The following is a 288,358-nucleotide window of genomic DNA, read 5'->3' as shown; positions in this document are numbered from 1 at the left end:
GTCACTTAGGGAAGTGTACTCAGGCAAAGTTGTACATCTTATGATCTTAATATCCTAATTATTCCTTCTTAGCCTCATTATCTCCAGGACTTTTCTAATATCCTAGAATAATGTAGTCTTAAATGGAGGGTGGATAGGGTTTTTTCAGTAGGACTTTTCTGCTGGGACCTTGGAGGAGATCAACAGCTGCTGAAAAAAGCCCAGTGGAATGTTGTCACCACATTCTAGGCAGCTATCTCCAGCTTGCCAAGCACAGCTTCCACCTTACAAAGGAGTCATCCACCTCAATGGAAGTACTGGTGTCAGCACCTTCTATGTTTTCAGGTATAAACTGAAGGACCTTGCTTTTCAAGATGCTCAGCCTTGAAAAAAATAGTTGTTCTTGTATCCTGAAGTCTTAATGAAGATAATGGGAGTTGACTGGCCAAAACTGTAGGTCCACCTCTGGAGGTGTCTGGTTTTGTTGGGTATTGTCCTTTGAGTCAGGTTTGGTTAATATCACTGTGATTGTTGGTTGCAGTTGACTTTGGGAAAGTTGTGAGCGAGTTAGAAATACAAGCTGTGGGGATAGGAGGGACATGAGAGAGGTGTCCTAAAGGCTGTTCCTGAAGAACATATCCAGATAGGTAGCAAGCTGGGCTGCAGTCCCTGGGTGCTTACAGCTGCTCAGATCCCATGCTGCCTTTCCAGCACTGATCTGTCTTAGGACACGTCCACATCACTAGATAATGAATTTGATGTTGCCCCTGCATTTTTAAAGGATACTTCACCAAAATCAAAGCCAGGCTTCCAAAAGCTCCAGATTTGAGTGTGCATGTTTTTCTAACCTAATTACATTTCAGAGAGGATTTCTTAAACCACCTGAGATGAGATCATATCCACAGCAAATGGACAGGGAGAACTTGCTTTTTATCACAGCAGCCAGATGCTTGAAAAGAGTTCTCGTTCAGTCATCCTTTCAAAAATCCTTCATGATCTCATACATTCGTGTCCCTTCAACTTAGCTGCATGCTATTTTAACATGTTTCATTCGTTTTAATCTTACAATGTGTGATTCAAAGGGAAAAGCAGCACAGAGGAGCTGCAGATAACCTAGTGAGGCCTGATGGTATGCACTGCAGTGTGCCTCAGAGGGTCACACTGAGTCTGAATTGAGATTTGTGCTCCTCACAGCAGAGATGAAATTCACTTACAGCAAAACCTCTTTGTTCTAATGGGCCTAAGATAAGGATGCCCAGAGTTAATCATGCAAATCAGCTTTATCTGAAGCTTGAACTTATGTGGAGATGACTCAGGGAGAAAGGAAGGAGAGCGCATACCAGCACGTATGAAAATTTTGATCCTATCAGTCTGGATTTTTGCTCTGTCTTTCTGTGTTTTTTCCTAGTTCTAAGGCAGCAAGCTGTGCTGCTTCTGTATGTGTATTTACTTTGCCCTACAGCACAGGAATGTGCTGGGCACTGTAGGTGAACACCCCCCAACACAGCAGTACATTCCCACATCACTGCTGAAAACCTGAAACTTAATGGTAAGACCAGTACCAATGACCTCTCTCCACCTGCTGTTTAGTGGGACAAATATTGGTGGTATTTTGTTCTTGGTAGTGATCAGCTGGCTTTTTTAAAAAAATCAGGAGGAGATGAGGCTATACAAATAGAATCATAGAATCATGGAATGCCAGCTTGGAAGGGACGTCAAGGATCACCTGGTACAACCTTAAGCAGAGCTTTTTTTCCTCTGTTTACTTATACACTGGTGTTCAGCCAAGGCCTGTCTTGAGTGTAGTTCCTCTCAAGCTCTTCCTACTTGGTCTGCATTCTAGAGGTCATGATACAGTGTAGAAGAACACAGAAAATGTGTGTTACACACACAGAAAATGTGGGTAACATCTGAATTACAATTCAGAGAAGCATCCATTATTTATTTGTATTCCCCCAGGTGACATGGGGCCCTGGGACTTATTTAATATGTCTCAGGCCCTGCAGGAGTACAAGATTGTTACTTTCATTGCAGGTTCACTTGTGAGCTGTTATGAGAGCAAGAGTTGGGTGAACATTTTAGAAATTTTGAGACTGATATTTGAAATATGAGATGCAGTGGTACTGTATATCCATTTTACAGATGAGGAAAAGAGGATTAAAAAAACCCCTATCAATCAAAGGCATTCACTAATTTGAGACAATGGGTACTTTAAGGGTACTTAGCAACTTTATACTGGTTTGAATATTTAATGCCTGGCTCTAGTTCGTGTTGTTTCTTCTGTGGAATGTCCACTTTTGTTAGTGCAGACTTCTTCGCATCCTGCTTAGGTTCTCACTATGACTACTTGAGCTGGTAGTACTTCTGGCAGCCTTGTTTGGACTCTCCAGATAACTTGAAGGTATGGTTTTCCAAGGAGGGATTCATCAGGTCTGTGTAAGGTGTCCACCTTAGGAAGAGATGAAGCAGGTCCTACAAGTACGTGTATCTCTCTGTGGATTATAAAGGGCGTAAGTGCCAGTGCTTCAAAAAAGCTCAGGCCCCAGGTCAACTGAGGTGAACTCCTCTCAGAAGTCTAATATTAGCAATGCCAAAATGAAGACTGCAGCTCTTTCTGGATAGTTTTTTTGATATCACATTAGATACAGGTAGCAGTGTTTTGTTATATACAATTTGTTATAATAAATATGTATCAGTTTATCAGATATTTATTAGATACATACACACAAGCACACACAGATTTTGAAGCCATCCACACATTTTTTATGTATGGACATTGAAACATAAAGGCTTTTCTGAGAAAATGAAGGGCAACTAATGCAGAGCAGAGCTATGCAGTTCTTCAATTGACCTTTAGATGTTCTTCAAAAGGATTTTATAAGGAGCAGGTTGAGTTTCATGTTATCCATTCGGGAAAACACTGCAAAAATCTTTATTGCTCGCTAGTTGCAGGAACTTACTGGATATAAACCTAGGAATGTCTGCACAGCAAGAGGATGGCTACATTTATGGATTGCTTTGTATAAATATTTTTAGTGCCTTTGCACTCATTACTAGTGGTGTTGCCTTTTATATGTCAGACATGGAATATATTTCTGCTCCTTTGTCCTTGATTTACTTTACAACTGTGGAAGTCTTACTCAAAATATTGCCTACATGTGTTTGTAGACAACTCGTTCAGCAAGTTACCAGAAGATTATCTGATTTCTTGATTGACACATACTGCTGGCAATTCCCTCCATGCTTAGAGGCCTAAGATGACGTTGTATCTTTTTTTTTTCCAGCAACACAAGCAGAGGAAGTGCCAGTTAGTTATGTTCTGTTACGTCGTTTACTTCCTGCAGTAGGTTAGATTGCATTCCTTGACAATGTGAAATTTAAATCTCAACTTCCAGGCAGTAGAATTGCAGCTATTGCTGCTTTACCCATGGCATTGCTGCTTGGTTTATTCTATTTTTTTCCTCCCCTTCTTTTTTTCTAACTTAACACATTGTCTTGCTGAGTGGTCTGTACATAGTTTGTCTTATACAACCTTCTGGTTGAGTGAATTCATTTAACTCATCAATAAATCTGTTGTTCTGGTTGCAATTTATATATTCATAAGGAAGAAGGGAACAAAGCACACAGTGGAGGGGTGATGCTTCCTGTTACACTGCAAATGAGCTGGTACATCTGAAGCGGAAAATCTTAATGAAGAACTTTGAGTGAGGAGGAGAGTATTTGCTTCTCTCTCCCGCTCCTTCCTGGTCTCGCAGTCAGTCTGTGAACTGGGTGTGGAAATGATAGTACCAGCATGCCTCAAGAACAATCTTGGTGTCTGTAACTTAACAGCAGATAGGTAAAATTGAAAGAGAAATAAACACGTAGCTGTATCCTCAGCAGTCACCTTCCACCGTGCCAATCCAAGTGTTATCTTTAAGTCAATTGTGCTTCAGTTTCTGACTCCTTTTCATTACCGAATTATCTCCTTCAAGTTTAGACATAAAATTTTTTTTCCAGTTCTGCCCCTTGTTAAGCCTTTTAAAGAAAATTAAGGATATTCCATATGACTTCCAGGGAGATAGTTCTTTCCATCTTTTCAGAGGGGTTACTAGTGTTGTGTTTACATTCTGCTTTGCTTGATTCAGAATACCACGAAGGAATACGGTGAAGCCTCTTCAGTAACTGTTGATCTGTCAAAATGTAAAACCACAATTTTTAAAATATTTTTTTTTTAGAGCTAGTATACTAGTAAGAGATTAACTTAGTGTTTTCTGGGACAGCTGAGAAGATGCGGACAATGTTTTTGAGGTTGCCTGCAGAATAATCTATGTATTGAGGGTGTTTGCTCAGATCTAAGAATCAGCTGATTATGACCAGATGAACTGTAGGTACATACTTCCCAAACTCTTGGTTTTACCTTAAATATCCAGAATCAAGAACCCAGAAACATTTGCCATTCATAGCAATGACCAATTTAATTTTCTTTCCGCAAAAAAATTGCTCGTTGCTTTGCTTTCTTACCATTCTGAGGTCAAAAGTTCCACGGTCAAATGAGCTTTCTACAGAAAAGGTGTTTCTATGTTGATTTTCCTTCTGACACTTTTGCAAATCATTGGTTGTTCCCCATTTCATTGAATCTTGTAAAAAGCTGAGTATAAATTCTCATACTACATACTCTCATGGTTTTTATTTAATCTATTTTTAAATCATAGCACCTCTTACTAATTTTATTGAGGTAAAGGAATGAGTTCTTAAAAATACCTATTTTAAGCATTTATCTGAAAGCATTATAGCACTTGGTAGGATTAAAACATGTCCAGGAAAACACTAAGTGCTTTGAACATCAAAATTAGTCTTTCTACCTGAAGTCTGTAACATCTCTAGTTCATTGTTATTTGTGGTAAAAAGAATTACCTCTAGCAAAGAGCTTTATTAATTTGCATTGTCCAAACAGAGAAGACAAAGCCCACGTTCTTAAATTATTTATTAATACGTGGGGCTTTTAAATTATTAATTAATTTACTAATAACTACCTGCTACATTGATTAAGCAAAGCAAAACCAAAGTGCTTCCCTTGGATCCAAACAGGAGCAACACTATTGAATGTGCTTAACGCTGCTCCCTCCCCTGATGCCTGCCCATTGCACATAGTAGGACAAACCATATGAGCAAAACCTGCTCATATAAAAAATTACTCGTGCAAGAGGAGAAGATGTCAGAACTAAGATCTCGGATAAGAAAATACAATTCTAGTCTCAGGTCTCCAAAACTTTATACAAAGTTTACATACACTGTATGTATGGCCAATGGATCCTTTTCAAAATCCATGGAATTAAAAAAAAAAGGAAAATAAAATGTTTTTCCAGTGATTTGTGGAGCCAGCTCTGTATTATTGTATTATTGGAACACTGCTAGTAGTTAAAACATTGTCCATAGGAAGCAGAAAGTGCTTATTTAGAAATAAATTTTCCTTTACAGAAGTCTCAGACTATAGCCTTAAATGCAAATTTCATTAACATAGATGATAAAATAATACAAAAAGATACCCTTTTATTTTTTTCCTCCAGAATTCTCAGAGTAATAAAAAGAACAGTGGGCAAAAGTGTTTTAAATATATTAACATTTTTTTCAACTCTGCAAGCCTTTGTTCTCAAGAAAGAAAACTGCTGTTTCACTTCCCTGAAGCCATTGGTAATATGATGCAAAAACATCAGAGAAAATCTAATCCAAGATAGGTGCAGTCCCCAAGGGAACATGCTCTTCTTTGTTTTATATTTCCCTTGGAAATCTGGGAGATTTTGCATGCAAACATCTTATTTCATGGGGCTGCTTCTCAAATTGAGAGATTAAATCTAGCACAGTATAAAGGGCTTTTCAATAAAGTGGGTTGCACAGTCTTCTGTTTACAGAAAATTGATGCATCATCTGATATGTCTGAAATTGCTAACTTCTGTTTCAGTAAAGCTGAAGGAATTTCAGCCAGCCTATTATCTAATCAAGAAAAATATTCCCTTAGCATCTTGTCTTAAGGTAGCTGGCTGGCAAGCAGTGTTTGGACTACTATATATCACGATTCATTACAGCTGCATAATGGACTGATGTTCTTGGGAAAGTCATATTTGCAGAACTATCCATCTTCCACAAAAGGTTCACAAATGCCTCAAAAGCTGCAAAACAGCTATTAAATCCTAACTTCCTTTTGGTTTTTCTCCCTCCTTCTTCATTTCATACACGATCAAATTTTAAATATTTCAAATAAGCCATCATTATTGTTGAGTGAATGCTGACCAAACTCACTGCAGGAGAGACACTCAGTATGAGCCACAGATGCCTTCTCAGTCCTCAGAGCTTTATGCTCCCCCTGTGCCCCAGCACTTCCCATTATTAACACACCTTCCCCAGAGGCAGGTGCCATCTGAGTTTGCTCAGTCCTCGGCACACCGATGTGACTGAATAAGTCACTTGCCTTCAAGCAGAATTCCAAGCCAGATTTTCCCTCAGCACCTTCAATTCTCTGTGTTGGCTCACATGGCAGCAAGTGTGTGCATCTACGGGGTCGGTGCCAGGGCCACTGGGGAGGGAGAAAAGGGAGGCAGGCGGGAAATCTGCCTGCTGGTGAGACCTGGAGAGTGTGGACCCAGCAGTACCAGGTCCAGCACTTCTCTCCTGCTCCTTGGTGCCCTGTTGGACATGCAGAGCTCAGGTCCTGCTGGCTGTTCCCAGCAGCTGGAGAAGGAAGCTACCAACAGCTTCGCTTGGCAACTGAGGCAGGATCCAAGCAACCAGAGAGACCTGTGCCGAGTAATGTGTGGATCTCCTTCACCAGGTCTGTGCACCTTGGGCATTCCTTTGTCATTCCCTGGCTGCTCTGAGACAAGCGATGCTTTTTAAAACAAGTACCACAGAAGCTTTTCAACCCAAAATAAGGAAATTAAAGCTGATGTGAGCATGGCTGAGAAACAGGGCAGGTAGCAAAGAGTACAGGACCAGGGTCGTGGCCCAGCATCTTTACAGCTATCAGGACAGCAAACACTAACAGCTGCATTTCATCTCCTACCAAGTAAGAGAGATACAAAAGCTTTACTTAACAATGCCAACCCCTTCTGCAGGACTTACATACATGAGTAGATCTTACAGGGCTTCACTAATGAGTTAAGAAAACACGTGCCCATCTCCCAGGTTCCCATTCACCCCTCCCAGCACTGATTCCTTCTTCCTCACCATTCTCCCTCTCTGTGGTTTTGTGGAGAAGATCAGGTCATGTATGCTTGCAGGGAGGGACTGTTGACACTCCCCCATGCCTGGAAGGGGCTCCAGCATCCATTAAGGCAAGGGGAACAGAGGCTATTTTTCTGGATTTAGCTTTAAGAAATGAAAAGCTGATCCCTGTTCCCAGGAGGTGCAGTGAGAAATTTATCTGATGCAGAATCTGCTTCCACATACCTTCTACTACCATTTTCATCTCAAGGTTATGTATATAAGAAAGAGTACATTCCCTGGTAGAGGAGCCAATTAATACATGGATTTTGAATTTAGATTTTAGATACTTGTTTTAATGAGCAAGCCAATCATAATCCCAAATTCCTGTGATTTTGAACAACTGTTATTTTGCATCTTACTGCAATACTTCCAGGTACCAAACTTGCACTCAGGCCTTAATGTACTATGTGCAGCCCAAATAAATAAAAGGAGATAAGCTCTTCCCTAGCTGAGTTTCTGAGCTAAATAAATATATCAAGGTAAAGGGAACATAAGATTATATACATCATGTGCAAGACAGGGCCAGGTCACCTACCTGACAGTCTGTGTGTCAACTCACAGTGCTTCATCTCTCAAGAGGACTTTTGCTTTCAGCTAGCAAGCTGTTACTTCTGCTAACTGTACCGTATAAAAACTGTTTAACACAAGAGAAATAAATTAGTCAAGTATCAATAATAAAAACAGAGCTAGCACCAGCAGTGAGAGCAGGCTGTCCTGGATGCAGTAGGGTCAGGGCAGGAGAGCCCTGTGTCCTGCCCTTTCTGCATGAGTCCCTTGGAGGACCAGACACATGAGTGGCAGCAAGATTCACCCTGCCCGAAACCCCCCAGTCCAGAACAAAGCTCTTCTGTCACCTTCACACCAACACACAGACAAACCGGCTGTACCAGCGGCATAGGGAAGCACTGAACTGCTGGAGGGATGGCAGGGCTATGGCATCCAGGCCGTCTGATCTCTGCTTTGTGATTCAGAGGCACTGGAAATACACTCCAGGCCCTTCCTAACCCTGCCTTTTCTCTCTGTCCCCTTTCCTTTCCCACCTAAAAAAAATTTGTTATGGCTGCTGCAGAGGGCAGGGAAAAATCTGAAGATGCAGGTAGCTTCAGGGGTTTCAGCTCTCAATTCAAACAAATGCCAAAACAACGGTGAAGCCATCTTCAAACCCTGATCCCAACTGAATAGGGAATGGAGAAAAACCTGCACTCTGGAAGTCATCCATGCCAACTACTCCTCTGGGGCTGTTGGTGATGAAGGAATTTCTCTTTTCAGGCATCATTAGCAGCCTCTTTCCCGTCCCACTGAAGGCTACTGATGGTTAATTCACTGTAGAAGGGCAAAACCAAAAAGTGTTGTTTTCAGTGCAACACCCCTGGTACAGTTTTGGAAAGTTTCACCAGTGAAAGGATTTTGAGGTAAGTAAATGGACACAGGAAGCATTTCAGTAGATTATCTATTTGGATTAAGTGGCAGGAGAAGGAGATGGGAACTGATTATTGCCCACGATCCGTGTCCCAGTCAATTTTACCGAGGCCATCATCCAGGCCCTGAAGCCAGTGCCATGGATGATGGCAAGGCCATCTCAGCAAGGCCAAACCTCAGACTGGGTTATGCAGTCACTTGGGCTCATTTTTATTCAACTGGAAATCTTTGCCGAGGAGAAGATAAAGCAGGGGCTTAACCCATTGTCACCAGGCAGCACAGCAAAACCCCATGGGCTGAGAAGAAAAAAACCCCAGATGTGTCCCTCACCAGCAGGCCCCTGCTTCAGTGACTTAACTTCCTGCATTTATTTATTTTTGCCTTTGTTGCTGAAGGTGTCAGTGAAGTAAGAAAGGGTTGTGGCCACCTCCATGGCACATGCTGTGGGGTTTGATCCTTGAAAGAGATGGAAGTGATCCATGAAGAGGTGCCTGAGAGGCCACTGCTGCTCTAAGGGGGGAAGCTCCCTTGTCGACTGGGAGGTAGCACTGGGAGAGCTTGCAGCCTGGAAATGGAGGATAAGATAGGAATGGGAGCCTGCAGCTGGAGAACAGAGGGTAGAGATTACTTTTTTATTATTTTATTTTAAACATATGTATTAATCATGGCTCAAAGCAGGGATGGCAATGGGAAACTGCAGCTGGAATGGGTAAGGCAGGAGGAGGAGATTATTTTTATTTCAGACATAAATTATGGATTAATTGTGTCTTGAAGGAGGGGTCAGTGTGGGAATGTATAGCATGGGGAGGACAAAAAGGAAAGATGATTTCAATTGCAAGTATATTTATTAAAGTGTAACTCAAAACAGGGACTGGGTGGGAATCTGCAGCTGGAAATGATAGGGCAAAGGGAAATATTGCTTTGGTGGGGGCGTATTATTTTAAACACATGAATAAGTCATTAGCTGAAAGCAGGCACGAGGGTGGGAATCTGCAGTTTGAGGATGTCAAGTAACACTTGTGGGAGAGAGGATCTGTATGCCTTTTCAGGTGCATTCAGAGCTGGTGAAGGCTGCTGATCTGACTTTCTTAGAACTGAAACCCCATCTGTTCCCGGAGCTGGGTAATTCAGGTTTCCCCAGCAGCCCTCTATGACCCTGCTGGCTCTTAACAGTTCTCTCTGCACGACAGACATGGATGTGCATACGTGAATGCCACGGCAGAGCTCATAACCTGTGAGGGAGACACCTGGCTCTAAATGCAGCTCCACTGTTTGCAGCATGGCAAGTTTTGCTCAGGAACGGTGGCATCCATCATAAAACCACAGTTCAGTGCAGTCTTCCTGTGGGGCAACAGCAGTGTGGGCAGTTATGGCCCTTCTGCCCTTCCCCTGTCCTGCAGGCAGTGTGTCACCCCTCACTGCCTTGGTAGGTCACCACCACTCATGCTGGTGATAGGTGATCTCCAGGCTGTGGACTTTCTCCGCAGGTGCTGCCGAGGCACACGCAGTCAGATGGGGCCGACTGGGAGCAGGGCTGTGTGCTGCTTGTGCCTGCTCTTGTCTGGGCAACAGGAACATTCATTCCCCAGGAATTAGCCTAAAGGAGCTGGCTGGCGTCTTCTGGAAAGCTGCGTTGGGTTGTTTTTTTTTTTTTTGGAGAAGGCAAATCTTTGTTTCATACGGTGCATGGCATGGTTAGAAAGAGAATGCAGATCCCACGGAAATGTCACCAAAGTGGTAGCGCCAATTCACGTTCACATACTGTACTGAGAACCAGGCCTTCCCTGAGCTCTGACCTGACGTCCTGCTTCTAGCCAGTGTGCTTTGTGTTAGTGCCCTGAGCAGGAACGTTGCAGCTTCCACAGGTTCATGTATACAGGAGCCACTGAACACCGTGGATTTCTTTCAGTGTGACATTGCAAAACCAGCTGTGCTGAGTAACATTTCACTAACAATCTGTGAAGGCTGTTAAAGTACTCAGTGAGCTTAATAACATAATTTTGGGGGTTTTTTTGATAGTTAGATTTAGTGATTGTTTCTTTCCTCAAAAGAGTAACAAAAAAAACCAAACCAGAAATACTTGATTCCAGCCTTTCCTTCGCATGCTTTTCATGAGGCAAATCAGTGTCAGTTTCTCTCCCAGCTCTACAAAACATATCACTGTAGCTGTGCTGCTGCTTCCTTTTAAAATTCCCACAAGTGGAAACCCTCTTTATACATCCTGTGTCAGTGTGTGCATATTTGTGTACATATGTATATTATTTTATTAAGCTTTTGATCCATAAAAGTGCATGGCTTCCCGGTGTCTAGTTTATTCTGTAAAGAGTGTTCCTGAAGGGGATTCAGAGTGCCTAAACCATGAAGACATAAAACTTCCTGGCAAGCTCCAGAGCTTTTTGGTTACCTTGTTTGGCTCGTGCATGGCACGATACTAAATGGCAAAGGAGAGAGGAGTCCTAGCAATTTTTAGGATGATCAGTGCTGTGCTCATCAGTTGTACCTAAGTTTACATTACACATAATGGATGAACACTGATGGATGATCTGCAAAGGAGAAATTGCTCAGGAAGTTTAGTATTATTAGCCTGGTTTTGCTGTTGACTAGTTGTTATGCTAGAGAGGAGCCCTGCAGAAAAATACCTGGGGGTACTGGTGGATGAAAAGCTGGACATGAGCCACCAATGTGCAATTGCAGCCCAGAAGGCCACTGCATCCTGGGCTGCATCAAGATAAGTGTGGCCAGCAGATGAAGAGAGGTGGTTCTGTCCTTGTACTCTACCCTCGTGAGACCTGTGTCCAGCTCTGGAGCCCCCAACACAAGAAGGATGTGGACCCATTGGAACATGTCCAGAGGAGGGCAACAAAAATGACCAGAGGGCTGGAGCACCTCTCTTATGAAGACAGGCTGAGGGAGTTGGGGTTGTTCAGCCTGAAGAAGAAAAGGCTCCAGGGGGACCTTATAGCAGCCTTCCAGTGCCTGAAAGGGGCCTGTAAGAAGGCTGGGGAAGACCTGTTCACAAGAGCATGTAACAACAGCACAAGGGTAATGGTTTCAAGCTAGAAAGGGGTAGATTTAGGTTGGACATTAGGAAAAAGTTATTTAATATGAGGGTGGTGGATCACTGGAACAGGTTGTCTAGAGAGGTGATGGAGGCCTCATCCTTGAAGACATTCAAGGTTAGCCTTCATGGGGCACTGAGCAATCTGTTCTAGTTGGAGATGTCCCTGTTTATTGTAGGGGGGTTGGACTAGATGACCTTTAGAGGTCCCTTCCACCCCAACACATTCTGTGATTCTATGATTCTATCCTTGAGGTATGCAAATTTTGAGGTAAATGTTAAATTTACCTTAGCTCATGCCAGTTGTGGACACTCTGAAGAGAGACCTTAAAAGGTCTGTTTTCCTCTGAATGACATAGCAGATCTTTGCTGCTTTTCTTGGGCTAAGTTGATATCCATCTTGCTCCCTGTCTTCTAGATCTCACATCTTCTCACATGCCAGTGCTTAGGCTCGTTGTTTGCCTGAGTTAGTTTCTGAGTCCAAGGCAGGACAAACTACCCACAGGTTTTGGGCAAGGTACTATTCCAAACTGTTCCAGATGTCAATCCAATGTCAGTCACCTTCAAAAGCTCATCCTGCCTTTCTTGGCCTCACCGAGCAGGGGGACCCAGACAATCTCATAAACTCAGGATGTGGCAAAAGCCTTGCTGTGTCTCACAGTGTCTGAGTCCCCATTTCAAGCCTCAGAATTGCCACAAGCTCATAAAATTTTAAGACAAAACACCTGAAGCTATTCTACAGCTTGCAAATTAGTAGGAATTAAAAAAAAATATAACAAAACTGGCTTTCTCTTATCCTGCTCTTTCCTTGTTCTTCTTAGGAAAAATGAGGTAGTTTTTATTTCTTATTTTAGGTTTCAACTACAAGCTTGGGTATTTTCCTTCTTTGCAAAGTGAAACAAATGGAGGGAAAAATAATAATCTTTTTAGTTTAGTTGGAAATGTGTCAGCTGTGGAAACTCAAGAAAATGGAATGTTTCTTGAGTTTTAAACCTTAGTAATACTAGTTCCTATTGCAGATTATCTAATGTTAATGTTTTTACTCATGCTACCTTCAGGCAAATTTCCTACCTTTATGTTATTCACTTTTTGTTTTATGGACCAATGGTGATCAGATAGACAGAACAGTTTTAAATCCCCACCTTCTCCCAAATGACATGACTGTTCTCAGATGTCCACAGATGGAAGTGAGCAGGCAACCAATGTAAGAGAAAATAAATGAAAAAACATTCAGACTGTAACCTATTTTTTTTTTCATGGTTGCAAACATAAACCACCACAGTTAATTGCTGAAGTTTCTTAAAGGTTGATGAGTCTATGGATAACTTTAAAATTGTGAGAGCTTTTTTGATTAAAAATGGTCAAGAAATACTTCCCTGTATTATTGCTTAATAAAAAAGCAAAGTCGAGCACTCCTGACAGAGATGTATTCATGGTTTACTATTTGACTATTGTTCAGAGGTGTCCCAGGGGTGGCTCCTTTTTCATTCATGTCTGCTGTGTAGCTCTGAGTCAGGATGCTCCTACTTCAAAAGTTTTATAACTGATGATATTTAAGAGAGAAGTTTAAAGGGGATATATTTTCACTTGTTGAGTCCATGGTATCAGGTGTTTAGAAGACAGTTCAAACAGCTCGAGTTGGCCCAAATCAGTGAATGTCCCTTTGGGACGGGGAAGTGAGTTGACTGCTGCTGAAACAGGTACCAACCACTGCGGCTGGGTTGGAAAGAAGGTTCATATCCTCTGAAAATTTCTGAGATTTTGAAAAAAAGTCTCAAACCAAACTGAGATTAAAAATCTCAAATGCTGTATATGAACACTCAAAATGTTCAAATGAGAAAAATTTTACATGGAAAAAAAGGCAGCTTTCCTTAAAACTGTCAAAATACAATATCTTTGTATCCTCAAAGCTTTTTTCCAAATTTTGTCAAAATGAGAAATATTCAAAACTGATCTTTTTCCTTACAATATTGATTTTTGTGTTAATGAATGTGCCTACTTGCCAGTACTTTCTTCAGTTCACATTGTGAGGAGGCTCAGGATGCTAATCTAAAGACAGAGCTCATCCATATTTAAGGTTTTTTTTCCTGACACTCTAATGGACTTTCTCAGTAAAAGCAGGGTTTATAGTGAATACTACATCCTTCACTTGATTTTTATGTATACCCTTTTTCCATTTTCAAATAGAACTCCAAGATAAGACTTTTATTCGGTTTTGTAAGACAGCAAGCATTGTTCAAATATACAACTTTCACTGTAATAATCCCTACGTTTCCAGAATCAATGAACCTAGAACTCCCAGAAGCTAAATGAGGGCACAACACAGCTCATACTGGTGCAATTTACACCTTCTGTCTTGCCTTAGTTCTCTTTATTATCCTATTTCAGTTCAGTCAAGTTGCATTGAATCTCCCTGTTTCCCAGGTTCCCAAGCTTTGAAGTCCTACTGTCCTCCAGTTCTTGGTTCTGCAGTACTCATTCTCAAACCTTTGCTGATCATACTCTCGGTATGATACTTCCCTGGGACTTCAGACTGCCTATTGATAGCTTCTCTTTCAGATCCTCTTCCCAGCTTCTGTTGTATTTCTCTCAAGCTTGAATTCATTCATGTCTAAGTTGCTCCAGCTCAAAGATTTGAGAGATGTAAGGCACGAGAACCTAATCTTTTTAGACTAGGGTAGTCGTGTAAAACTTAACGCTCAAAGCATAAGGAAAGCAGATCGTGGCAAAACCTACATTCCCCTCCACCTCCCCCAAAGAGAAGAATCACAGCCTGGCAACATTGTCTAGCTAAGGAGCATACATGAGAACTAGGCTTCCAAATAATACTCTCAGACCAGAAAATTACATGAGGCATGGGAAATAATGGGGAAGATGCAGCATACACTTCTAAAGTGTTAGCAATGCAAACTTTTCTTCCATGGTGATGCTAACAGCAAATACCCCTGGAGAGAGCGCACTGCAAGCGTAATGCAAAGCTCATGTAGGACTAATGCACTAAAACATGAGCCTCCTACTCTCAGAATTGCACAAGGCAAGCACTGTGCTTATCACGTCTGTATCTCATAGAAGTTTGCCAGATTGCCAGCACAAACAGCAACACAGGAAAAGCTAGGTGTACACAAGAAACTCTTGGTGTACATCCAAACAAAAGAAGGAATCCAGGGCAAAGAAGCGTGAATGTTAATAATCTTGCCAGAGATCCTTTCTTCAAGGCTAATAGTTCAGTAACCTCCTTTGATGTATGACTTGAATATATCACAGCATCTGTATGCCTCCAGCACCTCCCCTAATGCATGACTGCAGCCAGAATTAATTAGGAAGCAGGAGCAAGAAGGAGCAAATGACCCTGTATGATGCAGATCAGTTTGTTCTTACTGGTAGTACAGTGCTACCAATAATTTAAGCAGAATTTTAATAAAGCACACATAGTGGCTGGTTCCCAGTAGCCAAGAGTCTGTGGTAGACGTCATGCCCTATAGCCTTTAATTATTCATCTCTATGAACAACAGAAAAACAGAGATGCCTAAGGTCCTGGATAAATCCCTTGACCTGCTCAGACAAGAGATGAATGTCCACTGGATTAATTCTTCTATTTACCAGTCAGTTTTATGACTCAAAATCTAATTAATTTTGTTTGCACTCAGGGATAACACTATCCTGCAAGTGATCACATCAGCAATGCAGGGAGTTCAGCAGGGTTGAATAGCAATGGATTAAATGGAGAAGTTTGATTTCTCTTTCACTGCTAGAATTAATGAAAGATGAAGTGTAACAACCTTTGCCCACCCTCAGGTGCAAGCTCTGTGACCATGAGCTGGCATCTGAAATCAAGCCAAGTTCTCTGTGCCTGTTGTATTTTCTACTTGTGAATGGTACATATAACTGACAGTTTGGTTGACTATGTGAGAGAGAAAAAAATCCTCTTCACAGTTTTATAATTTTCCAACTCGGGGGATCACAGAAAGATACCCAACATAGAGAGAAGACATTTGGAAGGGAAAGGGAATCTTTCTGTGTACAGTCTTGCCAATGAGATCCTTTGCAACCACCTTGGAGGTCTTTTATGGTGACATCAAGTATTTTCTTCACCATACTTCCTTTTCCATTAAAAACTTATTTCCCCCATGCTGTTGTCCCTGTTGAGAAAAAAGTATAAAACTTCTCTTTTTTCATTTCCTTTCTTAAGGCTCAGGTTTGTGCTGATCCTGGGCAAACATAGCCTGCTGGCCATAGAAAGACCAGTTGTGGCTCTTCTCCTTTTTATTTTCTTTTTCTGCACATTTCTCTTGATTGTAACCTTAATTAAAAGCAAAGAACACTTAACTCTATGAAGAATTTAGCTAGCATATCCCATAGCTATTGGTGACATTATATTTCTATCTACTGTTTCCCTGTATTTGTTTGAGGGGAAGGATTCCCTATTTTGACATGATGGTAAATAAAAAGAAGCCCCTGTTCAGCTGCAGCCATTTAATAATATTGTAAACAATGGCAACAACAGCAACAATTAATTATTCCTAACAATCATATAAAGAATCACTTCTGTGCCTAAGAAAAAATTCCAAATCTTATATTCTGCCTGATTAATCCTTATGTGATCAGCACGACCACATTTATATGTACAGTAGCAGAATCACCACCATATAGAGATGAACAGGAGAACAATGAAATAACCTTAGACTCAGTTTTCCTGCTCTAAAGCAGACTAAGGAAAAACCATTTGCGTTCAAAACTATCATTGAAGCAATAAATCTAATTCCCCAAGCAAAACTCAGTGACTTAATTCAGTGGGGTATACTGGGGTGTGTTTGACCCATTCTTTTTTGTTTCTAAATGTGTCTCTGTCTAGTGAACTGTCCTGATAAAAATAAAGGACTCTCATGAACTCCTCAGCCAGTAGCAATAGCCAAAAAGGCTAAAATCGTCTGCTAATGAAACCTGATCTCTCCATCTCTACAGACTTAAAAAAAGGGAGGATACTAGATTGGATATTAGGAGCAATTTCTTTACTGAAAGAGTGGTCAAGCATTGGAATAGGCTGCCCAGGGAGGTGGTGAGTCACCATCCCTGGAGGTGTTAAAAAACCGGTACATATGGCACTCTGGGACATGGTTTAGTGGTGGCATGGTGGTGTTGTGTTGATGGTTGGACTTGATGATCTTAGAGGTCTTTTCCAACCTTAATGACTCTATGATTGAGTCTTTCCATGTTGGCTATTTTGGCCCTATTTAAGTTTTTTTAGCATCTTGTGGATAGAACCCTGGGCACCAATGAATGCTATTACATTATTATAATACACAGAGTTACCAGTATCTAACGGAATGGTTTTTAAAGTATTGGGATAAAATTTGGGAGCCAGAATTGATTTATTTACTATCAGTTTATCTTCCTTTTGTCAGTGGTATGGAACGAATGTAAAGACTGAACAGGGGAAAGTGTAGTAGCATCAGTACTGATTCCAGATGTTCTGCTAAAGGGTGCAATTTATGAGAGGATATTCTTGGGAACAGTCCTGACCTAATACCTAAAGGATTATACTAGCTGTACATTACACACTCACATATATGCATATATATTCCCATCAGCAATGTGAGAATTCTACAAGTCTGGAGGGGAAAAAAGGAAAAAAAACCCCACCACTGGATCAGTCAAAATGGAATTCTAAAAATATCTCTCCTCAAGTTTAAAGCAGACATATAAAGGCTTAGGTTCCCTAGCTAAGTGCCTCAAATTTCCAAAAGAACACTCATCATTTCTTCATTTTTACCAATATTACTGGAGAGAAATTCTGAACCTCAACTTCAGTTCTGGTTAGTCTACAGACTAGAAAAGCTGACAGTTTATCTGGAAGTTTTTATCCAATCCCCAAAAGCATGCTGAATATTGCAAAACTTCTGAGGTTGCTTCTGGGGCTTAAAGGAGAATTATCTTGAGAACAGATGTTGTGCTGATGCTTGGATATCCCCAGTTCTAGTGCCAAGTGAAAAAAAGACTAAAAACTGAGGAAAAAAATTGAAGTGAAGATAAACTTTTCCAAACCTTGAATGATACTTGCTCAACTTCTAGGCGAGTTCAGTACTGATTGGCATCTGCAGAATTCAAATGTCATTAAAACTGCATCATCCATTTTTAATAGGGAAGGATTTGACCATCCTAAGTGAGAAAGTGAAAGAAAACTCTGACAAAACAATCAGAGGCAGGTGGCCTCTTCCCTTTCACATTCCACACTTCCGTCTCCTTATTAGATATATGGGAACAAAAGTGTGCCTGAAGCTTTACAGCCCTCTAGGAAGATGCTGTCTCTAACCTAAATTTCTCCTTAGAGTCCTGTGGGTAATGGGACTCCACGTGTGTCTGGGCTGCCTGCACGGCACTCATTAAAGGCTGCACTTTTTCCTGAACAGCTTGTACCTATTCACGTGTCAAGGGATAATCTTCGAATTACCTTGGAATGAAAGAGTGAAACAATGTTGGGAAATGCACGGTCTCGAAGTAAATAGCACAGGGTTTGGAGATTAGATAGAGAAAGTGAGGGATACTTGTTTCAGATAAATCCTCATGCATTAAAGAGCGCGTTTGTTTTAATGGCAGCTTGAATACTGCATCACCTTCTCTAATAGGGAAGCAATTAAACCTTCAAATATGTCAATTAGCTACTGATGGGCTGATTTCCTGTTTGTTAGTGTACCATTAGAGAGTCATGTGGCTCTGGAAAGTTTCAAGACTGCTGTCTGGGGCTTTTTGCACTTCAGGGACATTTCTTGCAGACATTAAAACCCTGCTTGATTCCTGATCATTAAATATCAGCCGAAGTCCAGGAGCCGAGGAGAACTTCAGGCTTGAAACCAGCAAAACTGCAGAAAGTGAGCTGCTACCTCATTATGATCATAGAGTCAATAAAGTCACCTGATGGCAGATTTAGAGGAACTCATTAGGAGATGGAATTTGGTTGTGCAGACAAGCTGCTGTGATTCTGGAACCAGGCCCTTTCATTAAGGTCTTCAAATAGGATACAAGGCAGAGGGAGGGGGAGCCTGCAGGGCATTGCAGCTTAAAAGCACAGCAATAAGGATTCTATATGCATGCAGCACTCTGAGTTGCAAGGCAACAGAGGGAAGCTCTTAGGTGAAATTTAAAAGAAAATAAATGAAAAAGGAATTTAAGACACCTATATCCCCTTAAAAGTGATATTTTGTAATTCTGACTTGAAATGCAAGCTATGACATCCAATGAGAATACAGCGCAACAGACCTTTTATTACCTAATCTCTATGTAAATTTACTTATTTCTCCTTCTTGGAACTTAACTTTTTTTTTAAAGCATAATTGAATTAATCTGTGTCAAAACAAAACCAAAGCTTTTTATGTGGCCAATCAGTTTTTCCTTTGTTTCTCCAGTCTGATTGCTGCTAAACGCAAACATCTAGCACCCTGTTTCTAATCAGTGGGCTCTGTTCCCGCAGCACTTGCCTGTATCTCAGAAAGGTGAAAAGATGAAGCTCCTACAGAGAACAGGTACACAAGGTAACACAAGCCATAGAGATGTCCTCTAAAACCAGCACACAGCAGGAGAAACGCTGCTTAGTAAGCAGTGTGCACCCTACTGAGCTGTACAGAGTGAGTACAGAAGCAGAAATAGGTGCTATGATTTTGAGCAAGAGAGCAAACCACCACTAACAATTCTACTTTTGAGAGTCACTGATGTAGCAAAAGTCTAGCTATAATGAAAGAGAATAAACCTCCTGAATTCTTTCACTGTGAACACTGCAATTTTGGTTACAGTGAACTTAGAAAGAAAAGTGAATGGAGGGGAGTGGCAAAATTATAAGAGGACTCACTGCGGTTACTTTAAAATCTTGGATACTGCCTGGGGTAATGTTTCTCCCAGCCATCTCTTTAAGGAAGGCCAGGAGGGTTCTGGACAGCCCCCCAGAAAGCATACAGTAAGTGCAGTGTGTACTTGAGCTACTACTTTTTTTTGCTATTCTACATCTGCCTTCAGAAAGTTTGCTCGACAGCATTGCGGTGGAGAGAAACACTGAACAATTTAGCTCCGCTAGTGAGATGGGTGACTGAAAACAGCAGGTAAATAACAAGCTATTCTTGTACCACTGTCTAGTTTGAGATAATTATTATCAATCCCAGCCCTGTTTGGAAAAATAAATAATTAAATCAGAAAGCTGGAGAAAGAAAGTATGCATCTTTTTATGTGCTGGTAGCTCGAACCAACTTAAACTGATACTCTGTTTGCTGTAACTGACCTGGCTCTGTGAGCATTTCCAAAGCCGTGTTTCGAGCAAATACAGACTGTATTTAGCTTCTAGCCATGAATATGTAAAAGTCTTTACTCGTGTGTTATTTTTCTGCCATGCTCCTGTTCCTGTGCCTGGCTGCCCAAACCAGAACAGGCAGTCTAGTCTTCCTTTTTGCACCGAGTGAAGCCAACAGGAAGTTTCCTTGCAAATGGCCATACAAAATGTTAAAATAAATCACTCAGTGCTGCTTGCGCGTTTGCTTTTCGGAGCTAGCCTCACGAACAAGTCTGCTGCTCTTCTTTCTGCTGACTCTTTTTCTCATTTGTGTTACCGCAGCACCTTGCAGTCCAACTTGTGGTCTAGAACCGCTGTGCACTAAGTGCTGCAGAAACATAAAGCAGCCAGCCAGCCTCTGTCCCAAAGGGGTTATAATAACATAATCAAAATATAAGACCAGTAACCACAGATGGATAAGAGTAAGGGAATAACGAGATCATACTAGGGGGTGCTTTTCATGCGCCTGTAAGCCAACCAGTTTCCAGTTTTTGGCAAAGGAGAATTTTAATAAGGGATTCAAAGGAGGATAACAGTTGGTTTTATGAATGCACATGCAGGCTCTTCTCAAGCCTGAGGGGCAGCAAGGGAGAAAGCACAAAAGATGCTTGTTGGAAAATTTAACAAATTGATCAATTGAAGCTGGCATCTGGGGCCGACTGATGCTGGGCATTTATATTTTGATAGTGAATAAAAAGTGACAAGTTGGGAGTAAGCCATGAAGGGCTTTGAAAGTTAAGAGAGTCACAATAAGCTTGATGTCCCAGAGGAAAAAGGAATCATTGAAAGGCTTGAAAGATAATGGGCATAGTCAGAACAACAGGCCAGGAAAATGATTTATATAGCTGGGGCCCGAAATGAGCAGGGCAAGAGTGCTTTTGTGAAGGCCAGAGAAAAGGGCATTGCGCTAATCGAGAGGAGCGGCTGGACAAGAACTTCAGCAGTAAGTAGAGACAATAAAGACTTGTGTAGAGGTAGTGTGTGGAAACACAGTGCAGACTGAATCACAACACAGATGGAAGACGGGATTTCATGTTTTTGCATGTGAACATCCATGGCTGGAAGCAATGTTGCTCACCATAATCAAAGATGAGGACTTAAGAACATTAAGGACTTTCAGTCACCCTAAGTGTGATATCCAGAGACTGGCCAGGACTTCCATTTGGATGGGAGGAGACATGTCTGGAATAAATTTATATGGAACACAGCTCTGAATCTGTATTATGGGAATGGTGATTTGTTTGTATGGGTGTGCAAGATTGTCCATAGACAAGGCATAGAACACTTATTGAAGGGAATTTTGTGGACAGAAAGGACAAGGGAAGATACTTTGAGGAAAAGAGGAAGGGGAATATTGGAAATTGAGGAAGGAGAGGTGGTCAAGAGGAGTCTATTTGATAGTGTTAGTGATAGTGACAGGTCCAGGAAATTAAGGATGGAATAGGAGTGCTGAGATTTAGTTAGGAAACTGCCACTATGGTTTCTGCAGGGCCAAAGGGGAAGAGAGCATGTTGGAGAATATACGGTAGACCAGAAGGGAGGAATTGAGGGAGTTATTGTAAAGAGCATCTTTAGTCTGCTTAGAGAGAAAAGAGAGATGGGATGGAAGTTACGGATGTAGGAAAGGTGAAAGGTGGTAGATTTTAGATAGGAGAAGAAACAAGGCATATTTGTAGCTTAAGGAGAGAGAAAAGAACAAAATGAGAATGAGAGGTGAAGGAAAGAGGAAGGGAGCAGATAAGAGGAAACAGTGAGACTGGAAGAAAGGGTAGGATGAGGTCACTGTGACAAGTGAAAGGTCAGCTAGAAAGAATGTTAAACAAAATATCTGATTTTTAAATATATCTTACAGGCTATTTGTGGGAAATGCATTTGGGAATTAGATATCCACAAGAATTTGCCCTGAAGATCTGCTTTGAAGACCTAAGCACATAGAGTTAAGAAACAGAAACACAGACAAATAAGACATGCTAATTGAAGAAGCTCAGTTTTCAGTTCAGGCTTCCAAAGCAGGACATTTGTAAAGAAAAATACAGCATCTTTTGACAGTGAAATATTTTAGAAACCAAACCAAAAAAGACATTCCAAAGGCATTTGGGTTTCTGGGTTGGCACTGACCTGTTCCAGTTTCAAAGGTAGAAGACCATCGGAGAATACAGAACAGTTTCTTTTTCATCACAATAGTACTTAAGGCCACATTTTGTTTGTTCATGGTGATATCATTCACTAATACATCTTCTTGGTTTGGGTTTAAAAATCTCAAGCACATCATGGTCTCATCCTTGCTCAAAGTGACACCGCACTGAATTGCTTCTACAACAGGCTTCAGCAGAGAATTCCTGAAAAAACATCAAAAAAAGCTAATGTTTTAAAGTAGAGTATTTTCCAGAAGACTACCAATTTTAAAGCCCTTCTGACAAAGTGTTAATGACATCCTGATGAAATCTTGCCTGTTTTCCAAACCTCTTGCCTGGGCGTTTGCTCAGGGAGCCAGGTCTCCAGGACCTCTTGCTCTGTGAGAGCAGTTTTTCTGCTGAAAGGGATGCAGGAGAACAAGGGTTTAACCTTCCAAGTTTCATCTGGGTTTGAAAGTGCTGGTTTAAAATGCCTTCAAATAGCTTTCTTTTCCCTCTCTGGGAGACTTCTGATGTTTATTCAAAAGTGAAATTAATTATTTTTCCCCAGCGCTTTTGAACATGCTGTGTAACACAAATACCAGCTTTCGAACAGCATAAATGCTAAACACTGAAGTGGAAAACCAACACATGCCTTTCAGTCATTAAGAAACAGTATGAAATGAGACAAGTCTTCCTTGCACGTTGTCAAATGTGTGCATTTTGGGGGAAATTTCAGTAAATTAATGAATGTGTTGAACTCACATTACAACTTCCATTGAATAGTGCCTGTATTGCGATACTTAACAAATGTTGCCTCTGTTATATGGAGCAGAAGAAAATTAGCTGCAGTTTGGGGTGTGGGGAATGTGTAATTTGGTATTGGCAGTGCTTTTCAGGGAATGGCAGAGACATCTGACTTCTTAGTTTTGTAGTTGGGTTTGGGGATGAATCAAGTGGTCAGGACATGTAGCTCTATTAAAATTTCTTCTTAATAGTTTATCTTTGCAGATGACAGTTTGTTACACCATCTTATAAAGGCACAGTATTTTAAAGACAATGGTTTATGTCTAAACTGCATGAGCTGGGGTATAGAAAGATATGGAAAAAAGGCTTACTTACTGACAACGAAGTAAACTACACTGAAATAGGTGAATTAGAGGAATTTTAGGAACAGAGATTGAAATCAATCCTGTAAACACAGATAGGTCAGGAAGCTGTGTTGGACCTCTATCTAGCACAGAGTAACAGCTTCATGTTGCAGTCACTGCTAGTAAGCTGATCTGTAGTTCAAGGGTCAACAGTGTGCTGTAAGAATAAGCTTTTGGGACACCATCCTACTGTTACTATAAAAAAGGTACCCTACACCATGCAAAATCTTAATTCTGTATGATTGCTTATGAGTTAAGTGCATACAGGACAAAAAGGTTGAGTGATCACAATAGTTTCTAGTTCAGAAACTGGAGAGTAACACACAGACAACTATCATTGTACAGTTTTATATTTCTTTTATATGTCTTTTTAAGTAAGCTGATCCTAAAGTAAACTCATTTCAGAGTAGCCTGGAAAGGCTACTTCAGCTTTTTAAATAAATTCTGAAGAAAGGAGGTCACTGGAAGGGCAACCTCATGGAGATGGAAACAGCTTGAGAACCACTGAGAGCATGCAGCATCTCTTCCCAGCACCCCCATTTGCTGCATAGAAATCACAGTGTACTACCTATTATCCATCTGCAACCAACTTTGAATGAGTCGGCACCTAACGTAATAGGACCCTGCCCAAAATATGCACTTCTGCTTCCTTCATGATAGTCTCTGCCATGGCTGAACATCTTTGTTCAGTTGCCTCGTAAAGTCAGCGTGTCTGTTTGTGAAGGGTGATATTCCTTAATGTTGAAAGGAATTGGAAAGTGAATTGGGAAATGCTTCTAGTTGATAGATGATTAGTATATGGTGATGTTTAGCATGGCATGTGTGTGTAATTGGGACATTGCTTTTTTATTAAAGTGTGTGATACTTATTTTGTATTTAAATAAAATAGCAGAATTAGGTAAGTACAATGTTTACTAAAAGATGACACCACTGTGCAACCAAGGTCTTTTTCCTTTATTGCACATCAAAACTTCCAAAGTTTCAGTGGAGACAATTTTCTTAACATACTTTGCTTCTTTTTACAAAAATCACAGCATTTGATTCTTCAGGAAATACAGTGTTTTCCTTAGATATACACACCAGGATAATGTTTGTTATCTGTATCTTTTCAGGTTGCCTTTTTTTCTGTGCATTTGCTATAATTAACTAACTAATTTTATTTCTTCAAATAGGATTGTGGTTTGTAAATTGATCCAGAAAGTCAGAAAAAAAGCCAAAGAAGATGAGAAAATGAAGTGGGGGAAAAAATCAAGATGGAAGCATAAACATGGAGTGGGAAAAAAAGGTTCTTTCTTCTGGAGTAAAATCCCATCAGCTGATATACTTTTCATGCAAAAAAAATGGTAGGAATAATTTACCTATATATAATGTTAGAGGAAAAGTAAATTATACACAAGTTAACTGAAGACAACATTTAGTGGGCAAAATTGTGTACTGAATTGTGCTGTCTAAATGTTCCCAGGGATCTCAAAGAAGTGTTGCCTCTTTTTTATTTCCAAGAAGTTGCTGCTAACCATTAAAACTTATGAATGTTTCAAACTGTATATATAAAATGGAATATTTGCATTTTCTAGTTGTTGCAAGTTGTAATACAACCTGTAGCAAAAGACCAAGTGCCTATCTGTTGCAAAATGATGCAAACTCTACAGAGATCTCAGTAAAATGCCATGACATCTGCAGTAACACCCAAATAGCATAGTCATAGCTATTTATTACATTATATGTGCACAATTTGGGCTTTACACAAAAGCTTCCATAAAGTCAACAGCGTTAAGCTCTTTCTGTGTGGAATAAAATTTGAACTATGTCATACGGACAGTTCTTACACTATGGAAAGAAAAGTACCATGATAAGAAAAGGTATTTGTCTTTCACAGTTTATGCAGACTTAAAGGTTCTTTGGGGACAGGAAGAAACCCAGAACTACAATCTCCCTTGACATCAGTATACATACATACATACATACATACATACATACATACATATATATATATATATATAGTTTGTTAATCTTCACCTTTCACTTCTAGCACTGACTGTGACAAATGTGGTTCTCTGAACAGAAGTAGCATTGTTTAACTCTAATTGTATAAAAACACATACTGATTTCTAAGATGTAGCTAGCAGAGTTCATCAGCAGTCAGTGTGGGACCTTACTTAATATTTTTCTTGATGAATGCCATAATTAAATGTGTATTAACAAAGTTTTCTAGACCTTCCAAATTGGAAGGCATTGCCGATGCGTGGGAGGATCAGAATACTCTACAGAAAGAACTGAGTGAACGATTTTGAAAAGTGAGGTAGTAGTAATGGGATGATAATTAACAGCAAAATGTATTCATTTGGGGTCTAATAACTAGCATTTCTGTCCTAGGCCAGGAGCTCCTGACTTGACAACAACTGTGGATACATGGCCACAGCAGTAATACTCACTGGTGAGGCCTTTCCAGTAGAGATAGGGCACTTGTAATAGTGTTGTGTAAGATATGAGTAAGAGCCAGCTAGAATTACTGTGTGTGTAGTTGTGTCCTTGCCTATTAGAAAACTTCAACTGAATTGAGAACAGGTACAAGAAAGAACTGGGAGGATGATCTGGGAGTGGCTAGTTCGATGGATGAGATGAAAGCAGGATGGCTTGGCAAAGCAAAGTCTGGGAGGGGAAGCGTGTAATTCTATGGAGTTAGGGAGGATAAAGAGCAGGTAGGGAAAGCAGTATTTCAGCATTATTCAGGTCAGTGTTGATGCAAAAAACAAGGAATCCCACTGGCCGTAAATGTAGCTGTATTTAAAACTAGAAGCTTTTGAACCATCACAGTGGTGAAGATCTAGAATATCTCTCCTGCAGGAGTTTTTGAAGGCATGTAACTGTGCTAATTTTACAGTAAGTTTGGGGTAAGTTCTGAGAAGTTTGGAAAGAGGCCTTAGGGAAAATATTCTGTTGGGTTGGTTTTGACACCAATTAAAAAGTTCTTAACATATCACTGGTTGGTTGAGACAATTAGGATTTGGACTTGCATTACTAGGAGATCTCACTCTGTGTTTCTATATAAAATGATATACATTTTATATTTATGTAATTTGTTAACACAACAGGGAGGCATTCGGATATCATGGTAGAAGACATGGTCCTGGAAACCTAGTCATAATAACAGAAGAGAAGAATGCTAGGAAAAAAATGTGAACACTTTGGGGAGTTACTTTTATGTTAGTTTAAGGAACTAGTTTGCTAGACAATTTGGTAGGATAAAATTTGGGTCTCCAATCACAAATAATTGGGCACTTAATTTTATTTTTTTTTCTGCTTTATGATTTTACACAGAAGGCAACCTGAGTACATTCCAAAGACTGCAATGGCAGAACACTAAACACTAAACTCAGGTGGCAGCATTTTATCTTATCCCCCTTTTTCCTAAAGTATCACTGTCAGGACTGTTCATCAGATTATCCTAAAGAGCATGAGGCATCCTCTCCAAGGTGCTTCTCCATACTGTTCCTCAGTGCTTCAATTCTGGACTGCCACAGGCCTCTTCCACTAGTATAATGCATAATGAAAGCCAATATAACAATGTCTGTAAATTGTAGTCTCTGCTGTGGGAATTGTAATCATGTGAGAAAAGTTGTTCAGTTCCCTCCTCTTCTCTCCCCCCTTAGTGGTCACTGAAATACGCTTAAAATTTTTAAAGCTGTTGCTGTTATGATAATGTTTTATGAAACCTCTGTTCTTTTTCTTTTCTCTAAACCTAAAATTTTTAGCCTATTCTAAATTAACAGTGTCCCTTTGACATTCATGGGATTTATGGGCATGCATGGAGGGAAAATACATCCCTTTGCTGGATTTGAGTCAGGAGGGTCCCAGAGGCATATACTGCACTTCTGAATTTCCTTCCGCTTTTCATGACTCTAATTCTTGTGTCCTTTTTTGCATACATAATTGATTAATCTGTATTTTTAAAGGTTTAATATGTTTCCTCTTTTTAATCTGGAGGCACATGATTTCATTGTCAATATACTCCCAAGGTCTCTCTCACTTCTTTTTTAGATTTCCCTACCCTACCATTTGTGGGGAAAATTAGAAAGAAAATAACACTTTTGCATTATTGGGGTAAGGGGAGAATAATAAAAGCAGCAAGAGAATGAAATCAAAAGTCAAAGATATAGATGTGGATTCCCTGAAACAGGAGCAGGGACATTTAAATTACATTTTGTTGTGCCAGCATGTCTCTTGAACTGCAAGGGAAGGCAACGCATATTTATTTCCATTGGTGCCTTACAGCCGCAGTTCCTACCGAGTCCAGGATGCTGAAAAGTTGCCACTGAAGTCAATCAACAAATTCCTCAGATTCCCTAGTCCTACCTCCCGACCCTTTTAAGGCTTAACAGAAGGTCCATTAGGAGGCTTAGAGTCTTTTCAGGTGCTTAAGTGTTGCTGGACCTGTGCTAATCTGCAGGTGTCCCTAGCATCCTCCACTTTCACCCCCAGGGCATGTTTTGCAGGGAAGCATGGCAACTTTGCCCTGGATCATGACCCACAAAGCTTCTCTCAGCAGGCTGCCTGACTTGCATATTGCATGGCTGAGCACCAAAACCCCAGTTCTCTTTATGGAATATGCCTCTGGCAACTTCTAATACCCTCAGAATGGAGAAAAGCCTATCTTTGTGCCTTGACACAGCAGCACTCCCTTCTGGTGACTTCTCAGCCTATGGGCTTCTGCTCTCCCATATTGCTGACATCTGCCTGTTCAGCAGATCTGACCCAGTATTCTTCCAGCTTTTACCCCCAGACCAAGGAAAATAAATGGAATGAAGTGTGAGGGAGCAGAGATGGAGCAGTTTGATCATCTCCCCATGAGGCAGATTGCTCAGAATTAACTTTATCACGAGCCAAAATACATTTTTACAAAGTAATCATTAAAAATGTAGATTGGCAGTAATATAAAAGTCACAGAAATGTAAAATAACAAAAATGCATTTAACGGGGTTATGCGTCGTCTTAACAAACATCCAGCAATAGCATTAAGCCATGACAATGTTTCAACTGACTTATATGGCTGGCTATACGGACTCCACAAGCCATTCAAGGACTAGTCTGCCTCCAACAGTCCTTCAGCGTATGTCTTAAAGAAGAGCACAACAGCTGGTGCAAACAGCTGCCCTGCAGAGCTTCTCTAGCCAAAGGTGTAATGACCTCCTCCTTCCTCTCTTTTCCTGTTTACCTGCCCTCAGTCTCCGTGACTGGGCACCGAGCATTTGGAAATTAGCTCATTTCCTTCCCTCACTGCTTAAGGTTGCTTGATTATTATTTCTATTGTGTTTGCACCTTCCTTCTACCTTCTGAAAACATGCTGGTACAGCTTCATGTGGGACATCATAAGGCATACTGAATACGTGATCTTCTTACCAGAACTGCATGCCTCTCCTCACTCCACTAATGGCATGTAAAAGATAGGTGTAATACAGGAAAGATGATGGTGGAAAGGGGAGCTTTAAACATCTGTTCCCAGAGGGAATTTGGGTGGCTGAGGGACAAGAGGAGGGTGACTGTGCACTTACTCAATTTGTTAAGGTCTTGATAGAGTACTTTTCTTGCAATACCAAGTTATAAACCTCTCTTACAGTTAACACCCTTGAGTCTGATGAGCAGTTTGCAGGAATTAGAAGGCAAAGAGGTTTGCTGAAGTGGACTTGCCTCAACACGGGAGGAGTGTGTCCTGCTTCCTCCCTCAAAGATGAATTAAACAGATTTTCTATTTGTATCACTGAATTATGTGTCTAGACAGGGCTAAGAGCAGGAAGAGTCCCTGTTTTCCTGACTCATGGAGGAAAGCTTTTTGTTTTGCTTTGTTCCTGTCCCTGTCCAGCTCATATTCCTTCACCACCATGGCCCAGCCTCACCAGGAAAAAAGAGTGATCAACCTTTCAGTGTTTCATAGTCTGGGCAATATTACTGTGGGTGAGGAGTGCTCATCCTCCCCTCCCATCCCTCGTATCTTCAGCCAATGACTTCTAAGTACAAGTGTACTGGTAGTTCTTGGCAGATGAGCAGAGAGTAGGGCATGGTATGATCAGGGACACCGAGGTGTCACACCAGTGTAAACACCTGCAGGTGTCTGGTTTTATCTTCTTATCAAGGTGTGTGAAAGGAATTAGTCAGTAATTTGTATTGTCAACAATGTTGTCTGGCCTGTTAGCCAAACTGCTGAGCTTGAGAAGAGAGACAGGCTTGGTATTCTGCATCAAGCTCAACTAATGAAGACATCAGTGTTTTTCTAACATGGATTTATTTGAACTGTTCAGCTGCAAATACATGTGCAGGCTCCAAGGTGTTTTAAAATAGTTCCAGGAACTTCTTCTTCGTCTCATTTCTCAAGCAGATGATCAAGTTACAAATATTACATCATCAACAAAAAGCCTCTTTGGCTGACCACTCTGCAAAACCCAGTCCTTTAGGTTTTGCTACATAGGCATTTCTGAGTGTCATGCACACTCTGCTAGCTCATGTTCTCAGAGACTTTGCAATTCTTTGTTGCACAACAAAGGTGGGGGGTCGGGGGAGGCCCAATTCTGGAGAAGCTCTTTTTGGTAGTTTTCCCAAGTCTACCCAAGTGAGCCTCCTTCAGTGCTGGCATCCATGGGACTTCTGTGGACTGCTGGAGGCTGGCTAGTGTTTTTTGCTGGATGCGTTCCATTTCCCTTGTCTAAACATAAGAGGAATATGATTCCTGCTTTACAAGAAAGACAAATGATTACCTAGTCACTTCAGAGCTGAAGGCAAGAGGTCATTTCCCCATCATCTTTTAGCTGACTTGAGTTGTCTTCACCAAAAGCAGATGTTATTGCTGATGATTAAGAAATTTTTATATTTTTTTTTTTGTAAGGAGATGCTATAACCGCCATTCAAGACAACAGGCAACAGATCTTGCATTTCCTACATGCCCCTCCTCAGTGGCACCAGTGGGAGGTTTAGGCATGAATCATGAGACAGGCAGGGCCTAAATTTTAAGCCGTTTACAGCTTCAGGTTGAAATATGTCCACTGAAGAAATGCAGCATGAAAGGGGCTACACACTGGTTTTGTTCTGCATGTCAGGCCCACAAGCCAGTAACAGTGGGGTCCCGTGCACACAGATGAATGGCATATGACTCAAAGCCTTAACAAAGAACAGATTTTCCTGGGTTTTGGGACTCCAGTATGAACTCCAGAAGCCTGTACTTAAAAAATTGACTGGTTTTGAACAGGGCAAGTAGAATTATTGCTTCTTGCTGGTTTCAGGGTAACTTTATCTCACTCCTTATGAGAAAGAGAAGATGATTTTTGGGTCCTATAAAATAGTGTTGCACTCTTGTAAACTATTAAAGTGAGTAGGGGCTTTAAAGCTGGTAGGCATTAGTGTTGGGCTCTTTCAGACAACAGAGTCCTCCCTCAGCTTACACTGCCAAAGCTGGCTGGTTCTCCTCATGCTCATCCCCGTGTGAAGGGACTGCCCATCCTCACCCAAGCTGAAAACAAGCAGTCCTTTTTCTGCAGAGCAGGAAGGGAGGTAAGAAGGGCTGCAAAAGACTTCACCTCCCAGTCATTTGCTGCAGTTGGTCACCTCACAGGCTGTCGGTCTCAAACGGTTACTGGCCAGCTCAGCAGTGCCTTATTGCCCACCTACAAAGGGGAGGCCCCTTTCTATTGCAAGAATTGACATTGATTTTGCAGCCCTAAAGATTTCATCAGATAGCTTTGAGAAAAATGTTTTGTTTGCTGTTTTTTACAAAAAGGTGCTGGCTGTGGGGAGGAAAAGCTTTTTAAAATTAGCATGGGAAATAAAATATAGTTGCAAGCAGCTTAGTTCCAGGGTGATTCCACTAGGCTCTATTTTCCTTTTACTGATGAAACTGCTGATTTAAAGTGGGCTGCTTTCCTCTCACGGGGAAGTTACACAAGATCCTTCAACTTACTTTGAAAAATGCTTTTTTCTGCATCTTCCTATTTCCATTGAAAAGTTATCCTATTTGAATCAGTTTACCTTTTGAAACATTAATTAAATTAAAAGTATCTAGTCTTGCCAACAAAACAGAAAAATGCTTTGTTAATGTACAGAGGAAATCAATTATCCAGTATCTGTGAATATAACTGAAATAATATTATTGTAGTCTCATTTTATTTTCTTGGGGGGAAGAAAGACTAATTGTTTTTTAAATGAAATGTTAAGTAGCATAGTTTACCAAGAAGTATAGCCACAGACTGTTTTGATGTGTGTTGCACAGCTGGAATTAGAAACACACACACACACAAAAAAAGAAACCACAGAGCTATTAAGCTGAGACGGTAAAGAAGATGCAAAATTGGCCTGGCTTTTCTTTTTCCACTTAAAGATACTATTCACTTGGATAAACAGTATAGTCTTTGCAAATAATAAACTTACATTTTTTAACAAGAAAACAAAACAAAAAAAGAAACAGAAGAAGGAAATAGGAAAAACCAACCTAAACCAAACAAAAGAGTGAGAACATAGGGATCATTAAGAATGTGATTTCAAACAAAAATGCTGTTAATTAAGGGCAACGCCCAGCAGCAGGAATCTGGGAAAGAGGTTGAAACAAGAAACAAATATCATGTCCTTCAAGTTTAATTAATTTCTTTGGACAATATCCAAACATGTAGGGGAAAAAAAAAAAAAAGGAAGACAAAATAGCCAAAGGAAGAAAATTAAAAGCAAGAGTTCCTGAAATTTGAAATGGTAGCATTTACAGAAATGCAAAAGTCAGTATGGTTTCCTCCCAAAAAGCTGTAACGAGAACCTGAAGGGTTAGGAAAATCAGGCTTAAACTCTTACGTGTCTAAACAAATGGGCTCTTTCCAAGTGTTTGTAGCAGCTGGAAGCTACAGCATCCTGCGGCACAAAGTTGTTTTGTGGCAGAACACTCAGAAAAGTGGTTCCTGCTTGTAGGAGAGACATGCTTCTTCCATGGATTTTAATAGCCTGGGTCATCACTCTCTGCAGTCCTGACCATACCCCCAGCAAAGCTCTTCCTGTTGGCTCAGCAATGTTCCCAAGCCAGTTTGTCTCTGGAAATGGGACCAGTGCAACCAGAGGGGAATAGCCCAGTGAGATGCCCCTGGCAGTGCAAATCCTTGCCTGTCTTACAGGGAGGGAGGAGAGAAGGGAGGGTGAAGGAAAAAAAAAGGCAAAAAAAAAAGCAAAAGAAATGAGTCAAAGCAAAATATTATGGCTTTCTTTCCCAGTGCATTTGCCTGCCGCTGTAACTAACTCATGAAAGTGTGCGAGTCATGGACTAATGTATTTCTAACCTCCCTTTTTTTTTGGCTTTAACATTTCCTGAGTTTTCCAGTCAGATATCTGACTCCCTTCCACTCCTATGCCCTCTCTCCTCCTTCTACCCCTAACACGTTCCATCACTGCCTGAAGGATCCCTCCCATCGTGAGACATTTCTCTATCTCTGTGCTTGGAACTGAATTTCCTTGCCTAGCTCCAGCAGCTCTGTTACTCCCCACAAGGTTTTAAGAGCATTCCCCACTGTAACTGACGGGGGAAAGCCTGCCAGGAGAGCAAGAGTAGCCAGAGGGTGGAAAATAAAGGGATTCAGAAGGTCCAGGTATATCAGTGGTGCTTCAGATTTCAGGAGGAAGGAAAGAGATAGGCAATGTGAACAGTTCCAGAGAACTTGTTTATTGTGAAGACTCATGGGACTAACAAAGATCAGTTGCTTAATGGAAGTGGATTTCCTATAAACACGGAACAGATTCCTACTGAGTGTCCTGTGAGGATATTTTGGGCAGAATTGCATTATGCCTATATAAAATATTTATAAATAAGCAAAACTCTTTTAAAAAGATGTCTGTTAAAGATGTCTTAGTGACATCATTAGAAAAAAAGAGTAAGTTAGACAATTAATGTCACTGTATTCTGTATAATTGTGTACAACCCATCCCTTGGTTAGGTTAACTGCACAAATGGTGGTTGAATATGCCAATGGCCAAGGATGCTAAATAAGTGACCAGCTTGGTCATCAGTCCTCCAAGGTGCTCCCTGTCTCCTTTGAGACTTCAGGATACTCAGCGTTAAGGAGCATTTGACCAAAAATAAAAAGTGCTTGGTAATGAAGAAGCAGGAATGCAAATAGAATTTCCTTGCCATGAATAATAGTTTTATAAGTTGCTCTGAAGAATGTTAACAAGATTTTTGTAAGCGTTTATTTGTATTTATTATTGTGCAGTCTGAGAGGGAAATTAAACATCTGGATAATGAGGTGTTTAAAGAACATCCTAATGGTCATATTCCTTCCTCTGCAGAAATGCTCACACACTTCTAAAGAAGATAGTTGTTTATCTCTGTTGTTTATTGATCTACTGTCTGCTCATACACCACTTGAGAAGATTCTGAGCCAAATGTACTGCTAATGTAAGCAGATGCAATGACATTGAAATTGGTTGTGAGTCTGGCCCTCTGAGTTTGCTCATGAACAACATTAACTTGACAATGACTGATCAGAAATATCTATTTGTTTTAGTTCAAGTCTGTCTCACTGAAACCAGATTTGCAGGGAGATAATTTCAATGAGTTCAGCTGAATTGCTCTGAGTGTGCTCTAGTATGATGAAAATCAAGCATACTTGTTTTAAAAGAAACCCTCCCCAACACCAAAACTTTAGAGAATTAAAAAATGTTTGTTCTCCTTTTTTTAGGTCACTTGTGTTGGAAAGCAAAATGAGAGCAGCCTGTTTATGCTGAGGTTCTCCTGGTTTCCATGCAGTAACGCAGTTACAGCCAGGAAAAGTTCTGAGCACTCGAAGGGAGAGTTTAGGCTTTTTTCAGTCAGATGAGAAAGGAAATCCAGAAATGTGTTCACAAAGATATTAAGGCTGACATTCTCAAAGCCAGCGTGGGCATTTGGATACTCACCTTGCACTCAAATGATTAAGATTTGTTTGTCTCAATACTCTACCTTTGAAAATTTTACCTTTTATGTCCTTTTTTTTCCCTCTCCCAAATTTGGTCTCTGGCCTACCCAGAAATATATCTGGGGTCTTCCTAGTATTAGATTAGAAACGCTGTGTATCCGTGTGCGCGCAAATGTGAGTCTGTGTACTGTTGTATGTTTGAATCTCCAAGAATAGATGTAGCATTTCTATATGATAAGAAAATCCTTAGCAAATTATGTGAGAAGGTGGGTGTCAGTCAGGTGGTTTACTCTACCTGCATTTCAAAGGCAATCCATTTGAAATATGATGAAAGGTGGATCATGTCCAGCCTGACACTGTTTGAAAAACTTTTCCCTACCCCCATCTTTAAATAGCATGAGGGAACTGGTGCTTTCAAAGTAATCCTTGTCTCAGAGGTCAGTATTTTGGATAACATTGTTTCAGAGAAATAAATTTATTTTATTTTATTATTTTATTTGATTTTACTTTCTTTTATTTTATTTTTCTTGGCAGCCCGTTTGTTGTCATCGGCATTGTCTTGGTGGAAATTTTTTTTTTTCTTTTGGTTAAGAGAAACAAATAGTGAAATCTAAAGCTTTTTGAAAGGTGAGGCAAAGTAAGATTGGCATTTAAATAGACTAAATGGTGTAAGCTTCAGGTTCTTGAGTATTTCGTTCAGCTCGGTGGTACTCTGGTCTCAGTTGAGCACTAAAGAAATAACTCCTGGAGTAACAAAGATAGAGATTTTGTTCTATGAATCCTTAATTCTACATCCTTTATCAGGAAAACACTGCTGTTTAATGTATTTTATCCAGGATGATGAATATCACTATGGGTCTGGTCTGTTGTACAAGCCAGAACATATCCAGGTACCTTTGATATTCTGGAAAAAAAACCAAACCAACAAAACAAAACAGAAGAGGCACTATCTTCTATAGAAAGGAGGGGATTCTAAGCTCATGGAATAGAGTCTGAGTAGAAGCAGCTTCACAACTGATGTGGAATAAGTGCAACAGAATCGTTTGAAGGCAGAGAAGTCCACGTGTGCCCTTCAGCTCACCCAAAGCTTCACTGTGGTGGGGGCAGGATGTTGAGTTCCTTTATCTGTCAGACCCTAGACACAAGAGGGTTTCTGCTTTGCTTTTGGAGCTGCCAGATCCACTTGAGGGATTGGGCTGTTTTACGTGTAGGTGAGGCAGGCAGTGAGGACCTGAGGGTTGCTGTGTGTCTTTCGTTTTGCAGATAAAACACAGCTCTGTGTTTTTGTCTTTACTGACTTGGTTGGAAGGGTTGATTGTCTCCCCTGGCATGCGAAGCTGGGGCATGGAAGAGGGCCAGCTGGCTGTGGTGCCATCCAGATAATAGCACGTTGCTGTTAATAAGGCTGGGAAAACAATCAGGAGTTATGGTAGGGATAATATCTGTCCCTCTGGGAGGGCGTGTACCTGCCACTTATTACTCATGTTCCCAGTTCTGGTTAGCTTTCCATTTCTTGCTGGAAAACTGGAATCCAAGATTAACTGAGAAGGACGTTTTCCCTCACATTTCTCCCTGGTTACCTTTTCTCCAAAGCAGACCTCATTCTTGTGATTCATGCCTTTATCACCTGCAGACTCACCACTGCCTCACTCATCCCCACCAGGGCCCTGTCTCAGGCGTATCTGGAAGGCGGCTCGAAATGCTTCTGGCTGGGCTGCCTTGCTCTAAGTGCCAGGTGCTGGCACTGGCTTTGATTTGTAAAGCCCCACATGGTCCTGAGGTTGGCCTAGCTGCAAGGACTTTTATCCTCTGCCAAGCGGCTGCTCAGCATCAGGAGCTGACCCTCCCTCCCCCTGGAGAGTGAGCCGCTGGCAGAGCCCTGGGAAGGAAGGCATCTCAGTAAGGCCCCAGGTTCCTTCCAGCCCCGAGGTTCCCATGTTTGCTGCTGGCAGGCCACATTGCAAAATTCATCTCTTCACGTGCCTGGGAGCAGGCAATGAGTCCCTGTCCTTCTCTGCAGAATAGGCTCCTGGTTGTGTTGGGGTTTTTGCTCTGTGGGATACGGAAAGAGTTCCCGCTGATTTGGCTCTGTGTTGCGGTCTGTGCTGTTCAAAACTCGGGGTCTGGAGAAGTTACAGCCTCGTTTTGTTACCACAAGTCTCAACAGATTTTTCAAAAGATAGCAGACCAAATACAGGACCAGTTTTTGAAGTTTTTATTCAACTCTTCTTGCTGGAGGCAGCTTTCTCACTGATGTCTCCCAGACCCAGGCAGTAAAAAACTGGATAAGGACTGCAGAATATGGCCCACTGACCTTAGCTCAGGCAGAAGGAGCAGAGCACACCAATCAATCACAGTTTGATACCTGGCCTATAAAAAGCTTACCGGAATAGTACGTATTAATGTATAATGCATCTGTGGCTCTGAAGCCAGCATATTTTCTCCCTGCTCCATGGAAATTGCCTGGATTAGACCATAAAGATATGCTGCTCTTTGTGTGGTATATAAAGAATATAAATACCAAAAGAATTTATGTATGATCCAAGAATTTTTTAATAAAGTGTGTGTTCTCTGGCCATTGCTTCTGTTCTTTGGGAATAGATATAAGGAGTGATACAATTTCATCTAAGATCATACACCAAAGGTAGATTGTGAGCTCTCTGCAACCTTCTTGAGTAAGCTGGACTCTGGAAGAAGGAGTTTTTAATGGTTTGATATAGTGAGTAATATTAGACTTCCCTTATCTTAGGGCTCAGCACATCCTCTTACCCAACAGAGTAGAACAAATTAATAACACTTTAGCCTGTTAAATGGGATGGGGGGGCATAACTATAAATTAAGCTTTCCTCTACTCCACCTCAGAATGATTCCTCCTCTGTGTTGCTTGTAAGTCATACCTTCTCCAAACTCCACAGAACTGAGTACACCCTGTTGTCTTACTGCACGCAACCTTTGGAGGTCTACCTTGACAGTTGGAGGTTTTCTGTGTCTTTTTAATTGTTTTTGCTTCTCCTCCCTGTACGGAGATGGCAGGTAGAAGCTCGCAGCTTTGTGGTTGGAACAGAAGATAGTAATGATTGTTTCTCAGTGTTGCCTTACCCCAGCTTCCTATACAAACAAGGTTCTCTCTGGTAGGCTCCAGTGTGTCTGAGGAATGATGTTATTGTTGTGGTTATCACCTTGAAGCATTAGGTATGTCTTAAGCTACAGTAAGCTGAGGAAATCTCATATTCTTTGGGATTCTTTGGAAATCTTGTGTAGAGGACAAAGGACAGGCTTGATTTGCTTGCAGTACTCTCTGCTGTTGAGGAGGTTTCATGAACGGAGTTCTTTTTATGTTATTATAGCAGTATTGTATAGGGCACTTTTATCAGGCAAAGGTGAAGAGGCCAAATGCAGAAGTCAGAGACGAGGTCACTGGCTGCCAGGAAGGAACCACAGATGGAAGAAAGCACTGCTCAGGGAGCTGGAAGGTCAGAGCCCAGGTGGGATTTGTCTCACCATGCACTGCTGGGGCAGCCGGATGCTGGTGCCTAACCTCCTCCTGTGACTTCCTTGCAGTCTACAAGATTAATTTGCCCTGGATTTCCAGAGACTGATTCATCTACACTGTTTTAGTCACCTGTATTAGGAGGGGTGAATCACAGCACAAGGACGGTCAAGGATGTCCAAATGAGAAGTTCAGACTGGATGTTGAGCTTTTAGCCCATTAAAGTGGAGTTGACATGATGTCTGCTCACGAGTGGGAGTGAGGAAGAAGCTCTTGTGAACAGTGGAGTGCACTGACCAAATGCTTTTATGTACATTTATGTGAAGAGACAGTATCATGGCTGTAAGTTGTCCATAAAGCTCTTGTCTACTCGCCAGCACAGTTTCTGTCTTGTTTACCTTCCTTTTTTCCATCCATTAGCTGATCTTATCTAAGTCTGGGCCATGGTATGAGTAGTCATGAAGTTGCATATGGTGAAGGATGAATAGCGCTCTCTGTCATGTTTTGATCATGTTACTGTCTTCTGCTTATGAATTTCCTCTGTTTTATCTACTTAGGAGAATGAAAAGTACCTTCCCTGGAGTCCTGTCAGCTGTGTTAAATTCCCTTGTGCAGTGTCCTCAGTTTCCAGTTCTTAGCTCAGGAATCCTCCTGTATCATGTGGGGTTTTCTGAATACTCCTTTCTCTCTCTTCAAACTCCAGATCCCAGGATCATGCGAGCATCAACTATTGCTCTGCTTTAGCTGTGCCTTCCCTGCCTTCCCAGTTGCAAAGCAAAACTTGCAAATCTAGTGCAGTTTCAACTTTTGTAGCATACTCTTCACTAACTGAATAACCAAAAGGAACTGAGGAGATTTCAGTAGTATTTCACTTGTATTTTAATCCTCTTTTTTAAGCACTTTTTTATGTATGGGAGCCTGTTTCATTGGTTTTGAACACTGATGTCACTTTTGTGATTATGTACTGTGTGGTACCATGTGGATCATTCACACAGTATATTCAGAAAGCTATATAAAAATGAGAGTGGTTTAGATTCCATTTGTGCTCTTATTAATTAATGTTTTGAAAGGTAGGAAGAATTTTATTTCCAAATCTAGTTTAAAAGTTCAACAAATTAAACAAAAAACTCCAAACAACAATAACAACAACAAAGCGAAACAAAAAGGCAGAATAAAATTGAGAGGCTAAAATAGTAAATCAAGGAAAAGAGAAAGGATTCATCCATCTGAGCATGGTTATGCTTTAGGAAAGGGAAAAGTTGAAAGCTTACAATGAACATAAGATAGACGCACATTTATGGTAGTTGGCATTCTTCCTTGGGATTGTGCTTCACCCTAAATGCATGTAAAATAAATACCTGGAACGACTCTTTGTGGCTTAGGATTTTTTCTAGTTTGTTCGTCTTATTTCTAATAGCTTATTTTTTCACTTGAAGATACTCTGCAAGCTTGCTTTTTCTCTGTAGCTATTTGTGGTGCTTACTTGAACTGATGACGATAATCATAAAACCATGGTTGGTCTCCACTGTAAAATGTTCTAGTGCCTTTGATGGAGCATTGGTCTTACTGTGCTGGATAAATGTACAGATTGTGAAGTGATATTTCCTGCCTAAAAACTCTTGTGATATTTCTCAAAACTTGTGTTTGGTTTTGTCTTACTGGCTCGAAAGGCAGGACTATATATTATAGCACCTCTCACATTGTTTTCCCTGTCTGGTGTTTTTTTGGCCAATTGCTGGGCTGTGTCAGTACCAAAAACAAGTTAGCACCAGCCTGCAATGTTTATTCAAGTAAAATTTCACAGACTTTCTGTTTGCTTGAGCACTGCAGGACTGAAACCTTTTAGGTTCAAGCAAAATAACATGTGGCTCTTCCAATTTGTAAAGTATTTTTTAGATATTCGTGCCAACTGTTGACAACTTTGAGACATGTTGATGAAGTATTATAGTTTCACAAAGAAAATGCTTGTTTTTTGTTGTGTTTTGTGTTTTTTTTTTCCAAATAGCTTCCTTAGTATGAAATCCTGCAAAGATACAAAAAATTAACATTTACTTTAAGTGGGGGGGTAACTCCAGTAAATTCAACAGAATTTAATGTTGAAATTACACCCCTTCTGCCTAACAAAACTTATAGCAAAAATTCCACTGACTTCAGTGAAACTCAGGAGCCTTGATACTGAATTGGGAGGCAAGATTTGTATTTGACACAAACGGTAAAAATAATTGCCAAGTCAAAATGTGACATCTGCTTTCACTTAAACCTTGCAGGTCCCTGGATGCCCCAGCTTGCTGAAGGACATTGAAAAGAGCCAGAAAGTTCAGTGAGTGTAAGCTACCACCTGGCATTGTATTTGATTTCTCAGCCTGCTAGTGGTGGGGATCACAGCCAGACCAGTGCTGATGGCTGGTTTTGCACTGGGCTCCTCTCCAAACTTCTACTTTGTATAACGAACTAGGTGTAATTTTGAGAACTATCGGCTTCGTATTTCAGTCCAGAACCTCAAATCTGGATGGAGGGAATTCAATTTTACTGTATTTTATCTTTCTCAGTTTTGCAAATAGAAATTTATAAAGTAGTACCAAAGAAATAATATGAGGATATTTTCAAAAAAGGGGGGCATATTGCGGGATCAGTTGTGATCCTAGGATCTCAATGTTTGGTTGGCTTCTTTTGCTAACAGTACATGGGCAGGGTGTAGCAGTAAGCTCTGGTAAAAGGACACAGAGCACATCAGTGTATATACTTTTTTTTCTGTCTGAAGTACCAGGTCTTGGCTTCCCTTTGAACACCACTGCATGAAGGTAAACTGCAGATTTCTCCTTGTCTCCCAGTGAGGCACTACACAAACCTCCAATCTGGGGAGCAGAGAGGTCTAATTCAGGCTATTCCCTTGTGGAACAGTGGAAGTCTCCTGCTAAACAGTTCCTCCCAGGCTCTTGTAACTATTCATTACAGAAGAAGAAAAGAGAGGATTCAAATACTCTGATGTAAATGACATACGAGGAGAAATAACCACAGGGAAAATGAAAGGCTATAAAAACATTTTTTATGTGTGTATGCGTATGTGTACACAGGACTGTTGTCCTCTGTCATTAATGAGAACTGTGCATGCTGCTGCGTCACACACCACCAATAACTTGATCTGCCACGAGTACCTGACCACCTTTCTGCTGAACTAACCAGATACTGAGCTTGTGCTGGTTTTATGCTGGCTGCGGGGAAACAGAAAATCTCTCACCTGACTGATAAATCCTGATTGATCAAGTATTTTTTGTTGTCCTGATTTTCTATCAACAGAATAGCTTTATATTGAAGTGGTCCAGTACTAGCAGCTTTAAAACTAGACTTACTGTATTTCTGAACTGTAGCCTGATATGGGACATGATTCCAGGGGTAAAGGTGGGAGCAAAGTCACCAACAGTGTCTTCAAAGTATTATCTGATGCAGTATATGCATTTTATTTGATCTGTTGGGTGGGTGCACAGCTCAGTGTAAGACTAAGCCAGCAAATGTTATAGACACACAGAGGTGAGACAGAGAGATTGAGAGGGGTAGATATATCTCATGAGGTCTTGGTGGATGAGAAATTCATGCTTTAGATTCACCAGTCCCAGATGTCTCCTGTCTAGATATCATCTAATATGTTGCACTGTATCTTTCTGTAAGGACGAATGTCTACAGAAGACAGATTAAGGCCAGTAAACTGGATGGATTCCTGACTAGATTGGAGTTTGCACCTAGGTGGCCAGAGAGGATAAACTAACAGTTCTCAGACACTCCTTAATGCCCATGGAATACTGCCTGATTTACAACCATGATTGTCACACTTCACTCAGACAACTAACTGGAGATGCTGAGGTAATAATGATGAATGCTGTGCCTGTGATGCTCTACTAGCAGTGTAGTGAGCACTAAAACTTTATGAAAAGATATTTGCAAGTGCTCACTAAGCAGTCTCATCATAGATGTGTAAGGCCAAGATGAAATTACTGAGATGCTGTTTACCTCTTTTTCTTGTTGCCATTAAAAAAAGTAAAACCCTTGTATGTGCATTTGAACTAGGACAATGGATGTCCACCGGCTATTGAAATAATTATTTAAGAGGCAGATGAAAAGCCTGAAGACTGCAAGCTTTCCATGACATTTAAGAATGTTTTAACTCCAGAACATTGGCTAGTAGATTTAAGGCTTAGGGAAAAATCTAGTAATTTCCTAGGGGAGTGTCTGCATGCCATGTTTCACCTTCCAATGTCTCTTTCCAATTCACTGCATCAACTGGAAAAGGAAGACATTTTGACTGCTCCTTTATACATGTGATATTTCCCACCCATGACTGACACAACTGCACTAGGCAATGTTAAAGTAGGATTGGATATGGTGGGAAAAAACGGTCTTTTTTTTTTTTCTGATAAAGGTTATTTCATTCAAGGAACTGGTTTAAATTCTGCCATGAGAGTCTATATAAACTCCATCTCCTGTAGTAGGGCTTGTAACTACACCCTGCAAAATATTGTTAAATACTTTCACATGTAGTCCAGTGACTCAGCTGGGAGAGAAGCTGAGACAATTCCCTAGAGAGAGGTTGAAAGGATCCCAGATCATTTAAAGAGGATGTTAATGATGATCTATCTAATTATAACAACCTCAATATCAGCACTGTTAACAGTTTCACTTCTTACTATAGCATGGCAAAAAAGGAGATAAACAGATTATTTATGCTTGTTCTGTGTGGAATGTTAGGATTTTGGTGACTTTATTGGATGTAGCCTGTTAGAGGGACCCCGATTTTCCCTGTATGCTTCCCTGATAATTAACAATTGGGGTGCTTTTAAATAGCAAACAAAGGAAACTCACTCTACTTGTTTGTTTGATATGTTTATGGTCATATGCCAAAATGTCTCACAAAACAGCAGCAGTTTAAATTTACTGGAAGTAGAAAACATTCCTCTTATGAAAACGATGATCTTAATAATGAAGTGTTTTAATGCAACCATACATCTGAAGTGAGTGAGGGTGAAAGTATCTGGAACAAAAGTTTACATTTAAGAGCTGGAGAGCTCAGGCTTTCTATGTAGCCAGCCCAAAAGTACAGAATTTTCTGCAGAAACTGATGCTCTTTTTGTCCATGTGTAAAACCCAGCTCTTTGCTTATTTTTCCTTCAGCAATCACAGCAGTTATAGATAGATAGATAGATAGATAGATAGATAGATAGATAGATAGATAGACAGACAGACAGACAGACAGACAGACAGAAAAATGAATTTACATATTTAAGATGAAAGGGGATTATAAAAAAAACCACTGGTCCTTAGTTAGATTAGACATTCAGAGAAAAAGGATGGTGGATAAGAGATGATTTGCTAGAGAAGGGAGATAATCCTCATCACTAGGGATCAGTCCTTCTTCCACTGAAATCTATCAAGATCCCCAGAGTTATTAGAAAAAGTAGAAAGACACATAGGTTCCTTTCTAAGAAGGAATGAAGGGCTACAGCAAGTGTCTTTATAAATTCAGACTCTTGAATGAGGTTTGTTATTTCGAAAAATCCGGATATTTGGTGACAACTTTCCTTTTTTTTCAATGGCACTAATAACAATCAAATATCCATATAATGGAAGCATCTAAAGCGAAACAAAAATACTCTGTGAGGCTGGAAACTGAAATGTGTCAGCAAAAGAAATTCTGAAAGGGAAATTGATAGTGAAATTCATAACATCAGTTTAACCTTATAAAATAAATCCAAAGAATTATGAGTAAGTAAATAACAAACTTCTCTGACTAGTAATTCAGGTCTTCAATATTTGATGTAAGTTTAAGTATGTTCCACCACATGACAATGTTAAGTTATATTGCCATTAATCTAGAAGAGTAAAAAATTGCAAGCAGACTGCAAGAAAAAGAATGATATGGGCTCCAACCTTCACTAGTCCATCTCCCAGTCTTCCTTCAGGAGTACAGCAGGTACTATACTGCCTTTCTCACATAAAAATAAGAGAAATTTGAGTTCCACTAAAGACCTAGATTAGACTAGTGTGCAGTGGTGCATCAGTTTATAATTTCTTTCAAAACTAAGAGATTACAACTAATTAGTTCTTTCCCTACTTCGGCCGCATCTACCTGTTTGCCTTCCCCACACCAATTCTCTCTATTAGTACCTCAGTTAAGGTTTTTGCCTTGACTGCTTTATCCCTCCCAAGTTTGGTCACCTCCACACCCCAGTTCTGCATCCCTCCTCAGGCCATGCACCTTTCCCTGCACCCCCAGCTTCTCCTTCTGCAGAGTCTTAGGATTTTGACATGGTACCACCTCTAGCCCTCTTTTTCTGCCACCAGCTACATCTTGAGACCTTTCTGCTGTACTAGACAGCCATGCAACAAGAGGGTTGCATGGGTGGGAGCAAGATGCACTGGCCAAGTTCTCTTGTCATGGCTATGGCAGAGATGACCAGAAATAGGTGTGATTGCTTCATGTGTAGTGCTCCACTCATGCTCCCTGAGGTTGCCTCTGGGAAAGCACAGCAGATATACTCTGTTTAGTCTTGAGAAAAGAAGCCGAGACCTTATTAATGTCTACAAATATCTGAAGGATGGATGTCAAGAACGGGCTAGTCTCTTTTCAGTGGTGCCCTGTGATAGGATGTGGGGAAAACGGCACCAAGCTACGACACGAGAAGTTCCACCTCAACATGAGGAAAAACTTCTTTACTGTGAGGGTTACAGGGCACTGGAACAGGCTGCCCAGGGAGGTTGTGGAGTCTCCTTCTATAGACTTTCAAGACCTGTCTGGATGCGTTCCTGTGTGATCTGCTCTGGGTGGTTCTGCTGCAGCAGGGGGGTTGGACTTGATGATTTTCAGAGGTCCCTTCCAACCCCTATGATTCTATGATTAATAGAATTTATTCCAGTAAAGTATTTGCCTATTGGCAAAAACATTATGATCTTGATAGCTTTATCTGCAAGGGTGTGACACCTACCTGGATAACCAGCAACAGGGAGGTGGATGTCTAGATGCTGGGGGTGGGGTGGGGGGGAGTGGGTGCTGATGACGATGCTCCAAATTGTGTGTGTGTGAGGAGGTGGGAAGCCCAAAGGATAGCAGATACCAGGAAAGCTGGAGACAGCAGTCTCCAGAGGCCCAGTATTCACTGGGATTGAAGAGAAAGCGGAGGGTGGTGCAACTGGGAGGGGTGAGAAGACCGACTTTTGGTGTGACTTATTATCAGGTCTTCCGTGTTGCAGCTTTTGTCAGCAGAGCGCCTGTTCCTTCTGATTGTGCTTCCTGGCACAACGGGGGCAGAAAAAGGGAATATAGGTGCACTGCCTGGAGGCCTGTACATTTTCAAGGCATAGGCTGAGAAGAAGTGGGGACGTAAGGTAGGCTGAAGAAATGCAGGAGTATTGTGTGTGATACAATTTTTGGCAGAAATGTCCTGTGGTTGTGGTATCTTCTGTCAGAAAGATGGGTTTTGCCACTGACCAACAGGTCTTCTGCAAGAGCCAGCTTCTATTTGCAGGGAAACATCAAAGACAAGTCTCAGGAGTCAGCTTCTCTTGGAGGGCAATCCAGATGTGTGGGAAAACCATTACATTTTATTAATATCTAGTTTTTGTCTTCCTGCTGCGTCTTTTGATTCCTCTGAAGCAGACATGAAAGATGTTAAGAAAGGCACCTCCCTAAACAGAGCTGCCCATTTTGATTTTCTTTAGCTGAAGGGTCTTGGATGCTCTAAGCTTCTCTTATGCGCTTCATTGTCAACGTGTTGAAACATTTACAATACGTTTCAAATGGCAAATGTCACCCACTCTCCATCAGTTTTCATTTTCTGCTTGGCCTGACCATTCAGACAGGCACAGGCAGAAACCTTGGTTGTTGTTTCTGTATTTCCATTCTCTCAAGACTTTCACTGCTCAGAAATGCATCAAGAGTTTTGTCTTTTCTTTTTGTAAGCAGAGCTTAAAGCCTTCTATGTGCTCTTTAGGTTTTAAAATTTCAGATTTCTTGGCTGTCTTAATTTTGGTGAGAGCTGAGTGTACCAAAGTGTTTGGGGTTTTTTATCTTAAATCAGAAGTGTGTGCCTTGAACAGAGCTGCTGTGAATCAGAATAATAAGTTAAAAATAATAAAAAAGTTATTCTATGACAAGATGACCAAACTCTCAGGAAACAGGAATTGCTTTTTTCAAAAGTCCAAGGGGAATACTGATTTGATGGGCCACCCTCAACGTAAAATCATGCCCCTGTTTGAACAACTTTTCTACCTGTTGTTAAAATTAGTATCTTAAGATCACCAATACAGAATTATAAATGCTTAGACAAAACAGGATTTTCCACATCAATTTGTTTCTTTTATAAAGTAACACTTTGTATGTTGGTTAATTTCCCCTGTTGCTTTTAAGGGCTTCCGTTATTAAAAGAGAATATTCCTTTGCGAAAATACAAAGGAATAGGCAATAAACAGAAAGAGAAGGGAACTGTGGGTTGAAGGAAACATATCGTTAGCTCTTAAACAGATCTCTGAAGGGACCAGAGGTTTGCCAAGACATTCTCTGCACCACCAGCTCCCTGGTATATACACATACGTATAAAAGAAAACATCCACAGTACAATACCACTTAATCACAATATAATTTTCCTAGGAAAATGGGACTGGAAAATGAAGTCCTGTAAGATGAAAAAAGGTGGAAGGATATCGGCCCTTGCTATCTATACTCAGATCCTGCTGTTGCACATGTTCCTCCCCATGAAGTGCCATGCCTGTCAGCAGTCTTGGCTGGGCACATTTGCACGATGGTACCTGGTGAAATGACCTGTCAGGGAGCTGTGACACCCGGCTCACAGGCTGTGCTCCTTTCCAGCGGGTGCCAGTGCTTCCCTTACTTCCCCGCAGTGCATGGGAGTCAGGCATTGGGGGTCCACCAGCCCTGGAGCGTGGGGCAGGTTGTATGATGATGTGCAGCTCTCACTCGCCGTGAAAGCATCTGAGTTGTGCGTCTGTCCTGACAGGCAGAGTGTGCTGGGCTGGTGCGGTAACACGGGCACACAAGTGAGTGTCCCTGGGATTGCCTGGGAGATTGCTCTGACAGAGCCTGGGACTTCTGCATTTCATATGCATGTCTCCAAAGCTGTCCTTCTGCACCCAGAGATTTCCAGGTTAAAAAACCCCAACAGTGAGTCTGAAGGAATCTGGGTATGTGGCAGTCTTTGGGTCAGAGAAGATTGCCTCCTCTTCCTTTCTAAAAAACCTCGTGGACTCAGTCACCCCAAACCACAAGTACCTGCAGCTTTGTTCTGTGATGAGATGTAACAAGATTTCCAATGGTGAGGCTAAGGGGAGCTTTATAAAAATGTGCAGCATCAAAGGTTAGTCTTTCATTTCCACCAGCAAACAGACCTTTCTTCAAGAACCACTTTTTTTTTTTTTGTGGGACTTCTCAAGTGCTTAAGGGTAGTCTGAGCTTAGGTACCTTGCTAAATCACCTACATCAGTAACAAATCTTTACTTGGCTGTGTTGTGAGCCAGGTTATGAACAAAGGTGCACATGAAACATTTGACATCATGATGGCTACCAACTTAAATCCATACGCTTCTCCCAAGAGCCAGCCCACCTTCTGACTGGGTGGAAAATGCCCGTGATAACATTCACTTACGCTTTCTAAGACTCTTTCATACCAGGGGAGCAATCTGGGACTAGAAGAAGGCAGGGTGTCTTGTCAGGCTGTATCCTTTCCCGAAGGATGGAGACATTTTGGCATCCTAGCTCCCGCAGTTTCTAAGCCGGGGGGCGCGCATGGCGGTGGGAGAGCCGCTGGTATGGAGCCCGCAGGGAGGACGGGGATGAAGGGCAGAGAGCGGGGGGTCCTGTTTTGCAGGGTGAGGTGAAGGCCAGGGCAGCAGGGCAGGGGGCGAGGGAGGCCGGCAGGTAGCTGGGGCAGGAGGAGCAGGCGAAACCACCACCCTCACCCTTCCCCTCACCCAAGCGCTTGGCGTTGGTTGTTTGTTTTTTTTTTTTCTTTTTTTCTTTCCGCGAAAGCGTTATTTTTCAGTGTCACATGGCTGGGGCGAAACTTTCCTTGAAGTCTGTCCGTCCGCTCAGCCTGCGGCGCCAGAGCAAAGGCGGCCCCGGCGCACACCGAAACAACCCCCCCCCCGGAGGGCGGGTTTTCTCCCCAAAAGCGTTGACTTTTTTTCGGCTAGGGAAGGCCCCGACCCCTCAGGGCGGGAGAAAGGAAGGTCCGAGGCGCTGGAGCGCGGGGAAACGCGGCTGCCGATGCAGGCTGAGCTGAAGGATGGAGCGGGAGGGGACGAGGAGGAGGAGGAGGAGGAGGAGGCGAGGGAGGCAGCCCGAGCCGAGGCGGAGGGGCCGCTCCGGGGGGGCCCGCCGTTGCCCCGCGCTGCCTGCCGGCGGTGGGCGGGCTGTCGCCGCCTTCGGGCCGCCGTCGGGGCGGGCCGGGCCGGGCCGGGGGGATGGCGGGGGAGGAGGAGGAGGAGGAGGAACGGGGGGAGCGGGGGTGTCATGCCGAGAGCGCGCGTTGCAGCCGGCGAGGCCGCGGCCCGACCCGCACCCCGGGGCGCAGCCCTCCGCCGCTCCCCCAGGCAGGCGGCCCCGCTTCCCGCCGGGCGCGGGGCATCCGCGTCCCGAGCGGGCCGAGGGAAGGGGGGGAAGGAGAGCGGAGCCCTCTCCGCCGCTCGCACGGAAAGGGAGGAGGAGGAGGGGGGTAAAGTTTAGCGGAGGGTGTTTGAATCGGGACTTATCCCTAAAGAGCCTTTCCCCCTGCTCTGATCCCGAGGGCAGCGCCGGGAGGAGGGGGCGGCGAGGAGCCCTGCACCGTCCGTGCGGACTTGGGAGGCGGCGGCGGAGCGGAGCGTGCGGGAGGGAGGGGAGCAGAAGGGACAACTTTTCCGACACGTGAGTATCTGGGCGCGAGGTGTTCGTTCCCCTCCCGGGCCGGCTGCGCCGGGCGGCGGGGCTGGGGGGGGCGGGCGGGGCGGAGGGGTCCCCCCCTTCCCTCCGAAAACTCTTGGCTACCAGGCGGTAGATTTGAGGGTTTGATTGGGGGGGGATGTGTGTGTTGTGTTGGTTGTTGTTTTTTTTTTTTTGCACTCCTTCTTTTTCTCCTCCTTCCCCCCCTTATTTTTTTTTTCCTTTTTTTTTTTTCTTTGGTGTCGAACCAAATCAGAAATGTCAGTCAGTGCGAGTGAGTCAGAAGGGATCAGATTACAAGATCACTGAAACTGATGTCGGATCCGCGCACACACACACAGACACACACGCACACAGACACACACACACACACACACACACACAGAGCCGGCAGAGGCGCGGGCTGCTCCCCGCGGGAGGCGGGCAGGGGAGATCCAACCACCCACGCCCGCTGCCCTCCTTCCTCTGCCGCCCCTGCCCCCTGCTCCCGGCCCCCTGCTCGGAGAATGCCCGCCGGCCGTGCCCGGGGCCGGCCCCGCTAACGGGGGGGGGGGAGCCGCGGGGACCCCGGCCCATGGGCAGCGCGGGGGCCGGGCGGCAGCGGCGGCAGGTACGTACCCACTTGGGCCAGAAGTTCTTTGTTCCGCGGGGCTGGCTGCTCCGGGACACTTTTGCTGCTGCTCTCTCTCCGCGCTCCTTCCCCGCTCCCGGCCCCCTTCCCGCTTCCCTAACTTGGGAGGCGGCGGGAGGGGGGGGGGGAAGCGAGGGGTCTAACCCCCAGCATGGCTGTCAGCGAGCGCGGGAGCTGCGGGCGCGGGGAGCTGCGGGGGCACTGCCCCGCTCCCCTCCGCGCCGGGCCGGGTCGGGCCGCCGGGGCTCGGCCGCTCGCCTCCCGCCGCACAGCTACCGATTTGCGAGCAGCAGCTGCTTTTTTTTTTTTTATCACCCCCACACACACACACACACACCCCTTCCCGCTTCTCGCCTCCCCTTTCCCCGAGCCGGTTCCCAGGCGTTTTCCCGGCCGCGAGGCGGGAGGCCGGCCGCAAAACTTTGCGGAGAGAAAGGGGAGCGGGAGCGCGGGAAGAGCGGGCGCTGTCCCAGCCGGCGGGGGCTGCGGGGCGCTGCGGGGGCGGGGGGGGGGGGCGGCCGCGGGTCCCCGCCGCTGGCTCCTCCAAGGCGAGGGGAGAAGTTGCGTCCCGGGCGGGGGCGGGTGCTCGGGGTTGCCCCGGCTTCTTGTGCGGGGGGCGGGGGCGGCGTGGGGCTCCGGGCTGCGGGCCGGGCCCGGGCGGGAGGAGCGGGGCGGCTGCGGGCGGCGGGGCGAGGCGGGGGGGGCCGGGCCGGGCCGGGCCGGGCCGTCGGGGGGGGGGGGGTGGGGGTGCGGGGGCGTCCCGGCGGGAGCTCCGCGGAGCCGGGCACCTCGGGCCTGCCTCGCACCGCCTCCGAGCAGAGCGGAGCCTCGGCGGTTCTAAGGCGCCCGTGAAGCCGGGGTGTTGGCACAAGCTCGCCCGGCCGCCCGTGCCCGCTCCCAAAGCCTGGCGCCGCGCGGAGGGAAAAGGTGACAGGGACCACCTCCCCACCCTGCCCCTGCCACCTCACCCCCCCCCCCCCCCAAAATTTCCTTCTGAACTCTCCGGTGCGTGGTTGCGACCCGGCCCTGTGGGTACGGTGTCCGTGGCCTTCTGCCAGTTTGTGTGTAGATGTGTCGATGTGAAACAGTTTCTCTCAGCTCCTCGCCAGCTGTTCCACATTTTCCAGCTGCCACTTCGGTTTGAAATGATGGACGGTGCGGGTCGCAAGGAGCCTTTTAGTCAGAAGGTAGGGAGAGCTGCCCGCTTGATGTCCGGGCTCACGTTTTTAGAGGGTGCTTCCCTAAAGGAGTTTTAGGAAGCAAAACACTGGTCGCCGTCGCGCCCCTGCTCCTTCCCGCTTCGTTTTCGAGGCTCAATAAACGCGATTATTTTTTTTTTTAAGCTTCAGCGTGCAGACTTCGTTTCTTTTCTTTTTTTTCTTTTTTTCTTTCCTTTTTGTGTGCTACAGAAAAAACTTGGAAGTGAAATTTTTTCGGCGGCCTTGAAAGATGTGGCCGATTAAATCGACCAACATTTTTAAGAGGGGATGGCTGCCCCTCTTCTCTTGGCGCGATGGAGGTGTCTTGTTTCGGGAACCGTTCAAGTTCGGTGGAATAGTAAGGAATCACTTAAGTTTCTCTGTGTGACAAAACTGTTTTTTGATGTGTCGCTCAGCGAGGTTGCGGATTGAAATCTGCAAGAGCTGGCTTTAAGTAGTTTGAATATTTGTGCAGTTGCATTGCAATTTGGAAAGGTGCCTCACTGATTGATTCCTATAATTATTTCATTTAGGACCTTTATTAAAAATTAATAATGATCTGACAGTTTCTTAATTACATCTGTCACGATTATTTTGAAGGAAGACGGATGCAGTGTTTTAAAAGTAAAGTAACCCTAACATGTAAAAATTGCCGTGTCCACACCAGTGTGTTATAGCTGGGGAAATACATATTAGAAGTAATGGTGAATGAGTTTAGCAATGTAAACTGTAGGCAGCCTCCCGAGAGTTTGTTTATATAATGAAGGTTTGGGTTTAACTAGCTAGTATGTAAACACTTTCAGTTTGGTGTACAGCCCAATTCTAAAACCATAAATAATAGTAACTATGAGAGAAGGCTTTTTTGAGGGGGAGGTTTATTTCTTTAAAAGCAGGATTATGTGTTTTTGAATGAGTAAGAAAGGGGCTCCCTCAGTGTATATATATATTCTTTTAAGCAGCTGTGGAAGTAAAACCGTGGCTCAAGGTGACTAAATGAATGCACTCCTGCATTCCAGTAATTGCACATGGTTTTCGGGAGGACATGCTGTTTTCCAAAGCGTTTCTGGGGAAGTACTGCAGAACAAAGACATCACCTGCATTTTCCTGCTTAAGTGGAGTGGTGTTTTTGGCTTGAGAAGGCGTGTGGTGGCCAGGACAGCCTTTGCTGCTCCAAGTAATCTTAAATTGTGAAAGATGTGTTGTGCATTTTCAAAGGCAAAGCATTTTGCAGCTAAGAAATTTCAAATACTGATAGTTACATGTAATTTCTGTTTATTTTGGAATAAGTGTTAGAGAAACAGAAATGTTCAAGTTACGAGATGTCATTATAATTTGTTCATCTGGCAGATTTCTTAATTTTGGAACAAGCGTGTGCACTTGATACTGACCCTTAAAAGTTGCAGCTATACTTCCTGCCTTGTTTTTTTGGGAAAGCTCTTCCATTACCTGCACTCACTCTCTAGTGTGTTTGAATTTCATCCTGCACATTCAAGGAAGGAACGGCATATTTTCATGTTGCAGAGAGTTAATGAAAAGTTAGTCATCTTTGCCTGATAATTCTGATGGTTATTGAAGCAGGATTTATTTGGAGTTATGGAAGGAAGCAGTTTAATGATCAGTGTTGCGTGCACTCAACTATATGGAGACAGTAATGCACAAAGAAAAAGCAGACTTGAAGGAAAAGTGAATCAATGAGTCATGAAATCCTCAGAAAAACCTTAGTAATGGAATGTTAATGCTTTTAGACTATAGTAGATTATCTTAAAAGTCAGACTTTTCTTTTTTATGCAATTGTTGTAAATCCCTAGCTAAAGAATACTTTGAAGAAGGCTTTAGTTTTTCTGGCACTCATATTCTGTAGTCATTCTGATTGTTTTGGAAGATTCAAGAAATTTTCTGCCAACTTGCAGTTAGGCAATTAAAATGCTAAAATGGCTACAGAGGAAGCTTTTTATTCAACAAAAGGTTCAGCTGTAGTCATGATTTCAAGTTGTCTTTTAACCATAGGTTTTATAGACACCCTCCCTTTAGACTTTGTCATTTTTATAGGGGAATTGACTTGTTATACTTCAAAATCAAATAAAATCAGGCAGAATAAACAAAAATAGGGCATGGGTGCTGCTGCAAACTTTTCAAGTTCTTTCAGTGCATTTTTCATCTTTACTTTTATTTGATAGGTCTGTGAAATAGAGCTGTAGACTGGCAAAGACTTTAAATGAAATTTCACACTTTGATGATTTTTTTTAAAACTTTGATATATTGACAGCAAAAGGAGCTGCAAAGCTTTTATATAACTTGAGCAGTAACGCCAAGCAGCAGTCAAACGTCTCTATGCATTTGTGTTTAACTGCAGAAGAAAAACATGTCCATGGGCAGTAGAGGGTTCTTATCAACTCCCTAATCCCAGATCCCAGCAAACCTTGAGGGCATGCCTCAGATCTCGCTGAAATCATTGTAGACTCTCACAGTTTGCGGATTAAATATGCTATGTGTTCCTGGCTCCAACAACAATTTTATGAGCTCACTAAGCTTCCTGTTTTAAGATCCTTTTCTGAAGTTTTTAGGAGCTGCTAAAGGCGATGCTGTGTATGGCAAGTGGTACTTATTAATTTAGAGACGCTTTAGATATTTCATTCTGTCTGTAAAAATAGCCAAAATAGCTATTTTCAAATTGGAAGTCGAGTGGCACTGAAAAAAAAAAAAAAAAAAAGCCCCTTTAAAGAGGGTTTCTGTTGTTTTAATGTGTTTGTCAGTACACAAGGTTACAAAGTTTATACCAGGCTTGGTTTGTTTTACTGGAGTCTGACATTGGGCTCTTTAAAACGACACTTTTTCAGTTGTAATTCTAAGAAAATGCAGCTTTTAGTACATAATTTTCTGAGCCACTATTAACCAATTGTATTTGTAGCAGCTCATTAAACATACCTTTGAAGTTCTCATTCTCCTTTAAGTGTCAAAGAAGGGAAAATGCATTCTGCCAAGGGTGAATGTGATTCAGTGAATCAGGTAGTTAACCCTGGGATTTGTTGATCCTTCTGAACGAATGGTCTTGCACCTCAGATTCTGGGTCTGGTCTTCTTTTCTAGTGGCTAAATAGTTAACTCTTATGTTTTATTCACTGTAATCATGTTTATGTATTTGCTGTAATAGTTTTAATTAAAAAGGAAAATACTTATTGTCCAACAACGTGTCATGTTATTCCCGAGAGAACTTGAGCCAATTTTGTGCTTAAAGGTTATTCAATGAATGAAATTGTGAAAGCCCATTTGTCAAGGTACTGCACGGTTTCTGTTAGTTTTCAACCCCCAAATTCATTGTCTGCATGGCCCAGTCATTAGTCATCAGTGTATTAGTGCTGCCTTCAGGCAATGCTGCCCAGCACTTCTTCACACCATTATGGCTCTAAAAGTGTACTCTGCCGACTTGTAGAATTACTGCTCTGATTTCCGCTTCGCTGGGTTTGAGGTAAGTCCCCTCCCTACCTTCCAGCTCACTCTAATCCCTGCTTTCTTTTAAGGCTGCTTTCTGCAGAGATTTAGGGGAAAACTTTCTTGAAGATTGTGCTGGCATCATACTGTGGTTTTGTTGTGGTATACGCTGTACATATAAATTGTACCTTCCTTGAAAGTGCCTTAAATTGGCTGCTGATCTGAGGAGTTGGTTTCTCTCTCTTTTAAAGAACAAACCAAGAAACAAGACAATAGGTTGATCTTAGAAGTGCCTGTAAGATTATTTAGATTACAACAAGGGGTGAACTAATTGGGATAGGATGCGTTTGTCTTTAAATAGTTGCTGGGTGTCAGAACTGGCAATATCAGAATCCACTGCCAAGAGATCTGATTGAATAATTTTCTTAGCTGATGTTTCCACTCTAATGCCAAGTTATTTTTCACACTGATTACCGAGACAACATTTTAAAAAAATTATTATTATTATTATTATTTTTTAAATGGTGCTCAAAACGCTGCTGTTTGTTTTGGGTTTTTTTTTGTATCAGGTACTTAGGTCAGGGCTAAAGGACCCAACTAACCTTCTGGTGATTTAGAGCCAAACCTCCCCCAACTAGGTTTATTGCTTTGTATGATACTCTGTTTTCTTTGCACACAAATCTGTTAATGTCAAGAAAATCAGCTGCTTGTAAAGAATACTTCATCCAGCTGCAGAGAGAATGAAGCCTTCATTAGATAAGATGTATGAATACCTGAAACTGAATAGTCAGAAAAACACATCGAATTAGTGTCACTTCAGTGCAGTGTCTGCTGCTCTGAACTGTGTATATTGAAATGAAATCCTAGCACTACCTATTCTTAACTAGCGGGACATGTGGTTTGGTGTGGTTTTGCTTGGCTCTGCAATTCACTATGGATGTTTTTTTCTCAAAAAATAGCACAGCTGTATAATTCTATGATTACACTATTTGAATAGGGATAGTGGATTGCGATGTAATTCATACTTGGAGCAGCTCAGTCTTGCCTGTTTTATTTTGTCCAGTTACAGAAACACAAAGGAGTTGTGACACAGTTTTACTACTACTATGAGACAGGTGTTAAAACCTAAAGTAAACTGTAAAAGCTGAAGATAAAGTTTTATAAAGTACTTTTCACACTGGAAGTTCTTCCTGGATATATGGAGCTTTCCTAGCTCTTTTACACGTTGAAGCATCTTTGTTGGGTTAGAATGTGAAATGCTGGATGAAGGCATCCTTTAACCTGAGAGTATGCTGAGGAGATAAACAGACCTCCGAGAATGGGACTGGTGATCAATACATGGCACTTTCAGAAGCATTCCACTTGATTCCTTTAATCTTGTTTTAAAATGCTAATTGTAAAATATGGAGTACAGTCTTGTCTTCTTTCATTTGCATATCATAAGTTGGAAACATCTTGGCAATAGATGTCTATTAAATTTATTCTTCCTTGACCTCAGTTCCTGTATAAATTGACATTGATAGATAGATCTAGTTTTGATTCTAAGGAAACTTTCATCTCTTGGGGTTGATGAGATAAAGCAAAAAGTGTGAAGAAAGTGGTCATGCCAGTGGAATTCACATTTAGCTCTGGTACTCTAAATTAGAGTATTTCTGCATTTTTCTGTCCTGTTTGTAGTGACTTCTTAGTTGATGAACTAGAGAAATTGTGATGCAAAACGCACCCATTACAGATGTAACTGGCTTTGCCAAGTTGTTAGTCTGCAAACTGGCAAGAAGGGAAAAGAAGAAAACATCCTATGTCTTCAACATAAGTGTTGCTAGTGCTTAGTAACAGTATCAGCAGAGGAAGTCATAGGGTATGTTACCAACACAGCAAGTCTTGCTGGTTGTCCTCCTACCTGTATAGTCCTGTCCTTTCAAGTCTTCAGCATATGAATGCACTAATTCAGGTTTATGGAACAGGTGTTTTGCAGAAGGAAGTCCTTGGGCTGTTACATTTGTTTTAGATGTAATGCTACTGAATTCTTGGAGAAAGATAGGGACAAAATTGGAGCTGAGACTTGGTAGGTAAGTTTGAGGTCTCACCGCTTGTTTTAACCTCATGCTACAAACAGTAGAGTCCACAGGAGATTTTTTTCCCTCTGTGCTAATTCTTTTACAGCTAATCTCACTTTGACATAATTACTAGACTTTTTCCTGCTGCAGCTTTTGAAGCACAAACACACAGAATTGCAAAACAAGCAGTAACACAGCTTACTGTGAATTTTCTAGCAATATTAGGCAGTTTAATTGGCAGGAGTTGAAGGGTAAGTGCATTATTGTATTAAAGCCATCCTCCTTCCCAAATACATTTACAGATTTGGAAACTTGAAAAATCCATGGCACTTTCTATTTTTTTAAGAAGTAACCTTTGTTCTTTCCATTGTCTGTATTTAGGTAGTTGGTAAGTGAGTCAAAATGAGGAATAAGGAAACCCAAGACCATGTAATTAAAATAAGAAATGCTTAGATGCAGAGTTAATGACCAGGTTTGTTTGTTTAGTTTTGGGGTTGTGGTTGGTTTTATTTTACTTTTTTGTTTGTTTGTTTGTTTTATTTTGTTTTGTGGTGGTGTTTTATTTTTCATATTGAAGTTCAGTTACTTATTCTAAAAACTCATGGCTAATGAATGGATTATGAATTTTTACTTCAGAGCGTATACAGCATATCTGAAATGTAAAGCCACTAAGATGTGCTGTAAGTTCTGGCTCTGTATCCCTCAGCTTTGTGTTGCAAGTCCCCAAGCAACAAATTCTGTGAGGGATGGACTGGTTGGGTATGTACAGTTTGACCCAAGTCCTTCATTGTTTTTATCCATGAAATTCTGTTTACTGGGTAAGGAACTATGAATAATTTCTTTCCTGGTGGAAAGCTGTTATAGTAAGAACATTTAATTGGGCTTATACTCAACAGCTTTCTAAATCCCATAGCAAAAGTAGAGATAATCTACTTGTAGGAGTATGTGGATAATGTGTATTAAAAGCAACTGAGGTGCTGCCTCTATAGAAAGTGCCACTAATTGCTCCTACTGTATGTGTATGTTTGAAATATTTTCAGAACTTTTGGTTATCCAGTTTATCCACATCAGAAAGATGTAAGCAAATGTAATTCCTCTGGAGTTGAGCAGTTACTACATTGGATCAGTGTATACCATCGAATAGTTTCTCACTTAGGATCTTAATCATGAGGTGCTAATAGCACTGCTTTGCCTCCCTGATTGCCTTTGTTTTTGTGATCCTGCATTATTGTTGCCACAAGCTATTTAACCTATCAGGAACAGATCAGATCATCATTAACCAGGCTTTAGTTCTAGTGGTTTTTTTAGGTCTTTATGGGGGGAAGAAATCAAAGGAATGTAACAGGAAAAGACAGCAGATAGTGTTGAATTTGTATTAATACATATAGTGCCCTATAATTCGGGTATTTTTTTAATTTCAGTGACAAATAAGCCTGATTCTCTTGGTTGTTGTTGTTGTTGTCCTTCCTTCCTTCCTTCCTTCCTTCCTTCCTTCCTTCCTTCCTTCCTTCCTTCCTTCCTTCCTTCCTTCCTTCCTTCCTTCCTTCCTTCCTTCCTTCCTTCCTTCCTTCCTTCCTTCCTTCCTTCCTTCCTTCCTTCCTTCCTTCCTTCCTTCCTTCCTTCCTTCCTTCCTTCCTTCCTTCCTTCCTTCCTTCCTTTCTTCCTCCCTTCCTTCCTTCCTCCCTTCCTTCCTCCCTTCCTTCCTTCCTCCCTCCCTCCCTCCCTCCCTCCCTCCCTCCCTCCCTTCCTCCCTTCCTCCCTTCCTCCATCCTTCTCTTCCTTTCCTTCCTTACCTCCCTCCCTCCTTCCTTCCCTCCTTCCCCAAAATTTACTTCCTGAGTAATTTACCCATGAGGGTTGCAGAATTCTGGTTTAGCTTACAAAGAACTGAAAGCAAAAAACTGTTTCTAAAATGTATAGTATTAAGATTATTTCCTATAGGTATTATAAAAATGGTGAGATGTACCAAGAGGTTAATTTTCAGCTGGAAGAGGTTTCTTAAAATGTCTGAGCAGTTACATGTTTTTCAGCAAGTATTGTCAGGGGTAACTTTGTCAGTGCAGCTTTGCCAGCAGGTTTGATGGAAAGCAATACTGAAATCTAGGTACGTCTTGGAAGTTAAATGTACCTGAATCAAGCCTTTATAAATCAGTGTGAAGTAGCTCCCGTATAATAGCGTAAGATTGTCTCATGTAAATTTGAACAAGACAGATTTTTTAAAATCCTTAAATAATCCCAAGGAACAGTGTAACCAGTTTTGATAAAATTGATAAAGGGTCCTTTATGGTTGAGAGAGACTGTAATTTTCTGATTGTTCTTCATGCCTCCCCTTGTGTTTTTCACTTTCACACAGTTGTGCTGTTCAATATGTATTGTATCCCCAAAGACTGCTTCCAGTAGTGTGGATCAAAGTAGTACCTATGAACACCCTAACTACCTAGAGTCATTTCTGAAAAATTAAACATGCTATGTTTGCTTGCACGCTGATTGGGGCACTCTGGTTGCTGATAGCAATCAGTATGAACTTCCCTACTGCTGATGTAATGATGATGAATGCTGTGACACTGCTATTTCAGACAGCTCTTCTCAGCGGATGCAAACCACTTGTTAATGAATTGAATACTACTACAGCAGCAGTGAATAAAACACAGAAGGGCTATGTTGGTTTTTTGTTTTGTTTTGTTTTTTTTAAACCAGTACATTAAAAGATACCCCCTCAAAAATGTAACAAATAAAGTGAGACGAAGGTTTAAATTCACAAGAAACATCAACCAGCCTGACAAGCAAATTGAGAGTTGAGATGCTGATCCCTACCCAGGCACTTGGATGGAAACAAGTCATCTTGTTGAAGTCAGTGAGCCTATTCCTATGAAGGAAGATTTGCGTGGTCTTGTCTTTAAAAATAACATATGCGATATAAATACAATGATTTAAAAAGTGATTCAGAGAGGAAAAGGAGACAGAGGCAAAGATTTCTTGGAAAATCGGAGTGTGTGTTCAGAAGGGGTCATGATTCTTGCTCTTCCAAGCAGAGGGCTGCTCCACTGGTTTTGGTTAGTTAGCACTGTGAGTAAATGAACAAAAAGGTATTTGTTTTCTCCTCTGTATATTAATTTTACTCCTGTGAGGCACAATTTTATGACCAGCATGCTTAACGGTGGGAAATGGTATCGTTTCAGATTGCTTGAAAGAATTATTTTGTTGGAAATACACTTCCAACAAATTGCCATTTGTTGAGAGTCCTCTTAACAGAGATGGTTTTCCTCATTTAACTAGTTCATTGCAGTAGCTTCTTCCTACATCTCCTCCAATTTAATATTGTCCCTGCCCATGCAGGAAGGCTAGAACTAGAGGGTCTTTAAGGTCCCTTCCAACCCAAACCATTCTGTGATTAATTATACAATTGGCGAAAGTTTACATTTGTTATTTAAGAAGAAGATACACACCTGCAACCAGGTTGCTGTTTTGAGAGGGATTAGGTTTAAAAAGGGGGATCTGGGTGCATTGTGCAGTGGGTTCAGGCTTTAGGGAAATTACAAAAGCTTCAAGCATGGTTGAATGGGAAAAATGTTTGCTTTCAGGAAGGAATGTTTATCCCTCTATTTACCAATGAAAGTTCAGGCTTGTGCCCATATATTCTTACAGCATTTTCTGGCCATTCATGTACACATGGAGATGCTGACAGAAATGGGCACTCTTTTTGGAAAGCAGAGCTCCTTGCTGCAGAATATATATACATTGTCTCAGGCTCAGGGACAGGAACAGGGAAGTCACTGAGCCACACGCTGGGGAGAGACGTGTACACCGACATATAAACCACGTCATATTTTAATGTGAAGTTGATGTCAGGCTTGCAGATTTTCAGAATACTTTTTGATAGGGATTAGCAGCCGGTGCAAAGAAATCTCATAGTTCTGGACATTTTATTTTTATTTTTTGGTAGACTGCAGTTTTAATATTTCAGTACCATTTCTGAGAGAAAACAAAAATGATCATGGCCAAAATTAAAGAGAATGAGTCTAGAAAGCACATGTCCACTTTGTGTTTCAGTTTGGGCTTAAGTTTGTCTTCAAGACAAAAAAGATTTTTGGGGCACCATATTTATTTCCAGGTGACTGCTTCCTTATTGGGCATACTTAGCAAAACATACCAAAACATGTACCTCTAATTATGAGCCCTGCCATCTCTCCTGGCTTTCCTTCCTTTCCCAGCCAAGCGTACCACCATGAAGTAGGTATGGCACTGAAGTGTAACTGGAGCTGCTGGAATTCTGGCAGATGCTGTTCTGTGGGTTGGGAGTGAAGGAAGGAAGGCGTAGGGGGGAATGTTTGCAGCGCTGGGGCCATTGTCTTGTGGAGCAGGGTGTAGAGCCAAGGAAGAAAGTTTACTCTTGCAGTGTTCCCTCTTCCATGCTGACATGAATAAAAGCAGCTTTCTGCGTGTAAACTAAGCAGACATGAACCAGAACAGGTACCAAGAGCAGATGTTTATATTAGCTCATGGCCAGTTCTGCGGCTTTTGCACCAAAAAACCACTCAAAACTGCTACTTTAGGCCTCTGTTCTGTACCATTGTCCACACTAGGTAATGTAAAACAGGAAAGTGGTAGAGGGTGGTGGGAAATGTGGAATTACGTCTGCTAGTCTTCCCTCCATTAAAGAAAACAACTCCAAAGCACCAAGAAGAATCTCATAGGTAGGCTGTTGGGGAAAGAAAAAAAACAGCCAAGAGAATGGATGGATGCCATGTGTTCTTGAATTCCACATGATCCAAAGATGCCTTTTAGGAGATTAAAGCAGAGTTAACTCCTTACAGTACCTTCATTTTCCTTTTCTGAGCAGTCCTAGGCTCAGATTATAATGGAGGTCCGTGGTGGAGAGGGGAAGGAGGTGTACATAAGTGAAGGCTTCTTGCTCACATCTGCATAGACATACGCATGGCAGGAGGTGGTGGAACTGCTGTAGATACCTGTCATCATTTTTGTGACCTTTGGCCAAACGTTCCATGCTACCCCACTGGCCTTGTGAAATGGGGGCAGGGTATGTTGCTTCTTCCTTTCTAGCTGAGTAGGGAGTGTAATTGTTTCCTTTCACGACTTTTCGCCAAAAGAAACAGGCTTGTGAACTGAGGACAGAAGAAAATGGGTAAAAAATTCAGCAGCTTTCCCCTCCAAGCTTCACACAGTCAGACTCTTTGATGTAAATGAAGATGCCATCTGAATAGCAGGCTTGGCCCTTATAAGGCAAAACAGAAGAAAAATAACCACAACTGAAAATGTATAGCTTTTAAAATTCCTGTGGAGACAGCACACAGAATTATTATTGGCTGGAAGGCTGCACCCAGAGAGCTGGAGTCAATGGCTCAGTGTCCCAAGTGGAGGCAGGTGACGAGTGGTGTTCCTCAGGGGTCAGTGCTGTTGGAGACATGGACAGTGGGATTGAGTGGATCCTCAGCAAGTTTGCTGAAAATATCAAACTCTGTGGAGTAGTTGACACCCTAGAGGGAAGGGATGCCATCCAGAGGGACCTTGGCAGGCTGGAGAGGTGGGCCAGTGCCAACCTCATGAAGTTCAACAAGGCCAAGTGCAGAGTCCTGCACCTGGGTCGGCACAACCCGAGGCACAAATACAGGCTGGGGGGAGAATGGATGCAGAGCAGTCCTGAGAAGGACTTGGGGGTGGTAGTAGATGAGAAGCTCGACATGAGCCACCAGTGTGTGCTGGAGCCCAGAGAGCCAAACACATCCTGGGCTGCATCAAAAGAAGTGTGGCCAGCAGGGTCAGGGAGAGGATTCTGCCCCTCTGCTCTGCTCTGGTGAGACCCCACCTGGAATACTGTGTACAGTTCTGGTGCCCTCAGCACAAGAAGGATATAGACCTGTTGGGGAGGGTTCAGAGAAGGGCCACCAAGATGATCAAAGGGCTGGAGCACCTCTGCTATGAAGACAGGCTGAGAGAGTTGGGGCTGTTCAGCCTAGAGAAGGCTCCAGGGAGACATTATAGCAGCCTTCCAGTACTTGAAAGGGGCCTACAGGAAAGCTGGGGAGGGGCTTTTCACCAGAGAGGGCAGTGATAGGACAAGGGGTAATGGTTTTAAACTGAAAGAGAGGAGATTTAGGTTAGACATCAGGAAGGAGTTCTTCACCATGAGGGTGATAAGGTGCTGGAATGGGTTGCCCAGGGAGGTTGTGGATGCCCCCTCCCTGGAGGTGTTCAAGGCCAGGTTGGATGAGGCTTTGTGAAGCCTGGTCTAATGTGAGGTGTCCCGGCTCATAGCAGGGAGGTTGGAATGTTGATTATCTTTAAGGTTCACTCCAACCTTAATCATTTTATCATTCTATGATTATTTTAGAGAACACTAAATAACTCAAAGGAGGATAGTCTGAACACAAGAGGGTACGTTGAAGGACTCACACAGTGGCTGGAGGCTGGGTAGAAGCACATTTTTTTATTTATGCTGCCAGGGCTGTAAAGAGAAAATGAGCATGTTCTGGTTAGTATGGGGTAAAGAGCTTGGTAGCAATGCCAACCTCCCTCCAGTTTCTGCCAATGAAAGGGGCTGAAAGTCCAGGTGTATATCATAACTGACCAAAACTGTGGATGGGTGAGGAGAGGAAGGGTAAAGGGGGAGAAAGCATATGAGAAATTTGGAAAGGTGCTGTTTACAAAACTTGTATGAGATATCTCTTCAAGGAGATCTGTGCATTGCTGGGTACAAGTGAGGGCTGTTGCAAGTTGAGTGTTACTCGATCTCTTCCTCGTATTCTCTTCATGTTCTAGTGGGAAGTTGTTTTGTAAATCACAATAGTATTTATAGCATTTGCATAGGTAGATCTTGAAAGTACTCTTGTAAGTACCCTGCCATGGTGGGCAGAGCTTTGTTATTCCTGTTTTTAGCAAGAAAGGATCTCAGGGGAAGAAAAATGCCTAGCCAAAGGTTAGACCAGTAGGTCAGTGGCAGAGGGTGTCTGATATCTAGTCCCAGTTCTCTGGCTGTGCTGCCTAGCTAAATAATGATTCATTTAGCTCTTCTTTGATCCCCACTGTATAACAATGAGGCTTTGGAGTGTTTTATTGTGCTATTAAAAAGAACTCCTACTAGGGAGGTGGGAATAGGAAGGTTTACTAGACAGCTGTGTTTGTGATGAATTGGTTTTGTAGCCTTTGTTTTGTTTTGGTTTTTGTTGTTTTTTTCTCTTTGGCGTGTCAGAATTGGGGTTACAGGTTGCTAATGTAATTACACTTCATTATAGTTTACTTTGTGGCTTGTTTTAAAGCCTTTAGCTTTTAAATTAGTTTAAATGTTGTAGAACAGTGCAACCTCCTTCCGTTTTAGACCCCTTTAGCTAATGACTGCAGTGCTGCTCAGAGCTGAAACCTCTTATTTTTTTTTTATTATTATTGGTTACTCTTGCATAGGATTGTTTTCAAACTACCCAGGTACTTCAGTTCTATGTGTGGTGTCTGCTGAACATCAATGATTCCTGTAAAGCTTCCTTGGACAGACTGGCATGCATCAAGTTAAGCTGCAGTCCAGTGGTTGGACATGCTCATGTTCTTCACAGCCCAAGATCTCTGCAGTCTTGGGTACCTGGATACACTGCTGCACAAGCAGTTACCCTCTCGGAACCTTGTGGGCTTTCTGGGTTTATGTCAGGAGTGTCAAAGCTCTGAGAATAGTGAGGAATGATCTGCAGCGTATAAAATTACTGAATGGCTGGAGACAACACTGAGAACAGTCGGGAAAGGCAGAACAACCAGACACACCTCTAGAGAGTGTTCCATTTTCAGTGTTTTCATGCAAAGGAAAGTGATCTCATTATTTGCCATATTAGCAATAGTGTTTGCCTTTCCCTGTGGTTTTCAGGGTATTACTCCAGTGCACTTTTGTTTGAGTTAGATTTCTGAACAAACAAAGTGAGAGATGTTTACAAGAGTAGGACGAGGTGTAGAGATAGACAGGATAATTCTTGCTGCAGTGTGTTCGAATAGCATGAATGTTGAAACTTAAATATTTGGCTTCTGTAGTCAACATGAATGTCTGTCTTGATTTCTTTTGCTTTGTTCCAAAGTGCTCTGGACTTAGGGGAAAAATGCTGGCTTTTTCCCCCCCTGCATCCTATTAAAAACCTGATGGACTTACTCATCAAGCAGCATAGTGGTTTATGATCCACTTTTAAAGCAAACATAGTTACTTTTGGTGTTAGTGTTTCCTTAAATTCCTCAGGAATTCATGCATGCAATCATGATTTGATTGGCGTCCAGAAATGGCCTGTGGACTGCTAATTCGGTTTTGCTGCAGGCTCTTCTTCAGGTGAGAGGTGTGAGAGGTTTTGGGCTAAGCTTTCACGTAGTATTTAAAGTTTATGGCTCTCTTGTTTCATTCAGGTATTAGTACAAGGAGGGCTGAAGTAATGAGAAGTCATCATGGAGGCGCAGGCCCATAGCTCTGCCACGACGGAGAAGAAAAAAGGGGAGAATTCCATCGTGAAATGCTCCAGTCGAACAGATGTCAGTGAGAAAGCTGTTGCCTCCAGCACAACTTCCAATGGTGAGTAACAGCAGGGATTTACTAGCAGCCAAACCTACAGTAATTTTATGTTCACTGCATTCCTTGTGAATTGAGCATTTGCACCTGGATCAGTGTTTGTTCTAAGGAAAGGCAAAACGAACAAGGGGGGGTGGTGGTGGTGGAAAGTGGTAGGATACAAGGCCTGTTTTGGCATCAGGCATAGCCTTTTTCTTCCAGATGTTCTAATTTGAGATGTAAATGTGCGAAGTTATTTATTATAGGAAGTTCCTGTTTTTGGTGTTTTGGAAATTGCCTTGATTAGCCCGGCAGGACTTGTGGGCGCTTTGCATTTAGCCATTGAAATCTTTTACACTAGTTAGATAATTAGTTATTACAAAAGAGATAGAAGTAGCTCTGTCAAAATTAATGGCAAAAGTTCTTTTTCTTCTCTTCTTTTACAAATAAACTTACTCCTAAGAAAGGGTTGCCCCCTCCTTCCCAAAGTTCTTTAATGGCCAAGGACAAAACAACAAGCTAAGAGTTTATCCTCCCATAAATTCATTTCCAAGTTGTAAAGGTACAGCTTGTAGATTTGCAAAACTGGAATAGTTTGTTTAATTCTCCCCAGAGATTACATCACTTGACAATTTCACATGTTCATAGAGTGTGTGTAATCCCACCCCTGCCCCTTTCATTGTTCAGTGTTGGAGAGCTGGGTGTATTGGTCCCTTCTAATGCAAAACTCACTTTGCTTTAGGATAGAAAATTGCTTGAAAACATGTGTTTGGACTTGTGGATTTTGGATAGCTGCAGTTTAACTGTTGCTTTTTTGCAAATAAAAAATCAGTCTAATAATCAATAAAACTGGAAGATGTTTCTCTGCATAATTTGGAGTCTTGTATTCCTGGCAGAATGTTTTCTGTTCACCCTTTCTGCTTACATCATGCTCATTCATCTGGGTTTGTGGTCCAGGTCAGGTTCTCATTTTGATAGCTTGAAGAAAGGTTTTAAAGAAACATGTATCTCCCACTAGGCTGAAGCAGAAAAGACATGAATCCTACAGCCATACTAAAGGGGAATCTCTGTGGGTCAGTAAAAATTAAGATGGCACACGTCCCAGTATCCTTCTGTGTGACTGGACTTCAGATTCAAAGCAAACTAAGCACCTGCTGATCCACTGGTTGGAGTTGATCCCCAAGACAGTATAGAAACTCTTGAGCAGCTATGGAAAAAGTTGCATCAGTTTTCTAAGGCATATGAAATTAGATCCTCAGCTGGTGTAAGTCAGCACAGATCCGTTGCTGTCAGTAGAATTACAGTGGTTCACATGAGCTGAAGAGCTCCCCATTGTATTTTTTTTTTTTTGGATAATAGGATTTTCCACATTGGCCCAACTTTTCAAACAGATGCACACTTAAACACATATGCGTGTTCTTTGATGTGTCAGGGGTTTGTACTCAAACTCGATATTGGCACATACCTCTGACTGCTTGGGCTAGCTTTAACATTGTCATTAAACATTCAGATTTAGAGGGCTAAAAATAAAGCCTTCACGATTTTTTTTGCCTAATTCTGATGCTGTTTTACCCTGTGCTCAAATAATTTTCTCTATTCTGCTTGTCAGCTTTAATGGTATTATTAGTTCTTAACTACCTGCTTTATCTAGGTGATGTGTTACTGCAGTCAGGGGCATCAAAATCCCAACAGCTGGAATGATTCTAAGTCTAATGAATGACTAGAATGACTAGAAATTTTTGTTACTATTATTGTCTCCTGTTAATGGAATGAGATGCTAATCTAGTACACATCCTGGGACCTGAGGGCACATTGGGTTAAGATAATGACAGCATTTTTTTTCAGTGGGTAAGGGTTGATCTTGTTAGCCTTTGTGTTTAAATAAGTCACCAGGATCTCCAAGGTTTGGGTTTCTACCTTCATGTATACCCAAGCAAATGACTTTTCAGAGATATGGGGCTGGGCTTCAAAAGGATGAAAGATTCCATTCCTTCCTGGATATAAAAATTCCCTCTTATTGTAGAAGTTCCCTGGAGCATATACCAAAACACATACTAGTACCAAAACTTTAGGAACTTAAACGTTGAATTTTACTGTTGCAATGTTTTCAAGTTTTGCTTCTTGCAGATGTGATTCTCATGATAATGAATTTTGGTTACAAGAACCAGTTTGCATGAAAGCTGGAGCTTGCATCGCATTTGCATCTTTTGTTCTTTAATGCTGGAATGAGTGTTACTACAGGAACATCATCAGTTGATGTTAAGATACCACTCCTGCAAACTCGAAGCTTTTGTTGATTCAGTGCTTCTTTTTTTGCGGAGGACTGTGGTAATGTTAAATGGTTGTGATTTGCATTTCAATGCTCTGTTAAACAAGGTAAGGTACTCTTAAAAATAACAAAAAGACAGAATGACCCTTGCTGGTTTTGTCAGAAACCTCTGCTGCCTTGGCAGAGCAACATCTGCCTTTCATACTAATGTCACCTAGTAAGGATGTCTAGTATTAGTGCTTCTCTCCTTCTGAACAACACCTTAATTAGCAGAGTTTGCAGGCTAACATACACTTGAGTGGCAGCTGTCTGAGGTGTGATACAGAAACTAGCATTTTCTCAGTAGCTTTGCTGTCTTCTGAATGAGCCAGAACTTGGATTATAAATAGATTGAAAGCTCTTAGTTATGGGTTTTTATGCAAAGCTTACAATCAGGAAATAAGAAAATGCTATTATTTCAACATCCCCCAAAAGTGAGTAACACACCTAGTAGCAGAATCTATGTTAAAATTAATACTGAGTGTGGAAAACTTTAAAATCATGTGATGTGCAAACTGTTTGGTGTAAGCCTGTTGCAAGGGAAAGAATGTGGGAAGGGTGACGTGGATGGGCAGCTTGGGTGTTAACCTGAACTACCCAGTGCAAGTTATGAGGCCCAGACTTGTGGGTGCCCCTTGGAAAGTTCCAGTTGCACTGTAGACTCAAACAATAAGCAAACATGGACTATAGTTTGCATACTAGCCACTTCTGCTGAGTTCCTGTCATTATTTAGTACAAAAAAGATTGCTGCTGCACTCGCCTAAGTACAGACTGACTAGATTGCTAAGATGCTTGCACTGTGTTAGATAAGGGCCTGCCAGTGTTTCCATTATAAACTCCTAATTTCAAGGATTTATAACTAAGCCATTAAAATGTGCTCCAGGCTGAAACATGTGGGGAAGGTTTTAGTGCTGGAGCAAATTAAAACATCTTTTAAAATACACATGATCAAAAAAAGTAAAAAAGAAAAAGTCTTAATTGATAATAACTAATAAAAATCTTTGGTGCACTTTGATCACCAGTGGGACTTTCTAATTTGGGACTATTGCTTTGTTTTGAGTTCATTTTGCAAGCTTTTGATATTTTTCTCCTGTGTGTTTCGTTTTGTGTATCTCAACCAAACTGCACCCAGTTTATTAGGATATATTTCTTTGCAGATTGTTCCTTTTACTCCTTCTTTGTTTGACTGCTATATTTACTGCTAGGCTAATATCCAAGGAAGGGGAAAACTGCTAAAGAAAACTGCTAATGGAGATGTTGACTCACAAAAGGCTGTATAAATAAAAAAATTGTGCTAGAATATAAAGTAAGTTTACTTTTGTGTGATTCGACAGCCTCAGACTGATCTGCTTTGGCAAAGTAATAACAACAGCAAATAAATACTGTTTTCATGAGATGACCATGTCACTGGTATCACGCTGGAGTAATGAGGCCAGTGTCCTGGACACCCTTGCTACCACAGTGCTGTGTTGTCTGGCCCTGGCTTCTCACAAGCCCAGCCCTGCCACTTTTCTGGAGGTAAAGCAGTAAGACCCTGTTCCCTCCCATGTCAGTGCATGGATTTTGGTCATAGTCCTGAAAGTTGGTGCATGCACACACAGGTTTCCATCAAGTTGTGCGAGGAATAGCTTTCTGAAGAGGTATCCATTGCTAAGCTTACAACTAGTTTTGTGCTCCCCCTTGGGGAGCCTTTTGCCTGGTATTGCAGGTCTTGAAACCTGCCTTGCTAGACCCCTGTTGGAGAATACAGTACCTCCCGCAATCTCAAGTAATCCCAGGATCAAAAAAAAAACTTGGAGGCAGTAAATGTTGCAGGAGTCTGCCTGGTGACCTGCCTTGCTGAAGTGTGATGAGCACTGACTGCTATGGAGGCTTGTTCTCAACTGCTCCTCCATGCAGCTCTGCCAGCGAGGGCCAGGCAGGCAGCAGGGACAGTGTACCTGGATGTGTGTAGTATGGATGTAGTAGTGGATGGAATTAATTTTTGCCTTATTTTCTAAAAAGTACAAGGAATTTCTGTGATGGATGAATTAATAGTTTTACAAATCAAACCTGCACTGTGTGGCATTGTTTGGAGAACATTAGGAGATTATAATACTGTGTTTAACCCTGGTTTATTTACTGGTTGGTTTGTGATTTTTGTCAGTGACTAAAATTCTTCCCTCTTTTGCACATTTTGGCCCTAAACTGTGTTTTTTAATGTTGCATTAAAACAATGCAGTTATTGTATAGGGACTCTCCTTCAGTGCCTGACAGGCAAGCACTTATTTTCAGTTTGATGTGTTTTGTCTAGTTTTTGACCCATGAGCTCGTTCCAGTGTAATCTGATATTTCTTATTAACCTATTACTCTGCCTTTAAAAAAAAAAAAAAAAAGCTAATTATAAACGTATGTAGGTTGTGGACTTGACTACCTTTATCAGAATCAGATAGTTACTGAGAACATGCTTTAAAGTGATAGAAAGCAGAAATTATTATCTTAATGATGATGTAACTTAAAACCAAGCTTGATAGATGAATAAATGAGAGGAAGTTCATTCATCCACTTTGATTCTTTCAGAAGAAGAGCCAGCTTCATCTAGGTCTCCTTGTTTTTTTTTCTTCCAGTAGTACTTTCAGGGTGGAATGAGGCAAGTATTCAGCGGTCTGCAACCCCATAAGAATTAAATTTCCTGTCTAAAGTTTCAGTTGGTTACTTGTCCTGCTGCTCACCATAAAATAGGTGTTAATCATAGTACCCATTCTTGGCCCCCTCATTGGACTGATGTGCTCAGGGTCCTGTTGAGAGGTTAGGGTTCAAAAGAGGTTGTAGGTATCAAGAAACATCGCCTGTACTATTTTAGTTGCCGGCAAATTGAGTCCCAAATTGATCATATGAGACTTGATTCTGCAAAGTGATCAGGAGATGCCCTTCTCCTCTCCTGAAATCAGAGGGGATGGAAGGGCCCTCTTCACTTCTCATTTTCAGGTCAAGGAGGAAGTGACTTCCTGTGGTATTGAATATTGGAAGTGACAATCCACACTGTGTAAGTTTTTTGAGGGTTTTGTTTCTCAGCAATACAAATACTGCAAGTAATTCCTATCTGTAGTGGTGGCATAGAGCAGCAGGAAAAGTAAGTGTAGAATGACCACATGTGGTAGGGCAGAAAAGTAAGAGCAAAGACCTGAACTTGTAAGATTTGGTGTACCCTTCTGCTCTAGTGATTGTGGTGAGGTCCTGAGGGAATAAACTGAAGGAAGGTACCTATCCTTGGAGAGGATGAGCTCTCCTGATGCTCGGAAGTATTTGAAGCAAAAGTATTGGAGACTCTCATTAAGTGGGGACTGCATGTCTTGGTATATTGTCATCTGATGTGAGTAGCTGATTAAATACATCTTCATTCAGAGTAATGCACCTGTCGTTCTTTATGCTTGCTAATAAAATTTCAGTCATCAAGTTAGGGTTTATCGTAGGCTGTAATAACACATTCTGCCTGATACTATTTTCTGGTGTTGTCCCTCAGTGAGCCAGCCCTACCCCTGCTCTAAACCCAATGATCTGCAAGTGCAATACAGTGTTGCTTCATTAATTCTCCTGAGATTTCTCTCCTTCCCGCCCCCCACCTTCTCTCCCCTCCCTGCAGTGGTTAATAGCATAAGGGATATTAAATGTCAATCGTCCTGTATCCCTTTGCAAGTTCCAGAAAGAGATGATTGAGTGGCTTATCCCTGCAATCACTGTAATCAGTAAGTAATGACTTAACATCCTGCTGGATAACACGAGGTGGAATCGGGAGAAAACATCAGTTAGCAGCAGAAGCTTGCCACCTGGACAAGGTGGAGTTTAACTTTAGGGAACTGTACAGTGGGGAGTTAATTTTTTTCCTGAATAACAAAAAACAACCAAACAAAAAACAAACCAAGGAATGATATTACAATTGTACCAAGGTTTTGAAATAGAGTGAGAAGTGATAATAGTAAAAAGGTTTAAAATGGGACTCTCCAGTATGGCAGTAGTACCATGCTCTGTAGCTTGTGCTTTGCAGGAGCCCAGTATCAATTAAACCTCAAAACACTCACTCATTGCAGCCTGCAGCCTTGGGGAAGCAACCAAGAGGTTTGATTTTTAGAAGGAAAAAGGCTGCTGGAAGCTGAGGCTTCAGTAGTATTGCTAGCCTTCCAGAAAAAGGCTTGCTCGCTGCTGCTAAGTGCTGGTCTCTGGGGAAGATCCCCTAAAAGAGAACGGCCTCCTGATGACCTTGCACTGCTGTGCCAGCCCGTGCCACCAAAGCAGGGAAGCTGTGTGGCAGCAGCACGGCTGTTCAAGTGATGGAACCTTCCACCCAGCCACTGGAAACGGGTGTCAACAAAACACATGAGTGCCAGGGGGCTGGGGAAGGTTGGATGGGCACTAAAACAATTAAGTCTGAAAACTCTCACATCATGGGTCCTGAAAAACCAGACCAGACTTGGGAATCTCCAAGGGAAGGATCTATGTGGAGTAGCTCTTCTTCTTAAAGTAAATAAAAAGAAAATTTAACAATCCTTCTAATTGACTGAAAGCCAGGCAACCCCTCTGGCAGGCACAGTATTTGGCTTTACAACTTGAGCTGTGTAAATTAAGGCAGCTGAAGTAATTAAATTACTTAACAGGTTTTCAAATGGCATTCTTTTTTTTTCTGTTCTAGATGTTTTCTATTTCATATCTGTCTCCAGTTTAAAGGAAATAATCAGGCATCAGTGTTGTATTTGATTATATCCCTGCTCTGTATGTTTCTATTTACTTTTGCCCTTTTTTTTTTTTTTTCCCCCTTTTCTGGAAGATACAAACCATCAGCTTCTGCTTACATAGAAATTGAATTGTTACTAAATACATATGCCAGTTAAGTGGCAGAACTGTGCTTAAGGATTGGTACGTGGTTATGTAAAAATGGTATTGTATTAAAACTACATTCTCTGTATTCTTTCCAAGCCATATCTCATTTTGGGGTGGAGGTGGTGGGGGGAAGGGAGGTGCATTCTTTTACCATCCTAACTAAGAGGGAATGAGATGGATTTTATTGCTACGTTATTATCTTATTTCCCGTTAAGAGTCTTTCTTTGCCTTTGATGTATACTGCAAGTGGTCACAATTTAATTTGCAGATTCTATTTTTTGCTCTTAAGGCTGGCAATTCAGAAAAAAATGTTAATTTACTTGTAAATGTGATCTGGACCTACTGATGGGTGTGTATTTCAAGTGCATGGAGGCACTTTGGGAAAGAAAAATACAGGGGAAATAACTGGCTTCTGTTCAGATGATTTTAAAATTTGGGCTTTATGGGTCAGATTATCAAAAAGCAGTTCCTAATCTTGTGCCTGCAATCAGCTGGAGTCTTGCTACATGGGAGTTGTATGTGCACATTCTTTGCACATGCCCACTGCTTAAAATACACCAGTCTCCATTCATTTAGTGCGACTTTTTGTGCATGTTCCACGTGCAGCCAAGTGGAAATGCAAAAACTGAAGTCCCACACATACAAAAGCTCGAAAATGCACCTAGATATCCCAAACCAAAAGAATTTTTTTGTTCTGCTTAATAGAACAGGTTTGTACTGGTGCAGTTTTTCCTCAGATGAGATGCTAAATTGCTGAAACTCAGGTTAGTAATACAAACTGTGTGCTCTCTCTCTGTCCCCGTCGTGTGCTTGCTTTTCTTTTCTTTTCCAGCGTAGGGGTTCATACATAACAACAGAGGATTTTGTAGAAAAGTTCCTTCTGGGCCTGACCGGCAGTGTTTTCCCCTCCTCCTGTCTCTCTCTTCCCCCCAACCCCCACTTCTTTCTCTCCTTTCTCTTCTCTTTTTTTTTTTCCTTTTTTTTTTTTTTTTTGGTCTTTCTTTTAGTTTTCAGAAAGTTGAGTTCCATCCCAATTATTAAATCTTTGGAGACCATTCCCACATGGTTCTGTAAATGGTAGCTTCATCCTGAGTTCTTTCATCTCTTTTCCTGCTCTCCTGGCTTGACAGTTGAAAAGGTCTGACTGTGCCACACAATGGTTTGATTGGTTTCTCTAAGGGGAGGCTTTACCCTGCCTCATCATTCGCCAGGCAGGTGGACCAGAAAGTCTCTTGATTCTTTTGTTGCCTCTCAGAGTCCGAGGTCTTTGACTGAATAAATCCTCCGTCATGGGATAATTTGCTAAAAGGAGGCTGAAAGATGTGAGAGAAAAGCCTCACTACTTGGGTGCTGAATTAATGAAATAACTGGGCCTTGGAGTTTGCAATTGAAAAATCACCAGGAATGCAATGGGTGGAGACAGGCTTCAGAATGCAAGCCCGTTACTTCCCCGTAATAAACTACGAGAGCTTTAAATGATGTTACTAAATACGCCGGCTCGGCCCCACCACCTCCAGTTATTTGCATTTGCAGCCTCGTTCGGCGGGGGAAGCCCGAGCAGAATAAAAGCTGTTTTGGTGCAGCGCCTAGTTAGTCATTAGATGATTACGAGGGGCTGGAAAGAATTCCATATGACAGAACTAGGGTTGAGTTAACACAGGACGAAAAGTAATTTACAGATAGGCTGTCCTCAGCCATCTTCGTAGCCCCTGATAAGGTTTCATTTCAGAATGGATAGGCGACATTTCCACTTACGGGCCCATTCTGCGACACCTGTGATAACAGCTTCTGGATCCTAATTGAAATTGGTTTCAAAATGGATTTTCACTTTTCTCTGTCTGTGGAAAATATTGAATGGACTCAGAGCTGCCACAGAGAATCCCAGACCTTGGAAAATGGAGCAAGAAGCCAGGATCATCTTTCATAACTGTGTCGATGATATGACAGTTTTGTTATCTGTCTTATTAATGAAATCATTGATCACCTGATGAGGGAGATAATAAACTACATTTTTGTTGCTGTTCAGAAGCTCAATTAGATTTTTAAAAAAAAAATACAGATGGGGGAAAACCAAGCCAAAACAATGAAGTGAACGTTTTCAGGTCTATTTTCAACTTCTTCTTTCTTGAAGATTTTTTAAATGGAAGAAGTCTCTGAGACTGTAAAATGCTGACTGCAGCTTGAGCTTATCAAAAGTAAAAAGGAAAAAAAATTAAAAGGAAACCTGATGCTCACGTTAAGGCTTAGTTGTTGGTTTTTTTGTTGTTGTTGTTTTTTTTTAACAAACCGCACTAAGTAAATAACACTTAAGTCCTAGAAAGTGCCATGGAAACTCAGATGAACTGAGAAACAATGGAGCTCAATTTGAGCTGAAGTGGGATTAGGGATCGGGACTCTCTGAATGGACAAAGGACAGTGCTCAGTGTAGCGAACGCTTGCCGTGAGGCTGGTTTTCCTAAAAATTATTTCTTCTTTAAAAACGGGAGCCAACCTTGCGTTGATAAAGCTGCTTAGGCATTTTGGAAAAATTAAGTTCCTTTCTCTTTTTTTTTTTTTTTTTTTTTTGGTACTAATGGACTTGAGAAGATTTTTCAGTGCAAGCAAAAAGAATAAACCGCCTGCTCAGGGTAAAGTGTGTGTGCGGACTTTGAAAATAAAACCTGAGAGGATTTTTTAGAAGTGTTCTTTCCTTGGCTGTTTTCTAATTGTTGAGGAAAAAGATAAATCTGTTGTTTGTGCTTGATTGCTCTGGAATGCTCGCTATATTCCTTGAGGAAGGTGGGAAGGGATAGTTTTTCTGAAGAGGGATGCCGGTGACTTCTCATATTTCACTGTGAATTGTATCCTGGGTGTTTCTTCAGTCCCTCCACTGGTGTGGGTCAATGTATCCCTCTTTTTAAGCTTGAAAGGGGAGCTCTGATCAAAGGCTTGAATGATGTCACTGATCTCTGGTGATTGATTAGGAACAGAAGTTGCGGAGCATTTTGCATGTCCGCCTTCTCCTTATCACTTCAAATCCATTAGTGCCTACCCATTAGACTAGCTTTCAATCAGGGGAAAAAAATTGTATATATACATACATATATATATACGTGTCCCCATTCGTATGTACATATAAAGAAAAGCAATAGGAGAGTGCACAGACTTCATGGGCTGAGCTTTAAATGTATTTTTCCTTAACGCAAAAGGAAAAAAAATACTGGTCTGTGTTGATACAGGGGATATTTCTTATTTGCTAAATTCTGGGGTGTAATTGTCCTCCGTTTTTCTGCAGCCGCTTTCACAGATTTAAATCCAGGCAGGTCTCTTGTTTTCAGTGGGTTTTTGGCTGCTTTACCTTCGTTTGCTGTAGTTTACCCAGAGAGGAGCCATGCCCCTGCTTGTTATTTCTTTGCTGTGCCCATGATGCACAGTAAGATCCAGTGTGTGCGTCAGTCACTTAAAGAGACATTTTTTAATTAGGGATGGAAAAATAATATTTTAAATGTGCATCTCTTGTAAGTTCTGAGTTAGCTAGAATGTATCTTGAGCTGTTAAGAGGAAAATTCTTTGATTTGTAAGGGAGGAATAGTCCTCTGACTCTGGGTGGTGTGGGGAGTCATGCAGTGGGGTTTGCTCCTCTTCATAAGGGTGGTGTGTATGAGCAAGCGGCACAGGACTTGAATCTGACTTCAGTGTGGTCCAGATGAGGAAGGCGGTTGTTGTGAAGCTGGAAGTCCATTCCTAAGTATCCCACTTCTAACAGCATATTTTGATTTAAATGAGGAACTTAAAACCTCTGCACAGGCTTTAAAAATCTTCAGTTAATTAATTATTCTAGGAAATGGATGCTTTCAGTATGTAGGATAATTTAAAAATGTTGATGTTATTTTTGTATATCTCTTTTCCCCTTTTTTTTTGGTAGGTTGGCTCATTTCTCTCTCTGTCTCTCAGATCTCCTTCCCTCTCTCTTCTACTGTTGTGCATTTCACACCAGGAGATGACAAGTCTTGTGATTGCAGCAGAGGCAATTGAAAGAAAATAAAAAGAGAGTTCTTTTTCTCTGGTGCTGGCCCATGAACATACCGTAAAAATTGGATTAGACACACCTAGAGTTGGGATTGATTGCATCTTGAATGGGAAATTAGAACATCTGAAAAATTCCTTTTTGGATGGAACAGAGGCACAAGAAGGAAAAGTTGGATGGAAACCAGAGAAGAACTGTAAATCACTATTAAAGTTACTTCCTATGGTTTACCATTGGCTGTCAAAGAAAATTGCCTCAGGGTTGTTTATAGCTAATTCCCTCTATAGAAAACTTCAATTTGTGGACTGGCCTCTGAACGGGATTGATAACTCTGTTTGTAGACCAGGATGAGTATCTAAAGATAACAGATAATGCAAATATGCCTTTTTTTGATAAGCCAGGGAAGCAATTATGGATACAACTTGGTTGATGGGTTTTAGAGAGCCTTTTCACAGATTATAGATTTTTATTTTTTTTTGCATTATAGTTTTCTTAGTGATGTTAGGAAAACAAAATCAGAGTCATTCAAATAGAAAAAGAGCAGCTGATATAACTACCTTTTCCTATGACTTGTAAACATAGCGAATCAGATTAAAAAAATAAACAGGCAGTCCTCAGCCTTCCCTGGGAGAAATATGATTTGATAAAAACGTGTGTTTAATATTCAATTTACAGTTTCATCTCAAGTGTGTAAACCTAGATGTCCTGTGGGAGTTTACAGCCCGCTCCAACTTTAATTCAGATAAAATGATCCTTGTAAACTGTCTTCCTGCTGTTTTTTTTTTTTCCAAATTTGCTGGGGAGGAGGAGGGCAGAGGCTGGACCCTTTGAATTGTGTGAGGCTCCCTGGGGTGCTCAGCACCTGTAAAGATTAAGCCCTTAACCCTGGGCTGATTTCAGTGCTGACAGCAAGGCCTCACGGAGGAGGCTCTGGAGGCAGCTGCACCGCTTGGTGAGTCCCTCTCAGCTCCACGGATCTTCCCATAGAAAATGCCACTGGGAAGCTGCGGCGGCTTCTCACAGCCAGGTGACCAGTGGCTGGGGATGTCCAAAGGGAGGCTTGGGCTGCTCTCCCCACCCCACTGTTTGGCTCAGCTTGTCAGCAGTCTGAGCCCACTGCTTCTGTGCATCACGGTGGTGACCCTGCCCCTGGAGCGGGTGCTTCCGTACCCCCTTGGGGTTTGTGGGGCTACCCTGAGGGGGCAGAGCTACCTGCTTCCTGCAGGTTGGGGGACATCCATCCCTTCCTGGGGTTGGGGCTCAAAACAGGGGAGTATGACTTGCAGGATCCACAGTGAAGCCTGGATGAGACAAAATTTACCCTATAAGAGGTGCACAGTAAGGTGTGCTCCTAGTCATGATTTCATATTGTTCTTTAGTGGTAAGACTGAGCTTTATTTCCTTTAAGGCATGAGTCCCTGAAATACTGAAAGCATTTTTAGTAACTTTATCTAGTCCAGGTTTTAGATATTTAATCTTATGTGTTGCTTTCCAGTCTCCTTGATCAAGCCACTGTCTTTTAGTTGGTTCCTTTCAGTGGGATGTCAGGGTTCCTGACACCCTTGGTCACTGAATTACAGCCTTCATTTCTGCGTCTTGTTATCTCAGGACCTGATCTTTTGCAAATGTCCTATTTGAAGGCTCTTCTGTATGATCAGAAAAAAAAAATAATAAAAAAAAATTTAAGTATTCAGTCACAAACTGCTTTAAAACTCTTCTGGTTTTCAAAGATGTCTTTAGTGCTTTCATAATGGATCACACTTCTCTCTGGAAAGCAAAACTGAAATCAGCAGTTTTGCTTAGAGAAATGCCAGACCTATTCTGTTACCTGAACGTTATTTTAAACCTCCTTTTCTGAATGTGTGTATGATTAATTATTTCTTACCTTCAGAGACTTTTGGCTGAAGAGTGAATGGACGTTGGCGCCTTTCAAATACCAGGAAGGGAACAGGATCACAGTGCCTTTGCCAATAAAACATGGATCTGGAATCCCTCAAGGGATTTCTCCCAACTTCATTCCCAACATTCATTCCAGTCTAAGTCAGTTTCATGTTTGCTAAGTATTGGTCAAGGAAGAATATTTATGGTAGGTTTTGTTTTCAATTTGATGAACAGCAGCATCTTCTGACCGTCTCCCTTAGCTTAAAATACGTGTTCCAAGACACCATTTTGTTTCCTACATGATAGAGGTTAATTTTGTATATATAAGAGCAGAAACAATTTTAAAATCCTGTTGTCAGCTTTGAACACTTTCTTTTGATTGTTCAGAGGATAGAGGTAGGTAGGTTGGTTTTGCTCTTTTAATTACAGAAGACTTTTTTTCTTAATCCATCTAACTTTAATCAGAATTAAAGCCTTACATACAATTCCTTTGGCACAAAAAAATAATTAATTTTTGTTCTCTGAGTAGCAGCCTCAGTATGAAAGATACCAAAACATCTCAAGTAATAAAAGTCTTTCAGGGGATTGTGATTTATTGTTACATTTACCTTCAAAGCTCAAAACAGATGCTAAAAATAAGCCTCCTCTTAAAAAAGGTGATGTCTATAAGAACCTTGAGCAAAGATATAAAGTATCTGACCAGGTATTTACAAGAGTGTGAGAGGGTGAGAAAGAGTGAAAGAAAAGAAAGCAGGCAGGACCAAGGAAGGAAGGAAGGAAGGAAGGAAGGAAAGCAACTATCTCTGTGGTGCTCTCATGTAGACAGATTCCAGGTTAATTTTTTTGTTTTATAGTTAGACTGAGAACCTGTCCAAAACTCAGTATTTTAGCATGATTAGACAGAAGTTATTGTTGTTCGGTGCAGAAGTGTAAGAGCTTGTGTGTAGGTGCAGAGTAGTTGATACGGAATAATTTAACATGAATTTTTGTAATAGGTGAATCTGAGAAAAATGTTATGTTTCAGGCTTCTTAATTCTGGGGAAAAATGTTACCTTTAGACATAAATGATAGACATGGAGGGAGAAAACCAGGAGTTTCGGTATCTGAACATAATTTAGGCTGCTGCTTTTGTGTTTGCATTTGGCCTTGTGTGCTGTGTTGGATTTACATGGCTTATCCTCTGAGATGTGCAGGCTTTTTGGGAAGTGAAGGCAGAATCTCATCCCAACATGAGAACAAAGCAGGACTTGGACACAGCGCTGCCTGATGGCTTTTTGCAGTCCCAGATAAGTCAGACTTTCAGGCCAGGCTTCTGTGTAAGTGGGGTTACCTTGAGCATGTGCTCGGCAGCAGTGTGACCGAAACCCCTCCTGTCTGCAGGTCTGAGGCGTGGTCTGGCTGTATGCAGTGTTGCCTTGTACAGATGCTTTTGGATTTCCTGCAATCTTGGCTACTGTGGAAACCAAATCCTTATTTTAATATGCAATGTACCTAAAAAATGAGAAATTTAGAGGAATCTAAGGAAAAACCTTTATTCTCTTGGGCTTTTGTTTTGGTTCAGCACTAAAGAGAGCAGTGAAATTGCTTTTCTTTGGTTCTGCTGGAGGAGTTGCAGAGGAAGGCAGTGTGTGTATGTCAGGCTATCAAGGTGTAATTGAATGGGAGATTGTTGAGAATTTAGCAACAGTTCTTCTTCAAAATGTAAAGAGTCATTGAAGTTAGGTAGATGTTAACTGAAGTAAATGCAAGCCATGAAGAGGTATGAGGTGATCTCACTGAAATCTGTTTCCCACCTTGCTGTCCATTCAGGTTGTAGACTTTTTTCGCTCATTCTTGAGGTCAGGCAGAAGCAGTTTCCAACATGAAAAGTGAGACATAAAAATGTGCAGATGCTGCAGATAACATGGTAACATTGCTTCGTCATCTGTCATCTTTTTCTAGATAGGCCCATCCAGTCTAAACTTTAAGTCAGCAAAGAGTGCAAAGTTGGCTTATGGGACTCCTACCAGGTGATCTCAGTGATCCCAGTTCATTTCAAGGAATGGAAATGAGAGGAAGAAATGGAAAGAGCTGGAAAGGGAAAAGGAGAGTTTAAACTTAGAGTTTATAGTACTTTTGTTAAACTTTTGTTTTACTTTTTTTTTTTTAAATTGGTATTTGGTACTCTTTCTGTTTGTTTGTTTGTTTTTGTTGTTTTTTTAAAAAAACACTCAGAAGGTTTCTATTCATAAATACGTCTTTTTGTTTCAGTGCTGGAGATGACTGTGAAGGCAGGGGAAAGGAGGAAGATGTTTTACTTTTCAGTGTTTTAGGAAACAAAAATTAGCAAACACTAATAGGTGTCTGTTCTTTCCCGTTCTTTATTAAAATGCACGTGATGTGAATCAAATTACTTTATTCAAGTGCTCAATATCTCAGCTACCTTGAAGTGGGAGACTGCAGGCAGTTGGATAAATTCTCTGGAAGGCTGCCGAATTTCACTGCTACTTATATAAGCTTGCCTGTATCCTCGGGGGAATACTGTTTTGTAACATGTCCTATCAGGATGAGTATCCCTGTGTTCCCTCTAGCTCTGGGATTCCAGAAGTGGATGAGTGGTGGTGCTGCTGCTGATGGCTGTCTCTTTCTCCCTGCGGAGGTTAACGAAAGACAGTCATTAGGAACCTTTCCAAATCACAGTGCTACCTCTCTCTGCTGTCATCTGAAAAGAACATGCAGTGTACATTGCTCATGATAAGCAGTTATGGTTGAGTTATAAATTATTTTGCAATTACCATGGTTTTGGAATTGCCTAAATGATAGTTTAGCTGGTTGTGGAACCAGCATAATTAAGGATGTGTAAGTGACTCCCTTAGAAGACTGCCTTCTCGTTGGGTTTCAAGAAGCCATCACGGCTTATTGATATACTGGTGTTTTATCTCAGCAGATGTGTGTTGAGCTCTTGGCTGTGCTACAGTTAAGATAGGATTTGAGGTCTTGTCCTTGCCTCTGTTAGATAGCTGTTCATGTCAGAAGGAAATGCCTGAGAGTTTCACACTTTTGAGACCAGTGCTGTAAATTTACTGTTGGGGTAGATCAGCTGGCTGGGAATCTGTAAGCACTGCAGGCTGATCCTTGTGTTTGTCATGGTGGTAGGCTGGGAACAGTCTGTTCGTGGAGACAGACCCTTTCTCTTCCCAACGCACATGCAAATTCCTCACTGCAACCTGCAAATGAGCGCATGCTGGTTGGCACTTAAACACTCTCCAGTTTACCACTGCATCCTTCTGCTAGGGGTACTTAATGCAGAACCATGAAGTCATGGTCTCAAAAGTCTGTACTGGTAGGTAGAAATCTAGCTTCATTATCTATGGGCCTAACTTTTTGTCAAGAATTGCTGGTAACTTGGCAATAAGCCCTTCCAGCTGGGTACTAAGTCTGATGATGCTAGTTATTTGCATTGTATAGTGCTTGTTGGGGGCTGGAATGCTCTGAGGCCTCCTGTGAGGCTTGGAGTGACAAGGACAATACATCTTATGGCACATTTAAGAATAAAAAATAGTCTGTTAGTATATTTATGATCCATTGAGAGACTTAGCATGAAGGTTCTCCCATGGAGAGCAAAGAGAGGTGCTCTCCTGACAGAATAAGTAAGATGTACAGAGGAGCAGATCTGTTGAGGGCAGTGTGAAGAGAAGCCTGGGAGATGGGTTGAGTGATGACAGTGATCACTGAGCTGAGGTGACACAGGTCATCTCGTGGGGTTGTATGGCAATCACTTATGCTCTCTTAATTCCTTGCTGTCTCCCTGACTGGTAGGGTCCATTCTTTTTTCTTGAGAAGTCCCTTTTGTTCCTTGCCTGAAACCCACTAAGCTAGGTGGAGGAAATTTCATTGTGTTGTGCTTTCCAAACTGTCACTAATCCAGCCTTTTACTGTAAAATTAACTTGAAATAGCAATTGCTTGAAGATAAAGATCTGACCTAAAAATCCCAGATCTGCATAATATAAAATTGTCTTCAGCTGCTGATGGGTGCTACTTACATTGGCTGCTACCCTGGAGTCATATATATGTGTATGCCTGTTGCTGGGTTTGGAATGCTGTATGTAAAATGGCCATTTAAGAATAGAGTTAGAGGTTAGATGAAGTTAGAGGAGAACCTCTTGGCTTCTTAGCATCAGAGATGTAAGAGATTTCTCTCTTAGCATTTCCAAGGTTGAGCGAGATAGAATAAAGTGGCAGGTGTCACTCTGAACGTGAGTCTGCACTGATGGAAGTGCTCATTTACATGGCTTTTGCATACGCTCTGGGAGTTGGTGTTAAGTCAGTATTTACTTCTCAGGGAGTAAATGCCAGAGTTGTATCTGAGTGCTGCTGCTGCTGTAACAATGGAAGAGTTATTTGCTATGTCATTGAGCATCCTATGGTGCAGATTCCTGGAGTTTTAGAAGTGCTGTGATTATGAGCATGTGCAAAGTAGCTGAAAACACAAAAGGTCTTTCTCAACAACTCTGTATAGCTGTCCAGATTTACAAAATGTTGCTCAGTGGCTCTCTAATGTTTCACAAACAGCTTGTTAAATGTACTTCCTTTTGGATCTTCAGCACCATCAGGGAAGGCAGGTCAGTTGGCATCACTGGACTTTTAGTTAGAAGTTTGTTTTTTTGGGGGAGGATGATGGGAGAGGGAATTCAGTTGACAACTTCTGGAGCTGTTTTAATTAGTAACCTTTACATGCAGGCAACATTTGGTCTGGGTAGGCTTCCTGCCCGGCAGAAATGCAGTGGGCTTCACTGAAGATAAGAAAGGTCTAACATGAGGTGTAGGATGTGTGAGATGGCTGCAGTACTGTTTTGTCTGAATGCTGAAAAAGGAGTTTAAAATGCTCTTTTTTTTTTGTATCAGAATACCATTACCCTCCTGGGGAACCCACCTGTGCAGCATTACTGCAGACAGGTTCTCTGCCAAGGGTGGAGCAGGCAATCTGCAGGCACAGATGTGTGCTGCAGGGGCACATGGGTGCTGGGTACCCCTGCCATGCCTTTGTGTTTAGGCATAAATGCATTACTCCTCCCTCCCTCCCTCGCTTTCTGCAGAATGTGGCCACCACATTGCAAGTCTGTGGGAGGTAAACTGGTGGTTATGCAGTATTTAACCTCTGATTGCACATTGTGGGAAGCTTAAAGGTCTTCTGGGAAAGAAGCTGTAGCATGAGGCTGCCCATTCCTTCTCTCTCTGCCTATAAAGTCAGGTTGAGTGTAATCTCCTTGGAAGCTGGAGGCTTCTGTGGAGTTTAGGGCCTGATCCACAGAGTATTGAGGTCAGTACCTTCCTAATGGGTCTTTGGCTGAGTCCCTATGAGAACAGGAGCATTTGGCTAACAGAAGGGATGCTAGCCCATCTTTTCTGCTTGCCTCCTCTCCACTGAAGGACTCAGTGGGGAAAAATGTGACCCTTAATGACTGCTGATTATAAATAATTAGGAGTCATTCAACAGTTAGGCTAACATATTTAGGTTGTGATGTGTTTTGCATTTATTAAGTGTTGGCAGCTCTCCTGTGGCTTGGTGTCTTTGCTTAGTATCTCTCACCAATTCCTTGTGTAAACACTGAGGGTTAGATGAGAAGATGGGCCCCCAGTTTGAATGCTTTGGCATCCCATGGAGCCTGGCTGCCATGCGGGCCCCTTCTGTGCTGTGTTTTGCTATAGGATGACTGATTAGAAAGTGTGGAATTTTATCTTCAGAGTTTGTGTTTAGCTTAGCTGCATTTTGCACGGAGTAAGAATTATTAGTCTATAGGTGATGCACAGCAGAGAGCTTAGATAGTTCAAGCAGCATGGCTTGTGCAAACATGTAATGCTGAAATGTGGTAAAGCCAAAGATTTCTCATTTGTAGCCTGTGGTCCAGTAAAGATCTACCAGTCCATATTGCAGTCATGGTGCACTTTTGCACAACTGTGAGTATATTTTTTTCTTTGCAGATCATGTAAAAAAAGGGTAACAGATGAAGCTAATAAATATTCAGGCAAGAACATTCATGTGCTGTTTACTGTAAAAAAAACAAACAAACAAACAAAAAAAACCGCCCCAAAATGAAGCATGTTAGTTTTTCAGAGAAACAGGTAAAAAAAAAAAAAAGGGGGATCATCTCAAAGGCTAGATGTTATCATTTATATGTATGAAAGGGAATTTTTAACAGGCAAAAAAATATAAAAAAAGTCTGGATTTCCACTTCAGAAATGGAATTGTCTTCATCCAGTTCATAAAAGTGAAGCTGAGGTGAAACTATACAGTTAAACTGTGATGTGACAAAAGCAATGTATAACCTCTTTAAAGTCTATATAAGTCAAACCTTTAACCTACTGCTCTTAAAAGGGAATGTCTAGAGGATGCTTTTGTATAACCTTTTTTTTTTTTTTCATTCCATTTAAATGTAGATGTAGATTTTTAAGGCCTTTAGGCCTGTAGTGGTGCATCTTTTGCAACGGAATGTTAATCAGGATTCTTTTGTTGCAACTGGTTGGAAGATAAAATATTTAGGGCTGTTGTATTTTGAGCCCACATTCCTTACACACACACACCCCCCCAGACTCTCTTCCCCTCCCCACCTTCATAGTTCTAAGGATATGTTTTAGTTAATATTTGAAGAGCTGATCTATGCTTTCCATAGCATAGGTTGGTTACCTTTCTAGCACACTGCCAGCAGAGAAGTATAGTGCTTAGGTGACTGAATGTAGTTAATGGTCAGGGTTGGTCACTTTGCCCATTGTCCTCTCTTTCTAAACAACAGTTTTGGCTGTCTCTAGGTAAGTTTCTTTGCTGAGCAAGCTAGTGATATTATTGGAGATCTGGGCTTGTATTTCCTTTAGTTACAGTAATTCTCAAGCAGTAGATTGCACAGCCACAGAAATTATTTGGGTTTTGGTTTGCAATGCTACAACTAAAATTCAAGTATGTCCTGAAGCACATACAGCTGCTGCTTGGACTTGGATTATTAAAGTGTGTGGATCTATGTGTATGCATAGGCTGTTTACAGGTTGAGGGTTTAAAAAATCAGTTTAGTTACTTCCTAAATCTTTCAAAGTTTCTATCTTTTGAATACAGAAGCACAGAAAGTAAATTTTGTTCTTACTAATGTCTCATTGTAATGAGTTGAAGCTGATTTCCTCTGGCATCAGAGTCTGGTCCAAGATTAATACTTGTATCACGGAAGTAATATTTCAAGTATGATTGTTAGTTTTTGTCCGATATTTCTTGTTGATTTCTTGATCTTTCTGGATTATTTTTTTGACTACTTCGATTTTGTTTGCCTTGATAAAAGCCATAATGTTGTAACATTAGGTTGAGTTAAACTGAGATTTCCACAAAACCTTAGACTTCGCCGTACAGGAATGATCTTGCTGGACGTAAAACTTTACTTCCGCTGCGTCTCTTGTGTAGCATTTTCCTTTTTTTAAAGAACATGGTAATAAGAGGTCAGGAGTCAATCTGTCACCGAATGGCGATGTGGGATTAAGGGTGTAGGGTCAGTTTTCAGTGAAGTCCAGAGCACAGATTTGGAATGTGAGGGTGAGAGAAGCGATGGAGATTATTCATTATGCACGCACTGGTGGGCATTTACTGTGAGATTGTACTTTGCGTTGTTTGCAACTCTGCTTCTACAGAAATCAGTGAGTTTCTGCAGCCCAGACAGAGCTGTGTTGGTGCACACAGTCTGATGATCCTTGTCTTCAAACTTGGCAAAGGCCACTGCACTGGAAATACTCATAGTGTGTTTATTTTTATCTCCATTCTAACACAGGAGGCAAAACCCACCAAAACCCTAGGAGACTTGATAACGAATACTTTGACACCTTCTCAAACTTTTTGTTAGGCTTTTATCCTGAACCTACTGTTCTCTTCCCAACTGCCTCAAACTATTTGCTGCAGACGGGTGTTACTGTGCAAATACAAACCAAGCTGGATGTTTGAAATCAAAAGGCAGATTGCATCTTTATACTTTGTGTGTATCACAACCCGAAACATGCATGCTGTGGGGATCATGGAGTTGAAGTATTCCATTTTGGAGAACGATGCCAGCTATGTTTAGTTGATCTCAAGATACCACTATATTACACTGACAAGTTAAAACCAAAACAATGCCAGGTGTTTCAGTTTTGTATTTAGCAGGAAGGTTGTATAAATATTTTATGATTTTCTGCCAATCTCTTCCAGTTCTGCAGGAATCACCAGAGCACAAGGAAAAACAAGTCTAGGCTGTTGTACATGTGGACTGTTTTTCCCCCAAAAGAATCACTTTTGTACAGAGTGACCAGCCCATTGCTATGTAGGCATCAGATTTTATTTTTCCTGATGAGTCCTAAGATTTTTTGAAGAAACTGTGCTCCACAGCTCTGTGAGGAGGAGGTGGCATTTCTTGCTCCCTTTTGCTGAGAATTTTGCTGGGAAACGTGGACTGAACTTCTTCCATCTGTCTTATTACAGTGCAGCTACTGCTCCATCTGTCAGTTGCAAAGTATTTTTCGTTATATTTTCTTATAACAAGGAGTTGGTCTCCAGACCTGAATATGAAACAGCACACAGTAACCTGTGAGAGCTGAAATTAAGCAGGCAGTGCTTTTCTCTCAAGGTAGGGTAAGAGCCATTGTGCTGGGACACGTGAAAGGTCAGCTTGGATGCCAGTAGGGAGCTACTGGCCTTAGCAGATTGGCTTAGCATCTAAGCAAGTGGTAGCTTGCCCTAGGCAGGCTTTGTTACACTGAAGGTGATTTTTGTTCATGGAACTTCATGAGGTAAGAGTCAGTGAAGTAACAAGTCAGCAGCAGCAACATAACGATGCTCATTGATCATTAGCCAGCTCAGGTGAGGGGGAAACTCCTTTCCCAGGACTGTGCCTCTTCAGGTGCTTGAATCAGTTTTGTCTTCATGTTGCTTCACTGAATGGCTCCTCTTGGTGTACATTGGTTTTGAGCAGGGGTGGAAACAAGTTTTTAATGTTTAGCGCTTTGTGTAGTGTGCTCTTTGAAAGTCCTTTCTGAGGCCTTCCCTGGGACTACTTGAGCATGAGGTAAGATCCTTAAATTTTTTAAAAGCAACTGTGTGATGCTCTGGCTGTAATCAGCTCCACCCAGCCTTCAGTCACCGAGCACAGCTTTACAGAGCCTGTAAATGTTGTTCCTTAATTGCTTCTGAGCCATAAAAGGAACACTTAACACTACCCAGATCTTCTTTAAAAAAATCCCTGTTAAATATTAAGCTGTCTCTTATGATTTAAATGAGACAGCCTTATTTTGTATGGAGCAGTGCTGGGGACCAAACCAGTTGCAATCTGAGGATGATCAACTTGCAACGTGCCTCAAGTCTTTATTATTTCAGTACGTGTTACTTTCAACTGTAAAGAGAAGATTAAACATCCAACAGTCTCCACACTTAATCTTCTTTTGTTTAGGAAGAGTTTGACATACAGGATTGTTTGATGCACATGTTTAAGACGTTACCCTGATGTGCGTGTGGTCCCATGTCCTGCTTCCTGGAGGACTCTGCTTTTGCTCTGAAGCTGGGTATCACACTGCTTCATTTCACCAGAAAAATCTGGGATATTTTTCTTTTCCTTACCCACCCTTGCAAAAGGAGAAGTCAGGACAATAAAACAATTGGCAGCAGTTTCCACTAGGCTTCCTCCAAGAGGGAGGGTCTCTTCAGGCTCTTGCTCCCCCCTGCCTGGAAGTGGAGGAGCAGGGAGCACAGGATGGTACGTCCCCATGAAGATCGCCCTGAGCTCCTGCCGCTCTCCCTGCCCAGGCCTTTTGCCTCCATGGTGTGTTGCCTCTCTGGTAGCTGGCAACGGGTACTATAGCTGGAGGTTTTGGCAAGAGGCAGCAGCATAGGTCAAACTGCCTTGCTTAGAGGAGGGCTAACAATGTAGATGTTCCTTCTGGTAAGGTGAAGGAAGAGAAACAAGGGAGGGACCTACCATGTGGTAAGAGTGGTGCGGGAGGTAGGTCCTTTACTCTCCTGAGACAGCAAAGGTAGCAAGGGCTGCCAGGCTTGGCTACCTTTGCAGCCAGGCAGCTGCTCCTCTTTTTCAGAAGAGAGAGTTGACTCCCACCAGCTGGTGGTGTCATCAGCTCAGTTCTGGCTTGGGGGACTCGGGTCAGGGCTGTATTTGCTACTTACTTTGGTTTGTCTTCCTTTGCCTGCGCTTTGCAGTCCCTGCCAGAGGCATGGCTCAATCCTGGACTGGGAGGACTGGCTTGTGGGATGTTGGAAAATGAAATAGAGAATGGCAGAAGGTGGCTGATGAAGAAACAAGACTTCCTGTAGGATGAGGAAAATGACAGCTGAATGGCAAAAACTGAGGGGAAAATATCATGAAAATGTTGATAGGTAGAAGGTCAAACAGCTGAAATAACCTGAAAATAAGAGAGAGATGAAATACCTGGGAGAAGGAGCAAGCGGGTGATGGCAGACAGCCATAGCCTTACCAAAAAAGAGAAAGATGAGCATGTGAGCATTGTTTGGGAAAGAGAACATCAGTGGCAAATCACAAGCAAAACAGAGTAACAGAACTGAGGTCAGACAGGAATTAACAGAACATCCACAGCCAGCGTAAGACATTCAAGAGAGACTAACGAGGAGACAATTTAATGACAAACCAGTGCACTGTTGGTTTAGCATACTGAACCCTAGCCTTTAGCCCTACTCTTCTTGCTTCTCACACTCACTCAGTTTTTTTTTGTCTGATTAATGAAGTAATTCGGTACTGTGTGTGGAAAAGAGACAGCATTTTTACACCTATAGAAAGAGTGATGTCACATGTTTTGGTTAGGATGGTGAGAGTTACAAAAATAGTCTGCATGAGTGTTTTAAATTGGAGGAGATGGTGAGATCACAGCTTGAGCTGAAACGCAGACATTCTGCTGAAGTAACCTCATGAATAAGAAATGGCCTGTAGAAGTTGTTGTGTTTTTTTTTTTTTTTTTTTCCTAAGGAAGCCAAACAAACCTGAAACAAAAATAACCTCTCCCCCGGATTTTTTTATGGCAGTCTTCAGGCAGGTCCCAACTGATGGCTCTCATGACAGGAAACCTCAGCTTGCAAGTATTTTGAGAGTCACTAGGGTTCTCGTTATCCTAGGTCTGCAAGTGATGAGTGGTGTAGTGGTAAACAAGGAAGTACAGCAGAATTTGCAAAAACAACATAAATCAATTGGCTTTGGCTTTTTGGTGCCAGAGTTCCCAGTGGAGTTGCCCAGCAGAGGATGACGGAAGCTGTGACTAGGGTGGGACAATGCCCTGCTGTAGGGAGGGAAGATAAGGCTGTAGAAGTGGGAGGACAGGGAAAAACAGTGTGAGGAGTTGCTGAATTTGCCGGAGTTTGGAACCCCAACTTACCGTGGGGCATAACATGGACCCTGTGCTGAAGATAATGTGCTGCTCTCACTGCTTTTTTTTTTTTTTTAGTGTTGTTCTTTGGATTTCTTTTTTACACTGCACTTCAGGTCTGATACTTCTGGTTCTTCTCACTAGCCATTTCTGTTTGTGTATGCTGTGGCAAGACTGACCTTTTCTATTTCTTCTCCTGCCTCTCGCTCCTCTTCAGTTTTCTTCCCTTCCTCCCTTAGTTTTTCTCAAGTTGAACTTTTGTCTATCATCTTCTAAACTCCTAACTGTGAAGTTCCTGTTGTTTCTACCTCTTGCTTGCTCTTATTTTTTCTTGTGCTCTTATGTTCATTGTGTTTTTCAATTTCCTCTCATTTCCCTTTCCATTTCTTCAGTTTACCTCATTTAAGACTGGACTGCACTTCAGAGGCCAGTGTCTGCTTTTCCTCCTTCCCCATCCACTCTGCTGCCCTTCTCTTCTCTTTCTCTTGGAGTTGTTCTGCATGATTTTCCTCAAATCTCTCAGGCTCGTTGCTTATCCTGGGTTTCTGTTTTGGGAGCGTAACCTTACTTGGTTTTACCAGTACTTGTCTCTGACTGTTGTTTCATTCACTGCCTGATATAATTGGAGCAGCATATACTATCTTCTATATTCCTACATTGTTCTAGAGCTGTTCTTGTTCAGCTCTGTCCTATTTATGGAAATGGCAATTCTAGTTTTCTTCAGGTAGGTTAGGGATCTATCAAAGATTCCCTTTTTCAGTAACCTATGTAATGGTATTTTAGTTAGAGGTTAGAATCTTGAGCACTGAATTAATGAAGTGATTCCAGTCACTGTGCAGGATGGAGAAAATTAAATGGGCAACATTGCTTGTACATTAAAAAAAATTAAAATTGAAGTGTTTCCTTTTGTTCATTCCACATCTCTAAATCCTTCATGCAATTGGCAAAATGAGAACTCCTTTTTATATGTCTCTATTCAGATTTGGTTGGGACAAGATAAGGTGATGAATGGATGCCCCAGGGCTCTGATGAAAAGCTGTGTTTATTTTTTTAAAAAAAGTCTTTCCATTTAATGAAAAACAGACACTGCACTAGACTGAGCATGCCCTCAAGATATGCCAACGTACACAAAACACAGAAAAATCTGTGAATCACGTTGCCTAAGTGGTCGCAGATACTGGCACTGTAGTTCTTCATAGGCACATGATGGTGATGTTTACAAGCTGTAGGCGTTGTGTGGCTTCAAACTTGGCTTAGAAATGAATGTGATACAGATTTTATTGTTGCAAGGTGTGCAGTAAGCAAACGATATGTGTTGGTGTCTTGTGTTCATTTATTGATGGTGTGTGTGCCCAAACAGAACCGTTTCTCTTTTAATAAACATTTAGTTCCATGCCAAATATTGATATTAAGATAAGTGGATTTCTTAAGTTCTGCCAAGGCTTTGATTAGTCCTGTAAGTGCTGGTCATCAGCTCTGAGATCTTGCAGTGAAGGGGCTGCACTCTGATGTGTGGTAAAGATGTTACAAAGTTTGGCACATGTGCAGAATGTGTTTAAAGGTGCAGTGAACCTAAACTCTGCCTGTTGCTCCATTCTTCTTGTAATTTATTCTGATGTATTAACCTGTTGCTATTTCCCAGATGAAGCTTACTGGGAAATTGTTAATTCCTTTCCCAAAAGTGTCCTGCCCACAAGAGTTGGGAAAAGCTAACAGAAATATTCCTAGAATAACTTAAGTGTTTCCTTTAAGACCACATGCAGGTGTGGAGCAGCCTTTCTCTCCTTCCATTGCCATCCTGGAGACTGGTTCTGGCTAAGTCAGCAGGGGAGCTGTTGGAAATGGTCTCAGTAGGAGCATAACCTGTCAAACAGTTCATCTTACTGATGTATCACTTCAGCAGGTGTTGTCAGCAGGTACAGAAATGGCAGAGGGCACAACAAAGAGCTATGTGGAAACCAAAATGAGTGACGTGTGTGGAATTGTACAGTACTGGACAGGGTTATGGTGCCTTCTGTGTAAGACTGGTAGGGATGACTAGGTCCATGTAGTTTACAAACAGCAATGATACTGAGCAAATGTGTCATGGTTCATAAACTGTTGCTACCAGTTTCCTTGAACATGATGATAAACACAGTATAATTAAAGATGTACATGAGTAAATGTGGTTTACTTCTGTGGCACAAAGCTGCAAGAGAAAGTCTCCTGTGATTTCTGTGTTCTCACATTCCTAGGAACAATACAACTCTGCATCAAAAGGCCAGCCCTTACTCTGACATACAAAACAAAACATGGAGACGGTTTCTCCAAACTGAAATAACTGTATTTTTAAGAGGTCATGCTGTAGTATTTGAAGTACTTTCAGAGGCAGAACAGTTCTTTCACTTTCATCTTGCTTAGACCGATCTTAAATTCAAGAAATAAAGGATAAACCGATTGCCTCTATTTTTAAATTTCAAGTTCTTCCTACAGCTACCCTCTGCAGCCTAGATGAGCTGAGTGTGGGGAAGGCTTTGGTTTTTGATGTAAAGTGGGGAATAATGACATACGTGTAGCACTATGAGTTACTAGTGAGCATTTGATATTTGGCTCCTTGTGCTTGTTAACATGCCTTTGGGAGGCAGGGAAGCTGAAGTCATGACTTCTGTGAAATCCATTGAAATCCTTTAACTTAATATTTCATAACATTTCATTAACTTGCATAGACAGAATGATATTTATAGTTTGCATTGCATGTGCTGCCTATCTGTACTCATAACATTATAATACAGGTGCTAGTAATTTCTCCATGCTGAAGTCTGTGAAAGACGTGCAATTATTCACTGTCCTCTACAAACCACTGATGGTGTGGAGAAAGTAGTACCTGTGTGTATGTGGGAACTTGAGTGTGACCAGTCATCTGTATTTAAATGGCCAGGCCCAGAAATATTTTGTTAGTCAATACTAGATTATTTCCAGGTAAAACTGGTGTACTGTTGCTGACCATCTGTGTCCTTGTTGCTGCTCTGCTGACTGGTCACATAATGACTGCTTCTTGCTTGAGGCTGCTAAAATGCATTGGGCACAGCTAGAAGGTGCACGTAATTCTTTTGGACAGATAATTTTTGTTCTTGCTGTCATGAAATTTTATGTAAATATTAACAAAGATTCTAAGACAATCTAATGGCTAAGTTCTGAACAAGCTTGTAAGAAGTTTAAGGCATCCTGCTGTATTTTCCTTTAACATGAATGATATCTGGGGATGTGAGTACTTCGGTGTTTGTTTTTTTTTATACTTTGAGGCAACTCTTTGGCCTTTGTAAATCAAATATACATTCTTTGGCTGTCACCTAGAGATCGTGCTTACTGTGTCAAGCACAAGACTTGCTGCAACCTTCCTCTTTTAAAGTTTCAGGCTGCACATTTTGTCTTCACCCAAGAAGTTGGGAAAGTTCTGTAAGTGGAAGACTAACAGCACAGATGTTAAACAAAGAGATATAATACTGAGCAGATAAAGATATGTTTTCTTCTAGTTTTTCAATGTTTGAGATGCTCTTTCAAATGGAGATCTGACTGAATGATGCTGTTTTACCTTGGCATATGTTAATAGCTGCCCTGAACCCGCTTATGTTCCTGTGCAAGAAGAGATTTAATGGTGCATAATCAACTTTTGCCAGATGCTTAACAGTGCAAAGCCTTTAACAATTTGTACAGGAAAGGTATAAAACAAAACGTTTGGATTTTGGATGCAACTATTCCATCTGACTTGATAAAAATTGATGCAAGAGCAGTTGGCATAAACTGTAGACTGTTCTGAACTAATATTGACCCAGTATGTCAAGCTAGTATGTGTCAGGGAAACACAAGGTCACACAAAGACTGATCTTAAAAGCATTGCATTTCTTTTGCTCTTTGGCTTGCCAAAAGGTGTGTGACTTAGTTTAATAACTATTTTTACTGCCACAGCAGAGGAAGATTATTTTATTTATTTTTTTTTTTACCACATGGGCTCCAATAATTTGAAGATGGTGCTGAGTGTTTTGAGTGGGGTTCTGACAAAATGCAATTGCTGTGGTGGGATTCCAGCTCTGCCACTGATAGCGTAACCTCTCTGCCTTGCTGTGCACTGCTTCAAACCCTGGGTTCTGAGGACTGGCTGGTGCTGCTGATGTCCTTCAAAGGCATCCTTGCTGCAGACTGTCACTGCCTTACTGGGAAAGACCTTACTGGAGGTCTTAGAGGATATGGTGCTGTTGGTGAATGATCCCCAGTACTGAGATTTTGCTATAGAAAGGGTGGTCCTTTATCCCTCACTATTAAAATAAGCTTTAATAATATATGAACTTTCTGTATCGATAACCAGGTGGTTTATTGTCCTGGCAGTTGACGTGACAGACTAAAATAATATTCTCTAGTTTGCTGTTTTGCTTTTCTGCTTTTCATGCTGTGAAGTGAAAGGACATAAAGGAGAAAGAAGAGGAAGTAAAAAGAGGGAGTTTATAGGGTAGTACCAGTTAAATCTCTTCCTCTCTAAGTCTTGTTTTCATATTCGACCAGGTACTGCAGTATCATCAGTGGGAGTATATTTTCTCTAGCCTAGCTAGGGTTTCTTGCTTATTGGTATGCTTCAGGAATGCCAGGAGTATTTTGACTTTTTTCGTGTTGCTCAATTTCATTCACAAGAATTTTATGTTTGCAGTTACTTCTCATACTTCAAAGAAGCAACACTTCAAAGTGATGTCCTTATGGATACTGTGACACCAAGCTTGCTCTTCCTTTAGCCTCAAACTTTGTCGTTTTGATTCTCAGAAATGTTCATCTCTGCTAATAAGGGATAGCTGTCAGGGGCTTTAAAGAAGTCCTCTGAACGCTGCCTCCCTCCTCTCTTGCCATCCAAGTTAGCATTTGTAAGAAGAGCTTATAAGCAATGGTGTGGTTTGGATCCTGAGAGCTAATGAAGGCCAGCAGCCTCGGAGCTGCACAGATCTGTTTTTTGTTACTGGATGGTCGTGCCTTTATTTTGATGGGCTGCTTTAACCATCTTTCTAGGTCTGTTTTGGGCAGTTCTTCTCTGATCTGGTTTCTTGCAGTGAGACATTGCACATTGCCACCAGTCAACGTGCACTCTGCCTTTTGACAAAGACCTTGAAGTATCTGGCCAAATAGTTCCATAAATGAGTTCAAGAAAAGCATAAGCAGTTTGACCAAGGCCCTTCAAAATGGTGCAAGGACACAGCTCAGTTACTTTTGTTAACATCACAGATATGCTGGTGGTCATCTGTTTTAAAAGAAGTATGATATGGACAAGACCTCTGACTTAAAGACTGGAATATCAATGGGGATAATGTTTGGGGTGTATAATTGTGTGCAAGTCTGGTAAGACAGTAACCTTTTTTATTTGTGTCTGTTCAGAGAGGGAAGAAACATAGTTTGGTTTGTAGTTCTGCCAGGAGATGCATGGTGCCCATGAAAACAAGGATGCTGTTGTGATGCCTTTGTGCGCAGTGATGTCTGAGAAGCTTGGCCATGGGAAGAGGAGGTATGGGCAAGGGTTGGAAGAATGTGCTGCGTGCTCTCATTTTGTCTGGATGGACAGATGGAAAAGGTTGTTAATGAGAGCTTCAGGCTTGTCATTATTTACTATGTGCCTTTTGCTGGGAAAATTGGATGCTTCAGAGAAAGTAATTGTGATGGGTATAGTAGCAACTGCGGAATACCAGATTGAGAGGCTTTCAGAGGACAGTACAGTATTGATGCCAAGCTGCGATAACGAAGGTCTACATTAAGACTGGATAAATGACTGCTGTCCGTAGCCCCACGTTACAGGCTCTTCTTACCATGCTGTCAGCAGAGCCCAATTAGTATCAAATAACTAGGCTGTCAGAGTTGGGTGGGTACCTCAGACCTTGTTGTTCAAAATTACTGGCTTGTAGTTGTGGTTTTGGCTGTTGCCAAGCTGCTTGCGCTGTATGTAGTTGTCACCAAGATAATGCTGGATGCCATCACCGTGGCATGTTTTTTGCTTGTGTGCATAGTTTTTGAAGTTTATTTGTTAAGAGTATTTGAACATCAGCTCCTTGGTAGACTTGTCTTCCCCAGCACCCTTCTTGTCTTCCTCTGCAGGCTTTGCAGTGCTGGTGAAGGCCAGTGCCACATACAGAATTGGGTAGGCCATGTGATTAGTGGGGATTTCCTCCTTGCTGTGTGTCACCCTGCCCCCAGTGTGCTCTGTTCATTCAGCAGACAGTGTTTTTTTGCCTATATTTGCATAAGCTGTCCCCAGATCATGTTATCTCTCTACATCTCTGTTACGCTCTTCTTCACTACTGCATTTCTACCAGATGGGTTTATCCTTAATATTAGCAAGATGTAACTGCTGAATCAGTTTTTATACATTTTTCTGTACAGATTTCTTCCTTTTTTTTTTTTCTTTCTCCTTCATCCCCTGTGCACAAAATAAAAAATACCATTACTAGTAATCTGAACTGTTGCGTAGTGGCTCACGTGCAGTCAGGTTCACTATTACATAGAATCACAGAATATGCTGAGTTGGAAGGGATCATTGGCATCATTGAGTCCAACTCCTGTCCCTGTGTAGGGCACCCCAAGAATCACACCATGTGCCTGAGAGCATCAGCCAAATGCTTCTTGAGCTCAGGCAGGCTGGATGCTGTGACCACTTCCCTGGGGAGCTTGTTCCAGAGGCCAGTCACCCTCTGGGTGAAAATGCTTTTCCTGATATCCAACCTAAACCTCCCCTGATTCAGCTTCCTGCCATTTCCCCGAGTCCTGTCATTGGTCACAGGAGTGAAGAGGTCAGTACCTGCCCCATCCCTTCCCCTCATGAAGAAGCCATAGACTGCTTTTGGAACCAAGCTGAGGAGGTTGGGAGGGAAATGATAGCCTTCTGACCCAGTTGTTGGAGCAGGTGGGCAGTGCTGGGTTATTTTGGAGGTATGAAGCATGAAAACCTGTAAGGTTTCATTTGTTAGCTTTGCTTAAAATCGCTACAACTTGTCTTCCTGTATTGCCTTCAGGATGGCAGAAGAAGGGCTGACTGGGCAGTGGGAAGGAATCATTTGCTCACATATTGGTGTTGGCATTTTACTCAGCAGCAAATTTTTTTGATAATAAAAGGCAAGATAAGAAAGGAGTGGTGAATGAAAGAAAAAAGTGGAATAAGGAGAAAGGTGGGAAAGTAAGCTTGGAGGGGAAAAGGCAACACAAACATTCTTGTCAAGTTGAATTAGGTCTTTATCAAAGTACTTTCGTGCTAGACACCAAGCTCTTTAAATGCTTGTGTGTAAAAATGAATGAATTTTCAGATTGTAAGGCTGCATTTTTACTTGTTCGTTAGCTCTTACAAAGCCATTCTTTATATGCATATGGCCAGAAAAATAAATTCCTATTTCAAATACCCATGTTCAACCTACATTAAAAGCAGGAAAAGTTTTGTTGTTGTTAGTTCTCAAAGAAGCCTTGATATGTTTACTAACAGGAAGAAATGTGACTCTGTTTTAAAGAAAAAATAGATGCAAGCCATATGTACCGTGCACGGAAGGAAGCATCTAAAATCTGTTTTGAGTAAAGAACTGTTCTGTGATCTCTTTGTAGAGCTGAAGGGAGAAGTGGTTTTTTTTTTTTTTTTTAACAATTCCCTTGTCCCAATTTTGTTCTGTGGTTGATTTTCTCTCTGGATTTGTAGCTCTTAAGAGATGGCAATAGTGTTTTAAAACTTCCTATCCCTCATTGGCAAATACAGCCTTCCCCAAGTTTGAAATGAAACATTTTGGCAATGCAGGTTAAAATTCAAAAGATGAAATCTAAACATACACCATCTACGCACAACTGCTTGAGATTTTTTCAGCAATTACTAAGCTTAACCTTTGCCTTATTTACAGACACCCACACTTAGAACAGTTAAAGAGTTCTTCCATGATTTTTGTCTCTCAGCACTGAGCTGTTCCAAAACCATATTAAATAAACCTCTGCAAGTAAAGAAATCTGGAGTCTTTTTCTTGCTTGTTTCTACCTGTGCTACTCTAAAACGGAGGTTGTTCTGACTGTGTAAGAAATCACGGGATGTGATTTAATTACTCCACAGCTTTAATAACTCATCTGGGGACAGAGACTATTAATTGTACTCTGCAGTTCATCAATCTTCACTGGATCCTGGATTTAAAAAAAGGTGCTCTCAGAAAGATAGGGAACATGTGCTTTTCCTTTTCCATGTGATCAGGAGACCAGTGGTACCAGACAGTCCCTGACTTAAGTGATGTCCCCCAGTCATTACTGCAGGTAACAGTGATGGAGGCAGAGGCAAACACTTAAAAGCTTACAACCTTTTGTTGTCCAGACAAACTACGCCTGCAGCAGTGAGGGAAGGCACTTAGAATCATAGAACGGTTTGCGTTGGAAGGGACCTTAAAGATCATCTAGTTCCACCCCCCCTGCAAGGGCAGGAACACCTCCCACTACACCAGGTTGCACAAAGTCCCGTCCAACCTGGCCTTGAACACCTCCAGGGAGGGGGCATCCACAGCATTGCTGGGCAACCTGTTTCATTGCCTCACCACCCTAATAGCAAAGAATTTCTTCCTAATGTCTAAATCTACACTCTTCTAGTTTAAAACCATTACCCCTTGTTCTATCACTAGACATCCTGGAAAATTCGAATTGAATTTGAATGAAAATCGGAAGGGAGGGGCCAATACTGTGGGTGTTGCATTCAAGAGATGACTTTGTTAGAGAATTAGTGATGCCAGTTAAACATGACAACAAAATGAGAATTTCTTGCACTTCCTTCTTGAGACTCAACTATGGCTGAGACCTTCACAGTGTTTACACTTAATGGATAACATGCCACTTTTTTGCAAAGGTAACTGTATGTGCATTTGGGTAACAGATGCTTAAATATAGGCTTTCCAGTACACCTCAGAGACTCAGCTTGTGTACCCTGGAAATATTTTTGTGGTGCCCTTGAATGGTGACCCATTCTGAGAGGCATCAATTTGCTCAGTTGTGGGTCTGTGTCTGATAATAGGCAGTTCCTGCTGTGGGGAGTTAATAATCTGAACAGTCAAAACAGACAGATGGAGAAGGAGTCAGAGCGGTAACTGGCTGCACAACTCTCATGGAGTTCCTGGTCTCTTGCATTTCCAGTCTTCTAGGCAGGCGCAGACTGATTACAGTTGCACTAGGACACACAGGGTTTTGAAATTCAGTTACTAAAGACAGTGTAAATTATGACTGCATTTACTTAGTGATGCTACAGTCTGTATTGTTTTAGGCCTGGGCTTTCAGATGGCCAATTTGAGGTGACTGTGAAGGTTTCTGAATGATTGATTCACTGATGTAAATGTTCTTGTGAGCATTCAGTAGCTTTGCATTTTGGGCACCTAGATGTCTGTAGTGAGATGCACCTACGATGAGACATCTGGCTCTGAGAATGTTTTTGGGAATGGGGCCATCTACCAGTCTTACAAAATGCCTATTTTGGTCTCGCTGGTTATGAGGCTGAAAGTGTTAGGTGTTCTCCTCAGACTTCAGAAAAATATGGCTGTATTGATTTGACATTTGTAGGAACGACACTGGTTGCCGATTCATTGTTGCTGGCTTCCTTATCTAGCCAGTGAGAAGGTGATCTTGTTCTGTCCCAAGCAACTGCATCTATCACTGGGATGTCAGTTTTCCCAGTAAAGATTAGATTAATCACTTCAAAGTGGTAATTTGTCACTGATCTTGAAATTTCCTGCAAAATTTGGTTGCTATAAAAAAAAATGAAATTTGTTAGCTTCAGTTTGATTGCTTTTGTTATTTAAAGATTAAATTAGATCAAGAAGTTGCAGAAGTAAATTGAAGACTGGATGAACATATTATTACTGGATGACAAAAAAATACCTTTGACAGAAAGCTATAAAAAACCCACTTTGCATTCCCCATATTTCTAAAAGTTGGGAACTGGATTCACTGTGCCTACCTTTATCTTTGTGAAAAGTATATGTCTAACTAGTGTTAATCTTCTGGGTGATCTGTAGTCAGTGATGTATGTCCAAAGGATGGGTCCTTCCATTTTTAGATAGGCTGAATCACCATCTGGTGGTGTCTTTTGTCAGCTGATGATAGAAGGAGCCTAGACAACTAGATGACATTAGAGTTAGGTGAGATGGATCCTACTGTATTGCTGTAATTGTATGAACTGGCATTTCTCAGCTGCTATAGGCTTAATTGCAACTGTGAAAGTTGCAGGGATAATTACTCCTCAGGTATTATCTTCCTGCCTCCTGCAAAGCATGCAAGTGGACCTTAGGTCTGTGTTTTAAATTTGTTGCTGCTTCTATTATATGAAGCTATATGCAAATAATTAAATTCAAGGACTAGTATTTATGTCACAGTCAGGAATGTCAACATGGAATTCTCTGTGCCTGTGGAATATAATGCAGTCTTTAATTATATGATCACATGCATACATCCCTTCCTAGTGTGGTGGCCTAAAGAAACAGGACATGTGACTGCAGTATTTCTCTCTCTCTCCCCCTTCTTTCTCCTCTTACAATAGCATGTCATCCCCTTGGCTAACTTCAGCTGCATCAACAATGTGATGGAGGTCTCAGTGATACAAGTTTCTATATTCTCATTACAATACATAACCAAGTAGAACACAGAGTATCTCTCTGCTACCATAAAAGGAAAGGATACAGCCTGAAGTCACCTTTTAGATAATAAAATACCTGCTGAGGGATGACACTTTTTATGGATGCCCCGGAAGCGAGGAAATCTTCAGTCACAGCTCCCACCTTTTAAGATGTGTTAAATGCAAAGTGCAAAAAACGTGGGAACTTTTGTGGTGTCATTAATTACAGCACACCTAAAACTCTGATTACTTGGGGCAAGTCAGTTCCACCAATATATATAGTGGGTTTCTTGTTTTCTTGGTATGTGGCTTGTGACTTTCAAAAAGGTTAATGCTCTTGTATGCTAGTCATAGGTAACTCCCCAAATCACAAACTGCATTCAGTAGATGTTAAATACCCCCAAAACTTGGATCCTCAGGCTCTGGACATCTCTAACTAGGGACATTAAATGGGTAGTCTCTGTTGGTAGTGGATCGTATAGTCTCCTCACCTCGCAGAACTGTTATAAAATACATTTTGTTAATATTCATGATGCACTCAGATATTATTGTGATGAGTGCCAGAGAAAGCCCAGGAGGAAATTAATAATTCTATCTGGAGAGCTGGGCTTCAATGAAGTGCAGCACATAGAGCAGAGTGGCACACCTTGAGCTCTGAGAGGAGAACTAGGTAGTGACAAGCTGCTCAGTGAACACACCCTTGCCAGCCCTGTGCACTGGTTGGAGCTGGGGTGCTGCAGAACAAAAGTGGGATGTTGCTTTGTTCGCACCGTGAAGCAGAGGATAGTTCCACATGTGAGGCCATAATCAGTGGTGCACATGCAGCCTTAATTTTGCCATGTCTGTCATGTGCAGGCTTGATGTTATGTTAAAATTGTCCTTTTCTTGATGTATTATTTTTGTTCTAGTAACTCTGAGTCCATAAATGTCTCATGCTTCACAAACAGTATGTGATAGTTTTGTTTTACACTTGTGGCAAAAAAATATACCTACTTCATGTCCTTACAAGCATGAATGTTTCAATTTGGGTTGAGGGGGGATAAATTAATGACCTCTTGCTACAGAGAAGGGAGGTGCAATCAGGTGAAGGACTTTCCTAACTGGTGTTTGTCAGGTAAGAGACTTAGGTGAGTAAGCAGTGCTGGTTGATTTTTCTCTGTCCACCCCCTGTTCAGCCATATTGTTGACTCTCTCTTCTGTTGTCTAATGATTTAGAAACGTTCTCACATTCCATTAAAATTGTAATTACTTGACTCCTCAGTAATGAGACAACTTGCTGGGCCATAGGTATTTTATTGGTTTAAGGTGCAATTTGTTCCTAGCTTTGTTTGGGCATGTTCCTGCCCTTGTTTCCTGCTTGTAGCTTCCACTGAAGTGAACGGTGGTCTGGTCTTGTTGCAGAGAAGGCCCTTTTGCCAGTGAACACAGCTTCTGATAAACAAGTCAGACATTTCTACATCCATGTTCCTATTCTTTGAAGATGACTATAATAATTCTTGGCCCACGCTTTTAATTACTAACCTTCTGTATGACTTCATGTATAGATTTCCTAAGTTCCTAACTTTATAGTCAGCCTGGCAAAACAGACTATAATCAGTCTCTACCTTCATACCTGCATATAGTTTTGGGTGTGGTTGACAAGCCCGTTAGGTATATTAAAGCATTCCTCTGCATTCTATTCCTGAGTGGTTGAGGGGACTGTGGAAGACAAATCCCTGGTCCTCAGAAGAATACTGAACTACTTGCAAGCACTATGGACATCTTAATAATTTTAACACTGCTGTAGTGCACAGGACCACATATGAATCATTTGCATTCTGGTGCTGTAAGAGTTATCCTGGAAACTTGCTCAAGAATCACATCCCTAATCAGCATCTCTGTTCAAAATACAAAGCTTCTTGGAGTGAACCTTCCTGTGAATTTCCTCCGGGGCATGGCTTTCAGTCTTGCTTCTCTTGTGTCTGCTAAGTGCTAGTTCTGATCAAAGATTTTTTTCTTCTGGTGGGACACTTGTTGCACCATGTTTCTTAAATACTTTCTTGGATGATAAAGAGAAATAATTCTGCAACCTTGGCATTAGAGGGGCTGCTAAAAGCATTTCTTCCATTTGCCTCCTTTTTTTGAGGGTAGAGATCTAGTATAGAAACTCGTGCCTCTGACAAAGATGATTTAATGTGATCAGAGGGTTTGAAAGCTATGGAGAGTAGATACCAAACTCCTTTCTACCTTCCCTTGCTAGTTACATTTTAGCCTTGTTTCCTTCAGAAACTAGTAACATGAGGTGCATAAGCTATGCTAGTTAAAGCCCTACTATATTGTATTGGCTAAAATCGTATGACATTTTATGAGGTAACATGTTCTGAGGGTTTTGCATAGACATCAGTATGAATTAAGCTGATAAGTTAAAGCATAAGGGAAAGGAAAAATCAAAGTGCTGTTCAGCAATGTACCCAGATGTTTTGCGCTGCCTTTTCTGCAGGAGCCTTGTTAGTTTGTGTGTATTAGCTAGCCTTTTGTAAGGTCATGCCTTTAAATTCAGGCCCAGACAAATCTGAATCCAAGTCTTGAAGATGGCATTGGAACTGTGTTGAAGAGCAAGGGGGAGTGTGTGTTAATGCTGATTTTGTGGGAACTGGTGAAAGTTAGGGGAAAATAAATACTCCTTTTGAGTAAAGAATTTGAAGCTCTGTTGGATATGCAGATTCAAACATGAGAAGGGATATATGGGAAACATTACACAAACATATTATTGACATCTGTTTACGCAATTTCTTTATGCCCTTTTATATTTTCCACTTAACTTGAGGCTTGGACAAGCTCCCTCTCAGAAAACATCTTTCAGAACTTGAGTTCCCTTAACTTTCTAGGAAAATGGCAAGTTTCACCTTCTTTTGGCATGGCATATTAAATTGCCTCGGGCTCACTTGAAAGCATTTTGTAGCTGTGCTGGTGTGTTGTGGTAGGTTTGTGGTGGACAAGGCTGAAAAAAGGCCAGACGTCTCTAAATGAAGTCTCTGAGATAATATGCAATAATTTTTACGCAAACCAAAGGGTGGTGATGTGATACAGACCATGGTTTGCCCCACTGTGAGGGAATTGCTCTGGAGGGAGATATTTAAGTTTAAAAAATGTATTAAAGGAAAAGAAACTAATAGAAAGCTTTGTTCAGAAATGTGGACAGTTGAATTAAGATGCCAGGAAGGGAATTTGGATTCCTGATGCTTGCTTGTTTGACAGGTAGTTGTAAAAAGATACAGTGTCAGTGTGCTTTGAAAATTCAGTGAGCAAATGCAGGCCATGGCAGAGAGCTCAGTTCATCTGTTTCTGAAATTACATAGACACCCCTGATTTGTGCCAGTTAGATTGGTGGTGCAAGGCTTTGGTTAATATCAAAAGTAGTGCATGTACTTTGATGTTAACAGTCTTTAATGTCCAAGTTTACATCTTTGTTTCCATGATTTTTGAAGATAAGACCCAAAAGAGAGGGAACTACATAGTTCAGTGCAGCTGCCAGTGGTAACCTTACTGCTCTGGAAAGGATTTTTTTCTAGTCTTTCAAAAGGATTTGCAGCAAGCAAACCCAACATGTATTCTGCTGTGAGAAGGCTGTGAACTGCCAGTCTTTTTGCTATGAAAAAACAGCTTTTTCAAATGGGATTTCTTCTTCCCAGCTAGCTGGTTTGGATGTTACAATTCTGGTACATTTAAAAAGGCTAATTGAATTTTATAGGACAAATGTGCTATATCTCATCCTCTGCAAGGGGGATATATAAATACAACAGATGGTTGTGGCACAGTTGACAACATAGTGACAGATAACTGTAGAAGTACCTTGAAGTGTTCAGGCTACAGGTTATTCTCCATTATTTTTTTGCCTTTCCAAGACTTACGGTAAAACTGGTCCAAAGCATAAAAGTATTATTCTGAATTTGTCATTATGTTTTGAGTGAGATCTGTATTATAGTTCCAAATGACTGTGATTTCTCTACAAAGGAAAAAAAAATAAATACCTGCAAGATGGGCCTTCTGTCTAGCTCTGGGAAAGAAAACATGGCTACTATCTGTGAAAAAGCTTCTTGGAATATTTAGCAGTCTGTAGAGGACACAGGTAAATAAAGTTCACTGCTCTTACTAATTTTTTTCAGGAAGTGTATTAAAAGCCATCATTTGGAACTTAAGATAGTTTAGATACGAAGAAGCAGAAACCGTGTTTTTTGGGTGAGATTTCTTTGCTAATTATACAATAGTAGGAGGGTTGAGTGAGGTAGGCCTCATGAATTCAGGGCATAATATTTCAAAGGTTGGTTTGTTTGTTTGTTTCTTACTTCAGTTTTTTTTCCTTCCCTGCTGAGGGGCATATTAAATGGTTATTAGTCAATAGTTACGTATTTGTGGACAAGTTGTGCAAGTTGTGGACAACCATTTTACGTAACAGAAAAGAGGCACACTGTGTTTTGCAAAATTGGAATGTTTAATATACAGAGTGATTTTTAGGGCATCTGTGGGCTGACTGTTCAACATACTCTGCCTTAAGAGCTAACTAGATGTTTCTGTATATAAATCAAATGTTTCATAGAATCATAGAATCCTAGGGGTTGGAAGGGACCTCGAAAGACCATCCAGTCCAACCCCCCCTGCCAGAGCAGGGTCACCTAGAGTACATCACATAGGAACGCATCCAGGTGGGTTTTGAATGTCTCCAGTGAAGGAGACTCCACAACCTCCCTGGGCAGCCTGTTCCAGTGCTCTGTCACTCTTACAGTAAAAAAATTTTTTCTGATATTCACCTTGAACCTCCTATGCTCCAATTTACACCCATTACCCCTTGTCCTATCACTGGTCATCACTGAGAAGAGCCTAACTCCATCCCTTGAATCCTTTCATCATTACGGTGCTGATTCACTATACAAGAATACATTTTCTCATATGAAATCAGTTATCAGTATTTTACCCACTTGGTGAGTGAAGACAGAGTTGTGAGAAATCCAGTGGCTTATGGAAGACCAGGGTGAGATTTGAGGAGCAGAAAGATCTTCAAGTCCGGAGTCCGCTGTGAATTCTCCCAAAACAATTTTACTTTTGCAAGAGCTTGGAGGTTCAGTGCTTCATGATAATTGCACTGTGAAATGCTCTGGTTCTTAGTGTTATCAAAAGGATATGTTGTTTATCAAAAGGAAGCACCGTTCTGTTGTGAGTTTTGTTTCTTTTTGGCCTCACTTGTTCAATGCACCAATGCCACACCTTTTTATCACACAAAACTTATAGAAACAGAGGAAAAAATTTTTTAGTTTCGATTCTGCCATGATGGGGAAAAAAATCTGTGGAGCAGTTAGGAATAGTTAGAATTCTTAGGTGGTACATTGAAGAAGCAGTCTTTCTTTGTTGTTTGTTTTTTTGTTGTTTTTTTTTTTTTTTTTTTAAATAGGCTTCTACCAGTAAAATATGGTAATCATATTTTTTTGTTGTTGTTGGAATACTTTCTGGATTGGAATGGATTTTTTTTTACTGGCTACAGTTTTGCATTTTTCTCAGCACACAGAAGTGATTATACTCGTGTGCAGTACTTTATATATATATTTTTTTTTTAATTTTGCTTGTTTGTATATAGCCAAGTGAACTTTTCAGGTGGGTCCCTTTTCCTTCCCCAACCTGCTTCCCATACAAATCATGCTTATTTAACTCTATTTGGGGGATGATATTTAGTTTATTTTTCAATGAAATGAATGTTGCCTGAACATCTAGGTAGCCAAAAATAATAAGAAAAAAATAAGAAGCAAGCACTGGAATCTGCTTTTACCAGATTGTGCATGGATGAAGCCACCAAAATATGATTAACAAGTTAAGAATGCTCTTTTTGAGCGTCCATGGCTAGTGAAGTAGGAAGAGAGAGTGCTGTTATAATAAAATTCTTCTGACATTTTATTTCTGAGCATGAAAGTGTTTTTCTAACTTGGCTATCTTTCCGATCTCAGGTGTCCATTGTGTAATGGTAAATGGAAATACATAATATTGCTTAAGACAGTTATAGGCACTTAAGTACCTGCATGTGGTTGGATTGTTAAAAGCTTGTGGCAGTATTCCAGTCTCTTTTAAAATCTATTATACAGCATTAAGGTTAGAAAGACAAATGCAGAAGTAGTCAAAAAAGTGAAGTCTTGAAGCCAGTTTTGCTCATCCCTAGACTCAACAGAAACGTTAGCTATTACTTGTTTTAATCCACAAAATGATCTTGGTTGGTGTGTAGTTCCTCCTGTTGTGGGGTCATGTTGAGAATCCAGAAAAAAAGATGGGATTTCTCTGGATTTCTTGCCTCTCCCTGACTGTAGCAGGCAAGGCTGGATGATCTAGCTAGAGGCTGGGAAGCCTGGTCAGAAGTGTGCAGTGGAAAAGAAGAAGGTAGGAGAGACGCACTGGCAAGGAGGAACTCATCATTCTGGGGAGGGGACCACAGGGGCTAGTGAAATGTAGTTGGTTATCTTAATTCTCCAACTCCATAGGTCACAAGTCTTCTCTCCAAAGCTTTTAAGAGTATTCCATCTATAAGTGAGAGGAGTGGAGATCATGGTATGAAGATTTGCCCCTTCTCTCCTTCCAGGCTCTGCACTCTCCATCTCTCTTTGCCCACTCACATGCACCCATCCTTAGACCCAGTCTCATGCTAGATTGTGAGTGGCAGTATTATTTTTAATAACTGGAGTATGAGGCTGATAACTATGTGAGGTGTTACAGCAGTGTGCATCTCCTTAGTGGACAAAACTGGGCTGAGGGGGGAAAAAACAGCCTGTTTTTTTGAAAGATCAAGCACTTCTTACGGCCTAAAGAAAGTTGTTGGTTTTTTATTTCTTCTTTTGTAAGGTGTTGTTTCTGGGCAGGCAAGACAGTCTCTGAACTTACTGCATCTAATGGATGGGTAAACAGATGGTGTCAGGTTTGAAGTTCTCGGAATACTTAATTTTTGGGGGAGAAGCAGGAACATTTGATGACACCTGTGGATTAGTGACTGCATGGACTGATGTCCAGAAGATAATTCAAAGCATCAAATAGTTTGTTGAACTCAAGAGTTTTCTGGGGAGGTTTTTTCTTTGCTTGTAAACATCTTTTACTGTAAGTCTTGCTTTTGTTTTGCAGCATTCTTCTGTTGAATTATTTAGACTTCTGATGAGGAATGTGAAAAGCCTCATTTCTGTATTCAGGTGTCCAGCATGCCTGTGTGGACACTTACGGGCAGACATCTATGTGTCATGCAGAACCTGGTCTGCAGTCAGCTGAATTTTATAGAATGTAAAGTGGAGCTGAATTTGTGAGTGCATGTGACCACATGTCTGTATACATACGTGTATAAAGAAACAGATGTACAGCTGAACATACACACACAAAAGGCATTCAGAGTTTGCCCTGAGATCTTAGTGAAATAATTTGTTCACAATAGAGATTGCAGCCACTGTAAATCAGGGCAGAGTAACCTCTAACATTTTAAAGCAGCTGGTACGCTTCAGAGGCCCAGAAATACATGGATATAATGGAAACACTGACTCTTACTGCAGCTATGCAAAAGGATGCAGCAATAAATAAATTTTGCAATGAAATCGGTGATATCTGCCGTCTAAACTGAAGGGTTGCCATGGCTTTGGGTTGTTGCAAACCTCTTAGTGATTGGTTAATGATTGCATTTAGCAGTTTGAACCCACCAAAGGAAAAAGGAAGAAATGTCAACTCTGTATGCAACGCTAATTAAAATAACTTTTTTTTAAATTCTGTCAAGGCCAAGGTGTCTGTGCTGTAGATGTTACAGAGGGAGATGATGATGCACCAAAGGGTTTATAACTTCTCTTTCACTCTTTTGCAGCTTCTAAGCACGGCTAATGAAATTTATATTGAGCTACAAACAGCTTTGTAAAACAGCTTTAAGGCCTGGTGTTGCTGCTGGCTTGTTAGAAAGTGACAGCACCACAGAATGTCCCCCAGTGTCTGAGTGAAATGAGGCAGTTACCCCCAGATAGGCGTAAATGCGCTATTAGATGGTTGAGAAATACACTTTCCCTCCCCCCGGAAAGCTCTCTTGGGAATTTATTGTAGGGCCTTTGATGTAACTAATTAGCGTGCTCGAAGTAAGCAGTGACTAACAGTCTAATAACTGGCTAATGGAAGGAGTTTCATAATGTTTTCAAATCAGGATCCTTTTGAGTGTCTTGCAAGGGGCTGAGGAGTTTTTCCCTTCTGAGAAATGGTTGCCAATAGTCAGATCCTGATGTCAGTAGTAATCTTTCTCCAAGTTATATTGGAGACGTCTGGCTCTTAGAAGAAGCTAGATGTTGGAGAGGAACTGTAATCCTGGAGATAATCTGAAAGTGCAAAGCTTGAGTTTTAGCCCTGATCGGCAGACTTGGTGCAAATATTTTAGTTTGCTCGGGCTGTTGCACAATAACTTGCAGTCTTTGCTGAATTTTGTAAGGTGGAACATTTCTTGAAAGGGGAAATTAAAAAGTAAGATTGTTTTTGCAAGAGGTTTTTTTTTTTCTAGTGTGAGTTTCCCAGTCATCAAGTAGCAAAATTAAAATGTAAAATTTACTATACCAAGGAGTGAGATGTTTTTGCCTGCCTTTAGTTCTGCAAGTTTAAAGGAGAAATCACATACTACATGATAATTTTGCCAATTAATTCTACCTTCAAATATCTTCTACTTCTGCATTAAGGCTTTCTTTCTTTCCTTGTCCACTGGAACTACAAAGGACTTTTACTATTAAGAGTCCCCTTCTCATCAAGCTAATGATACAGCATTTCCATGCTAACAAACATCTCCAGTACGTTTTCCAGGCACAGATCATTTGTGCCCAACGCTCAGACCATTTCTGATGCTGGAGGCGAATCCCTCTTGCTCTACTTGCATGAGTCATTTCATTGAATCCCTGAGATTACAGTGTGAGTAAAGCAAGCAGGATTTGGGCCTTGTAGGCGCCATGAAGGTAAACTTAAAAGCTCACCACCTGCTTGGTACCTGGGCGCAGGGTTTAGTGTTTCTCCCTCTGCAGCCAGTGTCGTCACTAACACCTAAAGCAGCGTGCTGGGGTCTGCGCGCACCAGCGGTGTTAAGTATCACCGCAGTAATCCACTGTCTGCCATGGGAGAAACACGTAGCCCTGAACTTGGGAAGGAAGAAAATGGTTTTCAGCTGTTTTGATTTAAATTGTTTGTTTTTGTTATTTTAAAGCCTGTGTGGAAGTGGGCCAGGAGAGGGATTGTTCAGAAGTGAGGTTCCCACTTCTTTGGAGTCTGACCCTGCGAGTTGCTGAGAATTAGTGCCTCCATTAGCTTCCCCGAGACTCGCGGCCCCGCGGGCTGGGGCTGGGCATTGCAGGGGCTCAGGCTCCACGTATCAGCTGAGTGGCCATTCTTCTGGGCAGCTCTGGGCAAACATGACCAACAGGATGCCATGAGAATCTGGTTTGCAGCAAGCAACTTCTATGGCTTCATCTAAAGTCATTGAAGTCAGTGGAATGGCTCAAGTGTCAGGTCAGTAACTTCAAGCATATACCCAAATGTTTCTCCTTCTTTTCTCTGTGTTCTGCGTGATCAAGTGAGATGTAGGATGAGGTGCAAGGCAGCCCAGCTCTGCCTCTTGCCCTCCTTGTCCACCTTCTGATAATGAGAGTCCTGGGACAGACAAGGAGGTTTCTAAAGCACCCTGTGCCTTTGTAGGTAGCTGTGTCTGCAGCTGCCTCTTGAATTCCTTACGTAGGACTTTTTTTTTCAGCTTAAATGATGTTTTTTACATCTCTGTAGGTCTGATGATGGGGTTTGTAGTTGTGGACTCCCTGTTAAATGCAGTAGGTGTTTGCTTATATGAAAGTTTAAAGGTGTCTTTATTTTACTTGATTTCATGTATGTCTGTTTAACTTCAGCCCCTTGGTTTTAGTTGGGAGCAGTCAGGAGGCACAAAGAAGTTTAAATTCATCTGGATAATCAAGAAATTGAGATAAAGACATTGCTACTAATAAGGATCTCTCCAGTCTAGATGTCTGAAAGTGTTTACTTGAGTTTTAAGCTGCTTTGTGCCATTAGCAGGTTCCCCAGCAGTCCTGAGGAACAGTTGTGTGCACAGCTGGAAGAGGGTTCGAGCTATGTTCTGCTGAGAGCAATGCACAGCTTGGACTTGGAGCTGTGTGTGCTCCGTACAGGCCCACTCTTGTCTCCTCCAGGTTGGTGGGAGCTTTTCCATTGACCAAGAGGAGCTGTTTGAAAGTCATAGAAACTGTATTGATGCATTGTGTTCTGGCTTTCTCTGTACTTTAAAAAACTAAAAAAAACTAAAAAAAAACTAAAAAAAAAAAAAGACTGAATTGACTTGTTCTGTAGGTGCAGCAAAAATGAACGTATGTATCATTTGTGGAAAATAATGAGAAGGTGGAGTATTATGCAGGTTTTGTTGGGTTTGGGTCTGCTTTCTGCTGCATTGTTAAATCCTTTTTTTTTCCAGTGGAAGTTAAAGATGATGAACAAAAGAATATAACAGTTTTCTCAAGACAAACAAAAAAAAACAACAGAGAAAATAGCTGTACATTCATATTCCAAAGCTTTCACATCAGTTTCTAGAAAATACTATGCATATGGTCATGGGACAATAGCTAAGCTGAAAATCCATTACAAACAGGAATATAAGTCCATTCATTTTCAATGGTGAGCTCAGATAATATATGCTATTTATAAGCACAGAAGTCTAGTGGAAGGTATGCTTAAGCATTGCAAATAAAGTGAGTACCATACTTGTTATCTAACAGATTTTTTTTGCCTGTAGTATGATTTGAGTCTGTTTTTAAAACTAGTTAAGGGCATTGTGCTTTATATTTGTGTTAGCGTTTCCAGAGTATGTGCTTTATGTGCAGTTTCTCCAAATGCAGGAAAATAACAAACTTGGGACCAAGAGTGCCCAATTTAAACTAGTGTACCCACCCAAAACTTCAGTTGCAACACGCACTGCTTTTAAAGACAGGCACAATCCTACAGAGGTGTTTCCTCCTGTTCTGCTCTTAAGGTGGCCAGAGAGTAGTGATCAGCATGTATATGCAAGAAGGCACAGATACGTGTGTGCTGGCAGTTGCTGTGTTGCATCATTTCAAGGAAGAAGATAGCAAGTCTTGAAAACTTAGACTTCCTAAACGTGAGGGAAATCACTTTCTTACTTAGGTATCTATTATATTAAGAATCTAAGTAGTCAATCTGCTTTACATTCCTTCCTCCCCTCTCCTCCCTCCCTTTTCTTCTGGCTCACAGCAACCTGAAATGCTACTTTTCTAGGAAGACTGATATTCTGACTTCAGTTTTGTAATTTAATGATGGAGAGTTTCCTTAGTAAACCAAATTTAGAGTACTAGAATGCTTATCTTATATCCAGACCTTGAACATAAAAGGCATTTTATACCAGCAATTGTTCATTTAATGAGCAATTGCAGAGTGCAGGATGGTTAAGGGATTGAGCTATATGCACCATTATTGCAAGAAGTATTCCGAAATACCAGAAATAGGACGTAAGCTCTGATCAGGGGGACTGTGAGCACAATTACCTTCTTTTCAAATCCTTCTGTGACACTGCGGGAGGAAAAAGGACTTTGAAACTTGAAAGGAAAGAGCTTGCTTTCAACCTCAAAAGCTAGGAGGAAAGGGCTCTGAAATTTGCTCAGTATTCCCAATTCACCATTAGCCTGTTTCTTCCTTTAGCCTCAAGGCATTCTCCGCTTTTTGAAAAGATGTTAAGAAATTCAGTCACAATAGAGAGCCTAGTTTTGAACATGTTTCACTCGGTCCATTGAGGTCTGGTCTTCAGCCTTTGTGTGGGGTGAATTGAGCTGAGCAGCAAGCTGGTTGGGGAGAGGTGAATGAGCAGTCTCTGTGCAGTCACAAATTCTGGCAAAGAAAAGATTACCCTTTCCTTTATTTTACAATATGCATTCCTGTACAATCCTGCTAGTGGCAATATGCAGAGGCGAGCTTGTGCTTAGGTCAATATGGAGCACTTGGTTTATAGCAACTCTTGTTAAGTTTGTCTTGTAATTGAAGCTGCTGTTGACCTTGCTTGGAGACCATTTGTAAAACCGTTTATTTAGCATAAACTGAAATAATAAACCCTCCTTCTCTTAGGCTGATTGTGATAGGGTGACATTAGTTTGATTTAATGATTAGCCGCCTGACCCCTCAGCTAGAGAGAGCTGCTTGAATAGGGAGAGTTCACTAGGAAGCACACAGGAAGAATACTAATGAGCTTGTTAAATTTAGCATGGCACCAACCACTTTTAATTCCTCTAATGGGAGAAGCACTGCCTCTGAGAGTGAGGGAGGGAGATGGGGAGAGGGGGGAAGAAAGAGAGAGGAAAGGAGAGGGAGGAATGCCCATATCCCGGTAGCCAGAGAATTTTGGTCAAGAGAAGAGCTTGGAGGGAGCACCAGCCAGGGTCTCTTGGACTGAGTTGTAAGTACCTTGTCCTCCTCTCTTACCCAGCCAAAGTGCATCGGCAGGTCTCTCGTGAGACAGGAACGCTTGCGGCAAGTTGTGTGCAGAAATATTGTAGAATCATAGAATGGTGTGAGTTGGAAGGGACCTTAACGATCATCTAGTTCCAACCACCCTGAAACTTGATATGTAAGCAGATTTAACTGTGCTGGTGTTGTCTTGTTTAAGCGGGGGGTCTCTCTGAAGTGTGTTGAGACTGATTTTTAGTGTGGTGTATCAATAGATTTCAACTTAGGTTTTTAGTTGCTGACTTTAAGAGGTTTCAAGTTAAAAAGCTTCTACTTTGTCTTGGTCTAAAATTTAAAAAAAGCAAAAACAGTTCAACAGGTACAGAAAGTTTAATGCATTTTTGCATTAGGTTTTGTTTTGTCCTGATTTTTAATTTTCTGGGTAAATTAGCTAAACAAGTAAGTGTGTTTATTCAGGTGTGCTGTCCAGTGTGAGTTTTTTAAAAAAGCTTGCTGATGAAATGAGGTGGTCCTTGGTGTTCAGCCCTTCTAATAGAAAAACTGCTGCTCATTAGAATAGCAGGACTAAATTAGGTATTTCTTGGTCGATGGGAGACCCTTGGATTAATGCAGTCGTCCCAGGCTGGACACTTGTAACGTGTCTCTGGCTACTGGTTTGTTAAGACAGAGTAGGGTATACATGAAGAAAGAGAAGCTTATCCAGATTGCCCTTGGGGCCTGATTACTTTTTTTTTTTCCTTATTCAAGTCTTCTCTCTCACATCTGCAAAAGGTGGGATGAGCTATGCTGCAGTCATTGGGTTCCCAACAGACAGGGAGCAGGTGGAGATAAGGACGGATCAGTCCTTTTAACTTGGGTATTTATCTCTGCAAGACTTTGAAAAATCAGATGTTTCTTCCGGTGCTAAAGCTGGCCACTTCCAAAATGTTAGCAGAGCAGCAGGAACAGTTGCTGCATCTTTGGCTGTAAATGCCTTTGGCAAATGCTGCCAGAGAAGTCGGCTGTTTGCTTACATCTTTGCTACAGAGTCCCACTTGTTGCCATGGCGGGCGCTATCTTTCTGTCAATAATTTGGCCCAGCGCAGCTTGCCTGCACTTTCCCCTTAAAACTTTTCTTGAACGGTTCAGCTGAAACAGAGCAAGACTAGACAGCTTTCACCTTTTGGTGCACTGGAGTGGCTCGCCTGCCGTAGGGAGAGCCGGCAGCTTTGCAGCAAGAAGAGTTTCCCGCTCGGCGCCCGAGGAGCTCCTGCAAAACCAAACCTCTCGCCTCTTCGTGTCATGCAGCGCCGGTGCTGCCAAGTTTCTCATCAGCCGCCTATCAAAAGCAGCTCGGGGGTGTGCAGCGTGAAGCAAATGCTTAGCGGGATGTTTGGATGTTGAATATGCCTAATTATTGCAAAAAATGTCGTCATGTTTACATGGGAAAACAGGAACAAAACCAAAAAACAACGCCAAAAGTACTTCTGCGGGAGTTTTTACATGGCAGACAACTTACAGGAATGTTTGACTTCTAACAGCAAACAGCAGTAATTTCACAGTGAGGAGAGAGAGACAGTTTGATGCAGGAGGAGTAAAACTGCATTTTTGTTGTCTTTACTTCTTTTCTTGAGGAACCGAAAGAAAAAAAATAAAAGGCTCATTAAAACAAAACACATTTTGCTTTTAGTTTCAAAGTTACTGAAAGGAGGTTTTGAATTTCATTCAGCAGTTTGGAAGTCGGCTTGTTCCATAGCCCTCACTTGTACCTTGATTCATGACACATGCAAGTTTTGAAAAGGAAAGAATGAAAGTGGTGCCTGCAGACAGACGTCAGCTCCCTGTTGTATCCCAGGATGGCAGTTTTAACAAATAGTATCTTTATATGGAAAAGTAAAAGGACTGAAATCCTATCTGATCCTCGGATTGATTATATAGCCCCACAAATCACTCCAGCTTGCTTCTTTCCGTACTGTGGTAGCACAGGTTAGCTTGCTCTGCTTAAGGGTCTGTCAGGATTTCAAATACAGTGTAATCCTCTGTTTTTACAAGAGTTTACATCTCATCAGTGAAAGTTCCTTCTTGGTTGAAATTTAACATAAAAGACGCCGACTAGAGAGCAACATGATGGAAAATATGACTTTGGGGTGATTTATTTTTTATTTTTTAGTTATACGAGCAGCTTTCTAGAAACCTCATATAAGTTTTAAAGTTTTAGACTCCTTTTTGCAGTTCTCTAACTAAAGCCAGCTTGGGTGTAAAAAGTTGAAACCCTAAACCCTGCTAATCCAGAGCAGGGACTGGTGCCTGTGCATATTAATAAAATGTAGAAAAGGGCAAAGGGTTTAAACTCTGCACTGTTGTTGTCCATTTCCATTAACTCTTTCTTCTCAGACCCAGTCCTGGAAATACTCTGTATGGCAAATTACTGCTGGCTCCGAAAAGAATTCGGTCCCTGGGAGATGCTGATAAGTCAGCACACCCTGGTTGCTGTTGTATGTGGAGACAGAAAAATAATTAAGCACTCAATAGGTTATGCTGCTGGGTTTTCTTCTTGTTGCTACTTGGGAGTAGAGGGGGCAGGGAGAAGCGTAGTGAGCACTGCACGCAAAGCAAGGGTGTAGCTAGTTTATGCATATAATTGGCCAATATTCAGGTCTAGGTATCTATACGTATGGAGCCTGTTTCCAATCTAATTCACATGGAGGCCAATAGGTTGAGTTATGCTGGTGTCAGGCTTGGTGAAAGTAATCTCCTGGTGAATTGCTTACTGGTGCTTTCGCTGTGTGAAAGGGCAAGGTACAAGGGAAATTTTAGCCCTGACCTCCAGTCTCTTGACAACTGAAGTGCAGTCTTGGCACTGTTGTCCATGATTCTTCCTTACATGTGGGTTGTAGAGTTAAGTGTACCTTAGTTTTATTTCCTAGGGGTGTTTTAATTTCCTTTCTAGTTACCTTTTTTGTGCCTGGGGTTTAATAATACGAATTTCCTCATGCAGTTACAGAACTGCTGAGCAGCTTTTGAAGCTAAGCATATTTGTCACTACTTCTTCAAGACATATTGGTGTATGCCTGCATGTGTAGGGTGGTTGATTGAAAAAGGCTGTACCTGGAGCATGGGTATGGGTCAGGATTACAGCAAGCAATCACGCTTGTTTAGAGAAAAGTCTGCATATTTTAAAGCGGTGTTGCAACTTTAGGAGAGTATTTACAATAGAGGCTTGTGTCGCTAACAGAACCCCTCCACCACATGGAACGTGTGAAGTCCACCAAGGAACGTGCATCTGGCTCTTGAAGAACAGAGCTGCTTGGCGTGGTTTTCAGAGGGTGTATGTGGTCCATGGGGGTTAAAATTCAGGTGGGAACAGAGGATTGGTTCCAAACCTGGTCCTGGGGCTGCCTTGCAAGGGAGGCTGGTGAAGCCACCATCAGGAGGCCCCTTACCCAGCAAAAGTGGTACTACAGGCCTTGAGGTTTACTCCAGACTAGGGCGTGGCTTTGAGCCTTCCAACTTTTTTCATTATTTTTTTTCTTTTCTTTTTCCCCTTGCCACTACAAATTTGTGGGTTTGTGTGTGTGTGCATATGGGGGGAAGAAGGAGGGGGGAGCATGCTCCACCACCCTCCCCATGCGTCCTTGTGGTGACACTGTTGGAGCGGGTGGCCTCACTTGCGCCTGCCTTGTGCTGCTGGTGCGGTATCTTGAGCCATTTTACCCGTGTCGTTGTTGCCCACCTTCTGATTGATTGCGACCTTCCTGCGAGGCTTCAGCCCCTCACACAAGCAAGCCTCCATGGAGTAGATCTGGACTGGGGAGCAGCAGTGGGTGGCTAGGTTTGATTTAGGCCCAGCCAGCATGGTTCATCTTCTCTTAGTGACAGATTGTGGGGTTTTTTTGCCTCCCTGTCAGGCAGCCCAAACTCCCAATATCCTGGTGCCAGAGGCAAGAAAACAGCAAGCCCGTGTCTGTGCTCCCAAGACTGATAGCCCCGCTGGTGGTGATGATCTACCACTCAGCAGCTGCCTGCTGAGAAGGGTCGGGCTCCCCCAGACCATCCCTCGTAGCCACACGGGCACCTTCTGCCACAAACTTACACCGGGAGGAGGAGAACTTTTCTTTACTGTCATTGCTATAAATGGTCTAAAAGTGTGTCTCTCTCTTTCTCCTTCCCTTCTCTCTTTCTTCTCCCTGTTGTGGTTTTTTTTTTTTTTTTTTTTTTTTTTTTACCTTGCAGAGGATGAAAGTCCTGGGCAGACCTATCACAGAGAGAGAAGGAACGCGATCACAATGCAGCCACAGGGTGGGCAAGGCCTCGGCAAGATCAGTGAAGAGCCTTCCACGTCGAGCGAGGAAAGGGCCTCATTAATCAAGAAGGAGATCCAAGGATCTATATCGCACCTTCCTGAACCTTCTGTACCTTATCGTGGGACGCTCTTTACCATGGACCCCCGAAATGGTTACATGGACCCTCATTACCGTGAGTATTGACTGCTGGTTTGTTTGGGGGATGCGAGGCTGGAAGGCTGTCAAAATATAATGCGGTTTTATTTGTCACCTTGCATTGTCCCCAGGGACAACTGCTTGGTCTGGGGAGGAGGGTTGAGGTAATACAATCTCTTCCTGAAGTTAAAAACCAGGGGGCAGTTGCATCGCAGCTTGAAATTACCACAGGCCTCTGCAAAGCAACTTCCACAGGACATCTCATCTGTTGCTAATCCTCCTCAGCCATCCAGGGTTCATTTGCTCCACCTCCTTAATGCATGAAGGAAAAAAGCCTCATTAAAGAAAGCACAGAAAGAAAATGGAACAGGCCTTAAAACCCCTCTTAAAAAATGTTAAAGTACAGTGCTAAGAGGAGGAAGGGCTGTGCCTTGTACAACGAAAATTTGGAGTGGGGGAGGATCAGAAGGTTTGGTGCTGTGTTTCTGAGCTCTTGTTTATTTTGGAGGGTTTTTTAGGGACTTGTGTGTTTGTGTATGTGGGCTAATGGAGTGGTTTTGCAATTTTCTTCCCCTGCTACAGTTCCCTGAAGTTGTAGAGGGGTGAAAAAGGCAAATGGTTTCAACTTCTGAATTCCTGCTCAGGCATTAATAAAAAAGTAAGAAATTAACTGACACTTGAACACAGATGTGGAATGGATTTCTCCACAGGCAAAATATGAGAGAGTTAAGCAATTTTTTTTCATCTGCTTCTAGTTTACAAAAAAGGAAAGAGAAAAAAAAATCATTTAGTTGTGTAGTAATGAAGTACATCTTGAGGTGTCAAGGCTTGTGCCTTTTGATTATAGATTTATCACCCAGTCAGGATACAGATTTGCCATTTAACCTTCCAGTCTCCAGTTCCAGATGATAGGCTTAAGACCCACAAAGACGGGCCAGTCTGCATTGGTTTTTTTCCACATCATTCAGAAATTTTAGTGTTTTAAGGCAAAAGGTCATTAGCCAGACGACTGATTAGTGAGGACAGCTGATTAGTGCATGGTTTTTTGCTAAAGAAAGTGCCAGGGATAAAAGCTAATTTTATCCCTTCATTAGTTGGGCTAGCAGCAAAGGGGAATGTTCACTCATCAGGGTGCAGATCAAAGTATGTTTTGCACAACCTTAAGTCTCACCCATCTCCTTTAAAAAAAAAATAATAAAAAAATCCTGATTGTTAATAAGGATGGAGGTATTACCAGAAAACGAATGTGTTGTCGTATAGTTAGATCAGTATCTAGCAGAAAAGTTTGCAGTTAAGCTTTTGAGCTTTTTTCCATTGTAAGCAGTTGGTTTCTGTACACCCACCTCCCTTTCTTGTAGCACAGCCCTGCTGAAACTCTCTGAGGGAGTTACTCATCTTTCTGCTGAGGAGGATGTGCTGCAGCACACCAGCAGCAGACTTGTCTGCCAGAGCAAACGACTGCTCATGAGCATCAGCGTGTAGAAGTTCTAGCTTGCAGGCTGGAGACACCATTCGTAGCTTAATGGCTTGTTAATGTAACCCCCAAATCTCACTTAAAAAAAAATAATACAAAATCTGACTGAGGAATCGGAAGAGCTTCTCTGGTTGTAGGCAGTACAGCTGGGGAGGGATGAAGTGTGCGACAAAAACAGTCCCTCAAACAGCAAACCTTATGCTGAATTTAGTAGTGATGATTGGCATTTTGACCAGCTGCCAGCTCACCCCTTAAATCTAGTTTAAAGTGTTATTGATACTGCTGAAGATTCAGACTGAAGAAAAATGGCTGGTTGGTCAGAATGAATCTGAGTGGTTTGAATTTAGTTTATTTAGTTTTATTTTATTGAATTTGCCCTTTGATGAGAGTTCTTAAGATTTAATGAAGTTACTATGTCTTTATTGTGTCCAGTAACACTGGCTACTTAGGATATGTGGGCTACTAGAAAAACACTGATGTCTGAAGTTGAGAGAACAGCAGAAGTTATCCAGCATGTAAAAGCAGAGAAACAGGAGATGAAGTAATTCTAAATGAACAACATGATCTTGAAGCAGAAGTCAGAAAATGTCAGATGGGCAGACCTGCTTTACTGCCTCCGTACTGAGTTGTACATTTGTACTCGCTGATTTATAAAATCCTGCAAGCTATTAATGTCATATAAAGAACCATCATGCTTTTATTTACCTTTAATAGATGTGATACAGAAGGACAACTAAAGAGACAACTGTCTAGTTAGATTTACAGGAAAGTAGACAGGCTTATTGAAATTTTCATAGTAGTTGTATCATTTATATATGTAAGATGCTTTAATCAAAGTGGTGACTGTATTCAGGCTGACACTTGAAGTGGTCCATGAGAAGAAGGCTCATTCATGTAAACCCCAGTCCCACTGTAACAACAGGTGAAGAACTAGCAAGGCTGTCATTCCCTTGCTTAGTTTTTTGCCAGTTTTGCTGGGCATATGGATAGAAAATACTGTTTTAATTGAACATAGTACAGTATGTAAGCACTCATAGTAATTTCTTAGTTTCTCTGTGGTTGGGAAATACAGACTTCTCAAAATGCCTAATTTGTGCTTCTATTTATACCCACTTCACATTTAAAAGTGTGGGCGGGCTTCCTGTAACACAGGAAAAGAGAATACTTTTTTTTAAGAAGGACATCTGTATATTTTTACTGCAAGAAAAGAAGGAGTATTTAAGTCAATTGTGCGTGGAATGCATGTTCCCTCCAGGAGCTGCAGTTATTAGGAACAACTCGAATGCTTTGCATTTCTACATGTAAATATGCATGTCTCTGGGTATGGGTGTTGTGGGATTTTTTGTTGTTATAATTTTTTTCCTAATTAAAATGACTGATGTTATAAACGTTGGAAATAATAGTTACCATATACATGGAATAAGTACCTCATTGAGGGGAAGTTTGCTCTCCTGCAGCGAGTGGGTGGAGATACGGTTGTGTTTCAAGTGGATCAGTTTTTCAAACAGCTGGGATGAAACATGCCATGGAGCTGGTGGCCCTTCTGCACTGCAGGGCCTTGTGCTCAGCCCACAGCCCTCTGACCTTCTAAGAGATAAAAGGAAAAGCACACAGGACTGAAGCAGAAATTTTTGTTTTCTGTCTTTTTTTTCTTACGGAGTTCTTAAACACTGTTTAAACTCGGCTCGCAAAGCGTATGGGGGGTTGTTGTTTTTCTCTTAAAACTTTTTTCTTTTTAAAAGCTTTATTGCAGATGACAAGATGCTAGTTTCCTTTAATGTATTACACCTTTATTGAGGAGAGCAGGGTTACTGAGCTTAATCACTGCATTTCTTAAATGGACTTAAAACCTTGTGTTTCTCAAACACTGATTGCAGTGGTATGTGGAGCCCCTTGTTAAAGTAAATTATGCCTCTAGAGGTGGGGCTGAGGCACAGAAGATGGGGATAGCAACTTCCCTTTGTCATTCTCTTCCCCAATTTTAATTCCCACGCAGATTTATGGCAGTGCTAAGACTGCCTGTCTCACAAGTCATTCCTCATGGAAAAAATGAATCATTCCTGATATAAACACTTTGATTTAAAACATACTGCTGATATTCTTCCCTGGGTTTCACAGCTCTGAAAGAATTGTTAGTTCCTAATTAGTAAAGCCTGAAGAATTTTTTTAAGTAAAAAGCAGTGACAGTTCATTTGGCTCTGGTCTAAAAATTCATATATACAGGAATGGCCCTGTCAGAATTCTCCTAATCTCAAAGAGGTTGCACTGAGTATAGCTGAAAGAAGGAACTCCCTCTTTTTCCTTAGTAGGAATTTGCTGGTTTTGAAGCTTCTGTAGCTATCTGGGGAATTGTGAATGGCTTATTGCACATTTCATAGGATTAACCCTCCAGAGGTATTGATTGCCCTCAGTTCCCACTGACTGTGCCTGGACTTGTGCTTTGTAAATATTGGGCCCCTCATAACTTCCCAGTTTAGATTACTCAGCTTTAGTGTCATCTCAAAATCAATTTGCAATGTGAACAAAAGACTGTAGCAAGGAATATACAGTGCTGGTTTGCTAGGTTCAGTTTGTTTACTGCTTTTTAATTTCTGTTGACAAGAATTCTCTTCCTTCATCTCCCCATAGAGAAGGAAAAAGGAGGGGGAAAAAAAATAAAATAAGAATTAGATTATCTTTTTGCAAACACTGTCTTAAAAAGCAATAATTAGAAAACAATGACTTCTCATGGCAATGTGGCTTGAACAATGATGACCAGTGATGTGCAGCATATTGGAAGGTGAGAACAGTCCAGGTCAGCACCAGCAGATGAGCTCGTGGAAGGGGGTCTCCACATTTGCTTTGTAGATGTGGGAGCTGGTGGCCGCCCTTGTCCTCTCACTGGCACAATTTGGGCCTCCAGAGGGGTGACTAAGATTGGGACTTTCGGATAGTCCCAAAGTGGGTACTTTTCTTAGCTCATTTCAGCCTTCCCAGCATCACTGGGGGCCAGAAACCCAGGATAGCTTTTTATAGAGGGTTTCCCACCTGCCTTGTTGGAGAGCAGTAGGAGAGTGTCAGTGAGGAATCCTTGTAGAGATTTAGGGCTGGAGTCTTTAAAGACATTTAGGGGGTCTTCAATTTCAAAGTGAGTTTGGCCTCTTAAATGCCTCTGAAAAATCTGGGTTCAACTTCTTTAGCTCTTTCTGCAGCTTTTTGCAAGGGAGGGGCTTAAGCGTTCTATTAACAAAGCTCTCTGCTGACAGTGATTTATGGGGTGGTTTCCAAATGTTGTCAAAGAGGGGTAATCGAAAAAAGTAAAATCTAAAGCTTTTAATAAACCTCCCAGGGGAAAAAAGCCTCTAGTACAAAAGTGAATGTCTTGATTATTGATGTCAGCTGAGCAACTGAAATGTTGGTCTTTAAGAAAATAAGTATGTTTGCAAAAATGTTTTTTGGGGTAAAAATCAGACATTTAATAGCATCTTTTAATAGCCTCCAACAAAAAAACATTACTGCTCTCAAATTCAAACTCGGGATCAGAGGCAACTTCAGCTTGAAATTTGGGAAGGTGCTGCTGACCTCTAACAGCATCTTGTAAGTCAAAGTCTCTTCTTCAAGATGCCTCCCAAGTCCCCTCGGTCACGTTTGGGAAGTTCTGCAGTTCTACTCACTACAAATACTCCTGCCCTTTTCTCTGGAATCCTTCTGTGGAATAAGCAGCTTCTCTTGAGAACCCTGGAGTTGCTGCCCCTGCATGGTCCTCTCACTTGGAAGTAATAATTGCATGTACAGATTTACAGTTTGAAGTGGCACATAGAGATGTTCCTCCTTCTCCTGGATTTTCTCTCTCCTCAGCATGAGACAGAACTGCCAATGCCTGAAAGGTCTTAAAATGTCATGTGGTTGAGAAGCTGAAAGGTGATCTTTTTAGAGGTTTTTTGCTTTGTTTTGCTTTTAAGTTTAGGTGAATAAATATCTTCAAATATTGACTTTCTTATCTCATCACTACCAGTAGTATTAATTTCAGCTGGAAACTACAGGCAATGATATGGAAAGAGATGAAGATACAGCTATGATCTGAAAGAGGGCAGAATTAGGATATTTATGAGATCACTCATGACCCTATAATTCTGTTGGGCTTCAAAATTTTAAGTGTCCTGAGGATCATGTTTAAATAAAAAAAATTTAAAAAATGCCTCTGTGGTATGTAGGACAATTTATTTGCCAGTCACTACTGAGTATGGAGCCTTCTGAGAAGCAGATGCATTTTTGTAAATCTCATTTTTTTTTTTAGTTTGTCAAGTGCATGTAAGCTGTGGGGTGAGGTGGCTCTTGTTGGTTGTTTTTTTTTAGGGAATGAGGAAGGTAATGACAGAGGACAAATGTAAATCCATTTACCTCTTTCACAGATTTGATTTGGTTTGTCAGTTAAAGCTTTTTTAGTATGTTTGTTATATACTGCTTCCATGGAATTAGACAGAATACATTGCTGAGAGCCATCAAAGACCTCTGGAATAAAAACTCCAAGAAATACTGTAATCCATATCTTTAGCCGCAAGGCAGATAAGCTGTCCCTAAGTGAGGAGAGAATGAAAAACTTATTCAAAGTTGCTGTGTCCCTTGATAGTGGACACTGCTGCCTTTAAGAGCCTTGTGAGAAGATCTGTAGTGGGTTTCAACTGTTGTGTCCCTTCATGGTAACTTCTCTAGCATTAGCAGCTGGAAGTTTTGTGGTGGGTTGGAATTAGAAGCCATAAAAGTCTGAGTTGAAAAGTTTTGATAAGAGTTTTATCTTCCTTCCTAGAGACCTGCTAGCATGCAGGAGATACGGTACTTCCTATTGCTCTTTTCTCTGAAACAAGCAACCAACCCCCCACCCTAAACTCCACAGGCAGACACAACTGTTGAGCTCGTTACTGCCATTCCAACAGGCAAGATCATTAGTATTCTCTTTTCATTAGTTATCAGAATGGTCTTTTTGCTGTTGTTGAGACTGTTTAGTGCGAAGGATTAGCCAAGTATGACAGGTATGTAGAGAACTAGTAGCATTGTTTGCTGAAGATTTTGGAGCATCCCATAATGCCTGAGGTTGCTGTCTGTCAGTTAGCTTTTTATGCATGCTTTGCCCTGTGATCATTTCTTGGCCAAGGGGACATGGTTTGAAAAGCAGCCTCTTTGACTTGGCTGCTTAGAGCTTTAAAAAAAGGTTAGTCAGAACTCGGTATCATGTGGCTTTTAGTGCCAGATATGTTACCTATGTCTGAAAGGAGCTTAGTGGCTGCAAAACCTTGAGCCTTCGTGGCAAAGCATGGAGAGCTTGTGAACCAGCTGCTGGTTCGGTGGTCATGATTTTCACCAAGAACTGAAGCACCTGAGCTGGTGATTACAAGCTGTGTACTTAACCACTGTGCAGTGCTTTACACTGCCAGGGAGTTGGTTCTATTTTGTTGCTGGCCCTGCATCTGGTTAATGCAATAGAGGGGATTCAGTTCCCTAAGCAGAGGTTTCAAGTGCCATTTTCATGCCTGGGAGGTGCTCAGCTGAGCTGTCTGCCACCCTGGAAAGACTGGTCTTTTGATATGTTCTGTGTCATATCTGTTAAATGTGTATGAACATATTGGAGACCTTATGGGTCTAAGATGGCACTATGTGTCTGTGTTTAGGCAGCTGCATCCTCATCAGTGTTGTAACCAGGCGTTTAAATCACTGTGTCCGAATGTAGAAAATAAACAATTAATTCAGTTCTCATCCTTTTCTCTGCTGTCATTGTCCAGCTCTTGTGAAGGAATCTGTGGCAATAATCAGGTTGGAGAGTAGCTAATATCTACAGGGCACTTCTCTTTCATGGTTCTTTTGTATTAATTTTGTTGCGTCCTGGATTCTTGTCCCTGAGATCTAGATGTGCGCTGTCCTTTGTTGCTGCTGCCCTTGGGGCCCAAATCTGTGGGCACTGAAGGAGAGTGTTGTGTCCCAGAGGATGCCTCAGGCTGGGCAGTGGGGGTGATGGCAGTACAGGAGCCCCATGGACCTGCTCTCCCTGCTGCAGGGACTTGTCAAGGGAGGTTTTGAAAGGCAGCATGGTTCCTGTTGACAAGGTGCAGTTTAGAGATTGTTTGATGGAAGTCTCTCAGCACCAGCTTTGGTCTCCTGTTGGAGTCCAGCATCGAGTAGGCCTTTACTTTTAAGACAAAGTAAATGCTTCGGTTGCTGAAGCATTTTCAGGATCACTAGCGGATATAGCTTTATTCCTATTGATTGAGCTCAGTACTTAGGAGGAGAGCCTCTTAACCATAGTCTCTGTTTCCTTTTATTCACACCTAGCAACCCAATTAGCTTCCTCTTAGCCTGGCTCTTGGGTAGTTTACACAGTACTCTCTAACCTCTTATTAAATCACTGCTCAAACTACTTACAGCTGAGGCTCTTGAGCTTGCTCAGTGGGTCACATCTGAGCTTGGAGATCCTGTCAGGGTTGCTTCCCCTTCAGTCAGAGTTCTGCTGGCTACCTTTTTTTTATTTGTGATCATTTAACTTACAGTGGAGGCAGCAACCACTGGTGCAGGGAGCCAGTACTGTACCGAGAAGTATCAACGTATTGTTAGCTGTGTTAAAAGAGTACAGCTGCTGTGTTGCCATGTGGTCATTGACATGTGTGGTGGTGGTGGTGGTCAGTATGCGGCAGCAGGAAAGGCAGTACATGCATGGCACTGTTTGTATGGACAGGATTGTACATCATCTTTGTGTTTCCTTTTAAAAATAAAAGCAATCCCTTACAGAATATTTCATCTTTCAGACTTTGTCTTGCTGTGTTTTTTTGAGTTTAGCACAGATAGCTTCCCAGAGAACAGAATAGTTTTCTAATCTAAATTATGCTTGTTTCCTGCTTCACACATAGCAAGGTAACAGAGAGGTTCCGCCACTGTTCATTCAGTTTTCCTTTTCGCATTTCACTGCTGCCCCCAGCCACCATTTTTCTCAAACTGCTGAACAGTGCTCATCCAAAACCCAATGAATTCAATGAATCAACAGCTGCTGGCTTCAATGAATTTTGTAACAATCTCCAGTTGCCTTTTATTCTGTCCTTTCATTTTACCTGCTCCTCATGCTAGTTGTAATTTAAAATCTTAATTCCCAGGGATCCGTGTTACCATTCTGCAAATTAAGAGATGGACGTTGTTATTGCTTTATCTGCAGCCCCCTGTCGAGGTAGTTTATGGTAACAAGCCAAAAGTAATGGCAGATGACATACTTTCAAATAAATGGCTGATTATAGTAACAGCTGAATGTAACACCATACCAAGTGTTGAAGCAAATAACTAACAAGGTACAATGTGTTGAAATAAATTTCATTCTAGCATGTCATGCTCCTTAGTGTAAAAAGGTACCGCATTTGATTTGTATGTTTTTTCACCAACCTTCATCTTTAGCCTTGCCTTCTGTTAGATGTTGTTGAAATGAAATTGGGTTACTTGGGTGAATAAGGTTTGTTGGATCAAGGCCTATGTTATGTATAAACACTGGTTGCTCACTTTACCGGGATGGACCAGCGTGGTACGGTGATAGGAAGATGTTGGCACCAAAGGCATGTTTCATGCTGGACGATTTGAGTTGGCATTAACACCAGAGATCTACAGTGCTTTTAACAATAAAATTGGTGCCAGACATTGAAAACATGAATTGCTGCTATGGGTGGAATTTGGATGGAATGTAATATGGGTGGAATAGGGGTGGAATCTTTTTCTTTTAAAGGGGAGAAGAGGAGCACTAGTCGTGTACCACTGACTAATCATTGAGCTGCACGGTACTTGGGATGTTTTATTTGCAAAGTCTGATGTATGGCCTGCTCATATATGCCCCTACTTTGCCTGAAACTGGCAGTGAGCATGGCCTGTGCTTTTTTTTCAGTCTTACAGGCTTTCAGTTTTTCTTGATTTGTTGACTTCAGGGCAGAAAACTTAAACACATAAAGCCAGCTGGAAGATACCCCTTATAAACAGCCTGATCTGGCTTTGTCTGCTCCCATGGAACAGAGTTACAAAACCTGAATTAAACCCAAAGTGCTGGCCTGTAAAAGTGTTTCTGGGTTCTTGTGGGGAAATAGCAAGTATCTTCAAAGAAGATAATTATTGTGTACAGATTAACACATCTTACGTTTAGTAATGGCTTCCATTCTCTCCATGTTATAAACCAGAAGGGCAGGTTGAGGACATAGGCTGCTGTTAGTAGTTCCTCCCATAGGTGTTACTTCTGTGTGTATAAGGCTCTGAAAACACAATCTGTATAGAGAAGTGAAAACATACCATGTTTCTGCATCGTGGCCAGCCTTCCCTTTCTGGGATTTTTGGGTAGACAGCTTGTGGGAGTGTTGTCTGTGTTGTGCTGACACCTGAGGCTTGCCTGGGCACGCATGATCCTGCTGGACCGGAGGGGTGTAGGCCAGTTGCTGCTGAGGTGGTGCTTGAAGGCTGGCAAAGTGCAAGGTTGACACGTCTTATCTTAAGGGAGTGGCCTCTGGGCTGCCTTTAAGAAATTATGTAGACATGGATACTTCTTGTTAAGGCTGCACAAGATATTGATTGACACAGCTCTTTGAGAAAGACAATAATCTGAAACAGTGTGCTGTGCTAGCTGTTGAGAAGTGACTGTTTCATTTTATTACGGGGAGGTTGGTCTTAGCCTGACATTGCTCTGTGGTCCTGAAGCACAGTACCCAGTTGTGGGAATTGTAATATGGATGGGCAGATGTAGTCTTCAACTTTAAATTCCTTCTGAGCGCACTTCTACACCAGGTTAATTTGGCAACATGTGACAGTAGGTCTTGGCTCCAGAAAATCCTGTGTAATGCCTTTTTTTTAACGAACATTGAGACCCTATGTATCTGTTCCTTGTTTGCTGCAGTCTGCTTATCTGGGTGTAATGATGGGAGACCAAGTGTGCAGCTCAGCTGTTTGGTGCAGAATCTTGCCATGTACATGGCCAGTTGAATACTCCCAGCTGTGGTTTTCCAGGAAGCTTCAAAAGCAGCCCTTTCCTGCTTCCATCCTGCTGTGCCGTACTTCCATTAGCCCCACCTAACTGCAACAAATGGCACCCTTTTGTATTTCAGTGCAGGCAACTAAGAGGTGCTGCTGGCAGGCAACAACATCCTGTTCAGCCCAGCTGTACTTTACTTTTTGTTCTTCTGGCAGTGCCATGCACTTAAGACAAAAATAACTTAAAAACTGGTCCAGAATTGATTGAGTGCAAGAGTGGGAAACCAGAGGTGGAAACTGTGGCAGCATTCCCTCTCAGCCCAGCCTTCATAGGACCATGGTGACTTGTATATTATGGCTTGTAGCTATCAGAATAAAATCTGATGGCAGCCCCTTGGACCTATCTTGAGCTCTCTGTAACACTGTCTGGTACCTACTGGAATTATGTGTCCTGGAGATGATGGGAATATGCTTGTCAGAGTTGCTATTGATGAACTGAAACTCTTGATGGATTATATAAATGGTAGAGCCTGTGTGCAAGTTCAGTGTACGCTTTATGTCAGTGTATGCATGTGTCTCAGGTAGTAGAGCTACTATTTTACTCAAACTGGCCAACTCGTTTTGTTTTAATCTAGGATGAAATGGGCACTGATACAGTTTGTGAGACACTGGTATTACAGGATATTTGTGTGCAATATGGGATGCATGCATCCAGTACAGTAATGTGGTGTTTTCTCTGAGGCTTGTTGCTTCCTGGTTATTTTCTTGCTTATTTTTCTAATGTGATTTTTCATATACTTCTGTATTATGAACCTTTTTTGTTTTTTAAGCTATCTCTGATATGCAGCTTTCGTATCTTGGCTCCCAGCACTGTTGAACCTCACTGTAAAGTCCCTTCGTGTAAAAGCCATCTAGTTATAACTCTCAAAAATAAGAGGCTTGTCTCCTGAGGACAGCTCCATATTGCGGGTGGAGTATAATCCTTAACATTGTTTTTTTGCTTTCAAATAGCTGGGGACAGTAAGTCAAGGAGTGAGAACTCCCTTTGTTTCATGTAGTGTGCGTTGCAGGGAAAGAATGTAACAGAGCAGAAAATGAAGAAAGACATAAAAGAATCTCAGCTCATGGAGGTCAGATCCATCACAGGCTTAGCGTTGCCTTCAAAGATGCCTGGGACAGGTGGCAGTTCAAGACAATCAGAGGAGAAGCATCCGCTAGCACCGAGATAAGGGATTCTTGCAGAATCCTGCTATCTGGTCCCAGTTTGCTTTGATGTAACTCTGCTAGAGAAGACTTCTGGGAGCAGGCTACTGCTTGCCTCCGTGATAGGCTGCTGCTGTTCAGCCTTTTAAGGTCTCATTACAGTGGTCCTTGAGGATTAATCCTCTTTAAGGTTTACATGGGAATGGTTTTGTCTGAAGGCCCAGCCAGGGACCTTGGTACCACCTGTACAAAGCATTTTTGCATTCTTTCATTCTGTTTTTTTAAGTGGCTCATATTTAACAGTATTTGACAGAAGTAAAACCAAACATCTCGCCTTTTTTTGCTTCCCTCTTTGGCTATTACTGAGTTTTTGTTGAGCACAGCTTGAGCAGTCCTTTGCAGACACTGAACCATTAGCAGTAAATTGTACGCTTCCGGTTAGTCTACTTAGCCTGCTGGTTTTGGCAGTCCTTCTTTTCCTTTTCTTCTCATGTGCCTACCCCCCTTTCTTCTTTTTAAAGGAGGGGAGTGGTGATGTTTGGCTTCAGAATTAGAAATCATCCCATTGCCGGTTTAGCCACTAGTGGCTTTCGCATTCACACCATTCTGCTCAAGGAGGAGGGTTCAGGATATGGCAACATTATAAATTAGTCAGCATTAATTTATTTAAAAGACGCATCTGGATTTATAAGGGTTTCTTTATGAAAAACATTGACCGTTTTCTTCAAGGGGCAAAGCCTGCTCTCAGTAAAATAGCAGCAGGCAGAGTGCAGCAATGATGCATGCAGGAATCCCACCCTGGATCTGGTGATGCAAAGAGAAGGAAGAGCCTTCCAGCTCCTTGATACATTCTGTTATTGGCGCTGTTTCTGTGTAACTCTGTTATTGGAGGTGGGAAAAAAGGCATGCAGTCTTATTGCAAAGGAAGGAGCGTTACTCTGAACTGTTGGGGTTGGGTTTTTTTTTGTTTTGTGTGCTTAGTTTGGTTTTCACTTCAGCATCATTCATTATTTCCTTAATTGAACAGTGTTACAAAGTAATTCTGATACTATAACTTCAAGATGGTGGTTGAGGTAAAAGTAAGACAAAGGTTTGTGTTGGATAATTAAAGGTTTAAGGTGAATATCAGAAAAAAATTTTTTACTGTGAGAGTGACAGAGCACTGGAACAGGCTGCCCAGGGAGGTTGTGGAGTCTCCTTTGCTGGAGAAATTCAAAACCCGCCTGGACGCCTTCCTGTGTGATGTACTCTAGGTGACCCTGCTCTGGCGGGGGGGGTTGGACTAGATGATCTTTCGAGGTCCCTTCCAACCCCTAGGATTCTATGATTCTATGAAAACAGTATCAGTGACCCTAACAGGTAGAAGTAAACTTACTGCTCTGAGACTAATAAATAACTTAAGGGACTCACCTCTATCTCGCAGGAGAAGTCCTTAAGTTTAGCTCTTCTGAACCCGTATTAAGCATCTTGATGGCTCTAATTAAATTTGTTATGAGAGATGGTAGTGATTTATTAAAAAAAAAACATCACATGCATATTTCTACCTAGAAAACTCAGCAGTAGCTGTAAGTTGAATCCTTTTAGGGTAAAATAATTAATTGTGCATTATTGCCTACAGAGTACCTGCTCATTACTTATGTAGTGATTTTACTTTGTAAAGAAAAAGCAAGTAAAAGAGCACCTTCACAAGCCTTCTGGGTTGTTTTTAGAGTGTTCTGTTTGGAAGCTGTGGTATGTTGAAAAGTGCTCATAATGCATGTATAGCAGATTAGTTTTCTTTATATATAAAAGTATTATAGGAAACGCTATAGCTAATGCTGGCTATATAAAACCTGTATGGTGCCATTATTACCATAAATATGCCAGTGACCTTCATACACTCTTACATTTCCAGACTGCAAATAATTTAAGAGTAATGCACAGATTTAATTTTTACTGTATTTGCAAAGATCATTAAATTCTGCCCATACAAATTTTTTCCCTAATAGCTAATTCTGAGAGGGTAGGAGGATGGGAGAAGTGAAAACTAAGGAAAAAAAGATGAACTAAAATAAAGTAATAAAATATGTCATGATGGTGAGGTGCTGTAGATCTCTTCAAAAAGACCTGTCTTCTGAAGAAATACAGGCAAATTCTTGGCAGCCTTACTTTAAACACACAGACACACCTGTTTGATTTATATAAACACAGGCAATCAAGTGCTCCAGCTGTAGTCTTGATGCATATATCGAATATGTATATAAATAGAATAATCTATGCTTACTGTTTCTAAGATAAAAATACTTTGAATAACATGCTAAATTTATGTTTCCTTTAATTTTATGTTAGAGCTAGTTGTAAGCAATTTAGACTTCTATAGAACTATTCTTAAGGTTGCTGTTGCATTTCAGATTCATAACATTCAGGGAACATGAGGGGGTTTTTTTCTGCCTGGTGAGAAATGCATGAAAATTGCCAGTGCTAAGTATTTAATTGAATTTAATGTAAATAAATGTCATGTTTGTGTAATTTCAATATAAGGTGCTGTTGGGAAGCATCCTTTCAAACCAAAAGTAAACGCCACGGTTTAACAAGGCTTCATAGTACAGCAGCACGTGGTTAAAAGTTTGTTTCAGGTGGAAAAATGTGCCCAGCTAAACCAGGGCAAATTGTGACCCCTTCTGTAAACAGTCCTGGCTCCTCTCCTTTCTCATCCTAAAAGCAAATGGACTACATGGAACAGCCTGGGGGGGCAGGGGGGGACTGATTTCAGATGGCTCGATGAGAATATGTTGTGGTCAAAAGATTCAGCTGCACAGTCTGCAGCGAGGCAAGAAATGGATAGAGTTGCATTCTGGGCCCTGGGGCTGACTCCTGGGCCTGTCGTCAGCCAGGCTCCAAGAAATAATAATGTGGCTTGGAGACAGGGAAGTAAAACGGCCAGTTCTCACACTGTTTGTACATATACCATGGTAACATTTACTAATATTAGTATTAGTGTTTTCTAAATAAGACACATACCTAGTAATCAGTGGGGGTCAGCTATCCTGGGCGTTAAAACAGTAAAGTTCAGCCATTTTTTCATTGTGAGAGGGAAACAATATATGAAAATGAAAACCTGGTGGCTTTTTTTTCTGCTGTGACATGAAAATTTGGTACTTGATTTTGCTCAATAGGAGAACAGGCATGCAAAACATAACTCCCCAAAAATAAGTTTCCAAAAAGTTAAAATCTGCTAAAATAGGATCTTCTAAGTCCCTATAAAAATCTACTACAGCAGGTGCTACTCACACCTCTCTCTATATATGTGTATAAATATATAAATGTGTATGTGTATATATTTGTATTACATGTTTTTAAAATATACTTGCAGTTTTGGGCCTTTATACCTCTCATTGGTCTAAAATTTTTCAATGGCAGTAAATCCTGTATTTTCTATTAGTAGCAGTAGAATCTACATTTTTAATAAGGAAGGAGCAAAATTGTTTTTGAAACTGATCTGAGGCTAAAAAATGATGAATGGATGAGGAGTTGTTCCAAGTAAGTCTGATTGATACATCACATAGTCTTTATTTGCATTTAGAAAATACATACCGATCTGAAAATGAAAAAATCCCAATATAATAGAAGTGTGTGTAGTAAGTATTCACATACATACATGCCATACAGCTGCTGAATGCTGTTGCTAGCACGTGTACATTTCTTTTAGAAGTAGCCAGAGCAATTGTAGGTGCCAGCCCTGCAAGAAGAAACATATATTCAAAAGTCTATTAAATGCAGTAAGATCTGTGAGAACTGTAGAAATTCTCCTCAGTGAACTTCACTTGCCAATTCTTGTGTTAAACACTTAACTATAGATTTGAATCATATCAACAGAGAGCTTGACTAGGAAAAAAAAAGCTAGATGAATTTCCAAAATATCTTCCTTTAGAGCCTTTTAGGGTTTCCTTATGTACAGCTCTTTCTTTGCTTTTCTCTTTCCATCAGGCTAATCCAAACATTCTCCTTGTTTTCTGTGAAAACGTGTGTGCTTTCCCTTCCAGGCTTAGTTTCATCCATGCTTGAATATGCACAGGTCCATCCATTTTCCTAACCTCTCTATACTTTCTTCTTGGCCACTGTCTCCCAAAGCCTAAGTCACATGGGATTTACTTTTCTGTCTTGTCAGGCTAGAAGAAGAGAATATTTTCAAAACTTACATTATTGCTGTGCCCTCTATCATGTTAGATCCTGTCCTGAGCACTTAGTGCTGCAAAGATTTCCGTCGTGGAAAAAGCAGTATGAGTTTAGCCTGTAAGATAGAGCAAAGATCTGAATACTGGGTTGCAGAACAGATCAAAATGTCATTCAGGCAGCTCTGAAAGAGTTTGGGCACTCAGTATGTGTTAGCTCAGTTCCCCCAAATCCCTGGTTGCAACTTTGGAAGAACATAGAGATCTTGGCTATAAGGTGGCGAGCGGGTTTTCCTTCATTGGGATGGTACAGTATGAAACAGTTAGGTCTTCACCTTGGCTCTACAGGGCGGTAAAGCTCACCCAGCAAAGCTAAGTGTATCATCCTTTAAAGCATGCAAACTGATTTTTGGACTTAGGGCTGAAACCTCTCCCCATCCCACCCAAACCAGCTGAAGGCTTCTAAGTATGTTCAGGGTTAGATCTTATAACTTTCTAAAAACAAGAACACAGATGAAGTACTCTAAATATAGCTTGATTAGAAGTGGTTCCTTTTTGATATTTTGGTCTATTGTCTGTTTTGTTGTTTCTTGGTACATACCCTGTTTTTTACAAAGTAATTTTTTGTGGAAAAAAGAGAAGTAAATCTTTCTATTTGCTCAATAAATCAGTTCTTGAGGTACTAAAGGACTTGTTAAACATGATTCCTCATAAATAAAGTCAATATAGAGCAGCTAGTAGTGGAGAAAATTTTTATCATTGTCTCACATTTTTTACAAAAATGAAACAAAACTTAAGGAGTTGATTGAGTTGTTTTTTATGAAATGCTGTTTTTCTCTCTAAGCAATATGCACAGACCCATTTCCCATTTGTAGCAACTGATGGGCGGAGAGTTTGAGATTTGTTGGAGATCTCCAAGAGAGTTTGCAGTAAAGCCACAAATAAAAATCTTTGCTGAATATGCTAAGCCCATACCTCTCAAAGTGGATTCAAAGCTGTTCCTAGCCTGACTCTTGATTTGGGTAATTTCTTTTTAGCCCTCCATTTTGTAGGTCCTCTTTCAGTGTTTTTATTTGACAGAATTTTATTGCATGAAACTGCTTTAGAACTGAGATTGGGTCAGTAATTCGACAGTTAATTACTGTTTAAACTGTAAACATTGCTTCAGGAACCATGCAGAGTCAAACTACAGCTTGATGGAGCAACCTAAATAAGTGGCTGTTTTTTCAGAAGTGCTGAGCATCAGTAAGTTTTCTGGAAGCCTTTGGGTGCTTGGTAATTTAAAAGTGTAGTTATTTTCTCTAACTTAATCAGATCTCAGATTAATAGGATTTAGACTGTGAATTCCTAGTGAAGTTAATATATTTGAAGATCCCAGTCTTTAAGCCTAACTTAGTTCTGATTTCTGAAATCTTGGCTCTAACCTGTATTCTTCAATTTGGATATCTTTGTGTGTATTTGCCAGTAACCAAGGTGAAAATAGGCTGTGCTGTAATGCATGTGGTTAATTCTGCTTGAGCATGAAAGTGCAGGTGTTGTCTGGTGTGCAGTGAATGGAGCAGGTCTCAGAGGAGCAATTACCAGCCTGGCCAGCTCTACTCACACCTAAATTTTTACATGATGGGCCCATGTTTTCCCCACTTACTGAAAGATTTGGTGTTTTGGAGGTTTTTGTTTTGTGTTGGTTTTTTTTTACCAAATACTCTTATTGTTACATTGCAGCACTTACATCCTTGCATTCCACATACTGCAGATTGTTCTAAGAAGTTTCTTTAAGTTGAGCATCTGCATAATTGTTGTACTTACTATGCTTTCATGCAATAAGGCTGAACTTTGGGTACCTCCACAGAAGAAAAAAAGGAACTTGGATGGAGAAGGTAGTGTAGGAACCTCATGGGGAAGTTCCCAAAAGAAAACACTTATTTTAATAGCCAGTTGCAGTTGCTAAGTGACAATAGTGGAGTTAACGTCTCTCATAGTTTATACAATCCCAGCATATAAATGTGAAAATTAATAGTTAAGGCTCTTATAAATCTTACCCTACCCACACAGTAAATAAGCACATTATTCTTATCAACTTTTAACTACATTAACTAAACCCCAAGTAATTACTAGCTCAAAATGTCATTTTAGGGTAGGAGACAGGCTAAATTCTGATTATTGGTTTGAAATCCCCAAATGCTGCTTTTGTAGCTCTAAATGTCAAAATACTATGAACTACAAAAAATCTTGCCTGGAAGAGTAACAGAACTGGTGTGTTATGCTAAGTACTTATTAATGGTAAGTACAAGTCAGTTGCTCTACATTAAATTTTTACCAAAAGTCTATGTTACGAACATTTCCTTCTGAATTCTCTGTACAGGATTGTACAGGAAAATCTGTTTTGGACATCGTAAGTGCTAAATTATGAAATGGAGAATGCGCTCTCTTAAAACAATTTGATAATGTGGTGTAATACAATTGCAAAATCTCAGCAGTTTAGGCCACAATGACAGGCTCAGGTACGTGGGGAACTTGCTCTCCTGCCTGATGAGGATACAAGGACAGTGTCAGATTCATCTTCACAGCCACTCCTTTCTTTGCTTTTAAATTGCTAGGGTTTTGGAAGTGATGTGTTAGCTCAGTATGCTTCTGTCACCTAGCAGCATTAAACAAACTGTATTTGAAATAGGCAGGTTTTGACTATCATTGGATGGAATAAATTTGGATATCCCTCGCATCCTCCAAAATCAGGTAGTGCTATGACTTTTCCAGGTGTCCTCTTCATTAGGAAACCTTTGGAAAGTAATGGCTTCCAAGTGACTTAAATTCAGCTCGAGCATGAGCACTGGAAAAACTTTTGAAGTAAATATCATGAAGGAAGATCCCAGTCTTTCAAAAAACCCACCTTTGTTGCAGGTCCCACCTTGACAATTAAATGTGTTGAACTTTAGAGCTGCATTCCTGCTCACTGAATGAAGTGACCTCCGAAGTACCTAGTGCTCCAGCCCACTAAGGATTTACTGGTGCTGGCTCAACCAGCGCTTCAGACCACAGTGGTAATTAAACTGAATGTCTTTGCAAAATGTGTACCTGCAGAGTGTGTAGGCACTGATGAAATACCTGAGTAAAGCTGAGTATCTCACAGTTATTTTCCAAAGGTGATGGTTAGGGACGATTCATACTCTCCAGGAGATTTTTGTTCTTGATAACTAAGGTGTGAGCACTGTATTTCCTGTCTGCCCATTGGCAGCAATTATTATATTTAATTACAGAGATAGGGTTTGTGTACATTATAACCTCCATAAGCAGCAGGCATCAATCAACAATCCTGATATTCTTGCCCTCTTTCATTAGCACACTTGCTCTGAAAGAATAAAGGAAAAAAACCCCAAAACAAACCTTCATTACAACCTTGCAAGAAGAGACTGGGAAGGGTGTAATGAGCAGTACTGTGCTGATATGTTTTAATGAATATTAGTTTACTGCATACCACAACTGAGAGCAAATGCATGCAATTACTTGCAAATTTCTTCAGTGTTTGTACTTATACATCTCTGCCTAAATCTTCCCAGCTGGGAGTTAGTCTGGTCTTTCTGCTGTGGAAGCAGGGCTTTGTTCTCATGCTCAGCTTTGGCTCAGTCTGGAATAATTCAGAAACGTATTAGATAGATTGCTGCTCCCAAAAGGCATAATGAAATAACCTTCACTCCCAGCCTTAGGGAAATAAGCACACAATCAGGGTTTGGGCAGATTTCTCGATTAAACAAAGAACTAACTGTGCACAAATTGCTCTATAACAATTTGTAAAGAGTCCACTTTATAAATCTCTTGCAGATGTAAAGCTGATATTTTTTAATCAGAATGGCAGGGCTGTCAAAGTTGAAATGTCTTCAGCATTTTCCCTTTGCTCCATAATTAGTATCAGAAATATTTAGATTTAAAATGGAATTGGTAACACATCCCAGGTTATTTTTGATTTGTATTTGGGAGCCAGTGAAATGTAATGTCAAGCCCAAGCTAAAATCTCCATTTAATGCATACAGTGAACTTAATCCATCTGGAATAGATTCAGGATAACTTGGTGCTGTCAATTTTTATTTTGTTTAATTTCATGTGGTGTTCAGCAAAGGAATGAAAAGTTATTGCACTTAATGTTGTTGTGACTTAAGGTGTTCTCCGGTCAAATTATTCAATAAATCAAAATCAGGTTCTGGTTGTAGCTGCTAAGCGTTGTTTAGAATAGGATATTTAGGGGATTTTTAGCAGCTTTCCATTGATTGAACAAGACACACATGTCATGGAAAAAGCATGCAGTATTTTGATGAATAGCTGTATTAGATGGCAAGTCTAGAGACCCAGTAAACACAACTTCTTATTTTACTGGCCTTTTTTTTTTTTTTTTTTTTACTTGAGGCCTTCAGTGTAAAAGAAAATACCACTTGAGTATCATTCTGAAGCCTTTCTGCTTATCTATGACCCATGCTCTTATCCTCTCCCCTGACATTTAAAAATATGTATCTAGGCATTTTTCTAGGCATTAGTTTGCTGCCGCGTACCTCATTTTTCAGTTAATTAGATGGTTCAAAGTCCTGCTCTCACCTAAATGCTCAAGGATATTGCTACAGTTCGTGGAGATTGGTAGAGAGTTTCAGATCATCCTTTCAGTGAAGCAACCTTCCTGCTCCTTAGGCTGGTGTCTGCCTGCATCTCTGGCTTTGGTTCTTGTGCTGCTACGTCCAGATACAGGAGCTGAAGTTGGTAAAGCTGCAGTCACGTAACAAAGCAGAATCTGTCCCCCAGTTTCCTATGTCACACACTGAAGAGGAGCATTGCTTGTATCAGCACAGCTGTCAGCAGATGCTGGAGGGTCCCGTTTCTGCAAGTGCAGTGTTCAATTTTGGTTTAAGCAGACTTGATTTAAAAAAAAACCAAACCAACGTGATCTTTCCTTCAAAATGCGTGCAACTACTTGCCATGAAGTTGTGCTGCTTTCTGAAGCAGCATGCTGCTGGAGTAGGATACAGTCAGCTGCTGCCTGGACCTGTGCTCGGAGACCAAAGATGCCTCTGGAGCCTGGGGAGCTGTTCCTGCAAAACTCAGGCTGAGCCTGCAGCATGCTTGGTGTTCTCCCTCAGAACATCACCTGTCCACTGGTACCAGTGGGGGAGGTTTTGACTTGGAGACTCCCTGCAGTGTTTTACCATTTGTGAGTAACATGTAGTTCCACACAAACAGGCCCAGCTGGCGTGACACCACTTTTCAAAGGAAATACCTGAAACATAAGCAGGAAGCCTGCTCCTGTACTCCATTAAATTAATTATGGAATTGCAGTTTTTAGTTGTATAAGATTCACTGTGGTTTGGGCGCATGTTATAAATGGGGTGACAAACAACAATATAGAAATACATCCTCACTTAAAATTGGGCTTGCTACACTTCTACACAAGTGTGTAGCACACATGCTCATCTTGTTTACTTTGTGCACCTGGATCAGTGTGTGACCTTCTGTATAAAAAGAGTATAAAAATATCAAAGTAATTTCAGGAGGGTAAGTGCTAAGGCTGCTCACTGTGAAGGGAAACAGCAAAATGGTAGCTGGCTTCTTGAGCTCATGAGAAAAAAGATGCAACTGAATTTACTGGGAAATTCATCTTTTACTCTGTTTCATGTTTGACAGAACCTACTGACAGCTTTTACCCATCAAGCAGATATGAAACACTGTTCAAACTACTTGTATGCTGATAGCTAAATCCAGGGTTAGGAAATGAACTTTACAGTTATAGTGGACATTTAATTAAATACAGTGTGGTTCTGCCAATAGAGGCTGTAACAACTGCTTGAGGTACTCTTCTTCTACATTGAAGAATCTGCAGTGGCATGTTGAACAGGAAGGCCCCAGTTTGGTTTTCTTTTAAAATTGCACTTAAATGTACACTAGATACACATTCATCACTTTAATCTAAACTCTACTGTAAATTAACATGTATAGCCTCTGAGATCATATACTTTCACAGAAGTACTCTAATGAAACTTGGCAGCTTTTGCCCCATAACATCATTTGTTCCATTCACTAGCAAAAGCAGACCTCAAACAAGTCAAAACTGTGCTCAGTAATGAGTTCCATTATTTTTCTTCATGTTTTTTGAATCTCAAAAGCCTCCTGTCCCATGTCTTTATTTTACAATAAGTCAAAAAAGCAAGACAAGCCTGCAGATGTATCAAAGGAAAGCTTTCTTCTGTAAGATCCTGAGATGTTTGTCGTTTACTGCAACCAAGCGTGGAACTTAAATTAGCATGAGTGACTTGTTGTCAGTAAGGAAGCTTTCTTCTCAAAACTGGTACATTAGCTGCTTGATGTTCAAGGATGCTGTTACATAGACAGTTGCCTGGATGATTCTGTCATCATCTTTTGCATCCCTACTGATACTCGCATAATGTGTACATGAAAACCAGGTGCCAAAGTAAACTCATAAATATCAGGGTTTTGTTTGAATTCACCGTTTTTGTTGACCTCATGGAAAAGTACATGCTGTTTATCACAGGAGCACCACTGAGGCTGGGCTGGTGAATGTCTTGATTAGAACCAAATACTCTCAACAGGAAATGAGGCGACTGTTGCTCTGTTTTGGGGTGGAATGGGAAGGGTGAAACTTGACATGCTGTGTTTCTCCTCTATAAGGGGAAACCAGCCTAACCTGGTTTTGGCCATCTCAACCTATAGCAACAAGGGGAAAAAAAAAGCTATAGGAAAACCCATGTAGTCTGTGTATCTGGGAGAAAGTAAAGTGGCATTTCTGTGCAGTTTTTCTGTTGTGTGAGCTGTGGTGTCCGATCTATCTCAGTTGAGAACTCTGATTTGAGCTCACAACATAATGGGGCAAGCTGGAGAGGGAATGGGCTGCTTCACTGTACCTTGGGGCACTTAATTTTTGTAGTCGTAAGGTTTCTGATAAAGATGGCAGATAAACTTCAAGTTTATTCTGTGCCCAGCTGCTCTGCTTAACTGTTTACGCGCCATAAATAAGTAAGAGACATTAAAAAGCTCTGGACTTCCATCCTGTCAAGTAAGGCTTATATTTTTCAGATGTTCTCATAGTTAAATCTAATGCTGTTCAACTTCAGGATGAAAATAAAAAATCATGGTAGTAGTCATATGCATAGAAAAAAAATACTGGAATACATTCAGTACAGATCTTTCCCCTTCACTAAGTAGGTGATTTTGTTATCATTCACTAGTTGGTATGTTTCATTACACTGAATTAACCTACTGTGTCAGCTAAAAGCAACCAGAAAGTCTTTGATACATCCTTCCCCATCTTTTGTTTTTCTAGATACACAATAATATATTTATTTTTAAATCCATTAATACATGTCAACGTAGACACTTAAGTACTATGTTTTTCGTAATATTGAAGAAGTCATTAGTTATTATTAACCTGAAATAGAAAGAATTCTAGTTGGAAGGGAAAGAAAGTTTGTTCTAGTGTAAAAATCTTACGGCCTCATTCAGCCAGTGAGTTGATGACCCACTGAAGTCTTCCACAGAAGCTGGTGTTGATCTGCAAGTCACGAATAGGGCAGTCAATCACTTTCAATGTATCTGTGTGTTTTAAACCTCACCATGTCTTCCAAGTGTATTCTGATGAGCTCTCTAGATCCATAGTTTTGGAAGCAGGATCAGGTGTCCAAGAAGCTAGAGAACAGAATAGTAATTCTACTAATGAATAGTAATTCAGTAAATACTGCTCTGTGTGTGTGCATAAATTATTAAGTATTCAAGAAAAAACCCCCAGAAAATACAGTACAACCATGCTGATAGGACCTGGTATTAATAACATGCTTGAGCTTCCCAGCAGTTAAGCCACATTGCTCAACTGAGTTGTGTTACAGACCGGCTAAAAACAGGGGAAGAGGATACAAAGCCTCTCAGCAGAACTGAAAACATCTTTCTGATAGCAGAAGTGAGGAATGTCCATTTCAGTTTCCAACTATTCCTGACTTGAATTGCTTCTGTTCTTATTTGTTTTTTCTTGGCTTCTGCTCACTTCATACTTTATTTCTGTCAGACTCTTTTCCTTCTCTTTTCATACAGTTTCTCTACAGCATGCTTAGATAGTGATTCATGGGAACCCTGACTCAGAACACCTGGTTACAGCAAGTCCTTCTTGTAACAGTGGATAAGCCAGCAAACTTCAGGGCAGAGAGCTCACATACCTCATTCTGCTCATGTTTAAACAGCGGTCTCTTATATTCGGACCCTACCATGTAGGGGCAAACTGCATATGCAGCTGATAACGTGTGTGCATTTGTTGTCAGTTCCTTTCAGCCTGAGTCTCTGTAGTGCCCACAGGTTTTATGTGATGCATCATTTTATTTTGTCCTTACTTTCAGTGCAGAGTATCTCCCTCCTCGTTTTCGTGATAGAAACTGAAGATGCCCCATTTGCTTTCTGTGGCTTTGCCTGTGGTTAGTAATTTCTACATGAAAGTCAGAACAAGCTTCCTGGTGTGGGAATATCTCTGCTGCCCTTCTTTCTGTTGCTCTGCACACATATGTATGTGTCTTGCATTGCAAAGCTTTCATTACATAGCCTGTGTTCTGGAGCTTCCTTTTATCCTGTGGTTTCTCCTTGTTGAGAAAGGAAAGGTTGAGAGACAAAGGCTAAGGATTAAGATGAACATAATGAGGGGAGGTTGGTGACTGGTGTAAGGTTTGGGTTTTCCTTTAGTCAGAGTTGGAAATGCTCAGAGCAGCCTGTGGCACATAGACGCCTTCATTAAGATGGAGTGAATTGGTTCTACAGGTACTTGGGTCTTTAACTTTTGTGGCAGCATAGAAAAAAGCCACCTTAGGCTGAGCATGAACATTTTGGACAGGTCAACTTAGCTCTCATTCTTCTCACTCATTCATGTGTCTAGTCGAAGACACATGTAAAAGTGAATGTAAACAGCATTCAAGAAACAGAATAGCCATTCTAGGGATGAAAATGTGTCAGCATTCCAGATGGCAGTCTTGTCACCACACTCTCAGACGCCCACTTGTAGCAGGGGGCTCCATCTCTCAATATGCCTGCCTCAGTTCCCTTTTATGATTCAACTGCTTTTTGTCTCTCATTTTTGCAGGCCCCGGGCCTGAAGTGAAAAATTCCCATGAGAAGGGAAAAGGCCTAGCAAACTCTGTGCTGGTAACAACCTTGAAAGGTATAAATAGAGGGCCAGGTTGATGTTCATAACACCAGCTGCTCTCCGGTGTTGAATAACACAACCAGGCCTGAAATGGAGATAAAGTAATAATGAACAGATAAACAAAAGAGTTTGCTTGATGAGAACAAGGCCCTCATGGTTTTTCCCACTGTTTTCCTTTTATTCTCCAATGAGAGATGTGGGAGGTGTGGCTAATGGATAATTGACAGCAGTCAATCCACATTACTCTATAAAAGCCTGGCCCCATTTCTGGTCGGGGGGATTTCCATACATTTTCCCTGGAGGCTGCTGGACCTTCTCTCCTCTGGCGGGGACACCCGCCAGAGAGACCGATTCTCAAGAATGATGATTCTCCCAGGGACACTCAGCTGTGGCCTGGCAAGGGTGAGGAATACTACTCTTTCATTGTTTTATTTAGCAAACGTAGTGTTAAGTAACCTTCATTATTAAGTTTAAGACTGTAGAATCCTTTAAAGGTGATAATTAATATAGTAAATTGCTGGCATTTTAGTGATTAACCTTTGTTGTTTGATTTAATTGTAAGTAGTAAAATTAACTGCTGATATACCCTTTGCATCCAAACTGCACTTCTGTTCGTATCTCCCAATTTCCCTACATTTTTGCTGTACTTGTGCCTCTCGTCCAGAATAATTAAAACCCCCAACGTTATATGCAATATATCTTGATTACTGCATATACGTATTGTCTGTCATCCATCCCATCCGGGACACCACTATGTAGCTGCTGTTCCTCTCTGTGGCTCACATTTTAGAGGACTGTTTTCCTGTGGAACTCTTTGTTGCCAGTTCACCTGTAAGTAAGAAGAGATCAGTGTTCAGGGCTTTATTTCACTAAGTATCCTTTAAACTCTTCCTACAGAGCAATTCTTCTGCATTGTTGTGGGCACATACTCTTTTTTGGTCCTTTTTCTGCAGCTTTTACAAAACAAAATGTTTAAAACCTTGTGTCTGTCTACAGGCTGGATACTTTCAGTGACTGCCTTTGCTTCCACTGTACATACAACCATGATTCCTGCTGCCTCTTGCAAGCTTGCACTGTTGGCATTTTGCAACTTCCTTCTAGGAGGATTGCCTCTGCTTGCCCCAGCTGATCTGAGTCTTGTTACCCTTAGTACTTTGTGATTGTTTTCTTTCCTTCTAGAACTTGAATTCAGATCTGGCCTGGTCTAGTCTGTAGATAGAATGGCAAATTCTCACTGGTCTTTGTGAGTATTAATCATACAGTGTTGTTGAAGCTTCTTGTTCCTGCTGTAATCTGATCTCAAATGAAATATTCCACAGGCCCTCCAAACCTGCATGTTTAACTCATCTGGCTCAAAAAAATAAGAAATTAATTTAAAGCTTTTCTCCTTAGGAAGCTTTTATAGCAAGTGGTGTCTCTCAGAAGTTTGAGTTTCAATAGTCTTTCTGTTTCTGTAGTACAGTTGCGTACTTGCATTTCTTGATGGAACTGTCAATTATGAAAGCAACCCAATTCTGACCAGCCACAGTGAACTTCAGACCTAAAGATGTGAGTTGTTGCCTGTAGCGTGCCAGCTAGTCAGTGCCTAGGAAATGAGCCACTGTCATGATACAGAATTCAGGTAAAATTTATTTGCCGCTGGGAATTTGAACACAGTATATATTCTTCAGGATGCCTTTGAAACAACAGGAATTATGAGGAAGGGTGTTTGGAAAAAAACCCATTTGGCAACAAAGGCACAATAGGCAGAAGTAATGCCAAATAAACTAGAGAGCAGAGAAGATTGCTGACCCATGGGTTGGCTTGGAGAATCTGGCTTTTGCTTCCAGCAAGGATTGCAGTGCTACAGTGTTGGGAGAAATGATGGACAGAATGAAGAAGCAGGCGGGAAAAAACAAGGTTAAAACCAGTCTTCTACATTGAGGATTCCAAGGATTTGTTGATGTCACTGGACCTTTGTCTATACCCAGTGGACAAATAAGCAACAAGACAATAGGAAAGAGAGTGGCCTGACATAAGCAGTAGCAAGACACAATTCATATGAAGAAACTGCAGGTTCATAATCATGAACAGGCAAAGAGGAAATTAGCTTTGTAGAAGACTGAGCCACATCTTGATGCAAAGGAGAAAGAGCCTTCTTTCTAAGTAGAAGGCTCAGTAATTGGCCATCCTGCTGTAGGAAGATCAGAAGAAATTAAATAAATCAGCAATACACAAAATTGATGTGTCGTAGTGAAGATGGCCACAGAGTGGTAACATCAACTAGAGTTGTTAACACAGATAAAGAAGTGGGAAAACTAAGAGGATGCAATAAGGATGTGGCAAAAGGCCACAAATTGCATGCCAGTCTCAATAGGTCAACAAATTATATGGAAAAGATACAGGAATAAGGAATTTACTTATTTAAGACAAAAAAGAAAAAAGAAAAAGCTGTTAAACTGTCACTGAACTTGAAGATGGGAGCAGAGGTTTTGTTTGATAAGAAACAGCTTGGTGGACATGCTGAGGCATCAGTCTGTAAGGACATGTCTAAGGTGGTGGGTGTATCTGTAGTTCCAGCTACCTTATAGATGTTTTTCTGCAGAAAAACATCCATTTAACTTAAGTAGCATGGACTCTTCTCAGACTAAATGATGTCACCTTTTAGAATATACCATGATAGATCTGTTAAGTATGGAAGATCACATCCTCTTGGTTGAATGAACTTGTGATGAACTGAAAATACAAATCTTTTCATTGGTGACTGATGGACAACGTGTATTCTATACATTATATAGTTAAATGTACACAGCTTACCAGATCCGTCTGTAACAATGATAATGTATAGATACAAAAAGAACCCCACCAAACCTCAAAACAAAAAAACATCAGCAGCCATCAGGGACTGAATACAATTAAAAAAAGCAAAAAAATCTTGCCAAAAGGAATTTCTTCCTTTCTATGTCTATACTTGAATAAAAATTGAATTCTTATAAGATGGCAGGGCAGCAGCAAAATACATAAACTGTTCTGAAGGCGAGATACTGGAAGAAAAAGAAATAGTTTGTAATAAATGCTAACCCTAAGAGAGAGACTGAAGAGATGCAAGGAGAACTTTGTTTGCTCTGCATGGCTGTTCTGCTCTTCTGTCAGCCAAGTCCAAGGTGACAAGTTGTTGACTCAAAAGGCTCTGCAGGAATGTTAAATGGTTATCGTTATTTAATACTTACACTCTATTAAGTGACAGCCTCTTCTTTACATCTTCAAAACACTTCTCAAGCACATGCTAGTTTGCAAGGCTGGAGGCTGCTCTTTTGTGCAGGAAGGCCTTGAGGTCTTAAATCCCACAGTGGAGCAGGGAAGGAGTTATAAACAGCATTTCTGCTTTCACTGGTCCCTGCTCACTCTGTGGCACAGAAACAGTCTCAAATAGGTTGGCTTTGGGGATTGTGCCTGGTGAGCAGAAGTCCCCTTTTACCTGTGATTACTGAGCACCATTCATTTAGAAGCTCTTTCATGAAGCTGTTAGCACATGGACTAAACAAACAGCTCCTGATATCCCCGCAGGGCAATCCTGCAACTTCCCTGCCGGTTAGGAGAAACCTGAAACTCCGTCGTTTCAGAGGGCCGGGGAGAAGGTATATTTCATTTCTGATGTTCACCCTTAAATGGCGTTCTCTTATTCTAATCACTTATTGGAAGCTTCACACTTCTTGCCAAGCACTGAAAACAGCATGCTTTCTAAATACCTACATTACAAAGTTTGGAAAAGTAACTATCAGTAATGGTGCAGGTTTGGGTTGATTAGTGTCTGAGTAATAAATATATTTGAAAAGTGGAGGTGAAAATTTATCCCTCTTGATGTCAGACTGACCCAACCTACCCCTTCCTTAAAGCATGTGGACTTCAGGGAACTAGAACTTTAGGAAAGCTGTAACTTGTGCACTTCAGTCTCTGCTGAGGAGCCTAATTTTAGGCACTTTCAGTCTTGGCTCTAATTACTGTATACTCCTTTCTCTTAGATTCAGTCCCTCCTTTGAGTTCTGTGACGTCTTGTGAACAGTTTTGCGTGCTTTGTTTAGCAGCTAACTTTCAAATTGCTGTAATCTGTTCAATGTTACATGATTATTTCAGCTTAGAATATCTCCACCACGCAATTCATGTGCTTTATAATTAAGAAACATTTGTAATGAAAACCTAGATCCAAACAATGAAAGACAAGAACAAGAGTTGATCATACAGCTAGGGCAAAAAACAGCAACACCCTAAACCTCACCATATTAGAGCTCTAATTTTATTCATGTGTTTAGTGGATTGTTTTCGTCATCAGATGTTCTTCTTTTTGTCTTTGTCTTGCCAGCAGTGCAACACAATATTTAGGCTTCAAACGTACTTTGGAGAAACTGTAATTTTTTAACACCTGTGAAATTGCCTTTTAGAGCTCTTGCGACATGCCTTGCTGCCCCTTTATGCTAGAAGAAAATGTTAGCTTGGCAGAAATTGGCATAAGTATTTAAGGCAGTTAAGGTACATTTAAGTCTTTTATACTCATAAATTCAGATTTTTTCACTTAAAGGGCTTAATTTTTTAAGAGTAACTGTATAAAAGTCATGTACATTCAGCATATGATGAAACATACCTTTAAGAAGGAAGCCAGGCTGCTAGAAAATACCCATAATACTGGGAAAATATCAAATTATGTGACAGTAGTTGCACATTTTTGAGGCATGACCAAATAGCATATCACTTGAAGCATTTCCCTACCCTCTTGTTTTTTCCCCTCTGGAACTGGGAGGAAATGGATACTACACACCCACCCATTCACAAAAATCTTGGTGGGAGGCCAGCTTCCCTCTCTCTCTTCATCCTTTAGCCAAGCTCTGGTCTCTTTTCCCCTTCTCCTTTCTTACTCCCCTTGGAGGTTGCTGCCTGCCAGATTTGTACCTATTTCAGCAACAAATGAGCTCTGTGAGGCCTTCTCACAGAGGTGCCCTCCTATTGCTCATTATCCACACAGGTCCTCCTCCCCCTGTGCTTCTTAAAACCTGTATTTATGCTGACTTGTTGGGGAATTATTTGTCTTTTTTTTTTTTTTTCTTTTTAGCTGTTACTTTCTTTCCTGATTCTCCTTCAGCTTTCTCTGGCATTTCAAAGTGTCTGTACTGGCATAGGCTGCTGCCAGCAAGTGAGGGGAAAAAAGAAGTTCAAAAGCCCTTACACACATCCGTACACCAGATATTTGCCAATACCATTTCCCCAGCTGGTTTGGCAGCAAAAGTAATACCTGTTCCGGCAGCAGTGGCTGCTGCAGCCACTCCAGATGCCATGGCTGGAGCAGTGTGGCAGGACTTAATCGTGCAGTTCAACATGCCAGTGCCTGGGGGGTTGGGTCTGAAGCTGTCAAATGAAAAACAGTGTGTACTGAATTGTCCCCGTAGTGATTCTCAGCTGCTTTGGGAATGTGGGTTTTGGATCATGTCCAAAGTCTTTTTTTAAATATTTTTTTGTTCCTCTTTTCCATGGTGAGGTTAACACTAGATGAAGAGGCACTGGGATATTAAATAGAGAGCATTGTCTGGAAAAGCTCTTCCCAGCAGACACCTCTATATTTTTTTTGACAGGCTGGAAACTCCCTGGCCTGCTTCAGCAGCTTTCAGTTTGCTAAAGGCTGGTAAGGTATGAGCCTCTTTAGAAGAGTGAATGTGTCTGTGTATGTTTAAGGGTGCCTAGCACAGCCGAGGTGTTGGCTCTGCTCACTGCTGCCCTGTGAACATAATTAGAGCATTAGTTTAGCATCCTGCTGGCCACAGCTGTGCTTGTTCCCCCTTACCCTTGGGCCAGGGGATTAGCATAGAGCCTGAGAGTCCATTGCAGCTGGAGGTGTGTCTGGTGTTGGTACTTGTGCCTGCTGGTGTCCCACCAGCTGAAGTGCTGATGCTGAGCATAGTGGGCACCATGCAGGCTAGTCCGGCTCCAGGCTTGTTGACTGAATAAGTAGGCTAGGATGGTAGCTGTGATGCCAGGGTTTATATTACCACAACTCTGCTCTTACTGGGACCTTGGGAACAAGACTGGGTGGATATAGTGCAAGCATGGCTTTGTTTGTGGGGGTCAGCAGGTCCAGGCTTCTTGACCCACTCTGCTGTCCATGTTGTGCTAGCAGTGACAAGGGGCTGTGGTGAAGGAATGGGAGAGGAGGGTTGCCTGGCCTCTTTCTGTGGCTGCAGGGGGTAGTCCCTGAGACAACTTAGCTCTCTTTCCTGTTTCTGGGCTGTGGGAGTGTACAAGGTCATTGCATGGCTCATGGGAGATGGACCTCCCAGTCCTCAGAAGAGCTTTGCTGTTCTCTGATGTCTGCATGTGCTGGTGACATCTCTTGCATGCACATGAAGCCTCAGTGACTGCTCCGTACGTGTACCAGATGTTCCTGGTCATGGTAGTAATGCTTTCCTTAAAGAACTGAATATACAACACAGCACTTGACGAGACTGCTCTGGGTTGGTAAATTCCGTCTTCTGCTTCGCCTTTGTCAGACTCCAAAAAAATGGTTACTTTCAGAGTCTGCTGCATGATTTACTGGGTTTGTGTCAGTGGGGTAAGTGAACTGGATTCTCAGTGAGACTTACTTCAGTCTTACTGTGCATACAGCTGGCCATCAGTGCAAATCAGGAGTTATGCATGTCCCCTTAATATAACTCTCATTTCAGCATGGTCTTCATGCTCCTTCTTGCCCAGCAGCACAGCACCAGGGAACAAGGAGTTTCCCTCTGCTGGAAGCACACAGCTTCAAGCCAAGGATTTCTCTCTGCTGAGCTCACGTGTGCAGAAGAAACACCATCTGCCCATGACCCAAGTGCTTCAGTGAAGAACAAACTTAATAGGGAATTACTTTGAGGGTTTGCTGTCCCCCTGACCCCCACCCCATCATGTGCAGCTCTGGAAGGGGGGAAAGGAGGGAGCATGAGGCTTTTGTTTTCTCTCTGAGCCAGTGTCTGAAAAGACTCTCCCTTGATTTTTATTTTTTTTTTCCAAAAAAGCAAATTCTATGCCAGTTCTGTAATTGGATATAAATAGGAATGAATGTCAGAAGCATAGGCAGCCACAGGGAGTTTTTAATTTGGAAACTGCTTTCCCATCTGACCAAGAAGTGCCCACATGCACCTGGCATGATGGGTCAGCCCCCTGTGAGTCGCCTATGAGGGCCTGCCTGGTGCTCAAGTGTTGACTTTCAGCTCTGCTGACTCCTGGTTGTTGCTGCCTCACTTTGACCTCCCCAAGATGTTTCAGGTGAGAGGGGAGGAAAGGCATGTACCTCTTGTGCTGAGGATTTACATGCCACGTCTGCCTGGAATGGACGTTATAGCCTGGGTGCTTTAAGAAGTAGCTCCTTAGATTTGTGCTGGAACAGACCAGCCTTCTGTGTGAAGGAGAAGTTAGTATTTGCTAGTCCTTTTGAAACATCTGGTGGTCTCAGCTTCTACCATACCTCATCATGACATTATTCACTGTTTCCCAGTTTAAGGTTTATTGTTGGTGATAGTCTCTGCTGTTGATTCCCTCCGAGATCTATCCATGATGTACTAAAGCATCTGCAGGCCTATGAAAAACAGCTTTCCAGCTCCTACCTGCTTTTACCATTTGGGACTGTTCAGCAAGTTTGGCAGATCCATTTTGATGAACTGAAGAAAATGCTAAATACACTTGTATACTTTATAGCCTTGATCATGTTTGCATTTGAGAAAGGGACAAACCCCTCTTATTTGCTCTTCATCTGCTTGAAGGGCAGCTTGTGCCACCATTATTGTAAACATCAGTGAAGTGTTGCCATCTTATTTTGACTAATGAGAATATGTCACCAAGAGGAATCTAGGAGCACAGGCTATTGTTGACACCGCTTGTTCACATTCCTCTATCAAGAAGGCTGCTGAACTCAAGCATGATTGAGAGTCTCTCAAGGATGACCCTAGGCTTGTGCATCAAGTGAGAGGTCATTTTTTCCAGAGAGATGTCACCCCAAGTTAAATACTTGGAAAAGACAAGCCATGCTGATCTCTCTTGGAGCTAAATCAGAGACCTGGATTTCTTCAGTGAATGCTTGTGGTGTGTTGCGCTCTTTAAAGTGCAGTCATAAGATGCTTACATGAATTGTTCTCCTCAGCTCGTTTGAGGTTTTTATTGCTGCAGTATGGGTAGATGAAATAAAACTTAATTACAGACTGCTCAAGTAAAGAGAAGAGTGGAAATAACACTTGAAAAGAAAGAGGATGATGGTTTTCCGACGTTCCTAGGACTCTTCTCTGTGTGGAGGTCAGAGAATGGGAGGTTTCCTTACCTCTGAACTGACTCTTCCATGGAGCTTATCTGTTTGTGGAAAGAGGGTGTAACTGGATTTGAAAGGAAAGCTGTAATCTGTTGGCTGGTGCCTGAGGTGGAGTTTAGGTTAATTCTGGCACCTTGAACCACCAACCTAACAAAACCACGTGCAGGTAGGCATAGCTTCTTGCAGAAGCTGAGTGAGATCACTCTGAGAATCCTTCTTGATTCAAGTGATCGAACAGAATGTAGAACTGAGACTTTAACATGCATCTATTATTATTTTGCTATTAATAATACAAGAAATAAGTGCATGCAAGAAGGCAATAGACAATGTTGTTTGTTAAGTCTTGTGTTTCTTACACTTATTCCTACCAAAGATGCCTTAAGGAGAGTGGCCGGGCAAATTTCAGCTAGTACCTAAATGTGCTAGGGGACAAAAATCTGCAACAGAGGACTCACTGGAATGTTGTAAAAAACATATTCAGAAGGAGTTGCAAGTTGAGAATTGGGGAATGGCATGGTAAAAACATCATTTTCCCCCTTTTTGTAATAGAAAAGCCTCAGGCCATAAAGTTCTTGAAAGATACTGATTTTTTTAAAGTTTTTTTTTTAACACTTCTGAATGGATCAGAGGTGCTTGAAAAAAAATCATATTGTTTGTACCTAACCCACAAGAGCAGCAGGGTTTAGAGTCCTATTTTTAGTGTCAGTAAGTCAACCAGCTTGGTATGCTGGGAAATCCCCAACTCCTGGCACCTAAAGGTTAATATTATCAGCTCTCTAAGAATTGGTTTAGAAGATATTTTAGTTCCATTAGCTCAGCTTGTGTTATCAGTTGTAATAATAATAGTAAATTTATTGCTTGTATTATCGAAGCCCCTCAAATAGCTGGATAAGACTTATTTTCTCTAGTTCATGCTGAAGCTTGGGGTTTTTTATTTCCACTTTAAACCTAAATTCAGCCTTTCTACTAAAATGCTCAGAAAGGATCTTTCTACCTCACATCTTTTAGTGAGCAATCCTCGTAAATGCAGATTATAGTCTTAAAGCAGAATGTAGAATAATCCTTAACAGAGAGGACAAAAAATACCCTTAGTACAGGAGGCATCTATGTGTAAAAAATCATTCCTATGTGATGTGCAACTCTGGTATGAAGCAAAACCTGTGCAAACAGCTTTAAAGATTGGTCAAAATTAAAACCCACAGATTTTAATGCCATCAGATACCATTTGTAACACAAAATGTATTGTCCTGCCATCCCCAGGTATTTAGGTGTTCAAAATCATAACCCTCTGTATGTGAGCATGCAAAACACTTACGTACATACTGAAAGATCCTGTGCCTACGTACCTGCTCATGTGTGTTTTTGTTGGATCTTTTGATTTGCTTATAGGTTACAAAACCTGGGGGGTTTATTTTCCAGCTTGTCCTTGCAACCGTAAAAGCTGGAATCATACATATGTGGTTTTTCATTTTTGCTTTTTTAAAGGGAAGATGAGATTCTTGCTCAGTGACATGGCTGAAAAGACTGGAACTTTAAAAAGAAAACAAACAAACAAACAATGACCTCCAACAAACCCACACATTAAGGAAAAATAAGACTCATGATAAAATCACAAGAGCTGGCTACACTGAAATAAATGATAAAACAGTCATTGACTGAGTGGGACTTAGTTTCACCCTGAGATGAAAATAACGGAAAATTTTCTTTTGAGTCACTGCAGGGTTGAAGTTATGGTTGGTGAGGTGTCATAACCTTCATGTCCATACTTGAAAATACTTGATCCCCCCTAAGAGAAGTGTTATCTGTTCCTCTCCTCTCTATGTGATAGTTGGAGTAACTTCAGCACTCTCACAGCTTGTGAACCCTCACCCTACCAGGTGCAATCAGTCCTTAATTATGAACTTTCTGAAGTATTTTTAGCTTTTTGGTTGTTTCTTTTTGCCTGAGAATGGATTTAAGAGTGTATGAGTAGTTGATAATTTATATACTAAAGTTCTGGGTATGCCATGGGTCTGTACTGTATGACTGATGCCAAGAAATGCTGTCTTGATAGCTTGCTGTGATTTCTTAGGTGACAGTGGTAGTGATGGATGTGGTGAGAGTGCCCTTACTTGTAATGAGCTGCCCCGTGTCCTTTCCCTCAAACATGCAAATTTTGCCAGTATTTTAAGTTGGCACAAAGCAGTAAGAATAGCAGGGAATGACAGCAAACCCTGTTTCTGAGCTGCTTTGCTCTCTTGAGGTTGTATTCCCTACGGGGTGGTGAATGTCTCCAGGAGCCTCATGGGGATGCAGAGGGGAGAGGGCAGGGAAAAGGAGCCTTCTAGCACTAGCTGTCTTCCATGGCCTATTCTCTCCGTGTCCAGTTGTCTTTTTTCTTCCTCCTCTGTTTGTACTTGTTTCTGGGATTTGAGAATATGTCATGCCTTCCTGAGGCATTTGAATAGCTGTATTTTGTCCAGAAAGAAGCAGCTTAGTGATCTCTGTGGTGGTTTGTTGGCTATGCAGCTTTCTCCCCCTATTCTACAACTTTCTGCGGTGCCAGTTCAACAACTCAGTTAAATAACGACGGAGGTGCAGTAACCTTTCCATTGCTAAGGGTAAAACTGGCTTCATGTTGTGGAGCCAGATACACCAAAGCAGGCTACCAAAGGCAGCACTGCTTTTCCAGTTTAACAGGTTTACCTGATGTTCCTGGATTGCTACCGACTTTATAATCGTTCCATAACCCTCCCGAGGCTGGCAGCAGACGTTTCGGGTTTTCTTCCCTTTTGCCTGTGCAGCGGTAGTGATAGCCATCGGGGCTCTCAGCCCTGCAGATAATCTCTTCAGGATTATCATTTACTTACAAACAGACGTGTGAAGTATTTGTGAGAAGGCTTTTGAAGTGGCAGGGCAGGCGGATGCTGCCCGGAGCTGCAGAGCAGGCGGTGTTTACACAGGGGCAGAGGATTTCTCTGCCCGGCGTGGTTCTCCTCAAGTGCTCGTACTCTGCGGCTACGCTGTTTGCCTTTCTAATGAAGTGAACTGTTTGTTTGAAAGATGTGGTAGAAGGTATTTAAACAGAGACTAAAGTAAACTTTTGGACTGTTCAAATAAGCCATGCGTATCTGGTTTGTGAAGTGAAGGAAAACAATTTGGCTGCAGCTTACCTCTGGGAAGGGCAGTTAGAAGCTGTTTGAATAACAAACCGGGCTGTGCCGGATTTTGCTGCAGCCTCTTGCGGGCCTTTGGTGGTGACTGCTGCTCATGGAGGCAATTCCTTGGGATGCTGCCTCGATGGAGAGCTCAAAATTGCTGTCGTTCTTTAAAAAGAGGATTTATTCATTAGCTGTGAAAACTTGGGTACATTCATATTTGATTAAAACCATCCCAATTAGACAATGGACTGTTGAGAGCCAACATATGCTATTGCCTTTATAACGTCATTAGTAAGCCAGAGTCCCCACTTTGAAATAAGATCATGCCCTAGTGCACAGACATCTGTTTCTGCCTAGCCAGATGGAGGTCAGCAACGTAACTGAAACTGCTAATCCTCATTGTGGAGAGGGGAACAGGAATCTGAGGAAGGTAGTAACAAATGGACTTGGATCCTACTCCTGGCAAGGCATGAGGTATCGATGGCTGATACAATGCTTGGAACATGAACTGCAGAGCTCTGGTAATAAGTTTCTGCCTAACTGCAAGCAGAAGTTCAGAGAGTGAAGGAGGGGTGGGAGAAGTGATACTCTTTGTGGTTATGGCATTGCAATTCATCTTGGAGAACCTCACTGCTGTTCCCAGCTCCACCACAGTTGTGCTTAATGGGAGCGTTAGTCAGCTGTGGCACAGTGTTTCTCAACAATGACTGGCAAAACAGGGATCTTGATGGTGGGGAGCTCTTTTCACCCCCTGCCATAGCCCAAAACAATTAAAATCAGTCATGTGGGGAGTTCAGGAGCAGAGGTTTCCAGCCTTGTCCAATAGAGACCATATGTTTCCATCCATCTTTTATATTTTTTGGTGAGGAAGAAAGTGCCAAGTTGGTTGGGACTACAATGATGCATCCTCTGGCATTGTCTCCCTGCACATTCTCCTCAGCAGCAAGGGGAGTCACGACACTTCAGGCTCCTTTGGTTCAGTATAGAGATTAAAACAAACAAAAAGTCCTTATATTCCTGGAGAGCAATAAATATGCTAGAATTTCAATAGGATCCAAACAAGCGACAATAGTAGCATGAAGAGCTAGCAGTTCCTTTGATGTTATTGACCAGAAAAGGACTGCTGCCGTCTCTGTCATGAACATTTAAACTTTTGACCTCCAACCTTTGTGTCAAGTGGCTTTTTCCATATGGAGTGTTACTATACCTCTCCGAGTGCCACTGCATTTAGTAGAGCATCAAACACTTCACTGGCAGGAAACTGATGCTTAATGCGTTGGAAAAGTTCCAAGATTGCCAGAGGGTGGGACTGAGGAGAGCTGTCCCCTCGTCTGTTGCTGAAGGGTAAATGAAGTCCCCTGCAAAGTCCCTCATTTTCCTATAGCCAGATTGCGTCTGAACTCTGCACAAAAATGCAGAAGGGAGAATTGTGTCTCAGTGGGCAGGGGACAGACATCTGAAGTTAGTTTTATTATCACCATGTGCTTGAAGCTAGCTGTAGACCAAAGCCCTTTTTTATGCAGTGTATTGTGCAAACATACAACTGAAAGATGGGCTTTGGCACAGCATTTCTCAACAATGACTTAGTAAGTCTTCATGCTTGTGGTGCAGAGCTGGGCACGGGCGGATGTCCCACAGCTCAGACACTGCTCGTGGTGATGTCCTGGCTGAGTGTCAGGGGAAAGGGTTTGCAGCCATCCTGGCCTTGGGGAGCATGCCAGGAGTGCACAGAGCATGAGGGACCATGCTGGCCCACACCACAGGTCAGTCTAGCCTGGTATCCTTTCCAAGCAGTGACCAAAAGCAGATCCTCAGGAGTTCATGTAAGAACACAGTTCCTCTTTTGCCTCCAAGCACTCTCCTAACTTCCAAAAATTTGCAGTCCAAGAATTTCCTGGTACATAAGTGGTTTCTACACATTTGGACCCTTACTGCATTTCTCTTCTATGACTTTCCCCTTGAGGCTCCCATTTAAACCTCCTGTGTCTGTAGCCTCCTGTGGCAGTTGGCCGTGTGGCAGGAAATGGTGATCTCTGTACTTCATCCTCATTTGGCCATCTTTCCCTTCTTCTTGCTCCTGCTGTCCCCTCATAGTACACTTGGCTTCCTCTCTTGCATGTAAGTAGTCCCCTCTTCAGTGCCACCTTACCCACGCGGGGGCACGGAAGAATGGTCCTTTCCCACTTCTATCATATTTGTGGGGTTGCACACCACCTAATTCTACATTTTCTCCCATCTTATCCCTTCGGCACCAAGCTGAAAAACATAGCTGTGCATAGGCAGGTAGCATAACTTTCTGGTCTGCCTGTTCTGGAGGCTGGAGAAAGCAATGCTGTTGTAATTTTCTGTGGTAATGCCAAAAGCTCAGTCAGAGACTGGGGCCCTGTTGCAGTAAGCACTGTAGACAGGTGATGTAAAGGTGGAAACTGCCCTGAAGAGTTTGATGCAGAACTATATTTCCTGATGCCATGGACTGCTTTGCTTACTACTGCAATTGTGCTTTTCTGCCTGTTCATGCCTCAGTTCTTTCATTTTTTCCTTTTCTGTCATTAACGGGAGTGTTTTTCCTTCCTGGAGAGGCTGGACCTATCCACGCAATCTGTGACACTCAAGTCCTAGCAGCCAGGCTTGTGCAGGTAGGACACAGTGTGCACAGGAGAGCTCAGGAGATGCTGGAGCTGGTTCTACAGCCAGGTGTCCTCTGCAGTCATGTGCCCCTACTTGGCAGCTCTGATCTGACCAGGTGTGGTGTCTGGCTTTGAAACATCACGGTTCTAACTTGGTGCTGTCCCTACTTGGGACATGAGCCGAGGTTGCAGACTCTGTTTTTTTTCATTTGTGCTTTTAAACAAGTGCGCTCAGACACATGTGCCTTTTATCCCATTTCTCATTGGTGGTGCTACCTGTAAGTGGGTGATGAAAAGGTTTGTCAGCTTTGGCAACCAGCACTTAGTTTCCAAAGCAAGAGAAGTGTAGGCCAGATGCTGGTACTGTGTCTGCAGAGAACAACAGTGGGGATGAAGGTGAAGGTGTTCATAGGACTTTGTGAGGAACTTCCCATACACCGTAGAGAGAAAAGCCCTTTGGTGGGGAAGAAGAAATGGGGGGGATCCTAGCAATAGTCCTGAAACCCCAACAAGAATCATAGTTACATCTAAAGCTGATACTCTCACCCTCTGTCATGAGTATTAAGAAACAAGGAAATTGTTTGTAAAGGAAAACCAGCTTAAAAAAATATAATGAGCAAAATCTAAGAGAGATTCATGACGAATGAGCAGTTTTAGGCAGTGGAACCACTCTTAAGGCATGTAAGAAATAAGGTGCAGTGGATAAAACACTGTTATTCTACCTCTGTGTTAGGACTTCTCACTGAAGAGGGTCAGTGTGTCTCAAAAGGGTATCTCTGTGTTAACAGTGACTAGACTAAGGCACAGGGAAGTGATGTAATTTGACTATGGCCCTTTTCCTTAAAAATATTTGCCTCAAAGCTTGGCTTAAAAAAACTAATTCAGGTTGACTGGAATATCGACAACATGACATTCTCAAAAAATAGACTGAATGAGCACTTAGAATAAATGTCAATACTGCAAAGAAAGGGAACTTGCTGTACTTTCCATCTTCAGTAATGATCTGAAACAAAAAAGTACCCAGAATAAAAATGAAGCATAGGGGAGAAACTCTCCTAAGAAGCTGAGGGAGGATGAGGGAACATGGAAACAGCTTAAATTCAAGTATTTGGAAATGTCAAGAAGTAATAACCAAGAGCCAGGTTGTGTTGGCTTTATTTGACTTCACCAGTGCCTGTTTTACCAGTAGTCCCCTGGAAATGGTAGGGCAGGTCACTGCCATATGAAAAAGGCACTGTCCCATAGTGGGAAGATGAAAGGTAATGGTATTTGGGACTGTGTATAAGAAACACAAACCCCTACTGGAAAGAGAAAGATCCAAAAATAGGTGTTTTGTATTGCAAATTTTCCTAAATAGTGTCATGTCAGCCTGCATGAAAACCTGATGCCCAGGAGTGCAGGGGTGACAACTGTGTGTCTCTCCCAAGCTGGAAGAAACCCAGAGAGCAAAACCAAGTGACTTGTGATTTAGAATATGGACATAGAGGTTAAAGGATGCAGTAAATGTATATTATTGAAGGGCCTGACAGCCACATGTGATCACTGTCTGCTCATCTGTACGATCTTGAAGAGTGTAAACACCCCAGAAGGAGAGTAATTGCTAAGGATAGTACAGAGAGAAGCTAAATAATTATATTTGGATGAAATTTTTAAAAAATCAGGTTTAACAGCAGGGAAAAAGAAGTCTCTGAGTGTTCATCTGATTGTGCATCCCATAGAATCTGAACTGGTTTAATATCTAAAAATAGACATAATTGATCTAATTACACTTTTCCCTTTCTAATTCCTATCATGCCATAAATTACTCATCAAAGCTGCAAAGTAAAACCTATTTTCAAGTCTTTCACCCTGTGGTCCAGACCTTCAGCTGCTGGAAATCTATTTAGCTACTGTGATTTTAACTGTGCTATATTGACACCCAACTGTTTGAGGTTTGGCTTTTCAGATAGCTTTTAAACTTGATTCTGGTAGAGACGAGCACACAAGTCTCCAAAGCGTCATTTAAACAAACAGTTTGCAGACTGACTCATGTTGGTACTTTATAAACTTCTAAGAATGTCACCAAAGCTTGTTGAATTGCCCAACTTGGCTTTATTTGTTCCCACATCAAATCAGCAGCAATACAAGGACATTTCTAGATTATTTTTTTTTCTAGATCTTTTTTTTTCTAGTTTCTAGCTTTCTGTTAGCCACATGTACCTTTGCACCTTACAGATAATTGTTATTGCTGAGTTAATGCTTGGGGCTGATAGCAGGGCATTCAAATGCTTTCCTTGAGCTGTGTTGAGCCATGGGGAATGACTAAGCTGTTGTGTGGCAGCTCCTTGTGCCCTCTGGTCAGGAAGCTCACATTAAACTTCTGTTTAGGAATAGTTTGGAATTCAGAGTCTTGCTCTGACTTTTGTCCGTTAGTTCTCTCCAGTGTGGTTCAGGATTTATTTATTTTATAATCTTTTAATGTCCTTAGTTTCCACTTGTAGCTCACCTTCAACCACTGGAATTTGCTGTGTGTTACAGAAATGGGTATGCACACCTACGTGGGTACAAATTATTTCTGTACATGTTGTGGTGATGCATCCAGTTACTTGCTGCTTGTAGAGAAGGAAATGCTGAGGATGTGATCCTTCATACACATGTGTAACCAAAGGTGGGAAGCATTCCAGAGCAGCTGGGTGAAACCACTTGTCTGGGGTTTTTGAGAGCTTGGTTTTTTTCCATTCCATAATTCCTGAGGGAGAATTTTTAAGCGGTGGAGGATGTACTGATGTGTGGTGGCATGAGCAGCTGGAGGGAGCAACAGCAAAACACCAAGCATGTTGCAAGGCAGAAGCTGAATTACTTTTTCGCTGCAGAGTCCATCGGAGGTAACGGAGGGAGGGATTTCTTTTGTCAGCTTCCTGGCAGAGGACAATTTATCATTTTCTTGCAGAGACCACATTATTAAGTTTGTTAAGAAATGCTGCGTAGGATCCAGAGGTTATGGAAAAAGATGAACTGTGCCATACCACGAGCCAGCTGTGTTAGATGAAACAATTTTCCCTCTAAGTATCATGGTGATGAGACTAACGTGTCTTGTCATCATCTTTTCTTGAGGGTATGGGCCAATATACAGATGCTGGCTATATGCCACTGTTGCTCATGTTCATAAAGGTTTGTAAGGTTGCTTACAGGATGAAGCAGCCAGTGTTGTTTGGGTGGAAGAAGCTACAGAGGTGGGGTATTCCTGGTACATTTCCACCAATCTGCTGTTTCACAAAATCACAGCATGTTAGGGGTTGGAAGGGACCTCTAAGATCATTGAGTCCAACCTCCCTGGCAGAGCAGGACCAAAAACTAGGGCACATCACTCAGAAAGGCATCCAGACACCTCTTGAAAGTCTCCAGAGAAGGAGACTGCTGTGCTGTCCAGTGTCTTGGTTTTCCTTCTCTGAAAATGTATGTGCTGGGGAGCCCTGTGGGATGGCAGTGCTGTGCCCGCCCCACTCATGTGGACAAGATCATGACTGCATGATCAGGACAGCACAAGGATTCCTTCCTTCACTTACCAGTGTGTCTGTCACAGTAGAAACAGTCAGTTTTAAGTCACTGGGCTGTGATGAATCACAAATTACGTTTGTAAAGAATCTGAGAGTCTTCAGTCCAATTGCATGCTTTGTACATGCAATGTATTTATTATCCTGCAAGTCTGTCTCTTACTACTTTATTTTATTTATTTATTTATTTATTTTGATGGGCAAATGGCCAGGAGCACTGGAGTCAGTTGAATAGACTCAAGGAAGTTTAGTTAGTATTCCAGAAGGCAGTCCTACTCCTCAGACAGTAGAGTTGCAGTGACTGGGAGGAATAATAATGTGTTTAAACTGAAATCAATCCAGCAGTTATTTAGCCAATACCTGCAACTTTTTCTTCCAGTACACCAATAACTGCTCCTCCTTCTTTTGTTTGGCATGATGGTTGTTGTGGAACTACTAAAAGCAATAAAACATGTTCCCACACCGTGTCTTAAGTTTACAAACTAAAAAAGTCGTAAAATAGCTGGTAGTGATCTGAGATGTCCCAAAATCTTAATTTCTGATTTTGCTGAGGCAGAAATTATTTTTCAGGCATAACAAGAGACATGGAGCTGTAACTGTGCTGTAGTTTGTGAGGTTTGGCCTGAACTCCTGAGGTTTATTTTTAAGGTCTGTGCATAGGTTGTGCAAGCACAAGTAGAGGTTAGTAAGGGGAAGTCTGATCATCATTAATACACATAGACACATGGAAAGGATGTGATCCAATTTAAAATGGTGTTTTGCTGTGCTAGTGTTATATCTACTGTATGTTATAACAATTAACATTTAGTGTTAGTGAAATGGAGAAGACTTACCAATGAAAACTTCTTTTTCTCATTCTCCCTCTGTCAATTTTTTTGCTTTATCCATTTATTTGCCTTTTTTTCCAGTTTTGCCATGGCTTTTTCTTACTAAAAATCTCCTTCTCTGTGGATGCAGAGAGTGAGTAGTTGCATCCATGTCAACATGACAGTTGCCACATTAGAAGCGTGTGCACACACACAGGCACTTGCACACGGAGAAGCCTCCTGAGATAACTGACTGTAGCACATCTGTGGATCAGCCTGCAAATAAGCAGTGCTTCAGATGGCAACCAGCCATGCTGAAGCAGCAACCTCAGTCACCATAGGGAGACTCTTTAAAGTGCATGAAGTTAAGTGCATGCATTAATGTGTGGCTGTGGCTCAGCCATTTTTCTTCCTGATTAAAGCCTCTGTATAAGCATACATAGAGAACATAACTCACCTCTTTTTCAAAGAGAACTAAAAAACCCCCCAAAGACAACATGTGCTCTTACTGAGCCCTAATGCAAGCTGTAATTAAACAGAAATTCAAAGTAGGATCTTTGCTTGGCAAAAAAAGAACCTAATTCTTGCCATAAAACCTGGCAATACCATTAAGTTCGGATCAGTTGAAGTGAATGTACATGAAGAAGCAGTGGTGCCCTTAGGGACTCTGCAGACCTGAATATTAGAAAAATCCCATCTGGTGATCAGCTTATGAACTGAAGGAAGTGTAGAAATTTGTTGGCAAACTCTTCAAAACGGTTCTGCATATTGAAAAGACATTAGGGAGGAGGCTGTATTTTGCCTTATAATTGTTTCTGTTACATCTGGTGTGAAAGCTCAGTACCACCAAGTTCAGCATTGAGACCATAATGAATTTAAGTAGAGCAGAGATTTCACCTCAAGTGAGGTATATCTGTGGTGGAATTTTGCACCTGGCTCAGTTACGACATTTAATTTGGTGAGCTGATTGTCCTGAGGACAAATCTGCTAAAACATACTAAGGGCTTCCTGTGTTGGACTTGAGTCCTGTGTTTTCTTGTCCCTCATCTCACAACACAAGTTCAGGCATCAGGGCCACAATGGGCACGTTCAAGCCAATGCAAGCGTTTTCTACAGTAGCAAAGGCTTTCCTTGACGTGCTGAAAAATGCAGCCTGTCATTTCAGCATCCATCTTCCTCAGGGGTTTGGCAGAAATTACAAGGTGCTTGAGTAAGGTGGTTAGCTGAGGGCAGAGTGTTTTACTGGCCTTATCACCGCAGCCAAACTTCCCAAATGTGGTGATCCCCTAACTGAGCAAGGCTTATTTGAGAGACTGCAGTCTACAGAAAAGTCATCCGTGACTTCAGTGAGCTTTGGAACAGTCAGACCTCTTTGCTATTGTCTTAAGGTGCTGCACAGCACCTTTGAGCTATCTAGCATTGTCTACTTCCCACCAAATCTTGCAGTGAATGACTGCTGCCTGCTACATCTCATCTGACTTCAGGTTTGCTGTTCAGCAGCAAGGCCCATACCTGTAATTTCTCCCAGTGTCTTTCCCTTGATGCTGCAGCAGCAGAGCCCTAGGTTGCAGATTTTCAAAGAACAAGTGTAGGAATCTTCTTTTTTCCTGTATGGGAGTGATTGTAATTTGAGAGATGATACTATTCACTTTCTTTAGGAAGGCAGGAAAGATTCTTGAAGAAGAAATAAAAAGATGCATTTTGCACAACAAAAGTCAGCATAAATTGACATATTTTCCAGAAAATCTCACAGTGCTGAAATTGATGAGTTTGTAGCAATTCAGGTAGTTGTATCTCCCATTTTGTTTGAGGAGACCCTGTTAGCTATGAGGGACACAGGATAGCATCCAAAGGAAGCTTACAGCAGTAAGCAGCAGAGAATTCAGAAGATGACGACAGTTACCAAGTTCAGCAATGCATGAGAATATGTTTAGGTGTATTTCCAGTGCTTTGGTATGTCCTTACAAATTCTTGAAAACAATGAAATTTAAGCACATACTTCTGATGAATTGGAGCTGAGGGCTCCAAATACACAGGCAGCATCTGCCCATCTCAACTCTTGTACTGTACACTTGAATCGGGAAGTCTCTGCAAGGATATAATGGAAGGATTGGTCCAGGAATTCACAGTTCCCTTTGGGTGTCTGTAAGAAAATTACCTGGCATGTGCTGTGGTAGTTTGTATCTCAGCCAGAATTTTTAAGAAGTTGCAAATGGTAATAAATAATTTCCCTAGCAGAACAGCAAGTTAGATCTTGTTGATTTCTTTTGGTGAGAGGAGTTCCTCTTTGCTAAAGGTAAGAGCTTTGTCCTCACATTTTAAATGAGAAATGTGAAAATGTCATTATTATCAGACAGGTATCCTGTCTTTTCTACTAAGTTGCCCCCAAGTTTTCTAGATAGGCAGAGCATCTGTCACAAACAGCCAGGAGCTGGGTAGGTCCAGATTCAATTCTAGCCTGTGAGTCTCATCTCACTCATTCTTTACTCAGCTACAGCATAAATAATAGTGGCAGAATGTGCCTGTAACATTCTGATGGTGCCTTTAATGAAACAGTTACTGGGTGGGATGTGAAGAAGCAATGCGAAACTCTCTACAGCCTGAGTTACTGCTTTGCAGACTTCTTACTATGTATTTCCATATAAATACGTGTCAACCGATTACATTTTTATGGCATTTCAAGTGAAGCTCTGGATGATGGGTGCCTTGGCAGGTCTCTGATGTAAGAGTCATTCCATATAAATATTGAATGCTTTTCAAAGTTGTGTGGTTTTGGACCCCCAAGCACGTAGAATTTACTGCCTACCTCTGTACTGAGGGCTTATCCAAACACAGCAGAATTTGAATTCCCTATGTAAAATTGACTCCACTAGATTTTGCACATTATTCTCCCTGTCTACCATTTAGCATGTTAGTCTGCTGACAGTAGAGTACACAACACTTAGCAGCTGGTTTGTGGAACCATCAGTCAGGAAATTATATGATAAATAGGAGGTAGCCAGGTTTAGTGGCACTTTATTCTGCTTCAGCAGTTTTAGCCTGACTTTGGGAAAGTCATCATGTGGTTTTTCTTAAGGGTTGCAACAGGAGATGGCTACAGTGTAGTAACTTATTACACATACACTTGAGTTACGATGTTCACCAGCTGTATTGCTCATGTGTAAATAATAAACTGTGAGATGGATAATTATATTGGGTTTTGATATGCAGCTCTGCTCCAGTCGGTGCAGGGCTGATGGAGACAGCTCCCTGTGCCCTGATGGAGTACGGCTGTTTCCCAGATGGAAACTGCAAACAAGATGCAACCAAGATATACAAAGGAACTTAATGTGAGAGGTCTCAAAAAGGTGTTCTTGGAGACTTATATGTGTTAAATACTGCTTGTTGGTGCTCTACACTGCATAGGCCCTACAAAGAGGAGTACCCTTTTTGAGTCGTTTAATTTTCCATTTCCCAGATAAGGGAAGATGATCATATTCAGGAGGGTAAAATGGTGTTTTGCTGCATAAATATTGGGACTGTTTTTAATGGGTAGGTTGTCAGACTGGGTGAAGGTAGGGACAGTGAGGAGTCTCAACATCTTGAATAGGTTTGCTTCTCTTGGCCAGGTGTTGCCTATCCTGTCTGACAAGAATAAAGGTGACAACATCTCTGTGGTCTCGCCTGTGCTCCCCAGACTCACTCTTTGGAGACATGTAGGGCATAGAAGGACTCTTCTGTGCATCTACAAGGGCACAACTTCCTTGTTCACTGAAAAAATGGTGGCAGATTCTATGGTAAAATGCCAGATATCTGCTTTAAGACCTTCTCCTTTTGGCTTATGCTGCTGTAGACAAATGCCAATGAAGTAGGAAACAAGGCAGGAAGGGTACTAAAACACACTTCTCATGCCCGTTTTCCCCTCCTCCACCTTGATGGCTGGTGAGGAATGTGTTTAAGGAGGTGGTAGCAAGCACCCTCCACTCGGATGATGGCAGTGTGTTCACAGGGGTACCTGGTCATCTGTGACCCACCTTTACTCCTGCTGACGCCCAGGAGTGCTCAGCATGGGGAGTGAAGCTTGTAACAGATTGCATGCCAAGGTCCAGCTGGTGCAGCAGAACCAGAATTAAAGCTAACATGAGTTTGAGCTCCCAGTTCCCAGTAGTAAGCTACAATTATTTTGCATTTACGGTGCCTAAGTGCTGAGTCAGTAAATGACAGAAATGTGCTGTGGCTGGTCACATGCTGGTTGTGTTTCACAAAATGAAGCCATGAAACTGGACAGGCTGTGTCAGATGTTTCCAGATTTTCCTGAAATACTGGGAATATTTCATCAGAATGAAATGTGATTTCTCCTTCGTCCCCTCCATTTACTCCCTCGGGGCCGTGAGATTTGTTCCTCTAGTTCTTTCTTCTGCTTCTAAACATAATAATAAACCAAACCAACTTGTGATAAAAAACAAGGGGGGAGGGAAGGGAATCCCTTTTTTTTTTTTTTTTAGCCGTCTCTAGTTGGAGTGAGGGAACTGGTTTCACAGATAAGATAATCTAAGAGGAGGATTACATTTTGCTGAATAGGAAAGGCAGGAAATTCAAAGATACCTTAAAGAGTCAGCAAGCAAAAGCAGAATAGGGTTAGTTTTACTGCCGGAGCATAATTAAAGTTTTCTTCCTTTCTAGAAGCATTTTAATAAATCCATGACATGACCTAATATCTGTGCGTCTCAGCTTTTGGTGTTGGGTAAACACATGACTTCATCCCAAGTGGTAATCGGGTAGTAATTGGGCAGGATCGATTTGTTCCATGCCACTGGAGATGCTCAGCATCTTGTTTTGAGCATTTGGGAGGCAGCGACGAGCAACACGGGTTGACAATAACCTCCTTTCAGGCACACAAATCGCACTGGTGTGCTGGCACGGCGAGCTGTGGTGGGTGTGCATTTGGTCCTCCAAAGCTGGGAGGGAATCCTGCTGCAGAAGCAGTTGGAGAGCTGCGGGCCGGTGCTTGGCCCCTCAGGGCAGAGCCTGTGGGGGCAGTGGGGGCACATTCCCCCTTTTGTCAGCCTTGTAGCCCAGGCTCTCTGGAAACAGCAGGGAATGGCAGCCCTGGCAGCTGCAAAACCCCCTGTCCTGCGAAAGCCTTGGAGGAGTGGGGGAGCTTAATGCAGCTGTGGGTTCCAGGGTCTCCAGCCATGGGGACAAAGAAAACACCCTTTCTTTTTAAGAGCTGTGTATGAAATGGGTCTCCCTGCCTGCAGGCACACTCCTCTGGATGCAGCTATCAGCATGAGGCAGCTAAGCATCTCCAATACAGCCTTTCCCAACTGCATTTCTCTTTTAACTCTGTTGTCTGATTTACTCCAGATACTAGTTTCTCAGCCTGCTGCTTCAGTTTTGCTTTCCGCGGTAGGATTTGGTGTACATTGTCAGAAGATACATTTTCTAAATTGTCTTGTGTTCTCTGCTTAGGCTTTTTGTCCTGGGATGTTGGGGTTTTTTTCTCATTTTAGTAAAAAAATAAATAAATTGGTAATGCTCATGAAAGATTTGAAGGTCCTTTTGATCTGACACTTCATATAGGGGCACATAATTATTTATTGAAGACTTCTTTATGTCCCGTTTCACTTAAGCCATTAAAAGAGAATATTAAAATTAGTAGATACATATTCACGCAAACACTGAGGGCCAAACTATCCTCTCAGACAGACCTGCCTGACTGTAGCAGGGAAGGAGAACGCGTCTTGTAAGTTGTAGCACTGTTGACACGTGCTTTTCACTATCTGTTCCACCTTTTATGAATGTTGTTTTTTAACGAGTTGTTGGAGATACTCAGATCTGGGAACCTTGTTTGTTTTTTCAGATCCGCCTCACCTCTTTCCAGCATTCCACCCTCCTGTACCAATTGATGCGAGACATCATGAGGGACGCTACCATTATGAACCATCTCCCATTCCTCCTCTGCATGTGTGAGTATTCAGTATTTCCCTTGCTTCAGCTGCCTGGAAGAATTGGCAAGGATACGAACCCTTGCAGTGCTTCAAGCTGTGCACCTGGAGCGCTTTGCCAGTCTTGCCAGAGAGTGAGATTTACCCAGGCTATCTGCTTGGGAAGCAAAACCCAGGCTGGTGCTTGAGGAGTTCCTGTTATAATAGGTAGCTGGCAAGAGTTACCTGTATGTTTTGCTGACATTTATTCTGTGTGCTGTCATTCTATAAATACCGAATTAGAAAGTGCTGATTCCTGTGAAATACAGCCAGACAAAACGTGTGTTTTGTCTGTATTAGGTTTGGGGTTTTTGATAGCTAGAATTTCCTTTCGTGCCAAAGGTTTGTTTTTTTTCCTGTGCTATGGAGCATAATTAAATTTTTGGTAAATTTTCACTGTGCATGCCTGTTGTGTGCACGCACAGGCAATCAGTTGATTGATGGGAATGTCACCCAAACAAAATGGCAAATGTGAGAGAGCACATGGTTTACACAAGGATAGAAGAAATGAATACCAGTGATAACATGCATTAGAAAAGGGTAGTAGTGGTGAAATCCTGTAGAAATAAATTTTATCGTATTCTATATGGGGAGACAGATATCAGCATTGCAGAATAAAACAGTTGTTGTATCCAGAAAATTGCTATATTTCATTAAAGATGGAGCCAAAAAGCAGAGCTTGGTACTTGGCTAAAAGGCTTGATATATACTTTTAATCATATCTACTAATCACCTCTCATACTGAGAAAATACAAGAAGCACAAGTAATACTTCGAAGAATAATGCTACTTGTTTAGATGGCAGATTGCTTTGCTGTGGCTATTAGTTACAGCTGTGTAATTACATATATGCAGAAGAAAAATGAAGTTGTTTTAAAACAAGTCCTCCTCTGTGAGCAGAATTAATTGATATTAACAATCCTAACTACATGCCCAAGTACAAACACAATATTTTACTAACAGTTTTTTTGGGCCAGTCTTCTATTACTGAATTGTAATTTCAGAGCAAATTTGCCTGGAGGTAAGTAATAAATCTGTGTTGCAGTCTTCTTGGGCATTAGAGGAAAAGTGGGTATTTATAGAAAGAGAGGGTACAGAAACTTGTGATTTATTCCTCAGAGTTCCACTATTTACACCACAGTCAGCCACATCATAATATTTACTCAAATACATGCTTAGATTTGCTGCTAAAAGCCATTGTAAGCTGAAGGTGGCAGGCTCAGACAGAGTCATTATATGGTCATCCTAGATTTTGCAGTGCAGTGAATATTCTGCCCGGATGTTTTTGGGATCTAGGAAGATCAGCCTGCTCCTGAAGCAATGGGGAATTTGTCTTCAGTGTGAGGCAACCAGGGTAGGGAGCTCCAGGAAATGTTTTAACCTGCATCAGCCCAGGACTGTTATCCAGAGCCTGGGTACCCCCTTTGAACCTTAACAGGGGCTTCTGGATCTCATGCCATGTGGTACCCTGCCTGGATGTGCTTGCTGCGCTGAGTCCTCTCCAGAGCCTGACTCCCATGAACCTACTATATACTGTGACACTCTGTGTCCCCAGGCAGGGCTGTCAGGTGGCAGTAGAAAATCAGGACAGGCAGCTCACACTGAAAGTACCAGTGCAGCAGCCCCAACAGAAGTTGAAAATGCCTGCTTCATGCTGCACGTGGCGTTCAGTGGCAGCCCCCTTCGATGCTGAAACCAATGCCCCTCCTGTGGAAAGGCGGCACACGCCTCCGGTCCCTGCCGTTCCCCACGCTGCAGGGGTGATTCAGCTGGGCTCTGCTGAGGCGTGTTAGAGACCAGGAGATCTTAGCATGATGTGACATGACTGCGGGCAACTGCTTTAGGAATACACTCAGATACCAGCCCAAGGTTTAAACTCAGAATTTCCTCAATACCAGCCTTTTATTTTTCCATTAACTTCTGTCTCAGTGCTTCCACTCATTTGGTTTGTGTCACCATTGAAATGATGAGCTACAGTGGATCCTTGGAGCTGTTGTGGTTGGTGTAATTAAATGTAAATATGCAATTAAGCAACTTAAAATAAACTCACAACTCTCAGACTTCAGCAGCTTTGTAGATGTTAAGGTCTGTCATGCTTTTGCAGTTTTCAGGAATACGTTTTAATGTATGTATGGGATAGACAACCAGCAGTTTTCTTGCAAGTTTTGCAGAGCCTGGTGAGAGGATCACTTAGGAGTCTTAGACTTGGGATCATTTGGAGCCATTAACTTGAACTACTATTCTAACACCCATTAAAAAAAAAGGAATAAGAAAGCTCTGGATCTGAGAAGTTATTTGAGAATTCTGATAGAAAATGGCAAGAACACCAGTCAGGATGTAAGTGTTTACCCACAGCTTCATCCATTGCTTTACTGTAGGAGTGGTTTTCTCTTCAGCTTACTAAAACTCTCAAATGTGTGTGCAACATACATTTAAAAAAGGGCAAAAAATTGTCATCATTCCAGTTGTCCAAGCTCCTAGAAATGTGTTCCAGAACCTGTCAAGCCTCAGTGGAATAACAGGTATGCTACAAGTGCAGAAAAAAAGCAGAGAGGGCCTTGTCCATATGGTGCCTACATTGTGTGTACATAATTTTCAAAAATGGCCAAGTGAAAAAAGAAAGGAGGATTTTTTTAAGGTGTTACAGGGCTTTTACTCGCAGCTCTAAATACACGTATGTATTTATATGTGTAATTCTTGTAGTTTAATTGCTGATGGGCAGAACTGTTGTATCCTGAATTTCAGCCTGGAGCCAAATTTTGTAATTTGAGTTATAAACCCCTAAAATTAGGGTTTATGTTTATGATGGAATTGCTGACAGATGCTTATGTGTAGTAGGACTAGCAGGCATTGCTGTAATTATGCTATCGTATCCTATCATTAAAGATTTCAATTGAAAGAGGTTTATAAATTGCTCTTCCTCTTAGATAAACCACCCTACATTAAGGCATCAACGATATGGTGCAGAATTAAATTAAAATCTCATAAAATGAAATATGTTCTGTATTAGCTGTTTGACACTTAATTTGCCTCTGAATGAGTAGAGGAAATCACAAATTAACCTGCCTTTGTTTTTTCAGCCATGGCTTATTAGGTGTTAGAACAACTGCAATTACAGGCCAATAATAACCCCCAACCCTTATGAATATGTACTGAAATATGTCACTTTGTGTTACCAAAACCTGTTTGTTAGGACTGTTTGGTTATCCTGTAATTTCTACAGTACATCTTTGATTTATACTTCAGGGAAGATTAGTGAAACTTAAGTTGTTCTTTAGTGGCAACATGTGAACAGTGTAATTGGAGCTGGAGCTTGCATTTTCCTTTTTTTTGTTTGCTTTCAAATTCAAGGCATGAATCACGATTTTTAAATAATATTTCAGTAAACAGTAATTCTGTTTTGCTACTTTTTATTGAACTAGCAAGTCAAATTACTTCTTAAACATTGTATGATTAAAACATACAAAAAGAAGCATGGCTTTAGTAATCGTGCTTCTGGCTATGGTTTTTGTTGTTGTTTTTTTTTATCCAGCTCTTTCTTAATTTTCAAAATTGATTTCTAAAGTAAGTTACTAAAGGAAAAAATTAAGCTAACTATGTTTTGTTCCTTGACATTTGCTAGGCCATCCAGTAGCGTGCGATGCCTTCTCTGGTTGGTGTGCAGTGATTCAAAATCATGCTACTAATGAGGGTATTTATTTGAACTATACTTTGAGCATGCTATTTTCTGTTTTTACTCCTCAGGAACTGAATCATAGAATTATAATTGGCTAACTCTAACAGTTGCATGTTGTCTTTGTTGACGTTGGCTTTGTTGAAAGGTGAGCTTATAGCAGTGAACAGCAGAAGAATATGGGTGCCTTGACTTATTTTTGTGACAGCACAAGTGCAGATAACTGTATTATGCCACAACTTTTAAAATCTGTCTTAGCCAGGATGAGAGTTTCTATTTATTAATTTAAAAAAAAAAAAAGTTCCTAGGGCAGAGGCAAACTTCTGCTGATGGATTTAACCTCAACTATTTAGGAAGCTGCTATTGTTTATTCATGAATTCACACACCTTTTCTGAGTTGCGTTAACAGATTGCTTTCAGTCTGCTCCATTCAAAGTTGTGTTGGACAGCCCTTCAAGGTGACCTTACCTGGTATTTCCAGGCACCACTAAAGAGGCTGTGAAGAAAGCAGGCTTCTGCAGAGATGGGATGGGGGACAACTGCCAGGTGCCAAAATCAGGGATAGCTGTGGGGTGGTGACGTGAACGCATCTCAGAGCAGTTAATGCACGTGTTGTAGGAGGCTAGGAGAAAGTTGAAGTTTCAGGGCTGAATATACAACAAGATACCTCATGCACATCCTGTCTCTTTTTTTGTTGCCATCCCATTTTATGCTAGTCCTGGATTTGTGAGTAAGGGAGTGAGAACAAGAAAATCTAAGGGAAGGTGCACGGATCTTGCCCACGTGCTTACAGCCAGGGGAGGCTGCCCTTGCAAGGGGGAAGCTGCAAGATAAAGCTGATGTCTTGTAGCTTCCTAGGATCAACGCTCCTCCAAGCTCCTCTTTTTCTAACTGCTGGTGGAGGCTAGCAGCATCCGAGTTTGGTAGTCATATGCCCTGGAATGCTGCACGTGCAGATAATTATGCACGTACCTAACACGAATGCCTTGAACAGATATTTTGAACTGTGTGAATGTGCCAGTACTAAAGCAAAGCATGTGTTTTGCTTGCAGTCAGCGTCAGGTTGATAAAAAGAGAGTCTGATTCTGAGATACATTTTTTCATATCTAATTTATACAGACATCAGTTATACAATGGTGAAAAGGAAAGGAGAGTCAGGCCCAGACACTCAGCTTTCATCAGCCTCTGATTTGGGGGCACATGGTACAATGGGGGTTGTCCAAATGTGAAAAGATGAAAGCGTTGGCTCTGAAAAATATCCTTGATTATGAGAGAAACTGCTTGCCATACGTTTGATAGGATGTTTAGGTTTTTCCAACCCCATCACTGACGTTTTGATTTTTCCTTTGCGTTTTCATGTCTAAGCTCTTATTTCTTTAAAAAAAAAAAAATCTTAGTGCTTAGGCATCTTAAATCTTTTACCTGCTGCTTTACCTCAGTGTACCGTTAAGATGGAGACTTGGCAAGGAGTCTGTCAGCTTGTCAGAGCTGTTCATTGATCCTTTCACAGTGGGAAGGGCAGCCCCACCCAGTGTGAAAAACATCACTCGTTGAATTGGCTTTAATTACTTTAAGACTTGGAACAGGTTTTAAGGTTTAGCCAGGAGCCATTAAAGAAGAAAGGCTGGGAAGCTCTTGGGGCATGAAAAGACGACTGTAGTTACAGCTTTCCGAGATGATCCATTAAAGTACTTTCTGTAAGCAGGGAGATACCTTGTATGAAGTGGGAAGAACCCAAGAAGATGTGTCCCTGGAAGTGAAATGCAGCATCGAGAATAAGCAGCTGCTAATACTTGGGAGGATTTTTATAGCAGGTCTCTGAGAGGGAAGTAGCATGATCTGGTGACTCGTTAAGGTTATTCAGAGTTTCTTATATGCTGTGGATATGCATGTTGTAGGCTCTGCAAGCAACACATATGCCTCTTTTCTTAGTGACAGCAGCACGGTGATAATAATTCACAGAAGTAAAATAGCAGGGCCACATGCCTGCACATAAACTTCAGCATAGTTTTCATTCAGTGCCAGGCCTTTTACAAACCTGAGAAGATGAAGCCTGAGCCTAGACCAGAACTGCAATCTCTCACTTGATATATAGCATTGCATAATTTTAAAATAGTGAATCAGTGTTTTGTTTAGCTGTTGATATTTGTTTAATAGTATTTACTTTAAGACTTGTGCATCATAAATTCTCCTTTGCAAGCAGGCTTGCAGGGTAGCTTCAGAAGCAGACTGTTTTAAAAACTATTTGAAACTGGGAAGAGTTTGCAAAGCAAATTATTGAATTGTAGAAAAAAAAGATACGTGATTCTCCTAATTTATTTTTTTTTTTAATTGTGAGAGACATTTGAAAGGAAAAAAAGTAAATAAAAATGTTGGTAAGAATAAGAAAATATTTTGGAATGTAGCTGTTTTACCTAAGTTCAGTTACATGGATTTGTTTAGGTAAGCTAAGTTTCTGCATGTTCAATTCAGCTCTTCTGTATTTCTTAAAGATTTGCTTGCTTCCTAGTAGGAAAAAGCAATATTAAGAAAAGAGTATTTTATTTAAAAGTTCATTTCTGCTGGCAAATAAATTCTAGATCAAATAAAGATTCACTGCTAAAAATCATCTCCATTTTTAGCAAGCATATTTACATGAAAGTCAACAGAATTGCCTCTAAGCACACCAGATTACATTTGGTTCACATCATTCATCTGTTTCTGTGGTGGATAATACTTTGTGACATAATCATTTTCTCTGGAGTAGCTAATTGTAATGCCAAGGAACTACAGATTTATAAAGGAGAAACAATAGCAGCAGATAAATATTGCGTTAACATGGTCTCTTTGTTCTCCTTGTACAGCCAGCCTGGTTTTGGGGAGGCTGGAGAAGTCACAGCAATTGAAATAAAAGGAAAATTTTGGTGAGATTTTTAATGTAGAAGGAAAAGTTGTAGAACACAGTGGTTTGGTTTGTTAAAAATCCTTTGGTAGAAACTTCCCCCAGATCTTCCAGGTTAATTTATGTCCAGAAAGGCTCTTGAAAGGCAGCAGCCCCCAGCCTTGATGAGAAAGGCATCCTTCCACTGGTTGGCTGCTGGCTGACCACCTCTCATGGTATGGTCACTCAGCAGGAGCAACAACTTGCAGGGCAGCTTCCTGGGACAATGCTGAGGGAGGAAAAGGAAGGGGATGTTCTCAGTGGTCCTTGGGAACACTCCTCTGCTGCTAAAGGGAATCAGGTTTCTGAGACCCACCTGAGAGGCCCAATCCAGTGAAAGGGATTCTTGGAGATTCTTGCATGGGTTGCAGAGAAACAGCTCCTAGGTTTATCAGCAGTTAAGGTATCTATTGGCACTGGACAGCACTACCACTTAGCTGATTTACCCCATCTCTGGGTAGGTAATGGTGCTTAGGTGAATTCTTGGTTGCCAGCAAGAAGTGGTCCCCTAAGGCAGGAACCAGCACGAATTAAGAGATTATGAAAGCAAAATGAATGGCCAGCAAAGTCATGTCTCTGGGCCCTATGTTGTATATAGTATTTTTCTGTAGAATGGGGGATAACTAGGCATGATTGAGGGTTTTTTGGGTGCTCCCTGTGTGCAGATGTGTATACAAGTGTGCATATTTGTGTATGTGCATGCAGACATTTTCTTTACATAACAGGGTGAATACCTTTGCATTTTTCACGGGCTGAGCAATTCTAGATCTTTACAGTTAAAACTACTGGAAAGAGCTACACGTAGTTCAACAAAGATGGAAAATGAGAGGGAAACCATGAACAAAACAAGTAGGAAATATATTAATGGGCAAAAAACATTGAGAACATGTGGATCATTACCTGAATTTGTCACTTCACCAAAAAATAGAAAGACTAGCTGCAATGCTAAAGTTCTGCTGCTTGAAATGTCTATTATCTCATTCTGTTATCAGCTGCAAAGAATGCAAGCTCTAAATATAGTGCACATTCAGAGTCTCTGAGCCTGTGGTTTCTTGGACAAAATTCCTGTGTTCTTTGTGCTGTAGTCAGCAGTATTAGTTGAGTGAGCAGATATTGACTGTGGTATTCACGTGCAGTGAACCAGAAGCAAGCCAACTCTATAGAGGCTGCTGTCAAACTTGTTGCAGTGGTCTGTGAGGTACTGGACTGTGACAGACTCCTTTTTTTTCAGTACAATTCTTCCACTCATGTTAAATTTTGCTTCAAAGAGAACTGAAATGTTACAGTCATTGCTTTCTTTCTTTCTTTCTTTCTTTCTTTCTTTCTTTCTTTCTTTCTTTCTTTCTTTCTTTCTTTCGTTCCTTCGTTCCTTTCTTCTTTCATTCCTTCTTTCGTTCCTTCTTTCCTTCTTTCCTTCTTTCTCCTTTTTTGGCTTGCTTTCTTTAAAGTGAACTGGTGAGATTTCTGTGTTATGAATTAGAAGTCCCTAAAGTAAGAGTAGGTATGAACTGGAAGAGATGTGAGTACCTCTGCAGCGTAGGAGCACAGAGTATCTCCATCGTACCCTCATGTGATCTTTCCCTGAGTTAGACTCTATCCTACCTCAACAAAGCCATCATGTCCTGTAATCTTGGAGTATGGATTGAATTTCGTTCAGACTTTCCTTTTTCCAAAGGAAGGAAAAACAGAAGTTAAATAACACCTTGTTTCCCTTTTTGTCCCGCCTTACTCAACCCACTGTATTTTTTATATATGTGTGTGACTATATTTGTAACAAAAATCAGGCTGTCAAACTGGTGTCTGCTGTGCTTCTGAGATGTAGGAGACTAACTGGCTGTCCTTTGCATATCCTCTATTGTATGATGCTAGGAAAAAAAAGACAAGACCCTAATTCCACCCAAACAAATGTGCTCAGTGGGTGTTTTATCTGTGTGCCTCAGGGTAGGCTGGGCCAACATTTGTGACTGCTGTAATCAATTAATAGAGGAAAATATTTAAAGAAAAAAGTTATGTCATTTGATTTTCATTCTTAGGATGCTTCACATGACCAATGAAGGACTTGGGACCTTATTTTAGGACAAGCTTTTTGCTGAAACTGCACCCTGTGACGTTGCTATTGAAGACCAGGCAACGATATATTGCCTAGTCCCTTCCAGCACTGAATGTGTAGATCTGAGCCTGCAAGAGATGATGACTGCGTTTATAGTCAACTTTATAGGGATGCTGGTAATTCTCTAGAGACCCCACACTGCTTAGACACAGAAGGAAAACATCCTGAAGTCCATGAGTCAGGAATACAAAGCTTCTGAAGGAATGAACTGACCTGTTGTCCTCTTGAAAGCGTTATTTATGAGGTGCTGTGACCACTGGTGTTAAGGATCAACAGAAAATTAGGGAGTATTTCACATGAGGGAGAATTTCTAAACATATCAGATTTAAGGGGCTATCTCTGTACAGATACACATCTTTCAGTCCTCTATCTCCTGCTGAAATTCAGCCTAGATTTATCATGCCTTTTCCACTGGCCCGTGGAAGAAAAGATTGATAGTCTAGTCCAGTTTATAGAGGCCACCAACGCAAATAGCCCCATTTAACAACATTGTAGACAGATTTGGCGGGGAGGGCAGGGGCTGAATGACCAGGGGCAATCAGGTGTTCCTCTGCTTCACCCTGGAATATCACTATCGGTGTACATCATTAAGGCAGTACCAAGACAGCTTGTGTAGCTGCCTCAGTCTTGGTTTGCTGTGCTCGTTCCTCGGATGTCGGGCTTCCATCCTGACACCTTTTCTGGGAACTGTGTTTCTACTTCTGTGATAAGATTGAATTGCAGAGGTGCTGAGGGAGGAAATGTGTAGGTCATCCTCCGAGTGCTGATGTGTCCTAAGTTGGCCAGTTTGTTCCCCTTGAGGTTTTCATCTGCACGCCTAGCTGCCTTCTCTATTTAGGGAACTATTACAACTTCCAGCATATAGATAATATGTTTATGCCAGATAATTAAAATCTGAATTTACTATTTCTCTGAAAAATGTGCAGCCAGAACATTAATTTGCTTTACACATGGTGCTGTTTTTCACATATTTCTGCCTATGATTACAGGAGAAGTGGCATCCCCACCCATTTCTGGTTCTTGAGGTTGTTTGAGGTTACAGCTTTGCCCAATAAATGCTTTTTTAACACCACTTTTGCTCACAAATAGAGCAAGAACAGCAGTGTGAAGCCTTTATCGCTTGTTTCTTCTGCAGATTACGTAGAACCACAATGGCTTTCAGTGCCTCCAGGATCAAATAAAGAAGCTGGCCTGGCTGAGCCTCACCTCCTTAGCCCAGCATGAGAACTGAGTGTTTTCCCACTCTGATTTGGTTGCATCGCAACCAGTGCCCACACCTGGACCTTCGATACTGGCAAAGAAAATAAAAGAAGTGACTGTTACCAGGATAACTTTATTCCCCTCTGCTATCTTGGCAGCATTCAACTTTCGTATAAGTTGTGCTTCATATACTTGTGAATCCTACTGCCCTCATAGATGTTGGTGCTGATCTGTGGCTTGTCTGCTATTTGCAGTCATGCTTGGAGGATGGGAGAAGCTCAGTAGCTGTTTTGTTTTCATAGGGTCACTCCTTGACTTGCAGTCTTGCTTACAGCACACGTGTACTGTACATATGGTGCTGCCACTGAGGGGCACTCTAGAAATGGCTTTTCTTCCCCAAATCACAGATTTGTTGGGGGAGGTGGGGGTGGGGAAAGAGACATTTAAGAAACTGATCTGTGTATCTCATACAGAAATATATATACATAACATTTTGTACAGAAATCTCTGTACATCTGGTTGTTGTTGTTGTTTGTTTGTTTTCTGCTGCGAATAGTAGTGTTAGGTGAGAAATTCTATCTGGTGCTTTCTCTGTTCAGTAATAGTCACTAATCCTTGTGAATATCAGTTTTGGGCTGTCTGCTAATGTTAGTACAGAAATGTGAAGCAAATCTAGTCATATCTCAACATAAATGATTAATGCTGAACCTTCACATCACTGTTTCTGTCAAGATTGTAGTCCTTCAAAGTTAGAATTTTAGTCAAATGTTGCCTTCATAGCCATATTTTGGTAGCAAGTGCAATGTGTTATTGTCAACTTGCTTTTGTTTTAAACAGTGACGATTTTATTTTAGCATATAAAATTAGAATTGATGAAAAGCTTTCCCTCTTCCCTCAAATCCCAGTTCTGTAGTATTGTGGACACGACTTACAGTAGGCACTGGAAATTAAAGCTGATGGGTCTGTTTTGCTTTGGTTTTGAATTTGGAAAAAGAGCGTTTCTTGGCATCACAGAACAGCCATTGGGAAGAGTGTTCATTTGAGGTAATGTGAGAGGCTTTTCTAGTGCTTTGCCAGGAGAAGGAATGCCTGCCTTAGCGAGAGGAGGGAGTGAAGGGAAGTAGAGAAGCTGAAATTTGCTGGAACAATAGTGAGCATGGTTCTTAAGTGCAAGGTGGAGAGGGCTTAGAAAAGTTATCAGTGAATGAATGAAATTAGGAGAGAGGTACTTAAATACTAAAACTGCTAAAAGCTTAATTCTCTAAAAAATTAAAAACATTAAATTATGGGAGTAAAAAGCCATTAGTTGAAAATACTTTTCTAGAGAGAACAGAGTATCTGCAAAATTCATATTTCAGTCAATTTCAAAGCTTGTTTTTATTGTCACGTCATACCCATCACAAGAAAAACTTCCTGTGAATACCACATGGGTTTTCTTGAGATTCAGGACCAGCATCAGAATCTTCTCTCTGGTCACGTCGCCCCTCTGGTGGAAGCAGTGATCTGCTCCTCACGCTGCGGGAGTGGATCCGAGAGCGTTGCTGCCCATAGGCAGGAGTGCTCTTGCCATTCAGGCTGCGTCTTCTTCTGATCTAGTGCATGGTAAAGAAGAGGAATCAGGAGCAACTGCAGAAGCCAGTTCAACTCTCTTAGCTGTGTACCATTTGGATGTTTTTCTTCTTCTCCCAGTCCTGCATTCAGTGCGTATCTGCACTTCTCTGTTGCACATAATGACGACTTCAGGGGTTTTAAAGACCTTCAGGCATTTTCCGAGTGTTTTTGAACCAGTGCACCATTCACCGGTGTGTTGCTTTGATAGAGGTCGTCTTTGATGAGGTTTTTGTCATATGCACCCACTGAAGTTTCAGTGTACTCAAGCATTAGAAAAGCCACTATTTGAGCGTCTTTGCTTTCTTTGTTGAGCTGTTTATTTTGCTTTCTTCCCACACAGTTCCCTGGCCTCACTCTGACAACTGCTTTTCTGCATGAATTACATTCCTCGGGGCCGCAAGTCTCCTAATTCTTCCAGTCGATTTGATTCCTGCCTGTGTGATTAGTGCTCTGCTCCAACACACAGTTGGTCTTTGCCAAGCAAACTGCTTGCTAAGTGCCTTTAACATGAAGACCTAACTACATTTTTTAACCTCATTAGTGTGTAGGGCACTGCTTCATTCCATCGTAATAACATGCCCACTATTGAATCATCACTTGCTCTAAAACAGGTTACAAAAAGGTTACCTAAGTTGTCTGGTTTTTTGTTGGTTTGTTGGGTTTTTTTGTATGACTGTGCTTTTGCTGGGTAACAGTTTCTTTCAGCACATGTCCAGTTTTGGCATGCAAGTTGCTTTTTCGAAAGGAGACCCCGTCTATTCTGCTCAGCTAGATTTGCGATGCTGAGAAATTACATATTTGTACGTTCAAAGAGCAACTCGGCACCTATTTGAAAACAGTGAGTCTAAGTAATAAAACTGGCAAGAAAATGAGGGTTTTGGGAGAAAAGGGAAAGAGGACTCGGAAGAGCTGATAAAATTTCCTTTACGGGTTTCAGCTTTAGAATTGCTTTAGATCTCATCCTCACCAGTTTGAATATAGACTTCTTACTTACAGCCACAGTCTGCATTGGTTCACTTTGTCTCATAGGATCAATTTTTAGCTGAATGTATCACTGAATTTAGCTATTGAAATTTAGATTTCAGTTGCAATCGCACATAAACTCGAATGGAAGAGAGATTACAGGACTTCCAAATGTTGTAAAGGCAGTTAAAAAAAAAAAGAGAGAGAAAATATTTCCTAAGGAGACAGCGTCACCAGGGAGCCAGGGGAAGAAAGGAGGCACTGGGTCACATGCCACTTGTGATGGTGCGTTTGTGCAGTTGCATAGCACAGCCACTCAGAGGGTGAGACTTCATGATTAATGGTGTTTATTCTTGACAGAAGCCTCCTTTATTTATCTGCAATACAGTTTAGTGATTTTATCAGTCACCTGAATGAAAAATATTCAGTCATACCAATATTGCAGTGTAAATTGAGTAGAGTCACTTTTTATTATATCTTTGAGCCTTATCATCTGCACAGTAATTTTCTAGCAGGGGTTTGATATAGAAGGGCTGGATTTAGCTGTACTTGACACAAAGCCTCTTCTATTTCCCCTAAAAGTTCAGGCTACTCTTAGAAATGTGTATAAATATATATATGAAACCCTCTTATCCAAGCAATTTCAGGATTTGAAAGAGTAAAGATAAAATGCGCAAACCTGGATGTGGGAAATGTTCATATGAAAACATCTAATAGCTCTGAAGCCACTGGTGAAATGCTCTTTAGTGTCTGAGCCTGTGGCTTAGTGCAGTTCTTTTTGCATGGCTACGTAGTCTGACTTTCTTCTAATCAATCATCATCCAACTCCAATCAGCATACAGGCAGAGCCTATCGTTCATCCTGGGTGTAATTTCAGAGTTGAAGACTATAATGGCCACATACAGCACATTAGTCACTGTGATAACAGCTAGTGGCACTCCTGAGGAAGGGGGAGGATGGGGGAGAAGGGGAATAAAATTCTTCTCATTCTCACAGTGCATTAGTGAAATAGGAGCAAATGTTAAACAAATGTTTATTCAATTAGCTGACTTAACGGTATTAAGTGTGAGAAAGCTTCTGACACTCCTCTGACCCAATCTTTTGTGGGAGGAGAGGAAGGGGAAAGGGAAGGAAGAAAAGGGTACATGAATGCCATCAGGATTTATTTAAGCTCAAGTATGTATATGATGGTGCAGCTGTGGTTAAGCACTTCAAGAGATGGCAGGCCCTGCCTGTAACTGAGAGGAGGCTAAAATCTGAATAGCAAATGGGACCACCTCTAGAGCATCAAAAGAGGATTGCAGAGCAGGGAAGTTTGCTGTGGCAATGTAGTTGGTAATTTCAGTGTCCACTCTGTTATTATTAACAACAGATAAGGAGTCTGCTCTAGATCTTTTAGGTTTTCCTGCTGCACTTTGTGCGGCAACACCGTTTGAAGAGGGAATGGTATGTGGAGGTCCATGGCAGTCCCTTTAGTATGTAGCAACATGTTTCCAAGGCTTATTTGAGTAACATTAGCTTGTCCTGTGCATCTGTTTTATATTTATGATGATGAGTTCTGCATCAAATATGGCATTGATACGTTATCCTTGGTATATGATTGACCACAAGTAAGTAGACTTGGAACCAGCTGAAGACAGGGGAGGAAAACTTTACCAGTACTGAGACTGGGTTGTGCTATGCAGGTCTCACTCTACTTACAGTTCATAGAGGTTGGTGTGAACTGAGCAAAGTAGGGCAATGCCTTGGTGAGTCTCTAGCAGAAGGAAGTGATGGAAATCACAGCGTATCTTGTTAGCATCACTTTTATTTCTTGTTTACATTGCTGTAATGTCCAACAGCTCTGTGCAGGATCAGAGCTCTGCCAAGTGTTGCGCAAATATAACGAGCTCTGCCAGGAAGAGCTCATGGTCAGACCGCTTTGGCAGATGAACTCTGGTGAGTCGGCTCTGATGGCCTCAGGGTTTACCAGCCCCAGCTGTTTTCCTCGCCCTGAAGATTATCCCTTGCCTCTGCTCAGGGTTAAATGGTGTGCCTTTGCCCCGCTTACAGTCTGGCTACTTCGCTCTGACTCACTGAAACCAGGCACTGCAGTAGTCAGAGGCAGAGATGTGTTGCCTGTGCTGGATGGGGATGGCCACCAGCTGGGTAGCTGGGGGCAGTAGGAGCTTGCACAGTTGCTGCAAAATTTGCAAGATGTCGTCTGCTAGAAGCCTGAAAGGCAAGTGGCATTTGGAGGGAGTAGTTACAATCAGTCACGTTTTTGGGTGTTTGCACACTTTTTACAAGCAAAGAAATTGCTGAGTAAATCCAGGTAATTCTTCCCTAGTCACTGATACCTTTGCAGCAGTCCTGGGAAGGTTTTGGAGGAAGGAGATGCAAGCTGGGGTGCTCTGTGTACAGAGGCTAAGTGGACAGTGTTTTGGAGCAGTGTCGGGAGGCACTGACAATGGTTGGTGGCAAGATGGAAGGAAGAGGAAAAGGAGAGGCAGGTTGTTGTGAGATTACCGTTGTGTGAAGAGAACCAAGCCTGGGCTTGACTTGGAGAAACACTGGGAGACAGTATGTGGTTTTATTTGCCTTTTTCATAAAGAAAACCCAAATTTGTCAAAACTGTATCTGCATACACGTTTAAGGAAGGCATGGCAAGACTCATGCAATTAAATGAATATACCTTGATTCACTTACCTCTAAAGCAGCAGTTGTTCACTAGAGTCAATTCAGGTGTTAACTGTGGGCTGAAGGTCATCAGTGTAGCGACTGACCTTATGTAAACAAAATGTAAATAATTGAATTAATATTAATTGCTTTTTATAGTATAAACTCTTCTGGAGGGAATCTGCAAGCTGATGGTTGGGTTATTTATGAGGTATTACAAGTAGCAGAGAGTATATGTAAAGAAGCTAGATCTGCGTTCAGGCAGTCCATCATTTGAAAAATAGGAATACAGTCACTGACTAAGGATTTAGTGCCTTGATTAATGTAGTCAATTTTTAACTGTAACTACATGATGTTAACACTTCCCAAAGAAGGAAAGGGGAACCAGAGTAATATTCTTTTGCTGCGGGTCATCAGCTAATTGTCGTGCATGATTTCCAGCACCAGGAACATCTCTGTGCAGCCATTTGTGTAATTTTTTTTTTCTTTTTCCTGAAACGATAACTTAGAACTTTATGAGGGAGAAACATTTTCTTGTTACTCAGTGAAGTTACTTGTATATTTCAGGAATCCACATTCCAGAGCTGTGCACATTTTGTAAGGCATTGTCCTTGCCTCAATGAGAAAATATAATAATATAGTCTGACCTTTCAGCTGTAGATACCAAATGCTTTCTGAGAAGGTCAACAAACTTGTCCAAGGTGGCACAGCAGATAAGTGATAGAAACCAAAGCAGAGCCTGTGTACCTTAAACTGTGATCTAGCTCCTCTTAATACCTGAACTACATAGGCACTGATCCATTCATGATTTATCTGTGCATATATCTGCTGAATGGAAGGCTGCTACCAAATCCAATTCTGTGACTTACTTCCCCATAATGACTGAATTTTGCAGGAATAGTGAGCAAAATATTGACAAGGTATTGAAACATGGCAAAGAGTATAGGAAATAAACATTCTTTCTCATATTAGGACTTAAGCATGTCTTGTTTTCCCTCTTCTTCGTGTGCACCACTAAGAAAATACAGTTAACAGTGCTTACCTTTAGAGCACTTCAGCTCTTTTACATGAAGTATGCTCTGACATTTCTTCAGATGCAATTAACTCTTAATTCTTTAGAATTTCAAAATAATTTGCTTAGTTTTCTTAAGTCCAGGAATACAGTGTAGCAGCTTTGAGGCAGTAAATTATTTTAGGGGAATGAACTGCCTATTTGAAGAAAAAAATCAAGTATTAAAAGATATTATTGATTTCCCATGCTATATATTTATGGGTTTGATTGTTTACAAATTCAATTAGAAGTGCAAAGAGAAAGGGAACTGTTGAATCAAATTTTAAAAATACTCACTGCTAATCTTACTCTTCTTGTATTGAAGTCAGCGGAAGCTTTGCAGGTGGCTCTTGGGGAGAGCAGAATTGGCTCAGTCAGCACTTAGTGTTTATGAAGATCATGTCCACCCATGATCACTTACGGATATTATCAGCTAAATCTGTGACTGGACAGTGCCCCACTGATTGCCATTTAAATGGAGTTGAATCCTACAATAGCAAGCAAAGATTTTGAGAGAAGCAGGATGGTTACTTGACTCCTGATTTTTCTGCATCATGTAGGCGTATAGGTAGCTGCCTGAGCCTGATTTGTCGAGCACCTACAACCACGTACATTGTTGTAACAGTAAGGAGTAACTTTGTCATTTGGGCTGATCACAATGATTAGAATTTTTCTCACTTGACTTTTTAGAAGCAAGCCTTACTTTCTTAGTGCTAAGCTTTCGTAATATAAAAACCTTTTATTAACTAGTTGTTGACTGCTGGTGCCAAAGGGTCAATCTGTACAAGCAATCTATGACATTTAGCTAACAGTACTCAAATATTTAACATGGGAGATATTACTAAATAAATTAAGCCATGTGCTTTAAAATAGGAGTCACTACTACTAATTGGAGTCACTACATTAAAAGGAGGTCTTTATTGTTTGTTCATCTTCCAGGATCTACTAGAAATAAAAGTGTTTATGTTTTTGGGAAGCCATCAGGAGATTATTGCAGAAAAACAGAAAAAGAAGAAAGAATGGGATCATAGGCAGTTTAATGAGTTTAAAATTTTTCAATTCTCTGGGCAGGGCTGAATTAAACAGGAATCAGAGAAACAGTGTGGATATTACTGGTGTGAGAGTTATGCTATCAGTGTTTGCTCCAGCATTGAATAACGTACTGTTAAATGATTAAATATCAAGGTTTGAACTTTGACACTTTCACAATATAACAAGATGGTTGAAAAGGCAATAATAAATTAGGATATATTACAATATTTCATCCTATGTAGTTCACAATCTTTGTTCTGTGAGATAGATTATTGTTCCATCTGTAACCTTGGCTCAGTGTCATATTTACAATGCTATAGTTAAGTATCACTTGCTGTTTTCAATATAAATGTATTTTTCAACAGATTCGTAAAAAGAGCCTTTTAAAAATTTATCAGGACAAAACTTGGCATTAAAATTTCAGTCCTGGGGTTACAGTTTCTTTTAAAATCAGGAAATGCTTAAATCCCAATTTTTTAATTTTTTTTTTTTTAAATAGCTTGTGCTTAGAAGAGGCTTTTGCCCAAGTACAGCTTAAAGCTATTTGGTAACCATTTATGACAGATTACTTATCTAACACCAAAAAATCTCAACATTTTCATTGAGATTTTCCTATGACATAGACCTTTGTGGCTGTCCTCAGTGGCTTTATATTTGCTTCCACAAAACACTGGAGAGTGCTCTCTGACAAGTACAGTCACAGTACCCACCAGGGCCTGCTGTACTTTTCACAGCTGCAGGAGATGCAAGAACAGGGACAATGTGTGGTGGATTGATATTCTGTCATGCCTTGGAGCAGTTCAAGGACTCCAAAGCAAAGGAACCCAGTGTGAGGACCCTGAGTCCACTAATAGGCCATAAAGCCCTTGCACAGCCTCACTTGAGACCTCCACCCACACCCCATGCACCCAGGAGCACCTTTTAATCTTGACCTGGGGCCTTTAGTCCTTGCCTGAGCTGTGTTGTAGGCAGCACCTGTCTCTTGTCCTGCTCCTGGCTGATCTCAGGACCTGCATGATAGGTGATGGCTGTTCTCCTAAATGCACCTCTCAGAGCTGTGGTGTATGTTATCTCCTCTCTTGTCTTTGGCCCTCTCTGGTTCTGCACTTGACTGGTTCTCACCACACCTGGACCTGTTTTGTCACTTTGCCTTGTCTCAGAATGCTGATGGACCCTGTTACAAGCACCTGGCTCTGGTCAATCAGCTCAGATCTGGTGGCATGGAGTACATTGTCTGTGCTGGAGTTAACTTGGGAGCCTTTGCTACTTCCCAGCACCCTGAACTGGGTCTTCCCAAACCCTTCTTCAGTTCCTAACCACCCTTTCTCAGTTACAAGTGTAAATCCATGTAAGATAGTTTCATGGTATTTTGGGCTGGCTCTTTACCATGTCTACAGGTATGATAAAACTGTGTGACTTAGTTGGGAAGGAGCTGAAAAATGGAGAAGGGAAATTTGAGTTCAGTGTTCTTGTTTTGCTGTGAAATTTCTGGACACTTACAGGTCTGTTATCTTGGAAAACAAAAATCCATTTATATTTTTGTCAGTCTTCGGTTTTAGAGGCTCAAAATCACAAAATATTGTAGCCTTTTGCAGGTACAGAATTCAAGGAAGTTGTGTAATCCTACCTGTTTCCTTCTGCCTTGTGCCACAGGAGCTGTTTAGGAATGTAGATGAGAGAAAAGGTGCAAGTTAGAAAGGAAAAATAAGGTAAGGTAGGGAATAATCTGGGCCTTCTCTAGCCTAATATCCAGAACTGATCTGGATCCTGTCACACCTCACCCTGCTGCACCAGGGACACAGGCAGAGACTGGAAATTGTGCTCCTGAATCCTGTCATTATGACAGTGAGAAGAGAGGGTGGCTGAAAGCTAGTCAACAAGTTCTTTGCTTACCTACCTGTGGATTTTTAACTCCAGTCATAGCCAGACAGCAGTATTTCTCCTGCATGATTCACCCACTCTGTTACTGCCCAGGAAAGAGGTAAAGAGAAACAGATTTCCACTTCACTGTGGAGCATCTGATTATCTTCACTGTAGAACTGGCTAATGCTTAGGTACAAAAAACAACCTAAAGTATATGGTATGAGCCCCTCTACTCCTTTCTCTCTGCTGATGGAAAAAAATAGTGATCATTTCAGGATAATACTAGGGAATGGTCTCTTCATGCATGTCATTTTATATATGTGGAACTTGCTCATGTGTGCTGCATCAACTTTGATTCCTATGATCTTCCTTCCTTAGTGAAAAAAGAAGGCTGCATGGGCTGAAAAGCAAAATGCAATGTGTTCAGTTCTTGTGGTGGCTAAAATCCAAACCTGCTGGTCAGTCTTCTCGTGCAGAGTTCATCTGTTGCAGCTATAAGCAACAAAACAAAATGTCACACCATTTTCTTGAGTAATAACTGAAATCTTAACAGAGGGCTCACCCGTGGTTCAGCAGTGGTCAGCAAAAGCATTAAAAAAATAAGGGGCTTCATGTGTTTTGTGATTTGCCGTACCTCTGATGCAGCTGGCAGCTGCTGAGCTGGTGTGACTTAGTAAGTTTTTAAGACTGTGCAGACACCTCTGCAACGTTTGTCAAATTAGTGTCATGACTAATAGGAAAAAATACACCTGCTTGCCCTTACACTGATCTCACTGTGTCGGCACGTGTGCGCCATTCTCCTGCTGAGTAGTTGAGATTCTCCAGAGCATCAGAGCTGGGACAGGGAGAAGTTGGCAGGCTGGAGATGAGTGGGGAGTAGGAAGACCTGTGTTAGATGCAAAAGCTGTGTGGCAGTTGTGGTATTTCAGCACTTCAGTTTGGTGAGCAGGAAGGCAGTCTGGACAGAAAGGAGGAGATGCCTTCACAGCCAGCCCTGGTCCCCGCTTCTTCTCTTTTACATGAGGGTATAGATGTAATCAGAGTTACTGAGAAAAAAAAAAACAAAACCAGCCTAATGTGCCAGGATAAAAATTGCAGTGATAAAACATAACCAGTGGGTCTTTTTTACTCCCGAACCTGGAGACCTCCAACTTCAAGTAAGTATTGAGCATAATAGGCTTTGTATTAAACTTGAGTTTGCAGGATCTCTGGGAGCAGACACAAAGGTCCCAATTCAGAAAAGAGCATGCATCTGCTTTGCTTCCTGTCTCTGAAGGAAGCCTTAGTGCTCCAAGTATGTCATTGAAAAGGAAAACCCCTGCATAGGAGAGGATGCAGAGCAAGTTCTGCCTTCCCATGGTTCACAGCTGAGGTGTAAAATTTCAAGCAGCATCGCTGAAAATGTCCCTGCCTTTTCTCATGCTGAAGCCTCTTTTTAACCCACAAAGTAGCCTCAGACTCAAGGCAGAACACCATTTGCCAAGGCTGGGGAAAAAGTACATATGAAATAAAAATTATGGGGATGGACTTTGCCACCCACATCTGGAGATTTGATTTGCTTGTCATTGAATGAGTGACAGCCACTCCTGGGCTGTACTATTTGCTGTTCATGGGACAATAGTAATTCTTTATTGGTATGCAAAGAGGCTGCAAAGCAACAGCTAGTAGTGTGTTTGGCTGCACCCTTTACTAAAGTCACATTTTAGTCTGAAGGAGGGAATTAAACAATACTTTTAAAAGATGTTCATAGTGAACTTCAATCATAGAGGGAAAGGAAGGGAAGAATATGTAACATTTATTGGGATAAATCAGGATATCTCAGTCGGAGCTGAGAGCAGATGGAGACTGGAGGAAAAATGGGGCTGTAGGGAAAGGAGAGTCTGGAAACACAGAGGAGTGATAAAAGAAGAGGCTGGAAGTTAGGCAGCATGTTAAAATCAGATGTTGAAGAGAAATTAGTGAATAGTAGAGGCCAGAGCTGGGAATTTTATGTGGAATCTGATAACTCCTAATTTCTGCCTCTGATAATTGACAGCAAGCATCTAAGCTGTAATGATGTTACCCAGGTCAGCATCCTTTCCCTAGCATCCTTGGAAAACTGAGGAGCTCAGAGGAGTGGAGGGAGGAAGAGGCAGGGCTGAGGATGAGGAGAAGCAGCACTTGAGTCCTGGTGTCCTTGAATGGCTCCCATTGGATCTGGAGGAGAAGCTGACAGCCTGGCTCTTAATCTTGCTCCTGCAGCAACGTTTGGCTGTTGGCCAGCTGAAGAGTGTATCACTGAGGCGGATAGAGACTTTCAGCCTTCTTGCAAAAGCTTTTAAACAGTTTTCTGTTTGAGATGCACCAGATAAGGCCAGGGCTTCTGCTTGCCTGCATAATCTTAGGGATTCTAACTCTTTGAGAGTTGCGAACACATTAGAAAAAAGTACTTGTAAAATGACATCCGGGCTTGGTTTCTGTGTTACTTTTGTATTAAATATGCCGTACTACTGTATTTTTGTCACTGCCAGGTTGGGAAATTCACTCTGTAATGTGGTATCCAGCTGTGGTATTTTTGCTTCCTACATCACTATGAGTTTTAAGGCTCCTGCCTTCCACACTTGGCGTGACAAGGAATTGTGAGACAGCAAATGCTTCATGGCTGGTTGGGTTTCACAGTACCAATAGGAGTAAAGCTGCATTTCCACTGTAAAACAAAGGTGCGTCCAAAGCACGTGGAGAAAAAGTGTTCCGAGGAAAGGAGGTGCCTCTTTTGCACAGCAGTGGAAAATAGCTTCTGGTTTCAGATTCTTGGTACATTTAAATACAGTGAAGGCATGCCAGTGAGTGGCTGGGCTTTGTGTGGGTCACTTGCTCTGATGTCAGAGTACCTGCTGCTAGCACACGAGTGCAGCTTTTTAACAAACTTTGGAGCTAGGAGATAATTTCATACGGAAAGGCTGGACAGGCTTACCTTGCAGAAAGTCTTAGGAGGGCAAGAAACACACAAAAGCTGAATACGGAAGGGAAGGGAGAACAGCACAACAGGAAAAAAAATATCTTTATTTCCCAAATTTTATGAGCCTTCATGGATTTTGCGACAGGAAAGCTGGCGTCACGTTAGGAATGTGTGACTTTGATCTTTGTCCCACTCATACACTGGCATTTCCGAGCTGATCAGGGCAGTATTGGCTTAGATGTAAGATTATGTTTTGTTGGCCTGTTAGGTGATGACAACTATCTCCATTGATCATGGCATGTGTATGTTAAAGGGAAAAAAAAATACATTTCTTGTTTTATTATTCCTTGGTAAGCCAGCAGCATCAAAGGAACAGGCTGCCCTCATTGCTCTAACAGCTGCTGCCTGTGTCTGTGCTGTATATATGCTAAATTAATTGGAAAAACAGGGACAAAAAGGCATTTAGTTCGGGTCAACCAGTTGGACTACAGCAAATGCATGACAGGCTTAATCATTGTTTTTTGCCAAAGAGCAGGTTGGCAAGGGCAGGCTCTCCAGCCCCTTCACATGAAATTTGGACTTTTTCCAGTGCCTTTGGAGATGGGATGCTGTGAAAGAAGGGTCTCCATGCAGAGTCTGAAAGCAGTTATATTGACAGGGTGGGATGATGGGGAAGGGTTACAGCAGATTATTTATCTTTTCTCAGCTGTGAACACAGCTTTCAGGCTTGGTTCATTACAGCATCATATACATAGCCTGAGAAGGCACCACAGCTCTCCCTTTGCAAGAATGAGGTAGTTAATTAATATGGTCTTGTTAAAGGCATTGGTCTCTGATGCCATACTAAAAACAAATGTGCAGCAATCTTTCTTCCTTTGCTACCAAGTTTTCTGCATCTTTCATGGGAAGGGACATCAACAAAAAGGGACAAAAGCTGTCCAAAGGACCTAGCTGTCTTAATAGCTTACTAAGTTTGGGTTTTCTGAAATGTTTGCTGAATAAATGTGCAATCTTGCACATTCAGGAAGAGTAAGCTGGCAAATGAAGGAAGTGGGCACCAGTGTAGCTCTCAAAACTCTTTTCCCAATAACCACGTGGTTTTGAAGGTGTAAATGATTCAAACATCTCAGTATGTCTTCCATATTGCAGCAGGAATTAATATGTGGTATAGAGGCTGCATATTTCATACTAAACTGATTTTCTGCTGAACTCCTTGAGGAAACGGTATTGAGGGATGTAAAGATTAAACCAAATACAAACTTGTGTTAAAAATTGGTCAGATAAATGTTACCAATAAGAAGCACAGAGAATTTATTTCCTACCCTCTTCTTTCCAGGCAGTTGACTTTAGTGGAAGTTATTACATGTGCAGCCTACTTTTCATTCTTCAAGAAATGAGTATGTTACCTTTACAGTATTTACTTTATAGATAACCTGGCTGTTTTTTTGTTTTTCTTTCTTTTTTTCTTCCAGGCCTTCTGCCTTATCTAGTAGTCCGACATACTCAGAGCTTCCGTTCCTTAGAATTTCCCCACACCGAAATCCTGCTGCAACATCAGAATCTCCCTTCAGCACCCCTCACCCATACATTAACCCCTACATGGACTACATCAGGTCCCTGCACAACAGCCCGTCCCTCTCCATGATCTCAGCAGCCCGTGGACTCAGCCCAACAGACGGTGGGTTAAGACAGGCTTCCTGTTTTCTGTCATTGCAGCAACTTAAGTTATATTAATCTTGTCAACATTTTTCCCCCTTGTTCAAAGCAGCTTCAGCAGGTTTGTCAGACATATTCATTATGTCATAAATGTTTCAATACTTCATCAGCCGATCACGGCTCATTTGTACATCTCACAAATGTTGAAACTTCAGGGAGAACAAAAAAAAGAAAAGCCCTGCCTCATTCAAAATTTAAGCTGGAAGGGTGATGTATGTCTTGTGATATCTTTTGTTTGTGGTGCTGACCCATGGTGTGATTCTGATCTTCCAAGAAATCTACTGTATCTGCACTGAATTGAGCCAGATTTTTTTGTGAGTGGGTATCAGTGTATAGCCATGGAGTTCTGCAGGTGTGAAAGGCTTAGTAATTGAAATAGTATTTTTCAATTGTATAAAGCATGCACTGACTTGTTATATTTGGTCAGTAGTTCTTTTCAAGTTCTGTAGAATTATTTCAGTTTACCCTAGCCAGTGATATAGGTAGAATGAACGATGCTGATGTAGAAGTGGCTGAAGATCAGAACTGACCTCTTTACTGTAAATGGTGGGCAGTATGCTTGAGCTACTGATGATTTAGGACTTGATGTGACCGTGGTTATTACTTTCCAGGTCATTTGGGTAGAAGTGAGTTCCTGCAATTACTCTTTCCTTTACTCTAGCACATTTCCAATATATTTAAATGGGAATTTTGCAAAAGTGAGCAATTAATAGGGTTGCAGAAAGGCTTGGTCTTGTTAGGCGTGGGTTTTTCAATAATCAGTTAAGCAGTTTGACATTTTAAAATTGTAGCATTTGGTGAAGAGAGCTAGAATCTAACATACTGTGAAACAAATATGTAGTGGAGCTAATTGCACTGTTATTTTAACTATGAGAAAAATCTTCCCAGTGTATGCAGAAACTTACCATACAGTTAAACTGCTTTTAGCTGAATTTGAAAAATGAGTGGTGCACCTTATCCAAATGGATAACTAATTAATCCTCGCTTATAAGAGCATATACCTTTAGAGTTAATCCATTAGTTATGGGCACATATTCTTCTTATGAGAATAAATTTTAATGACCTATTGTCAGTCAAGGTATATGGCATGCACACAGGGCTTTCATAGCAGCACTTTGGATGTTGTATGAATGCTTGCTTTTTCTACCCTTTTTATTTTAGCCAAAGTATTAAAAAAAAATGTTTTGAAGGAACAATTTGAATGCTCAGAAGGACATGTTTTGACTCAGGGAGCTTTGGAGCTTTTTATATAGGAGAAACATGATAGAGCTATAACGTAATGGCCTAAATTGGGAGAATTCTTGCAATGTATATTTGGGCTCTTCAAAAGAGCTAATATTCAGAAGACTTTATGGTCTTTCCTTCAGCTCACGTTCCTGCAGAATTTCATTTATGCTTAAGCTACGCTCCAGTTAAACATACAAAGAAGGAGGTACTGAAACCACCTATCACACAACCATATGACATTAAGCTATGTATGTTCTTGGTCTCAGGTCCACAACACTGAACTCACCTGCATAGATGTAGGCATGTAGTGCTGTCTGACATATGCTGGGGTATCTGACCTGTCACCCAGCTGACACTCCAGAAGGGCAGTGATCTCCTAGAGGTGCATTGGGTGCCCACAGGCTTTCAGATGGCATGAGACACTCGGATGTGGACAACACAGTTGAGTGCACTCTGTCTTAGCAACACTCATCCCCTGAGCACTGACTGTATACACAACCTTAGCCTTTTGTAAGTGCAAGCTAAACTTACCAGCTTAAGTTTCTTTCTTCGGGTTTAAACAAATACATGTTACTTAACGTTTCCTCTAGGCTCACAGCTCATCCACAGGCCAACAGGCCAGGTCTTGTGCAGCACCTCATGAAAATGCAGTTACTTGATTTAGGCATTGAAGATTTTTCAGTCAAACAACATGTTTATGGAAAAGCTGGTAAAATTCTTCTCTGGAATCCATAGTTTGTTGAGTGATCAGTCAGGTGTACAATGAAATGCTTTTTTCAGGTGTAGGTTCCTGGGATCAGCTAGTCCAAGTCATACCTAGGCACTGCTAGAATGCAAATTAAAAAAACTGTGATATAAAGGGGTCCATGCACATAATATAACCTAATGGACACCATTTCTTAAGTCATGTAGTATTTGAACTATGAAAACTTGGAAGTTGTTATTGTTCCTCTGAAAGTCATAGCAAGATTTCTTTTGCTACCCTAATTGCTTTAGGCCAGTTAGATAATTAGGTCAGTGTACTATTGCGCTCAGACTGTCGACTTGCAGATCTGGGGATGGCCAGGACCCAAAACAATCTGGAACATAATAAAGAGCAGCTTCACATTCACTACAAGTCTTGCCAGCTGTAGTTACTAACTGCCACAGCAGCAATAATGGTAGAGTTGCCTTCTGTTGTGCCACTTCATCTTACCCAGCAGAATCAGTGGGCCGGGGTTGGCCAAGGATTCCTCTGAGGAACACAAAGTTTTTGGGGCAGGGGTAAGGATTGAGTTGTTGGTGTGTGTAGAGCAGAGTGCCCAAATGAAGCTCAGCAGTGCCCAAGATGCAGCAGCAAATGCCTACACTTGTGAAAAAAGCAGGGGCAAAGCTGAAGCTGCCCAGCAATAAATGAGAAAATTGAGGGCTATGGGCATTCCCAGTTACTCTTCATTTACCCTTCATGCAATACATCATTTAGTAGGCTAATTTTTTATGTTTGAAGAAGGTAGTAAGAAATGATCTTCAAAAAGTACCGAAGCATTTCTCAGCATATGGAACATTTAGTAATGCAATTATGTGCTCACTCTTTTTTCTGCAGCAGTTAATTTTAAAGTTTGCAGCCAATGTTATTATTATGTTAGTTAACCCAGACGCTTATGTCAGAAAGCTCAGGAAGTATTTTAAGTGTGTCTGGAAAGATATGATGGTTGCCTACTACTGTAAAACTTTTAAAATCAGTGATTCAGTGTGAGTTACTCCTCTTAAAACTTGGTCTGAGTATTTTTCTTGCCATTTCACAGAAATTAGTGGTGGCTGAAGTAGGTTATATTTAACTGATAAATCAATTTGTAATTTGGAAAAAATGCCAACAACCTTTAATTTATCTCAGCACATTTTTTATGCCATTCCTGCTCCTACTTGATGTACTTTTATTTTCCTGAAACTTTCCTGAATTTGGATATTTAACATCAAAAGCACATTCTTCCATTTTCTTTGGTAAAAATAAAAACAGATCATACTCTTCAGGAGTCTGTTGACGAATAAACTTTTCTCCAAGCTCCAATGCCCTGTTTCCTTCCATTTAGTGTAAATGTTGATTCTTTTCATCTAAGGTTTGCATTTAGGATCCATTCTCTAATGTAAACATAAATTATTCTTTTTAGTAACACTGTGTAAGTAACAATGTTCAGGTTAAGCTGGCAATTCAAAGAATTTCAGCTTAAAATTGTGTTTCCATTGAAGATTCAGTTGAAAGAAAAATCCCATTAAATAACACAAAAGAATATAAAAATAATTTGTTGAAATATTTAGGCAAACTCACCAGCATCTTCTGTTGAGCACAGTGTAAGGAAATTGTAACTACTGTAAAGAGAGGAGAGGAAGACCCCTCACCTCGGGTCACATAGCAAGTCAGAGTCAGGATCAAGGAGATTGATTCCAGCTTATTTTATGAGTACTTCTCAGCTCATAAAATGACCCTCTACTTTCAGGAGGCATCTGAAGCCTCCTGAAATGATAGGATATTAAAGTTATGTGGATTTTTGTGTCTGTCCAGAGCTGTGCGTTAGTTTGATGGCATGCTTGAAAACTGCAGGAAAATAGAAAGCTTGTGTATTGTTTTTACTGGAGAGAAAGGCTACTGTAAGTCATTATCAGAGGACTGTGTCACCCATAATCTCACTGATGGGATGTAGAACCTATCCAGTCTGTGGTTTTGACTCTTCAAACGTGCTCATGTGTCAAGTATACTTGTATATGAACTTTGAAGGATGAGATGGCCACATTCATTGACTTCAGTCTGTCCTCCAAAAAACTGTCTCTGTGTTGTTCATGGACAACTAGTATTTGTCCTGAAAACATACTTGGTCCTTGTTTACTCTGAAATTTATACACAAACTGCCACTGTGAGTAAAAATCTTTTGGTCTTCTAAGCAGAGACTCCAGAATTTGAATGCCTATGGAGGTTCAGCCCAGTTGTTACCTTAGAGACAGAGTCCTTTGGGCCAGGGGTGAGGTAAATGGGAATAAAGCTCTTGGAAGGCTTGCCTGCCTTTTTTATGTCACTAAATAAATCATACTAGTTTCCATTGCTGTCAGCCTGTCACTTTTTGAGTCACTTAATAATAAATACAAAAATATGAGATCACTGAGCTCGTTAATATTTTATGCCTACTGTTTTTTGAATGGTATTTGCAGTATCATGGGTTGAAATTATTGACTGGTGGTGGCATACTGCAGACATTGCATAACATTAAAAAATAAACAAGCTGTTTTAATAGCCGGAGAAACCAGCGATGTGGTAAAACTTTCCTTCTTGTTTATCTTACGTCATTAATGGTGCTTTTTATGTTGTGTTTTTAGCTCCACACGCTGGAGTCAGTCCAGCTGAATATTACCATCAGATGGCTTTGTTGGCAGGCCAGCGCAGCCCCTATGCAGACATCATTCCTTCAGCTGCCACTGCAGGAGCAGGTGCTCTTCACATGGAATATCTTCATGCCATGGACAGTAAGTGACGTTTTCTAGAGATACAGACAGTCCTCCAAAGGGAGGCAAGTGGCTTGTTCCTGATCTGTCCCAAAAGGTCTCCACACAGAGAAGTGGGAGTCAACGTAAGCCTCCTAAGGAGGCTGGTGGGCCAAAGCATTGATTTCCAAATGTACACAAGTTACGTCAAGTCTGAAAGTAAACTTTGAAAGTAAGCAGGGAGAGGGACAGAACTCTTGAAAACAGGTTATAAATTTTCTTTCTAGCAGGGCTTGAGTGTTTTGAAAATGTGCTTTTCTATTCACAATCAGTAACTCAATTTTATCGTTAGGGTGAATATTTCCCTTATGAGCTTTCTGTTAATAAAAAATTTACATCTGTTTTTCTGTTTGGAGGGCAGGCTCCCCTCCTTTTCAGAGTGGCAGTCATGCTTACAAGTTGTGTACCATAGATAGGCAGACTTTGAGGCGGCATCTGGAGTGAAGCAGTTTGCTGAATTCTCAAGGATCCTGACTTAGTTTTCCGTAATCTTAGGGACATTAGCATGACTTCTTTGCCCACTTCAGACCTCTAATCTGTCACTCTGGTGAAGGATGAAGAGAGAGCACCCCATTCCAAACTGCTCACTAGTGCTGCTTTTGATCAGCCGGAAAAGATTATGCAGAGCACTCCCCTCCAGTCATAAGATGCTTACACGCTTTTTGGAACATACTTGGTTCCTTCCAACAAGGGAAATAAAAGGTAGTGACAAGAGAAGGTGTTGACTGTTCACTCTTGGTAGTCCAGAGCAATACAATAGCATTAGACCACCTTGTTGTCCCACAGCTTCTAAATATCTTTTAGCATGCAGTTTCTTCTTCCCTGCTGTTGGCTGCATGCCATAGCTGCTGATCTCAAGGACTGTTGGAGTTGGGAGGTTCACTTCTGGAACGCATGGGAATATAGATAGCTACTCTTGCAGAACACATGCCTGGGAGTGTGAAGTAGTTGACTGACCAATAATTTTTGTAAGAATCAGGCAAGACAGATAGTTGTGGAACTTGGCAGGAAACTATTTTCATTCTCTTATGTTGATTGTGCAGGATTTTTTATTTCCGGTTCTGTTACCAGTCTCAGTTCTCTGGTAGCGTACATAGTGATTTTACCTTGAACCCATTTCAGAAGCATAATAAACCCACACAAGTAGTCTGGACTTCAACCAGAAATTCATGTGCAGGCTTCAGTACTTGAAGGCTTAAGAATGTGATACTTCCTGATTTGGACTTTGAGAGGAATAGGGAAAGACAAGGTATGCTGCAAATGCACTTGATGTATATTAATATCTTGCAGAATGGAAACTCTGCTATGCATGATTCAGGTAACGTGAATCTGTTGATATGTTCCTGTTGCACGGACGAAATCCCAGCTTGTGTGAATGGACATGACTTAATTGAAGTACAGGGATCATAGAAACATGGAATAGTTTGGGTTAGAAGGGACCTTTAAAGATCATGTAGTCCAATGACCCCTGCAATGAGCAGGGATATTTTATATTTTCAGTGGTTTTGGTTCTTGCTGGGCGAGAGTTTCTAAATGCACGTAGGCAGCAGTACCAAACCATGTATTTGGATGCAGAACTGATTGAGTGGGTCCGTTCAGTCTATAGGAAGATAGATACATATATGCAGACGTATACTTGAAAACTTAAGAAAACAAGAGGAGACGCTGCAGTACTAAAATAATGGCATTTGCACAAAGAACCTTCGTGTGTTAGTAGAGATTGTGTATGGTGTAATCTACATGGAATTACTACATAGAATGGTTATAACTTGCTTAGGGAAAATATGTTGACCTTTGCCCCTAGCTTCAGCTCATTTACAGAAGGTACCTAAACACTATAAGGGTATTTACTGTCACCAGCTTTAGCTAGGATATATTTGAAACGCGCTCTTTAATTTGTACTGTGTTTGTTTTTAAAAATCAAGATCATACATTTCAGATTCATTATAGCAGCAACTTTTCAATTAGGGATTATTTCTGAGTTAAAGACAAAAAATATGTAACACTATTATGCAAATGGGTTATTTTTAAACAGTAAATAGAGAATTAAAATAAGAGTGAATCCTAGTAAGGTCATTCAGCTCACCTTCTGTATTTGATGAGAATGTGTTTAGTCAGGCAATAGAAGCTTTTATCTAAATAGAGTATGAATTTACCCTTTTACTTCGTAAAAACTAATTAAAACTATCTTAACTTGCATGGGTAAACAGTAAATTAATTGTCATTAAGTAGGAATCTGAATGTCCTATCATTCATCATGCTAAAGAAAACCCTTTTCTTCTTTGTCAGAATTTTAGATTAGAAATGAGAACAAAACAATAAGCAGGAAGCTGATATTAAGACTTTATTTAAAAAAACACGCAAACAATAAGAAGGCCCATGTTTGCATTCAATAACGAAGTACAGTGATCAGTGCAAAGCAATGCCATTTGTTTGGATCTTTCTTCTTAAAGGTTTGTGTGTTGATCCTAAAAGTACTGTTTTGCCTTTGCCCTGTCTTGTCAAAGGAAACCAAAGAGAGATTGGTAGTTCCCTCATTATCTGCTATCAAATTCTCAGCAAGTTGACTCAACTCACTCGAAGGCGGCTGCTCATTTATTCCACACAACAACCAAATAGATACAAGGAAGACATTGTTCTTCTTTTGTGAAGCAAGTCTGTCTCCTAATTGTGTGTTTACACACCATCTAGCACAGTAATTTGGCATCTCTACCCTCTCCGGTAGCACAAGTAATAATTCCAACACCAGCATGCACTGAGCATAAAAGGACATCACATACAGTTTGTGCTGTTAGGGGCCTTTTGTTTTGCTCTGTGGTGCTGGAAAACTGTTTTCAAAATGGAGATGATAGGAGTGGGAGAAGCTGTAATCAGAAAGTTAAATCTTGCCTAAAGATAAGTAGACTTCTTGAAGCTCTGAACTTCATTGTCCATGAAATATCTAAAACATTGTGGAAAAATAAGGCCAAGATTGTGTATGCTGGATTGTCATTTTTCCTCATCCTGTTCTGTGTGGCATGAAAAGTGAATCAGAATTTTTTTTTTTTTTTTCTGCTGTAAAGCTTTTCTACCATTTTGGTGGCCAGAATCCCAGACCAAGTCTTCCCATTTTTTTGCTTGATGTAAAATGGTCAGATGTGCTGCCTTTAAATATAACATCAAAGTTACTAGGAGAGGAGTAGATTTGGAAGGTATTGACAGTCCTACAGTAGCAACAACTGAAATTCCTTGTTATGGCTGTAAACATACTGTATGCCACATACAGTACGTACTGTACTTAAAAGACAGTATGTACTGTCTCTTAAGCACTTAATTCCAAATTTCACAGCCTTTTGGATTTAATACCTGCGTTTTTCACTTGGGGACTGTGTTTTACTCTGCTTTCAAATGGTGTTCAGTGGAAGGCAAGCATGTTACCTGAGGTTTCTGGATTCACCCTGAGTGTATTAATATCCTCAATCAGATTAACTTTTGCGTAATCTCACTGAGAATGGGAGTTTTTTCTTTTTCAAAGGTATTCAGCATTGTCCTACCCCTTTTGCCATTAGAGACATGGACAGCAACCCAAATGGTGTAAAGACTTTTGCCAGCCTGAAGAGTTAAGACAATGTGAGAAGCTTTGGACTGGGTTTGTTTTCTCGTTTTCAGGTGTGGTTAGAGAGTGAAGCTAGAGTAGGAAAGCGATTCCTTTTCCTCTCATACTGATGACAGATTCACCATTTTGAAAACCAAGACAAAATTTATGACAAACTTTCATGAAGTGAAAATAAAAGTTTACACATCTGTGAGCAGAAACCAGAAGGAAAAGACAAAAAGAAAAAAAGTTTTAATGTAAAAAAAAAAATAAAACTTCCTCTGTTCACAGCCTTCAAAAAAAACTAGTGGCTCAGACAGGTTCAAAGAAGTTTGATTTAAAAGGATGGAATAAATGATACATGTCTGAAGATTGCCTTATAAATGATTAAGCAAGGCTAAAAACTTCAACCCAGAAATCAAATTCATGGGCAAATTTGCTGGATGGCATATTCCATTTTTTGAAATTTATGATGGAGATAGATATCTGTTATTTCAGAACTGATCTGCACCCCAGGATTAAGATCTTTTCTTCTGACACCTGCTGGATTTTTTGTCAGTACACTCAAGTCTCGACTATCAACTACTGACTTTTTGTTACTACAATGTCTACTCCAAAAAGGTTAAATTCCTAAACAAATCTTCACTGTCAACTTCCGTTTGCATGCTTTACCAAAGCTGATGGTGTTTTTTTTCAGCACTTGCACAAAAGTAAATGGATTTTTAGTGAATCACTGTGCCTGCATTTTTTGGTTTTACAGCATTATCAAAGTAGGGGATATAATGCTTTGATGGAGAATACTGTGAGCAGGTGAACATCTCAAATAGCTAAATAAATATTGAAGTGTTTGCTTTTAAAATAAATTCCTGGGCAAGGCTGGAAAGTTTGGTTTAGTATTCAGAGACACTGACAAATTGTGACATATTCCTCTTTATTGTAACACACCAAGTAAGGCTGATGCTATGCTAAATGAATGGCTTAGCAGCATAACAAGTGGTCAGCTCATGCTGAAGACTTTTTAGGCATGTGGACCTAATTAAACTATGAGATCTGAAAAAACAGTAATTCCATTTGATTCTATGTTCAGTTTTGAAAGTCCTGGCCTCCCTTGAAGTGAATCCCCCTCTCCTGTGGTCAGACCTTGCCCGGCCTCAGCTGTGGGCTCCCGCTGTGAAGCAGACGTATTCCCTTTTTGAAGGAGACTCTTGGCCCTTAGGAAGTTCTTCCCATCCTAGGTAGATGGAGGAGACTGCTGACTTCCCAGACTTAGGCTGGGCCTGAAACAAATGCTACCTGAAGGAGAAGAGGAAGCCTGAGACTGCTGCGTGGTGTTGCTGAAGCCCAGGCTCTGTCCCTCGCAGTGGGAAGCAGCGTCTTGCTCCATCACTGGACAGGGTTGCCCTGGCAGCAGCTGTAAGGCAAGGGGGAGGTTTAATGAGTGCTGGGGGAAGAGGGGCCTCTTGCAAGAGCTGTTGTATGACTTAGGCAAGGGGTAGAGGAGACTGGTTCATTCCAGAAAAGGCGAGGAGGAGGAGGAGGAAGGAAGTCATTGCAGTTTTTGAGAATCTGCAGGGCACCACTGGGAATATAAGTTGCCCTCCTATGTGATCTGTGAAGGTGACCATGCTGCTATCCAAGCTCATAAGGACTTCAAACAGTTGTCGGTAATGCTTGGTCAATCCTCTCTGAGATGTGGGCTGGAGTACTGACAAGTCTACTTGTGCTGTTGTGGCACAGAAAATAAACTGTGTCTGATCACAGAAGCAGAAAAACACGACTGTTGTCTCCTGCTTTTATTGCCCAGTCTAGCTTCAGAGGAGAGAAGAACAGGTGCTATTATCCTTAACTGCTCCACTTTTTTGATCAAACCTAAGCACCCCCTCTCTAGTTAGCGTTGCTAGCCATCAGTCCATGTTTAGCAGGCTTGTAATGAATTTCTTAAATACGTGGCAGTTCCTCTGTAGCTGTGCAAATTCAAAACTGGACTTCAGATCCATAGGAAGTAATTTTTCAAAAGTGTTTCTCCTGGAAATCACATTTGAAACTGTTCATATATGGCCACATGTAAGTGGCTCTCAGTTGTAAGCACAGAAATTTAACTAGGTCTTTCTTATCAAAACCGATGGAGCCTCTGAGTATCTCTGCTGCCTTCTTGCTGGCACGGTGAGGTCTGTGCCCATCATTTTGAGGAAAAGAGAGGGTTCAAAATGGTGTTTACATGACTGCAAACTGTTGCTGTCATATACATCACACCACTAAGATAGCTGGTAGCAGTGGAGCAGTGCTTGGGTAACATCTCCTTTTGCTGGTCAGCTGATCTCTGGCAGATCTTGTCCCTCTCACTTGCTTTTTAACCAGAAACACCTGTACTTAGCTATCCCTGTGTAAAACCGTGATAACAGAGTTTATTCACCTTTAAAGCACTTGAATTGTAACCTTGACTCAGGCAAATTACGTTACCACTACTGACTTCAGAAGTGTTGTTCTCATTCATGCTGGCTGAACAGTCAGCAGAGAAGAGCTGTGGGTGAAAGATTTAAGTGCTAAGTATTACTGGTTTTACCATGACATGTATCTTTTATTTCCTGGTTAAGTATGTTGCAGTTTATTAAAGCTGCTGATCACTGTTGGTTTTTTATTTTAGCACAATTAAAAGATTGCTGCCTTTGAAAGGCACAAAGCATAGCACTAATAAAATACCCAGTAGACACAGTACAATAGCAAGCTCATAAAAAGGAGATTAAAAAGATTACATAAAATAATGTGTAATAGTTTATAGGAAGAAATAAATGGCTATGCCTAAGTTTTAAATGATGAATCAAGAGCATGAATATTCATTGAAAGACTGAAGCAGTACGGACTAAGGCCTGTTGTGAAGACAGAGCATGAAGGAAAAAGACCTATTAGCTAGATGTCAAAGAGAACTGACACCCATGTTGGCTAGTTGAGGCAAATCTACACAGGTTAGGAGAAGGACTATAGATCCAATCACACAGTCACAGCAGCAATAAAATGGCAGCTTTTAATACCAGATGAAAATCTTGGATGGTATGCACAGAAAGGAGGGCAACCCCCTCAGGTGTGCAAGGAGAACATAATGGCAGATTCTAATCCAGCTCCCTGTCCTTGAGGTGAGGCCAATTTGAGTCAGTTGGGCTCTTCTCCTTGTTAATGTTAGACACATAAGCTTAAATACCCTGCTGAAGAATGGTCCTGGACACCAAGATGTGAGCAAGAATTATGAAGGCAGACCTATAATGGAGTCTTGTGGCCAGCTGTGAATTATTAGCAAGTTACAGAGAATGTCAGGGACTCTGAGAGAAGTAGCTGTAAAGTAGGCATCAAACCTGAGACCTGTGTGACCCTGGCTGTCAGGACTGTTAGGACTCAGTACTTTACTACAGGTTAAAGGGATTAAAAAGGTAGACGTGGCAGTACTGTTAAAGGAAATAGTTCAGTATGTAGTGGGGAAGCTAATTCTCTCCTTCATGGTCTCAACTGAGAGAAAAAAAATAATTAAATAAAGGGAAGAAATTTAAGGCAATATATCTTCTGTCAGGACTGCAGAGAGTTGAGATGACATGGTAAAATAGACCAGAAGAGGTGGGATTTACAGAGCAGCACAGAAAATGTGGGAATGTAACGTATTTATTTAAATGGCATCTGTATGGTTGCCTTCTCTTTGGTGACTTGAAAAGCTTAATCTCTAGTTTAAAAAAAAATGGGAATCGTAGGCCCCTGTCCCCCTCAACACAAAAATATCATGGGATCCTGTACAAATTCAAATAAAGGCTACTGCTTTTTAGTCTAATGCTGTGAGTGCTAATGTGACTTCTGCTGAAAGAGCTGGCTTTCATCATGTTTTTTCAGTCCCAATTTTTAGTTTTGCATAAAGTACCGACCAGGCAGAATTACAGTCAGCAAAGGAAAAGCTGCCTCTTCATTTCTACACTGTATTTTACAAGTTTAGCTTTGGCCATATGGATTATAGGATTATAGCGATGAGGGTTTCCTAGTAGCCTGGATCTGAATCACTGTCTCATTGCTCATGGTTGAATTAATGATGTGAATGTCTAAGAAGCCATCAGATTCATAAATCACCAGAAATGAGAGGGATAACTCATAAAAGTCTTTTCCTTTTGTTTAGCAATTTATCATTTTGCTTGCACATTAATAAACAGAGCTCCCCTGAGGTAAGCCACAGGAAGATAGATTTTTCTTCCTAATTTTCCTCAATTGTAGCCAGTAGATCACAAGTGGAGAGAATGGGCTTGTCACAGCATGTTGGTGTCTTGCGACTCCCTCTACCCGTCACTGATAAATAAACGCGATTAAGTACCCTGGTGGATAATTATTTGTGTTTACATAACAGGCGCCAGGTTTCCGAGTCCGAGATTGTCAGCTAGACCAAGCCGAAAGCGTACGTTGTCCATCTCCCCCTTATCTGATCACAGCTTTGACCTTCAGACCATGATACGGACATCTCCAAATTCCTTGGTCACAATTCTCAATAATTCTCGTAGCAGTTCCTCAGCCAGTGGTTCTTATGGCCACTTATCTGCAAGTGCAATAAGGTAAGAATAGCATTTTCTACCTGAATTGTTTATTCTCGTTTGTGTCTTACCCACACCCCCCAATGTGTTTTTTTAAGAAACTGTTTTGTTTTGTGAATATGTGTATCTTGCAGTTTCTATAATGTACGTTCACTGGAGCTTCAAGTACAAAATCTTTTTTCTTGCTCAGAAGGGTAACCGCAAGGGACTTTTTGACATGTTGTCTGGTGCATCTGACCAGCAACATTGTGTGAATGTTCGCTCAGGAATCTGTTTTCAGAGAAGAAACTCTAGGATAGGTTTGTGAATTCTAAGTCACTTGTGTTCTTCCGGCCATCAATACAATGGACAGTGAAACCTTTCTACACTACAGTCATCAGAGTAAAGCACAGACATGTGGTACCATTCAGCTAAAATGTTTTGACTAGAACTTTTTTGTATTTGTCTCCAGATTGTTTTCTTTTCATAGCTTAGTTTATATATTGAAAGATTAGGCTTCCAGTGGTGAAATTACCTTTTTTTTTGTGCCAAGGAAGTACTGTCACCAGCTTCTTCACTTGAGTATGCAAGAAAACAGCCAAAAATTGTTGTTCTGCAGGCAGAAGAGCAGGGTATCAAGGGAAGAGGTGGGCAGAAGTTGTACAGCAAAGGGAAGCAAACAGGGCAAAGGGAGAGGCAACAAAAGCAGGAGTGTCAAAAAATGGAGTGGAAGAAAATTAAGAGAAGCAGCAGAAAAATGGACATGCAACTGCAAAACATTCTTGTATTTGTTGCATTGCTATATGTTAACTGAGAAGAGCTCCTTCGGTATTAAAAAAAACCTGCCACACACAAAAAAACACCTCTCCAAAGCCTCAGAATATACTTGGTTTGCATTTATGGGACTCAAACAGAAAGTGCTGCTGATCTCTGAATTAAAAGCAGCCTCCACCTTCAATTTGCAATGAGGCAAAGGGGCAATGGAACAAGTCCCCAGAGCAGTTTATTGAGATTCAAAAGACCCATTTTTGGCAAGGCTCAAACATGGTTCTCCATCAAAACTGACACACTTACAAATTCAAAACTGGCTATGGGTATTTGCACTTTTGTGGAAGACAGAGCACGTAACTGTTGTGTTAGGAACCATGAGCCTGCCAAACTTTGAAAGTGACAACACTGTAAATATTTGGTATTAACGTAAGTGCTGGTGGGTTTTTTTAAGCACTTCTTTTAAATAGTCATGCTTCATAGCTCTGATATACTTGAATAGCTGCATAGTATTCCACAGGTATGATATCATAGCTCTGCAATACAACCCTGCAATCTGTGTAACCACAGTCCCAATTATGAAGTTCCATAATGTGGAATATGATTTATGTCAATAGCTGGCAGCAGTTTGGGACCACATCTGTTAAATACGTGTGCTATGTGGAGGTGTACTATCCCTCCTGTCATTAAGATGGGATGGCACTTCAATTACTAACCTACTTTTCCATCACTTGTAACTTTGGTAAAGCAAATAGTTCAAGGAAGTTGGCATAGTCTCTACAGTGGAGTAAGTCTTTCCCCCTTTTACTATTTACATTCTTTCCTGTGGAAAGGAGGGAAGGGAAGAGAGCTAACTCTTTTTCCAACTTTGTAACTCACCTCTGTTGATGCCTTTTAACTTTTCCCATGTGCATCTGTCTATAAAAAAGTTACACCAAAGTAAACAGTGACGTAGGGTATTAAACCCAAGCCACACTTCATTGCTTTAATAAATTCCAAGACTAAATAGCACTAAGACTATCTGTAAAAATTTATTGCAACTCACTATCTGATAAATGATGCATTCAGCCCAAGAACTGCTGTACTGAAGCAAACTTTAGGTTCATCCCATTTAATATCCTGCACTGACTGCAACAGTGATCAGAGCGTACGAAAAACTTTTCCTAGTGTAAAATCCCAGCTTCTGGAAACTTGCAGGTCATAGGAGTTGCTGAAAGAAAATGGTACAGTTCAGGCCACTAGATGGAATTCTACACAGGAAGGATTTGTATTTTAGCCAACATCAGTAGCATTAACATTACACAATCATACTTTTAGATCTTGTTTCTAATCACTGTTAACTTAGCCCAGATAGTTTACTCTTGGCAGCATTTTTCATGGCAGATACCTATCTAATGCTGAGTATTTCTAAAAGGCATCAGGAAAGTTACTTATCACTGAGAAGCTCAAGCTTGCCATGGATGTTGCTTAGATGCTATAGTTACCATCTTTGCTGTTCTTGAGAAATTGTCCCATTCAGCCCTTAAGAGGTTTCTATTAGCATGTGTTAAACAGATTAAGCATTCAGCAAATTCCTGTCCAGGGCCCACAGAGATGGAGGAGGACCTTTACCTGCAGCTGCAGCTCTGGTTAATCTGGTACCTCTTTAGGAAGCTTGTGGAGGCCAAGATGTCTGCCTATCCATAACAGCCTTTGCTGAATGTGAAAAAGAAAGCCATCTTCAGAGGCAACAGGAGTCAGGCCAGGAACTGTCCAGGTTAAGCAGTCTGGGACAAAATGCTTTTATGTAACACAACAAAGGTGGTGAAGAGTCTAGAGCACAAGTCTTAACAAGGAGTGGCTGAAGAAACCGGGGTTGTTTAGCCTGGAGAAGAGGAGGCTGAGGGGAGACCATATTGCTCCCTTCAACTACCTGAAAGGAGGTTGTAGAGGGGTGGAGGTTGGTCTCTTCCCCTAAGTAATTGGCAATAGGACAAGAAGGAAGGGCCTCAAGTTGTGCCAGGGAGGGTTTAGATTGGATATTAGGAAAAATTTCATAGCTGAAAGGGTTGTCAGGCACTGGAACAGGCTGCCCAGGGAAGTGGTTGAGTAACCATCCCTGGAGGTATTTAAAAGATATGTAGGTGTGGCACTTGGGAACATGATTTCGTGGTAGACTTCTCAGTCTTGGCATTATGGTTGGACTCGGTGATCTTAAAGGTCTTTCCCAACCTAAATGATTCTATGATTCTCTAGGATTTTTCTAGAAGAGAGAAAAAGTTGCAAAATAAGGCATGCAGAAACTGATCATTAAGGAGAATGAAGGTACTGCCCCCTTGTGATGGTGCTTTGATACCATCTTTAATTTCAGGGTTGTACGGTATTTTTTTACAGGGCCCTTGTCTGCTTCAGTGCACAGGTTGAACATCCTCTTGATCAGCCAGACCCACAGGACCCTGCCTTGTCTGTCCCAGGCAGCTATAAGAGAGAAAGGAGCCTCTTACCTGCTGGTTTCCTGCCTGGAGGGAGGACCCTGTGCTTGCAACACAGTCCCAGCCTGATGCTGGGCAGACTCAACTAGTCAGAAGTGGCCACCAGGCTCATCCAGTTTCTCTTCTGGAGGCCCAGCCTAACACTCAGTTCTGCAGAGAAGCCAAACTGCTCACAGCTGTGGCTTGAAGCTACTAACAGCTTTTCTGAACATTTCACGTGCTGCGTCACGTTAACTAATGCAGAAGTTCAGGTCTCCAAGTCTGAAACTGGGCAACCACAATGAGTGGCACTTTTTACCTTAGTCTTTATTTACTTCACATGCCTGTGCAAAACAAGAGTCCTTCCCCTTTACCTCAGAGGGAGGTTGAAAGCATTAATGTTTTGTGAAGCACTTAGAATTTAGTGATGAGCGCAACAGAGAAGCTCAGGAGGGTATCAGTAATTTTGTATTCACCAAAGGTTTAAATACAATGGAAGAAAGGTCCATGGGCAGTACTCTGGGCGAGGAGAAGAAAAACAGCAGAGTGTCTCTCACTGAAGACTATTGTGCATCTTGCACACTGAATGAGGTGTGAGGGGGAAAAGGGATGAGTGGTCATATAATTAGAGGCAGATGAATGAGCACATGAGGGTATGGGCAGGTTTAGTTCTGGCATTTTGCAAGCTCAGTGCACTCTTAACTTACTTTTGCAGAGGTTCTACTTGTGTTAAGAAGGTGTCTTCAGGACCTGACTGGTCTTTGCATTGGCTAAAAAAAGCACATCCTAAAGCGAAAGGACCCTCTAGGTGAGAGCACTGTGGGATGTTGAGGATGAAATAAAATTAAAAGAGCCACATTTTGGGCTATGTGTTTTACAGAGTTGAGCATAGAAGAACTCTGTTCCTGGACATGGGTACTACTGGAGTTTGAATAACAAATAATAGTTTAGCACGGTCCAGATAGGGCTTGACTTGGCGGGCACTTTGTCATTGTCAGCTGGCAGCATAATGCTGTATCCTGACTACTGGTTGAGTACTTGAAAAAAAGATGTTGCTCCTGCTGACAGCTAATAGTGGATCTCCTTTAGCACACCAGGTAGAGCTTCTGCTTTGTACATTTACAAACACCTGGTTTAGGTCTCAGCTGGGAGAGATTATGCAGAAAAGAGGCATATGAAATAGCATCAAATGAGGATAATCCTTCATTTGACATTTACTCCTTTGGTTACCTGCCTCAGTTCTGCAGTGCAGCACCCCTGCTATTAATCTTTTGTCAGGATGTACTTAATGTTATGTCTTCTACCTGTGACAATTTATTAGACTTTACACTTCACTAGCACTTCTTTCTGAGAGGCAGTACGGCTTAGAGTGAGTATATAGGGGGTAAACACTTGCCATGATACTAAGAGTACTGATTCAAAACCTTTACAAAAGATGAGCTGGTCTTCAGGAAATACAAGAGGTTGGGACTTCATGTTCTATAGGATCTGAAATTCAGAACCTCTGTAATTTTTTAGTCTCTTAGCAGCCCTACAATACCCAATGTACAAAATCAGTTTTCAGATAATGAGCCAAATTCCCTGTCAGCTACAAAATGTTTAAATCAGGAGTAGTTCCACCTACTGTAAGAGACTTTATTTGGGTCTAGGCAGATATTACTGCAAATACACCTTAGTCATCTCATACTGTGTTAAAATTCAGTTTTATGTGAGCATGGGAGCCGTTTGGGATCTTCTTCGAGGTTTGAAAGAAACCTTGCTTGAAAAAAGCACAGCATCACTTCCCCCCCCCCCCCCCCCCCCCCCCCCCCCCGCCAAGCTCTGCCCCCGCCTCACTGATGTCATCAGAATAGGAAGGAGCAATTAACATCGTGTGGTTAATTACAGCCAGATCCTGGTTGTTCTTGTTCACATCAGTTTGCTCTGGGCTGATACGAAGCTGAACGTCAGGGAGTGGTGATGAGGATACTTTCACAAAGAGTGCTAGAAAAAGATAGCCAGGTTTGTAGGGTGAGCTTAGGCAGCAGTGGATTAATATCAGCGAGGAAGACAAGTCTGTTTTTCAGCAAGCAGATATTGGTTTCTCAATGATTTCCTCATCTCATGTAAGCTCCTTGTACAGAGCATTTGTTGTATTAGTCAGAACCCTCCTCTGAGCTGCTTTACATCTAGAGACAAGTGATCATGTATTAATTTCTTCAGTTGCCTTTGGCAAACATGGAGAGAAAAGCAAAGAGAAAAACAGTGAAGATACACAAATGAAAATCTGAAGTTATCACAGAAAAAAATGAAATGATCTCCTAACTATGCACTGTATAAAAAAAGAAAAGTAACCTTTTAGTGAGTTTAAATTATCCATTTTTTTTTATTTAACGCAACGTCTCATAAGACAGAGAGCCCTCATGTTCTCTGTCTTCCTTCTTTGTTAAATATTTTATATATTATGTCTCCTCTTCCTCATCTTCTGAGGCAGATGGTTGTTTTTCAGTCTGCTCTTTAGAGAGTTCTTGCATTATTGTTTCTGCTGATACCGTCTGAAAGAGTCTCCCTTCACTATGTGCAATAATATTCCCGAAGAGGACCAGCAATTCAAATGCACCATGATTTTCTGTGTTCTGTTTCCCATGCCATTTGTCTTAACATGTTTTTGCCACAGCTTCACGTTGATCAGATCTCTACTCCTCCATTGAATTCTGCATTGAGACAAGCAAGTGCTTCTCGTGAGTTGGTGCAGCTAATTTAGAACCAGTGTCTGAGTAGTTCAGACTCCCCTTCAGTATTGATATACATGTTGCTATCAGTATTGCTGATGCATCTAGCATACTTGGCTGTAAATATAACCTCTTACTTCTTCACCATGCTGCTTAAAATAATTTTGTCAAGTATGCAGATTTCATTTTTTCCTTGATTGACTCCATGCCCAGATTGCTGACAATTGCACTAAAAAACAGAGAACCCCATCTGAGGATTTGTACCTAACTTTTACTAAAAACCAACTGCTTAATTCTTACCTTCAATTCCTTTTTTAGACTGTTGAAAGTTTGTATATTTATGCAATTAAATCTGTGTAAAAGGACACAGGGAAATGCTGCTTAACGAAATTACTCTGAAAAAGTACAGGCAGAACACAACATATTCAGCAATGTTTTGCAAGAAGCTCCTTAAGATGTGCAGGATAAAAAAATGTGTTATGTGAGCATTACAGGTATTTTGCTGTTTTATTATCAGTCTTACTGGGATCTGCCCAAGTGACATACAAAGCTGACTTTGAGTAAAAGCTTTTTTGCTTTAAAAGATCTCAACTTAAATTTTGTTGTAAATGAAGGCTTAGTTATAGGTCAGACTGAGTCAAATTTAGGCCAGGTGTAACCCGGCTGAAACAGATCCTATTATAACTAGACATATCACAGATGTGCAGCACAGGGCTTTATTCTGCATGTCTTGTACTGTGTATGGTTAATCTAAAGAAGGTAATACAGTGCTCTGTCATGCCATCACAGCTTCATTTTATACCCTCTTTCAAGAAGTGTGAATGCCAGAGGAGTGCTACAAAGTGAATAAAAATGAAATTCCTCAGTGTTACCGAAAGCTGCATCTAGTTCAGGTTCTGTTGAAATGTAATTCTGAAGCTAGCCTCTTACAGAAAGTGCCTACAGATTATAGGATGGTGACATTCGGGGAGATGGTTGTGGAGAACACCTGCACCTTGTATTAGAAAGAGGTGGATGTTTTTCATTACAAATACCCACGAATGGCAAGAATTCCTCCTTCAGAAAGTGTATAATGTAAGACCTCAAACAACGTAAAGAGTACAGACTGCAGGCACATGTTGCATGCATATTTATGTGTAGAGATACACATATATATGTGTGATAATGTATGCATATATGCCTGTAAATGAGTATGTCTCAGATCTTGTAATTAACTCATGTTGAAGCAACTTGCTCTAGACTGGTTCAGTGTTACTGAAAGAGTTGAAAGCCATTGGAGCTAGCACGTTATTACTACCAGGAAAGTTCTGGAGCTGAGCAAAGTGTGCTGGAGTTTAACACTTCATTACCTCATTTTCAGCACTTTCCATGTAATTAATGATACTGATTTTAGAAACCCAAAAAATGCATAGCTGTGAATGTAATTCAAAGCTCTTTTCACCAGAAGTGTCATGAGCTTACATGGAAGGAGCACAGATGAATTACGCAAGGTACTCTTGATGCAAAGGCCATTTAAGATACTAAGCATTCCTGAACAGGAATATCCCAGTGGGAAGGACAAAGCTGTCAATGCTGTCTGAGCATGTAAGGTTAATCAGTGTGGCTCTGGTGCTCTCAGTGAAGCTATTCCATTTTATTTCAGCATATGGCGATGGATTCATGAAGAAATATTTCGCCTAGCCTAGCAGATAAAACAGAATAGATAATATGATAAGCTGAAGAGAAAGTACAAACCACAAGACTTTGTTAATTTTAAACTGGTAATGGAAAAATGAAGAAAAAGAGGCAATGGAGCATGTGAGTTAAATACAATTGTAGATGATTACTATTACCTGATAAAAACTGAAAAAGTATAATATATACTATACCTTGTTAGATGCAGACACATCTTTTTACAAATTCAGTGAGATGACTTGTCTCTAGGTTAGTGATTTTTATTGAAGTGTGTCAACATTACAAATGCAGAGAGATCTTAGTGAAACTTAGTTTTGAAAAATTATTTCAAAGGATTTCAAGTCTCATACCTGCCTTTGAGATCATGGCACATGTCTGGTTTTGTAGGCACAATTTGATGCTGTTTTCCCCTGTACTTAAATGACAAGCTGTAAAAGCAACTGATGACTTGGCTGAACTGTCTACTCAAAGCTCACTGTTCTCAGTTAGAAAGTAGAGGAAAACAAATTCTGTTCAAAGCAAAACTGTTTAGTGGTGTTAGTAAAAATGTTACATAAATTGTGGGTAAAATGCTTCCAGCAGAAGTGCAGTTTTAAAGTCTCCCTTATTGTAACACCATTTGCTTTTCATTTTGCATCTCATATACTTGAAGCTGCAAGAATTTCACAAATCTGTTCAGGGCTGTGAGGTTGCTGAGTGCATTGTCACTGCTGTGACCTGAGCGATTTATCAACAGTCATTTTGCAGGTTGTTTCCATCAGGAGGAGAAGTGGATGACAGAGTTGGAAGCTTCTTGTTATTCACTCTGTTTTGTTTGTAAAGAATGTACACGAATTCCCATTTCTGCCAACTCAAACAGCAGGAGACAGTTTTCTTACATGATGTTCCTGGCTGCTTCTTCTCTTCCGGGTCCTGTCCAAGTAGAACTCATTGGCTTTCTCTCTTTTGCAGCTCTTTTGAGGTCAGACCGTGAGTCTGTCCTGCTGACTGTCCACAGCTTTCCACATCTGACTGTGCAGTGTATCTGGCTGCATGTTGCACATGTGCACAGTTCCATCAACATGTATACATAAACTTCTGTGTCTGAAGTCAGCTTACACAGACCCTCTCAGTACCAGTGGCTCAACTCCCAGCCATCTGTACATATGTCTTAGATTTTGGATAGTGGCTCCTACATGTAAATTTACCACGGGATGAATGAAGATGTTTCTTACATTACCCCTTATAAAAAAAAAGAGCATCTGAACATGTGAAAGCAGTATTTGATCACTGTTAGCTTAATTATGACTCTTGTTATGATGTAATTCAGTTATGATTGCAGTGTCTGTAGGGCCCAGGTTTTAGGACAGCACTTAAGACTTGCTGAAGTTAGTCCCTGTTCAGAAATATTTAAGAATTATTAGGGTGCTTTCCTGAGGAATATCTGGGTAAAATCGGAAAGGTTCATGTTTCCCCCTTAGCAGCATTCCTAAACAATAAATAATGACTTTAAAAACGCAAATCAAAAACTAAGGGGGAAATCCTGGCCCAGTGTAAGGAAAGGATGAAAACTCAATTGAAATCAGTGAGTCCAGGTGTTCATCCAACATTTATTAGTGGATTTCTGCCCCCTGGTTTTTCAGTTTCACTTACCCATAGGCTTCATGCAACTTTTGAGGGAGGGTAAGACAAAGTAGTGACATCTGTACCTACTTGAGCATGAGCTAGAAAAAGCCATGTTATGCTCATAATACCTGATGATCAGCTTTATAGGAAGAGCAGGGAAAATGCTCAGAGGTCTGCAAAGCGATACTGATGAGTTAAAATATTGACCTATTTTGTCCAGATTAAAGATGAGAAGACTGGACAGGAGGAGGGTACAGTAATAATTTCCAGCATGCAAAAGAGAAAAGAAAGGTAGAGACTGCAAAGGGGAAAGTGTGTGATGAGTGCTAAGTGAAATAGCAAAGTGCTGGTCTCAAATTACTGCAGGAAAGATTTAGGATAGAGGATGGGAAAGAAAATTTTAATATGGTAAACATAATGTAGTTCTATATGAATAAATAAAGATATCCCAAAGAACTATCTGTTTTAAATTAAAAAAAAAGAAAAAAGGTATTTAAAAACAAGAAATGTCATGCTGGGTCAAACAATAGAGGGGTTAGACACTATCTAGTCACACAGTCTCTCTCATGGTGCAAACAGCGGATGCTATTTAAGAAGCACATGAACCTGTCTGCTTTTGGCTTTCTTTCTGTGCGCTCCCAACATCAATAATTATTAGATTAGCAATCCCAAAGCATATGCTCGTGCTTGTTCCTTTAGTTCCTTTTATGATCTATTTTTTTTGGACTTGTCTATTCTCATGTGAACCTGCTGGCTATGTCCGCCTCCTGGGGCAGCTATTCCAGAAGCCCACCAATGCTTTTTAATGTCTTTAAAGTTATTAATCTATGGCTTTCATTGAATGCCTGCTAGTTTACAAGCTTAAAAAGCTCTTTCCCTAAAACCTGGCAAAGCAGTACCAGAAAGGGGAAAGCACTTGGTTGCATTTGCAAGACATAGATGAATTAGATCTTGCATAACTGGGTGTATTTTGTGATACGAGGAGGCTATCTTCACGGTTCTTGTGAAGAAAGCTATGATGATATAATGAAACTAGCTTCAAAGTATTCACAAAATTTGGATCTTCTTGGCATTTTTGTGTCTGCCTGTCTCTTTAGGCACACCTATGCCATGTATAGGAAAGAAGGAGTTTTTCCTGACTTGAATTCACAGCTGTTTTGCGGTAAATTCCACAGCTGTGACCAGAAACTGGATGACCTTGTTAGTAGGACAGCCACAAAGTAGCCACAAAGTTTGGTTTTGATTATAATGTCTGTTTTCCTTCTTCTTGAAGTCTGTTCCTTAAAATTTGATGTGCTCATGTAATTGTAATGTAGTTCACTGCCCTGCTTTACCTCCGGTGAAGGGAGTCTGAAACTTCACAGAGGAGGAGAAGAGAAAGAGAGAGAGAGAAACAGACTGACAGACACAGAAGCCCACAGTATGGAAAAATAAATGATATCACTGATGGGCTTTACTGTCAGTGTATGTGAGTTATTGAATGCTTAAGCAGAAGTAGTACACATTTTTTCTAACCCTTATCCCCCATAAAACTCAACAACTAAAAAGATAACCTGCATGTAGTTTATTAGTGGTTTCATATTGGCACTGCATGGGTTACATTCAAGGGTGATGAAAGAGTTGGCAGATGTGTTGCCAGGCCATTTTCCATTATTTACCTGAAGTCCTGGCTAACTGGGGAGGTCCCAGTGGACTGGAGGGTAGCAAATGTAACACCCATCTATAAGAAAGGCAGAAAGAAGGATCTGGGAAACTATAGACCTGTCAGTCTGACCTCGGTACCAGGAGCGGTCATGGAGCAGATCATCTTGAGTGTTATTAGAAGACATACAGAGGATAACCAGGGGATCAGGCCCAGTCAGCATGGGCTTATGAAAGGCAGGTCTTGCCTTACGAACCTGATCTCCTTTTATAACCTGATGACCCGACTATTGTACAAGGGAGAGGCTGTGGATATTGTCTGTTTGGACCTCCAAAAAGCATTTGACACTGTTCCCCATAGAACTCTCATAAAAAAACCTGGCTGCTCATGGCCTGGATGAGCACACAATCTGTTGAATCAAGCACTGGCTGGACAGTCAGGCCCAAAGAATGGTGGTCAGTGGAGTCAAATCCAGCTGGTGGCCAGTCACAAGTGGTGTCCTCAGGGCTTAGTGTTGGGACCATTTCTGTTTAACCTCTTTATTGATGATCTCGATAAAGACATAGAGTGTATTATCAGTAGTTTGCAGATGACACCAAGCTAGGCGGGAGTGTTGATCTGCATGAGGATAGGGAGGCTCTACAGAGAGACTTGGGTAGATTGGATCATTGGGCTAATGTTAATGGTCCGGGCTTCAACAAGGCCAGATGCTGAGTCCTGCCCTTGGGCCACAACAACCCCAGGCAATGCTACAGGCTGGGGAAGTGTGGCTGGAAAGTGTCTGGCAGAAAAGGACCTGGGGGTTCTCATTGAATGTGAGCCAGCAGTGTGCCCAGGTGGCCAAGAAAGTCAATGGCATCCTGGCTTGTATTAGAAATAGTGTGACCAGCAGAAGCAGAGAGGTGATTGTCCCCCTGTGCTCAGCACTGGTGAGGCCAGACCTGGAGTATTGTGTCCAGTTTTGGGCACCTCAATTCAAGAGAGATCTCGAGGTGCTGGAAGCGAGTACAGAGGAGGGCAACAAAGCTGGTGAAGGGCCTAGAGAATAAATCTGATGAAGAACGCTTAAAGGAGCTGGGGATGTTTAGTTTGAGGAAGAGGAGGCTGAGGGGAGACCTCATCAGTCTCTACAACTACCTGAAAGGTCATTGTAGAGAGGTTGGTGCTGGTCTCTTCTCACAGGTAACTGGCGACAGAACAAGAGGGAATGGCTTCAAGCTGCAAAAGGGCAGGTTTAGACTGGACATTGGGAGAAAAATTTTCACAGAGGGTGGTCAGACACTAGAATAGGCTGCCCAGGGAGGTGGTTGAGTCACCATCCCTGGATGTTTTTAAGGGTCTTTTGGATGTGGTGTTGGTGGATATGGTTTAGGGGAGAACTTTGTAGAGTAGGGATGATGGTTGGACTCGGTGATCCCAAGGGTCTTTTCCAACCTGAAGAGTTCTATGATACTATATGCATTCATCTTTTATTTCTTTTCTACTTTGTTTAAAAAAAGAAAAAAGTCTGAAATGGAAATACAAATCAGATTCCCTTCAGTGGTGCAGATTTTCATTTCTCAGTAGGTAGATGAAAGAAAAAGATTAATAATTCACACTTCTGTGAATCCAAGATTTTTTGGAAGTGACTGTTATTTTGGAAAATATGAACAATTGGGCCAGGCATGTTATGTTCTTTTGGCAGCTGGATTTTGGAAGTGTTGAGCACCCCTTGTCTGAAATGCAGCCACTTTAAGTTATCTTAAAGAAACATGATGCAAATTGAGGTCTCTGAAGCCACTGATTGGTTTTGAAAAACCTGGTTGTTGGTTTTAGTAGTTCTGGACTCCCAAAATTACTACTTTCAGTTCTTGTTTACCACATCAGAGCATGAATTTTAGCCTGTTACTGAATGACACTGGTGCCATCTTGGTGCACATTTCTAAGCAGACATGGCTGGATTGGCTGGGCAAGGCCAAGTGATGCCACCCTTCCTGCTAATGCTGGCCTGCCTAGAAAGCAACATGAGCTTGGTGGGGCTAGCAAGAGGGCATATGGCTGTCTGTGAAGGCAGAGGGATTCCATGGGGTCTGAGGGGACTCTGGGCTATGGGGATTCTTCACACATCCTGTATTTAAGAGCTGTTGAACAAAGTGCATGAAAAACTTTGGGAAAGAGGGCAGGAATCCAGGTCTCCCCTTCCCAGCAGAACATTCCATGCCAGCAATGTTGTGAGCTTTGATTTCTTTGTCTTCTTTTTGGCCCACAACATAAACTTTATTGTTGAACAGCCTGAATGGTTTCTGAAAGGCTGAGAAAGACCTGCCACCTTTTGTTCTCTTCAGATCTTCAGATCTTTTCAGATCAGAAAAATCATCCAGGCTGCCCTGGGACAGCATCTTGTATGTGAGTGACGTTAAACCCAGCCAGGTCATCTTGCTTTATGAAGAATTCTCCAGAAACAGCTGGAGACAATTATTTGAAGGCAGCTATCAGAGCTTTGTAAGAATCACCCTGATATCTGAACCGGTGTCACCATTTCTAAGTACTCCTCTTTGCTGTGCTGGCTATTCCTCTGCTCCCTCACAATGTCCTTTTCGTTTCAGTCTGAGATGTTTGAAGTTTGGAGGCAGAGGGAATTAAGTGCAGGTTGCCAAGATCTGTAGGAAAATCCTAGTACCTCAGGCTCAATCCTTGCTACTCAGCACAGGACAAAAGAAAAATACTAAAGAAGTAAGGATTCCTCCTTTCCTTAGCACGTCTGTCCAACTGTGTCCTAAGGCATCTGCTGCTGGTGGAATTGTTTTCCATTAAGAGCCACTAGTTAAGATGATGTCTGTCTCCTCCTGTACCCTACAAGTTTGCTTGCTTGCAAGTTGGACAAACATTGGCAATGGCTGACTTACCACCCTCCTTCTGAAGGATCACGTGGTGTTCAGGCAGGTGTAGGTAAAGAAGACATCTCTATGAGGTAAAATCTGTCCTTTTGATGGAAGGCATTTTGATTTATATAGGGAGGGGAATAGCAAATATGCTTACCTAATGTTTAAGCACTTGCACTGTACTGGTGGAAGGCACATAACTGCAGGGCAGTGAAACTTGCTTCTGCAGTTGTTAAAGCAGAGACACTTTTGTCCTTTAGTTAGAGAAGTATTTTGCCACTGGGGATGCATCATCACATCGCCATGTGTTGCTCTGCATGGGGTTGAGAATATGAAGGAGGGATACTTGACCAAAAATAACCCTATATAGCAGTCCTTTCCTGTCTTTGGAGGGACTCACTGGAAAATACTGCTAAACTCCTGTAAATAGAAGTGAGCTGCATTAAATGCAAGTTGTATGCATACATCTGGGGGCTCCTACAGTCTGTTTCCTACTTGTGGTCAAAGGTTCCTCTTCAGCATCCAAGTTTCCAAGTTTCTAGTCAATGGCACCTTAACAGCCTCCAAATGAGGTGAAAATATATTCTGATCACAGCAGTTCCCTCCTGCCCTTCCTGAACTGTTTGGGAGGGATCTCCTGTGCTCTTGCTTTGTATAGGTTAAAAATTGGATGTTAGATGCAGGTGCTCATTTTAACTGTAATCACAGAGCAGTGATGAGCAGGATCCCAGCACAAAAGGACCTGGGGGTGCTGGTGGACAGCCAGCTGAACATGAGCCAGCAGTGTTCCCAGGTGGCTAAGAAGGCCAACAGCATCCTGGCCTGCATCAGGAATAGTGTGGCCAGCAGGAGTAGGGAGGTGATGGTGCCCCCGTACTCTGCACTGGTGAGGCCACACCCTGAGTACTGTGTGCAGTTCTGGGCTCCTCACTACAGGAAGGACATTGAGGGGCTGGAGAACGTCCAGAGAAGAGCAACCAACCTGGTAAAGTGTCTAGAGAACAAGTCATCCGAGGAACAGCTGAGGGAACTAGGGATGTTTAGTTTGGAGAAGAGGAGGCTGAGGGGCGACCTCATTGCCCTCTACAACTGTGTGAAAGGAGGTTGCAGGGAGGTGGGTGTTGGCCTCTTCTCCCATGTGAATAACCACAGGACCATAGGAAATGGTCTGAAGTTGCAGCAGGGGAAGTTCAGATTGGATATTAGGAAGAATTTCTTTACTGAAAGAGTGGTCAGGCTCTGGAACAGGCTGGCCAGCGAGGTTGTTGAGTCACCATTCTTGGATGTATTCAAGAAATATGTAGATGAAGAACTTCAGGGCATGCTCTAGGAGCTGAGATTGTAGGTTGTGTGTTGTGGTTTTTTTGGGGGTGTGTATTCTGTGGTTTTGTTTTTGTTTATTTGTTTGATGGTTTGGGGTTTTGTTGTTGTTTGTTTGTTGGGTTTTTTTGTGTTTTGGTGGCTTGTGTTTTTTGGTTGTGGTTTTTGTTTGTTTGTTTTGTTTGTTTGTTGGGTTGGTTTTTTTATGTTTGGACTCGGTGATCTTGGAGGTCCTTTCCAACCCTGACTATTCTGTGATTCTGTGATCTGCATCTCTGGGCTGAGGTCTTCAGTCAGTCATGTCTTGTGGCTGAATTGTAAGTTCATCTTTTTACCGTGTAGTATCTGAGGAGTATTACCAAAGTTTTGAACCTTGTCTTGCAAAGCTAGGTTTTGTTGTGCATGCTTAAACACCTACAAAGGAAAAAAAAATCATCACCCTGTATTTCCAAGGGTGCTATGTGCATGGAGCTCCCAGTGAAATCAGTCCCCTTCTTGTTTCCTTTTAAAGTGATTCAGCTGAAGGGTAAAGATGTCCTAGGCATTAACCGTTCACAGAGAAACAAAGTACTGCATCAAAATGGTTTCTGTGTTGTGTTTGTTGCTCTTGGTGGATTTTATGGCATCTTCAGGGTGGTGCCGTCTCCTGTTTGAACTGTGTGAGATGAACTCACCGTATCTACATGGAAGCAAAAAATGCTGGGGTATAGTAAAGAGGCATTGTTTCAGCCTCATGTATGGCACTGTAATTGTATGGTTTTTAATGAACAGACCAGAGTAGTTACACTTAGTAATGTTTGTTCACTAAAAAGGAAAAAGGATGTTAAATCATTGTGTTCTTTGATGAATGGCTTGTACACTGAAGAATAAATTGAACAAACTGGCATAGAGCTCAGTGAACATGAAATCAGCTATTAGAAGAAAGCTTGTGAACAAATTCTGAGCCTGATATGCATCTTTTGATTAATGTCCCATCAATCATCCATAGTGGCTACCTTAGCTAAGTCGTGCTGTAATCATTCATGGTTGCTTACAGGAACACTAGCAGGGACTATAGAGCTGCAATAACTGAATATTATTACTGATTTCTCTCTAACTCTTGCTGTGAACAATTACTGTTTTCACTACATTTCTGACTCCCTTTATTAAAAAGAATACAATGCAAAATGAAAAGGGAGTTCCTCAAAGACCAGTAAAATCCTCCCAGAGTATTCTTAATGATATTCTGTCCTAAATGGGCAAACTATTGTAATGCAGAGTTCTCACCAGGAATAATAGTAATGTAATCACATTGAAGCTGTCTTTTTATGGATTGTAGTCAAACAGACAAAATGTATAGTCAAATTAATGAACACAGAAATTCCGTAGAATTATTATTTAAAATGGTTGAAATTATTTTAGCTCTTTTTGTGTCACAGTATTTGCAGTTAATGCACTTAACGGCAACAGCAATTAAGACTCCAAACTGTAAATTTGGATTAAATCCACCCTTTTGACATTAGAAAAAGCCTTAATTCTTAAAAGGTATTATGCCTGCACCCTTGTCTTTTAAGGCCTAATGTTTTAAATGTGCACAGCTCTTCTGAACTGTGGGGTTTTTTTAAGAAAAAAAGAATAATACACTTTTTTCTTTTTTTCTTTTTTTTTTCTTTTATGATTATAAGTTAATGGCAAATGTTTACAGGAGAATCTCATATGCGTGTGTGTGAAGATTTAGTTCTACACCATTTATTTCTCAAGTGTGACACAAAGAATGCTTTGGCACTACCCACAAAATATGTCCTTAGGTGGCAGTGCAGTTTCCTCCAAAGTCACTGTAGTCTGGGAAATACAGTGAAGTAATGAAGTGATGACAGGTATTAACATGCATAATGGACTTTAATAGACATTTAATGTTGTTTAACTGGAAGAAGGAGAAGTGCTTTCCCATTGGAATATTTCTACATTGAAACTCATTGATCACCAATTTCAGAGGGGAAAGGTTAATCCATCAGTTTCTGTAACCAAACGGCACTGATGGAAATTCTTTAGGTGACATTCTGGATGAACTGAGCTTTCCATCTTTGCAAACAAATGAGTGATATGACAAGCATGGTGTTCAGAACACATTTAACCAATTGATTTTCTCTCCTCTTGTAATAAGATCTAGAGACATATGAAAGAGCGTAGCCTGAGCCAAGATTAAAGGAACTGCTTCATACACGTGAACATAGGAGAACTGCATTATCAATAAAAATACTATAAAGCATGTAGGCACCCATTCTTTTTCTTTATATAAAGTTTGTTATTGCAATAAATAGCTGTTATTGAACAGCTTGCCTTTTATTTCAGTTTTTCTGAATTTTATTTTAGTTGGCTTTCTGTGGTTTCCTGGTAAATGTTAGGGAAAAATGTTGTGTTTTCTTATGGTATCGTTTTTGCACTTGCTAGTAAATCCAAGCTAACTCTGGATTTAAAACGAGGATTTTTCATCCTTTGGGACACCAAGAAAGATGTGAAGGGGAGAGAGGGAGGGACCTGACTTCAATTAATGTAAATATATCAAATATGTTTTAAAGGTTTAATCTGGACGGTTCCTTACTGTAATGACCCTCATCTTTTTCCTTCCTTTTCCCTCCTTTTTCTCCCAAATTCAGCCCTGCTCTGAGTTTCACATACCCTCCTACACCGGTATCCCTCCAGCAAATGCATCAGCAAATTATAAGTCGTCAGCAAACCTTAGGTTCAGCCTTTGGACACAGCCCTCCACTCATCCATCCTGCTCCAACTTTTCCTACCCAGAGACCTATCCCTGGCATCCCCAGTGTCCTGAACCCTGTCCAGGTCAGCTCTGGACCTTCTGAGTCCACACAGGTGAGAGACAACAAAAGAAACCTTTGCACCTCATTAGTTCAAAAATAAAATAAATGACATGTCTTGGTGGCAATTAATCACCACTGTCACCGAGGCCCTTCGATAACAGTTTTCTTGCAGCTATAGCATTTGTAGTCTCTTTATTATAAATCACAGGGCTGTATGTGTGGTTCCTGATTGGTAGCTTGCTTTTTAGTCCTCATAAATATTTCAGTGTGCTGCAGCAGCTTCTCGTTCCAAACTGCCTCTCCTGGATCTTACACAGGAACTTTAACAGAGATGGGGAGTAAGAAAAAGGGGGAAGACTCGTCAAAACACTAACACGTTAAAGATAAGCAGCTTCACCTTGTGATGCAGGTGTGAGTCACTCAGTCTGCGAGCACCAGAAGAACTCAAAGATAGTGCAGAGGTTTGAAGGGGTTTTTTTCTGTGATTTGTGCCAGATTGGACTTACTGAATTTAAATTAATAATTTCAATAAACCAAGGTGTCTTCCCAAAAGCTGAGGGGATGTACAGTAAATGAATCAGGCCCCTAATGTGGAGTTTATCACAGTTCATGGTTTGCCTGTTATTAACTAGTGCTGTTTGTTTCCAGATGACCTAGGATAGGTTATTTATCAGTCTGGGAGCTGTTTATCTCCTGGCTAGCTTTTACAAATGTAGAAGCAGAACATGCTGCTGTAGAAAACATATTGATTTTTTGTGGGGTCCATGCAAGTTCAGATATCTCTAAAAGATCTCTGGATTCCTACAAGATCCATTTGCAGGTGTAGATAATGGTGTTCAGTCTAGCACAGCAAGAGAAAAAAAAAGATTCTGCCCTGTTTATGTCAGCAATAGTTTTGCTGTTGACTTGGGAGAATCCAGGACTTCATCTATGGTTTTTTGGCTGAGCCTTACACAAACTTTTCTTCCTATCCATCATTATAATGGGAAATGCAGCGAAAAAGCTGAGTTCCTTCAAGTATTAAAAAATAAATCATTCTCTTTTGTTTATTTGAAAGAGTACACAGTGATTTTGCTTTTCAAAGTTGCCTTTCTGAAGTAATCATCATGTGGAAAATCAAGTTATCAAGTTCTTCCTACCCCTCCCTGGCCTGACAAAACCAGCATTGGTTTGTAGCAAGGAATCACATCAAATGCCCCCCTTCCTGTTCCCTCCCTGCTCCATTACAAGGTTGAGTGATGCAGCTCTTCCACAAGTTAATGCTATGTAATTAAAGCACGATGTAATTGCATATCCAATATAATTAACAATGTAGCTTCACCAAATAAAGTTGCTGAGCAGATGCTGCATATTTTTGTTTGGCACTACATGTTTATCACAGTCTAATTTTGTCTTCTTTTGGGGAACAAAAAAACCAAACACCTGTCTGCAGCAGAATAAACCCACAAGTGAATCTGCAGTGAGCAGTACTGGAGATCCCATGCACAACAAGCGCTCCAAGATAAAGCCTGACGAGGAGCTCCCCAGCCCGGGAGCAGGAAGCGTGCAGGTATGGTGGGCTGGTTACAGTCCTGAGCCTTTCGTCTCACTGCCAGAGGGGGAATGCACCGTGCCTGTGGCACATCCTTTCAGGCTTCCTGCCCTGGTATGGCCCTTCATCCAGTGCACAGATGGGCAGCCTCAGCTCATGGCAAGAAGAGTTAAACATGCAGCGCTGGGTTACAGGACTGTGGTGCAGAACGAGGGTAGAGAGGAAGAAGGCTGATGGAGTGATGCCTCTGGTCAGTCAGAGAGCGCTCAACCCTCTCTTTGCTGCTGAAAAGCAAACCAGAGACATTCAGGTCTTTATTGAGGACAAGTTGTCTGTTCGGCTGCCACACGGCCTTTTACCAGGTCTGGGCAGAGTACTGCACTGAGGCCTCAGTGTTGGGCTCCAGTCTCGTTTGCTGTACTTTCTGTACCAGTTAATGCCACTGGTTTTAGTAGAGTGACTCCTGATTTACAGTGACTTGGGGCAGGTGAGAGTCAGAGCCTCTGTCTTGGGCCTGAATTCATGTTTTGGAGAATGGAGTAATAGAGTGAACTGAGTGTAAAATAATCTATACACCCACCCCCATCTTCCTTGTAGTGCTGAAATAATTCACTTTTCTTCGTCTTCAGTTTCAGAATTTCCTCTCACCCCTGTTTTCTCCTCTCTGCAGGAACAGCCAGAAGGTATGACCCTAGTAAAAGAGGAAGGGGACAAAGATGAAAGCAAACAGGAGCCTGAAGTGGTCTACGAGACAAACTGCCACTGGGAAGGCTGTTCCAGGGAGTTTGACACGCAGGAACAGCTAGTGCATGTAAGTTAATAGTATTCAGGAACCGGATTTTAAAACTACGTGACCTTTTTCATGGAGGTCAGGTTCTCTGACCCTGTGCTGAGTCAAGTTTCTTAGCTAACAGCACTGCAAACTGGAGAAGGCCTTATGAGTTTCTGAGAATAAAGAAAACTCAGAGCCACAGTGCTTGACCTGTTCAGTCAGCTAAAGCTTAGTGTAAAATTCAATAAAGTCTTCAATAGAGATTGTAATGGCTCTGATCCTGTAAGCCAGCAAATGCTATTTTGAGTTAGAGACTTTGATAGTTATTGAGTAATAGTAAGCTGGACATGAATTATTATTAACCTTTAGCCAAGTTTGATTTTTTCTCCCCAAAAGGGACTGTAACAGTAGAAATCGGCAAGGGGAATACTTCCCCTTCCCTAAGGGTTTTTTTGGTATCAGTTTACTGTTGTGATGTAAACTGAAGTTGATTATTTGGCTAAATACCTGGAGACTTGAGTCATTTCAGTCTTTCCAGCAAAAGCGAATTTTATGCTCTTACTTATGCTACTCCAAATATTAGTTGTATCTGCCTTGTTTTTTCTTCCTCTCTAACAGTTCTCCAGCTGTTTTGTAGTATTGTAAGCTACAAAATTAATGATCAAACTCTAGAATATAACCTGCCAAGTACAGTCCCCCCCATTTCCACTCTCCTTAGCTAGCAGCACCTCTCTTTATTTCCAGCATTATAGAACACATCTAAATACTCTGAAAAAAAAAAGGAATTCCTAGTACAGATTAGAGAGGAGCATCTTCAGCACATTGTGTGTCAGAAGCATATTTATTGTAGAAAAATGTTTAATGCTCTCCTAGAGATCATACAAAATCTGTTGCATTATGTGGCCAATACTGCTGAAGTACCTTGTTAAAAAATGCACTTTTTCATCAAAAAATAAATAAAACCCCTTACTATGTATTTCCGAACATGACAAAATGTTAAATGGATGCCTCAAAACTGACTTCAGTAAAGCAATGCCAGTTTTTACTTCCTGGAATGTGAGAGCCTCTTTGTGTTGCAGTTATTCATCAAGATATATTTTCAGTGTTATTAGGCAGTAGTAGTAACAATAACAATAATAATAAATGAATGACTATCACAAACCAAAATAATGGCAAAAATGTGACATTTTAGAAGAATCTTTTGGACACATTTTGCACAAAAAATACCATAACATTTTAGTAGGCCAAGATGAAATGACTCTCACAGTGTCATAAAAATTTTTTGAGGAAGAAAATACCATACTAATGGTTGCCGTAAAGGGTTGGACACATTTAAATGATCAAGTGTCCATCATGCAAACAGACGAGTTGGCATCATCTGGGGCTCTGCACAGGCACAGTCTTTAGATTTGCTAATAATTACAGGGCTGAAGCTTTATGATGCCTGGCAATCCTGTCTCAATATTCAGAAATGGTCGTAGTGATAATGATAAATAATTTACACCAAAATATATGAAATAAAAGAGAAATCTGAAGTAAAAGAGAAATCCAGAATAAAAGTGCCCTTGGTAATGAAGAAAAGAAATAAGTTTTTTTAAAGTTTCAGACATAAAATTTAATTTAATTCCACTGTGCCTTTTAGCTAATAGCTAATGTTTTGTAGTTTCAGGTGAATTAAATTGACAGCGTGATTGTTTGGTTGTTGGGGTTTTTTTAATGCATTTGCTGTTTCTGGTGTGACTCTCCTAGTGAAACTGACTGTACTGTAAGGATCAATAGCAAGACTGCTCTGAAAAAAGTGTATTATGTTTCTGCATGATGCCAATATCTGAAATGGGTTTCTCTAGACATAAAGAAGGCAGATAAAAAACGTTTCTGTGATGCAAGGATTTCTTTGTGGCAGGGCTCAGGATTCAGATCTGTTATGATGGCATTTCAGATTACGAGGTCAAATCCTGACTCGATACTCTGAAGACAATAAAATCATCATCATCATCACAACCATCACATTCAAGTAGTATAAATCAGGCTGTAAGAGTCAGCGTGACTTAGTGATGGGGCCCTGGTTTCTGATTTCTTTTGCTGCTCTGGCAGAGTCCTGCTGTGGGGACTTGAGTGAGTTATTTCTGTCCAGAATTGCAAAGGGTTTTAGACATCTAACTCTGTTTGAAAGTCTCACTCTTCACCCCGGTCTGTCTCTCCCACATTTTGTCTGTCCTTGATTACTGCAACTTTCTGATGTACAGCTGCAGCAACTAGGGAAATGAAGCCTGGGTCTCGGTAGGGCTTCACAGGAGGGCAGTCTTAGTTTTGCTTAGCTGTGTGACTCCAGCAGAAGGCTCTCAGGCCCTGAGCAGCAGTTTGGTCCTTGAAAATCTCCCCACTGATGCGGCTCATGTGTGCCTCCTACCCAAATACTGGTGGCTAAATCCAAGTAGGTACAAATTGCCATAACTGCGCTTACCTCGGTGTCTTTGCGCTGGCCTGTGCATATGTGCACTTGAACCAGGCACAGATAATATGTGTCTCAGTGGCATGAGTGCATCCTTTGCTCGGTAATATTTACACTGCAGCAGCAGCTGGAGGCCTCGTCAAGCTCAGAGTGCCACAGTGCTAGATGCTGCTCAAACACAAGAGGAGTGGCCCTGGTACGGGCATGACATCCTCACCCTGCACCTGCAGGGCCATGTCCATCGAGCTGCTCAGTGCTCTCTGGAGGTACCTGAGGTAGCTTGTGTACAGACAGGTCTGTAGCTAGGATCACACTATTAACCCTCCCATCTTGCAGCAGAGCTCAGTCACGTTGCCTCTCCTGGCTGCATGCGCTGCTGCTCTGCGGGTGCTTCCCAACTTGCCAGCAGACTAAGCAGAGCCTCATTCGCTCCAGCCAAGCTCAAAGCGGGGTTTTAAGTGACATGCTGGACTGTTGTCTGGGACATCAGAAGTAGAGATAATCATGCTGTTTTGTTGCCTTTACTGTGCTGTGGTAATCATCAAGGGAGGGTCACCTGACATGGGGAAAGGCAATTAAAGGCTTACATTTTTCCCTAGCAAGACTCGTCCAGATAACATCTACTGGCTTCCCTATATTCTCTGGCACTCAAAGGACAATTAGCATGAGCAGAGAGCTACAGTCAATGTTCAGAAGCTGGGATAGCACTATACACTAGATACTACATCATATTGTGTACACACACCTACTTGCCTATACTATGGGTAGTCAAGTGAACTGTATAGTGAAACTAAGAGTGAGCTCTGTAGACCTTCACAGAGGATTGCAAGAAACCCCTTCCTTGTCACCCACTTCATTGAGTATGCGGCATGTGCCATATATTCAGTAGAAGGGAAAATACATTTGTATATTTGACTTGAAAGTATTTAGAATATTCTTTCACTGGTATAACTCTCTAAACCAGTTCCCTGGTCTTGGAAGTTCAGCTGGGAAGAGGAAATTTATAAAGTGCAGAGTTCAGAAAAAAAACCTAAAAAGCATTCTTGTGCATCCTGGTAAAGCTAAATTTTCAGGATATACACAGGCTAGCCATAAGTCTTCTAATGAATGTGGGAGTTTTTTCAGGGGAATAAAAGCTACTGCTTGTAGCCATGCAATACTAGTAAGGTATTAGACCCAAAACTTGCAATGGTTCAGAACAGATGGTTATCCAAGCCTTGTATCCAAAAGCACTGGCATTTTAAAGGCACTGCAGCATTCAGGGAAAAGAAAGAACTATGTATCTAGCTGCTTGTTTTGTTTCCTAAAAGGTTAGGTACCTCAGCATGAATTCTAGTTGCACCGGGTTGAGCAGAACTCCAGAGAGCTTTTGCACCATATGCAATGCACACACTTCAAATTATGGATGTCATTATTCCCATTATATGTAGGGTGTACACACAAACACATATACATGTGTTTTGAAAGAGGTAAATACGAATTTGTGTATATTCTGGTCTTTGTCACCTGAGGATAGTTTTGTTATATTTTGGGAATGATGGGACCCAGTTTGCTTTGAAATCAACTGTGTGTGAATCAGATTCTAGCAATTTCTGCATTATAAAGTAATGTGTGGTATAGCACATATGAAGTGGTAGATACAAATATAATCTGTGTCTGAATATGTGCTATAGCTTTAGAGCAAAAATTGCAATCTTGGGCACAATAGCCAGCTTTTGATGGCATTTTTCTGCATTACTTTCTTTAGCAAAATCCTGCAGTTATTAGTGTAAAATGTGGGCCCCAGTGAAAGTATACTTAGGCCCCAAGAGACAGTGTTTTCTGACTGAATTTATGAACAGAACATGGACTGCTATGAATAAATAAATGAAAAGCTACATAAAAGAATAGTTATTGACCCACCCAGAAGGACCTGACACTGAAATTATTTTGGTGCGGGAGCTCTTATTTTCAAGCAACATATGCCACTTAGAATTCAACATGGTTAAATTGTCATGATCCATACACCAAAAGGCAAGGTGTTAAACCATTCAGACGGTCTGCCTTATTTATAGTACCTATCCATCCCTTCCCTTCCCCCTCTTTACAGTTAATAGAAAGATTCATGATTCTTCATGGTTGTCTATCTAGCGTCTGACAGTACCGACTGCCCTGCTAAAGCAAGTCACTATCTATAATTGATATCCTTCTATGGAATAGGATACTGGCTGCAATTGAAGGGTTTTGCTGAAAGCTCTTAAATCCTGACAAGTTCTGCCGTTGTTCTCGTTCAGTCGCTGAGCTGCACTGCTGGGATCCCAGGGTTATTTGAAGTTGGTTCAAAAGGGGTGCGCGTGTTGCGCGTTAGCAAAGCACAAAGTTGGAGACCCACGCTAGAGCTGCCACTGCATTCGGCTGCCAGGTAGCCTTATTTACAGCACCTTGCACTCCTGAAAAGGTTGCTTGCATTACTGTTTGAACATGTTAGAGGTTTCTTCCTTTCCCTTCTTCTTCTTAAAAAAAAATAAATAAAATCTTATTTATTTTAAATCCTCAATTTGCTTCTGGGGTCTTTATCATTCAGCTGTTTAATTAATTTCTCTGCCCAGCGAGATATTATAATTGGGCTTTGCTGAGCTCAAGTTTGTTTTAAATATGTGATAAATGCACTTGAGCGCCCAGAAGCTAAGAAGATATTGTGTATTTTTATAAATCTGCTTTTTGTTGCAGTTTGTCTTTTTTTTTCTCCCCCAGAAATCAGTCTAAGAATAAAATATTGCAAAAGGGTTAGACACTAAAGATAAAAGTTTATTTAAGAAAATTATCCTTCAAGGAAATGACTGAAGTTATTGTTAAATATTAATACAGTGGCAATCAGAAAAACGTAGTGCTGCTGCCTATTTCTCATCCCCCTTGCTGTGTAGCCTTGATGATAATTATTTTTTATTCAAAAAACATGCCTGAAGAGCTATAGGGCTATTTTTTGTTAGTGTTTTCTCCTTAATTGTACAGCAATAAAATTCTCTCATTGTTGTTACATTAGATGAGCTCAAGAAGCCCTGGAACTGCCAGCAGTGGCTTACATTCAAGATTTCATTTGCTAAGGTCTTCCTGCCTGTTCCAAAGCCCCGGTGGCTGGAGTGCTCCCACAGCAATCCTCAGGGTGGCTGTTGTCATGCTCCCTTATCACACCAGAGAGGGAAGTTTCTTGTGTTTCCAGGTACCCAGGTGTTCCCAAGGTAATTGTGGTGCACTGAGAACATCCAGAAGAGCCATGACGTGAATTGAGTGTCTTCATGTTTTTGCCCTCGGCTCCTACAGAAAGGGCAGGTTCAGCTCTGACCGACAGAAGCTGGCCAATGATCCATGAAGACCTACATAAAACCTGGGCACAGCCTGCCTGCCTTGGCTCGTGTTTTGCAGCATCTGCCGTGATATGAGCTGCCTTGATCAATGATGTGCACCTTGAAACACTTAAGAATGGGTCTGGTCGGGAGGTGAGGAGCACACCGCTCTTGGAAGGATGCGGCCTCTACAGAGTGGCTTCTTTTTGATGCGCAGAAATAAGGACACTCAGAGTCAATAGACTGGGAAGTCTCACTCCCTTTGCTATCATGCTGCCTTTGGCCTGCCACTCCTTCCTCAGCTCCTCTCCTGTAGGGGAGTGGAGGGTAAGGACTGGAAGAGAGCTTCCCCTCTCAAAGAGAAGATCCAACTGCCATAGAAGAATGAGCCAGATCAGAGCAGTTCCCCTGAGTAACAGCTGCAGTGGCAGAGATGTAGATGACCCCGAGAATCGTGCCTTGCCCACCGCTTTGCAGGAGGAGAAGCTGCCCTGTGAGGCAGCAGCCGGGCGATGCCAGAGCCCCCGGGGCGCTGCTGACAGCTGTGCGGGGAGGCACCGGTGCCTGAAGGGAGGCACTGACACACAGCGGCCCCAAGAGGCAGGTTTTCCTTCCTGCACCAGTGCTGGCTTTCCTGCGGCTGCCGGGGGCGGGCTCGCAAGCCCGTCCTGGTGCAGGTGAAGTCCCAGCTACACGAAGCGAGTCCCTTCACAATCCCAAAAGGGCTGTAACTACACGTCCCAGTTTGCATGCATCTCCAAATACGTGCAGGGATTTATTTTTGTTTTTTTTAGTTCTTCTTTTCAGAGGCAGTTTTCAGTGCGTTTTCACTCTAGTTTTATTTCTGTCTGGTGCAGTCACACAGAGGGACTTCAGCCTGGTTGCAGGCTCGTTGTGCGTGGCAGTGACAGCTACTGCACTGAAAGGTTCAGAGATGTTTCTTTTAAATTGAAAAGAGTAAGGAGTAGATAAGAACATGAAATCCATTATAGTAATCTTTTTTTCCTGACGAAAGGAGAATGTTTTACCTACACTAGCAAAGGGGTTTTTGTTGATGGTTTTATTCTATTTCATCTTATTTTATTTTTTACTCACTGGGGCCCAGACCCTAATCCGTATTTGGAGAAGCAATGCTGTGGGCAAAAGAAATCATTATTCAAGTGAGACAAGCCTAGGGCTTGGGCTGAAGGCTGGGACAAGATGAAGAAGGCAGAGTTGTTTCAGAGGCAAGCAAGTGCCACAGGAAGGTGGCACTCCAATTTGTGCATCCACTCAGTATGTTTGACTTTCCTGGCTGTGAAGGAATAAGGGGGAGGAGAAAGAGGGAGGAGAGATTGTGGTAAATAATAATGAGAAACATCTGTCCAGAAGCTTTTAGATTTTTGCAGTCTCTTCCTTACTGCTGGTTTAAAGGCTGAGTTATAATTGAGACACCACCTTACTGTGCTGGATTATAGGCTGCTGAACCCACAGTTTTGAACTGTGCCAGAATGGTAGCATTGTTTAGGGGCCAGCAATTCATTACATGCCATAGGAAGGCTAGTAAGCAGATCTCTGCCCCTGAGTGCGTGTTCATTCTTTCTTGGTTTCTCTATGGGTACCTAATACAGACCTGTTTAAATGAAGCAAGTCTTTAACCCCCCATCAAAGGTAACCATGTAAGTGCTGTCAGGTTTTAAGGTTAAGTAACCCGCAGACGGACCTCATGGCTGGTCTGTAGCCTCATTAGCCCTCGGGCTCTGGCACGGCCCCTGTTTGCCTTCCCAGCACACCCTTGCTCTGTGCCAGCCACCGTGGTGCCCTTCCAGCAGTGTTAAAAGTCAGCACTGCTGCCTCGTGAAGAGATCTTACTCGCTCTGGGCTTGACCCAAAGGCCAGCTGTGCTTTGGCTCAGGTCCTCTTAAGCACTCCACTGCACAAGCGCATTGGCAGTTCCCCTGCCTCGAGTCTGGCTTTTGATGAATCACAGAGGAGAAGGGGGGAAAAAAAAAATAAAGTGGGGATTTCTTTTTTTGATAGAGAAAGGTTTACAAAAAAATAAATCCACCCTAATCTGTGAAGTATTAAGAGGGGATTTAGAGAGAGAAATGTAATCATTTTTAAATTTTAATTCCTCTGTAATTAGCATTTCTTTCACAGCATTAGGAAAACTTGTTGTTAGTCTGCTGCTGTTACTGCTACTGTTCATATGAGATGCCAAAGTCATTGTCTTTGAATTGGTGTCCCTAAAAGAGGTTCCTAAACTATGACATGTTATTTAAATAGCCCTTCTTTTTTACTTCTGTGTGTAGGAATGAACTGTGCTCCTCCTATACCCTGAGAAGTTCCTCTAGCCATTCAGATTGAAATTGTAACAAGTGGGCACTCGAGTGGAAAGGGCTGTGCAGGGCAGGGAGTGGGGTTTGGCCTCTGCTTGTGCTGTTAATCACCAAGCACTATTTAGGTGGGTTCTGAATATCCACCTTTATTTGATGTGTTTCTTTTGCCTGAGAGTTCAGTTAGTGAACTCTTCCAGGTTAGTGATGTTTCATGGGTGGCTTCCAGTTTTGGGGAGAAGTGTAGGGTAAGAAGCTGCCAGCCAAGTCCCAGGAGAGCCTGTGCTCACTGGAGTTATGAACTTGTAGGCAAGAGTAAAGCTGCAAGCTGAGTTGGCTGTTCAGCTCCTGACTTTTGTTGGCGTATCATGGAGCAGAGAGAAAAGGAAAGTAAGTCCCTGCCTGCTTTTATTGCTGGCTCTGAGCTGCAGGGAAGGTGGGGCTTGTGCATTGACTCCACGTACCTTTCAGTCCTGACCAATGGGCCAGAACAAAGCAGATCTGCATGGGCAGAGCTGTGTTTTCTGTACAGCTTTTTCCTGTCTTGGTACTGCTGACTGAGTGATTTGCTGTTATGTGGCCTGTGTTACTATGGTAAAGCAATGGAACATCTACCTTGAACCTTATTGAGTCCCCTGTTCAGTGTGCCTCTTGCCTCTGCGCTGCTTTTGTCACTTCCCAATGAATAGGATTTTATCCACAGTGCAGCACATCTCGGTGTCTTTGTCACAAGTGCCATGTTCTCCCTTGTAGCCACCCATGTTATACCCAAAAGGTTTTTCCATAGAAACCTGATGCCTGCAAGAACAGCTATTGCATGTGGAAGTGCTTTTTCTCTGATAGAAGTGCCAGATCAGCATGCATGAGAGAAGGCAGGGACAGGCAAACCAATACAGATGTGAGTGCAACTTCTGCATTTGGTTTTGAAGGGGCTGGGCTGCATGCATTCATTTTTGCAGTCTCTTGTTTGTGTAACCTCTTAATAGAAAGAAAAGAAAAAAACAGATGAGCCTTTTATCATGATGAAACAAATGTAGTGTTTTCCAGTGTTTAAACTTTTGTGTGAAAATGACTTTTCTTCAAGGTGTTGGGTACCTAATCTATAGGATGTATGGGTGGTGGTTTTGTCAGGAGTGGGTCCTCTGGTGGCTTGCACTGTAGGTATGAGGTCTGCATATACCATTCCTACGTGTATCACAGGGCTGAGATGCTGCAGTTCTCTGTGAGATAAAGTAGTCAGGCTGAAAATGAAACAAAGCTCTAACTGTATCCCTCCTTGTGTTTAGCAGAGATAAACTACAGTGGAGTCTCAGTGCTGCTCCGTTTGGCTTCTGGCAGCAGCTTTAATTGGTAAAATGCAGATTTTTTTTTTGATCAAGAGAGGATTATTCTTGTTATCAGTCTGGAGCATCTTATTTCAAGATGAAAAGGCTTCGCTGAATTACAGATGCCAACATTTTTACAAAGCACTTTGGCGATTGACATCTCAAAGAGAAAGTATGATTTATTAGCCTATAATGGCTAACACTGAGCACTGGGCTAGGTCCCACTGATTTGTGAAATTGCTTAATAGGAATTGCCTTTTTGTGTCATTCAAGTCCTAGGTTTTTCAAATAAACTTAAAATATAAAGTGTATGAAACATTCCATACCTGGAAAGGGAGATGAAGGGTAATGGGGCTGTGTAGCTAAAAAGAAATGACAGGCAAAAGAATAAAGGGAGAAAGAAAGAGAGAGAAAGAAAGAGAAGGAGAAAGAAAAGAAAGAAAAAGAAGGACCTACTTCTAAATCCATCTTGGTGGTGCTTTTTTACAGTAGTTTGGTTGATATGTTGGCAGGGTAAAGATTAATAACAAGCCTTGTCGCTATCAGTACCTGCTTGTCAATTCTCTGTAACAGGGCTGTCTGTTCAGCATGGAAATTATTGATTAAATAAAAATTGCTATTAGATTGTGATGTGATCCATAATCACAAACAATGGTGGACATTCCTCTTTCAGATCCCAAGCCATGCATCAAGTTTTTCCTTGCAGTAATTTATATTGTGCTGACACTCGCACCCATTAGGCTTTTATCCTCTCCTACATGTGTCAAGAAAGCACTAAAAGAAAGAACAGCAGCAGCACAGCAGCAGGTAGGCACTCACTAAATTTCTAGAGAGAAGCACAACACATCTAAGTCTGGCCTTTGCTTCCAGTTAGCACCTTACTCCAGCAGTGATTTCCACCAGGTAAGGGCAACACCTCCTGAATTCAGGGATCTTTTTCAGAGTGTTTTCAGGGAGGGCAGAAGCTTGCTCCACAAATATTCATACCTAAGATGCTCACTGTTTGTTTATTTTCCGGTTCTTCTTGCTGGTTTTATTTATGATCCTTGTTTAAGGTACACCCATGGGTAGGCCCTCCATGTCAGGACAGTATGGAAAAGGGATGCATCCAGGAAGTTGCAGTATAGTTTAGTGGCAGGGTTTTTTTAGCATTCTGGAGTGAATGGGCAGATGACTTTCCTGTACTTATTTAGCTCTGATGCTTCCTAGTTTGAAGAGCCTAGGAATGAAGCACTTCAGTTAAGACTGCATCACTTTAGACACAGTTAATTAAAAATAAATTATCACTCCTCACAGCATGTGTGAGCACAATGTCAACTTTCTTCCACCTATTAAAGCCTTTGTCTAAACCTAAAGGAAACTTAATCGGAATGTTTTTGAGAGTTTTGCCACTTACAGGGAATTACTGCCCACACAGCTTCCCTGTCCCTTTGTCTCAGAAGGCCTTAAACAATACATATGTGTCAAAACTGATCAAGCCCATCTGGCCTGGCTGCCAAGGAGAGGCATCCCCATAGCTCTGGATTTGTGCATTGTAGATTGTTTTGTCAGTTGCCAACACTAGGCAGGATTACTACAAGAGTTTTGTACCTCTGTATGAGAGCTGAGAATACACAAGAGTAATACACTGTGGGTATGCAGTGATTTTTTTAAATGATTTTTTATTTCTGTTAGTGTAATTTTTCTTAGTTAGTAAAATAAAGGCTTTATACTGTAAGTTGTGTGATCATACTATCATAGTATGATGTATATTTCTCTATCTCACCACTGTTGGGGTAGGCTTTGCATATCTGTCTGGTGCCTAATATTTCTAATATGGCCACAGATAACCCAGAAAACCCTACCAGCACTAGTTGGCCAGTTATTGCATTACACTCAGCTTATAGAGTGTTTTAACAGTGGGCTTAGCTTACTTCATTATGCAGGGCAAAGAAGTTTCCAGGCTTGGCTGCTGTCGCTTAAATCAAGAGACCACTTCAATTTGCAAAGCTGGATCATGTGCTTTGCACACCTCCCTCCAGTGCAGCCACTTTCTCTGTGTGGCTCAGAGCCAAGGGATTACCAGCCAGGAAATTAATTGCCAAGGGGATTCCGACACTTTGGGTTAATAAAAAAAGCCTGAACAAAGAAATGTGTTTTATATCACATTCTGGAGGAACCAGGCTGCAGCTCTGATAGTTTTTGGCTGAGGGACAGTTGGACAGATACACAACTGCCCTTTGGTTTACTGCTGCAGACTTCTGGGGTTGAGTGCCAGCATAAGTCTGTCCCATTCAGAAGGTGCCACAGTGGTGTACAGGAGGAGAGACGAATCTTTGAGATAAACCAGACTATTTAACATTGATTTTTAGTTACCAGATGCAGCTCTAAGTTCACTGCAAGTCAATTAAAGTTAGAGTGTGGAATGCGGGGCAGAAAAAAAATTGGCCTTGGCTCTTTTCTGAGAGTGTTAGGTGATATCCCCATGTTCTACTAAGAGATCCTGCACAGTTTTCATTCCAACAGCTCAAATGTTTGTCTGTAGTTTAGATACAATGCAAGACTGTCTGTAGTATATAGGAGAGAATTGAAAATGTTATCCTGTGGCAAGAGGGAGATGAAAGAAGGTATCTCTGCTGCTGGTTCCTGGAGCATCAAGGGTGACTAACTTCTGACAGGTGACAGAGGCCTTTGTTAACCCCAACTTTGCTAGGATGTGACAGGGATGACCAAGCCTAGCATGGACCTGTAAGGTAATTCTAAATGGATGTCCAGTGGAAAAAAGTTGAGGGAAGTCTCAGATGAGCAGTAAACTGTTGCACGTGTTGAAGCTGATTAGAAATTCTCCTTGGAGATGTTAGGAAGGAAGCACCCCAAATACTTTCTCCAATTCAGTCGTGATGCCATGGCTTTAACACACTGCTGCTTTTGTCACCCACCAATGTTGAATTTATTCTACCAGGATCTCCTAGTAAAGATTTTGATAACTCTTAACCGCTACCATCATTTCTTTTTGTAGTTTCTGTGAAGTGTTGTGTGGTTTTAAGTCGCTACATTCCTGGCTTTCTCAGGGGGGTTTGTGCATTTCATTGCAAGAAGTGGATCAGGCTTTATCTCCTAATATGAACAGCAGCTTTTGTATATTATGTATAAGGAGTCCATAAATGCATTTATTGAAAAAAAAATAAAAAATCCTGCTATTCAACAGTCTCTTTCTGCAGATGGAGCATTGGTATTTTTATTATACAGGCAATATGAATGTGTCCATGTTGTAAAAATAGGATTTTCTTTAAAAAAAATTAGAAAGACTGATTGCTTTACACAGTAAGATCCTGCTGAGGAATATATTTTCCTTCATTTTAAGTGGATCACTGTTAGCTGTGCTATAATCATTAACGAAGTACTAAAATCAGGTTTTACAAAATCTGATTCATTGAACGAAGTTATTCAAGTCCTGTCTACGTGCTCAGTGGCCACATCATTAATTTACCCTGAAGAACAGATCCTGTTTAATTGTCTGATATTTACCCCATTTGCCCCATTAGGAGCATAAGATTTTAAGTTACAGAAAAGCAATGATTTAGCTTTTTTGAACAGGATCAAGTATTTTGCTAATCCTTCTGCATAGATAGATGACCCATTGTACCAGTCTTGGAGTCTGGAAGACTTAAAAATCTTGCTAAAATGGTACTTTTTGGCTTTTCCTGACTCTTATCTTCCTAGAGCCTTTCATAGATTTATAAATTGGCTCATGGGATTAAGCGTTTGTCTCTGCTAATATAAAATTATATAGATACTGTAATACATGGTTACATTTAAACTCAGAAGAGCTTGTTGTTACTAACCTTCTGGCAGTGTATTTCCAAACACATGCACTGAAAGGCAGTGTAAATTTTAACAGATTTTTGTCATTAAAGCCATACAACTTTTATAAAACAGCTCTGGCTTTCTGTATTACTGTGGTGCACCACAGTTGTTGGGTTATTTTGCTGGGTACTTTTTTTACTTCCCTTTTTTTATGCTCTAGGCATCTTTGCTGTTGAGCATTTATTTCTTGGCTTCACCAATCTGGTCTGTGCTGTGGAATGTAAAGATTAGAAATCTCTTCCCATTTTATTTTCTTGTGAACATGCCTTGTTTTAAAGGAAAATATTACAGCTTTGAGCGTGGTTTGAACCCGTAGCTCAGTAACAAACTATAAGAGCTGCTAAAGCTCCACTTCTAGAGAGCTCAGTGTGTTTGGACCCAATTGAATTTAATGGGCTACAGGCTGCCAGAAGATCCTGTGCGAGCAGAGCAGCTTGCAGAACCAAGATCTGCACATCTCTGCTAGGAGCAATGGCTGGAATGTATCAAAGCCAAACAATATGGGGGGAGAATAGTTAATTTCAGGTTTAATATATACAGCAGGTCTGATTCCCATTGAAGTCAGATGAGTTATGATGGCAGGAAGGAGGCCTGTAGATTTCTGTCTTCTGCAGCAATGTGGGAAAACATCCAAAGTATTTAGTTCTTCTGCCTCGTGTGTGCTGCTGTTCCTCTTACAAAATCACAACGGTATTTTCATTCTTCATAATATTTGCAAATAAGCTGAAATACCTTATTGTAATGCCTCTTTATGATGACTTCCTTCTCAAGTGTGCTGGCAGGAGTCCTCTGTGGTCTTTTTTTGCCAGTGAGAAAACTCCAGAGATAGAATATATGCTTTTAAGTATATCACACTAATATTTGTAGCAGTGCTAAGTGCCAGGCTGCTCAAGTTTTGTTTTGTTTTGTTGGTGGTTTTTTTCAAGATAAGGCCTGGTTTTCATGTATGTTTTTGTTAAAGATTGTACACAGCTGTATGTGAGTTCAGATTTGTTAAGAAGTCAGCCAGCCATTGCTCACATTTGCTACTGCCTGTGAAGGGGCTTTAATGTATTTTAACGTGGTTTTCCTGGAAATTCTGTGGCAGTTGCACGTAAAATCAATTTTTGTTCCTAAATGCAAAGATCATGAAGCAGAAAATTTTGAAGTTGAGCCTCAGGTGGTATTCTCTCCTTCCATATTCAGTCACTCCTAGAAGGTATCGGTGCATTTTCTAAGCAGCATTCACTGGTAATCTCAGACCTAGCAAAGGGCAGGTGTTTGGTTTCAGGCCAGTCTTTACCATTTTCCCCACCCAACTGTTCTTGTTTGAGTGTTTCTGTTTTGACTAGGTTGGGAGAGGAATGTGTAACAGATTCGCAGGCAATGTTGAGGTCTTTGCAATGAGGATCTCTTGTTTTGTGAGCTTGTGGCAGGAACAGGCATTGCACCTCCTTGCAGTAAAGCCACAGAGCTGTTTCCTGAAGGCAGGAATCCTTCCTGAGTCTCAGGCTGTATAGCACTCCTGCCTGTAGGTAGCTCTCAGCCTGTGGGGAGAGCTTATCTGTGTGTGTGATGAAGAAAGAAGGAGAACATTCAGAATAGGCTGAAGATCATCAGTGCAGGGCTAGGGTGTAGGATTTGGGAGACGGCCACCTTCAGTAGCTATTGCATCATAAAAGCCAACATTACAGTTTCATCACTGTTTCATCACTGCAGTTTCAGCAGTGGGTCTTAAGCCCTTTAGGAAGTGGTCTTTGTTCAGTCCCTTCTTCCAGCCCTGGCCTTTTGATCCAAGTTTTGATTTTCCATCACTGGTGCACACTTGGCTTCTTTCTCCCTCTGCTTTTCTCCTTGCTACTCTGTCTTTGGTCTCTTGGTTTACTCGACAGGCACCAAATTACCCTAAATTTTTCTCATGTGGCCTTTGCACAGAAGACAGGTAAAATGTGGGTGTAGTTTGGGGACCTAAATGTGAAGAGCATAAAAAATACAAAATAGAAGTGAGTCAAACAGGGATACGTAAGGTTATTTTCCTTAAACTGATCCCTGTGCTTTGCTGAAGTCTTTATGAAGGTGAAAGTTGTAACGGGATTCTACCTGTCAGGTTGCCTTTTTCCAAAAGAGATTATCTTCCAGCAAAAGATTTCCTTGCTGTTAGTTAGCAGTTGCAACTCTCAAACTGTGGGTCTGAACAGGCACAGTTTACACCAAGAAAGATGATGGAGTGGGTGGAAGCTGGAGGAAAGTTAACCAGTGTCCACGTAGTGGTGTGGAGGTCAAAATACAAACTGCAGGAGTTGAGCACAGGAATGCACTGCAGTGGAGGCAGCCAGGAGGGCCACAGGAGCAGGGAAGTAATGCAGATGACAGGCAGGTAGGAGAAAGAGGTTGGGAGAATCACAGCATCATAGAATGGTTTGGGTTAGAAGGGACCTTAAAGTTCATGAGCTGTGAGCTTGCAATTGGCCCCTTGTACTCACTCAGGAGCAGTGGGGGGACACTTCTTCCCTACAGGCTCCTTCTTCCAAGTGCCCCAAGAAATTAGTCATCCCCATGGTACCCCTGTTGTGTCTTTCCCTGCTTCAGCAGTTCTCAGGAAAACATGGCACTTGGAGGGCAGAAGCGTAACCAAAATAACCCCATTTGAGAACAGCTGACTTGAGTGTCTGGTTTGAGTTTCCACTTTTCCCTTCCTTCCCTCACACAAATGAAATTAGCCTGTCCTTGGGCAGGTCACAGTGTCAAGTGGTTGAAGAAAGGGGTGGAGATTTTGGTTTGGTTTTTTTTTGTAACATCTCGAAGTACAGAAGCTGTGATACCTTGCTTGAACTAAGGCAAACAGGATACAGAGCATCAATACTGGACAAACTGGGAAAGCCCAGGTATCACAGCAGCACACATTGAAAAATTATTTCCATATATTTGGAAAAAAAAAAAAAAGAGCAAAGAAAGCTGGAATTCCTGTAACATACCAGCTTCACCTGTTACCTTCCCAGCTAGTAATATAAGAATGCAACCTTTAGGAAAGAGATGGCGCTTGATTTTAGGCAGAGTTATGGAAGAGAACATCAGAGAAGAATGAAAGCTGAGAGTCATCAAAGAATCTTTTCTACCATAGTAAAAGTGGAACGATGAATGTCCGTAACATTTATGTTGATGTTCTGGCAGCATCTCATTTATTAAATTTTCAGGTTTAGGAAATAAAGGTGCAATTTCTGCCTGTTGCTTTATTAGCTGCATAGTCTCGCACAGGAAATCAAGGAAGAGCTGTAAACCATTGCCATTGATGGAGCTGCTTTTTCCTGCTAACTGACTTAACTGTGCTGTATGCCTGAATATATGTATATTAAATGAAACAAGAACAAGATGTGATCTTATTGGGAAACAATCCCTGCAATATCCCATAAGTTCCATTCCCTCCACAGAATATCCCTGAGCCTGTCTAAAAGCTGTCCAAAACCTGGAAGCATAGGTACAGGCTGAGGGAGTCCGGTTTCCAGCCTGAACAAGCAAGCTGTGTTTGCCCTGTTGGCATTCTGTCACATCCATACTGTATAACTACTGTATCAGAGATTAAAAGAAGGTCATGCTGTATTATGAACCACTGTCTTTATTTTAGGATTAGATAACTTTTCTCTTTTTTTTCCCCCTACTGATTCTCTTTACGTCCTAAGGGCAGATCCTTTCTCTTGGGTCAGGAATGTAATAAGGCAGGTTATCCTCTCTCCAGGATATTGTGTCTGTCTCACTGCGTTTAAATTGCCACAGAAAGCTCTTCTGAGCAAAATACAGTATTTTTCTTTGTACAAGAGCCAACGATTGACGTATCCTTGGGGAATTCTCTGTCTTTAGCATTTAGACATAGAGGTTGGATATGCTTAACCTATTGATAGGCAATGAAGGCAACTACAGAATTTATTGCAAGAGAACAAAAGGAGAAGCAGAAGGAAAACATTTATTTTTTTTAAACTTGGGGATTGAGAACTTTTATTGCTGTTGTTAGTGCAGAGATGCAGAAAAAATAATCAGACCTCTATTTTCAGCCGAAACAGGGAGGTGAGAAGAAAACAGTCCTGCTGGGTTGTATCCTTTGATTTAGCCTATTCTGTTTATTAGTAATACAGTTTCACGGTTGGGGAACATGACTTCTCCAAGCCCATACATAAAAAAGCATTTGATTCGCCATGGCTTGGTGAAACAGTGTTTGGGGCAAGAAGATTACTCTTGCTCAGGGTTATAGTAAACTCCACGAAATACAAATGTTAATTCATTTTTATTAGTTTGACTGCTTTTGTGCATTCCTAGCTTCTGAACTTGTATGCCATGTGAGACAAGACCAGTCTCTTTCCATGTGTTGCACTAACCCCAGATCTTTGATACATTTTTAAATGTTACTATAAACCCAGTCTTCTCCCAGTGGCAGCTGTGCTGGCCCAAAACAGCTGTTGACCCCAACTGTTTGTTACAACATCTCTGAGGTTCCACGCAGCCTGCCCTTTACATGGTAGTGCTCCCTCAGACACCGCAGTCAAAACAGCCAAATTAGCCAAAGCCCTTTCAACCAAGGCAGGTGAATAAGCAGTTTTTGAGCTCTTGAGGCAGTGATATTGGAAGTGCAGCAGCATCTTGCTAAGAAAGGTGATGAGCTGTTACAGGGAGCACCATGCAGTCTTTCAGAGTGTCCAGAATGTGATGTGATCCACTGCCCCCAGCCCTGCCACACACACTTTTCTCCTTTCTCATTGTTTCCATCCTCACTTCCAGCTGTTGGTTTCCATGCTGCCCTTCTCCTGTGCCTGTCATCCCCGTCCATCTACTTCTGTAGGCTGTCTCAAGTTATAAATCATCATTATTTTTCAGTTGACTTGGGCTTCTAATTTTGATCCCTCCCTTTCTTCATTGACCGCTATTGCCGGTTCTCAAGGGACAGAGATGGGAATCCAGAACGGCACAGTAATAAATGAGTTTCAAGCATGAATTCAGCTGTAGTGCTGACTGAGGTCTAATTTTTTTCTTTATAATTAAGTATTAACAGCCATAGACATAGTGTTCATATATTAATTTTGTTAAAGAGTGTAAGTTCTATTTCCTATTTTCCACATACTTCACTCCTTTTTGAATTTTTTTTTTTTTTTTACTGCAAATATTTATTTAGGGATTTGATTTTTCTTAACGAGTAAAACTTTTTTAGTCACAATCAAGTTATAAATATTTGCAGTACTTGCATATTAATACTGTTTAAAAAGTCACACTTCTCTTTCTTTCACATGTAAATGCAAAATGTCTGATTACTGACATGTGGTGTGCCGCTAGTCCTCATTTAAGTTTACAATCATGACCAAATCCGGGGGGGGGGAGCTTCATTTTTTAATAGTGGAAAACTTTGAAAATTAAGTATTGAGATTGAATGACAAGATCAAACACTGTGTGGTGAGGAGTACGGTGTGTAGACACTGTACTTGGTGCATTCATCATACATGGAGGAAATTGCCCTGCAGTGCTTTTAAGATCCAGCTGATTTTAACTGTGGCTATTCCGTTTCAGCAAAGGTGTCAAGGCTGTCGTGGCACTGACCTGCTTTGAGCCAGATCAGCAGATTGTATAAATTGTTATGTTGCTAATCAGCGTTAGCAAAGACCTGTCACAACAGCATTTCTTTAATCTTCCATAAGTATGCAAGACAACCACAAGAACTCTAATAGAATAACAATTAAAAGCATCCAAAGGAAGAGAAGAGGGAGTGGAGATAGTTATCTGACCTTCTCCACAGGCATGTGCCTATGTAGAAATGCAGAGTTCTTCATGTGTAGCTATAGCATCAACTTGGCTTTAGGAACTGCAAGCCGCTTAAGCATTTATGCCACCATAAAGGTTTAAAGCAGCTTAAGTGCTTCGTCCGTCTCAGGAACTAAAAATGGCTTAAGTACTTATGCCACCCTAAGGACACGAGGTCAAAAGTGTTCTCTTGACTTGTGCAGTGGGGAGGAGACATGAGTCTCTTGTGGTTGTTTTGCCTGCGAACGATCTTTAGTAGGGAAAGGACAGATGGGATCCATACCTATTTTCCAGCAGGTAAGAGGAAATTAAAATGCATGCATCGTTATAACAGAGAGTCACAGAGGTTATAGAGAGACTCAATTGCAGTGATTGGAATGTGTCCGAAAAGCCTGCTGGGGATTGCACTCCATGGAGATGGTTTGGTTTTTTTCCTCCTCACAATGGGTTTTCTGTTGTCGCAGGATATTTCCTGCCTCCCCAGGACCTCCTTTATATCCGAACTTCTTTACAAAGCTTTTGTCTGTCCATCTTGCTGTGGATCATGGAGTTAATCTTTATGGAGATGTTAATGAGATGGTAGGGTGGCCTGCCTGATGTCATCTCTTAGTTGCCTGACTACCTAAAATGGTAGCGTGGAGCAGTGATGAGCCATGGATTATGTCCCTGGGGAGCAGGCAAGCATGGGTACTTGCTTAAGTGCTGCCCTGTCACTTTTCTGAGTGCGGATACTCCTTTTACAGTCACTAGGATATCCCAGGAAGCTGTGTGGGTCAAGAACCTCACAATTATGCACATCACTCATGAACAAAGTGACTACCTCTAGTGGGAGTCAGAGACCTAAATACTTCTGTAAATGTGGGCTTTAGCTTTCCGGGACCTGAAGTTTCCACCTACTGTGGCTGTAGATACTATTTCCCAAGGTTTGTTATTAGAAGGGGTACATGGACAAGCTATGAGGTATTTAGATGCTTTGGCAGAGGTCTCAAATCCAAAGTGAAGGGGAGATCCATACTTACCTTTAAGTGAGGAGTTTGAATTATGTTATACCACGTCTGGTGAGCTCTGATGTACTTCACACTATTCTGGTCAAGAAAGTTGAAGTTGTCCTAGAGCAAATGAAGAAAAATGCTTAGAGGACCACTGAGAAGGGATGGACTAATATAGTCCTGGGAGTGGCAATGAAGAACCTGAGAGCAAAATGACAGGCAGGACACGGGGACTTCCACGCCTCAAGCCAAAGCAGGGGAAGAGTGGGAATGAGGATTTGGTCATCCTAGAGAAGACCAGAAAAGGAAGCTTATTTAATCCAGCAAATAAAAGCAGAGAGGGGAGTGCTGTCTGTTGGTTAGTTGGGGAGGGGGAAGGAGAGAAATAAACACTGCGCAGGGAAGCAGAGCTGTTTCAGCTAAAGGATAGTGTTGGCACAAGAACAAATGAATGCAAATTGGCTGTGAATAAATCGAAGCTAGAAATTAGTTGTTAACAAGCAGAGGAGTGAGTTCCTAGAAGAGCTTTCCACTGGGAGCAAAGGGAGCAGATCACCATCATACTTAAAAGAAGCAGCTTGCTCCATTTGTGACTGAGATTATGTGTAGTGGGGCTTGCCACAGCGAGGGATGGGCCTGATGACCAGGAACCTTCCTCCTGTTTCTAACTGTGAGTGGGCTTAAGGACATCCCCTGTGCAAAACATGAATAATGGATGTTTCCTGGAGGACTTACAGGTCAGGGACAGCTAATTCCCCCCCCCCCCAGACCAGCCTCAGAGCTATCCAGTCTCCTACTGCCGGACACAATCTTTGCACATTCCCTCTCTGCAGCCCATGGGCTCCAGAACTCCCTCATGTAGCTGTGGGATGAGCTGTGTTTAGCAGACATTCCACTGCCATGCCTCTTTCCTATCCGTGCTTCCTCTCCTACGCAGCAAACACAGTGACTCTGCTGGTTTGAGGGACTTTCTGTGGCAGCACCGTCCAGGGAGAGACTTGTGCTAGAAGATAGCTCAAATGCTGCTTCTGCTTGATGTCAGCAGTGAGATGTCAGCACCTCCTTTTAAAATTCTTAAAATACAGGGAAATAGCTGTGAGAAGATGAAAGTCAGAAATGGTCATTGTATAATTGAAATGAAACCTTTCCTTTTTTTCCCACCAGTGATAGGCCTTCCACTGTGCCACTAACTTACCACGTTTTACCAATACAGCATGGCCTCTTCTGAGTTTTCTCCTAGCTTATGCTAGGGTAGTGTGTCCAGGTTAGAAGGCAGAATCAGATTTTCCCAATGTTTTCTGCTTTCTCCACCAAATAAAACTTTGCTTTCAGATGCAATCTCTGTAGCAGGTGACAATAATTCTGTTTTTCTTAACTCATTCCACTGATGTGAAGAGGCTTTCCTCCTGCTGTTTGACTACTGGGAGAGCACATTTGGCCTATGTTTATGTATTTAATAGCTAATGGGTACCAAGCAGTCAGCTAGGATAGATCAGATACTCCTTTCTTCTAAAAACCACATGGAGGAGGGAAATGGAACACTAAGATTATTGCAGATCCTATCTCCAGCATCACCTCATATCATCTTGCTACAATGTGGAGTAGCACCTACAGTGTACGTTGGTTATGAGAACATGAATGACTGAAAGTGTGCCCTTTTTAAATAGTATTTCTTACTCTGGAGGCTTTTATGCTTCCAGGACACTGCAGGTTGTGCTCCATTCTACCACTGTTTTTTGAGCTTCCCCAGTAGAGATGACAGGCCAAGTTCAACCTTGTTTTCAATTAATTTGGTGGCTTTTTTGCTCTGGTATTGAAATCCATCTTGGAGCTTCCTCCTTCAAAGCCAGGACATTCTGAGACCAAAATCAGTATTTAGGTCAGCTCCTCCTATTAATTTTAGGGTGTATTGGAGCCAAATGATAATACCAACATTTTTTAAAGAAAAGAAAATGAGCCAGGACAGACTGAGGTTTGGTAATGAGCATTCAAGAGGCATGAAAGTGACTGGTGTTCTGCAAATGACCCCTGTTTAGCAGCTTTTTGGAGCTGTGTGCAATGGGAGATAGCTAGTAGAATTCCAGCTTTTAATGGGGGCTTATTTTTCAGGTCAGAAATTCTTAATAATACAGAGCTAGAGCTTCAGAGCCTTATGTTAGCAAACCTGACGCTAGGGAGTAATATCATTGGCTTTCATGCGCCTATTTACTGTAATAAGGATTACCAATGTAAGTAAAACTTGCAGGTTTGGGCCTAAAAAATTAAAAGAAAAGCCTTTTCACACCCTGAAACTGCATCAAAATTCAATTTCACCAGGAAAAAAAAAATCCTTCTGATCTAGTCCCTGGAATGTGACATTTCATGGGTGTAATAAGGTTACAAACAGATTATAAATTGAAACCCTATAAATCCTTATTGTACTGTACCAAAGCTTCTGCTTTGCATAATACTCTTATTCCTGACTGTTCTTTGTTTTACAAGCTCAAAACTATTCATTCCCTCTCGTAATAGAGACCAGGGAGCCAAAACCACCGTGCAAAATCCAAAGGTAATTATTGGAGTCAAAGAACCTGAATGCCAGAGTTCACAAACTTCTGAACTTTTCTAATTGCCGTTTGCACAGCAAGACCTCCCTCTTCCTTTAACCGTGTTGTAAATATTTCACGTTGTTTCTGCCAAATGGTAGAGATAAAAAATTCCAGTGTAGATTTAGTTCCTGTGCTGTATTTGTATGGTTCTCATTGCGTGTCCATAAACAAACGACTGATCAGTTTTCAAATCATAACTTGTGCAAGCGAGGGTGTTTGAATCTGGCCCTGTGTGGTTGGGATTACAAACGCTGTGATTCTCCTTACCTAAGAGCTCTGCTGGTTTCTGCTGTTGGCCTCTTACTTGTGCTGATTTAATGTCTAGCAAGTGTCTGCTTCCAGACCAGCCTTCCAGTATTTCAGCACATTTTTAGGTCAGCTAAAATATCACTCCTCTGTAAAAAACAATCCAGCAGCTCACCTGAGAGCTAAAGAAATTACCCAGATTAGCAGATGATGTCTTGGGCTTGTTTCTTCTAAGATGTACCTGAAGGTGAGGATCCTCAGAGGAGTTGAATGAGAAAGAGATGGCTTTGCAGGTGAGCTGTCAGAGGTCACTTGGAGCATAAGAGCAACGAGGGAAAACAGTGTGAAGAGGGATTTGGGAGTAGGAAAGGTGTGACAGGAGAGCAGAGCAGATGAGTAGGGAGGGCAACAGTTGTGCAGTGACCTGAGGGTGATTACAAGATGCTTGACAGATGAGCCAGTGGAATGACAGAGAGAGGTGAACAATTAAGTCACTGTACTGGACAAGCTTTGTCAGCCACTGCAGTGAGCCTGGGCTGGGGAAAAAGTGAAGAAGAGAGTTCTGTGCCCATGGGAAAGGCCAGTTTTAGAGGATACTCACGCTGATAAAGGCTAGAGGTCTGGAGGGCAAGGAGCTAGCTCATTTGCAGGGACAAAGAGAAAAACTGTCCTATGGAGAATTTCTCTGAAGACCATCCATGGTGCTTGAGTGTCCACACAGCGCAAGGTAAAAGGAGATAATGTTGAGAACAGGTTGAACCAGCCTTGAAATTTTCCTATCGGATGGAAAGCCTGTGTCATACACTCAGTTTTCATTCCCCTCTTGGCCCTGTTTGTTTAACCAAATAACTTTTGGCCTGCAATGTTTACAGAAAGATTTGCTCAGGAATTGTCTTAATTCATCAAGTGTTGTCCCATTACTTGTTTCTCTTTCAGGAAAGAAGAGCCCACGTTAACCTAATTGGGCTTTTCTGATGGCATCCCACAGCACAGGGCATCTGTACACTTTTGGTACAGGCGTGTGTTGTTGGTGTGGACTAAAGAGCTGCATTTTAAACAAAACTTCTGGAGATTACATGTTGTACATTGTCCAAGCACATCTGCTCTGTTCATGCGCTCTGCACCCCATCACAACTTTTAAGAAACGGCAATAAAGTCTCAGAAAAAAAGCAGTCATCTTTTATGGGCAATGCACATCTGTTTGCCATGGCGATGCCGCATAATTGTGAACATAAGTGATTTTATTTGGTTTTCTGATTGTTTTCAGGACTTGAGAAAAGATGGGGATTATCTTCTTTGTCTTCCGGTATGAACTACTGGGTTTCTGTGCGGCTGGCTTTTTCTGTGAGCTACTTAAGGAGCAGATAACAGATTTCATCCCTGTGCTGTGATCAGATATAAGCTCTGGAAGGATTTTGTCTTGTACCTACTGGATGTAATCACATTTGCTGAGAAATGCGGCCATCTAGTGGCACAGCCAGCAAGCCGTGATAGAAAGTACAGCAATGAGGAAATCTTTGAGGCAGGGTTTCTCCAAGAGTGTCCTGGAGGATTAGTCGGGTAGCTCCTGCTGAAATTCCAGCCTTTGTAAATCTTGAGAAGTCCAACAGTAGGGTGCTTTTGTTTTTTTATTGAAGCTGTGCAAAATATTCGAACAGTTAAACCTTGAAAAAAAGAACCTATCTTGAGGCTAGCACTGATTCACCTGCCTGTTTCTGCTCAGAAACATAATCAGTGAGAATGAAATCCAAATTTAGATGTTCTGCTGAACTGGATCTTATTGAAGGAAACAGAACAAGAAACTTTTCTGGAAGAGTAGAAGGTACCTGGCTCCGGCGTGTCTCTGGATACACTCAAGCAGATGATGCTGGCCACAGCAAGACGTGCACGCGTGTCCACGGGCCTGGGGCAGGTATTCCTCCCAGAGACCTTCAAGCAGAGCCACACTTGGCAGTGGCAAGAGCTGGCTTCATGGATGCTTCCGTGCTCCTAGTTTTTTGTTACTGCAGTGTGTAGGGTTTTGTTTCCCCTGCTGTAATGTGTACATTAACCCAATAGATTTATTGAAAGAAAATATGGATAGCTAAAATATGGAGTGAAAATTGCAGTGGAAACTTGGTTTCACAGTTCTGTTGATTTTTCAGGTTGGAGGATGTGTTTTTAAAGGCCTGATTTTGAAACCTTGTTTGTGTTGAGTGGCGCTTAAGTAAGGTTTTCCTGATCTGAGAAAGCATTATTCAGTGTGAATCATGCAAGTGGTGCCTTGCATGAGATTTTCCAGGCCGTGTCCCTGAGGCCTGATCCAAAGCCTGTTGATGTCAGTAGAAACAAATTCATGGGCCTTAGTGCACTGCCAGTGAGACCTGTAATTTGAACCCCGTGATGCCTTTGGAGCACAGACAATCTTACTCTTCTAGTACTGCAGTGCTCAGGTTTTCACCTGAGCATCTGATGGTTTTCCCATGTGAAGCAACAGTAAGGCTGATGATGCTGTTACATTTCTGCTAAGCTGTAATCTGTCTTCTACCCGAACAGCATATAAACAATGACCATATCCATGGTGAGAAGAAAGAGTTTGTGTGCCGGTGGTTGGACTGTTCCCGGGAGCAGAAACCATTCAAAGCCCAGTATATGCTGGTGGTCCACATGAGGAGACATACAGGGGAAAAGCCACACAAATGCACTGTGAGTAAAGAGGGTTGTGCTCCAGGGTTGGATGGGGAAGCTAGGGCTTTGCAGGGAAGAGAGCGGTGCAGATGTTGTGTTCTCTCATCTCTTGTCCATCCTCAGACATTTGTTGAAGAGACTACTATGGTTGCTGAAGATGGAAGTGTCTGTTCCGTTATCCAGCTCACCCAGATGGCAAGGGCTTTAGGAGAGGGGCTTCACTGGATAATCTGGCCCACTTCCTCAAGTTTGAATTGCAAAGAAGCCCCAAAAGGCAGTATTAAACAGGGCTCAGTTTGCTTAATTATTTAAAAGCACTTTCTCTTACAGAGATGGGTATTACTGCTGGCCACCAGCCTCCTAATGATGTTGCAATGGATTTCAGTCTTAGATGAAGTACACAAATACTGCTCTCCTCTAAGAGAAGATTTACATAATGCTGTAAGCATTTTAACTGGAGCCGTGATGGGGTTTGCCTGGTAAAATTAGTATCCAACAAATCAAAACAAAATTACACTGGGCAAGGTTATGAAGGCTTGGAAGGTTTCTAAACTTCTATAGGTCAGCTTTTACCATTTCCTTCAAGTCCAAAGATTCAAATTAATCCAAACTTACTTGTTGTCTGCAGTTTGAAGGTTGTACTAAGGCCTACTCCAGACTAGAAAACTTGAAAACGCACTTGAGATCTCACACTGGAGAGAAACCATATGTGTGTGAACATGAAGGCTGCAACAAAGCTTTCTCCAACGCATCTGACAGGGCCAAGCACCAAAACAGGACTCATTCCAATGAGGTAAGTAAGCTCAGCTTCAAAGAAATAATAAAATTTTGCTTCAAACAGACTTACAATGTGGTCATAGCAGTTAATTACAGAAGACAGGCACAAAACGCCTCGTCAATCTGAAAGGAATGGAAATTCTAGATGTTTCTTGCCAGCACAATCATTCTCATTTCATATAGACCTAGCTGTGAGCCGTTTTGTATGTGCAAGACAGGTTTGAAGGAGGAGTCTAAAGGAAACACGTGCATTACCTAGGAACAGATCCTGGTTCCCTTGAAGTCGTGGGATAGTTATTCCTGTAAGCATGGATAAGGCTGGTTTCACCCCAGGCAGGCTCCCCTGCTGGGTGGGTGGTGACAGCTCCAGCAGCATCATGCAGCCTCCTTTTGGGCTGCTGTGGACAGCTATATGGGAAGTCTCCAGGGTCTGGAAAATATGGGTTGCCCTGTAAGTTCCGAGTTACACCTTTCCCTTCTTTGGGCTGTTTTAGTCTTTCTTGCCATCCTGAACAGACCTCACAGAGTTGAGGTGCAGTGGAGGGAATCTGACCTTTCTCAAACAAACCAGCTGTGGCAGTCACAGCTGTCTTTCAGTGTAACACCTCTTTATTACCATCCCAATACTGCTGCCCCTTCTTCCAGGAACCATAGTATCTTCATGCCTTGTCCCTGTTTGATTGCCCCATTTCAGCTTGTACAGGGAGTCACATCCTCTCAATCTCACATCTTGGAGCCCAGTCCCTCCTTGATTCATCCCTATACTCCTTCACCTCTAGTCTAAACCTGGAATTACTGGAAGGGCAGGACATAGCAGCATGGTGACTGTGGTGTGGAAACTATAGCAACTATCCTCATTTCCACAAGGATTGTATCCTTCTCTATCTGTCGGTCAGGTCTGTCATAGGCATTCACTAGGGCTGGCTGTCTCCTGGGAGCATTCTTCATCCAGTCCCCTAGTCCCTGCAGCATCTCTTTAGTCACAAGGGAAGCAGAGCGCATTGCACATCTCTGAGTTCATCCTGTCCCTGCAATCTGTGCTCTCAGCAGCCCAACTAACAACGTCACTGAAACCCAGCATCAATTTTGTGAATTGTCACCAAGGTAGAAGGAAGTTCACCACATCAGCTATTCACTGTCAGAATCGATCTGTTTCTTGCCTAATTGATGGGTAAGATTTTCCCAAACTTAAAGCCATGACCTGTTCTGTCTGTTTTAAGATCAGGATATCTAACAAACAGTCAGCAAGAAAAATTTTCTGCTGTGTGTCATTTCTAGTGGGTGCAGCTGCAAAGGCAAATGAGACATTTCCTTCACCGTTATTTCACAAACAGGCTGATATTCTTAGGCAGTGTGTACTGATGGAGTGCCATGAATACTGATGGAAGGCACAGACCCAATTCAGCACTTGCTCACAGAGCCATTTTGCTTCTAAGTAGGTAACCTATAGACAGATGTAAAAGCAGCTGACATATCTTGATGCAGATCTATCTTACACATGTAGAAGAGAGATAAGTGATTCATACTTCCATGGCAGGTTGAGAAAACCTGCCTCATTAGCTCAGCATCAACTTTGGTTGACATTTTTGCTCCTATTCAAGTCAATGAGAGTTTTTTTCCACTGACGTCAGTGGAACCAGGCTCAGGCCTTAGATAGCCATGAAGAAGCTACATTTGTGAAAGGCTTCTCAGTGCCCTGTGTAAGCAGACAGAGAACCCCTTTGAGGAACTCTGCATGAGGGTCTTTTTTTTTATTTCTTGAGGGCCAGTATAAATAAGAATTTAAAATAGTAGTTTATTGGAAACAATTAAGTAGTAAAAGTGAGTGAATGATACTTTGTTTAGTAAGGGCATAACTCTTCTTTCTAATCCTCTCTTAATACAAGAACAAAGTCTGTTAAATTCTAAGACAGTAAATTTACTTTTTTCTACATTGCTTAGTGAACCAGAGAAATTCACAGACGAAGGAAGCAGGTTTGTTTTGTTGTTTTTTGTTTAAAATAAGTGATTATTTGTGCTAGTAGCACTAATAATACTAGTGCATAATAGTACCAGTGCTTAATGTGAAAACGTTTATGGTATGGTATCCTGTGGCTTGACATTATACTGATCATCTCAAGGAGCCAGGAAGAAACTAATCAGATAGTCCTGCCTGAAAAAATGCCCCAACGTGTTTTGAAGGGAGTGGTTTGCCTCTGAATGCAAGAGATACTCAGCATACTAGAGAAAGAGTATCAAACTGCTCAGGGCAACAGACAGGATAGAAAATTAGGCCAGTCTTTGTAACTTGCCACAGCTCTGTTGACTCTTCTGCTGTGATAAGTCAAATCTATGCCAGTTCATATTATGAGAGGCTCTGCCCTCTGTAAGCTATACAGCATTAATAGGTACCTTCAATACCAAAGGGAATTAATAGGTTTGAGTAGGTGCAGCCACTGTAGAGGCTATAAATTAGAGAACAAATTCACTATGAGAGCGTATAACTGTAGCACCAGCTGTGCTCCAAGGAGCTCTTCAGGAGTCCCACGTGGAATTAAATCTAATTTAAGTGTTTTTCCTGTCTTGGCAGAAACCCTACGTTTGCAAGATCCCAGGCTGCACAAAGCGCTACACAGACCCCAGTTCTCTCCGGAAACATGTGAAGACCGTGCATGGCCCCGAGGCACATGTCACCAAGAAGCAACGGGGAGATATCCACCCGAGGCCTCCGCCACCCAGAGACCCAGGCAGCCACTCCCAGACCCGGTCACCAGGCCATCAGACTCAGGGTGCAATTGGTGAGCAGAAGGACCTCAGCAACACTACCTCAAAGCGTGAAGAATGCCTCCAAGTGAAAGCGGTCAAGTCAGAAAAACCAATGGTATGCAATACACCGTGCTGCTCCCTTTGGCCTCTGTCTCCTTGCAACCAGTTAGTAATCCCTTTATGAAATGCTCAAGCCCGTAAACTCTAGCTCACAAAGTTAGGTTTTGTGAGGCTTTCTTTTTTGTTTACATTGTAAAATGTTTTTAAAGCCTAAGAAACAGCAAATAAAAAGATTACATCTTGTCTGTGCAATACGCAGTAAGTGCAGTGTTGGCAGCTCTCACAATAATTGTTTCTCTTAAAGCTCCGTCTATTAGAATCAGCATAGTATGAGAAAATCACAGTTTTCATTTTTAAAAAGGCATTTTTTTTTGCGTTCTTCTGTTTATAGAAGAAAGTTAGAGAATGTGCATCTTGCAGGCTCAAAGCTGGAATGCAAAAAAACCCAAGTCCAAAAGGCTAAAAGGGTTATATTGATGATGATAATTTTTTGAAACAATCAGATTTTAGGAGCTTGTGGTCATCAGGTCATGGATCAAACTAAAGCAGGATAAACTGATGTTCTTAAACAGCAGATCTTTTGATAACATTTGATTTCTACTGTGATGTGACCTCTTATGTTAATCTGATACTTAATTTAACTTGATCAAGTTAACCTAATTCAAATTTAACTACACTGAGCTTAATTAAGAATCTCTGCATGTCTTTTCACTGGTTTCCCTTAATGTATTGCATTAAACCAGTATAGCCTTGAACACTGAAAGGACTTTACTCTGTTTTTTTACATACTAGCTTAAATACAGAAGTTCATCTTTCATTTGCTTGCATTTCATGTGCCATCCATCCTCTTCACAAATGTTAAAACTAGCAAAGGCAATTGCTTCCTCCTCTTCCACATCTGGGTCTACAATTTATCTGGACCCAACCCATAGGGACTACAAATATGAGCCCTCCAAATTCTGCTCAAATTGTTAATCATGCTACAATTCAGTGATTACTCACTGAACTATGAGTTACTGGTAAATTGTGCCTAAGGCTTATGCTCCAACTGTGGAGTATTAATCCTGAATTTAGAAACTTCCAATTGCCCAACTCCCGCTGAAGTCTAAAGGAGATCCTTTGCTGTCTTTGGTGATAACTGCCTTAGATGACAAAGGAACAAAACCCATTCCCCTCTGTCTTAGCTAGGTAAATCTGTAGCATTATTGGGGCATGTTGAGTGAAGGTGGTTTTAAGATGAATAAAATTTGCAGGAAAGGGCCATTAGTGCTGATTTCTTACATAGTATTAAATATTTCTCACTGAAAAATATCTTCTAGAAATGATTGTGTATTTCCTGCTTTTCACTGTTTGTATGAATTAAGATACATTTTCTGGTTTTCCAACTAATCCAATGTCTTTTCTGTCTAATGCTCTTAAATGTCTTATTCTAACTTCCTAAGGACAGTGGGTAATAAGGTGAGGGCCTTTTAACTTTTCTGCTGTTTTTCTTATTGCAACATTATTTATGTCTTTATTTTAGTCTTCTGCCTGTTGTCCAGCCATTCCTTTATTTAGAAATGTGCAATCCATCAAACTCATTCCCAAATGTAATGTGCTGTGAGCATTTTGCAACACTTGACATGTGAAAAATCTGGCTTATATGGGTGAAATGTCTTCAGAAATGTCTTTGTACCTTCCCCTTAAGATGAGACATCAATTTTTTTTCTGTACTGCACATCTAGTAATGTATGTTCCCCATAATACAGTTCTTACTTCTGTAACCTACCTCACTGTGAACTTGACATGTGGCTACAAGAACAGGTTTCTGACCATTATTACTCTTCTTCCATATGGCATGGAGTTATTGTCCAGAAGAACAAACTCTCTTCTGTAAAATAACTGTTGTTTCTGTTCTTGTCACCAAATCTGCCATGGCCAGGATTTGGAAATGAACTTGCTCAGTGTGGCCTCATAAATTCTAAGTATCATCATTCAAGTTAGAAATAAGAAAATAGTTATTGCATCTTAGTGAACACCTTAGGGGCATGTGAAGCTACAGTATTGCCACGAACTTGTGTCTTCATTCACTGATGTTAGAAGTGAGAGCTGTCACTGCTACCTCAGAAATTGTAGCTACCATTTGTTGGTAAAATGTGCATAAAAGTCACGGGCTGTCAGAAAAAAAAAAATTAAAAGCACACCAAAAACCCCAAATGTGAAATACTTAAATGAAACTGTTCTTGGGAGCAAAATAATACTGCATGTTCACACTGCTACCACCTATAGTGAGATACTACATCAAGAGACTTCTGTCTGTCTTGCCATCTGTTTTGTCTGTCAGTCTGTCTGTTTCAGTTTATCAGAAAAATTTTCCCATTCTTTTGTGAGAATAAAAAATAAATCAGGGCCGTGTTTCCCCACAGCAAGAATTCTGCTAGGGCAGCAGGGAACACTGTCGGTTAAGAAGGAACAAGCTATTGCAGTGGGTTTATATCCCTGTAGATTAAAAGCCTGTACTGTGTACTTCAATTCTTAAATTTACAATCCTAAATTCTAACGAAACAAAGGATCTCAGTCAGTAGATCATCACCGTCTTGACTTAGGGCAGAGGTGGTATAAGTTAGACCCTAGTGCTGCCAGGGTCACAGGATGCTGATAATATGATACAGTATTTTTCAGCAGTGATGCTTTGTCCCTGTTTCATTACATGCCAACATTTCAGGCCACCCGCTGCTCGTAACAATAAGCCTTAAGCTTGGAAAATACTTACATTCTTTAGCCACAAGTCTAATTAAAAAGAAAACAAATTCCAGTGTTGCTGGCGTCTTGTTTGTTTGTTTGTTTGCTGCAAGCCTGGCACTGTAAATTAAACCTCATAACATGACTGAATTCTGATTCGGTTTATTGAGCTGCAGCTTCAGTTGGGAACATCGCATACCCAGAGTAGAGTATCCATACATAAATGCTCACAAATTACCTTAAATGATAGAAGCAATTGTGGGAATAACTGAAATAAATGTCTCATCTAGATGTAATTTATACTAGCAGCAAGATATCAAAATGGATCTTAATCTCAAGTTTTGCAATAGCCTTCACTGCAGTTAAAATCAGTATCTAGAAAGCCACTTAATGAATGACCACTGCCATCATTTAATGCTAAACTTCTCTTTACATTTGGTTTTCCTTGGCTCCATTTAGACCTGCATTTGCTTTAAGTGCTCTTGTTAACATTGTTTGCTTAACCCTCATGTTCCCTTGTTTCTTACTTCACTCCAACAGACATCTCAGCCAAGCCCTGGTGGTCAGTCTACATGCAGCAGCGAACAGTCCCCCATCAGCAACTATTCCAACAATGGGATCGAGCTTACTCTGACTGGTGGTGGTAGTGTAGGAGACCTCAGTGTCATCGATGAAACCCCAATCATGGACTCTACCATTTCCACAGCCACCACAGCACTTGGCTTACAGGCCAGGAGGAATATGACAGGGACCAAATGGATGGAGCAAGTGAAATTAGAAAGGTTGAAACAAGTTAATGGAATGCTTCCAAGACTGAACCCCGTTCCACCTTCCAAAGCCCCAACCTTGCCGCCTCTCGTAGGAAATGGTGAGATACACATAACAGGAGTGGTAACACACTTTTGTTCTTGAGTGCTTGCTTGCTAGCTCAGTCTTACAACCCTTGCGAATAGTAGTGCAGCTTAGGAATCTCAGCAGCTGTGAGAGTGGTTCATAAATTGACCACTTTCTGTTTATCCCTCATTACAAGTCCTGCTACCCACTCTGAAAGAAGTCTGATAGTCCCATGTTTTAGAGAACCAGTGACCATGCATCACATTTTTAATATTCCCTGCAGGCTGGGACCCAAGATCGTAATAATCTGGTCTTGTTTGGAGGCAAGGCCAATGAAATAAATACGTGGCAGTTTATTGTATGGCAGTCTTTCAGATGAGGCCTTAGCAAGGCACTCTTTCCATAAATGTGTTGGGCTACCCTTCAAATAACTGTTTCCACACCTACAAGTAATCATATGTACAGATAGTGCTGCTGCAAAGATCGGATATTCATGAATGAGAGCAAGGTGAGATTGGACTTCGAAGATATATAGTTGTTTTCATACAAGGAGCTGCTCATTGCCAAATTGTATGTCCCGGCTGCCCCTACAATCCCCTTAGGTTTCTGCACTCCACCCACTAGTGGCAGCCCAGGTTTTCTGAAGCCTGTTCAATCGAAAGAAACTATGTAGAATTAAGAAATGTATTCTGTTTACTTCAAAACAAAGCAAGGAAACCAGCAAAGATGTTTTGCAGTTGTTAGGAGTTATTTCAAGAATATTTCAAGAAGTCTTAGAAATGACCTTGAATAGCCTCCGGTTTGTATATTTTGCCATTCCATGCAAATGCCTGTTCAATTATATTTTGCCTATAAAAAGCTCCCTTACAACTGCGTCCTTCTGGCATGTCAGCCAGCATAGCTGTACTGCAGTCTGGAGCATGACACCAGCTGATGACAGTTTGTGGCTATGGCCTATAAATTTTGTGCTGGGATTCTCACTGAAATGTTACCCTTGAGTCTCTTAATTAGCTTTTAACCTAAGGATACAGTTTTTATCCCTACTTCTTTCAAGAAGGAGCACTGCTATGATTTGCTCTGATGCTGCCCATTCTTCCTCTGTACTCCCCCTATTCTTTACTGGGTGGTTTCTGTACCAGTTTCTGGGTGATGCTCCTCTTTTAACTGTGAATTTTACCTCCAGGTACCCAGTCGAACAGCAGCTGCAGTGTAGGAGGATCCATGACCATTCTGCCAAACAGGAACGAACTTTCAAGTACGGACATCACTGTGTTGAACATGCTGAACAGGAGGGACAGCAACACTAGCACAATCAGTTCAGCCTACTTGAGCAGCCGCAGGTCCTCTGGAATCTCACCTTGCTTCTCCAGCCGGAGGTCCAGCGATGCCTCCCAGGTGGAAGGAAGACCTCAGAACGTGAGTGTTGCAGACTCCTATGACCCCATCTCAACGGATGCCTCCCGGCGCTCCAGCGAAGCAAGCCAGTGTGATGACCTGCCAAGTCTTCTCAGCCTCACCCCAGCCCAGCAATACAGGCTGAAAGCTAAATATGCAGCAGCTACTGGTGGACCCCCACCAACTCCCCTGCCTAACATGGAGAGGATGAGCCTCAAAACAAGGATGGCACTCCTGGGTGACTGCAGAGAGTCTGGAGTGTCTCCGCTGCCTCCAGTAAATGCCCCTCGAAGATGCAGTGACGGTGGGGCAAACGGTTACAGCAGGAGGCATTTTCTATCACACGATGCTCTAGGAAATGGGACAAGGAGAGCCAGTGATCCAGTAAGAATGGCCTCCGAGAACCTCTCTGTCCCTAGAGTCCAGCGTTTCAACAGTCTTAATAGCTTTAACCCTCCTGCTTTGCCTCCATCCATGGAAAAGCGCAACCTTGTTCTTCAGAACTATACCCGTTCTGAGGGTGGCGTCTTCCGCGGCTTCAGCTCCCCCTGTCCTCCCAGCATCAGCGAGAACGTTGCCTTGGAGGCTGCTACGATGGAAGCCAGTGGCAGCCTGAATGATGAGGATCTCCTGCCAGATGACGTGGTTCAGTATCTGAATTCCCAGAACCAGGGCATGTACGACCACTTGTTGAACAATGTCCTAGACAGCAACAAAATGCATCACAGCTCAGTGTTAGCAAACAACAACCCGAGCAACTTTGACCAAGCCCCTCTACCGAGCAGTCAGCAGGCAGGTTCTGAGGCAAACAAGAGCGACTTGCCCATTCAGTGGAATGAAGTAAGCTCAGGAAGTTCTGACTTACCTCCTCCCAAACTGAAATGTGGTCAGCGCTCTGCGGTGCAGCAGGCGCGGGCCTTTGGACTGTACAACAATATGATGGTTCAGCAGCAGAACCTGGAGAGAAGCAACCTGGCCCAGCAGAATGGCTACCAGAACCTGGCAGAGAGCAACACTTCCTATGGTTTACAGCAAAACACGGTTCTTGGCAGCAGCAACTCCTTCAGTGTGCAGCCCAGCAAGCCTTACAGTGAAAGCATCGGCCGGCAAGGATTGATGTCTGGGGCAACGGACAATTCCTGTGATGTAGCAGTTCAAGGACAGAAGCTGAGAAGCAGCAACATGCCAGTGAGTGGGAACCAGCAAAATTTCAGCCATCCTATGGCATCCAGCGATCAAGCCACAAGTATGGCAAATGGGATGCAGAACGGGAATGTGATGGAACAGGAATATTTGCAAAACCAAGCAGTTGGAGATGCTGTTCATTACCAGGGAGTCAATCAATCTGGCCAAATGATGCTAGGGCAGGTTAGTCCTACCTCACAAAGCAGCCTGTATCAGGGGCCACAGAGTTGTCCGCCGGTGTCTTACACAACTGGTAGCCAGCCTTCAGGTTTGTTGGTGGCCAAAAGTTACCAGCCGTGCTCTAACTACAGCAGCAACAGACGGCAAAACATGTTGAGAAACAACCTGGCACAACAGCAAGGACTCGTAAGTGATGGCAACCAGACATACAGGGTAAACACCATTAAGATGGAGATGCAAGGTCAATCACAGCAGTTCTGCTCTAATGTGCAGAATTACTCTGGTCAGTTGTATGACCAAACCACAGGCTTTAGCCACCAAGCTATGAAAACAGGTTCTTTCTTTGGTTCGGAAGCTAACTGCCTGCTGCAGGGGACTGCGACTGCAAACTCATCCGAGCTTCTTTCCCCAGGGGCTAATCAAGTGTCGAGTACAGTTGACAGCATTGACAGCAACAGCCTAGAGAGTGTGCAGATTGATTTCGATGCTATCATAGATGATGGGGACCAAGTCAGCTTAATTTCAGGAGCCCTGAGCCCGAGTATCATCCAGAATCTCTCCCGCAATTCCTCACGCCTCACCACTCCCCGAGCGTCTCTTACATTCCCCGCTATGCCCGTAAGCACAACCAACATGGCTATTGGGGACATGAGCTCTTTGTTGACCTCACTTGCAGAAGAAAGCAAGTTTCTTGCTGTTATGCAATAGACATAAAAAAACAAAACAAAACAAAAAACCCACAAAAACAAAAAGCAAACAACGAACAAAAAACCCTTAGGAGGTAACAGATGAAAAAACAAAGACTCATATTTTTTAGTTGTGTATGTATTTTAGCAATCTCATCTCACCTAAATGGGATGTGTTTCAAGTATATTCCTTTTATGGAATAAGGACTCTGAAAACCCTAAAGTGTTCTAGGGAGAAACTGTCTTCCATTTCAGTTTTGAATCAGTATTGCTACACCCATTTTCCCCCACCTCTCTTTTTTCTCTCTCCCTCTTTGAATGTCTGTATGCTTCCTTTTTCCTTTTTTTTTTTTTTTTTAATTGTAAACCAATGTAAACGTGTGAAGTGCATGTTTTTGTTTTTGTTTTGTTTTGGGTTTTATTTTTTTAAAGAAAGGTCTGAAGAAAAGACTTTGCAATTTTCTGTTACTAAAAAGAAACTAGGCCTTGTAAAACTGTTGCAGCTTCCCCTTCCTGCCCCCCCAAAGATATGGGCACAAAATAACCAGGCACAATGTGAAGTGAGCATACAGTGATGAAATCCTCTCTGGATGCATTGGATACATCGCACTGAGGTGGGCAACCAGTTTAGAAATGCACTGCCATAATACCTTTAGGCTTTAGTTTCTGATTCATGGAGCACAAGAAATCCCGAGGTTCAAGCAAATAAGAAATGTAAAAGTGTGAACCCTTTAATCCCTAGCAAATGTTTGAGGTTTCTGTAAACACACCCAGATAGCTGCCACTGCCTTGCATAACGGTACTGAGATTGTGTCATGTTTAATCCATTTCACAGGAAGGAGAGGACCAGAAGGCTATTCCTAAGCCAACTCTCACCTTTTGCAGTATCTGGCAGTCTGTTTTTCAGCCTCCTTTTTTAAATGACTGGATAGTAAAAGTAGGGGCACGTTTGGTGGTTTGGGTAGTCTAAAATCCCTTCATTGCACACCACATTTGTGGAGAGACGATCAGGGTCTTACAGAGTATTTCATACAATGAAATAACAAAGTTGCTGTATTCCAGAATGGGGATATGTTTTTTTTTGTTTGTGGTTGTTGAGTTTTTTTTGAATGCCAATTGTTGAGATGTAATTTGCTGAGCCACTGGTTCATATTTGCAGTAACAATTCCATTGCTGGGACAACTCTCTTGTACATCTGTTGTAGCACACACAAGTTTGTGGATGGATCCTATCTTTTAAAATAAGTAAATGCCTATTGACATAACATGCAGTTACGGCTTCAAAAGCATCATGGTCATGGCATGTAAGACAAGTAGAAAACCAATGGCCCAGTTCACAGACTAGCCAGATAAACCAAAGTAATTGCAAGCAGTCTGGTAATCTTAAATGTTTTTCCACTGTATCCAGGCTTTACAAAGTCAAGAAATCTAAACTGCCATTATAAATAGCTGAGAAACAAGAGGCACAGAAAGTATGTCTGATAATTAATCAAATACAAGAAGAAGAATCCAACCTCTGTTCCTTGCTGACATTTCATTTCAAAGCAAACCAGGGGGTCAGTGCCCAGGCTCAGTTACACCAGCAAAAACTGCAACTAACACACTGTGGTTGTGAAGCTACTCACTGGTAGAGGTGAATGGCATTTGCTCCCTAAGCATGAGCTCTTCTAGCATGTTTTTTGCTGGGCTCCATATCTGCACCTCTGAACACAGTGCTCCTGTGTAAACAGGTTGGGATGGAGAACAGTTAAAGGACCAAGGTTTAAGTTCATCCACTCCTAGAAGCTGCATGCAAGTCCAGCCCTTGCAGCCTTCTCAGTTAAAATCCAATAGTAAAATGCTGCAATGGGATAGAAATGGTGCAGGCACTTAGGGTCATGGATTTGATGTCTGTAAGGAGCTGGTATCAGAGCAGACATACAATAAGAAGGAGGAGTGTGGTCAAATTTGAAATACAGATAAACCTTAGCCCAGGCAAAATTAGGAGTAGCACCAGAAGGTAATTCCTATAGGTGAGAAGGCCAGAGCACTCATTTTGTTTACTCTAAAAAAAGGTGAAATACGAGTTGATTCAGGGCATGGCACTTGAGGAATGTTTAGGAATACAACCTCAATGAAGCTGTCAGATAACATTGATCTATTAACAGCTGTTAGAACCAGAGGAAGAAGCTATAAATCAGTAGAAAAACATCACAGGAATCCGGTGCTGGGTCCATATTTGGGCTTCTCACAGCACGTAGCAAGTGATCTGCACTGTAAGCTGGAATGTCAGAAATCAAGACAAATGTAAATACCCTACAGTTTTTATCATCATCCAGCTCCTGTCTTTGTATCTTTAGCCAGCATTTCTTCTTTCTTCTGTCTCATGCATGTCTTCTATTCCCCCATCCTCCTCTTTGCCATTTACCAGTTCCCCTCCCAACCTCCCGGCCCATGCCCAAGTATCCCAGCCCTTCTGCAGCGGTCTCTGGGCTGCAGAGGGAATTGGGCACAGCTCAGCGTGGCACATGGTTGGTTTGTTCTTGCAACACTGCCAAGCTGCTCCCTGTTGGGCTCTCGTTGCCCAGAGGCAGCTCTGTAGAGACCTGGTGCCTGTAGGCAGCCTGTGCCCCTTCCCTGATGGCAGGGTGAGGGGGGGACACCTCCAGCCTCAGGTCATGGGGGCAGGAGGGAGGCTTCAGGGGGCCATGCTGTACATGGCAGTGCCATGATATAGCTCACACCCCTGCAGAGAAACAGCAGTGTGTGCATGAGGAAAGGCTGTGCTGGATGTGTTTCAGATGGTTCCCAGTAACCAATCTCTGGTTGTTTATTAAGCCATCAATTATATGTTTATAAACAATTTCAACAGGGAGGCTTATGACCAGCTTGGGAGTAGGTGGCTTGGGAGAGAAGCCTTTTATTGTTATAGAGCCAATACATTAAAAGAAAAACAACAACAACAACACACACACACAAAAAAAAACCAAAAAGAAAAACCCCCAGACAACAAAAAAACACCAAGCTATTTTTTTAAACTCAGTTTTCCAGTTCATAATTGTATTCGCTGGTCCAATTGAAACTGGGAAGCTATTAACAGATGTGATCCATCAGAGCCTGGAATGAGCCATTCATATCGCTCAAGGCTAGAAGGGACTGTTTGAGTAGCTAATTTGCCTTCCCTGGATTTGACAAACCTTTGTCACTCACTTACCCCTGTCTTGGGCCAACAGCGTGTCTCGGCCAAAACCACATGCTCCACAGAAAGGCATCCCACTTTGATTTGGCGAAGTTGAAGAGCCAGTGACTCCACCGTGTCCCTGGGGAGTTTGTGCAAATCATTTAGTATTTTCACCATTAAGCATGTGTGCTACTTAGGTTCATTTGTCACTTTTCATCTTTTAATTCTTCTCATGCTTTTCTGATTTATGCTAAAGACTTGTTTTGGTACCTGCGAGGGTAGCAATACATCACAGCCCAGCTACCTTGGGTTTTGGTTTTGAGGAGGTAGACTGGGCTCTCTGAGCTGTTAGGGTGAACACCAGCTTGAACTTGTCAACATACTTCTCAATGTGTGGCAGTCTGGGGAAAGCCCCACCAACATTGCTCATGTTTACGGACACCCCTCTACTCCTGCTCTTCCAGTCACAGAGCCAAAGCTTGCTTTTTTGTATCTGGCATATCCATTGGCATTTCGATAGCAGCTGGAAACCCACCACTCACTCAGAGTACTAGAAAATGCAGAAAATATTGTGAATTTCCTATTAGTGAAGCATTGCAGCCTGAGTCTAAATCACTTCTTCTTCTAATGGCTCTGTGAGGGTCTTCCAGATGCATTACCATTGGCCTTGGGCACATCAGCCTCGCTCAGCCTGTGTGGAGCACCTGCTCCAGGCAGTTTTACTGCCTACAGAGTGGGAGCCAACAGTGAGAGTCCATCCAGAGTCCACCCATCAGGTACAGCCAGGTGGAGTAAAGGTGTTTTTGTGGAGAAGTCAGTGGGCTGCAAGAGGAGCATTGCTGGGGAGCGCAATGGCCCCGTACATCCATGTGGCAGATGATGTTATTGTCTTCTTGGAGAATGGCCCCAAATGGTACGTGCATTAAGATGCTGGCTGGCTTGCTTGCTTCCAGTTACTTCTTTTCCCTCCCACCCCTTGATGAAATGGCCGACCGGCTCGCCCACGCCTGTTGCACAATGGCTCATCCTTCTGAGCAGCAGTGTTTATATTCTCATAATGTATGTGCCTTATTTTGTGTTAATCCTGTAAAAGAGAGGAACCAAGATGTGTTGCCAGATTTTCCCAATGAGGCTGTACTTACCATTCAGCTAATAGCACATACCACTGTTAATAGTGTCTGAAATGTCTCGTAAATCTCTGGTATTCACGTGTTATTGTCCTTGGATTGGTGGAATGTCTCCTATGGAACAGTTACTGTTGTCAGTCCTGCAGATGTGTAAGATAAAAATGTGTTCCTTTTTTTTCCAATTTTTTTAAGGTGTTTTTTTTTTAATAAAGCTTGTAATCCTTTTTTTTTTTAATTAAAAAAAAAAAGAAAAAAAAAGAAAACGTGTAAATACATTTACGTACGGTAGGAATAGTGTTTGGCTGTAACAGGCCTTAGTGGTCTTCATTTGATAAACCTGCAGTTATGATCTGATGTTTCTCGAGCCTTAGGTTGATCTGAAGGGTCTGTAGCACTGTGTACATATAAACTGTACTTCTGCTTTCAGAACCACTTAGCTCTTTTGTAACAAAGAAAAAAAAAATGTTTCTTACAATGTCAATAAAAACAAAAAAGCCTTTGTACTTAAGTTCTTAGCTTTCAGCTTGTCAAGTATCTCCTTGGGGGAGGGAGTTATTTTTTCGTTCGTCTGGAGGGCCTGGTTGCAATCAGCGCATGTGTCGCTTCCGCTCATGGTCACTCGCTCGCTCCTCTGTTCCTGCTTCCCAGCCTGTTGCTTCACTTCATTCACATTTTAAAAACCAACAGGGAAGCAAAATAGGGCGTTTACCTGATCTCTGAAGAGAAATGGCTGAGGGGTTGCTGGGTGGAGAAATCAATGAAAATGCGGTGTCACGCAGATGAACGTTTTGAGGAGAGGGACCCACCTGGTTAGCTTTGCTGCAAGAGCAGTTGCTGCAGAGGTCAAAGCCAAGCTGCACTAGACTCAAGGCTGTTAAAGAAGACACAACTCTGGGGGTTGTGTTTTTCCTACCTCGCTTTCTGAGGGTCTCTTGCAAAGGCTCGGGCACCTGTAAAGGAGCAGGGGAAGGAGACAGAGACACTCTTTTGGCTGGGTTAGTCTGTAGGTGTCCACTCCAGTGGGTTACTGCATGAAGGACCAGATGCAGTAATCTTCAAAGCTGGACATACTTCAGTGAGTCTTCCTGTTGAGTACAGCAGTCATAGGCGATGCCAAGTTGGTTCTAGCAAACAGTATAGAAGAAATTGTAGCGCTGCATAGTTTAAGGTGACTGAGCTGTCCTCATTTTGAGGCCTTTAATTTTCACTGCTCGTACCTTGGCAAGGCCAGGCTTGCTCTGTTATGCTGTGAGTGCTCAGCTTCTACCTTAGTCCTTTCTTGGCCAAAATAGATGAACCATTTCTGAGACAAAGGGAAGTAATCTTGCAATGTTACTTGCTCATCATTACTTTGTTTTGGTTTGTGGCTTTTGTTTGTTTGTTTGTTCATACAGCCATTATTAAACATTTGTCATTTAGCTCAGAGCTTAAGATTTGGGAGGGAAAAAGGGTGGAAGGGAGAAGTGTACCATGCTCACCTGAGAAGGCAATGAGACATGAGGAGGGGCCTGCGAGTGGTCTGGTAAGGGTGAAGGAGACCCTGAAGCAGAAAAGGGAGCTTAATGGTGGCCATGGTGCCTTAACTCATGTACTGCAAGATCAGGCACCAGGGCTGCAGCATTTGCAGAGCTGAGCACTGCTAAGGGAAGGGCTGGGGCTGCAGGGTGTATTTCTGGTCCTCCAGCCTGATTTGAGATCAGGCCAATGAAGAGCTGCATGTGAAAAGCTGCAGCCAGGGGCAGGAGGACCTGTGTGTCCATGTGGTGAAACTGAAAGTAATGCCAAGTCCTCAGGAAAACAAAAAATAGCAGGGCAGTTGGGGTTTGTATCATCCCAAATTAGTGGATGTTGTTGACCTTTAGGCTGCACTTCAGTGCCAAGGCTATAAATGAATTAATTGGATTCATTAAATTTGTTTATTTTCTTCAGAAGGGCATGTACCCAAGAGCACTGCAGTTTGCAAAGTCTGAACAAAATACTACAGACACATACAGCACCAACTGGCAAGGCAAGAAAAACCCCATCCCACAGGCCCCCCGTTATCCTAAATGGGTGATGTCACATTACTACATCCAAGCACCACACACAGGGGCAACAGAAAAATCAACATAATGTTGAGACCAGACCTGCTAGGGTTGGGGATGAAGCAGGGGAGCTGCAGGGGATGGGCAGGCAGTGTCAGCCCAAAGTGCTGATGGAGTTACTGGGCTGGCTGGCTGTAAGTGATGGCACTGCAGGACAGCCCAATGTCATTTTGTAGCTTTCCCAATTTTTGCAGGCTTGACCGCAATCTTCATCCTGCTTTTTCAAAAAAGGGGTAATGGGAAGGAGATGAGTTGTTCTCTACAGCCTGAAACACAAGTTATTTGTGTTAGTAACACGGCTTTGTTACATGATTAGTGCCATGGGAGCCCCTAGGCACCACTTCCCAGTACAAACAACTAATATTAATAACTCATGCTAAAATCTCCTGCTGTTTAGCAACCTGGGCCTCTTTCCACCCCGAGAAGCACATAACTGCTTTGTGTTTCCACCCTTCATGTTCCCACCTTTTCTGTTCATCTTCCCTCCCTGGCTTCAGACAGATGCCATGCATTTCCCAGGGAAAATGGAGCAGGTTTGGGCAAGGAAGAAGGAAGAACTGCTAATGTTTAATGGGAATGCATGTACCCCATGTCTGCCTGCACACGCACCTCCTTGCCTGCCCCCCTCATGGAGTACAGCCCCTGCATCTGATGCAAAGCTGCTCCTGCCTGCCATGTCTTGCAGCCTTGGCCCCCTGTTTCACCCAGTCTCTTGGGGACAGAGAGACCTATTTCATGCCTTGCCAAGGAAGCAACCGCCCTCCCTGTGAGCTGCCCCGGATGGCTGAGACGTGATAGACCAACACTGTTACTCATGGGTGGGAGGCCAATGTGAGTCACGCTTCCCCTCGCAGCCATGCGCGGGCCGGCTGCGGCAGGAGAGCGGGGAGCCAGTGGGCTGGATGGCATCTTCCCACCTGGCACAGCCCCCCGACACCACAGTTGTGCCCTGGCAGGAGAGAGAGGCAGTGGGTAGATCAGATGGTGATGAACCATAAACAGGATCACTTTCCCAGGGGCTGGCTGAGCTGCTTCAGCCTTTGCCAGCAGCTCTAGAATGGCTGTCAGGTCTGCGAGGCGGTGTCTAAGCCACCCTGCTCTACAGAAAAACATTACTAATGTTCCCACGACCGGAGCAAGACAGAAGAGACAAATAACTTGGACAGCAACATGAAACAGTGGCAAAAATCTGGAAGACAGAGGAGGAGAGAGAAGAAAAACAAGAGGGTGGAAAGCTCCACAATGACTGAAAAGAGCCCCAGATGGAGATGAACCGAGAAAAGGCCAGAGACAGAAATAGTAGCACTAATTAGCTGAGCTGAATGACCCCACTCCTGCTGTACCTGAGCATCCTCCACTGTCCTCAGAGCCCCAGCACTGCCAGGCCTGTGCTGACATGGGGGAGTGGGAGCAGGGAACTGCTCAGACCCAGATGCACAGAAGTAATTAAGTTCCTATAGCAACCCTTCATGAAAACCCCAAAGCAGAGGCACCTGTAGGGCTGGGCAGAGAAAGGCTTGTGGCTCCAGGGAGCATCTCCCAAAGGAGGACTGTGGAGAACATGTGTGCCCTCCCCCCACCCCGCCTTCTGAGCATCCCTCCTGCTGCACCTTTGCTCCTGGAAGACTTACCATTTCCATTACATGAGTAGCCAGCCCTCTCAAGCCATAGGAAAAACTCAGTTTTCCTATCTTGCCTTCAGGCAGTTTTGCTTTGAAGACCTACAGCACATTCTGCAGTGCCAAAGGGTCATGGCAATGTTTTCAGTGGCCAAATCCTTTATCTACCTAGAAGGCTTTTGCTGGGAAAGAGCAGATTTGTCTCATTCCTAGCATTGCTGGCTGCTTTAGCCACCCATCGGTTGCTTTCAGTAAACTCCTTTGACTTTGACTGTGGGACCCCACACCAAGGCATTGACATAATATGGCTTTTTGGATGGAGCTTCAAAGAAAAATAAAAAGGATCAGAGGCATCTCCATCCCCATCCATCATCCTGCTGTAAGAAGCTGAACTTGAGCTCTGACCAGAGGGTTACACAGTTAAAAGAGGGCTAAAAAAACCAGCTCATACCTTATGTGAAAGCAGTAATCAGCCATTGAGCCTTCAGAGTTGTGGAGCTCAGTGGCAAACAGATACCTCTCAGGAGCTCCCTGAAAGATGTGGCTGTACATCCAGCTTGCCTCAGCTGGAAGCCTCCTCACCTGCATTGTGTCCCTTGTATTTGTCACTACCTCGTGGCACAGCATCAGCGGGAGGTCTCAGTGCTCACAGTGAGGCCAGGGGCTGGGAGGGCAGAAGGTGAAGGTCTGCAGGGCCTCAGTACGTGGCAAAGTGTGCCCTAGCATGTGTGGGGATCAGGGCTGGTTCCCTTCCAGCAACTGTAAGTGTCGAGCTCTCCTCTGCAGCCATGCAGAGAGAAGCAGTCCGCCAGGACTGCTCTCTCTTTTCACATCACCCTTGGAGTAGGAAAGCTCCTGCTGCTGACCCAGCTGGCAAATGCTCTCCTTTGGGCACTGTAACTGGGGATGCGTTGTGCCACACTTGTTTCTTTTATTGCTAAACTCAATGAATTTGTGTCGCTTTGAAGTCCGCAGTGTGGCGACCCCAGCCCATGCCCACCACGTGGCCTCACTGCAAACTGGCCCAGCATGAATGAGCCTGGTGGCACAGCTCCTACACCTGCCCTGCATCCAATCCTTTCCCTGTCTCGGGTGCCTCTCTCTGCCCTTTTTCTCTTGTCCTCAAGTCTGGGCTGTGGCATACGGAAAAAAACCCAAACTACTGCATGCTATTTTTTCCTCTCCTTGGCTGGTCCCTTGGAGATTGCTGCAGTTTTCTCTCAATTACAGAAAATGCTTGAAGCTGTACAAAGGCTAGCCACACAATTAGGGAGGCAGCAATGCCTCTTGTAGCTCTGTGGAGTGCAGTCTTGAACCAGTATAGCACTTCTTACTTTACCTTCGTGCCCTGAAACAGCTTGGGTTTCAATCAGCTCTTCACCTGAGCTCTACTTGGCAGGGGCAGCCAGAAAGTGCTCAGCTCCGGTTTACCTGGAGTGACAGCAGAGAAAGAAAGGGCTGGAGCACCGACCAGCAAAATATGATAGGGAATTCTCCTCAACCCAGCAGCCTCCCTGCTGATGTTGAAGCCTGGGCATCTTTGAGATGTGAGATGTCCACTTTGGCTGGGACCTGTGATCACAGTATTTGCATCACCTGTTTGAAACACAGCTAGGGGTTGGAGTCTCCTGCTGCAGCATCAGCTCTGCCTTTAGCAGCTCCCATAGTTTCAACAGCTTGTGTGCAAACCCTCTCTGCCAAGCTTCACTTAGAAATGCTGGTGCAAAGGGCCCCATTTTGCAGAAAACCTGGGAAATGACAAAAATCTCTTTGGACTTCTAAATGTGAAGAAGCTGCCAGTCACAAAAATAAATAAATAAATTTAAAAAAAAATAAAATTCTATGGTCTCCAAACAAGTAGTAAAGGCTATGTTTTCTCTAGCTAAAAATGGGCACTGCTGAACTCAATCCTCCTTTCTCTGTGCATGTTCTCAAAGAAAGTATTTTCCTTCAGCAGAGCAGGCTGCAGATTGACAGGCTCCCTGTTCCTACACCAGGCAATGAGTTTTATGTCAACATTGTCCTGAAAACTTAGGGTTTCCATCAGGATTGGCTGCAATTTTCCTTGCTTTAAAACAGACATGTATGGCCACATGAAAGACAGCCCATGCCTGTATGGCCTTGTGCTAAATTTAAAAATGGAGAGGGCCTCAAAAACCAAATGCTGTTCCCAGTGTGTTCTAGATAGTGGCATTTCTTAGCTTTGTTGGTGCTACTGTGGTGCTTCAGGTCGAAGTCTTTTTCCTGGTAAATGCTGGTCCACTGCAATGAAAACATCAGATGTAGAGGAACAAAAAAAAACAAAGGAAAAAGACAGCACTTATTAATTTTAGAACCACCACATGCATTCAGCAAAAATGAGGCCAGCCCGGTTTGGAATCAGGGGTGTCCTTGAAGGCTGCAGCCACGTAGGATGTCCTCAGAGCTGTGGCAGCTGGCCTCCAGGGCCAGCTCTTTTTCCTACACCCAGGGACTATTTCATGCTTTTTACAATACAAGAGGGCTCCAAAAGGCACGTCTGAAACCCTTGGGAGGTGAGCACTTCAGCTGCCACACCACTGCCGGACCTGAGCTCCTGGCTTTTGGATCCTTCCCCGGGTAGCACAGCCGAGGCAGGGAGCTGCCCCCTGCCCACCGACTGCCGGGGCTGGAAAATCCCATCTCCAGCTTAGGTCTTAGGCAGGATCGAAAGGAAAATCTGCCTGAAAGGCAAACAAATGGCAAAAGCGAAGCGATGAGCCAGCTGCCTCCCAGGAAAATCCCCAAGCCATGGCGTGGGTGGTGTGGCAGCACGTCCCTGTCCCCTAGGCCGGCCGGGAAGCTGGCGAGCCGAGGGCACGGCAGCAGGGCGGGCCGGGGAGCCCACGTCCCTGCCGGCCAGGCGGCCGGGAAGGGCTGGGTGCCGGTGTGGGAGGCTGGGTGCGGGCAGCCCCGCTGGCAGCCGCAGGGCCCGGTGGCCGGAGGGACGGGGATGGTTCCCCTTGTCTCCTTCTCCCACCTGGGAGCGGGGCCGGGTGCCCGGCCGGTGCTGCTGCCTCCCGCTGTCGCACCGACATCTCCGCGGCTCCGTCACACGCTGGCTTGCTGGCTTTGCATTAAAACCTCTCCCAGCTTCCGACGCTCACCTCGGAGGGCTCGGCAGTGACCCCGTCTCCCCTGGAAGCGTGTGGTGGCGGCCCCGGGCCGCAGCGGTGCTGACGCGTTGGCCGCGGCGAGGACAGAGCCATCATCTTCGAGGGCGAGCGCCGGGGCTGTCTCGGCAGGTCGGTGCTGCCACGCTGTGGGAGTCGCGGCTCACTGTGCCGGGCCGTCCCGGCTGCCCAGCCGCCGGCAGGTCCGTCCCCTCACCCCCGGCCCGGGCGTCGGGGGATGCCCCAGCGCTGCCCCGCTCCCGGGCGGGCTCCGCTTGGGACAGGTGTTCCCGGGAGATCCTTGGTTTACTGACCGGGGATGTAACTCAGGGTGCTTCTCGGCCCCTCCCAGCCCCGCTCCTGGTCTGCAAACAAGAGGTAAGACTGAGTGCCTGGCAAGGCTTCGGCTGCAGGTTCCCAGGGGTGACGACCTCTCTGGCCTCCACTACCACTTCCCTGTCTTCCTGTTCAGACGGTCAAACACTAGCCAGGGCAAACCCCACAGGAGCTGAGGAGAAGGTGGTGCAGGAGGCTGGCTGGGGGACACGACTGCTGTCTTGCCCTGCCAGCACCCCTTCTCCCTGTGAGCATCCCGACAAGTGAATGAGGCGTTCCCAGCAAACCTCCCGCTGCCTCACAGCAGCAGGGGCAGGGACAGCCCTGCCACCAAGAGGAATTTGGCAGCCTCACAGGAGTTTCTTGCAGATGCTCTAAACGGCTTTTGGGGATGGCAACGAAGGAAAATCATGGGTTTGCCCTGGGAGGGCTGGGGGGTGTTAGTCTGAGTGCAGTCACGTGAGGTAATGACTAGTGACTGCTGTATGTAAAGTAGCAGCAGGAGGGGTCTGCTTTCCACCCCGTCCCAAACCAGCCCAGTGGTGGCATTGCCACTGGTCCAACCAGGTCTCCTGGCCAGCAGGCCCTCACTGCTCACAGCAGTGCCCTCGGGGGCAAACCACCAGCTGCAGCCAGCCTGGCCTGGGAGCGCTGATGGGCCGGCAGCCCAAAGCACTGTGCAGTTTTCCATGGTCAGTTATGATGCTGGCATGTCCGGGAGCTGCTATTATTAGATGGCATATGAATCACCCGCACGATGGGAGTTAGCAGCCCCAGCCTGAGCTAGGCCTGATGCTTGTCGGAAAACCCCAGTCTACAGCATGGCCAAGGGCCGAAAGTGACCAAAAAGCTAAAAGGGCTCAGAGGAACCACCTGCCCAAGGCCTACTTTGGTCCTGTCTGCTGCCTACTCCAGCTGAGTGGGGAGCACCAGTGCTGGGGGGGGGTCTCACATGGCCCTGATGGTGTGACAAGGGTAAGGAAGGAACAGAAAAACCACAGCCCCCTCATGCACTACCATCCCTGTGGAAAACATTGCAAGAAAAAGAACTCCATGGGGTGCAAGCTTATGTGGTGGTCTGACAGGTTTGGTTAAAAGGCGGCAGTGTGACAAAATGGGTTTCGATGAAATGGAAAGGAAAACACTGAGCTTAACTGAGCTGAAGCCTAAGGGCCCATGAGCCAACAGTGAGGGGGGGGATCTCATGCCTCAACGGCTGGGAGCAGGAGAAGCATTTTGGACCACATGGATGAGGAAATTGTGAAGTCAGGTCTGCCCATAAGGCAGCTTACGGCTGTGGTGCCTGTGCCACGGCTGTGTTAGCTGCAGAGCAACACCAACACATGGCACAAGCAGATGCTGAGCAGGGTAACGGGGCTCTGCAGCTGTAGGGCCAAAACTGGCTGATTACTGGGAGCTTGCTGGAAGCAGAGCAAAAAGAAAGAAGGGAGGGTTTGCTTTTCTGGATGGGAAAACACTGACGCCCTTTGATTCCTGTTTTGACTCATTTAAGCCTGGAAATGCAAAAAAGACAGCCCAGTAAGTAACAGAAGTTGTAGGAGTTGCAGCTGCTGAAGTTTTCCCTCACTCTCCTCACCAGTAGTTTTGCCCGTGTTGTTCCTCATTCACCCTGTCGCAAATGAGAGAAAAGTCCAGTCTCTGGGTCCCCTCATATGGTCATGAATCAAATGCATCAACAATAAAGTTCAGTCATCAGAGCTGTGCTGTGATCTTTGTTTCACCCTTAGCTTTTCCTACCAAAATTAAAATAACCCACTATGTGTTCTTTTCAGAGGATGTGAAACGATTTTATATGCAATACGAAGTCACACCAAGGCACACTGTGAAGAGCTGCAGAGTACGCACCATTTCTTATAGCCTAACAAAGGAGTCTTTATTTAATAATGAACTATTACAGCACAGTACAAAGATTTGCTTTGTTCAGTGACTAGAAATTGTTTGCAGATTTTTCTAGCCACCGGGAGTTGACAGTTCACTTAGGAAATCAATTCTTAAAGTGAGAGTGCCTACATGCCTGCTTGGCTCTCGGAGCGCTGCAAGCTCAGAGCTTGCACAGGGTCCAATCCAGCTCTCTTTTTCAGTGGACTGAAACAGTGCAAAAATTCTGGATATATTGCTCAGTGGTGGAAGCAGATCCTAGGTTTCAGATGTTGCCCTTCATTACCTTCAGGAAAGGTTCAAGCTTCCTAGCCAAGCTGCTGAAAGCAAGGGACGAGAGGATGCGCCTTGGAGCAAATTTGCATGGGCTGGTCACCACCATGCAAAGCAAACATTGCTTGGGAGCCACAGAGGGCTGAGCTGTGTATGGTTGACTCAGCTCTCTGCAGCCAAAATATCCCTATATCCTAGTATAAACGACAGATAGAAAGAAAGGTGCACAATGACTGGGGTGATGTGCTGCAGTGAGCCAGCATCACAGGAAAGGCTTTCTGCCCAAGCAGGGCTAGACACTGTCAGGAAGGAGCTGTGATTTTCTCCTGATCTCTTCCTCTATTTCTATTAATAGGCATGAGCACCAATCCAGCCATGGGGTCTAGGCATGTGGGGTCCTTGGGGATCCCGTCACATGCACCCTCACCTGCTCTGAGGGAGGTGATGATCTGGGACAGCTTGTTTCATTCATGCAGGGCAGGGTGGATTGTGCTGCTTGGCTCAAACACACAAATCCCACAGCCAGGGTCTTAGTGAATGAGGAGTAAAGATGTTATTTTTTTGGACAGAGACAGTGGCAGGAGGAAGGGAACAAGAACTGGCTTCACTGAGTATTGTGCCTTGATCCCTGTAACTGGCAGTCACCCCACCGCCGCGGTAATGCAATTATCAGCCTGTTTTCTTGTCATGCACCTTTAACAATTTTGTTCATCCCAGTGAGCTTCATGTAGCAGGGTGAAGGAGAAGGAACGTGCTTGGCCCTTTAACTCCAAGTGAGGGCACTTAATGAGGATACCTCTCCTTACCTCCCAGCTGGCTTTCTCAGACATATCCAAGCACAGAGCAAGAAGCTGCCTGGATACCAAAGCCTTTAGCAGGTTCAAAAGCACCAGAACCCCAGTTCTGCCTATCAGCTATCAAAAGGGGATCCCTGAAAAGTCACAGCACAAAATTGTCCATCAGCAGGCTGCTGAGACTGGGGAACCCAAGTCCTCAGTTCAGGAGAGGTCCTAAATTTCCACATCAGCTTCTGATAACTTCAGCTCCTTAGGTCTTTCCAAAGTACATCACGTGCTTGTGCAAACACGTACATATATGCACATATGGTTTTTTTGTTTGTTTGTCTGTTTTAAAGCAGATTACCTCACTTTTCTGATTTTTTTTTTTTTTCTTTTTTCTGGGTGGGAAACTAAAGGCCCCTACAGAACCAGTCCCACTCTGTCAGTCAATGACCTACAGGATGGAGTTGGAAATTTGGCACTTGACCCATGCATTAGCTTCAGGTTAGCACTGAGTGAAACCAGTTGCAGTAGATCTGAAAAGCCTCATCTCTCCTTTGCCCCCTGCTTTGTACTGCTGGGCTCTGCTGTAATCTCCGTGTGTGCTACCTCTGGTGAATGCAAAGCCAGTGTCAGTAAATGGGCTTGTTGCATACTGGGACACAGCAGCAAGAAACTTGCCAAATGCATTGCTCCATGATATCACTTGAGCTTTTGCTTGGCTCTCAATGGTGAGAAAGGAAAAGAAAAAACTGGGGGGAGGAATTTGACTTGGAGCGGCTCCCTCTAACCATTTATTTACCTTGTGTTTATGCTTCATGCTCTTACTCATGGGTTACAGTCATGGGTGCACATAAGGTCTTGAGAGTCCTCAGCAGTAATCCCTTGACAGAGCTGCTTTATGGCATGCTCAAAGCATTTTTCTTCATTACTTTACTCATCAGATAGCAACGTAAAGTAACTTCGTTGGTGCTTCTGGCAACTGCTGCTTTCCTTTCCCCACACGTCCCTGATGCACATGTAGCGTGGGAAATGCTCCTCTGATTTAACACATGGCTCAGCACTAGGCCAGGTGTCTGGGCAGAGGACATGGACAGAGCTGAGCCATCAGGAGCTACAGCATAAGGCACAGGCGGCCAGCATCCCAATGGAAGACACCCAAGTGTCCATGGCACTTGGAAGAGCCCTACATTCACAGCTCCACCATCAGTGGTGAACGTCCTTTGCTTCAGACCTGCTTGGGGGCACCTCAATGCTCCAAGGGTATGTGAACTCACTGTATTGAAGTCTGGAAAGGAGAGGTGGGACGGAAAAAGAGGCTGGGAGTGAGGAAGTAACTGGTCACACAGCAAGCTGCAGTGGTGTCAGGAAGGCAGTAACTCTAGCCTGCAAACAGAGAAGCCGAGGTACCTGCTCTGGTTCAAAACAAACATAGTCTTGGCACTAGGGTGACGTCCCATGGTGACTTTTACAGGCATTTTTCTTAGGCCATTTCCTCTGCAGCACTGCACTCCTTGCCTCTTGTCTCACAGTGAAATAAGCTCTAGCTGAGCCCATTTACCTCACTCTGCTGTGGTTACTCAGCATTTGCTGGCAATGCCCTCAACACAGCTTGGCCCTTCAGTCCCAGATCAAATAATTTGGTTTGGACACTAGATAAAGGATGGGCTTCATCTAACTTTACAGACCTACACCTGGCCTCTTCGTTGCAGCTCTTTTTACAAGCAAAGAAGAGAAATGGGCAAGATTCGCCTGACCTGTTTTAGACACTGACTTGGGGGGGGGGGGGGGAATGACTCATAGTTGTGCCTATATTTCCTCATATTCTCCTCCATAAACGGAGCCTAGCGTGACTAGCTCAGATACAGACATCTATGTTTAGTCAGATGAATCCCACCCAAAGTGGCTGCAGCTGCTGGAGGAACATGAGCTTTCTCATAATCGCTTCCCTTCCCCATAGTTTTGGGGCAGAGAGAATTGCTTAGGCTGATGAGTCCTTGCAGGATTCCTTGAAAATTGCACAAAATCTGCTCAGAAGGATGTATGTCTACTTGCATCAGGCTTAGACGTGGTTCAGCAGGCTGTGGAGGTCCCAGGCAATAGGGCATTCAGAGGGCAACGCAATACCGTGTTGTTATCACGTCCTCCGCTAGCAGGCAGCCTGAACATGGAAAAATCTAAGGCAGTAACAGAAGGAGCATCCAAGGAGCATCTCCTGGGTTTGGACAGCTACTAAGTTGGCCACATTCCAAGAGAAACAACTTCCGCTCTATCCCCTGGCTCCTACCCTTACCTCCGCTTCCCTCCTTTCCCTCTGCTTTCTTCAGTCATTTCCCTCCTGAATAGAAACTTTTGGGAGGCTTATTTCCTTGCACCTGTTTCAGCTGTGATGTAACTGTGGTAATAACTCAACCACTGTTGGATTGAAGGTTGCCGTTATTTCTTGGTTTCTTTTTTTTATTATTATTATTGTTTTATTGAGTTATGGTTACATTCCGAGATGGGCCCAGATCAGAGCAGCTTAAGAGGAGCACTCCCACGGTTTGGGAAGGTCTGGAGCGGGAGTCAGACCCCTTCATCTCAGCTGGCCTTCCTCTTGCTAAAGCATGGATCCAAAACCCAAGGTCCAAAGCTGCAAAAGTTCAAATATGAGTTGCGGTGCGAATTGTGTAGGTGAGGCCAGTCTGTGGTTGTAGTGGGACAAGGTGAAGTGCAAAGACTTAAATTCTACCATAGCATGAAATATATTTCTGCACTCCTTTATGGGAAAGAAAGTAATTTAGGAAGGTTGGGAAAACCAGCTGCTGCCTTGCCTTCCAGAAGTAGTAAATGAGACAACACAGAGACCAAAGAAAACGGCAGTAATGTAGAACTCTCTTCCAGGAATATTGCCTAGGTGGCCTTAATTGCTTCCTGTGTATTTTCAGATCTTGTTTCCTTTAGTCACAAAGAAAAACCAATTTTTTGGACCTGTTGTTTGAAATGACTAGATGTTTTCTTCAAAGTCATGTTTTGCCTTCCCAGCTCTCAGGGTTGACGACGAGCCTGTCATGACCAACAGGATGACTGTTCAGCAGTGCTGATATCAAGCCTAAAGTCTTCAGCTAGACTAAAGCAGCACAGTCCTCTAAAAGCAAAGCTGTTCCCTGACACAGGTAAAGATCAAAAGGAACCAAAGCAGAGAACTGGCTCATGCAATGTACCCAAGTGATTTTGGCAGGTTACACTGGCTACACTGTTGGGCAATGCAGGTCTCCTCCAAGCTCAGCAAGTCCTCAGGAAGGTGTCAGTCACAGGCAGGACCACAGGCAGGTACCAAAGCTCACACCTTTCAAAGCATTTACCCCGTCTATTTCCAATGCTTCAGAAGAAGGCGAAGAAAAGACAGCCCTATAACATACTACCTGTTTTGTACTGGAGAAGAAAAGTGTCTGGCCTGTTGTGGCCCAAAACCTTAAAGCTGAAAGTTGGGAACTGTCACTGTCTCAGTGCAGAGCTGCAGCAATGAGCAAACTGAGGGAAATGCAGATTCTTTTTTTCCCCACCACCATGACAGAAAGGGACAGGAATGAGCATCCAGAGATTATAATCTCATATACTGCAGGAGATTTTTCTCTTCTACAGTGGGCTCAGGCATGTCTGCTAAGGTTACCCCCTGAGGTGATTTTACCATCTCCTGGTTAGCAGTGCTGGTTAGCATTACCCACTGTTAGGAAGTAAGGTGTCCCCTCACAGCAATGCTGTGATCCAGTGTCAGAAAGACAAACCAAACCTTGCCTTAGAAAAGCGGACTGGGTTGCACACATTAACCCTTACATGACAAAAAGACACTTTAATTTTCCTAGCTGTCATGTCAGTGATCCTCCCTGCTGTTTCCCTGTTCTCACCAAGATGTGGACACCTGGTGAGATCATCACCCGGTGCGGCAGCCCAGGGATGCTCCTGCTGATGCTTCTGCCATCCCAGAGTCCCATTATTTGCTTCCAGGTTTCCCAGAATCAGCTGAATCCTCATAGCCACATTGAACCAGCAGCTATTGTGGAGGTGGTTACCACAATGACCCCATAATCCTGTTTTCCAAGGCAGTCTCCTGTCCTGTAGGTACTGCCTGAACTCTTTGTTCCCAGATGTATTACTTTTCACTTAGCTAAATTAAAACACATTTTCTTGGATTGTGACCATTCAGCCAAGCAATTCCGATCCCTCTGTAACAGTAAACTATCCTCACCATTATTTACTGGGCTGCAGGTGGACAGACTGAAACACTAGCTGTGCATGGGCTGCCCTCATTCAGCTCAGTGGACCGTTGATGCTGTACAATAATGACAACTATTCCAGTGTCTGGGGAAAAGATTATTTCATAGCTGACTCTTTCAGCTGAAACATTCAGCTCTTCTGAGATTTGGGAGTACATTTGGGATCACTGAAGGAGTAGCATCTTTTCCTCCACAGCCTGTCTCATCGCTGCATGATAACAACCTCTCACTGCCTTCCCCTCTCCATTTCCTCTGTATGTGGAAAATCACAGATAAGAAAGAGAGAAGGAAAAGAGATTTACTTTATTAGTTTATGTTCCAAGTCATGCAGTGACAGAGCTGCTGAACTGACATCGACCCGTTCCTTGTCTGCCCCACCACAGCTGCACCGTACCCTGGCTATCCACATAAGGTAGCCAAATGGGGAAACTGAGGCACAGGGAAGATAAAAAGAATCAAACTGTCACCTTCCATGCTAATGCATTACAACTGTTGTGGTGGGATTTTCTTTAGTATAACAGCTCCTGGTACCATGTAGGCAGTTAGAGGCCTGGAAGACTCCTCCATGGCAATTTTAATGCTCTAAAGTAATGTACAGAAAAATTGGGTACATTTATTGGATAAACACTTTTTTTTTTTGGCTCACTCTCTGTATCCACAGCACATCCAACATGATAACAGGATAAATACCTTTACCATGTAGCACCAGTAAGGTCAGTACACTTATCCTAGGAATGAGTCTTCATTTAGAGCAGAGCTACCCTGCAAAACCAGTACTGCTAATAACTCTGGCTTAAGAGTGCAGGCTCACCAGCTTTTACCCTTCCTGTGCTGCATGGCCTGAATGCACTGCAGCCTGCTGAAGAGATGACAAGGGTTTTCAGATCTTCTCCTGGGTTACTGCATGGAGGAGCTGTACAAATCAGGACAATAAAACAAACCTAAGTAATCTGCCAAAGGTCAGACCCCATTCCTGTTTCTGGGGTAGGATGAGCCACCAGGTCAGGAAACTTGCCCGCTGTTTGTGACATGAAGCAATTTTCCAGGAAAATCCTTCTGCTATGACCACATCTAAACCGTAGCATTCGTGAGACACAAGCAGCCTTGTAGAAGGGACTTTAAAACCAGACCACACTGCACTCACTCCGCTGCAGAGATGCATCATAAACGTGGTGTGTGGGGCTTACCACCTAGTCTCTTATCCCTTCGTTTATTGAATCAGAGGTTGTTGTCGTCATAGGACATGCTGCGAAGGCCACTGGGCCACACACATGTACCTTTCTTGTGCACGTTGCCTAAATCCCATTGATCAATGACTTCCTGCATGGTTACTGGAATGTTGTGGGAAGAGGCTTATAAAATTCCCTGCTCTCATTTAACCCTCCTGTCAAAGCTAGAGAAGTCCTGGCCCAGCTTCAGCTACAAAAACATATGAAATGTATCAGCTGAGGCTGATCAGAATAGGAACCGATGGCCAGTCCGGATATTGCTGCTATTTTGCTGGGAAGGTTTACTTCCGAAGCCAGTGCAGATGATTCATCCAAGAGCCCAGGTGCTCCAGCAATCGCCAGGTACTATGGCGAAGGGGGCCCAAGCCAGGCTAAAGGTAAATCACTATAAAGCCACTATCTATAGGCAGAGCTTACCAATGGTTGAAACACCACAAAAATTATGAAAAGCATGATTCTTTTACTTGTATTTGCACTTTTGTCCTCTTTTCATGGCTTCATCCTGGGCTCTCATGATAAGGTAGCCAGAGAACTAAATGAAGAGTGGAAGTCCTGTGTCACAAAGGATTTCCAGATTTTTATATCTGGCTTTGTTTCAAACACGAATGGAAAACAAAAACATTCACATGCATCTAATGGGGGCCTGATTGAAAAACAAAACACAAAACAATGGAACAACTAATTGATGGCTTCAGCTCTATGGGACTGAGCTTGAAACACTTTAAAGCAAACCAAGTGCAAGAAGTTAGATGGTCAATGCCTTCAGAAAATCAGGTTCTTTATAACAGGCAAATCTGACTGCACAAAATGGACACACAGAAACCCATTACTCACAAAAAATATAATACAGCCCTTAAGAGAAACATACAATTTTGAGAGATGGCTGGTGAAACTTTCAGAGAGTCAGACTCCACAAGAAACATACAGTTTCTGGTTTCCCTTTCTAGAAGGTTTTAAAGTTGAGTTTTCCTATTCACATTGAGAAACATTTGCATGGAGACAACTGCAGGAAACTGCTAACTAGTAAAAGAAAAAATCAACAACCATTTTGATTGCAATGGTAAATTGCAAATAATGATAGAAATGTCTATGTAGATCTAAAAATTAGTAAGACAGCTGGTTTTGCTGTCTTCAGACAAAACATGCTATGTGTTGGGTTTTTTTCACTTATAAGCTCATGTATTGAAGTTATAGTCTTACATGGCTAGAAATATTTGTTAAAAGAGTAAGACAAGGCAAAATCTTACTCTTCGGGTTGGTTATTTTAATCATATGTACTGCAGCACCATGCACATCACCAGGCTAGGAAGAAGCCTAGTCTGAAACCCCAAGTCTGTAGGGCTGGATATTTTTTGTTGTTAAATGTTGAAAGGTGGTGCTCACTGGGACTTTCATAACAGCTCAATGTACAGAGCTATTCATTCAGAAATACACTTTAATAAACAACTGTTGCCAGCCAGCAACAAAGCTGTTTAGGTTCTTTAGACGGGTCAAAAAAACAGGAGAAAGCATAGAAAAAGTTCTGTCTGTGGTGTTTATTTTTTTGTATAATCAAAGTATTGTAACTATTGTGGAATAGTTAGAGTGGAATGTGGAGTGGAACATCTGCCTTGCAAAGAAAGGCTGAGGGAGCTGGGTCTCTTTAGCTTGGAGAAGAGGAGACTGAGGATTGACCTCATCACTGTTTATAAATACTTAAAGGACGAGTGTCAGGAGGATGGAGCCAGGCTCTTCTCAGTGATGTCTAGTGATAGGACAAGGGGCAATGGGTGCAAGCTGGAACATTGGATGTTCCATGTAAATGTGAGGAAAAACTTTACTGTGAGAGTGACAGAGCCCTGGGACAGGCTGCCCAGAGAGGTTGTGGAGTCTCCTTCGCTGAAGACTTTCAAAACCCGCCTGGACATGTTCCTGTGTGATGTGCTCTAGGTGACCCTGCTCTGGCAGGGGGGTTGGACTGGATGATCCTTCGAGGTCCCTTCCAACCCCTAAGATTCTGTGATTCCTGTTAAAGGTATCCTCTCTACATAGATATGTACAGGAATGCCAGAGTGGGGATCAGGAAGAAAAGTACTCAAGCCATAGTGATGGATTTCTGGTTCTCTGAGCCTGACACTAAAGATGGCAGAATATAGTGGGGCTGTGTTGGCTGGTATGAAGCTGATGGTGTTTGTGTTATTGAACACGTTGCAGCAGGAAGACCAGGTGGGGTGCCTTTTATCTCAGACCAAGGGGCTTGGATCTCCCAGGTCCTATCTTTTGGATGATTTAAATTAGCAGTTTAAGGCAGGTAGAGAGGAAGCTCAGCTTTGGCATGAATGAATCAAACTGATCTGGCGATGAACTCAAAGAATGAACCAGTTTTTTTCAGAGGCTCGCATATTAAATCTGGGCATTGGACAAGGGGAAATGAAATAAAAAATGGTATTAGCCTGGCTGAAAACCCTCCAACACCAGGATGCTGTAACCTCATCAGGAATGGAAGAAGAAGTAATACAAATGTTTTCTGGGTGCCATTGCCTTCCAGGGACTCAGAACAGAGAATCTTGAATTTGGATGACTGCTCTCATAGATAAAACCCAAGAGGAGAGACAGGGAACTCTCAGGATCAGTTGGCCAAGGAAAACAAAAGGCTGATTATTCCTTCAGCAGTTGTTTTTTTTTTTTACACAGGAAAGAAAAAGTCTGTTGGTTGTAAAAGGTGATTTGAGTTTGAGAAAAATATTTTTGAGGTCCCATTGATACAGTGCTGAAACATTCTAGAGTTTCTAAAACTAGCAGGGTAATAATACACAGCAATTGCACATGGAAGGAGATTTCTTTACTGTGGACCTCATTAAAGCAGATAACAGCTGATTGATTCATGAGCTGAAAGTGGATGGCTGTGTAGGGACCATTAATTGTGGCATGATTACGTTCTACATGGGCAAAGAGAGGAGATTTGCAAGTAGTGGTTAATATGCCCAAATGTTGTATCAAAGAGATTTCCCAGAGTTCTGAAAAACTACAAGTCAAATTAGTTAGGATGCAAAATCTAAACACATGAAATTTTGAATGTAAATTGTTGAAGCATAATAAAAATAAAAGAGAAATATTTAGTCAATCGCCCTTCCTCCACAATCAACAAAATTACCCAAATTCAGCAGCAACTGGAAATTGCTAACTAAATAGGTAACAAAGAAGGAGGAAAAAGTAAAGAATATTGATGACATGAATGTGAAATGCAGTAACACGGAGAGGGAAGCTGTGGGCCTTGATGGAAACAGTCCTTCAGTGTGGAACATAGTTATGTTTCCCACATTTTGGAAGAAAAAGGAGTTTTAAAAAAATCATTATGAACAAGAAATAATCCTAGCAGTGACAGAAATTTAAAACCTGGTAATGTTGATGCAGGAAAGGCTGAAATAGTTACTTATTTCTATGGCAAAGAAGTTATTTTATATGAGAAGGCAAATTATCTTCCAGTCCACTAGGAAATGGATGTTTTTTTTAATTCAGCAGTGTCATCGTCTGCCCGAGAGCTGTGCCAAAGGGGTCTCAAGAGGCATCCTGCAAAGAGCTCTGCTTCAGAAATGGTTGGGCTGTAGGTCAGTGGAAAACCCCTGGGATATCCCTCTGCCCTGGGCTGGGAGCAGTAGGTGGGATGGAGGAGAAGAGGGGGGGGTTGATGGAAAGGGGTGGGGAAAGGGGGAGGAGAAATGGAGCACTGCAGCCTTGCTCTCTGGCCCTGGAGCGCTGGCTGCGGCTGCAAGCCATGACTGCCAAAGGAGTGTTAAAAACCTGCCAAAAAGCCACACAATAAATGGCAAAACTGCATCTGAGAGACTCTTGGAGAGGAGTTTATTCCTGTCATCACAAAGAAGATTCAGAGGCGCCTCAATTTCTGTGTCAGGGATGGAAACAGTCCCTACTGAATTTTTTCTCCATCTCGCAGAGAGAGCCATCACGACAGTTCAAGGAGGAGAACTCAAACCAGATCAAATGAGAGAGCTGCCACCAAGTGTTACGAATGAGGGCAAGTAAATGAATTAGAGAGGTCATGGATGGCTCCATTTCTTGATGTTTTCATTGGCTTAAGCGAGGAGAGATTTCACACCACTAACTGCAGTCAGCCGAGTCACTCAGTCAATCTTTCTAGCCTCTCCCTGGTCCACAGAGAAAAACTCCTGCAGAGGATGACTCAGTGTACCTAAATTGTGTCTGCTTTGAATTGCCTTCCAGAGAGGCCCATCTCTCTCTCTCTGTCTCTCTTTCTCTCTCTCTCCCTCTGCCGCTGCCATGATTACTAAGGGACCATAGGGATACCAGCTGTGTGCTGGGGAAGCAACTGGGTAGCACAAAAGTCCTATCTACCCCTTGCAGACAAATCAGTGCCAAGAACTCTATCTTAAGGTCAGGATTCAGGCATTGGTGTAAATGATGCATGTGGCCATTTGTGCATATCCAGCAACGACCTATATGATTCAGGCTCTGAATAGAACTCTTGTCCCAGACAGGTCACAAAAAAGCACAGACTTGAATCCATTTATTAAGTATTTGTTCAGTATTAAAGACTGAACAAAGTGAAAAGTCATAAAGCAATCAGTAACCATAGCAATTACGTAAAGCCAGTCTTGTAAACACAGTACCAGAAATAATTGTTGCACCAAAATGGTCTAGCCAATGTGGTGGTGTTCGGTCATAGGTTGGACTTGATCTCAGAAGTCTTTTCCAGACTCAGTGATTCTGTTATTCTGTTATTCTGTAATTGCGTTTATTTATATCCAGACAAGAAATCTGGACTGTGGATTCATCTGTGTTTTGCTTTGCTTCCGGAAATCGTGTGAAAAGACACCTTTTTTTTTTCTCTCTCATTAGCTCTCTACCAAGAGTAGTCATTTTGCTCCATCCCTGCAAACACCTCTATTTCTTCCTTTCCAGAGGGTTTGCCAGATGCCTTTTAATTTATTCTATCTGGCTCTAGTTGAAGTTCAAAAACTGCTTGCTATGGTTGGGTTGCAATCCATCACTGAAACTGGTGAAGAAGGAACAAGCATGCAGCTTTCCAGCTACTGGCTGCCCAGGTAAAAGTGGAAAACCTCAGCAGGCCCATGTGCGGTATGAGCCATACTGAGGAGCTGGGCTTGGGGTGGGCTGTGGGTCTCTGTGGCTCACAGGCAGTGGAAGCAAGCCCAGATACTCATACTCATAGATTGTTCTCTGTAATGAACATCTGCACACTGCAAGCAGGAGGCACACATTTGACACGTAGTGTTTGGAGATGTGGCCCCACTCTTTCTTTTCCTCTAGTCTACACTCACTCCTTGTAAATCTCCTCTTTCTAGAGTTGCAGTTAAGTGGTATGAAGCATACAGCTACTCAAGGTTAAGGGCTTTCTCTGCATGCTAAAATCCCAGTGATTTTTGTCCAATTCATTTCTACAATGGTTCAGATAAACCACTGAAAACTCCAGTGGGAAGACACTTTCTTTGGATGATTTTTGGTTATCCCATCCAGATTCTCAGCCGCTTAAAGCTACACTGAAATAAGCGTGGTGTTAATCCCTGCTAAGAGGATGCAATTGGAGATTGCTCTCCTTCAGCTGAAGCGGTTTACTAGACTAGGGTTGTTCATTCATGGGGAAAAAAAAAAAAAAAAAAAGGTAACATATTCTAACATGCACACAAAGTGGAGAGCTGCAAAAACCATTTTGTCTCTCATTCTTAGTCTCTCATTAAGGGCCGCACCTTTATTATTTATTTATTTCTAATTTAGCAACAGCAGTAACACGAATGCCTCTTTGACCTGTGGTTGTTGCCAAACATTTAGTTCAGAACGAATTTCAGTGCTACTGTAATCCCCTGAACTGGAGAGCTGGAGCAGAAGTAAAGCTGAGCCAACCTGAAACTGTAGCTGCGCAAAAGGCGCCAATCTAATTAAGTTATGAAAAACCGTCCCTCTGGAGATGAGTCTCCTGCAGCTCACAAGCAAAAAGGTGGAGAACATGTGAATCTGGCCACAAGCCTCAGCTGTTGACAACCCAACTTACAAAGCATCTGTACACATGCCCTTTGGGAAGAAAGATAAGTGGTACTCGGGGGAACCACACTTTTTTTTAACTCTTTGTTCCATACTTATCCAGGCAAGGAGAAAATGTTTCATATTATGCTGAATACCATCTCAGATTCTGGCAGGATTACTTGTCAATATTATTACAGCCTCTTCAGTTACAGTGCTTCAGCAATAAAGTAGTTAGACTGGCTTTGAAATACAGAAATTCAGGCAATACAATCGCACTATGAAAGAGTGCTCATTAGCCTTTGGCTGACCTTGAAAAACTGCATTTCTCTCCAATTCTTCCACAAGCTGCCTTTAAGGAGACCTCCTTGGTTCTACCAAGTCACAAGGTTCGGCTGTGTGACTCATGTTTTTTAGCCACTCTCTCACGATCACAAGGCATGCTTGCCTTTTACACGCAGACACAATTGCTACAAAGAGGATACTTAAAAACGCACCGACGGCCTTATTAATAGTGCCATGATCTTATTTGTTTGGGATTTTTTTTTCCAACCTCAAAAGTTTCATAATGAAGCAGTTGGTCTTATAAAAAGTGTCACTCATCAAGCCAAATTTTATGGCTAGGTCACTGTAAGGACTTTGTCAGATTGTGACTGGGCATGATAAAATTTCATAGCTGTGGAAGTTGAATTAAGTGTAATCAGATACTTCTGGGGGCATGAACTGGCTCTCAAAGGGATGTGTTCTCTTGTTTGAGACAAATAGCACCACTACACGTTTCCTCCAAGATTTGACTGTTCCTGGACACAGGCCACCAAATATGTTGAACTGGTAGGTTGACTCGTATCCTGAATCTATGCCTCTGCTCACAACAGCCCTTGCAGCTGCGGAGGAGCCGTCCCGCAAAGGGCTTCGCTGAAGGAGGAGAGCTCGGCTCAAGGTGCGCCTTGCCCCGACATAATGAGTTTCAACACCTCCATGGTGAGGGTCTCAGATGTACTGTTTTCCACAGAACTTGGCAATGGTGTGCGACACCTGAAATAATTACCTGCCTGCAGCGAGGCTGGAGCCAAAAGCTGCTCAGCCAGTCTTCTGTTCCTCTTGCACAGCACATGATGAGGCAGAGCAGCGCTGGAGGTGGGGGGAAGCACTGCCTAAAGGAACTGCAGCTTCCCTGGCACGGCTTATCCAAGGAGCCAGAGCCTGTCTGAGAAGCCTGCCACATCTGGCTCAGAGTGTGCCGGCAGACTGATGTGCTACATCTGTAGTGCCACGGCCCCGGTGCTGTCAACAAGCACCCTTGCTGAGCAGTCCCCCCGTGCTGGTATCCCGCTGCTCAGCTCTTCCCATGGGAGGATCACTGTCAGCGTCGCTGCAGGAGCGGCCCCTCTTCCCTGCGCCCAGCCTGTGTTTGTAGGCAAAGTAGGTCTAATTCCACCCGAAAGAGGGCAGTGGTGCTTGCGGGGACACAGACGTGCAGGCAAGACAGTAGTTTACTCTCCAGCTGCTCGACTTTCCCGACCAGCTGACAGAAACTCTCCCCAGCTCTTGGCACAGGCAGAGCAGTCCACAGAGCTCTCCCTTTCACACACTCTTCGTTAGCCTCTGCTCTGACTTCCTCCTTTTGACTCATTAGCTGTTTTACCACCATTTCTCTTGAAATCCTGTGGAAGAAATCACATGGATCCATCTATGCCAGTGCTGAGTGTGTATTCCAGGTGCCTCTGTGGCACCCCCATCTACCGGTTACTCAGCTGCCAGCCGGTACACGTCTTCTGCAGGAGCAGCTTTTCGGATGAGCTGTGGCTTGGGCGTAGCCAGGAACGGAAAACTGGATGGGCCACAGTTTATGGCAATCAGGCAATGTTCAGAAGCTTGATGTCATAGGAAACCACTGAAATTGCGAGTAATTCAGAGCAATTAAAAAATCCCCAACACACCAATTTCCCCCTGCCCCCCCGTTCTAGTGGCTATGTATTTTCAAGGAGCCTGCTTGTCCAGTGCCTACGCTCTCACCTGCAGCAGGCATGGTTTACAGAACAATATGATCAAGCACCCACTGTTAGCACTTATACTTGCCATGGCTGTTGCTCAGCCACAGGGCCGTGTGGGTTTCCATGGTCAAAAGCCAACACAGGTCACAGCCTTGAAGTGGAGAGAGATGCTTGCTTTGTTTCCCAGCATCAGAGGGTTTCTCAACCTGGCAACCTCTGCTGTCTTGAGGTTGTTCAGTTAATGCTGTTTTCTTGGCTCCCATGCTACAAACACCAGACATAATAGCAGCAGCCAAGGTATTAACAACAAAAACAGCAGCAAAGACAATAGCAATACAAGTGTAGCTCATGAGCTTAGCTTTGTTTAATGGTACAGGATCTGCACAGCCTCTGGGAGCTGGACCTGGAGCAAGAACCGTAGCCAACTTTCCCTCCTCTCTGCTATTGACAGTTAGGAATAATCCTGCTCCAGACCAGCACAGCCTTTTACTCCTGGGTGAAATGCAACACAGCTCCAGCACACTGTGGCAAACAGAGGCCTGGAACTAAGATTTCTTACACAAACCTGTTTGTGCAGCATTTTGTACCATAGGTGCAATGAAACCTTCACACGGGCTGGGTTGACAGCATCACACAGCAGTCCCCAAAGTGATGCACCTCTGCTTCCCTGTAGCACTATGCCCCGTCACCAGGCTTCCAAACAAGAGGAGGTGAGTCTGTCACTGCCTGCACTGACAGAGAGGGCTGTCTGTACTGAGAAGAAACTTTATGTTCTCGTTCAGGCTAAATGCTGAGAATCACCCTGCTGGGTGTGAGAAGTCTGGTTAGGGGATGGAATAAGCTTGAGTGTGGATAGATGGATAACATCTGCATGGCTCTTGGTCACCCTATAGTAAGACCTTTCAGAACCCTTTCAGAAGGTCTCTTCTGGGTAGCAGTGTTTCTCCTTCATTGACAAAGGTCAGATGCTGTCCTTTAAGACTGTTTCTTTCACTGACAGAGAAACCAAAAGAGCAGGATCAAGTCCTTTTATCAAAGGTGTACATGGCCTGAAATGATCTGATTGTACCACATGTAAGCCACTTGTTTTGCAACACCTAGGCAATGCCTTTGCAGCCTGTGGCACTTCTGGGGCACCTGGCACGACCTCAGGCATCAGCCTGGGGGCTGGGACATGCCATCTACTGGCACTTAGAAGGATGCCCTGGGGCATTTGAACTGTGACTCTATTATTGCATTTGAGCTAGAATGTCATCTAAGTAAAGTATCACACTTCCCACACATCCCCTTCTTCCCTGAGGCTGCCTTCTAAGCAAAAAACTGAAAACTTTTTACATCTTTTCAAGGGAAAAACCCTACTTGCAAGACCTATGGCCCATAGTGGTGCCTGGTGCAGACAACTGAGCTGGTACATCTGATCAGAATGGATCCATGTGGAGAGACTAGTCTGAATCTGGAAAGAAAAGCCAGGTTATTAGCACTGCACATGAGAAAAGAGGTCCTGATCCCCAGGGGCTCTGTAGTACTCTCAGCTTTGGAGCTGCTGGTAGAGTCAATAACTGAGACAGCTATTGCATGATGTTGATATGCTCTCCAATGCCTCTTTTACTTGGCAGACCTGACCAGTATATATCTGCAGGCAGAGCTGCAGCTGCTCTGCCTGCATCTTTAGGAGTGCCACAGACAAAAAACCCTGTGTTTTCTCTTATTTCTGATTTCTAAGTGCATACAGTTAGAGGTGCTTTTACTCTCTGCTTCTGTCACTGCGGATGCAATAGAACCAGGACAAGGACCACTATAGATAGTGTGATGCAATATGGAAAATCTGGGCCTTTTTCTCCAGAGACAAAGAGAAAAGTTCTTGTGTTTGAGTGTTGGGAGAAGATGGGCAATGTCAGGATTACTGCATTTGGGAAAATGCAAATATGAAATTCTTTCCCAGTGAACAGTGACAGTGCCGTGCTATGTAGAAATGCAGGGAATTAGGCAGTGTCATCCCATGTCATTTG

At 42.1% G+C, this 288,358-nt stretch overlaps 1 protein-coding gene across 4 annotated transcripts; it reads left to right on the top strand.

Annotated features, from left to right (window-relative positions):
• The first annotated feature begins 64,331 nt into the window (after window positions 1-64,331).
• GLI3 (GLI family zinc finger 3) lies at window positions 64,332-258,789 on the top strand. Of its 4 annotated transcripts, none has more exons than XM_051612218.1 (15): window positions 64,332-64,455; window positions 116,141-116,383; window positions 120,644-120,646; window positions 165,540-165,645; window positions 189,154-189,359; window positions 193,970-194,116; window positions 202,081-202,282; window positions 219,908-220,124; window positions 221,505-221,621; window positions 222,274-222,414; window positions 247,752-247,901; window positions 248,512-248,676; window positions 251,230-251,520; window positions 254,727-255,054; window positions 256,204-258,789. In XM_051612218.1, the coding sequence occupies exons 1-15, from the start codon at window positions 64,332-64,334 to the stop codon at window positions 258,486-258,488; spliced, it is 4,725 nt and encodes a 1,574-aa protein (XP_051468178.1). In that variant the 3' UTR covers window positions 258,489-258,789. The 4 variants fall into 4 exon arrangements, with proteins under 4 accessions (XP_051468178.1, XP_051468177.1, XP_051468176.1 ...); XM_051612217.1 differs by lacking the exon at window positions 120,644-120,646 and adding an exon at window positions 128,204-128,211 and having other exon boundaries at window positions 116,141-116,387; XM_051612216.1 differs by lacking the exon at window positions 120,644-120,646 and having other exon boundaries at window positions 221,508-221,621.
• Window positions 258,790-288,358: the final 29,569 nt, after the last annotated feature.

This window comes from Apus apus, chromosome 2, assembly GCF_020740795.1.
Source record: "Apus apus isolate bApuApu2 chromosome 2, bApuApu2.pri.cur, whole genome shotgun sequence".
In the NCBI taxonomy this organism is placed as follows: domain Eukaryota; kingdom Metazoa; phylum Chordata; class Aves; order Apodiformes; family Apodidae; genus Apus; species Apus apus.
Note: the sequence above shows the minus strand (reverse complement) of the source record. Positions and strands in the feature narration are given on the sequence as shown.

Bases quoted from the DNA above. Each gene is read 5' to 3' on its own strand.
- GLI3 (XM_051612217.1), top strand. From the start codon at position 64,332: ATGGAGGCGCAGGCCCATAGCTCTGCCACGACGGAGAAGAAAAAAGGG. The intron at 189,360-193,969 runs GTGGGTTAAGAC...TTGTGTTTTTAG, and splicing joins TGGACTCAGCCCAACAGACG to CTCCACACGCTGGAGTCAGT. The intron at 251,521-254,726 runs GTATGCAATACA...TCACTCCAACAG, and splicing joins TCAAGTCAGAAAAACCAATG to ACATCTCAGCCAAGCCCTGG.